Source organism: Macaca thibetana, chromosome 8, assembly GCF_024542745.1.
Source record: "Macaca thibetana thibetana isolate TM-01 chromosome 8, ASM2454274v1, whole genome shotgun sequence".
Lineage (NCBI taxonomy): Eukaryota > Metazoa > Chordata > Mammalia > Primates > Cercopithecidae > Macaca > Macaca thibetana.
This window is the reverse complement of record NC_065585.1, coordinates 69274270-69562627: the sequence shown is the minus strand read 5'-3', so window position 1 is coordinate 69562627 and position 288358 is coordinate 69274270. Positions and strand designations below refer to the sequence as shown.

Sequence of the window (288358 nt, the reverse complement as noted above, 5' to 3'; positions counted from 1 at the left end):
CTGGCTGGGTGTGTATGGTGACCTGGGAATGTGGGAGAGAGGCTGGAGAAAGTTCCTTAGAAGTCCGAGAGGTCAGGAGGTTCTTTGTCCTTAGTAGAACCTTGCCATCTGGTTTAGACTTCTTCTTCCATATATTTGAAGTCCCTCTCCTTAACTAATCCCTTTGATAAAGTATAGATGGCTCTTTGTTGGCTATAGACTGAAATTCCACTCGCGTACCCTCATGTTCATATCCCTTCATGGTCTGACTCCTGCCTTCCTTTCCCATCTTGTCTTTTCTTCCTCATGAGGAAGGTCCATCTGCCTAAAACTGAACATGACGTGTGCATGTGAAAGCACTTGCACATGCTATTCTCTCTTTCCAATATACTCCAAGTACCATTCAGAAGAGAATCGAACTACCCACTTGAGATGAGCCCTGTCTGTGTGGCCCAGCTCTTGGCTTTCATGTCTGGTAAATGATGAGCATTCCTCTTTTCCCTTTTCTGACTTCATATCATGCCTCTCTCTCTCTCTGCATCAGCCATGCTTGCCTCTATGTTCTTGTCTCAGGATTTGGCACTGGTTTGACCTCTCCCTGAAAGTCTCTTCCCCCAAATTCTGTATGACTCACTCCTCCCTTTCATTAAATTTTTGCTCAAATGCCATCTTCTCAGAGAGGCTTTTCTTAATCATTGGTGAGAATGTTGTAAACCACAAACCCATTTACTTCTTCCTCTCTATCCCTATCCCTGTTGTATTTTATTACATTGTCCTTATCATGTTCTCATGTATTATGTAGCTGATCTGTAATATCTGCTCCATGAAGACAGGTTTTTTTGTGTGTGTGTGTGTGTGTGTGAGCAACATGGCTGTTTATTTCACCTGGATGCAGGCGGGCTGAGTCCGAAAAGAGAGTCAGTGAAGGGAGATAAGGGTGGGGCCGTTTAATAGGATTTGGGTAGGTAAAGGAAAATTACAGCCAAAGCGGGGTTGTTCTCTGGAGGGCAGGAGTGGGGGTTACAAGGTGCTCAGTGGGGGAGCTTTTTGAGGCAGAATGAGCCAGGAAAAGGAATTTCACAAGATAATATCATCGCTTAAGGCAAGGACCGGCCATTTTCCCTTCTTTTGTGGTGGAATGTCATCAGTGAAGGCGAGGCAGGGCATTTGCACTTCTTTTGTGATTGTTCAGTTACTTCAGGCCATCTGGGCGTATACCTGCAAGTCACAGGGGATGTGATGGCTTGGCTAGGGCTCAGAGGCCTGACATTCCTGCGTTCTTATATTAATAAGAAAAATAAAACGAAATAGGGTGAAGTGTTGGGGCGGCGAACGTTTTGGGGGGGTGGTATGGAGAGAGAATGGGCGGTGTTTCTCAGGGCTGCTTTAAGCGGGATTAGGGGCAGGGTGGGAACCTAGAGTGGGAGAGATTAAGCTGAAGGAAGATTTTGTGGTAAGGGGTGATATTGTGGGGTCGTTAGAAGAAACATTTGTCATATAGAATGATTGGTAATGGCCTGGATACGGTTTTGGATGAATTGAGAAACTAAAAGGAAGATACAAGGTCCGAATAAAAGAAGCAGAAAAATGGGTATTAAAGGACTAAGAATTGGGAGGGCCCAGGATGTCCAATTAGAGAGTGCCCAAGGGGGTTCAGCGTAATGACTTGCTTGGTTGGCAAGTTTTTGGGCTCTATCCTTGAGTTTTTTATGTTGTCATATACCAGGCCAGACTGATTTAGGTAAAAACAACACTCTTCATTTAAGAATATACAGAGTCATTTTTCAGCAGTGAGTAAGTCAAGGCCTCGGCGGTTTTGGAGAACAACTGCAGCTAAAGAGTCAACTTGGGCCTGGAGGACTGATAAAGTTTGCGATATGTCTGCGATGCTAGCAGAGAAGTCATTAGACAGGCTACGGAAGGTCGTGACAGAGGTTGAAATGCCTGCTATTCTAATACCGAGAGCAATAGTGGAGGCAAAGTCCTAAACCGATCAGCAAGGGAATTAGTAGAATAACTTTTTTTGTCGTGTCGGTGTCATGAGGGGAACAGGGAGCTCTTCGGTCCCATTTGCAAATTGAATTTCGGGAGTAAGGAAAACTAGTGTGCATGTGCCTGTCCAATTAGCAGGTAGACACATGTAGGTAGCGGATCCACAGAGGAAGAAGAGACCTGTGTGAGGCAAAACTGGCCAAACCGAGGAATCATGTCTGACAGAAGGGAAGAAATGACCGCGGTGGCCTTCTCAGACCCTGTGGGAAAGGCCTCTACTTATCCAGTGAAAGTGTCTACCTAGACTAAGAGGTATTTTAGTTTTCTGACTCGGGGCATGTGAGTAAAGTCAAGTTGCCAGTCCTGGGCAGGGGCAAATCCCTGAGCTTGATGTGTAGGAAAGGGAGGGGGCCTGAACAATCCCTGAGGGGCAGTAGAATAGCTGATGGAACACTGAGAAGTGATCTCCTTGAGGATAGATTTCCATGATGGAAAGGAAATGAGAGGTTCTGAGAGACAGGCTAGCGGCTTGTAACCTACATGGAAGAGGTTATGAAATGATGACAGAATAGAGTGGGCCTGTGAGGTTGGAAGCAGATATTTTCAGGCAGGTTTTTACTTGTTCTGTGTTTACTTGTTCTCAGCCACTGAGGTACTGAGAAATGTTAGCTGCTAGAGAAAGGTAGCCAAGAATGAGAGCAAAAAGAGGATGGTGGATTCAAATTCTCTTTTAAAGGACATTATTCCTTGAATCAACAGAAAGATATGTAGGGAAAGGTAACGTATTTTTGAAGAAGAAAAGGATTTGGGAATATTTTTAGGTTAAGGAGTAATAAAAATAAGAATTGGAGAGTTTTTAGAACACATTCTTAAAGGAAAAGGGGGTCATTGATGATGAGCATAAGTAACTAAAAAAGAAATTATCACTGTCCTCTGAGATTGGAGGAAAAGCAGAAAAGTGAAAGTAAAGAATTTTGTTTCAGGGGAATGAGGAGAGTTATGGAATGCCCTGAATGAAGTAGAAAATTATGCTGTCTAGTTACAGCACCTTGTCAGAATGAGAAGGGTCAATATCCTGCAGCAGCTGTGCGGGAACCCTGGGGAGAGGGAACAGAGGTGCAGGGAGTACCTGTGTGCTCTGCAAGGCCTGGGTGCAGAACACCCAGGGGCTTCCTCCACTTTCTGCAGCAGCATTTCACAGGACAAGTGCACCATTAGAAAAGCGAGATTTGCATTTGTCACGGCTGCTTCTGAATTGAAGAAATGGCAAGGATGTGAGAGCGACTGATAGAAACAAGGCCAGCATTGATTTGAGCTTTTCTCTAGATCTTGGCAAGTTGCAAGTGGAGAGGAAGGAAAGAGAATAGGTGTCATTTGCTTAGGATTTTTGAGAAAGACGAGCTGTGTGGTGGGGGAAATCCAGCTTTCATTTAACATAATTGGTAGAAAGAACAGTTGCAGCAAAGTTAATGTCAGAGATTGCACTTCAACTTAAGCCAATTCAAAAGTCCAGTCAGTGGAAGAGGAAAATAGGCCAGCAAAGAGAATTGGACACAGGAATGGCAAAAGGGCATAAAAGCCGAACAAAGTGGAAGTGAAGTCGCACTTAATAAGGTCACAATAATGAAGAAAGCAAGTCTGTTGTGAATAGCCTTGAAAGGAATTTAGGAATAATGTCGACCTCAGAGTAACACATGCAAAGAATGGATTTGCTTAATGTAGTGATTCTTACGTTTGACTTTAGTATTCCTTATACTCATTCCTCAATTCACCTTGTGAGGCAAACAAGTGATTCTCTAAAACTCAAGGAAGAATGTCAAAACACCAACTATCAGTCTGTTAAAATCACATTTTTGGGATTAAGCAATTCATTAATTAAAGCTTATAAATCAATCATATGCTGACTGGTTGCATTCAAACAAATATTTTAAATTTTTCTTTCTTTCTTTCTTTCTTTCTTTCTTTCTTTCTTTCTTTCTTTCTTTCTTTCTTTCTTTTCTTTCTTTCTTTCTTTCTTTCTTTCTTTCTTTCTTTCTTTCTTTCTTTCTTTCTTTTCTTTCTGACAGAGTCTTGCTCTGTCACTCAGGCTGGAGTGAAATAGCGCCATCTTGCCTCACTGCAACCTCCACCTCCCAGGCAGCCTCCTGAGTAGCTGGGATTACAGGTGCCTGCTACCATGCCAGGCTAATTTCTTTGCATTTTTAGTAGAGCTGGAGTTTCACTATGTTGGCCAGGCTGGTCTCAAATTCCTGGCCTCAAGTGATCTGCCCTCCTTGGCCTCCCAAAGTGCTGGGATTATAGGTGTAAGCCACCATGCCCGGCCATTATTTAAAAACATTATTGAAATATTAGAACTCCTGAGATTGGTGGTAGGTGCATAATATGTAAGTTGATTAATACAATATTTCATGCTAAAAAATAAATAGGTCAGTTTGCATCATATAAAGCCCCAGTTTCTTTACTAGCAGTCCTTTCACTTTTTCTTTTTATATTAAATTTTGAGTATTGAGGCTCAATTAATTCTGAGATTTTTTAAATGCGTTACTAATATATTTGATTTTCTTATATCATTGTATCTTCTTCAGAATGAAGTTTGAAAAATAAAATCTAATTTCTTATTTTGTATATAGTCTTTAAAATGGATAAAATTAAGAACTATTTATAATACAAAGTATTAAATAAATCTATAAATTTAAATAATCATTATAAAAACTCTAGATTTTTTAAACCACTATGCTTCTATATAGTAATTATTTATTTATTGCAGCTCTGCACAGCCATAATGTGGTCAATGCTCACATTGTTAATATTGTGATTGTGCTGTTTATTGTGGCTAATAACATTATGTCATGCCTAGCTATTCCTCTTTATTTTCTCTATTTCTATTTCTCTGTTTCTCTTGATCTATTTAAGTTCATCTAGGAAGGCTTGAGAAATACAACCTTTAGGGCATCATTCCCAAAACCTTTTAACCAAAAATATTTGGGATGGTAAGTCATCTATGAACAACTCATAAATGATCCTAAAAATCATACACAAAACCTTTAAATCAACATGTATTTGGGATGATAACTGATCTATGAACAACTCATAAATGATCCTAAAAATCAGAAAGGCTCATAGTCTTTAAGATGTGTTTATGAACGGTTAATAATGTAAGCCATACTTCCTCATTATGGTAATTCAAAACTTAATAATGTGTTAAAAAAGAGAATCTACTTTTTTTATATTTTCAGTTTTGCAAACTTTTACTATAAATCATTTTGAAATTCAATGAAAAATGACAAAAAGATCTTTAAAAACTTTATGAACATTACTAGCATATAAAATGTACTAGTTCATGTTCTCCATTTCACATCAGAACCATTCGTATTGGCTAAACCTATTGGACATAAGGAAAAAATATATATGAACCATCTTTTAGCTCAGTAATTTTCCCCTACACGCTATTCTGGGTTCATCCATCTGCAAAATAATATATTCATACTATTAATTCATCAGCCATATTTTTCCATTAACATAATTTTGTACATTAGAAAACATGCTCTTCAAAAATGTACTCAACTGGTAATCCAGCCCCACAAGGCTATTAGAACTACTCTCTTTATCAATGAAGAAATCTAAATAGCATTGCCAACATGTACACAGTCAGCACTGACATGCGAGATTTGGCTTCATTTCGTTATGACTGTTGACCCAGTCTATCTATCTACTTATTTGCTGTATGACCTGTAACAAGTCACCTAATATTTCCTCTCCCATATTTTGAAGTTTGAAAAGACAGGCTGCCAGGATATAATACTTGTATATTCAGTAAATATTGACTGATTCATATGGTAGTTAATGTAGTAAGACTATAAAGAAGACAGTTTTTGGAGGTCATTGTCACAAGAGAAGTTTTTGCAAGTATTGAAAGCATTGATGGTTACCAATAAAAGAGTAAAATATGTATAAGAATACTGAATTCATAATGCTTTCTTAGTGAAACCTGTATTGTACTGAAAATGACCATAATTACTTATGTTTAAATCAAGAAGGACAACTGTGCCCTATTAAAGTTATTTGAGGCACCTCTGGGGTGCATGGGTGCTGTATGTGTCTGTCTATTTAAGCAAAAACTCTCTCCCATCAGAAAATGTTCTCCATGAGGGCAGATACCCTGTCTTTTTTTTTTCCCTTGTAGCGATTTATCGTTGTATTTGCAAGGCTTAGTACAGTGGCTACACTTACTATTAATAGCAGCTCAGTATATATTTAAATGAATGAATACAATAAATCTTAGATCTCACCAAACATTTTAATACCCAGATAGCGTATTTTTTGTTATATTCCAAAAGATTCTTTTGGAATCAAAATTGGTTGAATATCAGAAGAAGTTTGAAAAAAAAGTCTGTGGAAAATTTGCCTTTTTTTAATTTTTAAATATTCTATTTCGCTGGACATCCATCCACAGGGAAATATTTTCCTGGGCTCTGGCTACATGACCACAGGTTAATTGGATCAGTGTTGAAAAATTAATTGAACAATTAGGGCAATCTGTTTTGCTAAGGTCTGTTTAGTGCACCACAAGTGTCAGGACTGGTACTTCTAGTTCCTCACAGCTGAATTCAGGCATACAGATGAGTCATGATTAACTTTGGTAAGGCAGTTTTCAGATTTTTCTGATTTCTAGTTTTAGTATTCACACCATGATGTTTGATACTTATGAATTTTACATGATTTGTCAAAAATCTGAGAGCAACAGAAGTTATACTGGTACTTAGAAATAGATCCAAGACCCTTCAACTAGAGGTTAAAAGAAAGCCCAGTGGCTTCAGAAGTAGATGAAATTGGTTGCCCTGGCATATTTTCTGACTTTAGATTGTTTATATTCAATCATTTTAGATGATCATCCTAACACCTCGAAACAAACTTATTTTCTTTTAGGAAAAATAAATGTAACACCTGACAATCAAACATGAGAATCACAAAGAGGATTCAATCATCATATCCTAGTGTAATCTACATAAAACTAGACTAATTGGTTCATGCCAGGAAGATAGCCACAGGAAAGTGTTTTTATTGAAAGAACTAAGTTCAGCAATAGCAAAAGGTTAATTTAAAACAAATTGTCTAGTAGTCCTAGATAAAATCTTAGAGCAGAAAAAAGACATTAGGAAGAAACTAATAAAATCTGAATAAAGTGTGGAGTTTAGTTAATAATAATGTATCAATATTGATTAATTAGGTATAACAAACGTATAACAAACGTACCACAGCAATGTTAAGATGTAAACTGGATGTGGGATATTTGGGTACTCTTTGTACTATCTTTATAACTAATTTGTAAACCTAAAAATATCTAAAATAAAATTTTATTTTTGAAAGCAAATTGTTTGCATTAGAATTACTCTCAAATACACCAGAGATTCTATTTATGTGCCATGCCAAAATGATTTAAATTCAGCATTTTTCATTTCTCTTTTCCTTAGTTTCTCACACCATAACTGCCTCAAGGACTCTCTGTTATGCAACATGAAGATTCCTAAATTTTTATCCCATAACATAGACTGCTGACAATTTTTATTTTACTCTCCCATTGGTCCTTTCCTCATTTGTTAGCCATATGCTCTTACAATATCATCCTGCAGTCATTGAGGATTCTTGGTTTTATGTGAGACAATGGCTATACATGTATCAATATTTTAGAAAGTAGTATTTTATAGCACAACAAACTTTCAGGAAACCAACTAATTCTAAAATAATTTAAAAGAGGTTTATAAGTAGCAGAGAAACAATACTCCTTTTAAATAATCCAGCTTTGTGTCTTGATGTGAAAACAAAGACTGATATCATAAAGTTGTTAATTCTTTAAAAATTAATGTACATAGTCAAAGAAACTCTGAAGAAATACCTTCAAAAGAAAAATATATATTAATCTAGAATCAGCTTAAAAACTGATTCTAAAATGTATGTAGACTAGGATGGGTTCAGAAGTAACTTAGATATTTCAAAAAAGAGATTAAGAATAAATAGCTGTCATTTCAAGATAGGCTTACCATCATCTGCTATATCTACCTCTATTTTATGAGTTTCCTTGTCTCTCTTCTACAAATAAAGTATATGCTTCCTGATAGATTGTAGTCATTTTTTTTTCTATCATTGCATTCCTAGTTCTTAGAATGGTGCCTGGTACATAATGGTATGTTATTAATATTTGTGGACTCAACCAATTATAAATCTATAATCTTTATGTCAGTGTAATACTTGTCAAGGGACAGTCAAATTAAAAAAAAAAAAAGCAAAAAGACAAAAAAAAAAAAAAAAAAAAAGAAACAAACTCAAGCATACCTGGGACCTTAGGGTATGTCAAAGGGAATATTAAGAATCAGTCAAACTAAAAGGAATCAAGGTTTCTTACAGTTTTACAGAGCTCTGTCCAATTACACAGCTGGGACATAAAAAGAAAGAAATAAAAAACATAAGCCTGAAACATTTTGACATTTTTTAGTGCCAAAATACGAGAAAGTACCCAAAGAATGATGAAGACATGTATAAAGGTCACATGATCATGTTGAAGGAGCTATCACTGGCCAAATCTGGGACAATTTATACATCATTATCAATAACAATATTAGAAGTTTATAATATATGGAACACATTAAGAATCCACAAATCAACATTAATACAAACAAATGAGGGGTGAATGAATGAATAGGGAACATTCTTCCTTCTGGTAGAATACAAACTCATGAATGTGGAAGGAATGATAGAAGAAAATTATCAGCTGGGCATGGTGGCTCATGCTTGTAATCCCAGCACTTTGGGAGGACAAGGCAGGTGGATCATGGGATCAGGAGTTCAAGACCAGTCTGGCCAACATGATGAAACCCAGTCTCTACTAAAAATACAAAAAATTGGTTGGGTGTGGTGGTGTGTGCCTATAATCTCAGCTACTTAGGAGGCTGAGGCAGGAGAATTGCGTGAACCTGGGAGGCGGAGGTTGCAGTGAGCCGAGATCGTGCCACTGCACTCTAACCCAGGTGACAGTGTGAGACTCAATCTCAAAAAAAAAAAAAGAAAAGTAAAAGAAAATCATTTTCCAAGCATCATAAGGACTTAGTTGCAAAAAAGAATTAAATGTAAACATATGAATGATTCTAAATGAATATAAACTATATAAAATAATAATTCAGTCTAAATTGCTGGATTAAAATTAAACAAGACAGAATGAAAATGTTAGACAGGAACATAATACAATGTGGGAAATATTGATCAGAGTTAAAGTATACTAAGTTATTTGTGTTGATTAAAAGGAAAAAGGGTAAAGATTGGTTTGGTTTTATAACTGAAATACCCATAATGAAGTTTCTAGATTTGTCATTAAAGGTTATAGGAAAGGTGTTATCTGGATTTACTGTAATATAAACATTAGATTGAGGCCAGGCACGGTGGCTCACGCCTGTTAATCCCAGCACTTTGGGAGGCAGAGGTGGGTGGATCACCTGAGATTGGGAATTCGACACAAGCCTGGTCAACATGGTGAAACCCTGTCTCTACCAAAAATACAAAAATTAGTTGGGCGTGGTGGCGGGTGCCTGTAATCCCAGGTACTCAGGAGGCTGAGGCAGGAGAATTGCTTGAGCCTGGGAGACAGAGGTTGCAGTGAACCAAGATCGCGCCATTGCACCCCAGCCTGGGTGACAAGAGCAAAACGTTGTCTGAAAAACAAAACAAAACAAAACAAAAAAGACTTGATTGAGAGCTGAAGAACCACGTCCAATATTGCTCAATGAAATACTTAGAAAATCAATGCTGGTTGTTGACAGTGGTCTTTGCCTTGCCTCAAGAACCTCTCACAGGGTTGCTTGGGTGTCTTTACAACAGAGCAGCTGGCTTCTTCTGAAGGAATTATCAGAGAGAGAGAGAGAAAGTCATGCTCTGTTATTTCTACAATATTTCATTGGTTCCATCTGAGCATCATTAGACATGGGAGACTCTACAAAAAAGTATGAATACCAGAAGGCAAGCATCATTGGAGGCCATTTTAGAGGCTTTTACATATGCTTTTAAAAATATATTAACAATTTTTGTATATGGTGTCATAAATACACATCAGCTCTTTTTATTTTCATTCTTCAAGATTTCTATATTCTTAATTTTAAAAATCTTTAAAAATAATGTATAATATGCATACAATAAAGTACATAAATCTTGAAATTTTTCAAATGCATACATCTAAGGAACTACCATTTCTAGCATTTTGGAGGCCAATGCAGGAGGATCGCTTGAGCCCAAGAGTTCAAGAACAGCCTGGGTGACATAATGAGACTCTGTATCTACAAAATATAAGAAAATGAGCCAGGTGTGGTGGGGCATGCCTTTAGTCCCAACTACTTGAGAGGCTGAGGTGGGAGGATTGCTTGAGCCCTTGGAGGTCAAGACTGCAGTTAGTCGTCATTATGCCACTGCATTCCAGCTGAGCAACAGAGTGAGACCCTGTCTCAAATAAAATCAATTAAAACAAGAAATAAAACATTACTAACATACCTGATGTCTCCTTCACGCCCCTTCTGAGTAACTATCTCACCAGAGAACCATTATTTTGACGTTTAACAGTGTAATTTAGTTTTTCCTGTATTTTCAAAAAATTATACAAATGAAATTATTAGGCTGCACTCTTTTCCTTTTGCTCAGTTTTATTAGTTTCAACTATGTTGTTACATGTGACAGTGGTTTATTCTCTTTGGTTGCTGTATAGAGTTTGACTGTATGATTGCTTAATAGCTTATTCACTTTTTAGCTGTTAATGTTTATTTGGCTTATTTATGGTTTGCAGCTATAAATGTTTTTATACATATATTCTGTGTACAGATACAGTTCTACAAACATAGATAACTAGGATCAAATTGTTGTATCAGATGATGAGTATGTTTAATTTGAAAGATACCTCCAAATAGCTTTCTCAAGTGGTTTCATCAAGTTAGATTTCTTCCAGAAGCATATGAGAGCTCTAGTTGCTCCACATCCTCATCAACACTTGGTATAAAGTTTAGTAGGTTTGTAAATGTTACCCTTTCTGTTGTATGCAGAGTAGAATTTGTTATACTGTTAATATTCATGCACCTGATATTTAATCAGTGGTATGCAGGTAAATGTTTAATAACCTGCTCTCCACAAACTTAATGTGCATAATACATAAATACATATGCACATGCTAATTATAAATTTTATGTGTCTAAAGGATGTGTTGCATACAATTTACAAATAAAAATTTGAAAATTTAACATTTATTATTTTAAATTCTCTATAGCAAATTAATTCTGACAGAATACTGTTCATGATTTCTATGGAACTCTGGTTTCTGTAACAAATCTATTGTCGCATTTCAATCATGGTTCCAAAGATGGAGTTACAGCCTGGTTGTGGTGGCTCATGACTGTAATCCCAGCACTTTGGGATGCTGAGGCACGAGGATTGCTTGAGCCTGGGAGCTTGAGATCAGCCTGGGTAACATAGTGAGATTTCGTTTCTACATAAAATACAAAAATTAGCCAGGCATGGTGGTGCGTGCCTGTGTCCCAGCTACTCAGGAGGCTGAGGTGGGAAGATAGCTTGAGCCTGGGGAGTTCAATGCTGCAGTGAGCCGTGTTTGGCCCACTGCACACGAGCCTGGGCAACAGACTGAGAACGTGTCTCAAAACAAAAACAAAAACAAAAAAAATAAAGACGGAGTTACACCCAAGTCCACTAATGTATTGTCATTAAATCTGACATCTTAATATTAAAATATTTATCTCACAGAAATTATATTCACTAATGTAAAATCTCTTTCAGCTTAAATACTAGCTTTGTGTGTGTGTGTGTCACAGGAAGCTAATGTGTGTGTACACACACACACATACACATACATGCTAGAGACTTAGTAGAAGGCAAATGGCTTCTCATAGCTGTCTCTGCATTCAGCCTGTTAAGACATCACATGTCATGCTTGTAGTTTCTGGAAAAATTCACTGACCATGCATAAAAGAATGAAAGTGAGAGATAAATAGCATTGTAGTATTACTATGAAAATAGTTTTTATCTTGTGGGTCTATGAAAAGATCACATGGATTGCCAGGGGCCCTCAGATCGTACTCAAGGACTGCCAGAATGGTGCATTCCAGGCACATGTTTAAGTGACAGTTTAGAGTATCATACAAGTGGTATTTCGAATCAGTAAGGAAAACATGTTTTACATATTTTGTTGATACTTTTATTATCTTACTGTGGAGAAAGCCTTCCTAAACCACACAGGAAGACTTCATAAATGGATATGTTGATGGACTTTACTCCATAAGAAATGAAAACATTGTTATGGTGCAAGCCACCAAAAAAGAAAAGGAAGTCAAGCGACCATCTGAGAGAAAATATTTGCAACATGTATAGGAAACAGCAGGGTCAATATCTATTATATTTTTAAAACTCTAAAAAACATCAACAAGAAAAGTGTAAAATATGCCTAGGATTGGAGGCAAAAAAAAAAAAATAAACAAGCAATTCACACTAACAAGTAGAAATGGCCAATAATATCCACTCCAACATAAGTGAAATAAAAACAAATTAACAGGTGACAAATTTTTTCTGTAATGAGATTGGCAAAAATTTAAAAGATTTACAGTATTCAGTGTTGATGTGTATGAGCAACAAAGTCTCAGAAGCTTTCTGTGGGGTTGTATGTTAGTGTTGGTATTTGTAATAAATTGGTGATGTATATCAAAATGTACAATGTACATGCATTTGACCCAGAATTTCCATTTCTAGGAATCTACCTATAGAAATACTTACAAATTCACACAAAGTCATTAGAACAAAGATGATTTTGGCAAGATTATTTGCGGTGTCAAAAGTAGTAGAATCATAAAATCAACCAGGATGTAGGGAAAACCGAAATGGGATATGAGCAATAAAAAAAGAACCTAAGTGAATTACAAATGAATAACATAACCACTCTGAAGCAAGTGATGAAGCGCTAATCTAAGAAACCTTGGAAAACAGTGTTTTGATTACATACAGCAGGACTACCAACAAACAAAAACTATATACAAATATTGTTCTATAGTTTGGAAATTTATTTTCATGGAATATGTTTTAGCAATTCTGAAAATACTTCATGTATACTTTAGGATTAAACAATTATATAAGTATATTGTAGATAACAACAGCCAGGCTTCTCACTGTTGAAGAAAGAAGTTTCAAATAAGGTAAGGGAGAAGGCTAGAAGGAACACTATGATGCCAGATGGAATTGAAAATATTAGTAGGAACTCACGGTTTTTTATATACATGGATGTATGTGTGTGACCCATATACATACATACATGGCTAATACAGAAATTAATATACATATGTGTAGATATATGGTTAAACATGCATATAAATATATATACATGCATATATATATAAGCTCTGTAGATAGATAGAGAGCTTATATATATATATATATAAGCTCTGTCCACTGAGGGCCTATAAGCAATGATTTCCCAGTAGTAATAAGTACATCCAGTCTTCAGATCTTGACTTTTTTTTTTTTTGAGACAGAGTCTTGCTCTGTCGCCCAGGCTGGGGTGCAGTGGCCGGATCTCAGCTCACTGCAAGCTCCGCCTCCGGGGTTTAGACCATTCTCCTGCCTCAGCCTCCCGAGTAGCTGGGACTACAGGCGCCCGCCACCTCGCCCGGCTAGTTTTTTGTATTTTTTAGTAGAGACGGGGTTTCACCGTGTTAGCCAGGATGGTCTCGATCTCATTTTACTCTCCAATATAAGGAACTGGTTTAAACTTTACTCTCCAATATAAGGAACTGGGGCTTCTTGGTAAAATGGCTGATTCTATATTTGGGTCACGGAAAGTTTCAGAAAGTAAGAAATTGCTCAGAAAAATAATAATAATTGTTGCAGAACAGAATCATCAATGTATGCTAAAATTAGTGGGCAAAAGTTGAATAAGAACAAGGATTTTTCATATTTTCAAGATCATCTTCCACTGATGCTTAATAATTACAAAGGGGAAATAGCAACGTTTAAAGTGATAAAACCTAGAATACTCCAATTTATGCAAGCAATCAATTTAAAATTACCAGCAATGTGATGCATTGTTATCATGTTTTCAAATATGATGTACTGAGGAGCTCACTTCACTTCTGTAAGATTCTTGCCCAAATGCATAAGCTAAATTATGTTATGAAGAAACACATAAACATACACTGAGGAAAATTCTACAAAATAAGTGGCCAATAACCTTCAAAAGTGTTAAAGACATGAAAGACAAAGTAAATTTCAGAACTGTCCCAGAATGAAGGAGACCAAAGAGACATGCCAACTAAATACAATGTGTGATTCTGGGTTAGATATGAATCAGTAAAAAGGGCATTAGTGGGACACTTGGGAACATACATATAAAATTTTTTGATTGGTTGACAGTGTTACGTTGATGCTAATTTCCTAGTTATGATTATTGTACTATGGTTATGTAAGATGTAAAAATTTAAGGAAGCTTTACAAATATAGTTAGTCTGAAATAATGTCAAAATGAAAAATTAAAAACCATATAAAATAGTGAAATCAGAGTAAGTGTGCATCAAAAAATTATGGCATATATATCCTGTGGATATTACACTGCGTTTAAAAAGAATACAAAAGATCTATATGTACAGACGTGACAAAGTGTTGTTCAAATACCCATTAATTAAAAAATACAGTTGCAATGTAATGTCTATCATCTCACTTATATATCAGGCAAATTATTTATGAGTTCATAGGAAAAAAAAATGAATAATTCTAACCAAACTATTCACTACTTTGTCTTGATTAGAGGAAGATGTGAGAAAAATGAAGGTTTAACGAACACTTGTATTTTATTACATATATTTGTATATTCTTTTAATTTCATAACAAGAATATATTTCTTTAAAAAAAAACAGAGAACAATGAAGAGAGAAAAAAATCTTCAACTGATCCCCACTGGTTTATAGAATTAAGGTAAATTTTAAAATATTATGTGTTCCACCTAACTTATTCAAATTTGAACGTTATATTCCACCAATCAGATATTTATTTTGCTACTTATCTTTGTAAATAATCTATTCACTTGTTCTAAATCAATTTACTTTAATTCTTTTTAACATTATATTTTTAAAGTATAAAACTTTACCACAGGGGAGATGTCTAGGAAGACTATGTAATATCAATCATTGAGGATGGTGATAATATTTTTCAATTATTTCTTTAAGGCCTTTTGATGTCTCTAATTTCTCTCATGCTAAATGGCAGCTCTTGAAAAAGTCATGCTTTCTTTTCTTTTTTTTTTTTTTTGAGACAAGGTCTTATTGTTGCCCAGGCTGGAGTGCAATGGTACAATCGCGGCTCACTGCAGCCTCGACCTCCTGGGCTCAAGTAATCCTCTCGCCTTAGCCTCCTGAGTAACTGAGACCACAAGAGCATGCCTCTATGCCGGGTTAATTTTTTGTACAGACAGAGTTTCACCGTGTTGCCCAGGATGGTCTCAAAATCCTGAACTCAAGTAATCTGCCTGCCTCAGCCTCCCGAAGCATTGGAATGACAGGTGTGAGCCATGATGCCTGGCCACAAAAAAGCCACTATTTTTAAATGCTTTCATTCACATGGTCTGACTGTCTCAACCCAATAATTGTTCTTCCAGATAATTCAAAGGATCCATATGTCAAATTTCTCTTACAGAAGGGAAAAGGTTTCTTCAAAAAGAATTCAGTAAAACTCCAAGCATATTGATTGTTTGTTTGCAGAATATACTAGTCAAACATAAAATGTTTAAAACATAAGTTTAGATGCTAAGAAGAAATTTCAAGTTTATTCATTTTATTTGCTTTTATTTAGAAGATTAGGGTGGAGTTTTTAATTTATAAAATTCTGGGCTCATGCCTGAAATCCCAACACTTTGGGAGGCCAAGGAAGGAGGATTGCTTGAGGCCAGGTATTTGAGATCCCCATCTCAACAAAAAATAGTCCTAACTACTTGGGAGGCTGAGGTGGGAGGATTGCTTGACCCCAAGAGGTTGAGGCTACAGTGAGCTGTGATTGTGCAACTGTGCTCCAGCCTAGGTGACAGAGCAATGCCTTGTCTAAACCAAAAAATTTTTTAAAATAAAACAAAATTTCAAACGTTTTTAGGAAATACAAGGAAATATTGGTCTATCAAGGACTAATAAAGGCAGAAAAATACCTAATTAAAAATCACATGTGTTTGACCCTTGCTCTGTCTCTGAGATCTTAAAGAACTTCTTTTTTAAGAAAGTGATTACCTTTTGTACACTTAAAATAATTGCAGTTCAGAAGCCGTATTTCATCTGAGTTAATTCTGTGATGAATGTTTGTTTTCCCCATAAATGAAATGAGTTCTGCTTTACCACAACACCAATCACACACAAACTCTTCAGGTTAAAGAGTTAGAACACTGTTACTACCTGCCCATCTCTCTCCTTTACCCCAACACCCAAGAGGTTTTTCTAACCATATGATGTCAGGAATACCAGAAATTTCTTCAAGCATATCTAAACTTTGATCCTCTGAGTAAATTTCACAATGATGCCTCTAAAGAACTGCCAAAGAAAACAAGAGCGAGCCTGACACCCAGCAGAGGGCAAATACGGTTTCTATGACTAAGACCTCGCAGGTGTGAAATAAAAAATAGGGAGGGCAAAATTATTCCGTTTATTTAAAAGATAATTGATAGACGGGATATTGTTTATTTTTAAACGTCTTTCTGAAGCTAAATAAAACTTTTGTTTCTCTTTCCAGGTCTACATAACGTAGCTGATATGTATGAAAATGATCACCTCATTTTGCCCAACAGAAACTAAAATTCTCAATATCTGAGCATATGTCATATTGAGGATATTTCTACCATTGATTGGAAAGAGAAGGGACATAATATTGATAATGATAAATGAAATTTATCTTACCTGTATATTTTCTGTCTTACTTGGACAGGATGAATTTTTTAAACAGCTTTATTGAGGTGTGATTTACATACACTAATGCTTACCTGTTTTAAGGGTAAAGTTTGATAACTTTGGGAACTGTATAGTCTTATCACTTCACCATTAGCAAAATATGGACCATTTCCATCAACCCCAAAAGTTTCCTGATGCCCCTTTAGTCAACTCATTTCCCCCACCCTGGTCCCAAGCAACTGCTGAACGGCTATTTGTCACAATAGATCAGCTTAATCTTTTCTAAAATTTTGTGAGATGGAATCACATAGAATGTAGACTTCCATATCTAGAATTTTATACTTAATGATCTGGAGATCTACCCAGGTTGTTACACATATCAGTAATTCAGTTTAGTGGTGAATAATATTCCATTCTACAAATATAACTCAATTTGTTTATTCATTCACTAGTTAGTGGACATTTGAACTAACTATAGCTACAGACGGTTATAAATAAAGCTGCTATGAGCATTCATATATAGGTCTTTGTGTGAACATAAATTCATTTATCTTGGATAAGTACCTAGAAGTATACATGCTGATTTATATGATGTTTCCATTTAATTTTATGTAAAAACTGCCAGTTTTCTGAGGTGGCTGTACCATTTATTTACATTCTCATCAGCCATATATTAAAGTTCCAGCGGTGACGCAGCCTTGCCAATATTTGGTATTGCTAGGTTTCTTTGTTTGATTGTTTGTTTGTTTGTTTTGTGGTTTTATTTTGTAATTTCCTTTGTTTTTTTTGTCATTCTAGTTTAGTGATACTTTAGTGTGGTTAAATTCATATTTTTCACCAAACTAATGTTGTTAAGAACTAAGATTGTTTTCTATATGTATTAGTCATTCATATAGTATATATGTGAAGGATTTACAAATCTTCTGTCCATCATTTTAACTGGGCTGCTTTTAATTACTGAGTTATAAGTTGTTCTTCGTATATTTCAGATACGAGCCATTTTCACATATATATATATTCTGAAATATTTTCTCCTAGGCTGTGGCTTGTCTTTTTTTATTATAATGGTGTCTTGGTGTCTTTTGAAAAACAAAAGGTTTTAATTTTTATGAGATTCAATTTATTAATCTTCTTCTTTTGTGTTCTGTGTTGTTGATGTGCCATATAAGGAATATTTGCTTAACAAAAAAAAAAAAAAAAAAAAAAAAAAAAAAAAAAAAAAAAAAAAAAAAAAAAAAAAAAAAAAAAAAAAAAAAAAAAAAAAAAAAAAAAAAAAAAAAGAAAAAAAAAAAAAAAAAAAAAAAAAAAAAAAAAAAAAAAAAAAAAAACCAGAGCCACAAAGATTTTCTCTTATGATTTATTTCAAAGAGTTATGGTTTAGCTCTATTGAATAGGCCTACGATGCACTTTGCATTAATTTTTTTTGGATGAGGATTGGCAAAGGTTAACATTCACTTTTATTTTTGCATATGGATATCCAATTACTTCAGCAATACTTCATAAAAACTATTATTTCTTCAAATATATGTATATATTTGACATTGTTTTGGCTGTTTTAAATTTTTTACATTTCCATATAAATGTTACAACCAGCTTGTTAATTTCTTTTTTGTTTGCTTTGTTTTGCTTTTCATGAGAATCTCAGTCTGTCACTCAGGCTGGAGTGCCGTGGTGCAATCATGGCTAACTGCAGCCTCCAACTCCCAGACTCAAGTGGTCCTCCCATGCCAGCTCCCAAGTAGTTGGCACTACAGGCATAAGCCATTATGCTTAGCTAATTTTTCTCTTTTGTAGAGATGTGGTCTCCCTATGTTGCCCAGGCTGGTCTTGAACTGCTAGACTCAAGCAATCCTGCCACCTTACTCTCCCAAAGTGCTGGGATTACAGGCAGGAGCCACTGTACCTGGCCAAGTTCGTTAATTTCTATCAATGAAAAAAAGACCCAACTGAGAATGTGCTTAAAATTTTTTTTAGCTGTGGAAAAATTTGTGGGAAATTACCATCTTAAAATTGAGTCTTCTAATTCGTGAACATGATATAATATATATATCTCAATTTTTTTAGAGTTTTTAAAATTTCAGCAATTTTTGGAATTTATAGTGTACAGATTTTACAAGTATTTTCTTAAATGTAATACTTAGTGTTTTATGCAATTTTAAATAATGTCTTATTAAATTTCAATTTCCACTTCTTTGATGCTAGTATATAAGAACACAATTGATTTTGTACATTGGTCTTATTTTAGCATTATTTTAAAATTTACTAAATAAGTTCTAGTGACTTTTAAAAATACTCTTTTTGACATTTTAATGCACACAATTATGTCATATGTGAATAAAGAAACTTTTAGTTCTTCATTTCCCAATCTTTATCCTGTTTATTTCTTGCCATAATGTATTGGCTAAGACCTCTAGTAAAATGTGCGCTAGAAGTGACGAGTGCAGAAATCTTTGCCTTTTATCTTTTCTCTTTGGTAAAAAGTAGCTATTTGTTAGTAAGTGCAATGTAAATGGTAGCTTTTTCATAAATATCCTATATCAAGGTGGGAAGGTTTCTTTTCTTCTGTTTTGATGCTAAATTTGGTCCTATTCTTTTTGAGCATTTATTCAAATGATATGAATGTCTGTTTTCTCTTCATTTTGTTAATATGATGAATTACACTAAATGATTTTCAGATGCTAAACCAACCTTGGATTTCTGGGATAAATCCCTTTTGTCGTGATGCACTATATTTTTTATATTTTTTTGAGATTTGACAACATGTTGGTAAGAATTTCTGCACCTATATTTATAACAAATATTAGCCCATGGTTTTGTTTCTTTTTGATCTTTTGATTGTTAGGGTAATACTGACCTTATAAAATGAGTTGGTTAGTGCTTCATTTTCCCTTATTTTATGAGAGAAGTACTATAAGATTAATGTTATTTCTTCTTTACATGTTGATAGAATTCACCACTGAAGCCATGTAGTCTGGAGATATCTTTGTGAGAAAGTTCCCTAATATGAATATAATGACTTTCACTGATACAGGCCTATTTAGGCATACTATTTTTTAATTTAGTTTTGGCAACTTGTGTCTTTCGAGGAATTCGTCCACTTCATATAATTTGTTGAATTTATTGGTGTGCACTTGCTCATAATATTATATTACATATCAGTTATTTATTGCTGCATAACAAATGACCACAAACTTAACAGCTTAAAATAGCACACTGTGTTTTCTCACAGTTTCTGTGGGTCAGAAATCAGATTATGTGGGTCTGTTGCTTCAGAGTCTATCATAAGACCTCAATCAAGGTGTCAGTCTGGGTCTCCTCTGAAAGCCTGACAAAGGAAAGAGCTGCTTCACCCACAAGTTAGCAAAGCGCAGTTTATTTTGAACTATTGAACTGAGGGCCGTAATTCCTAGCAGGTTACCGGCCAGAGGCTGCCTTCAGTGACACACGGGCCTATTTAGCATGGCAATTTATTTCATTAAAACCAGCAACAAATGTAATTGTTTGCTAAGAAAATGAGAGTTACAATTTCCTGCTATATACCAATTAAATAATATGTCCTAATGTTAATGTAGTGTATAAGTTAGAAGCACATTGCTCAAGGAGAGAGTATGTATTACACAAGGCCCTGAATACTAGAAGGTAGGCATGTTTAAAGACCATCTTAGATGCTACTTATGACATCTTATACTTTAGGTATGTAAGAAACCTGTAAGGATGTTTCTTCTGTTACTGCTGAGATTAATCATTTTGTTTTTTTCTTTTGTTGATTTGTCTAGCTAGAATTTTATTGACCTTTTCAATAAATCGGTTACGCTTATTTCATTGATTTTTCTCTATTGCTTATGTTTTAGTCCTTCTCACTTATTCATGTTCTCTGAATCATTTCCTTTTTTCCCAATGCTCAGGATTTAATTTAAACTTATTTTCTAGCTAATTTCTAGCTTCAGAAACTAATATAATTTTCAACCTTTATTCTTTACTAATATGAGCTATGAATTTCCCTCTGAGAATTGCATTAGCTGTATAACACAATGGTGTTGGGTTGCATTTTAATCCTCATTTACTTCAAAATGCTTTATAATTTCCCTTGTGATTTATTGTTTTATCCATGAGTTATTTGGAAGTCTTTCAAAATTTCAAAATAGTTTTATATTTTCCACATTTCTTTCTATTATTGATTTCTAATTTATAAGTCCACTGTAGTCAGAAACCATATATTCTGTACTAGTTCAGTCCTTTTAAATATATTAAGACTTGATATAAGGCCTGGAATATATCTTATCTTCACTGAAAAGAATGTGCTTTCTGCTGTTGACTGGAATGCTCTATAAATATAATTTGGTTCAAATCTTCTAAATTAAAATTGATTTTCTCTGTACTTATTATATCAATTACTGGAGAGAAGTATTAGAATCTTTATCTGTGATTTTTATTTTAATTTGTCCATTTTGCCATTCAGTTTCTGGAGTTTTTCATATATTCTGTTGTTCTAAGTGTTTATTCAATATTGCCATTATATCTTTATAAAATGTGTATTGACCCTTTTATTATTTTGAAATATCTTTGTTTCCAGTAATATTTTTTAATTTAAAGACTATTTTGTTTTTTATTAATAATGTCATTGTAGCATTCTTCAGGTTGACTTTTTAACTTTAATGTTTTGACTCTCACAAATAAAAATAAGGTGGAGGACTCTTGTTTGTTTTTTTCTCTGTTAAATTATTAGTTTGGTGCAAAAGCAATTGCAGCTTTCCCCTTACTTTCAATGGCAAAAACTGCAATTACTTTTGCATCAACCTAATAAGTATGAATACAGTGTGAAATACAGCTGTATTTATTCATACTCACAAGAGTATGAATACAACTCATTCTCCCAGAGAACGAGCAAGCAAAATTCAATAAAATAATTATATACTTCGAGTTACTGTCTTAGTCCTGGAGTTGGAATCAACAATCTTCTAAGAAGAGATAGGGAGAGATTCTAGATATGTTAGGATAATTTGTTTTTAAATTTTTTCTTTAAAAATCTAAAATTGATATGGAAGTTTAAACCTTCCCTCAAATAATCATATTGTTTCCTTTGTATATTATGACATGAGAGATGAAAAAAGTAAAAAGAATATCAGATACTCTTAAACTACACAAGAGTTTGAGGGCTGACAGTCTTGATTGTATTGCTAAAAAACATGATTTGAAATGTCTGGGTAATAAAATATCATACACTAGTCTCTTAAGCCATGTGTTCCAAGCTGTGGCGCTCACAGTGCTTGAAAATATTTAAGAAGATACACGACTGGTGAAAATAACATGGGTATAATGAAATATGAAATTACAACTAATCCAAGTTTACTTTCAAATAACACTACTTGAAAATAATATGTGAGTATATTAATGTGTATCAATTACTTTTAGCTCTTTTTACTCAATCATGAAGAATTTCGTTTTAATCACAATATGCCTTTATCCCTTTCTCCCAAAGTTGCCAGTCTGCCTTTATAGCAAGAAGAAAGCCAGTATCATTACAGATACCTTAGGTTACACTGTATCATTATATTATTATAGCACATACTATGTTTACTCTTGGTATTATACATTCCAGGGGTTTTCACATTTGTGAAAATAATATATAATATTATATAATATATAATAATACAATATAATAGTATAATTTCATATTTAATTTTATAATACAATGATATAAATTATATAACATAATGTGTTCTATATAATATAATATATATATAGCACCATTATAGTATCATACATAATAACTTTACTGAACTAACATTTCTCTGTTCCTCATTTATTCATTCCTCTCTCTCTCTCTGATAACCCCTACTAACCACCGATCCTTTTCTGTTTCCTAGTTTTGTCTTTTCTAGAAATTAATATCTTTGGAATTATACAGGATGTAGCTTTTCAAAGATTGGCTTCTTTCACTTAGTAATATGCATTTAAGTAATATTCACTTAGTAATATGCACTTAGTAATATGCATTTAAGATTCCTCCATGTTTTTTCTGTCTTTTAATATGCATTTAAGATTCCTCCATGTCTTTTCTGGTCTGATGGCTCATTTATTTTTAGCACTGACTACTACTTCATTGTCCAGATGGACCACAGTTTATCCACAGAAGGACATCTTTGTTGTGTCCACATTTTAGCAATGATGGATAAAGTTCCTGTAAGCATCCGAGTGCAGATTTTTGTGTGGACATGTTTTCACCTCATTTGAGTAAATTCTAAGGAGTACAGTTGCTGGATCACATGGTAGCAGTGTGTTTAGATTCATTAAAAGCTCCCAAACCGTATTACAAAAGTGGCTATACCATTTTGTATTCCCACGAGCAATAAATGTGAGATCCTGTTACTCTCCTCATTAGCATTTGTTATTTGCTCCTACTTTTGTCTTCCACTCCTTTTCTGCCTTTTGTGGTTTTACTTGAACATTTTATATGATTCTATTTTCTCTCCTTTTTTGGCATATCAGTTGTACTTTTTTAAAAACGTATTTTAGTGGTTGCCTTAGAATTTGCAATATATATTTCCAACTAATTGAAGTTTGATTTCAAATAACACTACACTGCTTCACAGGCAGTGCAACTATCTTATAATAACAAAATATTCCCAATTGCTCTCTTCTGTCTCTTGTACTATTGCTGTCATTCCTTTCACTTATACATAAACACATATTAATATATATACACAAATAAACATATACAATCAAATGCATTGTTGCTATTATTTTGAATAAAACATTATCAGATCAATTAAGAATAAGAAAAAGGTTTTATCTTCACTTACTCCTTTTCTAATGCTATTCCTTTCTTTATTCAGGTCTGAGTTTCTGACTATACAATTTTCCTTCTCTCTGAAGAACTTCTTTTAATATTTCTTACAAGCCAGTCTATTGGCAACAAATCCTCACAATTTTTGTTTGTCTAAGAAACTGTATTTCTTGTTCCCTTTTCAAGGATAATTTTGCATGTTACAGATATCTAGGTTGGTAAAATTTTTTGTTTGTTTGTGTGTGTGCTTATTTATTTATCTTTGGTCAAAACTTTCACTCTATTCTCTTAGTTGCATGTATTTTGAGAAGTTGGATGTGATTCTTATCTTCACTCCTATATAGGTGAGGTGTTTTTCTCCTCTGGCTTTTATCTGGGTTTTCTCTTTACATTAGATTTTTTTTTTTGCAACTTGAATATGACATGCCTAGATGTGTTGGTTTTGTTTCGGTTTTGGTGGTTTTTTCTGTTTGTTTTGTTTTTGTTTTTGTTTTTTTGACAAAGTCTCACTCTTGTTGTCCAGGCTGTAGTGCAGTGGGTGATCTCAGCTCACTGCAACTTTCGCCTACCAGGTTCAAGTGATTCTTCTGCCTCAGCCTCCTGGGAATATAGGCACCCACCACCATGCCAGCCTAATTTTTGTATTTTTAGTAGAGACGGGGTTTCACCATGTTGGCCAGGCTGGTCTCAAACTCCTAACCTCAGGCGATCCACTCACCTTGGCCACCCAAAGTGCTGGGATTATAGGCGTGAGCAAACACACTGTTCTTGTTTTTTAGCATTTATCCTGCTTCGCATTCTGTGAGCTTCCCGTATCTAAGGTTTCATGCCTGACATTAATTTGAGAACTTTCTCAGTCAGTATTCCTTTAAATATTTCTTCTCTTCTTTTCTCTTTTCCTTTGTCTGTTGGTATCTCCATTATGCTTATGTTTTACCTTTTGTAGTTTTTCCATAGTTCTTGGATAATCTGTTTCCTTTTGTTATATCTTTTTTGTGTTTGCTTTTTTATTATGGAAGTTTCTACTGACATGTCCTCAAGCTCAGAGACTTTTTTTTCTTTGCCTTGTCAGTTTGCTAATGAGTCCATCAAAGGCGTTGTTCATCCTGTCATACTGTTTTTTTATCTTCAGCATTAAAACGTTTTTTCTTAGAATTTCCATCACTCTACTTTCATGCCATCTGCTTTCCCATTAAAGCCCCCAGCTTACTAAGCATAGTTGCTTTAAATTCCCAATTTAATAATTTCAACATCGCTACCATAGTTAAGTCTGGTTCTGGTGTTTGCTCTGTCACTTCACGCTGTGTTTTTGCCTTTTAGTACGCCTGTTTTTTTCTTCTTGATAACCAGACATGTATTGGGTAAATGGAACTGCTGTAAATAGGCCTTTGGTAATGTGGTGGTGAGGTGTGAGGGGAGGGGAAGCATCTGCTGTCCCGTAATTAAGTCTCAATCTGTTAGTGAGCTTGTTCCTCTGGAGCATAAAATTCACACACAGTCTCCCTACCTACACCATTTAGGTAGGAGAGGAGGGCTAGAGTGGGCTGAAATTGGATATTTCCTTTCCCCAGGTAGGTTAGCCTTTATAAAACCACAATAATTTAGACCCTGGTTAAATAGATTATCCTGAGGACCGGCCTTTGGAGAAGAGCAGCATGCTCTGGTGCATTTCAAAATGGTTCCTGTTCCCTTCTCTCTTCTGGAAGCACAAGGGGATTTTTCTCTGTTGTTTACTTTGAGAACCAGCTTGCACTCCTGAGGGTCAGCTCACAAAAGTGGGGGCATCCCCCTATGGCTAAGTCCCCCCTGGAGTTTTTAACTCTCAGACTCATCTGCTCTGAGCCTCCAGCAAGTCATTGATTACAGTTCAGGTTTTCCTATCCCAGCACGGGTTCCCTCAGAGGTTTTTGCTGGATGGTTAGTGCTCTGGTGTATGTATTTGCCTGTTTGTCTCTCCAATGTTGAGGGCAGCAGTTTGACCTGTAACCTCATTTCTTTGATGGATCTAAGAGGAGTTGGTTTTTCAATTCATTCAGCTCTTTACTTGATCTTAGGATAAAATGGTGACTTCCAAGCTCACTACCTGAAGGACCAGAAACTGGAAATACCTCTGCTTATGCCGGCGACTTCACTGGATCTGTCTGTCCTTCTACTCTGGGGACATGAAATAAGTTGCAGTTTTTCCAATGTTTTTGCTGTCATATGTGGTAGGCCGGAGTGAGAAAATGCCAAGAAAACTAGCTATGAAAAGAAAAAGAAAGAATAGGGTCTAGTAGGGGAATGATGGTGAAATTAGGGTCAGGGTTTGATGAATTAACAAAATGGGATGTGGTAAGAGAGACTTTGAAATTATTGGACACAAAGAGTGTCACTGATAGATCAAGGCCCAGACAAAAAATTAATTTAACACAGCTTTCTCTCAGGGATGGCAAAAGCTTAAATATCTCATTATTCTTAGGCAGAGATTACTGTTTATGATTAGAGAGAAAAGGAACCAGAGGTTCAGAGAGATTAAGTGATTTACTCAAAGTTATAATGGCCAATTAGTGTAAGAAGACTGTGATGTACCAGATATACCGGTAACTGTTAGAATTCCATTTTTAATGTTTCACCACCCCACAGGGACATTATAAGGCGCTTCCTTCAACAGAAGATCTGTACCTTACACCCACTATTACCTTTTCTTCCCTTTTCTTTTTTTTTTTTTAGAAGTGTAGTTAGTTTGGCAGGTTGTTTTTAACAAAATTAACTCTGTCAGAAATATATTTTTAAGAAAGCCATTAGGCCATCACATGCATAGTGCTTCAGTTTAGACCTTCATTCTACCAAACCATTTATTTTGAATAGCAAAGGACTTTTGAACTGAGCACTATTTTATCTTGATTATATTAGACATGAAATGAATATACATTTACACGAGGAAAGTAGGAAATGGCATTTTACTTCAAAATTATCATGGTATAAAATGAACTATATATAAATAATGGAGAAAACTACATTCTAATACTAAAGAAGTAGCTGAAACCATAGCACTTATTCAGTAAAATTGCTTTTGCACTACAATGATGACATTGTGCAGGCACATGATGCAATAAATTAAATAATGCATCAACTGAGTACTATTAAATCACATTTAAATATACTATCCTTGATTGCTAGAGTGAAGTTCAGAGTATACACCAGGGAAATCAAGTTGTTTTGAACTTAGTTATATTGTCCTTAAATAAATTATACTTTGCTAGTGCATTAGCTTTTAAACAAAATTTTTCTCTAGACAAAAAAAATTCTAATATAAACCTCCGATATAAGATAAGATTACTAAAATTTGCTCTTATCACAATGAGAAATGTAATCATTCTTTAGGTCAGAAATAGGATCTTGGTAGTACTCAATTAATAAAGGTGTCATTGTTCTGGAGTAAAAAGGGCATTAGATATTATTAAGAGAAGTGGATTACAGAACAATCTCAGCAGTAAATAATTGCATGATTTTGTGCTAGTCTTTTAACTTTGCCAGATATCAATTTCCCACTGGAAAATGAGAGAGTTACATATACTAACTCTAAGATTTCTGATTCTATTATAAAATATTGTGGGGAGAGAGCTTACTGTGTGCTAAACAATTTATAAAAGTTTTAATTTGTATTCACAATAATCTGTAAGGGAGGTATTATTTTCTCCTAGAAATGAAGGGCCAGGTAGTTATGAAAGGTTAAATAATGTGCCCGCAGTCAGATAGCTAGTTAGAGGTAGAATTAGGATTTGAATCTGCCTCTATGTCTCAAAACCCCATATTGCTCCCTTACTGTATGAGACCTGTAAGCGTTGACTAATACTACCTACTGCCCATCTTTGAGTTGACATCTAATAGACATTTTTAAAAGAAGAAGAAACAGATACAATAATTTATCTTATCTTTTCTAAAGAAACAACAACAAACTCCCATAACACACAACCGAAGGGAATCATCACCATTGGGCTGCCAAATGCATCTACAGACAAAGGCATCCTAAAATAAAACAATGATGCTGCTTTCGAAGATGCCAAAACTGCAGGTCAGAATATGACTACTTATGCCATTGGCACCCTTAGCTAAGTCCATGTGTAATGGGCCATGTCCAGTTATTTTCAGACTCTGTGTGATGTCTGCAGATATTTGTTTTGTCGTGGTAGCAATGATGAAGGAAAAGGGGAATTGAATTGGAGCAAAACAGTGACTTGTCCAAGGTCGCAGCTTTTATAGAAGAGTGAAGGGGTTCAGAAATAGATATCTTTGACCCCAAATTGTGGACTCTTTCCAATTAATAAAGGGAGGAACTGAGCGAAAACAGAGTTTTGTAGGCAGACAACCTAATTAATATTTCAGCACAATTAACACATAAACAGCTATATTAGGAGTTTTTCCTGAGTAACAACAGGAACAAAAATATAATAAAATAAAATTCAGAATTATATCCATCCTGTCACCGAGCTCCTTCTAAGTAGTATCAAATAAAATAATTTTACTTAGGAAACATCCTAAAGAGAATACAAGTTCTTCAAAAAATAACTAGTGTACGACCTTAAAAATTCATTTTGATAAGAAAGAAAGAAATATCTAAAAGCCCATTGTACTGTCAGTATATTGTTGGCAGATATTTTTAAATCCAAACCCTAGAACTGAATGTTCGAACTACTTGAGGAAAATGCCCAGGAGCTATTGGTCTGGGCCTGGACCACTGCTCAGACCTCTACACTGGCAGAGTAGTCAGTGGTGAAATTGTCAGCACAGTTGAAGGCATTTACGGGAAAGCCAGGATTGGAGGTGAAGGGAAATGAATGGGAGGAAATGAAATGGCTGTATTATTCAAATGTGCTACAGACAAATCTTTAGCTCTGGAAAAATGCACTCTGTATTCCAGGTAAATGTATTAGGCTAACTGATTCCAGGTGTTCTCAATGATAATTGATTTATTCAGCAAACTTTTTTTTAAGTAACTACTATGTGAAAAACAATGCTATAAAATAGATTGTATGAGCAGCCTTCATTTATTTCTGGAATTGTTTCCAATTACAAAATCATCAATCTTTATTTTATTTTCATACATTTACTGAATCAGCATTTTTTTCTAGTACAATTATTTGTTAAGAAACTGTAAGATTGGCTGGGTACGGTGACTCACGCCTGTATTCCCAGCACTTTGGGAGGCTGAGGCAGGTGGATCACCTGACATCAGGAGTTTGAGGCCAACCTGACGAACATGGCGAAACACCATCTCTACTAAAAATACAAAAATTAGCCGGGCGTGGTGGCGGGCACCTGTAGTCCCAGATACTCGGGAAGCTGAGACATGAGAATAGCTTGTACCTAGAAAGCGGAGGTTGCAGTGAGCCGACATCGCGCCATTGCTCTCCATCCTGGGCAACAGAGCGAGACTCTGTCTCGAAAAAACATAAAGAAAAACCAAAACAAAGCAAAAAAGAAACTGGAAGGTTAATATGCAGTCTTTCTGTGTATAACCTACACTTTATCTGGTAGGTTTCTATTTCCCCTTTTCTCAATAACTTGAAATAAATTTACTCAGGTATTAGTTATGGAAAATTCTTAAGTCTAAAATGCTTTTCAACTGTTTCTACAGAGAATTTTCCAGACTTTGCTTAGAGACTTGTAAGGCAAAGCTTATTACAAGGACTAGCAGATAATTTTATTTCAATCCATTGTTTCCTGAAGTAGAAAATCTCACAATCTAAAAAAAAATTAAACCACAGAACACAGGATTACTTTTTGTCCTCAGTTATTTGTGACTCTAGGAAAATATTTGAAGCAACCAAATCGAATGAATGTAAAATTTAAAAAAAACAACTAAAGATATTTCATTGTTATTACTTGCTTGTTGCTTAAGCATGTTGTACCAAAAGAAAATTACTCCAGCAGAGGGCATTTATGCTTTAAAACTTCAGTTTCATTTCAGTGTCTTGGAAGTAGAACATAGTGTAGTAACTTCATAATTGTGATGTAGTATAAATGAATATCAGTTCCTCAACTTCATATTTTAAATTATGGATATAAAAGTAGATTGAGTAAACTTAACTCACATCAATATTCAAATAGGCAGAACATTAATGTCATATCTTGTGTTTGGTCTCTAAGCAATTGGACTTTCTTTCTATGATCTTACCTACTTATTAGCAGCAACAAAAGTCAATTTATCTTAAATTTTACACTGACCTGATTGTTAAAATAATCCTAGGAAGAGCTCATCATCCTAGGTGAAATGATCAACCACTCAGCCTATAAACATGCACTGGAAGAAGGCCGAAATTGGTCCCTCTATGGACCCAAACTAGAAGCTGGGCCAGGATTTATTCTCTCCTCTTCCCATGTCCCTTACCTTATCTAGCACATACAACTTCAGGAAAAAGCAGGGGAAATACCCTCTTACTGGCCTCATTTGTGTTTCTTGCCATTCCTAATGTCAGCAATACAGGTGGAATTTTCTTTCTATTTTGTCATACCCTCTTAGCTACCTTGGAATTGGCCCAACTGTCATAGACAAAGGATGCATCTTCTCCATCCTATGGGATGACTCTTAGAGTTATGTTCTTCTGGATTCCCTGCTGGTATGCTAAATTGATGAAGGGAGAAAACGGAGCCATGGGAAATCCCTCACTAGGCTGCAGTCTTGCTGGAGAATTCTACTTTGTATATCAAAAGTTGAACATAATTTCATTCCTTCTGTGGTACACTCTATAACTCTCCTCCAGCTCTACCCACCTCTACCAGATAGATGGACAAATGCCTGTGGCTTGCTAGGGTAAAATATACCTCAAAAAAAAAAAAAAAAAAAAGACAGAGAGAGAGAGAGACAGAGACAGAGACAGAGACAGAGAAATAGCCGTCAGTGTTTTTCAAAATATTACATTACAAGTAAATACATGGAAATCTAATGCATTCCATTAGTGTTAGAGAGTTTGTATATGGAACCTTTGAACTATTTCACTCTTCACATGATATTTGCACCTTTAAGGCCAAATTATTTTTCTACTTTTATTCTTTTTTGTTTTCTCTTTACTCTACCATTCCTTTTTTTATTCAGTGTAATGTCACTATTTTTAGCAACATTTTCCACAGGTTTGTTGATCCTGCCTTGGAAATATTAGTTTATCTTTATCACTCAGCTATGTGTAGCAAATGTGAGCTTGAGTATTCTGTTCCTCATTGTTACAGTCTGCTTGACTTGTGCAAACTAGACTTAAAGTGAAGATAGAAAGGTGTGTGATAGAAAGGTGTGTGATAGAAATATGGATCCTGTTTGACTTACACAAACTTCCTTAGCATGATATATAAGAGCTCTTCACTCTGTGTGGGTGCCTCACCCATTCTGCCACCCACCCCTTGCTTTCATTAATAGAGGCTTCAGCTTTTGAAAATACTTTAGTAATTCCTGTTGCACCATTTCACCATTTCCTACTTCTAAAAATGTATTCACAGTTTTTAAGAACACTTAGATCTTTTGTCTGCCAAACCAAAATCAAATCTCAAGACCTAGCCCAAATTCAGTGTCTTCATATACTATGTAAGCCAGGCTTACATTCCCTTCAGCCTACCTGCAGCATTTTAAAACTGCAATAAGGACAAACACATATATAGTACTACATTGAACGAGGCATTGAACTTGGCTCCTGACATATATTAACTCCTCTAATCCATACAACAATCACAAGAGATAAGCGGTCACATTTTCCAGAACATACAAATGAGGATATTGAGGCACAGTTAATTTACATAAACTACCCACAGTTATATGACTAGTCCAACATTATTTTTGCAAGATTTTATAACCAGGATGTATCTTAAATTTGAAGAAAATGGTGAATCTCATGTAATCTCATGCAAAATTCAGTTAAGATGTGTAAATGTAGATTTTTCTAGGGAGAAGATCTCCATCTTTACATCAGATTATTAAAATATTCTGTGTTCCATAAAAAGATTACAAGCTATGCTAGAAAGTATTAAGTACTGTTCTCTGGTTATCTAAAAGTGTACTTTTTTCAAATTCTTTACACTGTGCATTAGGAACCCAGTGAATATTTTTGATTTGACATGGCATCTATCTTAACTGAGGAGAAGCACTGGGAGTGGTAAAAAGAGATGGCAAATAAATTAACCAAGTAGAAATAAATGAAATCATAGTTCATTCATTAATCATTCCTGCTAAATTGTAATAATAAATGCAGAAATGTATAAGCATATGACAGTATTTATCTCAATGTAATAATAACATTGTATTTCTCAAAGGACACACCACACAAAAATATGTATTGTTACATCAAGATCAATATTTTAAGCTAGTAAATCATAACAATAGATTTGTTGTAACCTCAATCATCCTTTACCTTGTCATAATTAAAGGTTTTTTTCTACAATTCCCATAGAATACATATGATAATGAATATGTATTTGTTTTGAATTATAAAACGCATTTAAGTCTCTCCTGTAGAATTACTTGACCTTTTCTTCTGAGACTTATTTGTCCCTCTGTTGGCGTGCCTGCAATATAATTTAGGCACGTGAGGTCACCAGAGCTCTAATGATGCCACGTGCACACACACGTGCACACGTTCACACATACATCTCTAATGTCTAATGTCCAACTTATTTTAAAAGGCACATTTTATAACATCTTCTCTGGAATTCACTTGTTTATATACACATCAAAATGTGAACTCAAAAACCATACTTTTAACAAAATCACTTTAATTCTTTTCAAGTTGCTTCCATCGTTCATAAATATTCAAACTTAGCATTCTATGTTGACATGATTTTCTTCAATAAAGTAGATGAGAATAACATCATTTATTTTAGAAACTGTTGAACCTGATAACTTGACTGATGAAGAATATCTAGAAATATGAAATGAATCATTTAAAACAACTGAGGCCCAGGTGTGACATCTTTGGAGGACAAGATTACAGTCCTGAGATGGCAATGAGAGTGGTTAATGTTTACAATTCTTCATGATATTGCAGGCTTGTCATGAAAATAAATTGCTTGTAGGCCTCTGCCATTTTCTATTCCTGTCTCATCATGATAATAAGGTATCAGGTTTTTAACAGTCAATATATTGTGCAATGCAATTTCATATAAAGATGTGTAGAGTTCCAAAACATTCACTACCTATGTTTACTTGTAGATTCTACTTACACTCATATTTCTGTAGGTACTGCTTGCTGTGTCTAGTAATAAATAAAAATTAAACTATGATTCTGAAATGTGGATGGCTCATTGGAAATCAGGTAGTAACTTTCAATCTCACTTTCATCTCTAAGAGGTGAAATTTTTTTTTCTAAATTCAGGAGTGTCCAGAAGTTTATCCTATAACCACAAGAAATTCGTATAGTAGGGTGGGAAAAGGCAGTGTATTATCATACCATATTTTCGAAGGAACATGAATGTTTCTACTTGGTTAGGTCACTTTCTGTCTCATTATCACTTCCTAAAGCATTCCCATGCACAAAGCCCTAGGGTTACTAGGACCTGGTCCTAATATGTAAAAGAATTTTCCAGTCAGCCTGAGTCAGGTTGTTTCTCATAAGTGCTGAAATTACCATTTTATTAAGAGAACTCAGTTTGAATAGAGCACACTAGTATTTCTTAAGCAAGAATAAGAAGCTGTGGTCAAAAATTTTAAGAACTATTATAAAAATAAAAAAAAAGATGAATTTACCTTTCAGTATATTCTGGGACTACAGAACTGTCAAAAACTGAGTAAAAATCCAAAAAATTATAAACATTTTAAAAGCTCTTTGGAATCACAAGAATAAATAAATGCCAGAGAAGTTTGTAAGAGCTAAGTATTCTGTACATTCTCTTTTATAAAACTTTTCATCTAATGATTTAGTTAATTCTGTCCTGTATTATATTATTAACTTTTTGAGAATAGAAATCCTATCTGTACTGCTTGGCTACAGCTCCAGCCTCTGACACTATGTTCAACACGTGATGAGTACTGAAGTGTTTGCTAAATGAATGAATATGTATTCTTAAAGTCCAGTATATAAAACTGAGTGAGACTACAAGAATGTTAATAGGCTGTAAAAGTAAATATGATGTCAGTATTATGGTTTCAAATGTTGAGGTAACCAGAGAAGAAAATAGGATAGTATTCTGACAATTTGAAAATATGAATACAATATAATATTAAAAAGTAGAAAAATTAGCCGGGAGTGGTGGCGGGCGCCTATAGACCCAGCTACTCCAGAGGCTGAGGCAGGAGAATGGCGTGAACCCAGGAGGCAGAGCTTGCAGTGAGCCGAGATCAGGCCACTGCACTCCAGCCTAGGCGACAGAGCAAGACTTAGTCTCAAAAAGAAAAAAAAAAAAAAAGTAGAAAAATCTCAATGTGCCATTTGAGATCCCTACATTATAGTTCCAATATCTTCCCATCCTTAACTGTTATAAAAACTCTTTAAACCATGCTGCTCTATTCTTACTCTAAATTTCTTTTATTACCACTGAATCTTGGTTCATTATGTCAAAAAAAAAATGTTTTTTTCTCTTACAGTAAACACTCAACATGACACAGAACACTTCCGGTCACCAATATGTCTGGGGAGATACCCGCAGTGTACACTCTCAGTTCGCATAATTCAATTCACTTCCGACACTCTCTACCAGATGCTAGTGTTACACTGTGATCCCCGGGCGCGGTCTCAAGCCTGTAATCCCAGCATTTGGGAGGCTCACGAGGTGGGAGATTCCTGGTTAGAACACTTACAAAAAACTAAAACTCGGGAGAAAACCCGGGAGGCGGAGCTGCAGTGAGCTGAGATCCGGCCATTCCAGCCTGGGTGACAGAGCGAGACTCCATCTCAAGATTGAATGATTAATGTTATGAAAACTGCTAGAGAAAAGATAGCATGTAATCTAGACCTTGAAGATTTGATGGCATTAGGTAGGTATACATTTAGAAGAGAGAAACAATTGCAGACAAAAATGATTGCAAGACATCAGTAAATCCATATAATATGTCCATCCCAACTAATATCTTTATTCATTGTAGGCATTGATAACAGGACTCTAATGTTCTATGATGTATGTTTGCCTTATTTTGTTGTTGATGTTATCAGTTATTACAACTGATACCACCGAAATACAAAAGATTATTCAAAGCTACTATGAACACCTTTAAATGCACAAACTAGATAACCTTGATGAGATGGATAAATTTCTGGAAATATACAACCCTCCTGGATTAAATCAAGAAGAAATAGAAACTCTGAATAGACCGATAACAAATAGCAAGATTGAAGCAGCAATAAAAATATTGCCAAAAAAAAAAAAAAAATTCCAAGACCAGATACATGCACAGCTGAGTTCTATAAGACATTTAAAGAATTGGCACCAATCCTACTAAAACTATTCCAAAAGATAAAGAGGTAATCCTTCCTAAATCATTCTATGAAGCCAATATCACCCTAATACCAAAACCAGGAAAGGACATAATAAAAAAAGAAAATTACAGACCAATATTATTGATGAACATAGATGCAAAAATCCTCAAAAAATACTAGCTAACTGAATCTAAAAGCATATCAAAAAAAAAAAAATTACATCATGATCAAGTGGGTTTCATACCAGGGAAGCAGGGATGGTTTAACATATGCAAGTCAATAAATGTGAAATACCACATAAACAGAATTAAAAACAAAAATCATATGATCACTCCATAGATGCAGAAAAAGCATTTGACAAAATCCAGCATCACCTTATCATAAAAAATCTCTCAGCAAAATTGACATAGAAGGGATATATCTCAAGATAATAAAAGCCATCTATGACAAACCCACAACCAACATTGTACTGAATGGAAAAATGTTGAAAGCATTCCCCCTTGAGAACAAGACAAGGATGATTACTTTCACCACTTCTATTTAGAATAGTACTGGAAGTCTTAGCCAGAGATATCAGACAAGAAAATAAATAAAGGGCATCCAAATTGGAAAACAGGAAGTCAAAATGTTGCTGTTCACCAACGATATGATCAATATACCTAGAAAACCCTAATGACTCACTCAAAGAGCTCTTAGATCTGAACAATGAATTCAGTAAAGTTTCAGGACACAAAATTAATGTGCACAAATCAGTAGCACTGCTATGCACCAACAGCAACCAAGCTGAGAATCAAGTCAACAACTCAATCCCTTTTACGAATGAAAAACCTTATACTTAACCAAGGAGGTGAAAGATCTCTAACAGGAAAACTACAAACACTGCTGAAAGAAATCATAGATGACACAAACAAATGGAAACACATCCCATGCTAATGGATTTGTAGAATCAATATTGTGAAAATGATCATACTGCCAAAAGCAATCTACAGCTTCAAAGCAATTCCCATTAAAATACCATCATCATTCTTCATGAACTAGAAAAAAAAAATCCAAAAATTCATATGGAACAAAAAAAGAGCTTGCATAGTCAAAGAAGTACTAAGTGAAGAGAAAAATTCTGAAGGCATTATATTACCCAAATTCAAACCATACTACAAGTCTGTAGTTACCAAAACAGCATGATACTGATATAAAAACAGGCACATAGGCCAATGTAACAGAATGGAGAACCCAGAAATAAAGCCAAATATTTACCACCAACTGATCTTTGGCAAAGCATACGAAAACATAAAATGGGGAAAGGACACCCTTTTCTACAAATAATTGCCACATGTAGAAGAAAAAAAAACTGTGTCTTCATCTCACCTTATACTAAAATCAACTCAAGATGAATCAAGGACTTTAAGACCTGAAACCATAAAAATTCTAGAAGATAGCATCAGAAAAACTCTTCTAGAGATTGGCTTAGGCAAAAAAATTCATGACCAAAAACCTAATAGCAAATGCAATAAAAGCAAAAATAAATAAATAGGACCTAATTAAACGAAAAACATCTTGACAGCAAAAGAAACAATCAGCAGAGCAAACAGACAAGCCACAGAGTGGTAGAAAATATTTGCAAACTATGGGTCTGACAAGAGTCTACAATGAACACAAAAAAAATCAGAGAAAAAATAAGTCCTATCAAAAAGTAGGCAAAGAAGATATGAATAGAAAATCCTCAAAAGAAGATATATAAGTGGCCAACAAACATATGAAAAAATGTTCAACGTCATCATCAGGGAAATGCAAATTTAAACCGCAATGAGATACTACCTTATTCCTGTAAGAATGGCCGTAACTTAAAAATAAAAATAGATGTTGGCATGGATGTGGTAAAAGAGAACACTTTTACACTGCTGGTGGAAATGTAAACTAGTACAGTCACTATGGAAAACAGTGTGGAGATTTCCTAAAGAACTAAAGGTAGAACTACCATTCAATCCAGCAATCTCACTACTGGGTATCTACCCAAAGTAAAAATCATATGAGAAGGACACTTGCACATGCATGTTTATAGCAGCACAATTTGCAATTGCAAAAATATGGAACCAGAGATCACAGCTCTGACTCAGAAGGACAGAGCAGTGTGTGGAGGCTTGCATCATGAATTTTTGCTCCAGAACGACTGAAGGAATAAATCAGGAAACCTGAGAGGACCTACAGATCCCCTGAAGGAAGTGGATTGCTCCTGCAGGAACTGAGAGATACCCCAAATACTGTGAGTGCCCAAACTGAGACAGTGGGAAAGGAAGATCGTCCACCCCCAAACACACACCCCCACTGATGAAACTGAAGGCCTAGATTATGGGAGAAGATTTTGAGCTTACCTGGAGCTGAGTCAATTTAGAGAGCCGAGTGAAATACAGGGGTAAAGGATGCAGAGGGAGAAGCCCTGGGAACTCGCTGAGTCTCCTAGCAAGCCGTTTTTGCCTGGTCTCACAGGGGTCCTTCTGGAGGGTGGCCAGAGGCACTGGGAAAAGGCCACAGGGAGAAGGAAATCTCCAGCTGAACTGTGTAACGATTTGAACTGATCAAGAAGCTTCCTGGCCAGAACTCAGGGCAGAGCATGAATCCAGTGTGCAGACTCCATGGGCAGGAGAAGAAGGAAAGCCATATTTGCTTTCACAGCTGGGAGATGGGTAGCCTGATTCAAGTTCTCAGCCCTGCTTGCCCACTGCCTGGAAACAGACTTAGTGTTGTTGGGGGTGGGGGCTGTGGGGGTAAGACTGGCTCTTCAGATTGCATGGGAACTGGGTGAGGCCTGTGACTGCCAGCTTTCCCCCACTTCCCTGACAACCTACATGACACAGTAAAGAGTCATAATCCTCCAAGGATCATAACTCCATTGACCTGGGAATTTCATCCCCATCCCCCACAGCAGCCACAGCAAGACTTAACTAAAAAGAGTCTGAGCTCAGACACACCTAGCCCTGCTTACACCCAGTGGTCCTTCCCTACCCACCCTGGTAACTGAAGACAAAGGGCATATACTTTTGGGAGCTCTAGGGCCCTGCCCACCTCCTGTTCCTCCCCATACTACTACAGCTAATGCTTTCTGGAAATCACCACCTCCTGACAGGAGGCCAACCAGCACAAAAATAGTGCATTTAACCAACAAAGCTAAGAACCCTCACAGAGTCCATTTCATCCCCTTGCCACCTCCACTGGAACAGGTGCTGGTATCCATGACTGAGATACCCATAGATGGTTCACATCACAAGTCTCTGTTCAGACATCTCCTAGTACCAGCCTGGAGCCTGGTAGACTTGCTGGGTGGCTAGATCCAGAAGAGAGATAACAATCACTATAACTCAGCTCTCAGGAAGCCACATCCATAGGAAAAGGGGGAGAGTACTGCATTAAGGGAAAACCTCATGGGACAAAAGAATCTGCACAACAGCCTTTAGCCCTAGACCTTCCCTCCAACAGAGCCTACCCAAATGAGAAAGAACCAGAAACCAACTCTGATAATATGACGAAGCAATGTTCTTTAGTACGTCCAAAAGATCAAAGTAACTCACCAGCAATGCACCCAAACCAAGAAGAAAACCCTGACTTACCTAAAAATTAATTAAGAAGGTTAGTTATTAAGCTAATCAGGGAGGCATTGGAGAAAGGCAAAGCCCAACTAAGGAAATACTATATATATATATATATAAATATATATATACATATATATATATGTATTGATATATATACAAAAAGTAAAAGAAAGGAGGAGCGTGGTGGCTCTTGCCTGTAATCTCATCATTGTGGGAGGCCAAGGCAGGCAGATCACCTGAGGTTGGGAGTTCGAGACCAGCCTGGCCAACATGGTGAAACTCCATCTCTACTAAAAATACAAAAATTAGCCAGCCATGGTGGCATACATCTAATTCCAACTACTCGGGAGGCTGAGGCATAAGAATCACTTGAACCCAGGAGTCAGAGGTTGCAGTGAGCCAATATCACACCACTGCACTCCAGCCTGGGTAACAGAGTGAGATTCTGTCTCAAAAAAAAAAAAAAAAAAAAAAAAAAAAAAAAAAGTGAAGGGAGATATATTCAAAGACATAGATAGCATTAAGAAAAAGTCAAAACTTTGGGAAACAATGGACACACTTACAGAAATGCAAAATGCTCTGGAAAGTCTTAGCAATAGAACAGAAGAAGTGGAAGAAAAAAATTCAGAGCTTGAAGGCAAGGTGTTCAAATTATCCCAATCCAACAAAGATAAAGAAAAAAGAATAAGAAAATATGAACAAAACCTCCAAGAAATCTGAAATTATGTCAAACAGCCAAACCTAAGAATAATCAGTGTTCCTGAGGAAGAAGAGAAATTTTAAAGTTTGGAAAACATACTTGGGGAAATTATCGAGGAAAACTTCCCTAGCCTTGCTAGTGACCTAGGCATCCATATACAAGAAGCAGAAAGAACACCTGAGAAATTCATGGCCAAAAGATCATTGCCTAGGCACATTGTCATCAGGTTATCTGAAGTTAGGACAAAGGAAAGACTCTTAACAGCTGTGAGACAAAAGCACCAAGTAATCTATAAAGGAAAATTTATCAGATTAATAGCAGATTTTTCAACAGAAACCCTATAAGCTAGAAGGGATTGGAGCCCTATATTCAACCTCCCCAAACAAAACAATTATCAGGCAAGGATTTTGTATTACTGAAACTAAGCTTTATATATGAAAGAAAGATACAGTCTCTTTCAGACAAAATAATGTTTAGAGAATTTAATACTACCAAGGCATCACTACAAGAACTGCTAAAAGGGACTTTAAATCTTGAATTTTTTTTTAATACCTTAAGTTCTCGGGTACATGTTCACAACATGCAGGTTTGTTATATATGTATACATGTGCCATGTTGGTGTGCTGCACCCATTAACTCGTCATTTGCATTAGATATATCTCCTAATGCTATCCCTCCCCCCTCCCCTCACCCCATGACAGGCTCCGGTGTGTGATGTTCCCCACCCTTTGTCCAAGTGTTCTCATTGTTCAATTCCCACCTATGAGTGAGAAAATGCGGTGTTTGGTTTTCTGTTCTTGAGATAGTTTGGTCAGAATGATGGTTTCCAGTTTCATCCATGTCCCTACAAGTGACATGAACTCATCCTTTTTTATGGCTGCATAGTATTCCATGGTGTATATGTGCCACATTTTCTTAATCCAGTCTATCATTGATGGACATTTGGGTTGGTTCCAAGTCTTTGCTATTGTGAATAGTGCCACAATAAACATATGTGTGCATGTGTGTTTATAGCAGCATGATTTATAATCCTTTGGGTATACACCCAGTAATGGGATGGCTGGGTCAAATGGTATTTCTAGTTCTAGATCCTTGAGGAACCACCACACTGTCTTCCACAATGGTTGAACTAGTTTACAGTCCCACCAACAGTGTAAAAGTGTTCCTATTTCTCCACATCCTCTCCAGCAACTGTTGTTTCCTGACTTTTTAATGATCACCATTTTAACTGGTGTGAGATGGTGTCTCACGGTGGTTTTGATTTGCAATTCTCTGATGGTCAGTGATGATGAGCATTTTTTCATGTGTCTGTTGGCTGCACAAATGTCTTCTTTTGAGAAGTGTCTGTTCATATCCCTCACCCACTTTATGATGGAGTTGTTTGTTTTTTTCTTGTAAGTTTGTTTGAGTTCTTTGTAGATTCTGGATATTAGCCCTTTGTTAGATGGGTAGATTGTAAAAATTTTCTCCCATTCTGTAGGTTGCCTGTTCACTCTGATGGTAGTTTCTTTTGCTGTGCAGAAGCTCTTTAGTTTAATTAGATTCCATTTGTCAGTTTTGGCTTTTGTTGCCATTGCTTTTGGTGTTTTAGACATGAAATCCTTGCCCATTCCTATGTCCTGAATGATATTGCCTAGGCTTTCTTCTAGGGTTTTTATGGTTTTAGGCCTAACATTTAAGTCTTCAATCCATCTTGAATTATTTTTTGTGTAATATGTAAGGAAGGGATCCAGTTTTAGCTTTCTATATAGAGCTAGCTAGTTTTCCCAGCACATTTATTAAATAGGGAGTCCTTTCACCATTTCTTGTTTTTGTCAGGTTTGTCAAAGATCAGATGGTTGTAGATGTGCGCTATTATTGCTGAGGGCTCCGTTCTGTTCCACTGGTCTCTATCTCTGTTTTCTTACCAGTACCGTGCTGTTTTGGTTACTGTAGCCTTGGAGTATAGTTTGAAGTCAGGTAGTGAGATGCCTCCAGCTTTGTTCTTTTGGCCTAGGATTGTCTTGGCAATGCAGGCTCTTTTTTGGTTCCATATGAACTTTAAAGTAGTTTTTTTCCAATTTTGTGAAGAAAGTCATGGTAGCTTGATGAGGATGGCACAGAATCTATAAATTACTGGGGGCAGTATGGCCATTTTCATGATATTGATTCTTCCTATCAATGAGCATGGAATGTTCTTCCATTTGTTTGTGTCCTCTTTTATTTCATTGAGTATTGGTTTGCAGTTCTCCTTGAAGAGGTCCTTCATATCCCTTGTAAGTTGGATTCCTAGGTATTTTATTCTCTTTGAAGCAATTGTGAATGGGAGTTCACTCATGATTTTGCTCTCTGTTTGTCTATTATTGGTGTATAGGAGTGCTTGTGATTTTTGCACATTGATTTTGTATCCTTGGACTTTGCTGAAGTTTCTTATCAGCTTAAGGAAATTTTGAGCTGAGATGACGTGGTTTTCTAAATATACAATCATGTCATCTGCAAACAGGGACAATTTGACTTCCTCATTTCCTAACTGAATACCCTTTATTTCTTTCTCCTTCCTGATTATCCTGGCCAGAACTTCCAACACTATGTTGAATAAGAGTGGTGAGAGACGGTATCCTTGTCTTGTGCCAGTTTTCAAAGAGAATGCTGCCAGTTTTTGCCCATATTGTATGATATTGGCTGTGGATTTGTCATAAATAGCTTTTATTATTTTGACATACGTACCAGCAATACCTAGTTTATTGAGAGTTTTTAGCATGAAGGTCTGTTGAATTTTGTCAAAGGCCTTTTCTGCATCTATTGAGATAATCATGTGATTTTTGTCTTTTGTTCTGTTTATATGATTGATTACGTTTATTAATTTGCATATGTTGAACCAGCCTTGCATCCCAGGGATGAAGCCCACTTGATCATGGTGGATAAGCTTTTTGATGTGCTGTTGGATTCGGTTTACCAGTATTTTATTGAGGATTTTTGCATTAATGTTCATCAGGGATATTGGTCTAAAATTCTCTTTTTTTGTTGTGTCTCCACCAGGCTTTGGTATCAGGATGATGCTGGCCTCGTGAAATGAGTTAGGGAGTATTCCATCTTTTTCTATAGATTGGAATAGTTTCAGAAGGAATGATACCAGCTGCTCTTTGTACCTCTGGTAGAATTGGGCTGTGAATCTGTTTGGTCCTGGACTTTTTTTGGTTGGTAGGCTATTAATTATTGCCTCAATTTCAGAGCCTGTTATTGGTCTATTCAGGGTTTCAACTTCTTCCTGATTTAGTCTTGGAAGGGTGTATGTGTACAGGAGTTTATCCATTTCTTCTAGATTTTCTAGTTTATTAGCATACAGGTGTTTATAGTATTCTCTGATGGTAGTTTGTATTTCTGTCGGATTGGTGGTTATATCCCCTTTCTCATTTTTTATTGCATCTATTTGATTATTCTCTCTTTTCTTCTTTATTAGTCTTGTTAGTGGTCTATCAATTTTGTTGATCTTTTAAAAAAATCAGCTCCTGGATTCATTGATTTTTTCAAGGACTTTTTATGTCTCTATCTCCTTCAGTTCTGCTCTGATCTAATTATTTCTTGCCTTCTGCTAGCTTTTGAATGTGTTTGCTCTTGCTTCTTTAGTTCTTTTAATTGTGATGTTAGGGTGTCAATTTTAGATCTTTCCTGCTTTCTCTTGTGGGCATTCAGTGCAATAAATTTCCCTCCACACATTGCTTTAAATGTGTCCCAGAGACTCTGGTATGCTGTGTCTTTGTTCTCATTGGTTTCAAAGAACATCTTTATTTCTGCCTTCATTTCGTTATGTACCCAGTAGTCATTTAGGAGCAGGTTGTTCAGTTTCCATGTAGTTGAGCGGTTTTGAGTGACTTTCTTAATCCTGAGTTCTAGTTTGATTGCACTGTGGTCTGAGAGACAGTTTGTTATAATTTCTGTTGTTTTACATTTGTGAGGAGTGCTTTACTTCCAACTATGTGGTCAATTTTGGAATAAGTGTTATGTGGTGCTTAGAAGAATGTATATTCTGTTGATTTGGGGAGGAGAGTTCTGTAGATGTCTATTAGGTCCACTTGGTGCAGAGATGAGTTCAATTCCTGAATATCCTTTTAAACTTTCTGTCTCATTGATCTGTCTAATGTTGACAGCGGGGTGTTAAAGTCTGCCATTATTACTGTGCGGGAGTCTAAGTCTCTAAGTCTCTTTGTAGGTCTCTAAGGACTTGCTTTATGAATCTGGGTGCTCCTGTATTAGGTGCATATATATTTAGGATAGTTAGCTCTTCTTGTTGAATCGATCCCTTTACCATTATGTAATGGCCTTCTTTGTCTCTTTTGATCTTGTTGGTTTAAAATCTGTCTTATCAGAGACTAGGATTGCAACACCTGCTTTTTTTGTTTTCCATTTGTGTGGTAGATCTTCTTCCATCCCTTTATTTTGAGCCTATGTGTGTCTCTGCACGTGAGATGGGTCTTATGAATACAGCACACTGATGGGTCTTGACTCTTTATCCAATTTGACAGTCTGTGTCTTTTAATGGAGCATTTAGCCCATTTATATTTAAGGTTAATATTGTTATGTGTGAATTTTATCCTGTCTTTATGATGTGAGCTGGTTATTTTGCTCATTAGTTGATGCAGTTTCTTCCTAGCATCAATGGTCTTTACAATTTGGCATGTTTTTGCAGTGACTGGTACCAGTTGTTCCTTTCCATGTTTAGTGCTTCCTTAGAAAGCTCTTGTAAGGTAGGCCTGGTGGTGACAAAATCTCTCAGCATTTGCTTGTCTGTAAAGGATTTTATTTCTCCTTCACTTATGAAGCTTAGTTTGGCTGGATATGAAATTCAGGGTTGAAAATTGTTTTCTTTGAGAATGTTGAATATTGGCCCCCACTCTCTACTGGCTTGTAGAGTTTGTGCCGAGAGATCCTCTGTTAGTCTGATGGGTTTCACTTTGTGGGTAACCCGACCTTTCTGACTGCCCTTAATATTTTTTCCTTCATTTCAACTTTGGTGAATCTGACAGTTATGTGTATTGGGGTTGCTCCTCTCGAGGAGCATCTTTGTGGCATTCTCTGTATTTCCTGAATTTGAATGTTGGCCTTCCTTACTAGATTGGGGAAGTTCTCCTTGATAATATCCTGAAGAGTGTTTTCCAGTTAGGTTCCATTCTCCCTATCACTTTCAGGTATAGCAATCAGACGTAAATTTTGTCTTTTCACGTAATTCCATATTTCTTGGAGGCTTTCTTCGTTTCTCTTTACTCTTTTTTCTCGAAACTTCTCTTCTCACTTCATTTCATTCATTTGATCTTCAATCACTGATACCCTTTCTTCCACTTGATCAAATCGGCTACAGAAGCTTGTGCATGCATCACGTAGTTCTTGTGCCATAGTTTTCAGCTGCATCAGGTCATGTAAGTTCTTCTCTATGCTGTTTATTCTAGTTAGCCATTCCTTTAATCTTTTTTCAAGGTTTTTAGCTTCTTTGTGATGGAGTCAAACATCCTCCTTTAGCTCGGAGATGTCTGTTATTACCAACTTTCTGAAGCCTATTTCTGTCAACTTGTCAACATCATTCTCCATCCAGTTTTTTTCCATTGCTGGTGAGGAACTGCATTCCTTTGGAGGAGAATAGGCCCTCTGATTTTTACAATTTTCAGCTTTTCTCTCTGGTTTCTCCCCATCTTTGTGGTTTTATCTACCTTTGGTCTTTGATGATGGTGACATACAGATGGGATTTTGGTGTGGATGTACTTTCTGTTTGTTAGTTTCCCTTCTGACATTCAGGATCCTCAGTTGCTGGTTGTTGGAGTTTGCTGGAGGTTCACTCCAGACCCTGTTTGCCTGGGTATCAACAGCAGAGGCTGCAGAACAGCAAATATTGCAGAACAGCAAATATTGCAGAACAGCAAATGTTGTTGCCTAATCCTTCCTCTGGAAGCTTTGTTTCAGAGGGTCAACTGGCTGTATGAGGTGTCAGTTGGCCCCTACTGGGAAGTGTTTCCAAGTTAGGCTACTTGGGGGTCAGGGACCCACTTGAGGAGGCAGTCTGTTCATTCTCAGATCTCAAACTCTGTGCTGGGAGAGTCACTACACTCTTCAAAGCTGTCAGACAGGGACATTTAAGTCTTCAGAAGATTTTGCTGCCTTTTGTTCAGCTATGCCCTGCCCCCAGAGATGGAGTCTACAGGGGCAGGCACACCTCCTTGAGCTGTGGTGGGCTCCACCCAGTTCGAGCTTCCTGGCCACTTTGTTTGCCTACTCAAGCCTCAGCCATGGTGGATGCCCCTTTCCCAGCCTCACTGCTGCCTTACAGTTCAATCTCAGACTGCTGTGCTAGCAGCGAGCAAGGCTCTGTGGGCGCAGGACCCTCCAAGCCAAGCACATGATATAATCTTCTGGTATGCCATTTGCTAGGACCATTGGAAAAGCATAATATTAGGGTGGGAGTGTCCTGATTTTCCAGGTACTGTCTGTCACAGCTTCCCTTGGCTAGGAAAGGGAATTCCCTGACCCCTTGTGCTTCCTGGGTGGGCAATGCCCTGCCCTGCTTTGACTCATGCTCCATGGGCTGCACCCACTGTCCAACAAGCCCTGGTGAGATGAACTCGGTACCTCAGTTGGAAATGCAGAAGTCACCCATCTTCTGCGTCTCACACGCTGGGATCTGTAGACTGGAGCTGTTCCTATTCAGCCATTTTGGAACCGCCTCCCAAACAAATCTTGACACACATCAAAACAGAATCTCTTTAAAGCATAAATCTCACAAGACCTATAAAACAAAAATACAATCTAGAAAACAAAAACAATAAACAAAAACCAAGGTATACAGTCAACAAATAACACAAATAAATGGAATGGTACCTCACATCACACTACTAACAGTGAATGTAAATGGCCTAAATACTCCACTTAAAAGGTACAGGATTGAAGAATGGGTAAGAATTCACCAATTTGAAGGCACCAATTTACCTGCTGCCTTCAAAAGAATCACTTAACACATAAAGACTCTCACCAACTCAAGGTAAAGGGGTGGAAGAAGACATTTCAGGCAAATGGAGAGCAAGAGCAAGCAGGAGTAGCTACTATATCAGAAAAAACAAACTTTAAAGCAACAGAAATTTAAAACGGAAAAGAGGGACATCATATAATGGTAAAAGGCCTTGTCCAACAGGAAAATATTACAATACTAAACATATATGCACCTAACACTAGAGCTCACAAATTTATAAAACAATTATAATAGACCTAAGAAATGAGATAGACAGCAACACAATAGTGGGGGACTTCAGTACCCCACTGACAGCACTAGTCAGGTCATCAAGGCAGAAAGTCAACAAAGAAATGATGGATTTAAACTGTACCCTGGAACAAATGGACTTAACAGTTATATACAGAAAATTCCATCCAACAACCACAGAATATACATTCTATTTAACAGCACATGGAACTTTCTCCAAGATAGATCATATGATAGGCCACAAAATGAGCCTCAAGTAATTTCAGAAAATTGAAATTATACCAAGCACTCTCTCAGACCACAGTGGAATAAACTGGAAATCAACTCCCAAGGGAACCTTCAAAACCATGCATATACATGGAAATTAAAAAAACTTCTTCTGAATGATCATTGGGTCAAAAATGAAATCAAAATGAAAACTTAAAAATTCTTCGAAAGGAACAAAAATAGTGACACAACCTGTCAAAACCTCTGGTGTGAGAAGACATTTTAAATGATCCATTTTCAAGGCATAATCAATCTAAGTACTGGCAGTCAGCGTGCAGATGTAACAAACTGCATGGCTCATGCACCTAGAAGCTCACAATAAGCAAACAGAATGTAGAGGAGGGGTCAGTCCATAAAAGGAAAGAAAGTTTTGTTATTGCAGAATCAAAACTTAAGTGGGGATGGGGACTGGAGTATAACCTTATAAGGGGAATAATGAAACTTAGGTAATGTTTGAGAAAATTGTAACCCTATAATACTCAGCCAATGAGGAACTCAGAGAGGAATTTGTGTAGCTAGGAGACAAATTACCTGCTGTAACTGCCCTGGGTGTGCCTGCCTACCAGACACTCGATCTTGGAAGACTGCCATGAAAAGTCTCACTTCCACTGTTCTTCACGTCTCAGAGTCTATTCTTTGGGTTTGGATGGGTGAATTTGTGTTTCTCACAAACCTGGGGGCCTTTCTAGGATCTCTGCACCTGCATGGAGTGGGACTTCCGCTGAGGGAGGCGACGTGTCCCACCCGATTTAGGTGGCCCACTCTGTCCAGGTGTCCCAGCTCCCGACAGAGGCCATAGACAAACCGGAGACTGTTATTCAGGAGGCAATAGAGGCAATATAGGAAGAAAAGCAGGCACTGCACCAACCAGGCAACCTTGTGCATGAACCAAGGTGGGAAAAGTAAACTATAAGTACTTCCTTGGTGGCTGGACATTTTCAGATGTCGAGTGTGTGTGATTGAGATGTATCCTAGATACAAAGCAAGTGCAGAGTCCCAATCTGCGGTTTCATTCTCCCTTGAGGGAAATGGCCAAAGACAGACGAAGAGATTCCTCCAGTAGCTGGAAACCTCCAGTAGGGAGGGTTGAGTGTATGGGAAAAAACTCACACACAGAGACTGACCAGAAATGAGAAACAGAAATTCTAGGCCTAGGGGACAAAGGAAAGAGGGAAGCAAAGACACTCCCTCTAACATTCCCCCTGATAGTTCTTTGGGGAGAACGCTGCAGGTTTAGAGAGACAACCCTTGAACTAGGAACAAGACAAAGGAAAAAATGATAAACTATTGCTGTTTTATCTGGCCCAAAGACCCCATTCGTAAGCCTTCACTCTTTTGGCCTACGTTTGGTTCAGATGAGGATTGGGTGTGCCAAGCTTTAATTCTCTATGTGAATGATAAAACCCCATCCTCACAAGAAGAGATAGGTTATGCTCTCTGCTGGATCAAGGAATTTTCCCCACCATGTTCCCTCTCAAAGAGGAAGAAGAAAAAGAGCCTAGTAAAAAGCCCTTTCCCAGTGAAAGGCCGTGGGGTCCCTCCGTACATGTCACCAAATAGGGGACAGGAAGACCAAGAATCAAGAGACAGCAGGAGGGCTAGAGGAAGAAAGACCTGGCCACCATGGGGGAGCCAAACTAGCTGTTCCTTTAAATCCTTATCCAAATTTAAGAAAATAATTCCAACGGTGTAAGAGGGATACTGAGAGCTTCGCTATGAATAGCCACAATAAAAAAAATCAAAAATAATAGATGTTGGCAGGCATGTGGTAAAAACGAAACACTTCTACACTGCTGGTGGGAATGTGAACTTATACAACCACTATGGAGAACAGTGTGGAGATTCTTTAAAGAACTAAAAGTAGAACTACCATTTGATCCAGCAATCCCACTACTGGATATCTACACAGAGAAAAGAAATCATTATATGAAAAAGATCCTGCACATGAATGTTTATAACAGCACAATTTGCAATTGCAAAAACATGGAACCCACCCAAATGCCCATCAATCAATGAGTGGATAAAAAATTGTGGTGTATCACAGGTGGGAACTGAACAATGAGATCACTTGGACTCGGGAAGGGGAATATCATACACCAGGGCCTATCATGGGGAGGGGGGAGGGGGGAGGGATTGGATTGGTAGTTATACCTGATGTAAATGACGAGTTGATGGGTGCTGACGAGTTGATGAGTGCAGCACGCCAACATGGCACAAGTATACATATGTAACAAACCTGCACGTTATCCACATGTACCCTAGAACTTAAAGTATAATAAAAAAAAAAATTGTGGTGTATATATACCACATATTATATAATGTGGTGTGTATATATAATATATATAATATATAAATATATATTTTATATATAAATATATAAAAATAATATATAATAGATAGTATATTATATATTATATTATATATAATAGATATATAATATATAATAGAAATATATATTTCCATATATAAAAATATATAAAATATATAAAATAATATATAATATATTGTATATATAATATATAGTATACTATATATTATATTATATATAATAGATATATAATAGATATATATAAAATACATAATAGAAATATTACATATTTCTATATATATTTGTCTATGGCCTCTGTCGGGAGCTGGGACACCTGGACAGAGTGGGCCACCTAAATTGGGTGGGACACGTCGCCTCCCTCAGGGGAAGTCCCATTCCATGCAGGTGCAGAGATCCCAGAAAGGCCCCCAGGTTTATGAGAAACACACATTCACCCATCCAAACCCAAAAAATATATATATATATAAAATATATATATTATATATTATATGTTATATGATTTCTGAGATGGTCCAAAATCTCAGAAATCGCCACTAAGGAACTTATCTGTGTAACCAAAAAACACGTGTCCCAAAAAATATATATTAATTATATATTTTTATATATAATTATATATTATTATAATATATATTATATATTATATGATATTATTATAATATCCTTTTCAAACATGACTTTTTTATATATCTATATATAATAGAACACTATTATATATGTATATAATAGAACACTACTCAGCAATAAATAGGAATAAATTAATGTCAGTTGCAGCTACCTGGATGAGATTGGAGACTACTATTCTAAGTGAAGTAACCCAAGAATGGAAAACCAAATATCAAATGTTCTCACTCATAACTGAGGGCTAAGCTATGAGGATGGAAAGGCATAAGAATGACACAATGGACTTTGGGGACTCAGGGGGAAAGGGTGAGAAAGGGGTGAGGGATAAAAGACTGCAAATAGGGTGCAGTGTATACTGCTTGGGTGATGGGTGCACCAAAATCTCACAAATCACCACTAAAGAACTTACTCATGTAAGCAAACACTACCTGTTCCCCAATAACCTATGGAATTAATATATATATACACACACACAGAACCATATATCTATGGAATTAATATATATATGGAACCATATATATATGAACCATATATATGAACTATATATACTAAAGTTTACATATAAAAAGTATATATATAGTTCCATAAATATATATAGTTCCATATATATGTGTATATATATAGTTTATATATATAAACTATAGTATATATATGGAACCAGTTTATATATATATAACTATATATATATGGAACCAGTTTATATATATGACTATATATATATATGGAACCAGTTTGTATATATAACTATATATATATTGGAAACAGTTTTTATATATAACTATATATATGGAACCAGTTTATATATATAACTATATATATATAGAACCATATCTAAATGCCCCACAACCAACAAGTGGATTAAAAAAAATGTGATATATATAGACCATAGAATACTACTCAGCCATAAAAAAGAACAAAATAATGGCATTTGCAGCAACCTGGATGGAGCTGGAGGCCACTATTCTAAGTGAGTAATTCAGGAATGGAAAACCAAATATTGTATGTTCTCACTTATAGGTGACAGCTAAGCTATGAGGGTGCAAAACATAAGAATGAGATAATGGACCCTGGGGACTTGAAGGAAAGGGTGGGAGGAGAATAAGGAATGAAAGACTATACATTGGGTACAGTATACACTGCTCAAGTGAGAGATGGTCCAAAATCTCAGAAATCACCACTAAGGAACTTATCTGTGTAACCAAAAACCACGTGTCCCCCAAAAATGATTGAAATAAAAAATAAATTTTAAAAATATATATGATATATGTGAATAAATTGCACAGTAATTCCATCACTTTGAAACTCAGATATGTTTAACTTAATCCTTCACATTGTGAAAAAACTTCCTTATCTGAAATTTTCGCTGTTGATATGACTGGTTTCTTTCTATATTCACAAAAATAGTTCTTAGTGGAATATTACCATGAATATACTTCATGCAAAATTAATTTTCAAGTAATCAGAATGCAATACACATGCTTCATATTTTATTCTTAATTCTTCTTAGTATTAGTCTAATTTTGAGGTTTGGGATTGAGATTTGCATATATGCACCATCTTTGACCTGACAATCTCATATTTTCCCTAAGCTTAGCTTAAGCTTCACCTCTTCTGGGACATCTTCTATAATCGCTTCATTCCTTGGCCCCAGAGGAAGGTCAGAACCTTTCCTCTTCATATCTTCACAACTTCTAATTCTTCTAGTTGCTTTTATTAGAGCTTTCATCACTTGCATTGTACTTGCTTGTTTACATGTGTATCTACATGACAAGTTGGATCTCTTTAGGAAAATTATGCTTTCTTTTACTCATCTTTTTATCTTCAGTATCTGGCACTAAATAAATAATGAATAGAATATGTAAATAAACAGAACACGGATGCACTAAGTACCAGCAGAATTTGCAGTGTGTAATGATTGAGAACAACCTAAGGTTTAACAGACCCAGATTGAAAATTGCTGCTGACACTTGATAACTTTGATGTCTCTAAACCCCAAATACATCTTTGGGAAATGGAAATATTACATTTGTGAGACAGCTTTTACAAAAGGTTGTGAAAATTAGGAAATGAACAAAAATCTAAATAAACACTATGTCAAACACATAGTATGCTATATAGAGAGGATTTCGTGGGTTTTGTTGGTGTTGTTGTTGTTGTTTTGCGATTGTTATTCTATCCTTAGACATAACTGAGGCTGAGATATGAAATCCCTCAATCAATACTTATGATATTTCTACTAGGTCTCATAAGTGAGAGTCATGTTTGAAAAGGATGCAGAAAGTCCCTAGAACAAGTTGACAATCAAAGGAGATAAGTCACAGAAGCAAACTGCAATCCGAGAAAGCAGGTTAGCTCAAAAGTGAGAAGGATGAAAGTAGGAAAATGAAAATTGGGCCTAGAGTAATACCAGAGACTCAGGTGACAGGCTGGATAGTGATTGTTCACTTGCTTGCTTGGGTATTTTTAATCATAGATGTTGGTTCGGAATTGGGAGAACATGTCTACATATTACACATTCATTTAAAAAGGTTGAAGCAGAACAGTATATATGGGTTTATTCTCTTAATCCAAATAAAATGTTTGAATATCTTCAATCCACCTTCCAAGTGCTCAGAACCCCTTATCAGTCTATTAGTCAACAAAATGGGCTGAGCACGGTGACTCACACCTGTTTTGAGAGGCCTAGGCAGGAGAACAGCTTGAGCCCAGGAGTTGAAGCCCAGCCCAAGCAACACAGTGAGACTTTGTCTCTAGAAAAAGTTTCTAAAAATTAGCCAGCCATAGTGGTGCATGCCTGTAGTCCCAGCTACTTGGGAGGCTGAGGTGGAAGGATCACTTGAGCCTCAGAATTTGAGGCTGTAGTGAGCCATGATCATGCCACTGCACTCCAGCCTGGGAAACATAGCAAGATCCTGTCTCAAAAAATAAAAAAGTAATTTACAAATTTTAAAAAGTATTGATTGCCTAATATATCCCCAGCCCATGCTGGTGCTCTAGAAGTCTAATAGACACCACTGGGGCCTTTCATGTGATCGATTGGATAAGACCACTTTACCCATAAAACAGACATCAACGGTCTACATTTGACAGTAGAATTTCAATTTTTACTATTATTTTCTAACAGTTTGAGTTAGGTACCTTTCTTAAATGCACTGAACAGTTTCCTGCCTTCATAAACAGAAGATATTTAATATAAGTAGAATGTTTCCTACTAATCAGATTATCGACATCATTGGCTGTTTCCTGATATAATTATGGTTCTCAGCTTTCTTGATGGTGGAAACAAAACTTACTCATTTTAATTTTTAAAGATATATAGATATTGAAAAAAAGGTTGAATTAAAGAATAAATAATACCTTCCATTTATATTAAAGATTCCTAAGGTGCTAGGGAGCTTTCTGAGGTCTGAAATCTTTCTTTCTTTCTTTCTTTCTTTTTTTTTTAATCTTTCTAGATGTCAGCTCTAGTTTTACAGTATGTATCACTTTATCTTTCATCCAAGCCCCTTTTCCAAGTTTTGATTCTTATTTTTTGCATACTAGAAGAATAGACAAGTAAGTTTATTAAAATTCTGTCTAAATTAGGAATGAATAGATTCATATATTTCTAGTAAGTAGTATGTATAAACGTTAGGTTACTGATGCTATTTTGAGTTTCAGAGTTTTTTTTTCTTTTGGTTTCTTATTATTTTGTTTCCAAATATTTGAGATTGTCAGATAAATTTCATGACTGAAAGTGGCATGAATACAATTAAAGGTACGAGGAAGTGCAACACTATTTGGTATAAGCTCTGCAATTCACCGAATTCCAAAAATAGAACGACCTTTGAAGTCTGCATAGTAAGGGAAAGTATTCAGAGTCAAGAGTTATTACTCTCGATTACGTTTCCTTTATTTTTCTAGGTACTAGGGAAAGCCTGCATATATACTTAATGAAAAGAAATGCATACAGCATAAAATTTTAGGCAGGCTGAACTGCATGTACAAAGGCACAGATTCAAGGAAGGGAAAATTTGGTGAACTTAAGCAATGGCAAGGAATGTGATTTGATTGAAATTGAGGTTACACGTCGGGCAACAGAAGTTAGAGGCAGATATAAGATGATGGAGGTAGGATGGAAAAAAATGGCCAAGGACATGGAATACCCTGCTAGATTATAGGTGTTATTCATCAGAGCAATTGCTTTTAACTATTGGTGTTCTTCATAATCACCTGGTGAGTTTGTTAGAAATAGTACCTGCTATTTTTGCTATGAATCCTCTAATTTAAGAACCACTACTTTAGAGAATAAGAAGCCAGTTGAGATTTAAGAGCAAGAGGCTGATGTAATTAAAGCTTTGCTTGTTTGTTCATCCCAGAAAAATAACTGGCTGGGCTTGGTGGCTCACACCTGTAACCCCAGCATTTTGGGAGGCTGAGACAGGAGGTTTGCTGGAGCCCAGGAGTTTGAGACCAGCCTGGGCAACACAGTGAGACTCCATCTCTACAGAAAAATTTAAAACTTAGCAGGACATGGTTTTGCACATCTGTAGTCCCAGCTATTTGGGAAGATGAGGTAAAAAGATAACTTGAGCCCAGAAAGTTGAGGCTGAAATGAGGCATGATAGTGACACTGCACTCCAGGCTGGGTGACAGAGCAAGACCTTCACTCAACTTCCACCCGACCCACCCCACCCCCCAAAAAGAGAAAATAACTGAAAGTATAATGGAAAAGAGAAAGACTGAGGAAAAATAATTTAGTAGGAGGTATGCAAAAGCCATCATATCTACAGAAGGACAGACTACTAACTTTGGCCTGATTAAGCAGGTTGCAGTACACATAAGATAGAAGAAGGAAAAGTAACTGAAAATTTTAAGAAATAAATGCCTAAGAAACGACCAGATAATGAAATCTTAATTACCAATTATGTATGAGTTTTACCTCTAAATTACAATGTTTTTATTATCTATTATATAACCTATATGAGTTTTGTTATTAATTGATATTTGAGATTAGTCCAGGTGATGAAACAATAAAATAATACAGGATTTTTTTATTATCAAAGTAATACACTTAATTTTAAAAGCATGAAGTATCAAAACCTAAACAAAATTTACTATGAACTTATTAAAAAGGCAGAAAAGTCAAAGTTTAAAAAAAATTGCGGTTCTTTTGAGGGGAAAATGCAACCTCTCTTCCAATATTCCACGATTCACTGCTAGAACTGAGAGAAACTCAGAGAAAACAAGTACTATATTTCTTCTCATGTGAAGAAGTAACCTATTACTATTTTACTCATTCATTAATTCCTTCAGCTGCAATTTATTGAGGAGTTACTATATGCTAGATACTTAACTAAGGGCATAGATTCAGTGTGCACAAAGCTAGATATATGTCCTATTCTCCAGAGTTTGCTCTCCCTAGCTAGAGACATAATTAAAGGGAGAGAAACTGTGATTAAAGGCTAAGAAGAGATGCTTAACAACTACTAGCCCCGCCAAACTGATATAATATCTTGGTGTTCTAAGTATCCAGTAAGAAGAAAGAAGACATATTTATAAATGAATGGTATGTTCATATTAAAGGGAAAATGAAGTATTTGCAAATAATTTAGAATTAGAAATTTTTCATTTGAGTATAATGTGGTTCATCCACTATTTAGTTATGTAACATTAATGAACATACTTAAGTCTCATGATTTACTTATGTTTAAAGTGAGAATAAATATAAAATTTCAAAAAGGACTGCCAGCCTATAGCAAATATATAAAACAAAATAAGTACATGAAATAAAGTGGAACGTGAATAAAGTGTGGAATAAAGTACATGAAATCATTTTGTAAATTGTAAAGGACTCTGGGGATGTTATATGACATATAAACAAAGTACCATATGAAGAACTTCTTAAACTCTATTTGAGCTTAGTCTATGAATACTCACTCTGTTTGAAATGTTTATTAGAACAAGAAGTGTAGGTCTATAAATTGCCTATTATTTTGGGCCATTTAATTATAAGACTAAAATTATCAATTCTTAAAATATTAAAGTCTGCAAAATTGCTGCACTTTTAGAGCTATTTTTCGGTGGTTGTTAAAATTGATCTGATCTGTTAACTTGTCACTGGACAATTTTAAAGAAGTATGTAGTTTAAATTTCCTATCCAAATAAACCTATCTTCAATGTAGTTACATCTCCATACATTAAGTTATGGAGATAAACTCAGGTTTCCCAAAAATGTTTCTTTACTAAAACAAAAAAACACTCAGGCTTTCCAACTTTCATAAAATGGGTCAAAATTAAATTTCAAGAGTGAGATGTTTCCTTAATGTTTCCTTAAATGAACTGTTGACAAGTCTTTGGAACACTGCAGTATTAAATTTGGCTTCCCTCACAATAAGGCTTCTTCTGTACAGATTGTTAAAATCTAGTCACCACACAACCATAGATCCAGAATTTTCATTTTTGTTCCAAAATGTCACTGGAAGGGATTTTGCCCTTGCAAACTGCATAAAATTTACAGTAGAATATTTGTAAAAGCAGAATGCTGAAATAGATCTGCTTTGATTCCTTGGTAAAGAGAAAAGAAGGGCAAGAAGCTTCAGCTTCTGTTTACCCTGGCTTTAACTCAAGATAAGCCTTAAAATTACTTTTTGGTGTACAAACAGTGTGGTTTCCCCATCAAAAGGTTATTTGTTATAAAAGGGCTTTATTCTGTAAGATATTGGGTACATTCACTTTGTAATTAGAGCTGCCAAACCCTGGGCCAGTGTGAGGTCAAAATCATGTCTTTTTATGATGCTCTTTTTTCCTGATTATAAAAGTAATAATAAAGCAATAGGACCAATTTTTCCCCGCAGAGGATTCTCTCAAGTTAACTGCAGCATGAAAAAATTAACCATAAACAGATGCCCTGATTTTGCCCTTTTAAAAACACAATGTCTCGAAAGCTTTCTCAAACACTACAATGCTGTACAGAGACTGTTTGGGGTAAAAATGGGATTGTGTTGTTATTATTGTTGTTATTTTTTATATTTATCTGGCACTGAATGAATGAATGAATGAATGAATGAGTAAACAAGCTTTCACATGAGCCAGACTGTTTTATTTTCTGGACAGGCAACAAAAAACAGGGGTAATCAAATACAAATTTTATCCTGTTGCAGTGTTTATTGCTGAGAGTTGTGAAGCAATATCGAGAACACAGTGACTCTGCACGAGAATTTTTACCACTTAAGTCTTAATAATGAAACATTTATAGTTGACTCGATATATAAAATCAATGTTTATTTTTCCACTACCAATTTTCGTTTTCCTAGTCTCCATACCTATTTAATTTTTAAATTTCTTACTTCATTGGCAAGGGTGAACAGGTCCTAAAATAAAGTAGTTATTGCTCAACTTTGAGTCTCAGATTTACCTTTTTAGATATATGCTTTCGTAAAAAAATGAATGTTTTGAACACTAGCCGTTGTTGAAAGAAGAAATCATCTTGCAGTTCACAAATCTTCCCACTGTAAAGCCGAAGCAAAGGTTAAGGGTCTCAGCATAGGGTTTTCCTACAAAAGTCATAGTAAAGAGTAAAGAACATCAGTGCAATTCAAAGGAAAAAGACCAACCTTCGGCATCAGGATGAGGTTGGAAAGATTTGGAGAAGAGGACAATCGTGAGGCAGAAACAACTTCCCTTCTACTCAACTAGTCAGGTCAACCCTGGAAGAGGAGATAGGATGTTCTGAGAAGAAATGATAGAACACAGGAGGAAGTTTGGAAAGCTGAGAGGAGACTATATCATAGGAAACAGTGTAACATCATGGTTTCACTGAAATAGAGCATGAGTAAATATTTCAAGTCATGAAGCAGTGTGGGCCAGTGCCTGTGACCTCTGTGGCACACACAGGGGTTTTTGATGGCTGAGAGGAGGATAGAGAAGTGATGAAAAGCTGGTTTTCAGAGTTGCAGTATTGCAGGGCACCCAATGACATGAAGCCCCCAGGACATCTCCGTGGAGATAGCATGGACTCAGAAAAAGGTGGGCCAAACAGAGGTCCTTTCCTCCCCACCATTAGATTGGAGACTCTTTGTCCTGCATCGTTATCATACCTCCTGGGGAAAGAAATGGGGAAGAGAAAACTCTTCCTGATGAGAAGTTTGACATGACTATCTGAAAGACACCAACAACTGGAATAAGTGTTGGCTTACCAAGATTGAAGTTTTATTTTCCTTTTCTCTTTTATCCTCTCCTTAGTCACTGAGAAAGGGTGCTTGAGATGAAGATGAAATCAATTCTAGAAAATAAATCATGCCACAGGTTAACGTATCTGAGTTGTAGTGGGTAAATTCTGAGTGCATAAAAGTGGTATTACCTGGACATTCCACAGCACTCCCCTAAACTCTGTTTCCATTCTTTGCTGTGGGACTGTAGCAAGGAGATATTAACTTTCCCAGGCTTAAATTGAATTTTTGGAAGAAAAAGGAAACTTGTTTATTCTGAGTAAAATCTCATAGTTGTGAGCTTACACAACTATACTCTCCCACAAAAGAAAGAATAAAGGCGAATAATAATCATTTTAGTATCATTGGTTATGATTTCAAATACAATTTTATAAAAATGCAAAGGTATACTCAAAGCCATGTATCTAAAACAAACTATAGTTCAGAAAAATTATAACATACTGAATGCTGTTTTTGGAAAATAACTTTTTCTAAATTATGCTAAATTAATAATGTACGTTATACAAATATTTCTTACATTGTATTTATTACATTGTATTTATTACACTGAATAATACTTGATAGAGTTGCAATTCTCTTACTTGAGTGATTTTTTTTTTTTTTTTTTTTTTTTTTTGAGACAGAGTCTCACTCTGTTGCCCAGGCTGGAGTGCAGTGGCATGATCTTGGCTCACTGCAAACTTTGCCTCCCTGGTTCAAACAATTCTCATGCCTCAGCCTCCTGAGTAGCTGAGACCACAGGCAAGCGCCACCATGCCCAGCTAATTTTTGTAATTTAGTAGAGACGGGGTTTCACCATGTAGGCCAGGCTGGTCTCAAACTCCTGACCTCAAGTAATCCATATGCCTCAGCCTCCCAAAGTGCTGGGATTACGGGTGTGAGTCACTGAGGCTGGACTTATTTTAGTGATTTTCGATGGTAGTATAAAGCTAATTAAAAAATATATATGTGTGTGTGTGTATATATATATATATATACACACACACACACATACATATATAGTCCAGAGAAAAATATGTTGACTATATTTAATCATGAAGAAATATTTTAGACTTTCTTCTGTGTTGCCTGCTTTCCCCTATGAATGTGCTGAAAGAACAAAAGCAGAATAAAAATGTTCATATTTGTGGACATACAGAGTGGAATAATAGACACTGGAGACTTGAAAATGTGGGAGGGTAGAAGGGGGTAAGGGACTTGAAATTACCTAATGGCTACAATATACACTATTCAGGTGATGGTTACACTAAAAGCCCGCACTTCACTACTACGCTATTGCTTAACGAATCCACGTAACAGATTTGCACTTGTATCACCTAAAACTATAAAAATAAAAAACATATAATAAAAAACAAAAAAGTAAAACTGTCCATGTTTGGATAAATATAATTTCATGAATAAGCCAAAGAAATTAACATCTTGGGTTTTATGTATAGAGTAGCTTTACAGGTAGTTTTGATGTCCTTTCCCAATGGTGAATTGAATTATCTGGATAATGCACTTGGACTTGACTTTGCCAGTGAAAATAAGCCCAAAAAGATGGAGAAACGCACATCTTTTAAATCTCAATTTCCTAATGCATAAAATTAGGAGTTTGGACTAAATTATAGCTAAATATTTAATGTGCCAAAGTTCTCTTAACTAGGGATTCTTTAAAATTCATCCATATTAGTCTTCATTACTTACACTAAATCATAAGAAACAATTCTACACACACATATGTCATAGCACTCATATCTATTATATTATTATACTTCGGTTATGTCAACATTCCATCAAAACTAGCCGGGAGAAAAAATCTAAACAAAACTTCAATATCAAGAAAGGGCCCATGTAGCCATCTGGTGGTTACTAAGGGAAATACATTTGAATCTTTCCATCAATAGTGAACATTGGTATACAGTGTTTTAAAAAATAAGCCATTCTTATACTAATTTAATATTTGCATGATTCTAAGACTCACCTAAGATATTTTAATTTCTTATAGATGTATATTTACTTTTATATTTTTCTTTAAGGCATAGTACTTTTCTCTCTATTATATATTAATTACTAAGAAATAGACATAGTTGTGGTATTCATTATAAATTATGCCATCATTACACTTTTGAGATGATAGCTCCTTTAAAATATAAGCTCCAAATAAACTAAACACATAAAGTTGAATAATTATGGATTATGGATAAGCTTTTTATAAATACCCATATATTACTTATGTTTGCATATAGGACCTTTCACTCAGTATGCATATATTATTACATATATTATGACAGGTGTCAGGATCCATAAACATATAAAAAAGTATAGATCAGGTTTTGAAAAATAATGTAAAAACATACACAAGTGGTAATATATAAACATATCCTAGCATTGTTAAACTTGACTAAAGTACAAAAATATCAAAGATCATATGTTGTTTGAAGAAAGTTAATTGCAAGAAAAAAACTACCCTATGTAGATTTACCTACATATTGCTATTACCTATGTAATGCCTTACCTGTGTAATGCTTTCATAAATTATTGCTCATTTAGAAAATTTTACAAATATTCTGAATATGTCTTTTAGAGAAATAGACATTTTTCAATGTAGCTGTTTCTAAGCAATAAAAAGCTAGTTTAAAATTTAATATGACCATGATAAAATGCAAAAATTATTATGGATATTATTAGTAAAGTTTTGCAGATAGAGGCAAAATAAATGTGTAAATTTACCAGAGGAATATTTTGTCATAGATCTATGTTAAAAAAAAAGAAAGTAAATAAATGAAAAACTATTTTAAAAATTCATGTGCTATATTTTTCCCAAAAGGCAGTGATATTCTTAATATACTAAAATATAACAGTTGCTAAAAAATGCAAGTTTATGAGATTAGCAGTGAATTTGCATAACAATAATGTTATTGTTACTACTTTGCTAGGCATTCGTGACATCATTGTATATTATATTTAACTCAATGTTTATTTAAATGTGAAGGCTCATGTACACATATTGTTCAGATAAAACCCTTGCTCAGAATTGATTTTCAAATGTGTAATACTTTTCTTCTGTGTAATTTTATTGCTAACTTTATGAATAGTGAGTTTTTCAGTCAATAAAGTATATAGAAACAATACACAATGTTTTAGTGAGGTTATGATGGAAATGTAAAAGTCAATGAATCTGATAACAAAGGAAACCAAGGAAAAATTAAAAAGCTCAACACCACTAAACTTTCAATTTTAACATTTAAATCTAGAAATGTCAATGTGACTAATAAATTCTCATTAAAACTGGTGATTTTTATAATCATTCTGTAGATATAACACAGAGAAGACGGTCAAGACTGGTTTCCTCAATTCCTGACTTCAAGTACAATTCTGTCCCGCTCAAGCCAAAAACAAAACAAAACAAAACAAACAAAAAAACACAACTGAAAACATCAAATTTTAAAGATACAAAAGAATAAGCAAATATGCTTAAATCATATGTATGAAACAAATATTTATTACCTACACCTACCTAAGCTTTTTGTCTAGAATATTGGTGTGAACATTCTATACCAAGAGTTTTGGCCCTTTAATACTATTCTCAGAACCATTTTTGTTGGTTTGTATTTTAATGAGCGGAGAAGAGTACTGATTCCAGAGACACGTATTTCTGGTCTAAAAGTCAGCTCTACTGGTTAATAAATATCCCTTCTTGAAATTAATAAGAAAACGTTAGTATTATAACACGACTTTTTTATTGTAAAATTAGAGAGTTGATTGCATATGTATTCATTATATATAAGTGAGTAATTATAAAGTTAACAATCAAATAGCTACCACATAGGTCAAGAGTTTTGCCTATAACCAAAACTTCACCATTTGACCCTTTCATACTGTCTTGCTTTCTTTTTTTATAAATTTACTACAGCAGCGTGAACACTTTACAATGTATTTTAAGTTTTTCCAGGTGTGATTTTCATGTAAATGAAATCATACCATATTCATTCTTTATATCTTAATTCCTTCAACATTACATTTGTGAGATTTACTCATGTCCTGTGCAGTGGCAGTGAGTTAATTTTCATAGCTGTATAGAATTTGAATATGAATATATATATACACTTTCATTCAAACTGTATACAGCTATGAAAACATATATATACAGCTACATATACAGCTATGAATACACACACAGCCATATGTATATATTTTTTTCTATTCTAGTATCAATGGGCACTTGCGTTATTTCCAGTTTAGAGCTGCTACAAACAAAATCACTATAAAGATTCTTGTGGGGGGCGGTTCCAAGATGGCCGAATAGGAACAGCTCCAGTGTACAGCTCCCAGTGTAAGCGACACAGAAGATGGGTGATTTTTGCATTTCCAACTGAGTTATCGGGTTCATCTCACCGAGGCTTGTTGGACAGTGGGTGCAGGACAGTGGGTGCAGCCCACCAAGTGTGAGCCGAAGCAGGGCGAGGCATCACCTCACCCAGGAAGCACAAGGGGTCAGGGAATTCGCTTTCCTAGCCAAGGGAAGTTGTGACAGATGTCACTTGGAAAATCGGGTCACTTCCACCCCAATACTGTGCTTTTCCAATGGTCTTAGCAAACAGCACACCAGAAGATTATATCCTGTGCCTGGCTCAGAGGGTCCTATGCCCAGGGAGCCTTGCTCATTGCTAGCACAGCAGTCTGAGATCAAACTGCAAGGCAGCAGTGAGGCTGGGGGAGGGGCGCCCACCATTGCTGAGGCTTGAGTAGGTAAACAAAGCTGCCAGGAAGCTTGAACTGGGTGGAGTCCACCACAGCTCAAGGAGGCCTGCCTACCTCTGTAGACTCCACCTCTAGGGGCAGGGCATAGCCAAAAAAAAGGCAGCAGAAACCTCTGCAGACTTAAATGTCCCTGTCTGACACCTTTGAAGAGAGGAGTGGTACTCCCAGCATGGAGTTTGAGATCTGAGATTGGACAGACTGCCTCTTCAAGTGGGTCCCTGACCCCTGAGCAGCCTAACTGGGAGGCATCCCCCAGTAGAGGCACACTGAAACCCCACACAATTGGGTAACCCTCTGAGATGAAGCTTCCAAAGGAACAATCAGGCAGCAACATTTGCTGTTCAGCAATACTCGCTGTTCTGCAGCCTCCACTGCTGATACCCAGGCAAACAGGATCTGGAGTGGACCTCCAGCAAACTCCAACAGACCTGCAGCTGTGGATCCTGATTGTTAGAAGGAAAACTAACAAACAGAAAGGACATCCACACCAAAACCTCATCTTTATGTCACCATGATCAAAGACCAAAGGTAGGTAAAACCACAAAGATGGGGAAAAAACAGAGAGCCTTTCCTCCTCCAAAGGAACACAACTCCTCGCCAGCAACGGAACAAAGCTGGACGGAGAATGACTTTGACGAGTTGAGAGAAGAAGGCTTCAGATGATCAAACTTCTCCCAGCTACAGGAGGAAGTTCGACCCATCAGAAAGAAGCTAAAAACTTGCAAAAAAAAGATTAGATGAATGGCTAACAAGAATAACCAGTGTAGAGAATTCCTTAAATGACCTCATGGAGCTAAAAACCATGGCATGAGAACTACGTGACACATGCATGAGCTTCAGTAGCCGATTTGATCAACTGGAAGAAAGGATATCAGACATTGAAGATCAAATGAATGAAATGAAGTGAGAAGAGAAGTTTCGAGAAAAAAGTAAAAGGAAATGAACAAAGCCTCCAAGAAATATGGGACTATGTGAAAAGACCAAATCTACATCTGATTGGTGTACCTGAAAATGACGGGGAGAATGGAACCAAGGTGGAAAACACTCTTCAGGATATTATCCAAGAGAACTTCCCCAACCTAGCAAGGAAGGTCAACATTCAAATTCAGGAAATACAGAGAATGCCACAAAGATGCTCCTTGAGAAGAGCAACCCCGATACACATAATTGTCAGATTCACCAAAGTTGAAATGAAGGAAAAAATGTTAAGGGCAGTCAGAGAGAAAGGTCGGGTTACCCACAAAGGGAAACCCATCAGACTAACAGAGGATCTCTCGGCACAAACTCTACAAGCCAGAAGAGAGTGGGGGCCAAAATTCAACATTCTTAAAGAAAACAATTTTCAACCCTGAATTTCATATCCAGCCAAACCAAGCTTCATAAGTGAAAGAGAAATAAAATCCTTTATAGACAAGCAAATGCTGAGAGATTTTGTCACCACCAGGCCTACCTTACAAGAGCTCCTGAAGGAAGCACTAAACATGGAAAGTAACAACCGGTACCAGCCACTGCAAAATCATGCCAAATTGTAAAGACCATTGATGCTAGGAAGAAACTGCATCACTAATGAGCAAAATAACCAGCTCACATCATAATGACAGGATCAAATTCACACATAACAATATTAACCTTAAATGTAAATGGGCTAAATTCTCCAATTAAAAGACACAGACTGTCAAATTGGATAAAGAGTCAAGACCCATCAGTGTGCTGTATTCACAAGACCCATCTCATGTGCAGAGACACATATGGGCTCAAAATAAAGGGATGGAGGAAGATCTATCAAGCAAATAAAAGCAGGGGTTGCAATCCTAGTCTCTGATAAAACAGACTCTAAACCAACAAAGATCAAAAGAGACAAAGAAGGCCATTACATAATGGTAAAGGTATCAATTCAACAAGAAGAGTTAACTATCCTAAATACATATGCACCCAACAGGATTCATAAAACAAGTCCTTAGAGACCTACAAAGAGACGTAGAGACTTAGACTCCCACACAATAATAATGGGAGACTTTAACACCCCACTGTCTTTTTTTTTTTTTTTTTTTTTTTTTTGAGACGGAGTCTCGCTCTGCCACCCAGGCTGGAGTGCAGTGGCCAGATCTCGGCTCACTGCAAGCTCCACATCCCAGGTTCACGCCATTCTCCTGCCTCAGCCTCCCGAGTATCTGGGACTACAGGTGCCCGCCACCTCGCCCGGCTAGTTTTTTGTATTTTTTAGTAGAGACGGGGTTTCACCGTGTCAGCCAGGATGGTCTCGATCTCCTGACCTCATGATCCGCCCGTCTCGGCCTCCCAAAGTGCTGGGATTACAGGCTTAAGCCACCGCGCCCGGCCAACACCCCACTGTCAACATTAGACAGATCAATGAGACAGAAAGTTTAAAAGGATATCCAGGAATTGAACTCATCTCTGCACCAAGTGGACCTAATAGACATCTACAGAACTCTCCACCCCACATCAACAGAATATACATTCTTTTCAGCACCACATCGCACTTATTCCAACATTGATCACATAGTTGGAAGTAAAGCACTCCTCAGCAAATGTAAAACAACAGAAATTATAAAAACTGTCTCTCAGACCACAGTGCAATCAAACTAGAACTCAGGACTAAGAAACTCACTCAAAACCACTCAACTGAATGGAAACTAAACAACCTGCTCCTGAATGACTACTGGGTACATAACAAAATGAAGGCAGAAATAAAGATGTTCTTTGAAACCAATGAGAAAAAAGACACAACATACCAGAATCTCTGGAACACATTTAAAGCTGTGCAAACAGGGAAATTTACAGCACTAAATGCCCAAAGGAGAAAGCAGGAAAGATCTAAAATTGACACCCTAACATCACAATTAAAAGAACTAGAGAAGTAAGAGCAAATACATTCAAAAGCTAGCAGGAGGCAAGAAATAACTCAGACCAGAGCAGAACTGAAGGAGATAGAGACACAAAACTCTTCAAAAAATCAATGAATCCAGGAGCTGGTTTTTTGAAAAGATCAAGAAAATTGATAGACCACTAGCAAGACTAATAACGAAGAAAAGAGAGAAGAATCAAATAGATGCAATAAATGCAATAAAAGACAGATCAATGAGACAGAAAGTTAAAAAGGATATCCAGGAATTGAACTCATCTCTGCACCAAGCGGATCTAATAGACATCTACAGAACTCTCCACCCCAAATCAACAGAATATACATTCTCATTGATGCAATAAAAAATGATAGAGGGGATATCACCACCAATCTCACAGAAATACAAACTACCATCAGAGAATACTATAAACACCTCTACGCAAATAAATTAGAAAATCTAGAAGAAATGGATAAATTCCTGGACACATGCGTCCTCCCAAGACTAAATCAGGAAGCAGTTGAATCCCTGAATAGACCAATAACAGGCTCTGAAATTGATGCAACACATAATAGCCTACCAACCCAACAAAGTCCAGAACCAGATGGATTCACAGCCAAATTCTACCAGAGGTACAAGGAGGAGCTGGTACCATTCCTTCTGAGACTATTCCAATCAATAGAAAAATATGGAATCCTCCCTAACTCATTTTATAAAGCCAGCATCATCCTGATACTAAAGCCTGGCAGAGACACACACACAAAAAAGAGAATTTTAGACCAATATCCCTGATAAACATTAATGCAAAAATCCTCAATAAACTACTGGCAAACTGAATCCAGCAGCACATCAAAAAGCTTATCCACCATGATCAAATGGGCTTCATCCCTGGGATGCAAGGCTGGTTCAACATATGCAAATTAATAAACGTAATCCATCATATAAACAGAACCAAAGATAAAAACCACATGATTATCTCAATAGATGTAGAAAAGACCTTTGACAAAATTCAACAGACCTTCATGCTAAAAATTCTCAATAAATTTGGTACTGATGGAATGTATCTGAAAATAACAAGAGCTATTTATGACAAACCCACAGCCTATATCATACTGAATGGGAAAAAACTGGAAGCTTTCCCTTTGAAAACTGGCACAAGACAGGGATGCCCTCTCTCACCACTCGTATTCAACATAGTGTTGGAAGTTCTGGCCAGGATAATCAGGAAGGAGAATGAAGCAAAGGGTATTCAATTAGGAAAAGAGGAAGTCAAATTGTCCCTGTTTGCAGATGACATGATTGTATATTTAGAAAACCACATCGTCTCAGCTCAAAATCTCCTTAAGCTGATAAGCAACTTCAGCAAAGTCTCAGGATACAAAATCAATGTGCAAAAATCATAAGCATTCTTATACACCAATAACAGACAAACAGAGATCTAAATCATGAATGAACTCCCATTCACAATTGCTTCAAAGAGAATAAAATACCTAGGATTCCAACTTACAAGGCAAGTGAAGGACCTCTTCAAGGAGAACTACAAACCAATACTCAATGAAATAAAAGAGGACACAAACAAATGGAAGAACATTCCATGCTCATGGATAGGAAGAGTCAATATTGTGAAAATGGCCATACTGCCCCCAGTAATTTATAGATTCAATGCCATCCTCATCAAGCTACCAATGACTTTCTTCACAGAATTGGAAAAAAATACTTCAAAGTTCATATGGAACCAAAAAAGAGCCTGCATTGCCAAGACAGTCCTAAGCCAAAAGAACAAAGCTGGAGGCATCTCACTACCTGACTTCAAACTATACTCCAAGGCTACAGTAACCAAAACAGCATGGTACTGGTACCAGAACAGAGATATAGGCCAATGGAACAGAATAGAACCCTCAGAAATAATAGCACACATCTACAACCATCTGATCTTTGACAAACCTGACAAAAGCAAGAAATGAGGAAAGGATTCCCTATTTAATAAATGGTGCTGGGAAAACTGGCTAGCCATATGCAGAAAGCTGAAACTGGATCCCTTCCTTAGACCTTATACAAAAATTACTTCAAGAGGGATTAGAGACTTAAATGTTAGACCTAAAACCATAAAAACCCTGGAAGAAAACCTAGGAAATATCATTCAGGACATAGGAATGGGCAAGGATTTCATGTCTAAAATGCCAAAAGCAATGGCAACAAAAGTCAAAATAGACAAATGGGATCTAATTAAACTAAAGAGCTTCTGCACAGCAAAAGAAACTACCATCAGAGTGAACAGGCAACCCACAGAATGGGAGAAAAATTTTACAATCTACTCATCTGACAAAGGGCTAATATCCAGAATCTACAAAGAACTCAAACAAACTTTCAAGAAAAAAAGCAAACAACCCCATCAAAAAGTGGGGAAAGGATATGGACAGACACTTCTCAAAAGAAGACATTTATGCAGCCAACAGACACATGAAAAAAATGCTCATCATCATCACTGGCCATCAGAGAAATGCAAATCAAAACCACAGTGAGATACTATCTCACACCAGTTAGAATGGCAATCATTAAAAAGTCAGGGAACAACAGGTGCTGGAGAGGATGTGGAGAAATAGGAACACTTTTACACTGTTGGTGGGACGGAAAACTAGTTCAACCATTATGGAAAACAGTGTGGTGATTCCTCAAGGATCTAGAACTAGAAATACCATTTGACCCAGCCATCCCATTACTGGGTATATACCCAAAGGATTATAAATCATGCTGCTATAAACACACATGCACACATATGTTTATTGTGGCACTATTCACAATAGCAAAGACTTGGAACCAACCCAAATGTCCATCAATGATAGACTGGATTAAGAAAATGTGGCACATATACACCTTGCAATACTATGCAGCCATAAAAAAGGATGAGTTCATGTCCTCTATAGGGACATGGATGAAGCTGGAAACCATCATTCTGAGCAAGCTATTGCAAGGACAGAAAATCCAACACTGCATTTTCTCACTCATAGGTGGGAACTGAACAATAAGAACACTTGGACACAGGGTGGGGAACATCACACAGTGGGGCCTGTCGTGGGGTTGGGTGAGGTGGGAGGGATAGCATTAGGAGATATACCTAATGTAAATGACGAGTTAATGGGTGCAGCACACTAACATGGCCCATGTATACATATGTAACAAACCTGCATGTTGTGCACATGTACCCTAGAACTTAAAGTATAATAAATAAAAAAAGGAAAAAAATGATTCTTGTACATGCAACCTGGAGAACATGTACAAGACTATCTCTAGGGCATGATTCTAGGAGTGTAATTGCTAGGTTTACTGTATTTGTATTGTATCTTTAATTCTACAGCTGAACTTTTTTCCCAAAGTAGTTGCTCCAATATGTAGCCCCATCTTCTTATTGGAGGAGAGTTTCCTTTACTAAGCACACTTCCCAAAATATGTTATTGTCAGACTTTTCAAGTTTTGTGTAGTAGCATTTATCTAATGGCATCACATTTTGGTTAAATTCCACAATTCCTTGACTACAAATAGGATTGATCATCTTTTTACTCCCTTGTTGGCCATTTATATTTCCTTTTTTATAGAGGTTAGGCATGGTGGCTCATTCCTGTAATACTAGCACTTTTGAAGGCTAAGGGGGAGGATCACTTGAGTCCAGTAGTTCAAGACCAGCCTGGGCAACATGGTGAGACCCTGTCTCTAAAAAAAATAAAAATTATGCGGTCATGGTGGTGTCTTATTGTAGTCCCAGTTGCTTTGGAGGCTGAGGCTGGAGCATCACTTGCTCACAAGAGGTTGAGGCTGCAGTGAACTATGATCCTGCTACTGCATTCCAGTCTCAGTGACAGTGCAAGACCCCGTCTCAAAAATAAATAAAGAAAAAATAAATGTCGTTACTTCAACTTGACTTTTGAATACCTGCTACATCAAATTTTAGATGACAGATTTCTCTCTTTTAAATTTTTAAATGACAGGTTTCTCTCTTTTCTCACTTTAGGCCGGGTGCAGTGGCTCACGCCTGTAATCCCAACACTTTGGGAGGCCAAGGTGGGCAGATTGCCTGAGCTCAGGAGTTCGCAACCAGCCTGGGCAACACAGTGAATTCCCATCTCTACTAAAATACAAAAAATTAGCCAGGCGTGGTGGCAGGGGCCTGTAATTCCAGCTACTCGGGAGGCTGAGGCAGGAGAATCGCTTGAATCTGGGAGGCAGAGATTGCAGTGAGCCGAGGTCATGCCACTGAACTCCAGCCTGGGCAACAGAGCAAGATTCCATCTCAAAAAAAAGAAAAAGAAAAAGAAAAACACTTTGAAGATGTCATGTCATTTTCTTCTAGCTTGCCTTGTTTTTGAGGAAAAAATTATTGTTGTTGCTTATGTAATATGACTTCTATGTCTTCTCCTCACCTTTCTTGGAGCATTTTAAATATTTTCTAAAGATTTAAAAAAATCTCTTTCTTTATTCTTATTTTATTTTGTTTTATTTTACTTTCGTGAGAAAGAGTCTCACTCTATTGCCCAGGCTGGAATCCAGTAGTGTAATCTCAGCTTACTGCAACCTCCACCCTCCAGGTTAAAACAATTAAAAAAAAAAATCGTTTTTTGTCTTTCTTTATTGTTTAGTAATGTGACCATGATATGAAGAGGTGTGATTTTCTTTGTATTCATTCTGGTTGAGAGCCATTGAGATTTGTGAACCTGTATATTAATGCTTTTTATAAAAATTGTAAAATCGGCCAGGCACAGTTGCTCAAACCTGTAATCCCAGTACTTTGGGAGGAGACCAGCCTGGCGAACATGGTAAAACCCCGTCTCTATTAAAAATACAAAAATGACCCGGGCACGGTGGCGGGCACCTGTAATCCCAGCTACTCACTAAGTCTGGTAGGTCTGCTCCACCAGGTGGCCAGATACTGCCCACATGCCCCTATCATTGCTGTGACACGGAATGCCCAGACAGCTCGTTAGGCCCGCCTGTACCATGGCATCTTCCCTGTGCTGTGCAAGAACCCAGTCCAGGAGGCCTGGGCTGAGGACGTGGACCTCTGGGTGAACTTGGCCATGAATGTTGGCAATGCCTAAGCCTTCTTCAAGAAGGGAGATGTGGTCATTGTGCTGACTGGGTGGCGCCCTGGCTCCGGCTTCACCAACACCATGCGTGCTGTTTCTGTGCCGTAATGGACCCCAGAGCCCCTCCTCCAGCCCCTGTCCCACCTCTTTCCCCCAACCCATCCATTAGACCAGCAACGCTTGTAGAGCTCACTCTGGGCTGTAATGTGGCACTGGTGGACTGGGACACCAGCGAAGAAGATCAATGCCTCGCTGAAACATGACTGTGTTTACAGCCTGCTCTAGTGGGACAGCCCAGAGCCTGGCTGCCCATCATGTGGCCCCACCCAATCAGGGGAAGGAGGAGGAATGCTGGACTGGAGGGGTGACAACTTCCTTTCTTGTGTTTACTCTGTTCAGTTCCTTTAGAAAATGGATGCCCAGAGGACTCCCAACCCTGGCCTGGAGTCAGGAAACAGCCCGCGAGAGTTAGGGGCCTTAGGGCACGGGGCAGTTGTTCCACTGAAGTGGACTCTGATCCTGGTCCTTACTTGCTTCCCCAACCCCCTGGGCTTCCCCAATCTGCACCTGTCCCCGCCCTCCACTCAGCTGCCCTGCAGAAAACACTCCACCCTCCACCTTCCATTTTCCCCTACTACTGCAGCACCTCCAGGCCTGTTGCTATAGAGCCTACCTGTATGTCAATAAGTAACAGCTGACGCACGCACGCGCGCGCGCGCGCGCGCGCGCGCACACACACACACACACACACACACACACACACACACACACACACACAATATAAACATGAGCCGGGAATGGTGATGGGCACCTGTAATCCCAGCTACTTGGGAGGCTGAGGCAGGAGAATCAGTTGACGCTGGGAGGTGAAGGTTGCAGTGAGCTGAGATTGTACCATTGTACCCCAGCCTGGGCGACAAAACCAGACTCTACCTAAAAAAAAAAAAGAAAAAGAAAAAAAAATTCCTCACCAACATTTCTTTCCATTCCATTTTTTTTTCTTCTTTCTGGAATTTCAATTACATGTATATTAGACCACTTCATAAAATCTTACAGGTAGTGATGCTTTTCTCATTTTTTTCACCCTTTTTTTTCTTTTTCTGCTTCAATGTGAGTAATTACTATGACTCTATTTTAATTTCATTTATCATTCTGTAGTATTCAATCTTTTATTCAACCCAATGAATAGATGTTTGATTTCAGACTATATATAAATACACATACGTATGTGGGTTTTGCTCTCAGAATTTCCACTTGTGTCTTGGAATGCCTCATCCTTTCACTCACTCTATCCACCTTTTTCTCTAAATTTATTCATATATCTCTAATAGTCAGTTTAAACAACCTAATTTAAACCTTGTGTGTTTTTCTTATTCATGAGTCACATATTCCTTTTTCTTTGCTGTTTTGTTACTTTTAATTGTATACTAGTCGTTGTGTACAGAAGAACAATGGAGATTAAAATATGATTTTGTTTTACTTAGTTTTATTTGTCAGAAAGTGCAACCCTTTTCCTTGGCCTGACAGTGAGTAGAGGACTAATTATTTAGATAATTTCTGAAGTTGAATTGAACTAAAGCTGGATTGTACCTTTAAATTCAGTTGAATTTGACCATGATCAGAGGCATTCTCAACCTCCCATGTTGCTACCATGTTTATTATGTCAGTATTTGAGATGAAAACAGATTGGATTTCAATTTCAGATATTTTTGAACCAAAAGTTGAGATTTACATGCGGCAATCCATGATTAAATGTAGTTCTATGTGATTTCTTCCCACTTTTCTCTCAAATCAAGTTTTTTTGTTTGTTTTTTGTTTGTTTGTTTTTTGCAGAGAGGATGCAAAATTAAGCTTGTATTGATTGGAGCCAAAAGAGAACTGTCAGGTAAAACAATTTGTTTTGGATTCAGGGCTCTAGTTACCAAACTGAACTGGATTTGTTTGCCACATGCATTGGAAAGCCAAACACCAAAGCATCAGGTTTTCATATAGAGAAAGGTTTATTGTGAGTCACCTGGCAAGGGGATAGGAGGCAATGCTTAAATCTGTCTCTCTGAGCTGGAGGCTGGGGCAGGTTTTATAGGCAGAGGGTAATAAGATGCAAACTGATTGGATCTTGCAGTGAAGTGATGTTGGGAGGTGTGATCTTATTGAATCGCATAATGGGGTGATGCCAGGGCTCAGTCTGATTAGATCATGGATCATGCCATGTGGTATCAGTTTCTTAGTTTGGTCCCGTTTCTTGGTCCAAGCACTTACTTTCCTCCTGTGGTTGCACACTTGGTTTATCTAAGCATGCTTAGGTGACAAAACTTGCAACCTGGGGTCCATGGCAACTGAAAAACAACTCACTATTTTATTACCCAAAGTTGAACGAGGTTGGGTTAGTTTTATAATTGCACTCTTATTTGATTTCATCTCTTCAACTTACACTATTATCTAAGGCTTAGCTGATTTATTCTATTCTTGGAAGAGTTTCTCCTATGTCAGGCTTTTTCTCTGTCCAGGCCTATCTAAACTAGATACCCAACCCTAGTGATGGAAGCTGACGTCATGGTTGTCTGCTCACCTGTGGAGAGCTTGTTCCTCTCTAGAATTCAATTTATTGAGCCTCTTTGTATCCACTGTTCTTTGCTAGTTGCAAACAAAATTGTGATTTTTTAGCAAAAGAAAGTACTTATCTATATATTTTAGATATATATATCTAAATACATATATCTAAATATAAATATCTCTCATATATATATATATATATATATATATTTTAGAGACAGGGCCTGGCTCTGTTACCCAGGTCAGAGTGCAATGGCACAATCATGGCTCACTGCAGCCTGGAGCTCCTAAACTAGAGCAATTTTTCTGCCTCATCCTCTCAAGTAGCTAGGACTACAGGCACGCACCACCACACCTGGCCAATTTGTATCTTTATTTTAGTTTTTGTAGAGAGAGGGTCTTTTTCTATGTTGCCCAAGCTGGTCTCAAACTCCAGGCCTCAAGTGATCCTCCCACCTTGGCTTCCCAAATAAGTAGGATTACAGGCCTAACCCACCATGCCTAACTAAAAATTGTGATTTTTATTTTGTCTGTATTTTTCTTGTTGCCATGGATATTTCTACATTTTTAGAAGAATGCCATTTATCTGAGACCATATTAGACATAACATAATGCTGATCCAAGAAAGTGAGGCACAATAAAAATCTGGAAAATTCCATTTCTCAAAAGGGTTAAAGAATAAATATGCTTAACACAATGGATATTTTCAAGTGTATATGCTTATCTTTCTATTAATGCACAAATATTTCACTGAATTACTGCAGCTTTAGGGTAAGTATTGATCACTATTAGGGCAAGTTCTCTCTCTCCTTTTTTTTCTTGAAGAGCGTAATGGTTTTTCTTGGCTTTTTGGCACTTTATCAAAACATACATTCCTTCAACTTGGGAGAACTGATGACATGTTAAAAAGAAGAGAGACAGGAACAAGCACACTGAGTCCCCTCACCATGTGATGCCCTGTGCTGCCTTGAGACTTTGAAGGCTCTCACCCAATACAGTCCCTTGTCCTTGAACTTCTCAGCCTCCATAATTGTAATAAATAAATTAATTTTCTTCATAAATTATCCAGTTTCAAGTATTCTGTTATAAGCAACAGAAAATGGACTAATGCTGCATGGGAACTTATCTGAGTTTATATTGTATCAGTTTCTGATTCAAGAGGAAAAAGTAGAAATTTCTACTCTTTCGAGGAGGGAATCTGCCCCAGTTTGGATCAAATTATTCACCTTTTGGACACCATGATCCAAGGTATGGAAACTAATCATTGGCTCAGCCCAAGATGTGTCCCTCCATTTGTATGGAGAATGGGATAGACTGAGGCAGAGTACACTGACTAGCCACCCATTATAAACTACTAAAAGCTACTAAAAGGGAAAGTAGGTCTCAAAGGTTATGTGGGGTGTGAGGCGAGTTGGAGGTGAGACTGTTCTGATGTTACCCAGAAAATGGGAGGAAGGCTGGGCAGATGAAAACAACAAGCTCCTGGAAAGCAGAAACTATAGTTTTTCAATGTTTTCCTCTGCCCCCATCCCTCATGTCTCCTCTGAACAGAGAGAGTGGTTTCTGAGGTAAACTGATCACAGGAAATATCTATGGGCTGAATTTATGAATCAAAGCTATAGAGTTCTAAAATATATTCATAAGAAATTTTGCTTTGCAACTATGTATGGAACAAAATAATGATTTTTTTAAACATTGGTGAGATAGGTACCAGTGTCAAAAAAAATAAAGGAAGATAGAAGGTTTAGAGAGTAGGGTAAAGATATTGAATGTGGAATAAAGATTTATATCAAACACAAGAACAGACAAATACATTTGTTTTAGTGGAAGAGAATTGTAATGACTTCTCTGCTTTCAGTCTCTCCAAATCTTACCCATAATTCCAGGCATGACTTATGCACCTTCTTTTCAATCTTGACATCTGTGGAATTCCAACCTTCATCAACCTCTCTGTTCAGTAATCCCACTCTGTTTATATCTTTTTTGTAATGCCACAAAGAGTAAATTTGACCATTTATTTGAAATTGCAGAATAATGAGATATTTATGTCCTTAATAATTTCTTATAAATATGTCTTGGATGTCTCAATTAGGTTCTAGATTTTTTAACAGAAAGTGACAAGTCTTTTGCTGCTCTTTAAACCTATTTAGTCCTGATAATAGCTCTGAACACACAGTACTTCAGTTAATGTTTGTGGATAGTAAAGTATCAAAATGGAATGTTAGGAACTTCCCGCAGGATATATCTTGTTACTGCTTTGAAGGTAGTTTAAGAAAAAAACATGAGGTCTGCTAACTATGCATCTTTATATTTACTGTTAGAGATGCCAAGTCATCACCATCCTTCTTCTTCTAGGAAAAAAAAAAAAAAAAAGGGTTAAAATCAGAGCCCTGTCTCCTCAGTAAACAGGTAAATTTATGCCACTAGAAGAGTATTAACAATCAAAAACGAGGAAAGGATGAGAAGCTCAACTGGCTTCTGTAAGCACATCTCATTTAGACTGGAACGACAATTTAGATTCTCTTGGAATTTGTTACAAATTCTTTGGAGAAAATGGTAGAATATAGATAATTAAAAATGAAAGAATTCTTTCAAAATGTGATCCAAGTCTATTTTGTTTGTCTCACCTGAAATAGAATAAAGAATTTATATTTTTTTTCTTAAAAAGTATCTGTTTTTAAGATCTGTTCCTTTCTCAATTAAGTTATTCAGGGTCCATGAAAGTTATGAGGACAGAAGAACTAGTCCAAATCACTGGGGTGAACAGTACATAGTACAGGCGGGAAACTAAATATACTACATTGAACAAGTCAATTTCTTATGAACTATCATGTATCTTTGTCTTCTACACCCCATGATGCTTTCAAATTCAGGTCACATAATTTTTCTATTTATAAAACACGTGTAAAAATCAAATAAGATGAAATATGAAAATAATATTTTAGATTTCAAATACAGAGAACCAAGAACTCAAAAAAAAAAAAAAAAATGACAGTGATGAGGGAGAAAACTTGGCCTTTACCTAAATTCCAGCACAGAAAACATGTCCCAGTTTACTAAAATAAAGATGTAGCTATGTAGTAGCTCTTTTTGTTGTAATATAGACTAGTCCGATGTAGTTTGATTTCTGACTTAGAAATATGGTTTCTCTTGAGGCTCAAACATGGCATCTGGTAGTGACTGATTTTCTTCTGCATCATTTTGGTCACATGTACTTTGGATGAGATATAGTGATGTCCATGTCTGAATATTGTCAGAATAATGAGATGAATCTAGCAAAGGCTATAGTCAAGATCAAAAACCAATGCAGCCACAACTGACTGGACCAAGAATCAAGAATCTTCCAGCACATGTACAGCTCAGAAGAAGCAAACCGGGACAGCTAGACACAAGGAACCCTTTGCTGGTCTGTGTTAGACATGAAGAATTTTGGTGAAGTAAAGGCAGAAGACTGAGGAAGGATCCTGAATTAACTAAAATTATCTGCAACTCACTAAAGTTAAATTTCTGTGACAGAGAACATTGGAGACTCAAAATGGACCTTAAATTCAGTATCAAAAAAGAAAAGTAGGCAGCGCACGATGGCTCACACCTGTAATCCCAGCACTTTGAGAGGCCAAGGCAGGAGGATTGCTTGAACCCAAGAGTTTGAGACCAGCATGGGCAATACAGCAAGGCCCCTCTGTACAAAAAATCAGGCAGATGTGGTGGTGTATGCCTGTTCCCAGCTACTTGGAAGGCTGAGGCAGAAGGATCTCTTGAGCCCGGAAGATTGAGATTGCAGTGATCCAGGTTTATATCACTGTACTCCAGCCCTGGTGACAGAACAAGACCACGTCTCAATAAATAAATAAATAAGCATTTCTGGTCCAATTGGCTTTGTGAAGTGAGAGGCATGTTTGATTAACTTGAAAAGCAAAGTTGTTTCAAGAGAACAGCTAATCATGTCAGTTACTACAAGTTTCAAACTTAAATTTTGGGAGTTTCTATTATTCTGGGAAATGACAGGAATGCAGAGAATTGTGGGAAAGCAGATGGCAGATCTTCCAGAGCAAAGGCCTAATTCTTCAAATTGTGAAGGCAGATATGCCCAGGCCTGTGTGGACTGCAAGCATGATGGAGCAGCAAGAAGCCTATTTGCATCAGGGTTGGGAATGCTTCATGGAAGAAAATAGATATTGATGAATTGGTATGCTTAGCTCTTTTTTTTTTTTTTTTTGACAAAACTATTAAGTTTTGAAGGAGGCAAAGGACCCTAAAAAGTCTATCCTGTTTAAAATAGAGTCACACAGGCTGCATCAAATAATACGTTGGGAGGCAGAGTTCCAGATAAAGTTTTAGCGTAACATTTTGTGTGACACACAGATGGACACAAGTGGCTTGGGACAGTTAACACCTGTGGCCTTAGAAGTGACGGGAGAATGATATATGCTCTCTCTGATGACTACTTGGTGTTCTGGCTGTTCCAGAAGACACTAGTAATGGGGTCCAGTAAAAAACAAGGAGATCTATAGGTTAAAACCACATGAAATTAGAAATAGAGAATGAACCATTATGTCATCAAACATGTCAAAATATGCTGTTTTGTTTTGTAATAAATACCTTTGGCAACAATCTACCCCACCCCCAACACCACCATCAAAAAAAGAGAAAATACACATTTAGGAAAAATTTAGTAGTACACTTCGTTTCTCAAGAGAGTTGATAATGAACATGTTAACTTGTTCAAAATATGTGATGACCTCTGCCATCCACCATGGGGGCTATAAGGATATCACTGACCGCCTAAAAACCAGAGGAAGTATGTCTGATGAAGAAATATCAACAAGTATTCCAAAAAGAAGCAGTTAACTTGAAAAAATTATGCTTGAAGACAAAGACTGAATAAGTGTGGCTGCAAAAGGTACATTTACTTATCACACTGTGATGTATGACTTTTCATATACAGTCATGAGTCACTTCACAACTGGGATACATTCTGAGAAATGCATCATTAGGCAATTCCATCATTGTATGAACATCATAAAGTGTACTTACACAAACTTAGATGGTAGAGTCTACTACACAGCTAGGCTATATGGTATGGTACTGGTCCGTGGCCTGTCAGGTACCAGGCCGCACAGCAGTAGGTGAGCGGCAGGCGAGTGACAGAAGCTTCATCTGTATTTATAGCCACTCCCCACAGCCGGTATTATCCCCTGAGCTCCGCCTCCTGGGAGATCAGCAGCAGCATTAGATTTTCATAAGAGCACAAACCGTATCATGAACTGCACATGCAAAGGGTCTAGATTGCATATGGTCTTTAGAAGAATCTAATGCCTGATGTTCTGAGGGAGAGCTGAGGCGGTGATGCTAGCACTGGGGAGCAGTTGCAAATACAGATTAACATTAGCAGAGAGGTTTGATTGCACAGAGACCATAATAAATTAATTGCTTGCAGACTCGTATCAAAACCTTATCAGTGAGTGGGCAAGTGACAATTAAGCTGCATCTGGTGGCAGGCTTTTTAGTGGAGAGTTGATGTACTTTAATTTTAAAGCTGCATCCGGTGGTTTTAAAAGTATATTTGAGACAACTTCAAATCTCTATACATTCTAGATTAAAGTCAAGGCAGAATATCCTGAGATTGCCACAGAAGCACTGAAAATAGGATATTTCCAATATCCTATCCTTGTGAAGCAGGGTTTTCTGCAGTGACAGCAACCAAAATGAGATTATGGAGTAGACTGGACATAAGCAACACACTTTGGGTGTCACTGCCTCCCATCAACCCCAGATAAGACCATCTAGTTGCAGGAAGACAAACTCAGGGCTCACATATTATAATCTTATGGGATTAGCATCATATTTGCAGTCTGTTGTTGACCAAAACATCATTAAATGGCACGTGACTATAATCGTTAATTTTACTCATTTAATTATTTCTTATGGAATTATGAAATGATTGAGTTTTGGGTTTTTTTGGTTTTTTTTTGTTTTTCTGTTTTTTTTTTTAGATTGGGCACACTGGAATAATACAATCTTATGTCCCTATTTTAAGGTTCCTTATCTCTTTTTATTTATTTATTTATTTATTTATTTATTTATTTATTTACTTACTTATTTTGAGACAGCATCTCGCTTGGTTGCCCAGGCTGGAGCGCAGTGGTGCAATCTCAGCTCACTGCAACCTCCACCCGCTGAGCTCAAGAGATTTTCCCACTTCAGCCTCCTGAGCTGCTGGGACCACAAGTGCACACCACCATACCCGGCTGTGTTTTGTTTGTTTGTTTTGCTTTGTTTTGTGTTTTTGTATTTCTAGTAGAGACGGGGTCTTGCCGTATTGCCCAAGCTGATCTCGAAATCCTGAGCTTAAGCTATCCACCTGCCTCAGACTGCGAAAGGGCTGAGATTACTGGCGTAAGCCACCGCGCCCCGCCTGTGAAATGGTTATTGATAGAATGTTAGATCCTTTAGCAAAAGATCTTTATAGAGTTAGATAATGTCAGTTTTATATCAAAGCTATCAGATGCTAAAAGTAATAATCACCTAAGCTAATTTTAATAACAATTTGATAATTTATTCATCAATTTATGGAAGCAATATAGAGACTTAGAAGTTTATTTTTGTCTGATGTGGAACAATTGAGGTAATGAATGCTGCCATGAATTCTATTAAGAAGGTCAAAGTTAAGGACAATTTTTTGTACTGACAATTCAGAATACTATATTTTCATGAAACTCAGTAGCATTAAACCATGAACATTTTAGAATTAGGAAACCAGTGAACCAGAAACATACTTTAAATTAAATTACTCATAGTGTAAACATAGTTCACAAATGCACCTATATTATATCTTATAGATGTAATTGTTCTTATATCTTTTTATGTGCTCAGGTAATGTCATCACCTGCACTCAAACACCAGGTGACTCTAATTTCCAAGCCCATGCATGCATTTAACCACTAAGATACCCCCACCCTCCAGCTTAAGAGTTTTCCTCTCCATTGTCCCATAGTTTGAGAAACGTTATACCACTGAATATACAATCTGTTTTCTATTTTATTTTCAGGAAGAATGCAAACTTAAAGAACAAAACTTGATCAAGGTTGAATATAAGAATGAATTTTCTGTAAAAGTAATTTAATGTTTAATAGTTTTCTATTATTATCGTAACAAATGACCAGAAATGTATTGTCTTAAAACATATATGTATCATCTTACAGTTCAATTGGTCAGGAGTCCAACACAGGTGTCCCTAAGCTAAAATCAACGTGCAGCCTGGCTGCAATATTTTTTGGAGACTCTAAGAGAATTCCTTGCTTTGTCTATTAGTTTGGTGCAAAAGTAATTGCGATTCTGCCATTACTTTTATCTCAAAACCTGCAATTACTTTTTCACCAACATAATAGCTTCTAGAGGCTGCCTACATTCCTTTGCTTTGATCTTCTTTCTCCATCTTCAAATCAGCAAAGCAGCATCTTTTTGACCCTGCCTCTGTCATCACATCTGTTTCTCCGACAACATCTGGGAAAGATTGTTTGCCTTTATATACTCATGAGATTAGGTTGAGCTCTCTCAGGTAATGCAGTATAATCTCCCCATGTCAATATTCTTAACATTTTTTTTCTTATTTTTTTATTTTATTTTATCTAGAGGCAAGATCTCGCTGCGTTGCCCAGGCTGGTCTTGAACTCCTCAGCTCAAGCCATCTGCCCACCTCGGCCTTCCAAAGTGCTGGGATTATAGGCATGAGTCACCATCCCATGTCCAAGGTTCTTAACTTAATCACTTCTACCAAATTATTTGGGATGTACATGAACATATTCGTAGGTTCCAAGTTAGGGTGTGGAAATCGTTTGTGGGCTGTTGTTTTGCCTACCACAAGCATCCAAATAAACTGTCCTGTTCTACCAACCAACCCGTATATTGAAATGTAACAGTCTCACAATGATACATTACAATGATAAAAGTTATAAAAGAAAGTTGCAAGGGCCAAGAGAATATGTAACAGAAAAGTCTTCTTCAAGAAGTTTGAGCTGACAACTGAAGAATGGGTAGAAGATAAATAAGCCAAGATTGTTGAGCACGTGTACTGTAGGCTGCGGTGCTTTCAAGGAATGGAAAGGTCAGAGTAAAGGCTATATAATGAGTAAGGAGAAGAGTGGCATAATCTAATATCAACCAAAGAACCAGGGACCAGATCATGCAGGCTTTTTAGATTCTATTAACTTTTTAAAAATCTTAAGTGCAGTGAGAAGTCATTTAAGGGTTTGAAGCAGGAGGAGAAGTGTTGTAATCAAATTTAGCATTTTGGAGGATGATTCTAGCTTCACTGGGGAAAACGGATTAAAAGGGACAAAAGTGGTTACAAGTTACTAAAAGAGTTGATATAAGATGCTGTGGTCTCATCTACTCTCAGAGATCCTAAAGTCACCTCAATAAATCCCAGGTCTTCTCACAGAAATGTCTTTTTCTTTAGCGTCTCCCATGTGAGTAGATAACCATCTAGTTTGGTCAGCCAAAACGTGAGAGTCGTCTCTCATCTTCCCCTTGTCACCTTCCAACATTCAAGTTCTATCAGTTCTGCCCCTAAATAGTGTTTGAATTTGTACCCATCTTTAAATCTTCACTGCCACCACTCTAGTACAGACTACTCTCATTTCTTGCCCAGGATATTGATATAGGCTTTTAACTGATTCCCCACATAGATTTTTGCTCCCTCTGTTATCCACACTGCAACCAGAGTGATCTTTCTAAAGCATAAAATTTATTAAAATCCGTTTACTATACTTTACGTTCCATACCTCCTCCCTTCACTCACACACACACATGCAGACACACACACATATTTATGACCCATAGGTGGCTTCCTACTGCCCAGAACATACAGAATTGCAGCTTCACCCCTGCTCTGTGTCCTCCAGGAGCAGATGACGGTCTACCTCCCCAGCTGTCATACCCCATAAAGATCCCTCCCTCTCAAGCTCCATTTCAGAGGCCTTATGTTTCTTTGGGTATGCTGGGCTCCCTCTCATAATACCGCTTTTGTGAAAGCCAATTTCTTAGACTGTCTGTCTACAACGTTTCTCCTGTGTCTAGCTAACTCTGATTCTTTTTCATGTCACAGATGAGAGATTATTTCCTGAAGGAAGCATTTTCTAATACCTCAGTTCTTCTTTTGTGTTCTTATATCTTCTTAGGTGCTCAGGTAATGTTGTCACCTGTACTCAAATCCAGGTGACTCTGATTTCCATGCCCATGCATTTAATAATTAAGATGCCCCCACCCTCCAGCTTATGAGTTTTTGTCGCCAATGTCCCATAGTTTGAGCAAGGCTACACCATTGAGTATACAATCTATTTTCTATTTTATTTTCAGGAAGAATGTGAGCTTAAAGAACAAAACTTGACAGAGGTTGAATATAATAATGACTTTTCTGTAAAAGTAATTTAATGTTTAATGGTTTTTGGTTACACCCCAAGTAGACACTTGATAAGTGAGAATCCGTGATAAGAATTTTCAAAGTTGTGCTTAAAGAACATATATACCAAGTGTATTAGTTAGCATGAGCACTGCCTGGGAACAGAGAAATGAATGAGCCTGTGACACTGGGAGAGCCCTCACAGCTGTTAACCTCCCTGGGAAAAATCGCAAACATAATAGGTGACTTTGCAAGTCATCTTAACAAGTAAAAGAATAAGTAAGGAATCTCCTATTCTTAGAGAAAAGGGGTGAGATGTACTAATGATGCTGCTTAAAGAGGTTTACATTTTCACTGTTTGTGCCATGTGATAGATAAAAAGGGCTCCAGTCTCCAAGGTTGTCACTCCATCACCCTTCACAACACTAAATTCACTTAATTTTTTTTTCCCTTTAGCAGCTAAGGATGTTATCACTTATGCTGAGGTCACTGAGAGGGTAATACTACTGTTGGAGACACTAATGAAAAGGTACAGTGGTGACATGAGTTAATTGCATAGTTACCACACAATTACCAATTAATGTTCTACTGATGTTAACAGAGAAAGTGAGAGAGCTAGCATTATGTGTACTGAGCACTGCACGGTATAATAATATAATATAATATAATATAATATAATATAATATAATATAAATAGTGTTAGCAGTATACAACATTTTCCTGAACAGGTTTGCTCACATAAATAAAGAGGATCAAGAAAATGTGTGTTTTCCCATGTTTACTGTTCTAACACTGCTTGAAAATGAACCTAATAACAATGATCTTTCTTTCAACTCTTTCCCTCTTAATCATTCAGGTTTCAAAAACCCAGCTGCTAGAATTTTTTTTTTTAATTTAATGTTCAGCTACAAAAATAGTTATTTTACTCCTGAACACAAGCTTCAATGTGACTTTATTTTTCTATAAGTGAAACAGATTAGGTTGTGGACTCAGTTTCTGTAATAGAAAAAAAATCTTTATGAAAATTGTATTAGATGAAAATAAATCTCGCCGGGTGTGGTGGCTCACGCCTGTAATTCCAGCACTTTGGGAAGCTGAGGCATGTGGATCACTTGAGGTTAGGAGTTTGAGACCAGCCTGGCCAACATGGTGAAACCCCATCTCTACTAAAAGTACAAAAATTAGCTGGGTGTGGTGGCAGGTGGCTGTAGTCCCAGTTACTTGGGAGTGTGAGCCAAGAGAATCCCTTGAACCCGGGAGGCGGAGGCTGCAGTGAGCCGAGATCATGCCACTGTACTTCAGCTTGGGTGACAGAGCAATACTCTGTCTGAAATAAATAAATAAATAAATATTTTTAATTTTTAATTTTTAATTTTTGAGATGGAGTTTTGCTCTTTCACCCGGGCTGGAGTGAAGCAGCGCAATCTCAGCTTATTGCAACCTCCACCTCCTAGGTTCAAGCAATTTTCCTGCCTTAGCCTCCCAAGTAGTTGGGATTACAGGCATCCACCACCATGCCTGGCTAATTTTTTTGTATTTCTAACAAAGATAGGGTTTAACCACGTTGGTCAGGCTGGTCACAAACTCCTGACCTCAGGTGATCCACCCTCCTCAGCCTCCCGAAGTGCTGAGATTACAGGCATGAGCCACCTTGACCAGTCTATAAATAAATAAATAAATAAATAAATCTCTTTATCTAGTGTTTGATTAGTTCCTTACTTGCCCATAATTTTCAGGATCTTTGAATGTATTTTATTTCAACATTTTTACAAATTCCTGGAAAAACAAAAAGACCTTTTTTTTAGTTTTTAAATCGATTTTCTTGAGGTATAATTGAAATATGAGAGAATGAATTGTTTTAAGTGTATAGTTCAATGAAAATATGCTCATTTTAAAATATGATTTATTTCTTGAGTCTCTGAAGGATTATTTCAGTAAAAGTAGGAACTGATTGCTTCTAGAAAATTATCCATAACATCTCTGAACTCACCTCTTGAGAAATTTTGCCCTGAATACCACACACAGCCCATAACTTACCTATTACCCACACAGATGTAGAGCAAATCTAAGAGCAAACTTTCTGTCAAAACAATTTAATGTTAAACAGTTTTCAGTTATAACCTCCACACATTTGCTGATAATGAGCCATAATAGGCAACAGCAAGAAACTAAAATAAAATTCACAAATTCTTTGCTATTATCCAGTCAAATATATACATGAAGTACAAGGCACTTGCAGACACTGGAGACACAGTAGTAAACAGCACAGACACAGCCCCTACGACTCGTTTCTTTATCCTTCCTAACATTTTGGTAATCTATTTAATACTGCATATTAAAACAATTCCTGGTTATATTAACTAGAGTAAATTCTGTTCTCTGAATACTGAACAATGTATTATAGCTACTAATGCTTTCTTTTCTAATGCATGGTCCCAAATTACTGTCTTTCCATGAATCTGCTATTGCTGCTGACTCAATATAATGTCCACACTGTAGAGTACATATGGGACTATAGCCCATTTCCATTGATGGTAAAAGCAATTTTCCAATTGTTTAGGAGTTGAATAGAGTCCTGATTGTGCAGAAAAATGACCTCATCATATGTGTCCTTAAGTGCTTAATGCTCATAGTTATATATGAGCATTATATGAGGTTACAAAAGAATGTTAAGGTTAATACTTGCAAACATCGAGATTTCTCAGTGTGGTCATTAGACCAGCAGCAGCAGCATCACCGTGAACTTCTTGGAAATGCAGATTCTTGGGTCTCACCTCAGACCTATTCAATTAGAAACAAAAAGTGGGCTCCCAATCTGTATTTTAACGAATGCTCCAGGTAATTCTGACGCACAGTTAGTTTGAGGATCTCTGGGTTGAATTACGCTCAGATAACTAACATTTTAAGGCTTAAAACACAGAAGGTAGGCCGGGCACAATAGCTCATGCCTGTAATCTCAGCATTTTGGAAAGACTAGACCGGCAGGACGCTTGAGCCCAGGAATTCAAGACCAGCCTAGGAAACAGGGCAAAACCATTCTCTACCAAAAATTAACCCAGCATAGTGGTGCACGTCTATAGTCCCTGCTGCTGGGAAGGCTGAGTTGGAAGGACTGCTTGAGCCCAGTAATCAGAGATTGCAGTGAGCCAAGATGGCGCCACTGCACTACAGCCTGGGCAACAGAGAGACTCACTCTCAAAAGGAAAACAAACAAACAAAAACAAAAAACAAAACACCACCACCAAGGGTTTGTTTCTCACTTATGCAGGATATTTTTTGGTGTGTTATCTGGCTGCTCTCTTTTGCGATGTCCCTACTTTAGAATCCATGCTAAAGAAACATTGCTGCCATCATTTTAAGGGAAAAAAGACATCTGGCAAATAGATGTTCTTGCCTAGAAAGGCTCATGTCCTTCCACTTAGAACTTTTTATCCATATCTGGTCACTCAGGCCCACCTGGTAAGGTAGGATCAGGAAATGCTATCTAACATTTCCCTGGAAGGAAGAGATCAGAAATAGCAAATGGCTTTTTTGACCACCATAATGCCCAAATCTTGCACTCAAATATTTGGCTCATTCTCTCATCTGCAGACAAAATACACTCACCCACTAATGAAGGCACATGAAACAGGGCTGGACGTGGTGGCTCACACCTGTAATTTCAACTCTTTGGGAGGTCAAGGTGGGTAGATCACCTGAGGTCAGGAGTTCAAGACCAGCCTGATCAACATGTTGAAACCCTGTCTCTACTAAAAATACAAAATTAGCTGGGCATGATGGCACACACCTGTAATCCTAGCTACTCAGGAGGCTGAGGCAGGAGAATCGCTTGAACCTGGGAGGTGAAAGTTGCAGTGAGCCGAGATCACACCACTGCACTCCAGCCTGGACAATAAGAGCGAAACTCCATCTCAAAAAAATAAATAAATAAATGAAAATAAAACGAAAGTCCCAACCAACGTGGCACTGAGCCCAAACTCCACATTTTTTGGGTGAAGCATTATATTATTTAAAGTTGGGATAATGTGTGATAGTCATTACAGCACCTTTGGAAGTAGCTCCTCCTAATTCAAATAACCATGGAAAAAAGGCAAGTTACTCTTCTCCTAATAATAAATGATGGAAAAGGGCAGTTTATCCACTAAAAACATTCCCATGTAGAAAAGTGATGAATGGCCATCATGCAGCAGTCTCTGTTCTATAGCAATTCTAAAATCCAGGTGATCAGATTCTGCAAGGGTCTTCTACCTGCAGAACAGCATGTTCATTCAGTTCCTCCAAGATGCAGATGCCCAAGATGGGAGTAAATATGCAATTATTTTGTTATGAGAAAAACTTGTGAGAAAAAAAATAGGGAAGGAGCCAGGGGAAGCTGGGAGAGACATCAGGGCATGACGTCAACCTGACCCTAAGTGAAGGAGGGAGGACAGAAAGGTAGAAGAATCTTCCATGACCACACAGTCAAAAGAAGGTCCAACAAGACCGCCAGGGGTTTCTGGAGCCAAAATCAGCCATTAGAGTAATACCTTATCTCAAATGAGCCTGCCTTAGTAGAAATGGGACTGCGTTTGTGTCCCTGGTGCACTCAGTCACCACCAATGTGAAACCTGTGGCAAATGTGCCACTGGGCAGGCTTGATGAGGGATGTCAAAGTGTGGCAGATCAGTTAGTGAAGCTCCCTGTCTTTGGAGGTCTGCAAGACATGTACTTATGGCCACCACAATTCACCCATTGTGTCTTTTAGGTATACTCACACAGGTTCCGGGAGCAGCTCCTCCACACTTCCTGGGGATCCCTCTTCCTGTCTGGAACCCAGAAGAGGCAGGTTAGTGAGATGAACAGCAGTCTCCGTCGCTGTGGTTGATCCTAGAGATAGCACTCATCCTCTCCTCCACCATTCATTCAAATTCCCCTCACTTTCAGCTACCACTTTGGAATTTACCCGTCTACAAGCAGCCCTACCTCTTCCTGCTCATTAGAAATTGCTCAGTATGGTGATTCTTTTGTCTGCTGGCCCCTGGGCACATGGAATCCAAAGTGCTCTGATAGCAGCTGTAACTTGTAGTTCAATGGCAACCTTGCTTTACATTCCCTTTAAGATCACATTCCTCTGGGGACTAGGACTTTTAAAACTGCAGGGCCCAGAGTTTGTGGAAACAAGAAGTACAGTGTTTCCCACTGTGTCATTGAGGGCAATGGTTATAGAGGCCACTTTTGCTTTCACCTCTTGATTCCTGGATCCAGGTATCTTTTCTCTTGTGGACACAAGCCATGTGGGGGTGTTTGATTTAATAAATACAGCCATCCTGAAAGATGGTACCCCACCCTTTCAAGTGTTTTCTCCAATGTGGTACTTCAATTATATCTTTGTTTTTGTTTTTTGTTTGTTTTGAGATGGAGTCTTGCTCTGTTGCATAGGCTAGAGTGCAGTAGCATGACCTTGGCTCACTACAACCTCTGCTTCTCGGGTTCAAGTGATTCCTGTGCCTCAGCCTGCCAAGTAGCTGGGATTACAGGCACATGCCACCATGCCCAGTTAGTTTTTTTTTTTTTAGTAGAGATGGAGCTTCACCATGTTGGCCAGACTGGTCTCGAACTCCTGACCTCGAGTGATCTGCTTGCTCAGCCTCCCAAAGTGCTGGGATTACAAGCATGAGCCACTGCGCCCAGCCCCAATTATACCCTTGGAAGGCTGATCCAGATTTCAGTGAAGCTGGTTGACTCTGAGTCATGCATAGACCCCATAGTCACGTAGATCCCGTAGTAATGGTCCTGCTCTCATATCCCTAGTTACATACAACGTTGTGTGGGTTATGCCGGGAGATAACCCTAGCTGTCAACTTGGCATGCAGGTCAGAAAGTGAGCAGCTTCTAAGCGGGGAGGGAGTCATCTGTTCCCTTGAATGAGACAGGTTTCTGCAGCATCTTCTGGCACAGAGGAAATGCTAGCCCTGACTAGGGAAGAATGAATCACTTCTGTACCCCCAGAAGACCCAGGGAAGTTACAGAGACAATGTTCTTTTTTTTTTTTTTTTTTTTTTTTTTTTTTTTTTTTTTTTGAGACGGAGTCTCGCTCTGTCGCCCAGTGGCCAGATCTCAGCTCACTGCAAGCTCCGCCTCCCGGGTTTACGCCATTCTCCTGCCTCAGCCTCCCGAGTAGCTGGGACTACAGGCGCCCGCCACCTCGCCCGGCTAAGTTTTTGTATTTTTTAGTAGAGACGGGGTTTCACCGTGTCAGCCAGGATGGTCTCGATCTCCTGACCTCGTGATCCGCCCGTCTCGGCCTCCCAAAGTGCTGGGATTACAGGCTTGAGCCACCGCGCCCGGCCTGAGACAATATTCTTATGGTCAGTTCATCTGGTTGACTGTATACCGTGATTCAGGATTTGAAATTTTCCTTAGCAGGGCCCTAACATTCATATAGCAGACATACCGTGGCTGAGCATTCAAATATCTCAGGAGTTCTGTTATTCTGACAACTAGGTCTTCAGTGTAACCTTAACTGTGTCCGCCCTTCCACTCCAAGTATAAGGGCATTTTTTGTAAACCTGAGACAGAAACTCTCTGGCTTTCACAGTTAGGTATTTACCGCTGGTTAACAGCCCTTACTCTCTCATTATTCTTCGGCAGGGGTAATATAATCTAACAGTAATCAATGAACTCAGCATTGCTACCCTCATGTTTCTCCAAATACATATTCTTTTCAAATGACACCAAATTATATCATTATCATACCTTCCACAACATCCCCCGCCCCCACCCTCACTGGAACAAATTCTGAGGTCACCTCTGTTGAAATCTTTGGCAATTATTCTGCCACCTTGTGCCAGGGACAACCTGTACTCCACTGATCAACCAGGATGATGTCTTCGCTACCTGCCACGTGCTGAGTGAGCTATGTTTACCTTTTACTTGTTAGAGTTAAGAAATATTTTAATCTTCCAACTGTACAATTTTCCTAAATTTCTTTCTTCTCTTTCACTTATGTGTATAAATCAGCAAAATCATTTTTTCTTGTAATATATCGCCAAACATAGCCAACTGCAACAAACATTGTTACCAACATCTATTTTCAGAGCATGTTTCCTGGAGCTCGAGTTAACTAGGTATATAACCTGACTTCCAAGTTAATACAATCAACAGTTTACCAGATGCTTCGCTGACACATTTTATGGATTTCAGATTTTGAAACCAGTTTTCTCACCACCTATGTATGCCCAGCCCTTTAACTATTGCCACATACTTAATAAGGTTTTTGTTTCTCTGTAATTAGCATGCCACTTCTGGTATGAATTTCTGTTTCAGTTAAATTTGGTTAGCTTATATTATATTATCAAGCATATTCACAAATTTCAGCTTAAAAAAACAAGGGATTGTTTTACTTACATAAATATCCCTAGCAGAGCAGCTGGAGACCTACTCCATTCTGTGCCCACTTTTGTAGCCCAGGCTGATGGAGCATCCACTATCTGGATCAAGTCCTTGCCACCATGATGGGGCCCAACTCTGCCAGGGCTCCACCCAGTCACCCCCGAGGCAACCGAGTATAAATGGGACTTATTCCAGTTGATACAAGAGCAATTCTGCCTCCTGAGATAACTACTGAAATTCCAATTCTTCCCCTCACTATTAGACCTGAGTAATGTAACTTATCCAAAGGCTCCTGAAGGGAATAGGAGACACCACAGAAATGTCTAGAGAGGTATCTCTCCATGAACTAAACTCTGGGCATTGAGAACCTGGACAAAAGGAAACAATAGTTAGAAGAGAACTCACAGATAAATCCCTCCTCTTTCCTTCTCACCACTCTCTCCTGCATCTATCAGGATCCACTCAGGAGACTGAAATCCCAGCTGCAATTTTAACACACACACAAAAACTCAATGTAAAGACTTTTAATTAGATAAAAAGTAATTGTATTAGTCTGATTTGCTATAACAAAATGCTGGGTGCCCTAAGTAGCAGAAATTTACATTCTCCAGTTCTGGAGCCTAAAAGTCCAAGATCAAGGTTCCAGCTGGGTTTCCAGTGGTGAGTCTCCTCCTGCTTGCAAATGGCTGCTTTCTCACTATCCCCTCCCTCACGTGGTCTTTCGTCAATGTGTACACACAGAAGAAGAGATGCAGAGCTCTCTGGTGTCTCTTTCTTACAGTGCCACTAATCTTATCAGATTAAAACCCCACCCTTATGACCTCATTTACCCTTAATTACTTCCTCTTTAGAGGCTACATCTCCAAATACAGTCATGCTAGGGGTTGAAGATTCAACATTTGAATTTGGAGGTACATAGACATTCAGTCCATAATATACCATAACTTCGATCAGATTTTCAAAGTGACCTAAACCTAAGAAAATTTAACAATCATTGATTTGGAAATTAGAAAGTTACAGGGATGCCTAGAATGCACAGGTTTTCTTTAAGTATTATTAATTAAAATATTAACAGGTTAAAAGATAGTAAAATATAAAAGATGAGACAGCCACTGGTTTTGCCTACATCATGTCCATTCTATACTTCCTTACTGTAGTAGACTCAGGAAAAAATAACCATAAATTTCTCCCTTTCCTGTAAGTATTGTGAGTTTGCCATCCTCCCATCAGGAAGTAATATTTCTCTCTCTACTTGAACCTTGGATTAGCCATGTCATTGGCTGTAATCAATGGGACATTAACAAACGTAATATTAAATGATGCTTAAAAGGTACTAGTGTATTGGAGCTTGCCTTCTCTTCCTTTTTTTAGTAATGCTGAGACTACCATGAGAAGTCATATCTTCCTGGGTCATGAATGGTCATATAGAGAAAGAGGAAGGGCCAGCAATCCCAGTTGAAGTCTTAGACAAGAGTTTAAGGCCATTGCATACTATTCAGTCGAGCTGTCACAGAACTGCCCCACCAACCCAAAGAATTGTGAGATATAATATTATCATTGTTTTAAGCAACTATATTCTGAGGTAGCTTGTTGTATTGCAAAATTCAATTTATTAATACGTATTAACAAAATCTCAAATGTATTTGGTTTGGCAGTCTGGTTACTGAAGATAACCTTCCTGTAATCTATGACTATAAATAGTATCTTCTTGATCCAGTTCTGGCCAACGAAGCATATACATACGTTGTTAATTGGTGTCTGGTAGTGGAGCCAGCTAAAGGGAGGCAATTCTAGTTAGAATGGTCCTTTGGCCCTTTGCTTTTCCTCCTCCTTCTTGCCTGGAATACAGATAAAATAAAGGAAACATATTGCAACCATGAGATAAAAGTCCCACTCTAAGAATGGTAGGACAGGAAAATAGAAAGCGATTGAGCCTCGATGGTAGTTTAGTTGCCCTACCAGGTCAGGACTATACAATCTCCAGACTTTTTGTTATATGAGAAAAATAAAATCTTTAATCCACTGGAATAAATGAATGCAAATACTAACTCAAGGTATTAAAGAAGGTGGAATCACTGACGGTTCCTATTTTGCTAGCTTTGTCAACTGGATAATGGTTCCATTAATCCAAAGAAAAGAGATATTTGGGGATAAGATGATTTAGAATACACTGAGTTTAAAGTGCCTGTAAAAGGTATAGAAGACACCAGTTGGAAGGTGAGAGGTGAGACAAAGCTGTTATAATACTGATAGGTAGAGGGAAGATCTGGGTTTAAGTATAATTTAAGGAATCAACAGCCAATGTTGTGGTAGGTAAAACTGTTAGAGTGCATGGGATTTCCCAGGAAGAGTCAGAAGAAAAAAGTGTAAAGGAAGAATCTTAGGAAACAGCAGTTGTTATAGGATGGTCGGAGCAAAGTGTTAAGAAATACAGATAAAAGAATGCTAAGAGGGTTAGACATAGACTCTGGTGAGCTTAATATAAGGATTGAACATGTCCTTATTGGATTTACCAATCAGGAAGCCACTAAGGCCCTTTCTGAGAGCAGAGTCCCTGGAGTGGAACCAGCTAAAGCCGGATTATGGTGGGTGGAAGAGTGAATGAAAGGTGTTGATAAGGAGACCATAAGTCGACTTGGCTAGTGAATCTTGGCTGCAAAGGACAAAAAAATAGGGCAATACCAGAAGGAGACAGAGTAGAGAGGAAATTTTGCTTTTGCTTTTTAAAAATGTTTTAGTTCGTTGGTAAGACTTGAACCTATTTATAGCCTGCAGGGAAGAAACTATTGGAGGGGGAGAGTGTGAAGATATAAGAAAAAGAAATACTGTAATTGGTAGAACAAGGCCAGGCATAGGCAGGAAGGGATGGAATGAAGAACACAGGTGGACGGATTAACCATAAATAGGAGTTGAATCTCTTCTTCCTGTGAGAGCATCAATATTTCTTCCTGAGAAGGGGAAGGTGCACTTAGATCTACATGGATACACAAGAGAGATACAAAGGGCCTGACTGCTGTAGTTTCAGCTTTTATCTGCTGTGTGATCTTGATTGGAGGCATGTAAGAGATCAGGAAGGCAGAACAAGTGGTTTCTCGTGTTAAACCATGGCAGGAATCCCGCGCCAGCTGCTGTCAGCTTTTGAAAATATTCACTACTCATAAATTAATACCTACATGCTACAGTGTTACTTAATTAGTCATCGTTAATATTTCAAATATTCTGAATTACAACAAAGCGAAAACATATTGCATCAGAGATTGATCATTCACCTATAGTTTCTAAAATGAGCAATATGCTTCTGGAAGAGAAGTCTTGTTCTCATGACACAATTATTGAGGAATCTGAATACATTTAACCAGCTTAGGTTTATACAGTCACTGTCCTGAAAAGAGGGTAATATTTTCTGTAATTAGGTAATAGAAAAATATGTTCAGAACACACTTACATTTTGTTTTGTAAATAAAATAAAATTGGAAATTAGAATGAGGCAAAGTGGAAAAATAATTGAGATGATGAGGCCAGCTAAGTTCAGGGACAAATTTTTGGCAGTATGTTGCAGGGCTTTTCAAGAACTGTTTGCAGTAGCATGGGTAACTTTATTACTTGAAATTAAAATACAGAGGGGCATAGACTCTAGAATCAATTTATAATAAAGATTTGAATGACAGTGGTCAAAAATTATACTAAATAGATGAGATGAGTGAATATATTTTTTGTTTTTTACATATATTTTTCTTAGTACTTGATTTTTATAATTAGTGTTAATTAACTGATTTTTTTTTCTTTTCATTTGGATGTCTGATATATTACAGACCATGTGCCTTCAAGCAAATGCTTCTTTGGGATGTACCTTGTATCTCTTTTATTCTTTTATATTTATTTATTTATTTTTTTGAGATGGAGTCTTGTTGTGTCCCTCAGACTCCTTTAGCCCATAACTTGAATTGCAGTGATGTCTTTTTGCCTCTTTTGTTTATGGGAGGCAGCATGATATGAAAGGTGCACGCCACCCTCGCCACCCTCGGCTCTGGAACCTTATCAGCTCTGACCTACCAGTTTCATGACTTCCTGATTCCTCAGCTTCCAGGATCGCTAGTAAAATGGTGTTTACAATATAGATCTTCTAGGGTTTTTGTAAGTACTCAATGTGTTAACTACTTAAAATCCCATAAAATATTCCTGGCATATTAAAAGCACCCTTAAAATAAAAAATGTCAGCTATCATTAAAGTATAGTGATGATTTTTTAATGGTCGTTTCATCAGTAAGACTTCTACATATGTTAAATATTTTATAATGTGAACTTCAACAAAAAGTAGTTTTCAGTTGCCCTACCAAGTAGATTTTTACTCGTTTTTGATGAGGTTGTCCCTAGGTAGCCATGGGTGATTGCTTCTAGGACTTCCTGAAGATGCCAAGATCTGAGAATATTCATCTCTAATATAAAATGGTATAGGCTGGGTGCAGTGGCTCAAGCCTGTAATCCCAGCACTTTGGGAGGCAGAGGCCAGTGGATCACAAGGTCAAGAGATCGAGACCATCCTGGCCAACATGGTGAAACCCTGTCTCTACTAAAAATAAAAAAATTAGCTGGGGGTGGTGGCCCATGCCTGTAATCCCAGCTACTGGGGAGGCTGAGGCAGGAGAATCACTTGAACCCGGGAAGTGGAGGTCCCAGTGAGCTGAGATCATGCCACTGTACTCCAGCCTGGTGACAGAGTGAAACTCCATCTCAAAAAAAAAAAAAAAAAAAGAAAAAGAAAAAGAAAAGGTGTAGTATTTGCATATCACCTAAGTATTAATACATCCTCCAGTATACTTTAAATCATCTCTACATTACTTATAGTACTTAATTTAATGCAAATATTATATAAATAGTTATATTGTTTAGGGAATAAGACAACAAAAAAGTTTTGTAAATCTTCAGTACAGATGCAACCATTCATTTTTTTTCCCCAAATATTTTCTGCCAAGTGCGATGGCTCATGCCACCAGCACTTTGTGAGGCCGAGATGGGTGGATTGCTTGAGCTCAGGAATTCAAAACTAGCCTGGGCAATCATGGTGAAACCCAGCATCTACTAAAAACACAAAATTTAGCTGGGCATTGTGGTGCATGCCTGTAGTCCCAGCTGCTTGAGAGGCTGAGGTGGTAGGATTGCTTGAGCCTAGGAGACAGAGGTTTCAATGAGCCAAGGTGCACCACTGCACTCCAGCCTGGGCGACAGAGGGAGACCCTGTCTTAAACAAATATATATATATATATGTGTGTGTATATATACATATATATTCAATCCTCGGTGTGTTGAATCCAGGGATGCAGAACCAACTGTATTTGGAGTATAAAACTTACAGCAAGGTATCAAAAGCAAGCATGTGAGTGTGTAAGTATAATCAACTCCATCTTTCTTTGCTGCTGCTGCTGTTCCTTCTCCTTTTCATCCTCCTTTTCTCTTTCTTTTTGCGAAAATGAGAGATGGCTTTGTGCACGCGTTTTCAGAGTCCAAACAGGAAGTAGGTACCTCCTAGCTGTTTTTTGAATTCTTGAAATTTGCATATCAACTGGATCCAAAGCTGATAGAGAATTTAATCCATAAAAAGACAAATAGCATAAAATTTATATGAAGATATTTAGAAGAAAAACTAGTATATAATAAATTGATGATCTGAGTGAAATCAGTAACCTTAATGATTAATACATACAAAAGGAAATGAAATAAATTGAATGATTATGTTATAACACTCCCTAGTGCAATAGTGTGTTTCTTTCACTTTAGCTTTAATTTTACATTTTTCTTTCATTTCTTATACTTGTTTTGGTTTGTAAATAAGAAAACAACTAGACTCAGAGGCTTTGGAGGATACCTAGAATCTGTATTTTCTCTTATGCCCACTAGATGGCAGGTATAGGATTCTGAATGCTTTTCAGGAGCTATGTGTCACCTATTTTTTTTTTTTTTTTTTTTTTTTAAAGCTCACTGTAATTGCATTCATGTAAAGTTCGAAAATAGTCAAAGCTAATTGGGTTAGAAGTCAGCATAGTGGCTACCTTCGGAAGAAGGTAGTGACTGGAAAGGTTTATAGAGTACTGGAAATATCCTATTTATTTTACTTTTAAATTCATTTATTTTTTAATTGACATATAACATTGTATGTATTTATTATATACAACATAATGTGTTGAAGTATATAAACATTGTGGAATTGTTAAGCCTAGCTAATTAACAAATGCATTACCTCACATAGTTATCATATTTGTGAGGGGAATACTTAACATCCACTCTCTTGGCATTTTTTAAAAGTACAATACCTTGTCCTTAAATATGGCCTCCATGTTGTGCAATAGATCTCTTGAACTTATTTTGTCACCTATTCTTATTTGCAGCACTAGACGAGAAAACCAGTTTTGTTCAAAGCACAACATTTTAGAAATCAATCATTTTATCTTCAGCCCCCTCCCCCAGTCTCCTACATAGATCCTAAAAAACAAACAAACAAAAAAAAGACTGGTAAAACTGGTCAAGGAAGATAGGGTTTCTAATAAGGCTTTTAAGTATTTTCATACAATACACTCATTTTCCGTCTTTTTCCTTTCTCCTTTGGACACATACGATCCAAAATGTGGTGTAGTCTCTGTGTAATCTCAGTGCTTTTATTTTCTCACAGTGGAAACATCCCTGTTGCCCAATTGCAAGGGGCAGAGAGAGAGTACATTGTAAATTGTTCGTCGATTTACTTTGTTTTCTTTGTGAAAAAAAAAGAGTAGGAAATTGGGGAATTTTAAATAGTTCTTTCCTTGTTTCTCACCATTTTGTTTAAAGTTTTTCTTTTTCTTTTCTTTTCTTTTTTTTTTTCCTTGCTTGAAATACAGCTGAAATAACTGAGTTTTCTACTTGAAACGTGTGTGCCTTTCCACTGAGGGGCCAAGGCCCTGGAAATGTAAAGGGCCAATCTTTGTTACAGAGGGGTTCATTGCAGTGAAGGGCGGGTTCTGCAAAGACAAACAGGTCTCATAGATAGTTGCCAAGGACACCGAATACATCTTTGCATTACACCTTGAACTAGCGTGCTCGTATCACCTGTTTTTATTGCATGCACTATAAATGACTGTAAAAGTTTGCAAATCTTGTAGAGACCTTGGCAATCAATACTTCAGCAGGAAATCTACAAAGAGGCGGGTGGGAAGAGAAGTGATCCAACTTACTAGTTTGCCTATTTGGTACAAGAACCATACCTTGACATTGAGAATTAATAAGTGTGTTCGATTTTCACGGTGTCTCAGTCAGACGTGTAACATACGCAGAGTAGTTTCAATTTAGACGCTCAATTTGAAATCTTGGCTTTGCATTTTTATTAACAGGTAACGGAGTCTGGGAACATTCCTTGGCCTTCCTTAATCTAAACTTACTCTGGGTGCTTCTGATCTGTGACTTGAGTGCAAAATAAAGACTAATTTTTATCTGGGTCAATGTGGGGCCAAGTAGGGTGGCCAGTCCTGAAGACCACGCCTGCAGCTTTAGTGTTTTTAAATGTCTAACCACCAAACGGGTCATGCAAGTGTATGGACTGTTTTCTTTTCTTTTTGGAGTCTGCACAGTGATGGTAGGACTGGGAGTACTAATCAATCCCTGTGCCACGTTCAATCGGTCTGTTCTACTGATTTTTATTGTTGTTCTTGTTTCACCGTGTTAAATTTAAGTGTTTAAGAAGTGGACGCCCCGTGGAAAGCCCGACAAATCAAACAGCAGAGGAGGGTACCAAAGTCCCGGGGTCCCAGTTACAGTCTGCTATTGCTCTAGGCCCAGCAGGGGTGGACGTCGTTGAAGGCTACGGTGCAGGTCGGAGAAGATGAAATGGCCTCGCATCCTCTTTCCCGGAGGCTCGAGTCGGCAGATTTAGAGCTCCGACAATCTGTGCCCTCGCTTTGGACTGCGCCAGGGAGCAAAAAACCTGTGCTTTTTTGAAAGAGGCCGGGGCAACAAGGTAGAGAGCCGCAGCCAGAAGCAGCCCCGGGCCATAAACCCGAGGCCTGGATGGCTTAAGGCTGAAACCGCCCCCGCCCCCACCCTCACCCTGCTGGCCGAGCCCTCCCCCCTCCTAGCCACAGTGACCGGAATCCCAGCCTCCCCTTCTGATGCATAAAACATTCAGTGGCCTCCAGGGAGTTTTTGAAATTCTGGCGGAGGCTGCTTTATCCGTTGTTTCGCCCCCTGGGTCAAACACTGGTCCATTGGGTGAGTTGGAGGAGCGATTAGCTCAGCTATGGACTAAATTTAACCTGAGTCCCGGTGGCCGCGTCCCGCCCGCGGTCCTTTCCATACGAGTGGCTTTGAAGGTGTCACTGAGCTGTGCCCAAATCTAGAAAAGAATGGGAGGGGAACTGCATGAGCTTTTAAATTTTCTTCCTTTTCCCCTCTCTTCCTGCGTGTAAACTCGGGTAAAGGTGGGCGGTAATCCCCACTAATTGAGCCCGCGTGGGGAGGTAGCGACTCCGGCGTGGGTGCCACAGCGGTCGCGAAATATCGGGTTCTGAACCCGGTCAGCAGGGGTGGCAGCGGCCCTAGCAGCACCTAGGCAGGAAGAGGACACTTCCCGTTCGCGTTTGGTGATGGTTTCATGTGCCAGGACATGGGCGCGGAGTTGCCCTCGGAAATAGGGTCTCTGGATGCTGAAATCATAAAGACGTTTTCCCTGAGGTTGTGCGCGCCGGCCCGCACCCTCCCTACTTCCTGAGCCCTCTGCCTGAGGCCACTGCTTTTAATTAATAGTATCAGAACGGTTCGTGGGAGAACCTGAAGTTCTTATCAAGACAATCTTGGTGGCGTAGGGAAGCGCGAGAGTGGGGGTGAGGGGGTAGGGGGTGGGAGGAATGGTGTAAAAAAGATTAAATACCAAAGAGAAAAGGAAAAGTACAGGCTAAACGAGACATTTAATAGAAAAGTGAAGTAAAGGATTTTTGACGCCACATTTTGTGTATTTAGTTTTAGGTTAAAAGAGCAGATGCAACATAAATATATATGTGTATAATTTCCCCCAAACCACTGACTAGCGAAATGGAACATTGTATCTGCTGAGAACCTTTCCCTGAAAAATTATCCTGAGCCTTTCTTCTCATTGTTGTCCAACCCCCCCCACCCCCAAGGATCAGGGGACGACTCTCCATAGAGCACATTTTTCATCTTCAGCAGCTTAAAGCCATGCCATGGAGAATCGTAATAAATTAGTTTCAGGAACAATATAAGTGATGCTCTAAAGCTTGGTCGTGTAGCATTGGTTTATCTAGTAAAAATCGCCAAGCTCCAGAGTGGAGTCAAATCCTTGTCCCTTCTTCTAGTTCTTAACGTCGTTTATTTATTCATTCATCCATTCATTCATCTGAAACCCCTTCTTCTTGCTCCTGACACAGAATGGTTGGCAGTGTTACCTAAACTCTTCTCAGGGGTTTTTAAAAATTGAACAAATGCAATGTTTTTCTTAGATAATAATAAGACTTCACAGAGTTTAATTTCTTGAATGCATGACTGTTTTTCTCATTATTGAAAATCCTCGTGTTGACAAATTTTGTCACAAAAGTTCTACATATTGTGTCAAAATAATTTTGTACACAGAACATATGACTATTTCCTGGTAGATCAGCTATTCTACCACATACCAGTAATGAATTAATTATTCAAAACCCAACCCACTTACATCGCGGATTAACAGTGGAATAAACTGAGACTATTGAATTAAAATATTATTTCTCTGCTGAGAACAAGAGATGTCAGGTGTCATTAAAGCTTCTGTGAATGAGGATGAAGAACTTGTCTCCAGACTTTGTGTTTTATGGAAACTATACATTTACATTTTGGCATAGAATAAAACAACCTTCATTCTCCAAGTATCTGGAAATATTTTTAAAGAGAATGTCCACAGGTGATCTGTAAACAACACACCTATGAAAGATTTGCATAATAAATATAACCCGTTAATTGTAACTCTTCTGCCTCTCCCGTGTCTGGATGGTTTCCCATGAGCGATATGAACAGAGGCCACTTTTTTGACACGGTTTGCAAACCGCGTGGGCAACAAGCAACCAAAGAATGTGTTTTGTTCAAAAAGGTCGATTTATAGAAAAATAGTATATGATCTCTCCCCTTTGTCCTCATTTCTAAAACAGCCAACAACTTGTTTTTCAAAGAACCTTTCAGCAAGATATTCGGAAGGAGGAAACTGAGAAACTTTAGTAAATCCGATCTAAAAAGAAAAAGAAGAAACACCTAGCTCTTTGATCTCCCTGGCATTGTTATTACAGCCTTAAAATATCAGCCAACCCTCTGGTAGGAAAAGAAAAATCTTACGGATTAAGTAACTATTTATCTCATGATGATAATTACTTGTTTGACCTGAAGTCACTCATTCCTGAAACCACGAAGTTAAATTGTTGAGATGTTTTTAAAAGCTGGCTCCCTGGCTGTATTGCTTGTGAACAAATGCCTGACCAAGAAGATCAGCGCATCTGGGATGGGTCTGAGCCCCACTTATGCAAGTCCAAATCTAAAGGGTATGGGAGGGAGAAAGGGAAGTTTTCCATCAAATACATATGTAAAGAGGTACTTAAAGACTAAAACCACAGGTAGCTGGCACGGATGGGAACGGAAAACCATTCCCCCTCCTCTTCCCAGAACTCTTGCCGAGCTAGGTGGTCAGGAGCGTCATGGTAGAATATAACCCCAGAGGCCCAACGTGCAGTTTGAAGAAACGGTGGGGGCTTCCCCTAGTGGTGTGGCTTCAGAGCTGCCCCTAGGAACCCATTTAATTCCCTTTAAAGATACTTCCAGCCGTTTCTGGACCTCATGAGCTCAGGATGAAATCGGCATTCTAGGGTCAGCAGGCTTCCCCCTGCTACCGCGCGTCCAAAAGCACTTCCACAAGCCAGGGTTGACATCGCCCAAGACGAGGCGTGACCCGGGGCGGGGGAGGGGACTTAGCACGAGTCGAGTGAAGGATGCCCTGGCCTCGGGCTCCAGGCGCGGACCCTCGGGGGCTCCCCAGGGTGTAGGAGGCGGAGAGCGATCCGCTCCAGTCCAGAGCGGTGCAGCGCGGGGCGCCTCGCCCGGATGGTGGAGATTCCGGCAGTGGCGGCGGCAGTCACCGCCTGGGCCCCGCGAAGGCCCGAGAGAGCCACTGCGGTCTCGGGAGACCGGGCTTTGAGACTTGCTGGCCCGACCGCCAGTCGCCCTGGGGCCTTGGGAACAGGGAAATGCGCGCGCCGAGGCGGTGGCGGCCTCGCTGCTTTCAGTTTTCATTGAGTCTACTGGTTACTGTTTAACGTCCCCACCCACGTTTCAGTTTGTTTAGTAAATCGATCTGACTGTGAGAGTCAGGCCGCTGCCCTGTCGCCATTGAGCAAAGCTAATATTCTCCCAGCATATGGTCTAAAATATTTGCTAGAGATCGGGAAAAACAAACAAACAAACAAACAACAACAAAATCCTTAAGCTTCCTCTCCCAAGTCCCCTCAGCCCCACCCCCACTTCCCACCTCCTGGCTTTCAGCAAACTTCCCAGCCTGGGAAAAGTGCGGCGCGGGACAGCGCGGCGGGGTGGGTGGGGGACCTGATGCCAGGAGATGCGGCGGCGGCCGCGCGGCTGACTGCGACTCGGGAGCTCCGGGAGCGGCCCGCGCAGGTAAGTTTCTCCGCCGCCGCCCGGGGCCCGGGCTGGCCGCAGCGCACTGCCCCGGCTGCTGCCGGGCGGGAGGAGCCTCGATTCCCCTCGGGCGGCCGAAGGAGGGGCTGAGCCCTAGGACCCCTAGGCCGGTCCGTGTGGAAAGCAGATGCCCCAAGGCCTCGCCCAGGCTGCGCTGGAGGGAAGAAGGCGCTGGAGGGAAGAAGGCGCTGGAGGTGGGGCAGCAGGGAGTAGGGGGAGCGGGGAAGTGAAAGATGCCAGTCCTTCACCTTAGAAAAGAAAGAAAGAGAGAAGGGAGGAGAGAAATAGAGATAGAGAGAGCTGTATTTGTATTTGTTTGGGTGCAAAGAAAGCTTTGGTGGCTGTAGCGGGTCATGTGATTCCCAGGTCTCTAGGGGGTCTTCCGTGTAAGTACTTCTGTGGCCTGAGGCAAGTCCAGGACAAATGGATGTTCATGGACCCTGGAGGTCTGTGGGGAGGTGCTTGGTCCTGCAGCATCACCCCTTGCATGGCCTTCGCTCAAGTCTCAGCTTCCATCCGTCTCTCATGGACAAATTTTGGGAGTCGGCATCTGCCGGTGATGCCGTTGGGGGATACTTTAAATATAATATTGAGACCTTCCTAGCTAACTTTGGGATGACATGTCCTTTGGAAGCTTAGTTAACAACGTGCCAGTTAAGCAATAACCGTTCTGTGTCTAACTGAAATAAGCCAGCACGTGATAAGATCTTAGAATGGAATATATGTGCTTCATACCTGATGATCTGTGCTTATAAATCTTGCTCTGAACTGAGTCAAAGCACTGCTCCAACAAGCAAAACAATCAGCATGAGTTTTCACTTGCGGGCAAGGGCAAGAGAATACAGAATCCAGAAGCTCAAAAGTGAATGGGACGTCCTGGAAACTAAATACTCATTGAGAGCACCATTTCCTGGTTTTGTTTTTGTTAGTTTCTTCTGCTTTCTCGTTCATTTTACAGGTTTCTCTTCTCCCTTTAGAGGCGGTTATTTGTCCTTAAACTGTTCTTCCTGTCTAGCTGTCACCGTTTTTCCATAGGAGTCCTCCTGTCCCCACCTCCTCACCACCACTCCCTCTCTTTTCATGTCCTGTGGACACTCTCATTCAGGCCACCTGATCTGCTGTGTGGTTGAAGTAGGTGAACAAGTAGTGTTGGGCTCTTTCCTGGTATCATTTGAAGGTGTGGCAAGGAGAGGGAGGTGGTGGTGAGTGTTGGTAAACTGCTCATTTTTCACTTTTCAAAATGGAGTGGAAAATTGAGAGCTGTTTGTCTTCCCATTTCTCCTGAGCTCCAGTTATGGGCGTGCAAATAAGGACATTTTTCCAACATGCTTTATGAAGGTTCAACCCTTTTACTAAAGTGTGTTTATTAAGATCTCACAAATATTGCATTCTTTAATCACGATTATAGGCATATGGGATAGCGCAAATTTATTTTAGGGATTGCTAAGATTTTAAAAAAACATACTCCTTATGCAAATAATAAGTATTTGTTTTTGAGTGCCTTGTTTTTTGTTTTTGTTTTTTCCAAGATGAAGTCTTGCTCTGTCACCCATGCTAGAGTGTAGTGGCACAATCTCAGCTCACTGCAACCTCTGCCTCCCCGGTTCAGCCTCCAGAGTAGCTGGGATTACAGGCACCCACCACCACGCCTGGCTAATTTTTGTATTTTTAGTAAAGATGGGGTTTCACCATGTTGGCCAGGCTGGTCTTGAAATCCTGACCTCGTGATCTACTCGCCTTGGCCTCCCAAAGTGCTGGGATTGTAGGCGTGAGCCACCACAACCGACCTGTTTTTATTTATTTTAAATTCTTGTTTTTTCTATGAATTCTGAAGGTAATATTTTCTCATAAAACAACATCAAAATTGTAGTAAAACATAAAAACAGCCCCCCTCCTCCATGTATATGTAACTTCTGTTGATGTTTGGGTTTGTATTTCTCTAATCTCCATGTGTATAACACAGAAATTTTTCTTTTATTGTTTTAAAATTTGAATAATGGTTCATATCATACTAGTATTCTGAAATTTATTTTTCTTTAATATTTTTCAAATGCTTATCTGTCAATATATACAGATTTTTTTTAAATGTGTCTACCTAAGGTAACCAGCCAATGTCCCTCAGAATATTCACTTGGATTTTTCAATTCTAAGTATTACAAACAATGATGTGAATATCTACGTGCATTATCTTTGCATGGATACTGTTGAATATTTATTCTGAGAAGAGAATTGCTGGCACCAGGGAGATGTTTGATAGATATTGCCAAGGGCCTTTCTAAACACCCACAGTATATTTATTGTACCATGCTTGCCAACACTTGATAATAATGACTTATTTAGAATGTTGTCAATCTATTGTTGAAAAATTGATTCCTCATTGTTGGGAATTGTATAAACCAGTCCCAGAACATCTGACTTGGGGATTTTGGGAATTTCGCTTTAAAAATATAATAAAATGGGAATGGAATTAAATACACTTGAATATACCACCTTATTCTGAGCTTGTAAAAGAATCTACTGCATTTGTTGCTAACTATCCATTTACTGAATGGCTGGAGATACTGACACATGATAAGTGAGCATTTCTAGATTGCAAACATGGTCCACAGGTTGCAGTTGTAATTTTGTGGTTTGTACCTACATGTTTGCCCCCTTCCTAAGAGAAGATTCACACCCCTAGGACAAAAGTATGATTTTAAATGAGGTCTTATCACTCTGGATCCTTTAAAAAGTTATCCATGCAAATGAAACAACTGGGAATGTTGTTGAAACAAACGCAGCCTTGCGATTACTTCTCTCCACCCTCCTCAAAGGTATTTATACCTATTGGTGTCAGTCCTGACACTCATATACAGACATAAGGAACTCTGCAAATATGGCTTACTCTTATTCTTATGTTTTAAAGAACACACACACACATATACACACATACACATATATAGATAAGGTAATTCTTATGGAATACTTAATATGCACTAGGTACTATTGTAGGCAATGTATATGCTTTTCGCTTTTTAGATTCTTATAACAATCTTATGCCATTCATATGAACAGTCTTCCTACTTTACAGATGGGAAAAGTGAACCAGAGATAAATGAAATAACTTGACTAAGGTTACACATTTACACGGGATAGAGTTGCGGATTCAAATGTAGGCACATCGACTCTAGGTCGTGAACAGAACCATGGCTGCTCCATGTTCTCATTGAGTTGCTCACTGCACAGAGGTGCCTAACTGAGCAGAGGAAGGGTTGAAACCTTGACACTACCCACAAGCCAAGCCATGTCTCTTTGCTTTTGGCTAAATATTCCCTGGGGAAGACACTTTTCTAGGCCACAAAATATCTGTAAGAGGTATCAGCACCCTTCCTGCTGTTGGATAATTTGTAGGAGCTATACAGAGCTATTTGTTTCCATATGTATCTTTGTAACTCAATACTATTTTACCCACTCATTATGGGTAGACCTTAAATAACAGATCTGCCTTATTGCCTGTTCTTCCCTACCTTATATTTTAAAATGTGTTGATAGAGTATGCTCTTTACATGATAGAATTAGCTGATAACATCTGATGTTCCCCTGAAAAGCTTTCATTTTTATCAAGATGGTTTCCTGGAAATCGAATAGGGAGTTCATTTTTTTCTCTTTGTGTAACACTCAACATTTTGAAGAACATGAAGGTCTTTGAGGATGACCAGCTTCATGGGAAGTTCTGTGGTGTATAAGTCACAAGGGCAGGCCTTGTGGTCAGATGGCAAGGTTTACATCCCAGCCCAGTTTTTCACTAAATGCGAAGGGAGGGGGAGCTTCGGCAACTTATCCTCTTTGAGGTCCAATTTCCTCATTTTTGAAATGTTTGCAATTATAATACCTGTGTCATAGAATTGGTAGGGTAATTATATATGCTAATCCATGGGAAACATTTAGAACAGTGCCTGGCACATTGAGTACCAGGTATGTGTTCTGTGTTGCTGTTCTTATGATAGAGTGAGATAATGCATCTAAAGCACTGCTTGACTTGTTGTAAGTTCTTAATAGGTGTCACTTGTTTTTATTGATCTTCTCTCTAGAGATTATTATATTTATATACACAAAGTACTTATAACTTCAGAAAATTGTGGACCCCTGGAAACCTGTCCAAACCCTCTAATAGGCCTTGGAGATGTATTGATGAATAAGAAAGAGAGTCTCTAATTTCTTGGAGCATACAGCTAAGCAGTGTAGAGAAAAATCACACCACGTATAGTTCAATGGCTGGAACATTGGCTTTGGAGTCATTCCCACCTGTGTGCAGATCTCAGTTCTGCCCCTTGTCAGTTGTGTATCCCAGAGCAAGTCATTTAATGTTTCTTCAGATTAAATAGCTATGAAATGAGAAAATAGTTCTTACTCTCAAAGTACATGTGGATAAATTCTTGCATTATTTAAATCAAGCATTTTATCTGTTGAATGTTTGACACTCCGTACACTCTATTTCAGTAGAGAAGAATCATATTTATAAAGGATAACAAAAAGTTGACAAGAAATCTAGACAGTTTTTCCCCATCTAATTTAAAAGTATCATTATTTAATAGTAGGATATCATTTAAAAGTATGATATCAACTGGACCTGACAATTTAATGTTTTAAATATTTTGAATCTTTGCTCCCTTGGGCTTAGGCACTGTCTTGTGCGTTGCTTACGCTCTTGGCTGACTGAAGATTATGGACTGTGTTTCAAATTTTTTTTTTTTTTTGCATTTTCTTATTTCAGACATCATAGTTATAGGTTTCAAATAAAGTTAATACACATTACTTTAGCAGAAATTAAGTTATAGGCTCTGTACACAGTACCTGGAATACAAATATAAGTAAAGCAATGTCTCTACCCACAAACAGTAATAATCTACCTTGAAGACAAACATAAGGTGACACTATTATATTGGGATAATAAATAATTATAATTAGTATAATACCATGGAAAACAGAAGCAAAAAAGGATACTTTTAGCTTGAGTAGCCTGGAGATATATCAGGGAAGTGTTAATGACTTCTGATGAGAACTTGCTGAGTAGAGAAGAATTAGAAAAGTATTTGGGGCAGAGGAGATTGCACTTGGAGTAGGAATAGTGGCAAGACATGAAGTGGGGAAGGAACACTGGGCCAGATTCTAACAATATTGAATGTAGTAACAAGGATTGGACGATGTCTGCTAGGCACTGGGAAGCCATCAAAATCTTTAAGCAGGTTGAGTTAAGATTTTCTTTTTTTTTTTAAAAGATTGACTGGCAGCATTTTGGAAAATAGATTAAAGACAGAAAGAAAGGGAGAGGAGAGGAGGACAGGAGAGAGCAGGGGAGGGGAGGGGGAGGGGACAGGAGGGGAGGGGAGGGGAGAGGATTAGTAAGAACTTGTAAGCAATTGTCCAGTGGCAATGAAGATGAGAAAAGATTAGAATCTGTAGGTTTCAAAGGTATTTAAACTGAATTGAACGATTACAGAATATGTAAGATGAAGGGGTGAGAGAGATTGAAACTGACTTACATTTCTATATTTCTCAGCAATGACTTAGAAACAACCCTTTCCTAAGATTCTCCTGTCTGACTAGGGATATCTATTAAAAAAAAATTATTGGCTGAGTGTGGTGGCTCATGCCTGTAATCCTAGCACTTTGGGAGACTGAGGCAGGTGGATCACTTGAGGTCAGGAGTTTGAAACCAGTTTGGCCAACATGGTGAAACCCCACAAAAAAATTGGAGTGGGCATGGTGGCGGGCGCCTGTAATTTCAGCTACTTGGGAGGCTGAGGCAGGAGAATTGCTTGAACCTATGAGGTGGAGATTGCAGTAAGCTGAGATTGTGCCATTACACTCCAGCCTGGGTGGCGAAGAGAGACTTTGTCTCAAAAAATTTAAAAAAAAAAAAATTAAAAATTTATTATTCAACATGCTAAGTATAATTGTTGAGTCCTGGGGAACTATTATTCAAACCTAGTAAAAAGCCCACTCACTTTTCCTGGAGTAGGTTAATTAAGTGATTAAATGTAAAATCTTTATTTTTAAGTCAGATTTATTGCAATATAATTTGCCATCAGTAAAATCCCTTTTAATGCATGTGTTTCAGTGAGTTTTGAAAAAGGTATGTAGTTTTGTAACCATTACCACAATGAAGATAAAGAATATTTCTGCGCCCATCTCCCTCAAACTCCCTGTGCCCTTTTGTCATTTTTCCCTTCCACTACACCCCAGGCAACCACAGATCTGATTTCTGTCATTAATGTTGCCTTTTCCAGGATAATATATAAATGGAGTCATACAGTATGTACCCTTTTATGTCTTTTTTTTTTTAACTTAGCATAATTATTTTGAGATTCATTCATCTTATTGTGTGCATCAGGAGTTTATTCCTTTGGGGGAGAAAAAAACCCTTGGATTTATGCGATATTATTGACATACCATAAACTGCATATATTTAAAGTGTACAATTTGAGAAGTTTTGATATATGCGTATACCCATGAAATCACCACAGTAAAGATAGTGAATATAGCCAACACCTCCAAAGGCTTTTTAAAGATCTTTTATACACTCTTTCTCCTGGTCCTTGCCATCCCCTCCTCCCCTGTAAATTCGTTTGCATTTTCTAGAATTTTATATCCACGGGGTCATGCAGTGTTATTTTGTGTCTGGCATATTTCACTCAGTGTAATTATTTTGAGATGTATTTATACGCTTGCATGTATGAATAGTTCTTTTTAAAAATATTTTTTGCTAAATAGCATAATGTTGTATAGATATTCTGCAATTTGTTTATTTGTTCACTTGATGAACATTTGGGTTGTTTCCAAGTTTTGATTATTACAAATAACACTGCTACGAACTTTCTTGTATCCAGTCTTGGTGTATACACTTACATTTGTCTTATATGATTACCTAGGAATAGAATGGTTGGGTCAAAGGCAAAGAGTTATCAAACCGGTTTCCAGAGTGGTTGTCCGATTTTACATTTCCACCAGTAGGGCTTGAGAATTCCAGTTTCTTTACATCCTAACCAACACTTGGTATGATCAGTCTTCTAATTTTAGACATTCTAAAAGGTATGAGATATTTCATTGTGATTTTGATTTGTATTTCCCTAATGACTAATGATTCTGAACATCTTTTCACGAACTTATGTAACATAAATGATTATCTTTGGTGAAGTTTTATTCAAATCCTGTGCAGTCCCCTTCTTTTAAAACTGAATTGTTTGTTTTTTTTCATTATCAAGTTAGAAGAGTTCTATATATATTAGAGATACCAGTCCTTTTTAAGATATGGGTTTTGAAAATATTTTCTCCCCACATGAATTTATTCTTGTACAATGGATAGGATTTGATCAACAGAAAAAGGGTAAAGGATATTATAATCATAAATGGGAATAACCTGTACAAATAAAAAAATAAAAAATTGGGTTTACGAGGCCTCAATATGCAGTAAAATAGAAAAAGGTGATAGAAAATGAGTTTTCAAAAATAAAGATTAGCCTAAATATAAAGACCTATTTGTGTCATGCTATGGAATTTAGACTCTTTTGTGAGCACTAATTCTACTACAACAACAATACAACAACAATAGTTATACTAAGAATTGAGTGTTACAGTTTATATATTTTTTATATACACAGTCTATAGTGTTTCCCCTGCATTAGTTTACTTTAGTCTTGTGACAACTATGTGAAGGCACAGAGACTTGGAGCCATGTGAAGTCAATATCAAATATAGGTTTTTGGAGTTTAAGCCAATGCCTTTTCAACCAGTGCGTGCATGTGTGTGTGGGGGGGCGTGGGGGGAGGTCATGCATGTGTAAATTTAATGGAGTGTGAGGAAAGAATGACAACTGGATTGGTCTACAAGGGCTCAGAAGGGCACTTTCCCAATAGGGCAGGAGACAGTGTCCTGCTGAGCTCTGGCAGGTGGTACAATAGGTTCTGATAAAGGTTAGGGTGTATAGCTGTACTTTAAAATGACAATTCACAGATATTACAGAACGGTTCACAAAAATTTCAAAATCTCAGAAGATATTTTAGATTCTGCGAATTATTTTTTAGTTGTCTTTTATTTGTAACCTGACTCTAGATAAAGTAAAATTATATGGGTCAATTTGTTAAGAAAAAATCATGTGATCAAGTTCTAGTCTTTATTTTTAATTTCATGATTTTTATTTTTAGTTTCTCATGGGAATTCAAAGAACTTACTTTTTCAAACACAGTCCTTTTGTTCAGTATATTCTGATTTCATTGTCTTGCTCAGGGCTCTGCCCTGACTTTTTTCTCCATACCGCTGACATGCAATTTGAACCTCAGATCAACTTCAGAAACTTGAATGAAAATTACCTGCTGAACAGGCTTATGATTTGGAAGTTTTCATTTTTTTCTTCAGTTTTTGAACTTACATTGAAGTTTTGAAATGTCCTGATTTGCTGTGTTTTCAAAATTTTCACCCATTTTTAACTCCTATAGATTCTTTTTATGGTAAAGTAACAGTGGCTTATAACCCAGAGAAATTGAAGTCTACTTGCAGGTGTGTGGCTTCGCCATATTAAAATGGTGTACCCGTATAAGGAAGGTAAAAATGATTTTAAAAGTAATTATGTTTAATATGCTAATACACATTACTGTATGTTATTTGTATATCTTTTGTGTGATCATTTCAAAATCAGTTTAAGAACTACTCATGTATTGTACAGCATGTCTATGTAGACTTCACATGGGATCTGCCATTTTCTCACAGATAAACCTAGAAGGCCTGAATTTCTTTCAAAATAAATTTGCAAAATCATTCTGTTTACATTCATATTACTTAATTTGTTTGGGATGATGAAAAACACATGCAGGTTTTGGAGTTAAATACAGTTGATTCAAGCCTGCAGCTTTGAGCATGTGAGCATGTTAGCAAACTTCCTGGAGCTCTGCCTACCCACTTCACTGTACATTGTGAGACATAAATAAGATGGCATTTAAAGTGCTCAGCATAGAGTCTGGCAAAAGGTGGATGTACTTAATAAATGTTGTGATTGCTTGCTATCTTGACTCTTCTCTATATTAATATTTCTATATATTTATTCTGATTTCTGTAGGTTTGGTACACACACATACGAGCATGTGCATGCGCGTGCAAGTGTGCGTGCGCGCGCACACACACACACACACTGCTGTGACTAGTCAGTGACTAGTCAACATTCTCTTATTTTTATTTTTTATAGATGAGGGTCACCCAGGCTGAAGTGCAGTGGTGTGATCATAGCTCACTGTAGCCTCAAACTCCTGGCCACAAGCCATCCTCCTGCCTCAGCCTTCCGAACAGCTGGGATTACAGGGAGTTAACATTTATTCAGTTTATATATGCTAGACACTAAGTGCTTCACATATATTAAATTGTTTAATTCTTTCAATAACTCTATAAGGTATAAGCTGTTGTTATTACCACTATGCTGCTGAGGAAACTGAGTCAAGGAGATGTTATGAATACCCTGTGAGACTAAACAACCAGTATAAGCATTAAACAGGAATCAAGGCCATTTGTCTCCAGAGCCCAATTTCTTCTGATAATAACTTTAATACTAATAAGGTCTTATGCTATTAATCTCATCTCAGTTTTTATAGTATCTTCTAAAGCTAAAAATGAAATAAGGTAATTTTATTTTTCTCCTTCTCTGTGTTCTGTCAATTATTTTTATGAAGCATATGAATGATTTCACTGAATTCAATTTGAGCATCAATTAGGTGAAAGTAATTTAACTGATATTTCATGTGTAAATAAACGATATGGCAGATTGACTTCTGAGACATGTTAGAATAGATTTTGTGAAACCCTGAACATGATATTTTAATTGAAACTAATTTATGAAATCAGGAATAAACATTGTAATAGTCACATGTTTGATCAAATAGAACCTGGTGCCTATGGTATTAATTTTTATCTAGTTTTTCCCAGATAAATTCTGAATACATAGTTAATTATAAATGTGTATGCCTTACTGTCTTCTCTTCAAAAATCACAAATAAGTATTGTTTAGAAAGTTTCTTGATGGGTAACTACTTAGTAAAACTTCTTGGGAAGTGAGGCTTACAATTTAAAAGACATGAGATGTTTCAGAAGCTAATTTTTCTTTCTTTCTTAATTTAGTTGGTCACTTACTTTCTAGACAAAGAATCCTGCTACCTGAAACTATCCTCATTATGGGTGTATTAAATAGGAAACTTGGGTATATTTGTACCTAGCACATGTAACACATATTGAATTACTCTCTATTACCACATGGCTTATGAATTTTAATGGTCATATTTTTCTTCTATTTATGCATAGATTCCCAGAATGTTAAAACTTTTATAACTTGCAAAGTAATTGTTGTGTAAGTAGAGAATATTTTGAATTTATATCCTCAAGCTGCCTTACATTACTCGAGTTGTAATGGAGAATAAATAGTGTGCCTGGATAACATGTAGTTTTATGATTTAAGCCCAAAACAATTTTGGATAACATTGTGGTTTTCTAGTACATAAAACACGTATTTTTTCTTATAAATGAGTTCAAAATCTGACATTTTGTTTGTAAAATTGAGCTAACATTTCTTTGAAAGAAGTAGCTATGATAAAAATGTATCCTTTGTTAAAAAGGGTTACAATTCAATTAGGCAAGAGTTTTTGAATGGGTTTTATTTGCAAAACATGTTGTGGCTCAAGTGACTTAAAAAAAATAAAATCCTTGGAATTTAGGAACTGGCAAATTAGTTGGGAAAATAACTACAAGTTTCACTGAAATTGGACTATGGTAGGTGTTGTAATATACAAATCACTTATTCCAGGATACTAATATACATACATACATAGAAACACAAACACACACACACATATATAACATATATATATATTAAATACACATTCACACATAATATATGTATATCTTTGTATATATATTATTATTATTAGTTTTTGAGACAGAGTCTTGCTCTGTTGCCATGCTGGAGTGCAATGGCACGATCTTGGCTCATTGCAACCTCCACTTCCTGGGTTCAAAAGATTCTCTTATCTCAGCTTCCCGAGTAGCTGGGACTATAGGCGTGCACCACCATGCCCAGCTAATTGTTGTATTTTTAGTAGAGACTGGGTTTCACCATGTTGGCGAGACCAAGAGATGGTCTCGATCTCGACCTTGTGATCCGCCCCACTTGGCCTCCTAAAGTGCTGGGATTACAGGTGTGAGCCACCGCGCCTGACCTATATATATTCAATACACATTCACACACATATGTGTATATCTGTGTGTATATATTATTTATATGCATTAATAACATACATCAGAATATTAACACGTGTAAATACACATGTGCATTTAGATTGTAAATATATGAAATGCTTCATCCTAAGTTTAATTGAATTAAATAAAAGAACTTAACCACTCTTAATCATTTGCTGTATTTTCCGTTATCTATCATTAGTGCCATTCTTACACTTAAGTATTATTCCTTGAACAATTTGTAAATTTAAAGCAAAGAAAAAGCAAAATTAGAAGAGCCATCAAAACTGGTGAAGATTATTTTGATAAAAGAAGAAAATGGGACAAAAATGTGGGAAATTAATGTAACCTAGAATAATATAAATTCACTTCTATAAAAATATATATAACAAAGAGATTGCATATCACCTTTTAAAAAATAGTTTTTTACAGTTATAGGAAAAATACACAGACCTTATTTAAACAATACATTTTTTCCTAAATGAAGAAAAAGAAGGAATATAATATATATTTTAGGTAGGAGTGTTAGTTTGCTAGAGCCACCATAACATAATTCCACATACTGGGTGGCTTAAATAACAGAAATTTATCTTTTCTCAGTTCTGGAGGCTAGAAATTTAAGATCAAGGTTTCAGCAGGCTTGGTGTGTTCTGAAGCCCTTCTCCTTGGCTTGCAGGTGGCTGCTTCCTCCTGATGTCCTCATATGGCTGCCCCTAGATTGGTGTCTGTCTGTGTCCTGATCCCCTTTTATAAGGACACCAGTCATATTGTATCAGGGCCCACCAACATGACTTCTTCATCTTACCTTAGTTATTTCTTTCTGAGGTACCACTGGGGGTTAAGATTTTAACATATGATTTGGGGAGGGACACATAGTTCAGCCAATAATAACAGAGCAGCCATAAAATGGTTTTGTCTCATTAGAAGCTTGGATGTTTTAAATCTTCTTTACAGTCTATGCATATATTTGTTTTCGACTATCAATTAAGTCAACAGGATTCAAACATCTAGAATCAAAACCATTTGTTTACTTGTAGAAAGCTTTCCTCTCTCTTAACACTCATCCTCATCCACACTTTCCTTGTTGTTGGCCTTAGCATATTCCCCCTTTGACAAGTCCTTCTGGCTAGGACAAACGGCAAAACTGATGTGACTTGAGGATGATATCTGCAGTCACTGAATATATAGAAAGAAGAATCTTTCATGAATAACCTAGCGATAAATCTCTCTCTCTCTGTCTCTCTCTCTTTTTGTTTTTGTTTTTTTGTTTGTTTGTTTGTTTGGCTGGTTTTGTTTTGTTTGAGATGGAGTTTTGCTCTTGTTGCCCAGGCTGGAGTGCAATGGCGCGATCTCAGCTCCCCGCAACCCCTACCTACCCGGTTGAAGCGATTCTCTTGCCTCAGCCTCCCGAGTAGGTGGCATTACAGGCATGAGCCACCGTGCCTGGCTAATTTTGTATTTTTAGTAGAGACAGGGTTTCTCCATGTTGGTCAGGCTGGTCTCGAATTCCTGATCTCAGGTGATCCGCCCGCCTCGGCCTCCCGAAGTGCTGTGATTTCAGGCATGAGCCACTGTGCCCGCCTGTGATAAGTTTCTTGTGTTTTAAAAATTTATTTTTGTCTGCTACTTATGTACAAACCACTATTTTCCCATCATGGCCTTTGAGTAAACGATAGTGTTTTGATTAAATAACAGCAGAGGGAAGTTCTGTGGGCATGCATGTTTGTGTCCCTGAGACTATCAGAAGTTAAACAACAGTGCCAAAGTAAGCTGAACTCCAAAGCAAGGCAGATACTGTGTTTGCATTTGGGAGAAACAGTTTAAGTATTTCTTTGAGGCTTTTGTACTCTGCTCGGTTCAGGTCCTCATACAGGCATTCATGTATCACCTTAATTTATAAATGGTGAGTTTTAGTAAGAAACGTTGAATTTACACAAAGAATAATCCAGAGGCTACTGCACTAGGTACTTCTCTTGAATCAACAGAAAGAAAAACACAGCAAAGCGCCCTTCATGCGGAGCAAAAGTTTCAAGATGTTAGACCCATTCCGAGGTACTCTATCTATGGTGGCATCCCCTCTGTCTGTTTGAAAGAGATAAATACACATAAGCCTTTAAGATACAAAGGGCAGTTTCTGTATTTGAAGTTATGCATTCAACAGGTGATTTCAGGGTTTCTCAGGTCAAACCCTAACAACTCTTATTGCAGTACAAGCTCCATGATTCACGCCCACAAACACTTCAGTGTCACTTACAGTGTAATTTCAGCTCATGGATGTTTGGAAGAGTATGCTCACTCCCGTGAGTCTGTTTTAAAACAGTGAGTGATTAGTTGTGTTACGGCTTTAGCGATCTTGCAATAAATATATTAGGAACAGTAGTTTGTTCATTTAGAGAAATTTATCAGGTCCTAGCTGTGTAACTTCTTTGTGCCTTAGTTTGCACATCTCTCATCTGGGATACCACCACTTACTTCCGTAGGATTCCTGAGAATCTTCAATTGAACAAGATATATAAGACAACACTCAGCACCATTTCTGGTACTTGGCAGTTGCTTAATCAACTGAAATATTTTTTCTCTACTATTTTTAATTTCCTCTTATGATATCAGAACTAGGTTAAAAAAAAAGAACTCCCAATTTTTTTTGCTTAAATCAAAAGCCAGGAGTCCTCTTAATTTCTGTCTTCTCCTTACACATCTTATCTAATTCATCAGTAAATTAGAGATCTGCCAATGTTACCTTCAAATGGGCCTCACGTTTTCCACTTATCTTTACCTCTATAACTACTATGTTGTCTGAGCCAATTGTGTACCCGGACCACTGCTGTAAGTCTACGAACTGCTTTCTCAGTAACCACGTTGCTCCCTTCAAGGGAGCATTAAAACGTAAATAAGAATACGTTGTCTTCTTGCTTAAAATCATCTGATTGGTTCTCATTGTGCTAGGAATAAAGTCCAGACTCTCTGTTGTGGCCTATGAGGCATCTGATGTTCTGGCCTCAGCCAGAGGCCAAGAGAGGTAAGAGAGATCTTACCTCTTGCAACTCTCTTTGACCCCCCCAAGTTTTAGTCACATCTGAGTTTTCTTTATTCTCCTTAAATTAGTCAAGCTTTTTTTTTTTTTTTTCTTTTTTTATCTCAGGGCCTTCATCACTTTGTTCAATATTCCTTCCAAACCCTTCCCCGACCTCCCATCCGCAAACATCACATGAATATATTTTATCCTTTAGTTCTCAGTTTCTGTGAGTTTCCTCTGATTTGTACAGGTGTCTTTTTTCATATTTATTGATGATTGGAGATAACTGAATAGACCCAGCTGACTGGGAGGTCTATCAGCAGCAGAAGGTTGAGAGGATATTGTCACAGAAGACCAGGGAGCAAGAGGAGAAAGGAAATTAGGATACTGAGTATTTAATGAAGCAAAACAAACAAACAAAATAACTCTGACTCATTCTTTACATATAACCTGAATATGTATATGACATGACATAATTATTTTTGTTTGGATTAAGACATGATGATTACTAAGAAATGCTAGTTGAGGATTCTAAAGCAGTGCTGGACAATAAAAGTATAATTCAGCCTCATGTGTACTTTTAGTTCTCTTACAGCCACATTGCAGGTAAGTAGAAACAAAGGAAAGTCACTTTAATAATCTATTTTATTTAACTGAATATATTAAAAATATAATCACTTCAATGTATAACCAATATAAATGGACAAATTATTAATGAGAAAAAACAAAGCAAACAAAATTATTAATAAGATCTTTTCTGTTCTTTTCTCATAGTAGGGCTTGGAAATCTGTGCATTTTACACTTGCAGCATATCTCACTTCACCTAGTCACAGTTCAGAGCTCTGTGATCACATGTGGCCAGTGGCTACCGAATTGGTCAGTCCAGGTCTAACGGTTATTTAAAGGAAGTTTAATCTGCACCAACCTAATTGGTCAGTCCAGGTCTAAAGGTTATTTAAAGGAAGTTTAATCTGCACCATTCTTTTATCGTCTAGGATGACTTTTTATTCAATTTTGTGACAATTTAACTTTGAATTGGTTTTTTAGATTAGATATACCAGCTTTTTATTTTCAATGACTTTTAAATAGATTTATGGGAAAAATATGTTCTTGCATTTATGAAAAATCTATCATCTCTATCTTAATTATGTTTGAAGATAAATAAGGTTGACAGGGGTTAGTTTACACTGGAGAGTTGACAGTGCTGCTAGACTTTCCCCAACTTTTAAGATTTACGTAAGGCAGTTTATACGGAAATTGCACATGCAAGTGGTTCACAAACTTGAGTGGGCATCAGAATCAGCGGAAAGCTAGTAACTCTGAAGATTTTTCGGCTTCACCCCAGGACTCAGTAGGGCTAGGATGGTGCCGAGCACCTGCATTTGTAGCAAGTTTGCAGGTGCTGCTGCTGCTGCTGGTAGAGGCCCGTACTGGCATACACCATCTCATCTCTCCACATGCATGGTGCATGTGGAGATTGCCTTGAGTGACAGGGCATGCTTTTCTTCTTTATATGGTTGATGATGCAGACCTTGGAAATGACTCTTTTTTTCCTTTGTTTCTATGTGTGTGTGCGCCAGTTGGAGGGTAGAGGGAGGAAGTTACTTACCTGTTCATTATGCTGTTATGTTCTACTCTGAGAAAACAGTAGCAAAATAACTTTAGGGGAAGCATAACAACAGAATAAATTCCAGAGAAGGAAACTGAGATCAGTGACCAATACAAGCTCCTAGTGACTGTTCCATATATTTTACCACGCTGTGAGGGGTGGGGAAATAGGAAAGTATTTTACCTGTACAGTGTCGATTTTCTAGGTCCAGATGACAGACTATTACTGAAGTAATAATAGCTTTGTTGAATACTGAGCCAAAAGCTAATATTTTCCCCAGAGTAATTTATCTGTTTTCTAGCCATTATGATATCCACTAAGTTCTAAGTGTTAAATTAGCTTTGAGGCTCACATGGAAATAAGTACCATTGTTTATATGATCAGGCCAGTGCTTGTTCAGCTACTGTTTCATGCTGGATTTCTGCAAAGCTGCAATTGTGTGAATCAGGCCTCAGTGGATACTATGTAAAATGAATGTCGAATTTCTGAGTGGTGAGGAAAATCATTATCAAAGTAAATATATTAACTTTGATAAGGCTATACATTTTAAGATTTTTTTAAAAAAGGCTAAATTTAGGAAATAATCCAGTGAAATTAATCTTTCCTCCTTATGTTCTCTGAAAACTTTTATTTCCTTGCTACATTATCTAATATTTATTGAGCATTTAATATTTGCAGGCATTGCTCGAAATGCTTTTTCAGCATTAGTTCATTTAGTCCTCATAGCAAGCTGATGACTATATTATTATCATTCCGATTTTACAGATTGGTGTTACACAACCAGTTAGGAGCAGAGATGATATTCTCCTGGACTTAACTGCCACATTATATCTTCCTCTGTGAGATTCAGCTGCCTTAATGCCTTCTTTCAGCACTCGGTCTTTCTTCCTTGACCTTCTCCTAGTCCATAAACTTATACCCAACTATACATCCATTTGAAATAGTTTTGGCCAGGAATTTTTTTCCCTTTTCCATAATTTTATACTTTTTTCTCCCTCCATGTCTTCCCTGTCATTCACCTTACCTGAAAGTATAATCTCTCTTCTTTTGGCTTAACTCTGCCTTAATAACATTTTACATTAGTTAGCTCTCATAACTTTCAATTTATTTATGACTATTCTTTTTTTATTTTTTGATATGGAGTCTCACTCTGTTGCCCAGGCTGGAGTGTGGTGACGCAATCTCGCTCACCGCAAGCTCTGCCTTCTGGGTTCCTGCCATTCTCCTGCCTCAGCCTCCTGACTAGCTGGGACTACGGGCACCCGCCACCATGCCCGACTAATTTTTTTGTATTTTTAGTGGAGACGGGGTTTCACTGTGTTTGCCAGGGTGGTCTCCATCTCCTGACCTCGTGATCCGCCTGCCTCGGCCTCCCAAAGTGCTGGGATTACAGGCGTGAGCCACCACGCCTGGCCATTTATGACTATTCTTAATTATAAAAGCAGAAACAGAACATTTAAAGAGTTTTTTAAATGAAAATCAAATCACTATCCAGCACACACATACTTCCTTCTTTGAAACTTTCTGCCCAGTTTCTTTTTTGTTTTTTTTTGAGACAGAGTCTTGCTCTGTTGCCCAGGCTGGAGTGCAGTGGGGCAATCTTGGTGCACTGCAACCTCCACCTCCCGGGATCAAGCAATTCTTCTGCCTCAAACTCCCGAGTAGCTGGGACTACAGGTGCGCGTCACCACACCCAGCTAATTTTTGTATTTTTAGTAGACCCGGGGTTTCACCATGTTGGCCAGGATGGTCTTGATCTCTTGATCTCATGATCCACCTGCCTTGGACTTCCAAAATGCTGAGATTACAGGTGTGAGCCACTGCGCCTGGCCCTGTCCAGTTTCTTATATGTGTGTGTTTGTTGGCAGGTGTATGTTTTTTATTCACTATGAGTAATATGTATATGGATTTTTACATTGATTATTGAATTATTTTTTTCCTTATTAGAGTAATATTTAGCATTATCTTCTTAATATCAAATTAAATGTTCATTAAACAGAAATAATACAACCTACCTAACCCTTTTTAAAATTTTTGTACAAGTTGAGAATGTTTATTAATACAGCATTTTAAATTTTTTACCTTTATTTTATTTTTTAAATTTCCACTTTTATTTTTGATTCAGAGACCACATGTGCAGGTTTATTACAAGGGTATATTGGACGATGCTAAAGTTTGGGCTTCTACTGATGCCATCACTCAGATAGTGGCAATAATACCCAACAGGAAGTTTTTCATCTCTTGCTCCCTTCTCTCCCTCGCACCTTTTGGAGTTCCCGGAGTCTACTGTTTCTAACTGTATGTCCATGTCTACCCAAGATTTAGCTCCCACTTATAAGTGAGAACGTGCAATAATTGGTTTTCTGTTTTTGTGTTAATTTGCTTAGGATAATGGCCTCCAGTTGCATCCATGGTGCTGCAAAGAACATGATTTTTCAATTTTTTAAATGACTGCATAGTATTCCATGGTGTGTGTGTGTGTGTGTGTGTATATATATATATATATATATATATATATATATACACCATCTTTTCTTTATCTAATCCACCATTGATGGGTGCCAAGGTTGATGCCATGTCTTTGCTATTGTGAATACAGCTACGATGAACATACAAATGCATTTGTCTTTTTGGTAAAATCATTTATTTTCCTTTGAGTACATACCTAGTAATGGAATTGCCAGGTCTAGTAGTTCTATTTTTAGTGCTTTGAGAAATATGCAAACTGTGAATAGAGCTGTGATGAACATACAAATGCATTTGTCTTTTTAGTAAAATCATTTATTTTCCTTTGAGTACATACCTAGTAACAGAATTGCCAGGTCAAATGAGAGTTCTATTTTTAGTGCTTTGAGAAATCTGCAAACTGCCTTCCACAGTGACTGAACTAATTTACATTCCCACCAATAGTGTAGAAGCATTTCCTTTTCTCTGCAGCTTCACCAACATCAATGCAGCTTATTTACTTATTTATGTATTTACGTATTTATTTATTTATTTATTTTTGAGACAGAGTTTTGCTCAGCCACTCAGGCTGGAGTGCAGTGGTGCGATCTCGGCTCACTGCAATCTCTGTCTCCCGAGTTCAAGTGATTCTCCCGTCTCAGCCTCCCGAGTAGCTGGGATTACAGGCACCTGTCATCATACCTGGCTAATTTTTGTATTTTAGTGGAGATGGTGTTTCACCATGTGGGCGAGGCTGATCTTGAACTCCCAACCTTAGGTGATCCTCTTGCCTTGGCTTCCTAAAGTGCTAGGATTACAGGCATGAGCCACTGCGCCCAGCCCAATACAGCTTTTAAAAAAATCAACTTATCTAGTATTAACTTCCAGAAGTTAATTTAGTGAGTCAACAAATTAGCCTTTTTCTGGCTTTTTACATATATCTTTGTATTGGTTTTGCTTTTAAATGATTTTTTTTTTAAGTTAATGGTAGCCAATCTTAATCGCACACTCAAATTTTTACATATATATACACACATACACACTTCTCTAACAATTGCTACCCCACATAGAAAATTTCCAACTCCCCAAAAGTATCACTGGGCTCCTAACCAGGCATAGATTAATTTCACCTATTTTACTGTCTTGCTGTGTATTTTTGTTGTTGTTCTGTGGTATGCCATTGGATGAATATGCCACAAATAATTTACCAAATCTACTGTCGATGGTCAGTTAGGTTTCCCGTTTTAGGCTATTACAATAAAACTGTCTTGCACATAGTTTACAAGTCTTTCACTGGACTTGAGCACTCCTTTCTGATGGGTCTATTTCTAAGGGTGGATTTACTGGACCATAGGGGATACATGTATTTAGCTAATATTAGTTTTTTAAGGTATAAAATCTATTTAAAATATGAATGGATATATTTCTATTTTGTCAATTGGTAAGAATAGTATACTATCATTTGAAAGGAGAGAGATTCAATAATTTAGAAAAGTGGTAGCAGTCTAGAAGCAACTACTTCCACTTGCCTTTGGTCATTTCCTTTCTTTCTATATGAGCTTACTGTACATGCAACTATATAACTATTTTTTCACAGCAATATATTCCTAAGTTTTTAGACTTTTATTATCATACTGTTTTGGCTATAAGTACCTTTCACTTCCATTCTTCATGGATTTCGCTCATGCCATTGTGTCTGTCCAGAATCACATCTTCCCTGATCTCTATTTGTTTCCCCATTGCACTTCCTCTAAACTTATCATACTTTTAATGATACATTTTAAAGAACTGAAGCTATTCTTATAAATTATCTCTTCCAGTCATCTTATAGAATAATTTTCTCTAAATTAAGCAGACACTTCTTTTATATCTTCTTTTATACCTCTGAACCAGGAAGTGAACTCAGAAAAACATTTCCTTCAACACAGGCTTTCATTTGTTTGTTAGGGTGTGCCGGCAATAAATATTTTCTCTCTGGGACACCTAAATTATGGCCACTGTTTTAACCTTAATAATATTGTTGAGGTGCAGACCAGACAATGTTTCCATTATTGCAATTTTTATTTATTGGAGGATAAAAGGTTGTTTAGTGAAAAGAGTAGATGGAAAGAGATAATGATTGGCTAAGTACTATGGAACTCCCTGACACAGATCTAATTATGTTAATGTTTAGTTCAGTACTTGGGAGTATTACAGTCACTTGTTAAAACTCCATCATGTAACACCTTTTTCAGGCCTGGGGTCATAATGGGGTTAGGCATAAATACAATGATTAATTTTTAATGCAAGTTAATAATCAGATTTAAACATTTTAAATCTGTGTATTCTTTTTCATATTGTTTTTTAAGTGGTTTATTTTTGAAAAAAGTTTTAGTTAATGTTCAATGATATTGTTATTACATGAGAAGTGAGGTGATAATAAGTAATCTTTTTAGACCAGTCTTATCAAAAATTTACAGCATACCATGTACTGGCTATTTGCAGGTATTCTTTTACTCATGATCTCTCTGTATTTCTTAGAATGCATGTTACCTTGTGAATATCAGTGAGTAGGCTATGATGTTGAACATCTGACAGGCATCCAGATTCTAATTAAGTGTTGAAATAAAAATATTAAAAAATTAAGAATAGGCCAGGCACAGTGGATCACACCTGTAGTCTCAGCATTTTGGAAGGCTGAGGTGGGAGGATCACTTGAGGTCAGAAGATCAAGACCAGCCTGGCCAACATGGTGAAACCCTGTCTCTGCTAAAAATACAAAAATTAGCCTGATGTAATGGCACCTACCTGTAGTCCCAGCTACTTGGGAGGCTGAGGCAGGAGAATCGCTTGAACCCAGGAGGCAGAGGTTGTAGTGAGCTGAGATTGCACCATTGCATACCAACCTGGGTGACAGAGTGAGACCCCGTCTCAAAAAATAAATAAATAAATAAAATAAAATAAAGACTATCTTGGCATCTAGTATACTACATGACAGGTAGTGAATGCCTTGATAAGTATTTGTTGAATGAATGAATATATTAATATAATAGGTTAAATTGTAATAAGCCTATATTTCTTTGATTTGGATAATAGCAGGGTATATTGAGAAAAATGTGGAAAATAAACAGAATTTATATACTACCCCTATAAATGTATATATATGTTATGTGTATTATATGAAATAAGTTACATTTTATTAATGCAAATGAACCCTGAAGGTTTGTGTAGCACCTTAAGCCAGCAGTTCTTTTCCTCGGTTTGCACCCTTCACAAAGTCTTGCACGTGAATAAGAGGAAGTATGTACAGTAATATCAATCAAAGCAATGTTGTTTTTAGTAGTTGAAATCAACAGACAATCCCCATGTCCATCAATATGCATAAAACATTGCTTTATATACGTACAATGGAACATTACATTGTGGTGAGAACACATAAACTAGAGGTATACCCATCAACATGAGTATTAATATTATTACATACATTTCGTTATTGATCAAAACCTAAGGTTAATGCTGAATCGTTTTAATCTATACCTAGCAGGTGGGTATATGATTGGAGAGAGGCACAACTAGGGCTTTCCCAGAGTGTCAGTGTTCTCTTTCTTCACATAGGTAGGTTATTTGGTGTTTCATTTATTGTTAGCCTTTTATCTGCACAAATGCATTATATGTATGCTTTCATCTCTGATATATTTTAAAATTAAAAAGAAAATAAACTATTTCCTAGGGGTAGTAATATGTTAGGTAATATCCTTGTATTTATAGAGCTTCCAGCTACAGTAAAAGTAGACATTAATTCAATAACTGCAATTACTCCAGGCTTATTTAATAAGAAGTATGTGATGCCATAAGACTATGCAATAGCTGATACAATCTAATCAAGAAAGTGCAGAAAGAGCTTCACTGAGAAAGTGGGAACTGAGCTGATATCTAAATGATGAGTGAAAATTAGCTTAGAAAACAAAGGAAAAAAAAGAGGAATATTTGCAAAGACCTTGTGGCGCAGGAGAGAGCACTGTTAAACATGAAGAAAATAAAGAAGGCCGGTATAGTTGGAGAAAACGGTATCATGAAGAATATTGAGAGGTAAGGGTCAAAATAAGAATCTTGTAGATAAATGTTAATGCTTTTGCCTTTGCCTATGTTGATGAGAAACTACCGAGATATTTTAAGCAGGGAGATGATGTCAACAGATTTACACTTTGAATATATTATTCTGGTGGCAGGTGAAAAATGGATTGGGTGGAGGCAAAGGTAGATACGGGAAGACCAGTCAAGACAGTATTTTAGTAGTTCAGGCGCCAGATCATGATAGCTTAACGGAAGTTACTGGTAGAGGATATCAGAAGAGTAGATTGATTTCAGAGAAATTTTGAGGGCAAAATATAAGGGACTTGGTAATAATTTGGAAATGGCAAGTGTGCAAGGAATTCCTCAAGAATAATTTCTAAGTTTCTAGCTTGCTTAAATGAATGGTTGGTGGTACCCCTCACAAAGAGAGAATATAGGAAGAAGACCAAAGGTTAAATGGACTCTCTAATATGGTCAGATTTGTACGCCTAACATCTGTGCATCTTAGATCTCTGAGAGGAGGTACTGACTCAATTTAGACTTTGTCTTTCAAAAGTTATGTTTCAACAATGTATTTTGTCTGGAATTTAATCTTCAATATAGTGTAACTCCATTTTTTTCTTTTTTTTTTTTTTGTTCTTTAGACAACATACACACATATTAATATAAAGTAAGTGTTTTCTTTTTTTCTTTCTTCCATTTCAATTTCTTACCATTGTCCCTACTTCTACCATAGGAATCTCTGGATTTCTTTCCACCACAGGAATCTCTGACTCTAAATCCCACATAATGGAGGATTATTGGTTCTTTGCTACTCACCATGGTTAATTAATACTCACTTCTCATAATGAAGCTGGTAGTATCTAATGTAAGCCTTGTTCCAGGATCAGTGAAGATCATGACGTTTCATAAAAGTGTAGTGAAGTGAAGCATAGCTCTGTGTTTTGTTCCCTTTAAAGTGGAAAGTCCCATCAGGTCCAAAAGTCTGAGCTGAAGAAAGGTGGCTAGAATCATAGCCTTTCATTGCAGTCTTCCAATCAGAAACCTCATAGTTATCCTTTCCTTGAATTTCTGACAGTATGGTAGACCGAATGTCTAGAGAAATCCTTTCATTAACAAAAAACCTAAAGATTCCAGACAGTATAGCCAAGGCTGATGGATAACGAGGTCAGGAGATCGAGACCATCCTGGCTAACACAGTGAAACCTCGTCTCTACTGAAAATATAAAAAATTAGCCAGGCATAATGGCATGCGCCTGTAGTCCCAGCTACTAGGGAGGCTGAGGCAGGAGAATCGTTTGAACCTGAGAGGCAGAGGTTGCAATGAGCCGAGATCATACCACTACACTCCAGCCTGGTCAACAGAGTGAGACCTCGTCTCAAAAAAATAAATAAATAAAAATTAAAAAAATAAATTAATTGCATAGCTGAGTTGGTGGAAAGTAAGGGGAATTCTCAGAGTCCATGAACAGCATGAAATAACAAATCAAGAGAAGTAAGCAAGATGAATGTCACTGAAACAGACATTTTCTCTGAAGATGTTTGGCAGTTCTTCATTGCCTATAGCCTAGGATTTAAAAGACCATTTTTTTTTGTAAACAAATTTAGTTTGAGCTGGCAAAAGTTGGCAGATTTGACTGCAAATACCTCGGCATGAATAGGATCCCTGAAAGGCAATACTTACTGTGAATTAAATAAGTAAATGAAAGAGACGGGGGTAGGGAGGGGAGAGAGAGAGAGAAAGAGACAGAGAGAGAGAGAGAATGCTGTTGAGGGAGATATTTCGTTCTGGGTGTAGTGAAGGAAAAGGAAAGTTTCACCAGAAGAAAATTCGTAACCTCTCCATTATGTAAGCCATATTCATAGTACGTATGTAACGTCAAAACCTCTAAAGGTAAAATTTTACTTTTAAGTGACACTTGGTTGATAGTGTCCCCAAGTACTTTGCAGAAGCAAGCAAAAATCCTGTTAAAAGAAAACACTTTAAATAAAGGTCCAAAATAACTCTCATAGATAAAATTTCAAAGGACATGAGATTGCATTAAAAAGATAATCACTAAATACAGACAGAATAGAACATCTCAGTGAAAGAAATCAGTAAAAACAAACTGCAGAAGTAGATTACAAAGATTGTTGTTAGAAATTTCATTTGTAGAATGTAAATTAATTATATATGATGTTCAATAATATAATTATTAAAAATACGGTAAAAGACAGAAGACTATAAAAACAAACAGATGCATTTAAAAAATAACCAAAGAGCATTTTGAGATATGAAGAAAAATTAACAAATGAAAGTTGAAATGTATTGTATGTGTTAAAGTATATAGAAGGTAAAGCAAGGAGACCGAGCTGGAAAATACTTGAGACTTTAGGAAATAGGGAGGACAGAAAGAGAAATTGCAACATGCATCTAATTGGAGAGCCGGAATGAGGGAAGAGAAAAAACATGGGTGAGATGTTTAAAGTGATAATAGTTGAATTACTTTTAGAATTGATGAAAGACATAGATCTTCATATTCACATAGCAAAACAAATCTTAAGTTAATTATAATTATGGTATAATCACAGAACGGTTTGATATATTACAGTGAAATCACTGAACGTTGATCAAGATTTTTAAACAGCAGAAAAAGATAATATAGAAAATAGAAGACAGTAGTATATGATAGACATGAATCTAAACATATCAGTGATCACAATAAATATGTTGAGTTAAATTTTCAATTAAAGGCGATTATCAGACAGAAAATAAAACACTACAAAGAAAATCCCACTTCTGTTGTTTATAGGAACACACCTAAACTAAAGAATATAGATGCTGAGTGCAGTGGCTCACACCTGTAATCCCAGCACTTACAACAGTGGCTGAAGTAAGAGTATAGCTGGAACTAAAGAGTTGCAGACCAGCCTGGGCCACATAGGGAGACCCCATCTCTACAAAAATAAAAAGAAAAATAATTAGCCAGGCATCATGATGTGCCTGTAGTCCCAGCTACTCAGAAGGCTAAGGAAGGAGGATAGTTTGAGCCCAGGAGTTTGAGGCTATAGGTTAAACCATGATTGCACCACTGCACTCCAACCTGGCTTACAGCCCTGTATTAAAAAAAAAAACAAAACAAAAAAAAAACAAAAACAGATTACAGAAAATTTTAAAAGTGAAAACATGGGAAAAGATATACCAAAAGAAAAAAAAAAAGAATTTATTTATTTATTATTTATTATTTTTTTTTTGAGAAGGAATCTCACTCTGTTGCCCAGGCTGGAGTGCAGTGGCACCATCTTGACACAATGCAATCTCTGCCTCCTGGTTTCAAGCGATTCTTGTGCCTCAGCCTCCCAAGAAGCTGGGATTATGTCTGGCTAATTTTTGTATTTTTAGTAGATATGGGGTTTCACCACGTTGGCCAGGCTGGTCTCAAACTGCTGGTCTCAAGTGATCCACCCGCTTCAGCCTCCCATAGCACTGTGATTACAGGCATAAGCCACCATGCCCAGCCAGAATTTACTTTTTAAATAACATAACAAGGAAATTCTAAGACAAAAATACTGTTCTATATGGTAGCTAGCTTCTGAGATGCCATCCAGCAATCCTTGTCCTCTGGTACTGATGACTTTTTATAAGACTCATCTAAGAATGAATAGGTATGATCTTTTTAACCAATAAGATAGTCCAGAAATGACAATGTGTGATTTCTGAGGTTAAGTTATAAAGCACAGTGTAGCTTTCACCTTATTCTTTTGGAACACTTTATGGGGGACCATCAGCTGGAATTCTGTGTAAACATTTAGGCAGTGTGGAAAGGTACATATTTAATAAATTGAAGCCTCAACAGACACTAACAATTTGCCAGCTATTTGAGTGAGCCATTTGCAAAGAAGATCCCTGCCCCAGTGAAGTCTTTGGATGTCTGTACTCCTGCTAATACTTTGAGTGTGCCCTGTGAGAGATCTCAAAACAGAACCACACAGCTAAACTGCTCCCAAATTTCTGACCCATAGAAGCTATAAGAAGGCCAGGTCAGATGGCCCATGACTCTAATCTGAGCACTTTTGGATGCTGAGGCAGGAGGATGGCTTGAGGCTAAGAATTAGAGACAGGCCTGGTCAACATAGCAAGACCCCATCTCTATAAAAGAGAAGAAGAAAAAAGTTAGCCGGGCATGGTGGTGTGCACCCATAGTTTTAGCTACTTAGGAGACTGAGGCAGAGGATCACTTGAGCCCAAGAGTTTGAGAGTTCAGTGAGCTTTGATGGGACCATGACCCTATAGCCTGGGTGACAGAGAGAGAGACCCTGTCTCAGAACAAAGAAAAAAACAGAGAAAGAAAGGAACTTTAAGATAAATTTTAATTGTTGCTTTAGGCCATTAAATCTCTAAGCAACTCAACCCAACAAGAAAATATGATTGTATTTACTGATTGATTTTCAAATGTTTTCCTATTATTATTATCAGTAGTAGTAGTAGTAGAAGTATTAGTAGAGACAAGGTCTCACTACTGTGTTGCACAGGCAGGTCTCAAACTCCTGGGCTTCAGTGATCCTCCCACCTCAGCCTCCCAAAGTGTTGGGATTACAGGCATGAGCCAGCAAGCTTAGCTGAAGATACAATTTTAAACCTTTATGCATGCAAGTATAATGTCAAAATAAACTAGGTACTAATTTGCATACATTTTAATATATCATTACAGCTGGAAACTTTAAGACAGCTATATCAGCAATTCTAATATTGACCAGCCAAAAAACAATAAGTATATAGAAGATTTTATAAATTGCAAAAGACTAATGTCATATAACTATAGTGTCTGACTTTAGCGTAGTTAAAATAGGATTCAGTATAAAGATAAGAACCCTCTAGTTTGGAAATAAAAATAATAGATACCTTAAAATAACTTTATTTATTTATTTATTTATTTATTTTTTGAGACAGAGTCTCATTCTGCTGTCAGACTGGAGTGCAGTGGCGAGATCTCTGCTCACTGCAACCTCTGCTTCCCAGGTTTAAGTGATTCTCCTTCCTCAGCCTCCTGAGTAGCTGGGATTATAGGCACCTGCCACCCCACCTGGCTAATTTTTGTGTTTTTAGTAGAGATGGGGTTTCACCATGTTGGCCAGGATGGTCTCGATCTCCTGACTGCATGATCCGCCCGCCTTTGCCTCCCAAAGTGCTGGGATTACAGGCGTGAGCCACTGCGCCCAGACTAAATAACTTATTTTCCAAGAAGAAATCGTAATGGAAATTAGAAATTGTTTAAAAATGAATGATCATGAAAATGCCACATATCAAACCATCTGGAATAGCACTGAAGTAGAAACAAAAGGGGAAGTTAAGGCCTTAACAAGCTTATAATATAGGAAAAAACGGTGCACATAGATGAGATAAACACCCAACTAAAGAAGTCAGAAACAGAACAACAAAATAAACACAAAGTAGAAGGAAAGAAGTCGTATGATAAAAATGTAATAAACAAGGAAACAATAATACAATAGAGAATGACAAATAGGGAGTGAAAAACAACACTTAAAATTTGAAAACTCCTAACAAAATGATTCCAGAACAGAAATGACAAGGCCAACACACACACACACACACACACACACACACACACACACACACACACACAAATCAGGCAAGAAAAGTGGGATATAACTATGATGCAGCAGGTATTGCAATGATAATACAGGGACACGATAAATAGCTTTACACCTGTACACTTAAAAAATTTAAAATAGTAATGTGTCCACAAAAATATAGTTTCTCAAAAATAACATTTGAAGAAACAGAAAAACTTAGTAGTCTGATAATCATTAAGGACTTGAACCCATTGTCAAAAATCTCTCCATAAAGAACGTACGAATCTCAATAAATGATTTTACAGGTGCATTTACCTAACAGTTAAGGAATCTGTAATTTCAGTCTTACTTTAACTCTTTAAAAGAACAGAACATTTGGGAACACTCTGCAACTTATTTCATGAGGCTAGTGTAATTCTGATATCAAACCAACACAAAATACAAGAAGGAAAAAATAGTAGGTCCGTCTGACTCAAGCACAGATGCAAAGGCCCTATACAAAATATTAGGAAAGCAAAACCTAATTTGTTTATAAAAGATAAATCATGATCACAGGTTTATTATAGAAATGCAAACTTGATTCGTTATTAGAAATCTACTAATGTATTCACCAAATTTATAGGTTAGAAGTAAAATCTATTACAGTCATCTTACAAATACAGAAAAATAACCTATAAAATTAATGTCAATTCATATATTTGTTAAAAAAGCTTAACAACCTAAAAATACAAGAAACTGCCTTTACTATAATAAAGTGCAGTTACCAAACATTTTTGCTAAATATTTCATTCCATGGTGAAACATTAAAATCCAGAGTAAATCAATGATGCCTGTTTTTACCACATCAATTCAACACTGTACTGCAGACTGGACCCAGGGCAATGGCAAGAGAAAAAGCAACAAGTTATTGGGCTCTGAAAAGAAAAAAATAATTTTTGTTGTTGTTTTGAGATAGTCTCGCTCTGTCACCTAGCCTGGAGTGCAGTGGCAAGATCTTGGCTCACTGCAGCCTCCGCCTCCCGGGTTCAGGCGATTCTCCTGACTTAGCCTCCCAAGAAGCTGGGATTACAGGCATGCACCACCATGCTCAGCTAATTTTTGTATTTTTAGTAGAGATGGGGTTTCTCCATATTAGCCAGGCTAGTCTCGAACTCCTGACCTCAGGTGATCCACCCACCTTGGCCTCCCAAAGTGCTGGAATTACAGGTATGAGCCACCACACCCAGCCAATAAACAAATTTTAATGTTCTATAGAAGATAGGACTTCCTATTTTAAAAAATCTATAGAAGAATTTTTAGTAATTTTTTACTATAAAATCCAAATACAGCATTCATGTGCATTTATGTATATCAATAGTCTGTTGTTACTGTCTTAACTTTGAAATAAGGTACCTCAGAATAATGGGAAAATGCAAGTTGTTTACATGGGAGAGAATAAAATTGTATTGAAAAACATTAGAAGACACTTAAATAAATCAAAAATTATAAATAGGAAGGCACTGTTTTCAAAACAACAGTTTTACTCAAATTGGTTTATGATTTAATGCAATTCCTATTGTCTCACCAGGACTTTTCATGAAAACTGACTAGCTCATTTGAACATTTATGTGGTAGATGAAATGGACAAGAATTACTGATTTGCTCTTGAAAAAGTAGGACAAGGAAAGACCTCTTGCCCTATCAGATATCAAGATCTATTTTAAAACTATTATAATTATTACAATGTATTGTTAGTTTAGAAATATATTGCTGAAACAGAATGCTCAGCCCATAAACAACCCACACTTCTGTGGAAACTCATTCTCTGAGCCTGCATTGCAGATCAGTGGGGAAAGGGTAGTTGTCTGAACAAAAGATACTGGGAAAACTGGTAGTTAGTATAGAAAAGATGAAACTGGATCCCACCTCACACTTAAAATTCAATTCCAATTGGCTTACTAGGCGAAATTTGAAAGGAACATAAGAGAATATCCTTTTGATTACTTTTCATGAAAGAATTACTTTTAAAAAGAAGCAAAGCTGTAAAGAGACACTGAAACGCCAGGTGCAGTGGCTCATGCCTGTAATCCCAGCACTTTGGGAGGCCGAGGCGGGCGGATCACGAGGTCAGGAATGGTCAGGAGATCAAGACCATCCTGGCTAACACGGAGAAACCCCGTCTGTACTAAAAATACAAAAAAATTAGCCGGGCGCGGTGGCGGGCGCCTGTAGTCCCAGCTGCTCGGGAGGCTGAGGCAGGAGAATGCCGTGAATCCGGGAGGCGGAGCTTGTAGTGAGCCGAGATCACGCCGCTGCCCTCTAGCCTGGGCAACAAGCGAGACTCCTTCTCAGAAAAAAAAAAAAAAAAAAAAAAAAAAAAAAAAAGAGAGAGAGAGAGACTGAAACATATTTAAAGTTTAAAATGAGAACTTTGTCCAGGCACAGTGGCTCACACCTGTAATCTCAGCACTTTGGGAGGCTGACATGGGAAGATCACTTGAGGCCAGGAGTTTGCAACCAGCCTGGGCAACACAGTGAAACCCCTGTCTCTGCACAAAATAAAAAAGTTAGCTGGGCATGGTGGTGCATGCCTGTAGTCCCAGCTACTCAGGAGGCTGAGGCTGGAGGATCGCTTAAGCCCAGGAGTTCAAAGCAGCTGTGAGCTATGATTGTGCTACTGCATTTCAGCCTGGGCTGAGCATCAGAAAAACATTGTTTCTTTAAAAACAAAAACAAAAACAAAAAACTCTGTTGGTGGTCAGACACTATAAAAGACTGCAATGGCATTCCAAAAGCTGGGAGAAAGTATTTGCATTGCCTATGACCAACAAAGTTTCGAAAATAAAAAGTCAGAGTCAGTCAACTAAAAAAAAAACCGATAGAAAAGTGGGAATAAGCCATAGACATTTCATAGAAATATTTGTAAACATATTCGCACTTATCTATAATTAGAGAAAAGCAAGTTTAAACTGAAATTCTTCTGTCATACTCATCATATTTCCAGGTATTAAGTGTATAACACTATCAGCATTAGTGAGCAACAGGAACTGGCATACACTGTAGGCAAAGTGAATCTTTCTACAATCCCTCTAGAAATCTATTTGGAATCAATGGTAAAGTTAAGCTATAACACTGAGAAAGCAGTTCCACTGCTAAGTATATGTCAGGGCAAGGGGACTTAAACTATCCAGGACAAAGGAAGAACGTTTTTTAAAATTTCCAGTCTTTTATAAAATGTGACAAAAATAAATTATTAAAAAAACGGCTTGAACCCAGGAGGTGGAGGTTGCAGTGAGCCAAGATCACGCCACTGCACTCCAGCCTGGCGACAGAGCAAGACTCTGTCTCAAAAAACAACAACAACAACAAGAAATGTTAATACACTTCTGGAAAACAAAAAATTTAAAAATTAAAAAATTTAAAAATTTAAAAACATAGTCATAAAAAATATAAACTCTTTTATCATTAGATTCGGTAGACATATAATTATATTTTAATAAAATAATATAAAGTAACACTGATGAAAATACAGTTAGGCAAATCAAACAAGTTGTTCATTGAAAGTGTGATTATTATAAATTAATATAATCACTATTATACTTGTCACCTTTTGTCATTGCACAATTATTTCTAAATAAAATGCTATGCGTGAAATAAGCCTTTCATACATTTTATGACTATAGGAGTACTTTGAATATTCATAGTATGTAATTAATAGAGTTTTTAATGTGACAAATGAGCTCGTTTCTTGCTTGTTTGATGTATCTAAACTGGATTGGATTGATGACAACACTACAAGGAATACCGTATTATTGAAGTTGTTCCCATATTTTGTTACACTAAATCAATTTCACAAAAGCATGTTGACAGGTATGTACATGTAATGATGCATATACATAAACAGATGCATATTTAAGAAATCGTGAGTTCACTCTCATACCTCCAATTCTAATCTGTCACCAGATGGTCTTTCTTGACTTTTCTCATTCCCTATTTGTCTCTTCTTGTACAGCCAGAGCCCTGACTCCCAATAACTACAAAACATTTATTTATTTGCTTAGTCCTATATTGACATCTAAAACTGTTTCAGAATTACTTCCACTGTACCACTGTAAAACTTAAAACAAGTACTGGATATGTTAGAACTTTTTCCCTTTCCTTAACATCCAACCCTGCTCCAGACTGAGTGAATACAGACAAATAATGAGTTCACAGGAAACTTGGATTAATTCCTTTCTTTCCTCTCAATCTCCCTCCCTCTTTCTTTCTCTCCATCCCTCCCTCCCTTCCTTTCTTCCTTTTCAGTTATGATATTCATTTGGAATGCAATTTACCTTCATGCATTTTACCTTGCTTTCTTTCTGTTTTATGGTTTTCTTTATGCTTCCATTCTTATTTAATGAAATTTTAAAATATGTATGTTATGCTTTCAAAAGTAAAAACAATATATATAAAAGTATTATGACAGGACTCACACTCTCATTATCTCTTCTACTCTATACTCCAATCACATGTAACCAATTTCAGTGGGATTATTTTTCATAAAGATTAGCAAATATATGTGTATTAGTTTTTGTTTTTTTCTTTCACGAGTAGGGTAAATATATAAGCTTTTCTTTTTCCCTCACTTTGATTTTTTTTTTCCTCCACTTAATTATCTCTCTTGAAAGTTACTCCAAATCCATTTATAGAGATCCTCGTCATTATTTCTTTGTAGTTGCATAGTACTGCATCGTATATGTGTATTCATTGTATGTTTAACCAGCATCCTAGGCTTAGATATTTAGGCAGTTTCAATATTTGTAACTACAAACAATCCTATAACAAATAACATTGTGCATATATTTATCATGGTTGGAGATGTATCTTTTTTTTTTTTTTTTTTTGAGACGGAGTCTCGCTCTGTCGCCCAGGCTGGAGTGCAGTGGCCGGGTCTCAGCTCACTGCAAGCTCCGCCTCCCGGGTTCACGCCATTCTCCTGCCTCAGCCTCCCGAGTAGCTGGGACTACAGGCGCCCACAACCGCGCCTGGCTAATTTTTTGTATTTTTAGTAGAGACGGGGTTTCACCGTGGTCTCGATCTCCTGACCTTGTGATCCGCCCGCCTCGGCCTCCCAAAGTGCTGGGATTACAGGCGTGAGCCACCGCGCCCGGCAGGAGATGTATCTTAAGGGTTAATTCATAGTAATGAGATTAAAGCATCCAAAGAGTAAATGAAAATATAATTATTTTTAACTTTTATACAACATTAACCCATGGAGCCTGGGATTGCAGGCGGATGCCATAATTATTTAGTATTTTCAAAGTTCATTTTCAAATCTCCATCCATAACCTGTTTTAATTTATAGTTAACTTAAATGATGAATTTTTTACGTGTCTGAAATTTGATGAAAAGTAAATTCCAAAGTACTCTATCAGATTCATAGGATTCAATGCTAATTTTTTTGCTGATGTGCAATATCAAGATCTTCACTGATAATATTGTTAAATTATAGGATACGTCACAATACTCTAAAAACTTTGCTCTTTTAGGCTTCTGACTTTCATTTTTGTTTTTTATCTAACATTGAAAAACATACTACATTTTTTTCTTAGAAAGATATATGAAGAGCAGTGAATATACTAAAGATAAAGACAATGAAGTAAGTCTGGCAGTCTCAATCATATCTTTACTTGGGATCAAAATGGTTTAATAATTGCAAAGATATTTAGAGTTCCCATGTATGAAATCATATCAAAAACTTTAAACATTCTCTATTGAACATTTTCCTTTATTAAGCATTATACCTCCACATGAAATAAAGAGATTTTTAAATAAAATAAGCTTCCATGTTATGATCATAATATAATAATTTCTAACTTAAAACCGTTCTTTAGAGAATTCAGTTTTTATTACATCACTAAGACTTTTTTTTATAGTAAGTCTTTCTTGGTGAAGCAATCAGAATATTGATTTCTATTCTCATGAAAGCTCCTTAAACTTTGTTTTCTTTCCAGTTTCCAAACACAGTATTGAAGGTGAAAACTTCTTAATCTGCATAACTATTCCAGAATATTGCCTTGTCATTGCAACTGTGCCATCAGAACATTATCTTAATGAAACTTAAACTCCCAACTATTAGTCAATGTAATCCTTTTCAGTTTTGCAAATCTATAGCTGGTTGCTTCTAGTCATCAATGATGTTCAGAAAATACTTGTCTATACTACCGGCCTATACAGTTTACACAGAGATCAAAATAGCCGCCACGTTCGTGATATTTTTGCATTCATCCAGTTCCTAGCTGTATTTGTTCTGTGAGTGAGTCCACTATTTTTCTTCATTTTCTGTAGTGTTTTAAAGTATGCTGTCATTGAAAAGTGGGACTTAAGCTACTTTCTTTGCAGTGGTTGCAGCTGTCATTTCTAACACACTTTTGACGCAGTCTTTCACTAATGTCTCAGCAACTTTTTATGATTTTTAGCTTTAACAACACCAACTGCTTTTCAAAACCATCTATGAAGTGCTTATGTTTCAATAGGAATATGTGTAGTTTCACAGATTGCCAACAATTATGACTAAGAAACTAAATCACATATATGGAAGACAATGTTTTATTTCTTTGAAATTTATTTTTTGTTATTTTGTTTAGTGTTACCACTACATTCTGATAAGGTATACCTTGTCCTGACCAAAATTAAGGAAAAAAAAGTGAAGCTTATACTGCTGGCAATAAACTAAACATTAAAAATAAATACACAAATTTTACAGCCCTAATTTAGTTAATAATGTTACATTATAAATTTTAAAAGTAGGCTTAACTTTAAATTAAAAGACTATACATGTATTTATAAAAGCATATGTCCTAATTTTATCCCATTTTTATACACTTTAATTCATTTCTTCTTCTTCTTCTTCCTCCTCTTCTTCTTCTTCTTCTTCTTCTTCTTCTTCTTCTTCTTCTTCTTCTTCTTCTCCTCCTCCTCCTCCTCCTCCTCCTCCTCCTCCTCCTCCTCCTCCTCCTCCTCCTCCTCCTCCTCCTCCTCCTCCTCTCCTTCTTCTTCTTCTTCTTCTTCTTTCTTCTTCTTCTTCTTCTTCTTCTTCTTCTTCTTCTTCTTCTTCTTCTTCTTCTTCTTCTTCTTCTTCTTCTTCTTTCTTCTTCTTCTTCTTCTTCTTCTTCTTCTTCTTTTTGAGACAAGATCTTGCTATATTGCCCAGGCTGGAGTACATTAATGTGATCATGGCTCACTGCAGCCTCAACCTCTTGGTCTCCAGTGATCCTTCCACCTTAACCTGAGTAGCTGGGATTACAGGCAGGCACCACAATGCCCACCTAAATTTTAAATTTTTTTGTAGAGACAAGGTTTTGCTATAGTGCTGGTTTATACACTTTCAGGTTGCAGTTCCCAATCTAATTTAAAAAATATTACATGGTTCTATTGTGCATGACTTGTATGTGTGTTTTTTAAAGTTTTTATTTTATTGTCCTAAGAATACTTAACATGAGAGCTACTTTGTAACAAATTTTTATTTATTTTTTATTTTTAAAGCCAGGATTAGAACTTTTTTTTTTTTTTTTTTTTTCTGAGACAGAGTCTCGCAATGTCACCCAGGCTAAAGTGCAATGGCACAGCCTCTGCACACTGCAACCTCTGTCTCCCAGGTTCAAGTGATTCTCGTACCTTAGCGTCCTGAGCAGCTGGGATTGCAGGTGTGCGCCACCACACCCAGCTACTATTTGTATTTTTAGTAGAGATGGGGTTTTGCCATGTTGGCCAGGCTGATGTCAGACTCCTGGCCTCAAGTGATCCGCCCTCTTCAGCCTCCCAAAGTGCTGGGATTACAGATGTGAGCCACCATGCCTGGCCTTTATAACAAATTTTGAAGTGTACAAGAGAATATTATTAACTGTAGGCATAAGGTATAGCAGATCTTGATAACTGTTTTTTGTCATACTGTGAGTTCAACATTATCAAACTAGCCAAGTCCTATTAAATGATATGAGTTCACTGATTCTGTGCTTGGATATTATAGCAAAGCCAGATTACTGTTAAAATTTCTAAATGCTTGCTCTTCATTTCTATACTTATCCCATCACAAACTTGTAGCAAACTATCAGCGAACTGGCTTCGGTCCACAAACCACACATTGATTTTTGCACCTGGAAACATACACCAGAATATTTATAGCAACACTGTTTGCAAAAGCAAAAATTGGAAACGTCCCAAATGTCCATTTAGAGTAGAATGGATAAATGCATTGTGGTATACTCATGTGATGATTTACTATATAGTAGAGAAAATAAATAAAGCATTCTTGTGTCTATTAACATAGATGAGTCTTATAAACACAATGTTCAGGAAAAAAAATCAAGTCAGAGAAGAATGTATTACAGTAGTATTTTATTTATATAAAGATTCAAAAGAGAAACAACTAAACAGTTAATTGTTACTAATCATAGATATGTGGTAAAACTCAAAGAAATGCAAGAAGGTATTATCACAGAATAGAAATTACCCCAGGGAGTGGAGATTCAACCAAGTTCAGGTACCAGGGCACTCCAAAATTACTGTATATGCTCTACTTTAAAACCTGGGTATTGGGCATATGGATATTCATTTCATTGTTATTAAACTCAACACATATTAAATATTCTTTTGCATATATATTTTATAATAAAATTACCAAAATTATAAGTAGGCAAGACTTTTAAAAAATATTTTTGAAATACATTTAAAAACATGTGAATAGCCTAGCACAAATATAGAAATTTGATCATGACAATATAAAAACCTGGTTTTTAAGGTGTCCAGGGATAAAAATAAAATAAAATGCCTATATTCTGTGAGTTTGCCAGAACAACTGTAGAACAAGTAAAGCAGAACAGTCAAGGTCAGATGACTATCAGTATAAATAAATAAGGGCGACTTGTTGTACTGGATATTAATTAAACTCTAAAACTATGATAATTAAAGCACTATCATACTGGTTTGAGAAATGAAGAGCAGAGCAATGAAACAACATAAAAGCTCTGAAACACAACCTGATATTTGTACGTTTCTAATATAAGATTATATGATGTAAGTATAATGCATGCTTATAATATGTTATTGTAATATATATAAGGGGGAAACTGATAAGTACTGCTGGATACTGTTACGAATATTTGTTGGGAATGAAAAATTGTAAGTGAAATATTCCAAAAATTTTTAAAAAACACAAAAAGGACAACTATTTAATCTTGGGATAAGGAAAACTTTCTAAAAATAAAAGCAAAGTAAGAAACTATAAAAGGAAGTAATGACAGATTTGATGAAAGTTAAACATTTAAAAAATACATAGGACTATATCAGAATTATTACAAATCAAGCAGCCTATTGACATTATTTTCTGTATTACAAATACAGATTTAACTCCCTAAAATGCAAAAGACTTCATAAATTAAGACGAAAATTTCTCAAACCTCATTAAAAATGACAAAGAAAATCAAATAGCATAATTTCACAAAAACTGAGATTTGGGGGAGTATAGCGGTTAGAATGAAGATCACGTTGCTATCTTTAAAGGGCCCAAAAAGTTGTTTAAATAAAATAGAAGTTTCTTTCTCATATAACACCACCAAAGTCTCTGGTCTAGGTTGGATGGCATTTGTGTTATTTGGGGATTCAGACTGCTTCTATCTTTCCACTTTGCTATCTCCTAGGGCAGCCATTGACAATTTTTTTTTGTAAAGAGCCAGATTATAAATACTGTAGAATTTGGGGGTCATATGGTTTCTGTTGCAGTTACTCTACTCTGCAATTGTAGAATTAAAGCAGCTATAAACAACACATAAACAAATGGTTATAGCTATCTTCCTATAAAACTTTTGTAAATTTGGTTTAATTAACTAAAAGTACATAAATTTTTGGTGTACAAAATGATGTTTTAATATATTCATACACTGTAGAATGGCTAGGTCAAGCTACTTCATATATGTATTATTTCAGTAATTTTTTTGTTGTAAGCTTTATGATACTGGTTTGAGAAATGAAGAATAGTTAAAATCTACTTAAAATCTATTCTCAGCAATTTTTAAGAGTACAACATACTGTTACTAACTATAGTCCCCCAATGTACCTGTATTCTTCCTGTATAACTAAAATGTTGTATCCTTTGGCAAATATTTCCCCAATCCTTTTATTCCCCACTACCTTAGTCTCTGGCAATCACCATTTTGCTGTCTGTTTCTGAGTTTGACATTGTTAGAGTCCACACAGAAGTGTGATCTGTGACAGGTGTCTTTCTGTGCCTGGGTGATTTCACTTAACACAATGTCCTCCAAGTTCACCTATGTTGTTGCAAAATAAAATTTTAATTTTTAAGGCCAAATAGCATTCAATTGTGTATATATTCAACATTTTCCTTATCTACTCATTGATTGATGGACACTTAGGTTAATTACATGTCTTGGCTATTGTGAATAGTGCTGCAATGAATATGGGTGTGTTTTGGAGGGATCTCATATATTTGATCCAATTCCAATAAGAAAAATAAAACAAAAATCAAACATTAATAGCCATAAGTATTCCTAAGGCCTGCAACATACTGATTCATATTCTTTGAATATATACACAGTAGTCAGATTGATGGATCATATGGTAGCTCTATTTTTAATTTTTTTGAGGAACCTCCATACTGTTTTCCATAATGGCTGTGCTAATTTACATTCTCACCAACTGTGTACAAGGGTTCCCTTTTCTTCTCATTGTCTTTAACACTAATGGTCTTTCATCTTGATATTGATAATAGCCAACTGACAAGTGTAAGGGGATATCTCATTGTGGTTTTAATCTGCATTTCCCTGACGATTAGTGCCACAATTTGAGTGTGCCCCCCAAAATTCATGTGTTGAACACTTAATCCATAATGCAACAAGTGTTGAGAAATGGGAACTTTTAGAGACGTTTAAGTCCTGAGGGATCTGTCCTCATAACTGAATTAATGTTACTATCATGGGAGTGGGTCATTATCTCTAGAGTGGGTTTGTTAGAAACGTGAGTTCACAGCTCTCTCACTATGTGTCTTGTGTGCTTTCTTGTCTTTCCACCCTCCACCATGCGATGATGCAGCAAAAGCCCTTCACCAGATGCCAGCATCTTGATATTAGACTTTTGAACCTCCAAAATTGTGAGAAATAACTTTCTTTATAAATTATCTAGTCTGTGGTATTCTGTTATGGCCACACAAAACAGACTAAGACAATTAGTAATGTTGAACATTTTTTCATATGCCCCATTGGCCATGTGTATGTCTTTTTTTTTTTTTTTTAGAAATGTCTATTCTGGTCCTTTGCCCATTTGGGCGTTCACTTGTTTTTGTTTTGTTTTCTTTGCCATTGAGTTGTTTGAGTTCCTTACATATTTTGGATATTAACCCCTTACAAATGTAAAGCTTGCAAATATATTCTCCCATTCTGCAGGTTGTCTCTTTACTCTGTTGATTGTGTCCTTGGCTGTGCAGCACTTTTTAGTCTGATATAATTCCTCTTGTATATTTTTGCTTTTGTTACCTGTGCTTTTATAGCCACATCCAAAAAAAAAAAAAAAAATTGCCCAGAAAAATGTCATGGAGCTTTTCCCCTATGTTTTCTTCTGGTAGTTTTATAGTTTCAGGTCTTACATTTAAGTCTTTAATCCATGTTGAGTTGACTTTTGTAAATGGTATGAGATGAGGGTTAAATTTCATTCTTCTGCATGTGAACATTCAGTTTTCCCCAGCACCATTTATTGAGGAGACTGCTCTTTTCCCATTTTGTGTTCTTGGCATCTTTAATGAAAATCAATTGATCCTAAGTGTATGTATTTATTTCTGGGCTCTTTATGCTGTCCCATTGGTCTATGTGCTTATTTGTATGCCCATACCATAATGTTTCGATTACTAGAGCTTTGTAGTAGATTTTAAAATCAGGTAGTGTGATGCCTCCAGCTTTGTTGTTTGTCCCACAAAACTATTTACAAGACAGACAATTTGGTAGTTTTACAGCTTTTGCTCTAAGGCCTTATCTTGTTCTGTTAGGTTGAGGCCTAATCAGAGGCACACCATACTCTAGCTTGCAGGAAGGAGTGAGCATGGAAGATTTCATGCACAATGTCTGAAGGCCTAGGCACCTAAGTAGCAAACATCACTTCTGATCCCATTCCCTTGGTGCAAACTTAGTTCTATGGCTTCACTGAGCTGCAAATATGGCTGGGAATATGATCTTCACTTCCGAAGTGCCCAGATACAAATCTTTTGCTGTGGAAGGAGGGAGATCATATGTCAGGGAACTACTGGATATCTTTGCCAAACTAGTATTCAACAAATTCAAAGTAACTTTACAATTTTATAATAAATAATATAAATAAATATTACTAAAGAACAAAAGTTATAATATTCAGTGTTGTTATTATACCATTTCTAGTGGTTACAGTAGTAATATTTATAACAAATGATTGTTACAATATTAGTATGTGTCCAACACCAAAGTACATGATTTATAGACTTTTTTATTCCTAACACAACCTCAAGGTTTGTGCACATTTATTGTCACCACTTTCCAAATGAGTATCTTTTTAATGAATTTAAAGACTAATGTGGCCGGGCGCGGTGGCTGACACCTGTAATCCCAGAACTTTGGAAGCCCGAAGTGGGTGGATCACAAGGTCAGGAGATCGAGACCATCCTGGCTAACACAGCAAAATCCTGTCTCTACTGAAAATACAAAAAATTAGCCAGGCGCGGTGGCAGGCGCCTGTAGTCTCAGCTACTTGGGAGGCTGAGGCAGGAGAATGGCGTGAACCCACAAGGTGGAGCTTGCAGTGAGCCGAGATCGTACCACTGCACTCCAGCCTGGGCGACAGAGCAAGACTCCGTCTCAAAACAAAACAAAAAAAAGACCAATATATGCAATTAGTAACTGTTTGATCCATAGTTCCACACCAGACAGTCCTATTTTAAAGCTTATGCTCTTCACTACTAGATAATAAAAATATGAACACTTTTATGAAGAGTGAATATGTTTGCTTTTCCACTTGAATAAGAGATTATTGAAGGCACTCTCTATTATTAATTTTGGTTCTTGAGCACATGGCCTGGTCTATATTAGATACATTTAGAATAAATTAATGAAGAAATGAACGATTATATAAATTTAAAAACGTTAAGTGATTGCTAAAGTTCACCTAGAGAATAGCAACCATGTCAGGCCTTCCTAACTTCAGCTTTCTATTTTCTATGCCAGGCTGTTCTAATATCTGCAACCAGACTCCTTGTTTCAGGACAATAGGCATATGTCTGTGTTGTTCCTTGCCAGAAGCAGAATGGCACCAAGACTAATTACACTGATTTGAGCCTCCTGGTGAGAGGTGAAGCCAGCTGGACTTCCTGGGTCCAGAGGGGACTTGGAGAAATTTTTTGTCTAGCAAGAGGTTTGTAAAATGCACCAATCAGTGTTCTGTAAAAACACGTCAATCAGCGCTCTGTAGCTAGCTAGAGGTTTATAAATGGACCAATCTGTGCTCTGTAAAATGGACTAATCAGCGCTCTCTAAAATGGACCTATCAGCAGGACAGGGACAGAGACAAATAAGGGAATAAAAGCTGGCCATCACCCAGCAAGCAGTGGCAACCCACTCGGGTCCCCTTCCATGCTGTGGAAGCTTGTTCTTTCGCTCTTCACAATAAATTTTGCTGCTGCTCACTCTTTGGGTCCATGCCATCTTTAAGAGCTATGACACTCACTGTGAAGGTCCACGACTCCATTCTTAAAGTCCGTGAGACCACGAACCCACCAGAAGGAACCAGCTCCAGACACATTAGGACTAAGACCTTGATCTGCCTTCTTTGTGGGCAAGCTATGTCATATCTCTGATCCTAATGTTTTTTGCTTCGTTTTATAAAATAAGTAAAAATAATGTATATCACACAAGGTTGATGTCATGGACTGAATATTCCTGTCCTTCTCAAATTTATATGTTAAAATCCTTCCCAAATTTATATGTTAAAGTCCCAGTGTGATGGTATTTGGAGATGGGGACTTCAGGACATAATTAATATTAGAATAGGTGATACAGTGGGGCTCTCATGATGAGATTAATTGCTTTATAAGAAGAAGAAGAAGAGATTTCTCTCTCTCTCTCTTTCTCTCTCTCTCCCCCTCTCCCCTATTCCACATACAGAGAAAAAGCCCTGTGAGGACATAGCAAGAAGGCAACTATTAGCAAGCCAGGAAGAGGGCCCTCACCAGAACTCAATTCTGCTAGCACCCTGATTTTGTACTTATAGTCCCAAGAACCAAGCGAAATAAAATTCTGTTGTTTAAGCCATCCAGTCTCTAGTATTTTGTTATAGCAACCTGAGCTAATTAAGATAGGTGGTACTAAGGGTTAAATGAGATAAGTATAAAATGTTTAGTACATTTCCCAGTACATCATAAAACCTCAGTACATGAAGTTCTTATTATCCTGGGCATTGAATGGTGTGTCTAGCACTTGGTACCCACTAATAGTAAGCACACAGTAGTCCACTTGTTATCTTTCTATGTCATCTCCAACTGTTTACCACCTCCTTGCTCTCCAACCACATTGGCCTACCTGAAGTTTCCAGAAGATACAGAGCTTGTTGCTGTGTCAGGCTTGTACCTGCTGTGCTCGCCACAGAAGGCCTCTTCTCCCTATTTGCTCAGGTCTCTTAAGTGTCATTCTCTTAGAGTGGCCTTCTTAATTAACCTACCCCAAATAACCCTAATCACTCTGTCACCTCATCCTTCTTCATTTCTTTTCATTAAGTAGTCACTGACATTTTGAGTAATAGATTTAGTTATTTTTGTGGTATCCCTCTTGCTTACCAGAATAAGGTCCATGAGGGCAGGGAATATCCCAAGTGCTGAGAAGAGTACCTAGCCTATAGTATCATTAAACCTATTTTTGAGTGATTGAATGAAAGGAGTTTTATAAGAAAATGCTTCTAGCAAGGAACAAACTATGTAGAAACACATGTATATATGTTAGCGTTTTGGAGGGAATGCTTGCCATTCATATATAAAAATTAAGATAAAGGTTTTTAGTCTCTCCTTTCTTATTGTGCTGACATCATCCGTTTTGTGTAAATAATACATTCATTAAATGTATTATTCCATCTCATCAAAAATCAAACAACTCAACTTCCAAATTAAGTATATCAACTCTCAAAGCGATGAAACATTGATATAAGTTTTTGGAGACTGACTTCCTAACAAATTAGTACCAGATTATCATAGTCTTTTTGTAAAAACAAAATGCAGTTCCTAAAACATATAATTTTTGAAACTTTTTATAAATTTAAGCATTATATTCTATATACCTCTTCCAACTGTCTTTATCTGGAGAGATTGTATTTGTTTTTATTTAATCATATTGCTTTTAGGCAGATAGGAAGTGATTAATAATTAAAAATTAATTTCCATAAAGTGTTGGTATCTTTAGTTACACACATGCCACAATGATAATCAATGTGGTGAGTAATGTTTAGGTACTGTGCTCCAGAGAACAATTCAATCAATTGCCCAAACTGGTGTTTCCTGTTATGCATGAACTTGGGGAACTATAATTTTCTGAATAATTCAACTTAAAGTAAAGCAAAATGAAATGTGTGAGTAATTAAAGAAAATGTTCTTCTGCTAATATTTATTCTGATAAATCATTTCAGTTCGATGTTTGATTTTGCAGACACATCCATAATATCATTGAATTAGTAAAATATAATAACTCTAAAAAAGCTCATAGAAGTGATTATTGCCTCTATATTTTCTAGTAAGATGTTAATTTTTTTAGATAACTGTAATGTACTGTGAATATAATTTCTTCTACAAGTTACTTTTGCTGCTTCTAAAATATTAGTGGTAGCAGTGTTTGCATACTTTCTGTATAAAGACTGATTTGATGTCATCTCTCAATCACAAAAAAAAAAGTCAAACCAAAACAGAAAGGTCTTCATTTAATCAACTAATACAATTATTACCAATTCTATAGAATTAGATATTTAAATCAGAGCTAGCTGCAACAAGTTATACGAGCTTTGCTGTTTTATGAACATAATTTGACTAAGCAGTTATGAGATCTGTAAAGAACACTTCTTATCTGGGTGTAGCTGGGGACGTCTTTGTTCAGAAGTACACAGAATTGTATAAACCTGTCCAGAGCCTCAAATATATCCAGTAAGGCTCATTTTCTACATATGTGAGATCTTATTCTCTGTATAAGATCTTAAATGGGTAGTGCAAAATTTGACATAATATTATATCATTAATGAAGAAATAAACAGAAAAGAAGAGAATGAATCTCAAATTCATTGAGTACCTACCAAGAATGAAAATAAAAACATTTGAAAGTGGTATGTGGCCTGAGATGTAACACAATTTGAGAAGAAATTTAGGGAATATTATAAGCATTTGCTGATTTGTACACTTGAAATATTGTTTCAAAAAATCACCTTTTTATTTCCCTGAATGCATGCTCCTCTGAAGAGAATAACTTTCCCTGTGTTATTGGATTACTTAGTTTTCATTTCAAGTTTAAATGTGATGTTTTATCTTGTTTGGGCCATTTTTAAGCCTGATTTATTTTATTTTTAAATAGAACAGAAAGCATTGACTCAGAAATATTTCCTTAGAAAGGGGGACAATGATAGTCTTTCCAGGTTGGTAACCAAAATCTATTCCTAGTCTTCAGAAAATGGTAACATTAACATTCTATATAAAAGCCACATAGAATAAAGAATATTTTATTTATTTAATTTATTTTAATGAATTAATTTTTATTATTTTATTATTTTGTTTTGAGTCAGAGTCTCACTCTATTGCCCAGGCTGGAGTGCAGTGGCATGATCAAAGCTCACTGCAGCCTCAACTGCCTAGATTCAAGCAATTCCCCCACTTCAGCCTCCTGAGTAGCTGGGATCTCAGACGTGTGCCACCATGACTAAAAAAATTAAAAAAAAAATTATTTGTAGAGACGAAGTCTCACTATATTGCCCAGGCTGGTCTTGAACTCCTCAGCTAAATCAATCCTCCTGCCTTGGCTTCCCAGAGTGCTGAGATTAAGGTGTGAGAACCTGCCCTAAGAATATTTTAACTAGTTAATTTGTTTAAATATTTATCCAGTCTCTAATATATTTAGAACAGATCCATTGGCTAATTAATTGATTCAGTCATTTACCAAGCATCTGAAGTATTCAGAACAGATCCTGAGGCTCTTTATTATAGCTGTAGATAGTTCTTTAGTCCAGTTGTAAAGAGGACAGAGGACCCACATACATCAGTTTTAAAGACGAGGAACCACACCTCTTACATACCACATAATTTAAGAGAAAGTGATCAGATGGAGATTTGTATTAATGTCCTGGCACCATGTTCCTTATTTGACATAATCAGGTGGTTCCTTGACTTGTCAGGTGGCTTTATATGATCCTCTGTCTTGAACCTAAGATAGAAGGGAGATTGGTCACTGGCTATACACTTTATGCCTATTCCTCTACACGCCTCTGAGATAAATATTTTTAACACTGTTATTTAACTAAACTGAACATGTCCAGGATGAGACAGCAAGTAACAGGGTATCAGAATTAAAACTTGAGTCTATGTGACTCTAATGACATTCCCCTAGATCTTACTAAGGATTATTTAAGTAGAGAGGTAGTTTCTTAGAGAGATTGGAAATTCCTTGGGGCCTGATGTGTTGCATTGAATCTAATAGGTGGATCTTCTGTTGTTTGCTATAGAGAATACTTCTGAAAGGCATGGGGAATATCTGGGGCAGGGATCGGGGCAATGGGTGTGGTGGCTGCTCAGGTCTAGTTCTATATAAAGATATTTTTCTCATAAGAGCATTGCCATAGAGTAAGGCATTTACTGGAGACAGGGATGCAGGAGTATATGTGAATTACATATAACATTGTGTGTGCATGTGTGTGTGTATGTTTATATTGCTAGGAGTGAGATGATGGTCTTTTGCAGTAGAGAACAAAAAAGAAAGATACCAATTTTGAGGAAAATGTAATGAATTATTCTGTTTTATATATATATATATATATATATATGTATATTTTTTTTTTTAGAGGCAGAGTCTCACTATATTGCCCAGGCTGGTCTCAAACTCCTAGGTCCAAGAGACCCTTTCACTTCAGCCTTCCACAGTGCTTAATTTACAGAGTGAGCCACCAAGTCAAGCCTCAGTTATATCTTAAGACTAGCCTGCTCACTGGTAGACGGTTAGGTTTAGATATGCACATTTAGGAGGCAACGATAAAAGTAGCTGCTCCTATTGTACATACAATCACTGAATGAATGTATATAAAGAAATAGATACAAGAGGGTTAAATACCCAGTCAGGAGGAAAATGTAAAACCCACTAAGGAGATGAGAAAGGAAAAAAATCAGTAGAAAGAAGACTATTGTTAGTTTATATTTAACGGTCTAACCTTTTTTTTTACGTCTAAGGAAGAATAGTTGTCAAAATGAGGGAAACTCTAAAGCTAAAGACACATTCAGATTGATTTTCAAAGCTTCATTCTCTCAAATGATACTGGGGTCAAATTTTCATAGTATCTACTCAGACAACAACAGTAACAAATAAAAAGCTGTTTTGTCTCTGAGCATTAAAAAAACGTAAAAATGTTCCTACTATCCTCTAAGTTTCTTGAAGACAGAAATTGTATCTCCTTAATGTCTTTGTTTCCTAAATGTCTGGTACATGTGATGAATTGATTTTACACCTTCATAGAAAGAAGCAATAACCTCCACTTACAGGTTGGCATTTAGGGGCATAGTTCAGGTTGCATCAGCATCATAACTGGGTCAAAGTTAAGAACACAGTTTTCATCTCATGTGTGTTTTTAAATCAAAAGTGAAAACTAAAGGGAATAACGACAATCTTCTATTTTATTTTTCTAATGACTTTTATATTTTAACTGCTATTTAATGGATATGATATTATTGAAAACATTCTGATTATCCTTAATAATGTACTTTTTTTTTTTTTTTTGAGACGGATTCTTGCTCTGTGCCCCAGGCTGGAGTGCAGTGGCGCGATCTCGGCTCACTGAAAGCTCCGCCCCCCGGGTTCACGCCATTCTCCTGCCTCAGCTTCCCGAGTAGCTGGGACTACTGGCGCCCGCCACCGCGCCCGGCTAATTTTTTTGTGTTTTTAGTAGAGACGGGGTTTCACCGTGTTAGCCAGGATGATCTCGATCTCCTGACCTCGTGTTCCGCCCTCCTCGGCCTCCCAAAGTGCTGGGATTACAGGCTTGAGCCACTGTGCCCGGCCAATAATGTACATTTTTAAAGGTCAGTAGTGATCTTTATCTAAGGCAATAAAGATTATGGAACAAACTATTGTAATTATATTCAAAATAGAATATGAAATATTAGGCATTTAACAATTTTTCCCACTATTTTTTATTTGCTTACAGTGACTACATTCATTCAATAAAAATCAAGGTGTTAACAGGGGTGCATTCCTCTGAAGAAGCCCGAAAAATCATTTTCCTTCCCTTTTTTAGCTTCCAGGGTCTTCCTCCATTCTTTGGCTCCATTCCTAATAGTCTATCTAGCTATTTCACCCTTCAGGCAGAGTGGGATTATAAAAAGGAAGGTAATTCCTATTCCCTAGTAGGAAGGAACTCTCTACTAGCTAGGTAAATAACACTTATATAAAATTTAATAGAATGTTAGTTAAATAATAACACCAAATGTATCTCAGCAGTATATGACTGCATTCTTAGTGGGCGTAATATTCATAAAATGTCCTGAGTTCTTAGGAAGGAAAATCACTGTGGCCTATCAAAATTATGAAGCCTAATGTACATGCAGAATTTTAAACTTGTGCCTAAATTCTTCTCATTATGTAGCAAAATCTGATTTCTCTGTGCTATACAAATAAGCTCTATAAAATGTGATCAGGAAATCAATAGGAGAATGTAAAAAATAGTTGATTTGTTGAGTGATAGGATTCTGGATCATAAAAGATTTATTCTAGTCTTGATATTGTAAGTCTTGAGTTCATACTTGGCTTGTGTAGTAGTGTTTATAAATGACCTGTATACTTTGACTTCATTTAGAAAAGATAAGTGAACTCTGCTATATCCTCATGTGAAACCCAGGAACTAATTTGTATACGTGTTCATTCTAGAAGTGTTCATTCATTTATGCATTTAGTCGTATACACATTTATCCTTACTTATCCATTGATGTTATTCAGACACAGATGGTCTGGTGGCAGCACGGACAGGCACTTGTCTTCAGAATGCTAGCCACCTAGAAAAGCCCTCCAGGACTGTACTCAGAGTCCAAAAGAGTTGTTTTTCAAGTTACATAGTTGTGTCTTAAAGTAATTCACATACTAATGAAAAATCATGCACCATGGAATAGAGGGAATTACATAGTAAATCCTTTTTCCTTAGTTATATTTTATACATTTTAGAGTGATCATAGTTTTCCATGAGAATTTGCCTAGTTGTGAGACCTTGTAGATACTAATTAACTCATGCTGTGTGATGATCCTGTATAAGCTGTATAAAGAAAGCTTAAATCAATACGTACGTTCTGAAGAAAAAAATATATATATATCTGTACAGTACACAAAGAGAAAAAAACAAACCCAAAAAGAGTTCCTTAAAATCACTAGTAACTAAGTGGTTTGAAAGAATTAATAGAGTTTCTTACAGACCTAATTAATAAAGACATTACCTATCCCTATATTGAAAAGATGGACATGGTTTCTAGTTCTGTTTCAAGTTGATTTATGTGGGGAGAGTGTGATGACATTTATGTGCTAAATACTTAGTACTTTTAATTCAATTTACCATTTAATCTATAAATGCAAACCATGTTAAAGGATGGTTGACAAAAATAAACTTGAAAGCCAGCATTAACCTCCCAAACCAGCTGAAGGTGCTCAAAAGACAATAAGAGTAAAATTTCATTATACAGACTTCAAGTGGGTTTTTAAAAAATCTATAGACTTTCCAACTAAAATGATGAATGCTGTTCTGATTCTAATTGACAAGTGTTATATATAAAAGAGTTCTTGCCTTCATTCTTATCAAAACTGTGGGGATTTCCAACGATAGGACAATATTATGTGGGTGGAAACTTCTCAGAAGAATAGAGAACTTATCAGTATTTACTTAGGTTCTATTACATTCAGAGCCATAAAAGAAACTACACTCATAAATTTATAGACAGTCAAGGATATTGCCTCTTCCCCAAAGAGGCTAGATATTAAAGGAGTAGAGTGAATGAGCTCAAATCATGAAGTGGTTTCAATATTGGAAGAGTTTTCCCCCTTCATATTTCAACTTGTAACTAATATGAAGAATCGCTGGCTAGCTAACTTTGAGGGTTTGGCAGAAGAAAACAGTCTTAACCACTTTTTCTTACAAATGTTATTTTTCTTCGATAATTAGTACTTAATGATAATATCCACCCTTTAATGAGTTACTGTAGGTTAATGATTACCACACTTGTTCAAATATATTTAGGATTTCAACTTTGCAGATAAAGAGAGGTTTATACAGGTTAAGAATCTTGCCCAAAATCACACAAAAGGAGCAAGACGTAAGCCTGTTTTTTTCTTAGCTTCCTATTTCTGCTGTCACAAATTACCACAAACTGAGTGTTGTGAACAACACAAATCTATTATTCGAGGTCAGAGGTCCAAAATGGGTTTTACTGGGCTAAAATCAAGGTGTCAACGGGGGTGCATTCCTCTGAAGAAGCCAGGAAAATCTTTTTCCTTCCCTTTTTCAGCTTCCAGGGTCTTCCTCCAATCTTTGGCTCCATTCCGCCATCTTCCTTCTTCAAAGCTCACAATTTCATTACCCAACCTCAGCTTCTGCTATTACATCTCCTTTTCTGACTCTTTTTCCTCTTTTTTATCCTTTAAGGATCCTTGCGATTATATCAGGCCCACTTAGATAATCCAGGACAATCTCCTCTATTTCAAGTCAAAGGAATGATTCACATTCAGAGCAGGATGACATGAAATGTAATCACGCTACTCAGATCAGTAACCATTTAGAACTTTTACATTGTTTATTTTTGGAATTTTCAGTTTAATATTTTTAGACTACAGTGGACTGGTGGTTAACTGCAACTGTAGAAAATGAAACCTCGGATAAGGGAAGACTGTTGTGTTTAATATTAATACATCAATACAATATAGTAGAGAAAAAATATAATCACAGAGATTAATGATTAAGATTAATGATAACTACAATATTTACAGTAGTGTAATGTAATAGAGATAGCTTTGAATCTGGAAAAATTCTGGCTCCATCATTTACTAACTGTATAACCTCAGATAAATATCTTAGTGTCGTCTCTTTAGAGTTGATGTGGTGAGTTACAAGGAATGTTGTTCCTCAGAACGAATGGAAACATTTAAATACTTAGCTGGTAGGTGTTCTACAAATACTTGTTCCTTCTTCATTTTCAGAAAATAACAAAGATAGAGAAGGCAGACAAAATAATATAGTACATGTTGTATTTAGATGTTATAAGTAATGTCTAATAATAATTAAATTTACAAAAAGTATTTTCTAAATATATTAAACATTTTGTGGGCCTTATTTTTATTTTACAAATAATATTCTGTGGCTCAATGTGCTCTTTTTGTTCCTCCTCTGATATTCAATGTCTGCTTTTTTTTTTTTCTATAATGCCTCTTTAGGAATCTGAATTAATTCATTAGCTTGATGGCTCTTTTTAATTCCATTTTAGGAACTTAATTTTTTAGCATGTAATTTTCTGTATTGTTGTTTGCTGTTATAGGTGCACAACTAGTACTTTTATGAAAAATAAATCCTGCATCAGCCTTTTAAAAATCATTTACAAAATAAATCCCAACCTCACATTTTTGGAAAGTTATGATATAAAGTATCACCTCTGCCTCCTCATTCCCTCACTTTGATCCCATTCTCAGAGGGAACTCCTAGCTGCTGGGTTTTAATTCTTTTTCTTTAGAATGTTACCTTGTAATTCTTGATCACATTCTTGGCAACTTTTTAAACAATTGTTGACTCCTGATATGAAAATCTAGGATCTGGCCAATCTAACTACACCGTCTTTCCTTGCCCCTCCTTTCAATATTTGACATTTATACTTTAAATTTTGTTCTTCTATTGTTTACTTTTACAATTTAAAATAATATGGGTAAGGATTCATTTATTTTTTTTCAACAGAGTCTAAACTCCTACTTTCCAGAGAAGATATTAGTGCTCCTTCTTGTTTCCTCAACTTTTCATTTCTTCAGCAGCTTAACTTTGGTCAGGTGTCAAGTTTGTTTATATTTACAGTTTTCCTATAACCACCTCCAACTATTCTTTTTATGAATACATTAACTTTTGTTGTTGTTGTTGTTGAGATGGAATTTTGCTCTTGTTGCCCAGGCTGGCGTGCAATGGCATGATCTCGGCTCACCACAAACTCCACCTCCCGGGTTCCAGTGATTCTCCTGCCTCAAGTAGCTGGGATTACAGGCATGCACCACCATGCCCGGCTAATTTTGTATTTTTAGTAGAGATGAGGTTTCTCCATGTTGGTCAGGCTGATCTTGAACTCCCAACCTCAGGTGATCAGCCTGCCTCAGTCTCTGAAAGTGCTGGGATTACAGGCGTGAGTCACCGTGCCTGTACATGTTGACTTTAAAGTTGGAAATGTATGAACAACGTTGCAAAACCACAGATATTATTCGATGCTGAGTCACATAGTGTACTATGTTCTTTGAAGTAGTTTCACTCTCAGGAAACCTAGGACATTCATGGGAACAAGCTCACCATGTGAAAATGGATTCTCTCTCTCTCTTTTTTTTTAACTCAATTGCTTGAAATCATTTCAAATTTACATTTTCTTTAGATTTATATTTACTTACTATAATGCCATTCCAAATTTACTTGCATTTGCTTTTTTTGATTTTGAAAGTTTCATGCAGATTTGTTTTTATCCTGAAATGTCAAATTGTCTTTCATTTTGTTTCCTGCACTACATTTGCCTTTATCTTATCTTCAGTTTTTTACCCCCTCAAAGTTTTATATTGTCTCAGATTTTTCCCCTTTGGAAATGTCCTTCATGGAGCTCTCTATATTGTTCCTTCTTCATTCAGAATGTGTGACCTCTTTAATCTTGCTATGCAGCTGTCATTCTCCAAATCCCCTCAATTTATTTTTTTGGATGAGAGTCTTATTTTATTTGACTCAGTGTAATTTTGCCTATGTATTATTGTTTTAACTTTCATGGAGTCTATCAGATTGTATATTAGTAATGTGAGAGATTACAGATTGATTTATCTTATACCTATGACTGCTTTCTAATTCCTCTCATTTAGATCATGGGACATGTGGCTGCCCTTATTTCTGAAATAGTGTACAGGAAAACACCAGGAAACGAACATTCCAGAATCATGACTGCTAGGTTCAAAAGGCATCATCCAAGTATGGAAAGAGAATTCACTAATGAAGTCCAAATAGGAAGAATAAGAGAATATGTTGGGAGAGGAAAATGAATGAGGCAAGATGTAAAGGTGGTAAACCTTATTTTCTAATCTTTGGCTGGATTGGGTTAGAATAGAGGCACAACAGTGTCTGCCTACATTTCCTAAGGCATCCTTGAATAGAGGGAGTAGTCATCTTGTTTATCCTAACTGGAACTCCTGTTTTTGCTTGACTTCTAAGATGTCAGTAAGGGGTGATATTGTGTTATGAGAACTTACAGATAGACTCATATAGGATTCTACAGATCCTATAGCTAACCCATGTAGCCTCATATAGACTCTATGCAAAAATTTTCCCCTTGGAAATGTCCTTCATGGAGCTCTCTATATTGTTCCTTCTTCATTCAGAATGTGTGTTAAAGTTTAAGATAATATACATAGCTAGAATAATATATCATGCTCATGAATTAGATGATTTCATAAATTATGGTTGTCAACTCTTTGCAATTTCTTCAATAAAGTTACAGTGTTTCCAGTGAAAAGCCAAGCATGATTTTTAGTGAATATTAATAAGCTCATGCTAAACATCTGTATGCCAATCAAAGGCATAAGAAAGCCAGAAAATCTTGAAGGCAATATTTTATCTGCTTTTATGCATGTATGGCACATTTTATAGGTTTAAAAAATTAAACAAATAAGTAGAACCAATTATACAACCAGAAAGAAGTTTCAGAGACTAAATATACAATAATCAAAACAGAAAATGCATTAGAAGCCTAAAAAGTAAGCGAAGGAAATATGTATTATGCTAAAAAGAAAATGTAGAAAGACAACACAAGTATGAAATAAAAAAGAGGAGAAAAAGAAAACTAATTTAGGAAGTACAAGTAGTAGAAATAAGAACAAGAAAGTGAAAGCAAAGAAATGGGAAAGAAGAACTGATCAGAGAGGAAAAAAGAAAAACTAGAAAATATTCTCAAAGTTTACCAGGACATGTTTCAAAAATTGAACTTTCTTTACTTATTCTGCATCTAAGCCTTCCTGGAATCCTCCTTCTATTGGAAATGAAGGAAGCAGCCTGTGATAATAGATTCTTCACTTTGTTCCTTCCAAGTCACAGGGTATGTGTGTGTGTTTGTGTGCATCTGATGAAATAATATATACATTGTAAATATGTATGAAAATTAGGAAAGGCCAGTATTTATTTATTAGCTTCTTTTATCTTTAATATCAATTTTTAATATCTGTACTTTAGTCAGTTTAAGGAAATATCAAGTAGAGGCTCATTATACTCTAAAATGCAAATGTTTCTGAGACTGTAAACACCACATTGTCTAACTTCATAATTCTAGAATTCTGTTCCTTTATACTCACACCAAAATTTTCTTTTTTCAAGGATTATTTTGTTAATACATTCTCCCTTCTTTCCTCACAGCTGTCAACAAGCAATGACTGCCTCTTTATCTTCCAACTTTTTTCTTTTCTCAAATTACCAATGTCTTCCTTACAGTCAAGTTTATTTTTATAGATTTTATTTTATTTATCCAATTTGTTTTATTAGACTGTACTGCTGAATTTTACCTTCTATGGCATTCTTTCAGTGGAAATCCATTTTCTTGATTTTGCTTGACTTGTTGACTTTTCTTTTCCTCTCCCTCCCCCTCTTCTTTCTTTCTCTTTCTTTCTTTCTTTCTCTTTCTTTCTTTCTTCTTTCTTTCCTTCCTTCCTTTCTTTCTTTCTTTCTTTCTTTCTTTCTTTCTTTCTTTCTTTCTTTCTTTCTTTCTTTCTTTCTTTCTTTCTTTCTTTCTTTCTTTCTTTCCTTCCTTCCTTCCTTCCTTCCTTCCTTCCTTCCTTCCTTCCTTCCTTCCTTCCTTCTTTCTGTCTCTCTTTCTCTCTTTCTCTCTCTCTCTCTCTCCCCCTCTCTCTCTCTCTCTCTCTCTTTTTTTTTCTTTTTTCAGACAGGACCTCACTCTGTCACCCAGGCTGAATATGATTTCAGCTCACTGCAGCCTTGACTTCCAGGCTCAAGAGATCCTCCTGCCTCAGCCTTCCAAGTAGCTGGGACTACAGGTGCCTGCCACCATGCCTGGCTAATTTTTGTGTTTTCTGTAGAGATGGGGGTTTTGCCATGTGGCCCATGCTGGTCTTGAATTCCTGGGCTCAAGCAATCTGCATATCTCAGATTCCTAAACTGCTGGGACTACAGGTGGAGCCACTGCACCTGGCCCGACCATTCATTCTTTATCTTCTATGTTGTTGTTGTTGTTTAATTTGAGGAGTACACTTTTTTCTTTTATTTTTTCATTAAATAGTTCCTTAGAATATTTTTAGCCTTACATAATCTTCCTGTACATTCTCATTTGTTTTCTTGATGTAAGATGATTTCTAGGTTTTTGGTTTTCCCTATGACCAGTTCACATATGTCCCTGAGACAGTTTTTCTACTAAAGCATTTATTTATATATTTATTCAAGAAATGAGTGCTCACTATGTGCTAAACATTTTAGCAATACGTTCTTTCTTCTACTGTCCTTAACCTGCACTCCATTTTATTGGAATGGCCACATTCCTATTATCATTCAGTACTCACTGGTTCATATTAGAAATTTTTTATTAGCAAACAGGGCCGGGTGCAGTGGCTCATGCCTGTAATCCCAACACTTTGGGAGGCTGAGGCAGGCAGATCACGAGGCCAGGAGATCAAGGCCATTCTGGCCAACATGGTGAAACCCCGTCTCTACTAAAATACAAAAAAATAGCCGAGCATGGTGGCACGCACCTGTAGTCCCAACTACTGGGGAGGCTGAGACAGGGGAATCACGTGAACCTGGGAGGCAGAGGTTGCAGTGAGTGGTGATCATGCCACTGCACTCCAACCTTGTGACAGAGCAAGACTCCATCTCAATTTTATATTAGCAAACAGCACACTGAAGTCTCAAATTTTTATCTATCCATACATTTTACTTCCTTCTTCTAGACATCAAGAAAATCATTATTTTTTAAAATGCCATTCCCAGATGACTTTAATCAGATCTACCTCTGTGCACTGTTAAAATAGAATCCAGAGTCCTAATCTGGACCATGGAAACTGAGTTGCTAGAATGGACTTGCAGAATCTGCATTAGTAGCAAATGTTCTAGGTGATTCACATTCACATTACATTTTAAGAACCACTGCTGTATATTGATTTCTTTTCTTGTTATAAATGATATCATCATATATATTTATACAAAAATGTACATATGCATATATGCATATGTATGTAATGTTCCATACAAACAATTATATCGTTGCAATAGATGCCTGAGCAGGAAATGATAGTTAAAAGGAAAAAACATTTTAATATATCTTCCATTATTCCAATCGCTTGCATTCTTTCTCCAATTTAATTCTATAATATAGTTTTCCTAGTTGTATATCTATCCTCTTTTCATTCTTTTTCATTGGTTTCCTTCCTACCATTCATTGATATGCTGGTACTCCCCAGGGAGGGGTCCTTCTTTGGTCCTTGTCTTTTCTTCTACACTTAAAGTTCTGCAGAGGTGACTTAGTTATTTCTCAAGAACCATGATTAACCTGCATCTCCCACTTTGTGTTCATTTAATGAATTAAAAGGTCAACATAAAATGTATGTAGGGCTGGGCACGGTGGCTCATGCCTGTAATCCCAGCACTTTAGGAGGCCGAGGCAGGTGGATCATGAGGTCAGGAGTTCGAGACCAGCCTGACCAACATGGTGAAACTCTGTGTCTACTGAAAAGACAAAAATTAGCTGAGTGTGGTGGCATGCGTCTGTAACCCCAGCTACTAGGGAGACTGAGGCAGGAGACTCGCTTGAATCTGGGAGGCAGAGGTTGTAGTGAGCCAAGATCATGCCACTGCACTCCAGCCTGGATGACAGAGCGACACTCCATCTCAAAAAAAAAGAATTGGCCGGGCGCGGTGGCTCACGCCTGTAATCCCAGCACTTTGGGAGGCCGAGGCGGGCGGATCACAAGGTCAGGAGATCAAGACCACGGTGAAACCCCGTCTCTACTAAAAATACAAAAAAAAAAAAAAATTAGCCGGGCGCGGTTGTGGGCGCCTGTAGTCCCAGCTACTCGGGAGGCTGAGGCAGGAGAATGGCGTGAACCCGGGAGGAGGAGCTTGCAGTGAGCCGAGATCGCGCCACTGCACTCCAGCCTGGGCGACAGAGCGAGACTCTGTCTCAAAAAAAAAAAAGAATTATATGTAGAGTTTTCTAATGCTAAAATGTTTCAACAGTCAATGCTTTTCCCTTTCCCTGTGTAATTTACTCATTAACAATTCCTTCCTAATACCATAGCCTTGTTATCGCCTCCCTATTATCTAGAAAGCAAGTTAAGATAAGTAGATTATTATTTTATGGGAAACCAAAGACTTGAGAAACAAAACAAAGCCAACTTTTTGTTCTTTATTCTGAGGTTAAAAAAAGAAAAAAAGCTGTATTAGTTAGCTATTGCTACAAAATGCTGCATGACAAAAGAGTCATAAAACTTTCAGTGGCTTATTGATATTTTATTTTTATACTTAAAAGGCTGTAATTTGACTGACCTACGCTAAGCCTTTCTGAATCAGTTACATGCCTGGCTTCTGATTTGGCTTCAGGTCTGAGGTACTGGCGGGAGGAGCAGTAGAGATATTGGAAAATCTTTTTTTTTTTTTTTGTGGCAGATCCCAGGTGCACAAGAGAACAAGCCCAACCATGCAAGCAATTACATTATGTTTTCACTCACATTTCCTTAGTCAAAGCAGTTTTAGGGCAAGCCCAACCTTAGTGGGATGGGGAAATATACCCCACCCACAGTGGGAGGCTTTGTAAAATTACATCGCACAGGGTGTGGAGGTATAATCCTAGTACTAGGCACTGAGTAATTGGGACAATAATCCAATCTACATCAGAGGGATAGTATATGAATCTGAGGATTCTTGGTATACATAATCTTTTGTTTGTTTTGCCATTATCAGAAATTTTCTTGGATGATTTTTTAAAAAGGTTTCACTTACTTGATTAAAAAGGTACTACTCATTTACTTACTTGTGTTTTATAATTAGTTCCTTTCTGTAGAAGTGGCAGAAGCCAGAGAAGAAAGGGCCTCAGTCTCTTGCCTGACTTTGAGACCCCTGTTTCAAACTGTCCGATGAGTAATCTACAGACAATTTTTCTCAATAAGCACCCATAATTTTATTAATTATTTGTTTACCTAAGCCAGTGGCTCCTTAATTTCTCATCATCAAATCTCCCCAAGTTATCTTCAAGTTTTTCTTCTTTCTCATCCTTATACCCAATTTGTGAACAAATTCTGTCAGTTTCAATGGAATGTTCCTTTCAAGTCCCCTCATTCGATTTTTATTTCATTAAGTGTTTTCATTTTTAACCAGGAGTTTTACTTCAAAAACCTCTGGAGCCAGAGACATCTTATTAAAAAACAAACCTGAAAATATCCCATGTTTAGAGGGCCCACTCAACTTCTGGAGTCCTGGCTATCTTCTCTTTCTCATTCACCACTCAAACTACATGGAATACTGACTTCAAAACTCTCCCTTTTTAGATGATTCTCTTATTACTTGAATATCAACTACACTGCGTTCTCCACTCAGCAAAGCCTGATTCATCTTCCAGAGCCAAGTTGGGTGTTATCTTTGCACTTAAGCCTTTTGGGATTCTCATACAAAGTCAGTGGCCTTCTCCTGGCGTTCTCACTGTATTCTGCACAACTATCCATTCAAGAATTGTTTCATGGATTATTTACATTTGATTATAAAAGCATTAAAAGATCCTTATAAAAATCAGAGGACATATAAAGTGTAAAGAAGAAAACATAATCACTGTTCTTGGCTTCAGAGAATACAGTTAACATTTTGGTACTATATTTTTACGGCAAGATTACTTCATTTAACAACATAGCATAGCATTTTTTTCAATTGTAGTCTATTGTAAAAATTAATTTTGCTGTTTCTCTCCCCCTGCAGATTGTTCATTCCTTTAAGGATCATCATTTCTCATTTTACACCTTATTTCCAGTGCTTGGTACAATCCTTGGCAAACAGGAAGCATTTAATTAACAGTTGTGTGACTGTTAAATGAAATGGGAATATTTTATTAAATCCAAAATAATTCAGTGAACAAAGGAGCATAACTATAAGCCAATGACAAATTACAAAATAGGTGGTATTTTACTAAAGTCTGGGTATCTTGTTATATCACATATTATTTTTGAAAACCTGACATTGTGTCAAGGCAATAGTCATGCTATAATTCTGTGTTAATCTTGTTTTCTATTTTTTTGACCTCGGGAAATTATTTGCTGTAATTATTTCCAGTCACATAAGACTTTAGATGTTAGTCAAATAGTGTTGTAGTTTTAGCACTGGTAAGAGATACAAGGGGTTAAGTCACTCTAGTCTTTTTTTCTTCTTCTTCTTCTTCTTTTAAAGAAGTGTAACTTCTTTGTCTGATCTCCTTATGGTCCTTGTCACAACTGTATGGCTTTTAATCACTCATACATTCAGTGAGTTACTGCACTGCTGGAACCTTAATAATGTTCTAGTTTGTTTGGATGATCTTCCTGATAAAGTCCTGACAATCTCTCAGTATAATGGGAAGACAATCAAAATAAAAAATGCTTTAAGAGTTCAGGTAGTGGAGCATACTATTATTTTTCACACAGTGCAAGGATATTAAAATACCGACTTTCATGCATTTGATTGAGTTTGTGATGGAATCCAAGAAAAATTGAAAATTTGAATTATTCTACTGCCAGCAGGGACTGTATATCATGAACAGAAAAGCAGGCATATGTAACTGACTCTTGTAGCATAATCTGAAAAGTGTCAGCTTGCCCTCCTTTTATATGAGTTTCTGCAGTATATCTAAGCAATTAATTCATTATATAACTCTCTTATATTTGCAATCACCACCTGGAATTTTACAAAAATTTAAAATGTCATCTTCAGTGCACATCGTTTGAATAGTTAAAATGATGTCTTACATTGATAGCGTGTTTCAGTTTTTTCAAGGTGCTTTCTGTTAAAGTGTCTCATTTGACTCAACAGCCCTCTGAAAGTAAGCAGTGGAACTCTGATAATTCTCCAGCCTGCCCCATATCTTCTGTCTCCTTCCTTCTTATTAGGAAGCAGTTTGGTGTGATGGAAAGAGCAGAGAATATGAATTCAGGTATTTAGCTCTAACCTTGTCTTGAATTACTTTGACAATGGAGAGATAATTTTCAGTTCTCTGAACCTTGGTTTTCTAATTGGAAAAATAATAATAATAATGTTAAAGTGTACTCCCAATGTTGCGAGGATTAATTAAGGTGATATCCAAGAGCAAATGTAACATTCATGTTAGCTTCTTTTAAGGGCAGCTTGGGATGATGGAAAGAGAACAGATCTTTGCTTCGTGGCTTCTTATTTATGGTACTTGAGCAAGTTATCTACCCTTTCTGAACTTCATTTTTCTAAGTGTGAAATGGCTGTAACAATACCTGTCTTGTGAAGCTGCTGAAAGATAAGGTAACATATATGCTGATTCTAGTATAGTTCCTAACTCAGAGTCGTATACCCTATTGAAAGTGTTTCCCCTTCTTTCATCTTTCTTCCCTGCCTCCTACCACTCCTCTTCCCCACCTCCTGTCTTTCCACTTTACTTTTCAGCCTCCCATCTCAACTTTGTTTGACAGAAAAAGATCAAGAACGTGATTGGAGAATCTCGAGATGTAATACTTTAGAAAGTATTTAGCTTAGAAATTCTTTTTTTCCAAACAAAATTGTAATTTTCAGTTGAGGCAGGAGATGGGGATTCAAATTCTCTGCCCTCCTTTTGAGAAAAGACCCTTTCCTGGCTCACTTTGACATCTCCATTGAATCCTATAAACTTTGCACAGTAGAATTTGGAAAATCACCGGTATAGCCGAACCCTCTCATCTTGCAGATGGAACAACTGAATTTGAGGGAAGTTGAGATACTTGCCTAAGCTTGTGAGGCTGGTAAGTGGTGAGCTAAGACTAGAACTCAGTCGTTCTTTGCCTTACCCTGTTCCTTTAGTAAGTAAAGATACAGAGTGCAAATGTGTATAATTACATTCCTCTCTTGAAAGATGTTAGTCTGTTTGTGCAGATGGAACTTATATTAAAAGATGAAGAAAGTAAAGTACTATGACATAACCATGAAATGGGTGAAATAGGTAAATCCATCAAGAAGAGAGGAACATGGATGATCATTGTTTTGTGGGGCGGGACACTGCAAACTATGAAAGCAGGAATTTCTTTGCTGTGCTCATTGTTATTTTATTCCCAGTGCGTAGAGAAGTGTCTTGTTTCCTACAGGGAATTAACAGTTTTAAAACATTAAATAAATGAATGGCTAAATGAGATATATAAACGAACCAGTCCTAGATAAAGGGCAAGGGTTTAGAAAAATTAGATCAGAGTGTTTAAACAATGGGCTGATCTTCATTGTTGGGCAATGACATATGTTGAGTGGGTCACAATTTATATATGAAAATGTCATTATGTCATGGAAATTGTTTAGATTTTTATGTGATACATACATAAAATACATTTGGATCAATACGCTTGTGTGCATACTTGATCACAAGTTAAAATGTATGTCTCACTGTAGGTCATGATTAAAAATGTTTGAAAAATATGGTTTTAGACAAAGGAAATACTAAAATTTGAGGCAGGCATGTGAATGTTTTGTGTGAAAATAGTGAGTTTAACAGTTTTGCCAAATCTGAGGTGAAGAGAATAGTGAAATCAAGTCTATCCAGGGGAAGAAGAATCCATTTGGCTCTTTAGCTATTAAAGAATTACAGGGACTCCACTTCACCTCTGACTGTCTCCATCATCCACGATAAGAAGATTTAACAAAACTGCATGTTAGAAAGACTAGATAGCTTAATCTTACAGGAGTGATTCACTCGGATTGTAACTGGGGGAGTAGACAGAGAACGATGCAAAAGAGGCAGCACAGGGTAGGAAAGTTATGGCTTTAACAGGTGGCACCTGCTAAAGAAAACCAGTTTCTTGGGCATGGTTGGGGTAGATGAAGTTAAAAAAAAAATGTGAATGTGGGGACAAAAGGAAGACTAAATTGTGAATAATTTCACATAACGTCTGTCTGAGAAAAAACAGACAGAAACAAAAACAAAACAAAACAAAACAAAAAAATTAAGAGAACAAAAAGTAGGAGTTAGGAAAGGGTTAGGATGGAGGTGAGAATCTTTGTGGTCAACTAGGTGTAGTCAATAGAGATCTCTATACATTGATGAGAAATTAAAGAAGGCTCAAGACCTTTAAAAAGATTACTTTGAAAGAAAGAGATTCCTTCTCCCCTGAAATCTAGCCATTCAGACCAGGGGGGATGGGAGTGATGCTGGATATAGATAACAAAACTGAAACAAACAGTTAATAAATGCTTCTTTCTTTAATTTGAACACTGACTACAACAGAAATTTAAATCAACAATGTGACATTAGCCTACTACTTTTGTGTTAGTAACAAGAGACACTTTTAAATGTGTCAAAACATTTATTTTGCTAGGTGAGAAGCATACTCTTTATTTGCCCTAAATTTGTTTAATATACTACCATTACTTGAGAAATTGTATAACTTTGACCACTCTCCATATTATGGCTAAATTAGGAAGTTAGAAGGAAGATTGAGTATTGTATGAAGGTTTTGGATTTCATGTCCTTAAAACTACTTAAAATGAGTTCAATATTGATGAAAATAGTTGAGAAAGTTAGAAATCTAATTACAAATGTTTGAAATATGTCCACATAAGTTGAGCTTTTCCTTTTGGTTGGAGTTTATCTGAATTCAGAGGAAATTCAGAGGTCAAGAATGATGAATAATAACAATAATAAAAGTAATAATTTTTTTTTTTTTTGAGATGGAGTCTCTCTCTGTCACCCAGGCTGGAGTACAGTGGCATGATCTTGGCTCACTGCAACCTCTGCCTCCTGGGTTCATGCCATTCTCCTGCCTTAGCCTCCCGAGTAGCTGGGACTACAGGTGCCCGCCACCACGCCCAGCTAATTTTTGTATTTTTAGTAGATACAAGGTTTCACCATATTGGCCAGGATGGTCTTGATCTCTCGACCTCATGATCTGCCCGCCTGGACCTCCCAAAGTGCTGGGATTACAGGCATGAGCCACTGCACCCGGCCTGTTTTTATTTATTTATTTATTTATTTTTGAGACGGAGTCTTGCTCTGTCTCCCAGGCTGGAGTGCGGTGGCGTGATCTCGGCTCAGTGCCAACCTCCGTCTCCCGGCTTCAAGCGATTCTCCTGCCTCAGCCTCCCGAGTAGCTGGGGCTACAGGCACATGCCACCATGCCCAGCTAATTTTTGTATTTTTAGTAGAGACGAGGTTTCACCATGTTGGCCAGGATGGTCTCAATCTTTTGACCTCGTGATCTGCCCACCTAGGCCTCCCAAAGTGTTGGAATTAAGGCATGAGCCACTGTGCCTGGCCAAATAATTATTTTTTTAAATACCTTAGCTTAAATTATTTATTTTTAAAAGGAAGCCAAATAGTACCCCTTTGCTGTTTATTAAAGGAAATATATGACAGCATTATAGATGTCCTGTGAGCACATGTATATGTAAGTCTATATAAATTAAGAGAAAGAACATGAGCCTATGCATGTTTATGTGTGTTTGTGTGTGTATTTATGTGTGTGTGTGTGTTTGTGTGCGTGTAATGAAACTCTGTCTCTAGGCAAGGCCAGGTACAAAGGTCCATCATTTAAGTCTCAGAACTAAATAAACATGTGAGGTTATAATTATTTTATTGAGCTTTCTTATTTTATGATCCACTAATGGCTCATGGATCAGTTATATTGATAAGCACTGAAAACATACAGCTTCAGAGTTTTTTTTTTTTCCATTTATTGTTTTTATTTAAAGTGCCAAGAAGAAAATGCCCAGTTCCCAGCCTTAATTTTCATTTATAATAAACCATAGAAGTACAATTTATATAATAGAGTAGAAACTAAGGTGTATGTAGGGTGTATATAACTGGCAATTTGTATGCGACAATGACGTGCTTTCAATTTCTGATGAAAATTGTTGAACTTCATTTTTGAATTTAAAATTAAATTTATTTTTTAAGTATATTTTTAATTATGAATTTGGGGGGTACACATGCAGGTTTGTTACATGGATATATTGTGTAATGGTGAGATTTGGGCTTCTAGTGTACCAGTCATTCAAATAGTGCATATTGCACCCAAAAGATCATTTTTCAACACTCACCTCCCTTCTGTTCTCCAATTTTTTGGAGTCTCCTGTGTCTATTGTTTCCATCTTTACATCCATGTACATTGTTTAGCTTCCACTTGTAAGTGAGAATATGTGGTATTTGATTTTCTGTTTCTAAGTTATTTCACTTGGGATAATGACCTCCAGTTCCATACATACAGCTGCAAAATACATGATTTTATTCTTTCTTTATTGCTGTGTAGTATTCCATGGTGTGTGTGTGTGTGTGTGTGTATATATATATATCACATTTTCTTTACTCAGTCATTCATTGATGAATACTTGGGTAGATTCCATGATTTTGCTATTGTGAACAGTGCTGCAATAAAGATAGGAGTGCACCACTAACAGGGTATAAGCATTCCCTTTTCTCCACACCCTTGTCAAAACTGTTGAACTTCTGCATTTGAGTGTATGTCTTGAAATCAACTATTCAGTATCAGGTTAATGTTTCTTTTTGCACTTTTTATTATGGCAAAATTAACCCCATTATGTCATTTAGCATTTGTGAGAAGATAACACAATGCAAACATAGTTTTTTTTTTTTTTTTTTTGGGGACGGAGTCTTGCTCTGTCGCCCAGGCTGGAGTGCAGTGGCCGGATCTCAGCTCACTGCAAGCTCCGCCTCCCGGGTTCACGCCATTCTCCTGCCTCAGCCTCCGGAGTAGCTGGGACTACAGGCACCCGCCACCTCGCCCGGCTAGTTTTTTTGTATTTTTTTAGTAGAGACGGAGTTTCACCGTGTTAGCCAGGATGGTCTCGATCTCCTGACCTCGTGATCCGCCCGTCTCGGCCTCCCAAAGTGCTGGGATTACAGGCTTGAGCCACCGCGCCCGGCCAATACAAACATAGTTTAAAAAATTTGTTGTTATTTTGTTTTTGCATATACTGTAGATTATTTATGACATATTTTATCAAGAATTGAGATTCTAGAAATTCCTGTCTGTGTAATTTCCTGTGGGAATTACCTATAGCTTTCTGCCCAAAGAAAGAGGCGCGAGGACGGGCTATGCATGCCAGTTTAATCTTCCCAAATTTGCCAGCCAGATAAATTTCTTTACCTGCTCTGGGGCAGGTGAATGAATGTGTGGCCTGAGGTCAGGAGTCAGCTCCAGCTGTACAGAAGGAAACATCAGCAGTGAGGAGTAAGTGCCTCCTCCCCTCCCAGTATTAACATTTCTAATATTCATGGGTAGATTCAATTTGAAAACTAAGTATAAACATTTTGTTTAATGTAGTGCTTAATTATCTGTCTTATCTATTTTCAAGTAAAACTAAAAACTGAGTATTTAGCTTTATAATTATTTAGCTTCTCTCAAATGCTCAGTTTTTATCAACATTTGTCAATTTTAACTGATAGCACCCTTAGCAGAGTTTGTAGGAATGAAATAGAAACATTTCCCAGTTTTGCTTTAAGAGTCTGAAATATTTTGGTTTTTGAAGGTTATATTGCAGTTAAAAAGAAAACCATTTGACTTGATATATGCATATGTTTCCTGAGGTCAGAGCCTACCATTAAACTTTCTAAAGATTCTTAGGTTAATTTTTTAAACTGTGGACTTTTAGTGCAAAAATATTTATCAGAATCACACTATGGGGGATGAGAAATGTTAGACTTTATCAATATCGTTGTCTATTGGACCCTCTACATTTACGATCAAATTCTTCAAGTCTCATCATGTGTACAGAAATTGAAGAACAGTTAATTTCTAGGTAACTAAATTTGGAAACACATGTAAAGAGAGCAGAAGGGCAATGGAAATTTATGCAAGACATAAATACCTGTTTTCTGAATTTGTTGATATTTAAAATAGGATCCGTACACAAACTAAATGAAACTAAAAATTCAGTTCTTGGTATTCTGCTAGACCTTGCATTTCTTTGTATTACTATTTGCACCATTAAAAATATATATAAATACATATTTTAAAAAGTTCTGGGCCAGGCGCAGTGGCTCACACCTGTAAGCCCAGCACTTGGGGAGGCCGAGGTGGGCAGATCACCTGAGGTTGGGAGTTTAAGACCAGTCTGACCAATATGGAGAAACCCCCTCTCTACTAAAAATACAAAAGTAGCCGGGTATGGTGGCACATGGCTGTAATCCCAGCTACTTGGAAGGCTGAGGCAGGAGAATCGCTTGAACCCAGGAGACAGAGGTTGCAGTGAGCCAAGATCGCGGGCTACTGCACTCCAGTCTGGGCAACGAGAGCGAAATTCCGTTCAAAAAAAAAAAAAAGAAAGAAAGAAAGAAAAGAAAAGAAAAAAAAGAAAAAAATTATCATGATGCATTAGCTTACATAAATATACATTGAAATTTAGGCCGGGCATGGTGGCTCACGCCTGTAATCCTAGCACGTTGGGATGCCAAGGCAGGCGGATCTCCTGAGCTCAGGAGATCGAGACAAGCCTCGGCAACATGGTAGAATCCCGTATCTACAAAAAATGGAAAAAATTAGCCGGGCGTGGTGGCGGGTGCCTGTGATCCCAGGTACTTGGTAGGCTGAGGTGGGAGGATAGCTTGAGCCCAGGAGGCCGAGGCTGCAGTGAGTTGAGATCTCACCACTGCACTCCAGCCTGAGTGACAATTGAAATTTAAATAGTATTAGGGACAAAAGGATGAATGAACACTGTTTAAAGAAATTCTGCATATTAGAATTCTGGAATACTTCCGCAGGCATTCTAAAGTCCTAAAACCTGTTGTTTTATGGATTCTAAAAGTCAGGTTTTGGTACAGTGGACTTCCAATTTTTTTTTTTCTTTTACTGAGGACATTGAAACTCATAGCACAGGATCTTGTGAGTCCACCCTGAAAATTAAAGAAAGTGGCTCGTTAGACTCTTCAGTCCTAAAGTATAATGTGAAATGAGAATGCATATTTATATCAGACAAATTTAGGCTTTGAATCTTGGCTTTGTCAAGCAGTATGTATTCTTGCTTAAGCTAATGTACCTTCCTTTTTGAGTCTTAGTTTTTTCATGTATAAAGCTGCAGATAGCCACGCATCTTTTTTGTTTGTTTGTTTGTTTGTTGGTTGGTTGGTTGGTTTTTTTTGAGATGGAGTTTAGCTCTTGCTTCCCAGACTGGAGTGCAATGGCGCGATCTTTCCTCACCGCGACTTCCGCCTCCTGGGTTCAAGCGATTCTCCTGCCTCAGCCTCCCGAGTAGCTGGGATTGCAGGCATGCGCCACCTCGCCTGGCTAATTTTGTATTTGTAGTAGAGACGGGGTTTCTCCATGTTGGTTAGGCTGATCGCGAACTCCGACCTCAGATTATCTGTCCGCCTCGGCCTCCCAAAGTGATGGAAATACAGGCGTGAGCCACCTCGCCTGGCCGGCAACGCATACTTTTAAAGGGATATGAAAGGGCTTGAAAAATATCCAGGAAAGAATTGGCCGTTGTTATTTGTTAAGCACAGTATTATTTCCAAAGGAACTCTTCCAAATTATCCCTGACCAAGCTACCACCCTTATTAAGAGATAGATTGGCCTCTTAGATTATATATCCCTTAGCTTTGCTCATGAATGGAGACAAAGGATTCATTTATCTAAAGGAATGAAAACAATTGCCCTTGAAGTTAGTGGATTCGTGCACCTAAAATAATGGCCTGCATATGGTACCAATCAAACCTTTTATTTCTTGCATATTTTGCAGACAATATGATTTTCAAATACAGGTTGTATGGAATCAAGTGAACCATCTTTAGGAGAAGACTGATTTTTAGTACTCTTTATGTAAGATTATTTGGCAGAGCCCAGATTTGAACTAAGGAGATTGTCTTTAGAGCCATACACTTGTTCAGGACATAGTGAATATTCAGAGATAAAACCAGTGTAGAAATTAGTATCAGGGCTATATCATTAACAAGATTCTATCACTTGATTTGCCTTTTTTTTTTTTTTTTTTGGTGTGTGTATCTCTTCTATAAAGAAATAGCTATGCTGTGAATGCCTACATATTTGTTGAACAAACTTTTTTTTTTTTTTTTTAATTAGAAACTGGATAACAAGAGAGAATAAGAAAAAATGTTCTGCATTTGTTAAATTTCCATGGAGGTAAAGGAAGATTTTACAAGCTAAAAAATATGGGGGGGGGGGGAGGGAAGGACATTTCTTTATCTTCTGTAGTATTGATAAATAACGTATTTCCAGAAGATTATCCATCACATCAATGTTTTCAGGTTTACTTGTATCAATTTGAGGAAAGTAGTCTATCATGACACTTTTAACTGATTAGGATATACCGTATTACCAAAAATAGCAAAAGCATATTACCAAGGTTTATGATGTGTATAACAGAAAGAAAATCCTTAATTTTTTTTTTTTGGTGTGTAGAAAAAAGTGTTTTTTTGGAAAAATTCTCCCATATAATCTGAGAACAATATAATTCTTATTAAATGTATGCTTAATTGCCTATTAGATAATTTGCTAATTTATGTGATATACCTGGTAACTTTTGGTTTATTAATCTAAATTTTAAAAAGTTCATCAATAATTAATAATAACACAAAAGTTTAATAAGATTAACTGGAAAGTACATAATATCTACAGTAAAATTAAATCAAAATTTGGGAAAAATAATTTCCCCTTCTTTGAGAAGCACTCATTTAAATCGTATACATGCATAGCCATGGCAGAACACCCACCACATACTGAGTGTTGAAACTGTCAAAGCTGGCAGCCAAGGCTAAATCCTGCAGCATGGCTGTACTCTGATAACAGACTACAGGTCTTCTCTCTGATATTTAGTTTTAATTTTAAAAGTAATTTTTATCAGTGAAACCAAGAGTGAATGATAAAGATAATAGACAAAGTAAAACAAAATTCAGGCAGAGGTTAAAGAAGTCCAACTTTATTAATTTTTTGTATTGAAGTATGATATTGAAATAATATTTTACCATATTTTCCATGAACCTTGCCAGAAAATATATTTGGGATAATTAATAGTGTTATACATATTACTACAAAGGAAGTAAGGACTCTTCATTTTCAATCCTAATGACCTTGAACAAGTAACTTCATTTCTCTGGATCTCATTTTCTTTTCTTTTTCTTTCTTTTCTTTTTTTTTTTTTTTTTTTGACATGGAGTCTCCCCAGGCAGGGGTGCAATGGCGCAATCTTGGCTCACTACAGGCAGGGGTGCAATGGCACGATCTTGGCTCACTGCAACCTCTGCCTCCTGGTTTCAGATGTTTCTCCTGCCTCAGCCGCCTGAGTAGCTGGGATTACAGGCACCAGCCACCACATTCGGTTAATTTTTGTATTTTTTATCTTAGTGGAGATGGAGTTTCGCCATGTTGGCCAGGCTGGTCTCGAACTCCTGGCCTCAGGTGATCCAACTGCCTCAGTGTCCCAAAATGCTAGGATTACAGGTGTGAGCCACGGACCCGGCTGGATCTAATTATTCTCACCAGAGGATGGAATTAGATCACTATTTTTCTAACAGTGCTCTGTAGAGTCCTACAGATCAGAAATGCTTTTTATTCTCCCACACAATTCTGATTTTGTATTTTATCCAGTAGTTGCACGCTTGGAATGTATTTAGATACTTTCATAAAGTAAAGGTTTGAAAAGCCCCTGGTCTAGATTATGTCTGAAATTCCTTTAGTTTTAACATTTTATGAGCCATTTATTTTTTTTTCCTAATTCCTATACTTGAGTCAGACACAGGAATTACCATACGAATTTTGTGCTTTTCCACTTCTGGAACTGCCTTGTACTCCAGACTTTTCATGGAATATCCATCTGCTCTTCTTACTAGTCGAAATTCCATTTGTTTTTCAAGGTCCAACTCTGGCTGTCCCTGAGATGGATTGAATTATCAGCCAGGAAAAAAACTTTCTTTCCCTGGGATTTTGAAAACAGTAGGTTAGTATTATTTTTGAGACACTTACCTGTTCTTTGTTCTGTTATGGATGCTATGTACTTGATGAGTTTCTGTCATTCTTACAGGAACTGGGCAAATCTGATAAGCAAGAGTAGGGCAATGAATGTAAGATAATGGTGGGAGCTCAGGGCACTTTCTAGGATGTACACATTTCATCAAGTGGGGGTGTCACAGCCTTAATGAGATTTCTCTCATTAAGGAAATCTCATTAAGGTCCACAGGGAAATTTAAGATCAACACGACCAAATTCTATTTCAATAAAAATTGTGCATCTAAATTTTTAGAGAAATTTTTGACATCTGAAAACTCATTTATAAAAATAAAAACGTAAAATGCCCAAACAAAAAAAAATTATGTAATGGCCACTAGTACGCACCTCTGGTCTGCATACCCTGTGCCTGTCTTCATCCTCTAACGTAAACATAATCTGCTGCACCTTTGTTCAGGAAAATTTTGTGAATTTTGTTGGAAATGTTCAGATAGCCTTTTTATGTAAGCTTGAATAAAATCATGACACTGAATTTTTTAAAAATCTAGTGCAAACGACTGTCAAGAGCAATATGACAATGTCCTCAAGAAAATCAAGTGGTTAAGTGGATCATCCTCAAATTTAAAATCTTTTGGTCTCACCCTCAGAATGTCCCCTACTTGAGGCTTCGCAGTGTAAAAGCCTTCCTGAGTAAAAATGAGATTAAGGAACATTTCACAGTGCCTTAAGCAGCAGATAGATTAATTAGTTGCCTAGAAAAAATTAAAAGTCTCATCTGGAAATTTGGAAGGATTTTAATGAGACCTCTTTGTATTGATCTTGAAAGATATAGTTTGTATTAAAAACCTCCCCTCCCCTCTCCCCTCCCTTCCTCCCTCCCCTCCCCACTCCTCCCCTCCATCTTCTCCCTTCCGCTCCTTTTTCAGAAGGAGTCTCTGTCACCCAGGCTGGAAGTGCAGTGGCACAATCTGCTCACTGCAACCTCCACTTCCCAGGTTCAAGCGATTCTCCTGCCTTAGCCTCCCGAGTAGCTGGGACTACAGGCTCGCGCCACGATGCTCAGCTAATTTTTGTATTTTTTTATAGAGATGGGGGTTTTACCATTTTGCCCAGGCTGGTCTTGAATTCCTGACCTCAGGTGACCTGCCTGCCTTGGCCTCCCAAAGTGCTGGGATTACAGGTGTGAGCCACCGCCCCCTGCCCACCCCCCCCCCACCCCCGCTGGTTTTTGTTTTGTTTTGTTTTGGATACTTTCCTGATCACCTTTTGATGTTTGTCACTAGAACACTGACAAGTTTATATTCTTTTAAATACTGCTTGCTGGTCATCATGCTTGCTTTTTCCTTATTAAGAATATGTGTGAATTTTAATCTGTAAAAACAAAATTTGATGCAGTCATATCTTGATTCTATATCTAACAGCAGTAGTGTTTATAACATATTTACACCATTGTTTTATTATTGTTGGCTGAAGTAATTCCTAGTTAACTTTTCACTTTCTGGTTAAAATTGGAATCTAGTTGCTTGTTCTGTTTATCACTAAATAACAGAGTATTCAGTAGTGACTGAATATTAGGAGGGACAATTGAACACTTTTAAACTCAATGTCATGTGAAGTGAACATGCTCAGGGATCATGAAATAAATTTTGAAATGATTTGTTTATAATAAAACAGCTCTTTAATGAGGAAATGGACAATAGCATGTTACATTTTGCTAAAATAAATATAAAATGGATTATATTTCTACAAATAATGAATGTTGCTATATTAAAATACTTATTCATTTATTTCAAATAAGTCACTTTAAAAAAAAAAAATTTATCTTAATAAATTAGTCAAGGGATGGTTACCTTCTCTTTTCAATGCAAATGTAATTCTTTAAGTGGTTTTCATGCCCAGGGCATGACTGCATTTCTCTGCATCTTTTCTCTTTAATGCGGCTGTTAACATTAAGCAAGCAGAGGTGTTCTCTTGTTAAAAAGGAACAATCCACCCAGAGAAGTTCCCTCTGGTGCTCGGCCCCTCCCTGCACTCACGTCTGCAGTGAGGCCATTTCTTTTCTCAGCTTTTGTTACACTGCCCCCTGCATCTCGCCAAGTGGACTCGCAGTCTAAATTGTTCAGATTTCTCAACTTTTTTTCTCCGTAAAATGTAAACATACCATTGGTGCAACTCTTCCTTGAAGTTTAATTTCGTGTATTTAATGCTGGGCTTAGGTAAGTGAAACATCCACTCTCTAAAACTGAGAGAAATCATTCATTTAAATAGAATGTATACAAATACTGTAAAAACTGTGTATCAAATAGCTCTTAAAATTTATTATAATAACACTTATTAAGGATTAGACAAGGTGATATCTTAGCAAGTGTTATTAGTTATAGTTTCTTAGGTATATTATCTCTGTGTTGATATGTCTCGATCAATAATAATCAGCACTGATATAACTGACCTTTTAGTACAGTTTGCTATACACATGGACACTTTCACATAAAATACTTTATGAATTATCACAACTTTATTAGTAGTAGTATTACTGATTCAAAAGTAAAGTTAAAGAATATTCAAGTTAGAGAAGCCAAGTAGATGGCTGCTTTTCAGAACGTAAATTTTTATTGTTTTAATGAAAGAAAATTTGGCAAAATTGGCAATGTATTTTCCTTTTGTCCCAGTGTGTCATGAAGAAGAATTTTAAGTAAATTAGAATGTTTAGCTCAGCATTTCTTTAAATAGAAATTATTAGAAACTAATCACGTGACTAAATAGGAGCATGGCTAAATATAGTATGGTCCAACTTCATGATGAGCAATAAACAGTCATTACAAATCATGTTTTCAGTAAAATGGAAAAGTGCTCTCAGGTTAATAATAATTGAAAAGAGTGGGCCAGGCGCGGTGTCTCACACCTGTAATCCCAACACTTTGGGAGGCTGAGGCTGGCGGATCACAAGGTCAGGATATCGAGGTCATCCTGGCTAACATGGTGAAACCCCGTCTCTACTAAAAATACAAAAAAAAAAAATTAGCTGGGCATGGTGGCAGGCGCCTGTAGTCGCAGCTACTTGGGAGGCTGAGGCAGGAGAATGGCATGAACCTGGGAGGCGGAGCTTGCAGTGAGCCGGGATTGTGCCACTCACTGCATTCCAGCCTGGGTGACAGAGCGAGACTCCGTCTAAAAAAAAAAAAAAAGATAATATTTAGAAATGTATAGCGCTTCTGATTGCAATTTTGGAAACATATCTTTGAGTTCTGAGCCAAAGTACTCCAGTGCACAAGGCTTCTGCCCATCTCAAGGGCCTCCCTGGTAAATTCTCTTGATCCTCCTCTTTGCCTGGCTACTTCTTCAGTTTCCAGGAAAGTCCTTGCTGATCTACAGGGCACTTCAGACCACATTATGTTCCCCAGTTACATGTTCTCATAAAACTCTAATTTTCCTTCATAGTATATATTATGATTACAATTAATCACCTTGTGGTATCTTTCAAACGTCTGTCTTCCCCAATAGACTATCAGCTTCACTGAAGCAGTAACTGTGTTCTTATTTACTCAATGCCTGTCCCAGTGACTGGGACATAGAATGAGCTCTGTAAACATTTGTTGAGGAAATGAACAAATGAGTGAATTGCAAGGCACTCTCTGAGCACTTTTGACATAATTTCATTGAGACTCCACCAAAAACTTATGAAGTAGAAACCATATTTATTACATTTTATGGATAAGGAAACTAAATTGTAAAGAAAGAAAATTGGCCAGAGTTATATAGTAAGCGGACAGCTCCAATGTAAACCTGACATCTCTGAATGTTGTGCACAAGTTCTTAGCCGCCAATTGTAAGTGCTTGTACTGAATGTAACTAAGATAACTATATTTAAATGGTCAACTTTGTAGGTCAAATATGCAGAAATATTACAAATCTTTATATTAATTTGTTAATAAATTTATAACCATGTTAAATTCTGAAGAAAATATATAAAAAAGGAAATGGTGGTAGAATTGCACTGGTTCGTATTTTTTGCGCACAATTCTACATTTCCCAAATTCCCTATACCAAGTACTTATCATTTTCTATAAAAAGGAAGAAAACCATTAAAATCTATTCACCTTAGCATGTTGGAGCTAGGTTTCAAGTGTAAATATTTTGACATCAAACTCCAAAGAGTTTTCACTCAGCAAAAGAGAAAAGTTGATCACTCTCTTGTGAATTGGCCCGCAATTTACAGTTAATTTTTCTGAATAATTTAACCCAAAATCAATGTCAAAAATATATTTTAAACTTTTTCAATGTAAAATTTTATGTAAAAGACTTCACAATAGATAGCTACATTAAACCTATACCATAGGAACTGTTAATTAAAACTTTGAGCTGATTGAATATATTTCTTTCTATGCATAACTTTTATGCTTTTTGACATTTCCCTAATCACCAATACTGACTAGTAATCAAATTTGTATCATTCAGTTTTAAAGATACCTATTTTATTTATTTTAAACTTCAATATTTAAGATAAACTTGCCTTTCAAAAGTTAATTTTGTTTTTGAAACTCACCAAAGCAACACATAATTTAAAATCTATCTCTATAGATTTCCTCTTATACTTTTTATTTTGGTTTACCTTCCAGTGATTACTGCCTTGACTGCCCCTGCTCTTGAAGTAAGTACATATGAACAAGGACCCTGAAAAACTCTGGGCTCAAATTGCTCTAGTTTTTTAGATATTTTTGATGGGACAGGGGCATGTATTTTAAGATATAGCATTTGATAGTCTTTGGAGTTAAGTCATGCTGCCGACACAGATTCTAATGGCTGTTGCAGACACTAGCTTCCCCACTAGGTCTGCTCTAGCTGCCAACCATAGCCTTCATCCAAAGCATCAGATGTCAGCCCTGAATGATTATATAGGGCCCGTTTTTATTCAGGCCTTAATGTCAAACTTATGGATGAATGAATGACGGAATGAATTACAATCCCTGCCTTAACTGGATTCTTAATTTCTAGCTCGTCTTTCTTGATCATCACATTTGACTTCTTGACCTTAACCTTACAAATGAAACTGGCTGTCCTTCCTAAGGACATTGTCCCTGTGATCGGCCTTGGCCAAATAATTTTCTTTTAAGTTTTCTGCATGTCTTAAAGTATAAGTCTTCATTGTTCCTCTTATAGAGACCTCAACATGCTTTCTGCTTGAACCTTAACAGTACCTTTTGTTATATTTTAATAACCAGATTTGAGTAACATGATTTGGTCATCTTTGTTTTCCCTTCATTGATCATACACATGTTGAATCTGTATAATGTACAAAGTAGTAAGCTAAGCCTTTAGGAAGAAAATAGGATACCTATAAACAATAGTCCTTGCCTAACAGTATTTCACACTTTAGTTAAATTAGTAATAATTACTGTAGTAAATCAATTTCATACAGAAATCAATTTCAGTTCATCTGTACCTTTGTAGATGGAAGCTGACCAAATTCAAGCAAAAAACAAACAAACAAAAATTTTCTACACTTAAAGGTTAAAGTTGATTTTGGAATTTCACTTTCCAAAAGTGAATTTTAAAACTGAGTAGCTGGGCATGGTGGTTCATGCCTGTAATCCCAGCACTTTGAGAGGTTGAGCCGGGAGGATCTCTTGAGCCTAGGAGTTTGAGACCACCTGGGCAACATAATGAGACCCCATGTCTACAAAAAAATAAAAAATTAGCTGTGTGTGGTGGCATGTGCCTATGGTCTCAGCAATGTGGGAAGCTGAGGCAGGAGGATCACTTGAGCCCGGGAGATTGAGGTGGCAGTGAGCCATGATCACCCCACTTGCACTCCAACATGTGTGACAGAATGAGACCCTGTCTAAAAAATAAAAACATAAAAAATAAATAAGAAAAAACTGGATAAAGTTAAAATTCCACTTATTCCAACAATTCAAAAATTGGTAAATATTAAAAACCCAGTTGTTTACTCATTTCTGAATAATATAAATGCTTTAAAACTTGACAAACTTTATATTTCACTCTAACAATATTTATCTTGGGACAGGCTCTTTTTGCCAATTTGCAGACAGGTTTTTCTTTTACACGTAACTGTATGTGTGGATCAGCGAATCTTTTTTTTTTTTTTTTAAGTTTAACATGCCGTTGGCTCTAGAAGCTGCCATGTTTAAGACTTTCAGGATAGATACATATTTGATCTTTTATATTTATTGTTTGGTTTGTACACATAATATCACTGATCTGCTCAACAAATCTTTAATGGCTTCCAATCATTCATATAAACAAATCTGAAATTTTCTGTCTAGCTCTCTCTAAACCCTCCATAAAATAGTCCCCCTCTTACTATCCAATCACACCTTTCACATATCCTTTCAAACACTAATTATTTGCCTTTCTTCAACCCAAAAGTCTTCTTTTCTTTTGCCCACCAATCAAAATCTACCTATTTTTTAAAGCCCACCTTAGAACCGGTTTCATGATCACTCCAGTTCTCAGTTACAAATTTTCCTCTGAATTTCAGGACTAACTAGAATTAGAATAATTTCTTTTCTCACTTGCTGATGCTAATTAAGATTATCAATATTTCCCTCCACAAAGATTGACTCCTTGTATTAGTTCATTCTCATGCTGCTATAAGGACTTACCTGAAACTGGGTAATTTATAAAAGAAAGAGATTTGACTCACAGTTCCTCAGGGATGGGAGGCCTCAGGAAACTCACAATCATGGTGGAAGGGGAAGCAAACACAGCCTTCTTCACTTGGCAGCAGCAAGGAGAAGGGCCAAGGAAAAGAGGAAAAGCCCCTTATAAAGCCATCAGATCTCTTGAGAACTCACTATTACAAGAACAGCATGAGGGTAACCATCCCTATGATTCACTTACCTCCCACCAGATCCCTCCCACATGTGGGGATTATGAAAACTACAATTCAAAATGAGATTTGGGTGAGGATACAGGCAAACCATATCACTCCTTGAGGGTAAGAACACTGTTTTATATTTTTCTTTATGTCTTTAGACTCTAGAAACAAGGGTCACTTATTAGGTAGTTTAGAAATCGCTGTTGTTAAATGTAATTTGACAAAATTGGTTATTGAACTTTCTTTTCTTTTGCCTTTTTTTTTTTTTTCTTTTTTGAGATGGAGTCTCACTTTGTTGTCCAGGCTGGAGTACAGTGGCATGATCTTGGCTCACCGCAACCTTTGCCTCCCAGGATCAAGCAATTCTCCTGCCTCAGCCTTCTGAGTAGCTGGGACTACAGGTGTGTGCCACCATGCCTGGCTAATTTTTTGGTATTTTTAGTAGAGACAGCGATTCACCATGTTGACCAGGCTGGTCTTGAACTTCTGACCTCAAGCAATCTGCCCACCTCAACCTCCCAAAATGCTGAGATTACAGGCATGAGCCACTGTGCTCGGCCTCATTGGACATTTTGGACAATAAGCTTAGAACCATACAATCTTTCTTAGGACTTAACACCATTAGGGACTTTAGGGATTAACATAGGAAATTCTTCATTTTACAAATGAGAAAATTGCGATTTACATGGGGACAGTCTGGATCAGCCATTGTTAATAGCCTTTATCTCAGTATCTTTGATAGCCTTTCTCATTCTATTTCCTCAAATTTAAAAAATGGAATATAGGGAGTGTGATATTTTCTGCCTGTTAAAAAGTATGAAAAGGCACTGTTTCCTCCTTGGTTTAGTCAGAAAAGCAGAAAACACTTCAGGAGTTTGAAGTAGAAGGGATTTAATTCCAGGAACAAAATGCTCACAAAACTAATGGAAGACCTGGAGAAACAGAATCCAGGAAAGACCACTGTTAGCTTTTAGGCTCACCACTCACTTTGGTGAGTCAAGAAGCTCCCAGCACTGATCAAAGAAAAGGCCTCCAATATGGAGGTGGCTGAATTCCAGAAAAATAACCCAGAAGCCACAATAGCATCTCATATTTGGTGGAGCCATGTGTTTATTCACCTGCAGTTACTGGAGGAATGGTAAAGCTCCTGCCTTTCTTCCACCTTCCAAATTTTACCTGAGTACTTCTAAATGGCAGAACATGTTTTGGAAAGAAAACTTATTTTTTAATGTATTAGCATCTTAGTTATTTATCTCAATGGTTTGGTGCCTTTCAATTTAAGGGCACATGCTCCTAAACATGTCAATAGCTCACAAATTATCAATCTGCTCTAATACTAAACAGTAATTGATGTTTATAATAATAGAATTATTAGTGCTGGAAGACACTAGAGATAAACTGAACCTCATCTTCTCATTTAAAAGACTCAAGTCACATACCAATGGTGTTGAAGAGCCAACCTTTTTGACCTACCTCCATGGCCCAGATGGAGTGTTTTCCTGTTATACCTGTCTCTGAATTTGCCTACTGCTTTGTACTTACATTCAGTTGAACTCTATAACTTTCTGATTTAATAAGGATTTAAACTACCTAATTATTTACTGCTAAGACCATAGTTAAGTTTTATAAGACACTTCAAAAAATTGTACGTAGGGACATACACACAGGTGTAAACTAAAAGGGAGTTTAGATTGCTCATTGCTCTTCCAAGGTGAAATCACCATTTTATCTGATGACTTACAAATGAAAAATTTGACCAAGAAATCTATTTAGTCAGATTTCTCAATGTCGTGAATGATCCTCCTGGTAACCAGACATTATGTCTGTCATGACATGACCACTTATTTCATGTTGACTTGTTGTTCTGTATGGAACTTCCTGTGGCACTAGAGTTTTCTTAAGTATAAACCATTCCAAAATCACACTGTTATTATGGGTTGCTTTGTACTCAGACTCTCTAGTATTCCTTTTGGGCTATTGGTCTTTCAACGGGCAGTTAGGGGATTAAAGTAAATCATTTAATCCATGCAGCATGTCACTCAATAGTATACTTTTGGAAATTGTTTCCACAGGAGCACCGGCGAAAGCAGCCAGTCTGAGATATTGACACTATAGAAAAAACTGACAGCTTACTCCTTGTATTGATTCTACTCTTCTCTACAAATATAGACTCCGTTCCCTACCACAGCCTTGTAAGTGGTGCCTGCTGAGGCTGCTAAATTGCTTTGTAAATTATTTATTACTTGGACACCTTGTAAAGATCTCTTTCCTTCTTGTCTGACTTGCTTGTGCTTTCATACATACTAAAGGTCTCAAAGTGTACACTGACCACAGCCTTCTTAGGAAATCCTTTCCTTCCCATCGTTTATTACAAATAATGGTTTTCCTTGCCCATATTATGATTATGCCTTTTGTCATTGGTTTTTATTTCTGATCTATTGCTTACAAAATATCATAAAAGTTTATATGCACATGTTTGGAGGCTGGCACTGGGCAATTAATTAGCACATTCTCAAGTTAGAAAGTTTGAAGTACTTAAAGAACATTTATTTAATGATGGAAAAGAATTTCTGTTAATAAAAACTGTTTATCAGAGCAAATGAACATCTTTAATTTATTCACACTTATGTAGTAGAGTCAACGTTCTGAAAAAAGATGGCAAGTATTTTCTCTCTTCCCTTGATTATTTCTTCTTAGGTTTTATTTTATGATTTTCTGAAGAATTTTAAAAATGTTCATAATGTAGATAATAAAAACAATATTTTTTATCCAGTAAAAAAACAATTTGAGCAGATTGTGATTGTTCACTGTCAGCTAACTGAAACCATATACTCACATATAAAATACTCAATAGAAAATGTCTGTGCTTAATAATTTGCATTTTCCTCTCTCCCTCTCTTAGCTTCCTATATTAGTCGGCTCAGCACTAGTATAAATTTGATGATTTAGGTCCAGAGTTATTTCAGTGCCTCTTAAAGTTTGGAAATCCAAGAAGCTACTCCTCTCATCCATCCCTCAAAATTCATTAGCTTGTGTTTGGAAAGTACAAGGTTTTCAATCTCGTCTCTGCCATTTATGAGTTCTGTGACTTTAAGCAAGTAAATTAGCCCTCATAAACATCAACTTCTACTACAAAGTAGTAATAATAATAGTAATTATATCTATCCTAAGGATTATTGGAAAAATAAATGTGATATATTTGGAGTGTTAGAAGAGGCATCTATTAGGTATCAGTGATGTTTACAACATGTTGCTGATACAAAATTTTTTTACTTAAGGATTTAAATTTATGATAATTATATTTTATACAATACCAATAAATACATGTTGAGAATAAAAAATGTAGTTAGTAATTATACACTAAAATCATAGTATCTTGTAGGCAACTTTTTTAAGTCATAGAAATTTGAGAAGCACAAAAACGCACTTCTAAAATCACTGTAATTCTTTTTCTTTTCTTACCTTTTTTCTTTTTCTTTTCTTTTCTTTTTTTTTTTTTTTTAAAGACAGGGTCTGGCTGTGTTGCCCAGGCTGGAGTGCAGTGGTGCGATCTCTGCTCACTGCAACCTCTGCCCTCCGGGGTTCAAGCAATTCTCATGCCTCAGCCTCCCAAGTAGCTAGTATTACAGGCATATGCCACCACAGCCAGCTAATTTTTGTGTTTTTAGTAAAGAAGGAGTTTCTTCTCCATGTTGGCCAGGCTTGTCTCAAATACCTGACCTCAGGTGATCCACCCATCTCGGCCTCCCAAAGTGCTGAGATTACAGGCGTGAGCCACCGCATCCGGCCAGATGACTGTAATTCTCATTGAAATGGGAACTGCAAGTGGCTTAGAGGACTAAGGATTAGACCATGAAGATTTATAAACAGAAGAGTCCAGCTATTTCTAGACAGGCCACTGTGGTTAAGAGATGGGCACACAAAGAACAATGCTTGACCCAAACAAGCGGTTTTAGACAGTGAGGTCCTTAGCCGGAAGCTTGAAGTCTATTTCAATAATATCCTCTCCAGGCCAGGTTTACTCCAGAGCTGTGCTGGTTTTCTTGTACACTGCTTTGTGCTAGCACATATTGCTATGACTTTATTTCACTCTTCCCTTGCATACTGAAGGTAATCGCCTTTAAGATGAGTTTTCTACACCTGTTTTCATACTCAATTCCTGGCTTGAAATGCTTCTTAACATTATTCCAATGTTTCAAAGCCCAGTTCAAATACCACGTCCCCACACTGATCTAGTCATTCTTACTACCACCTGCTTGTTTCCTCCTCTTCTAAATTCTATCAGTATTGATAGTATGAATTACCCTAAGTAGTGTCTGAGATCAGATAGAGTGTTATCTGGTTTAATAATTGTTTAATGTAAAACTATCTATTTAGCTAGAAACCTGTAGGAGCGGGAGGAATCTTAATGTAAGATTAAAGGAGAAACCAAAGCCTGGTTAAAGCAGAGTATTTTCAGATAAAATTCACGGTCTAGCGCCAGATGGGAGCATTATCCTGACCCCCGTATGTTTGCACATTTCACATATGTGTCCCATTCTCACCAATAATGATGGCCTTCACCACAACTTCTTTGTAGATTACATAACACTTGCACATAATTTATCTCATTTATTCCTGAAAGCAATTTTATGAGATTGGTCTCTTTATCCTCATTTTGCAGAGAAGAACCAAAGCCTAGAAGGGATTACAATGATTGGTCCTGAGTCACACTGAAGTCCATTACTTTTATTTTCTATCCATCCCAGCTGACCTTACACAGTGGCTCATCCCACCCTCACAGAAACCACTCGAGGAAGGCCAGAAAGATATTTCCGACTTTGATTTATAAGCAAGGAGGCTGATTTCTCTTGAGAAAAAGTGAAAGAAGAACTTCTCATCCAAGCAGTCTCTGTCTTTTCCCGTTTTGGAGCAGGGAGAGTGCAATTCTCTAAACAATAATATTGGTTTGACACAAAAAACAAGTGGAAGTCTGCACACCACTTTGTGCAAGAAATGCATGAGGGAACAGAGTTGGAATATGACTGAAATATATATATATGCATATATGCATACACACATATAAATACATAAGCAGTCATATACATATGAATCATAAAATACTTAAATATGTGTGAAAATAGGTATTGACAACATGTATATCTATCTTATTTTATATACATTTAGTAAAATTTGGGAAGAAGGGAAAATCTCATCACTGGACCAAATTTGTGGCAAACAATTTCAGAAAAGAAAGGAAGGTATATATCTGGAGGGAAAGGAACTATTAGACTGAACTATACTGAGTAGACTGAGTTTCATGTCCTGGGAAGAAATGAAGGCTGGTTGGACACGGGCTTCCCCATCCTGAAGAGTGCTTAGAAAAAGGCGTGCTTTCTTTCTCACAAAATGAATAATTGAGGCAAAAGCTATAAAGGCATATATAGCAAAATAGCTTTGCCAAATGTTTATACCATGGATATTCCCAACAAAAAGTGTAAGAGATGGTCCATTTGACTACATTCTTATAAATTCTTGGTATTGTAATTGAAAATAATAAAATGCTAGTTGGAAAAGTTAAAAAATTATTGTTTATAATGTTAAGTTCAGAATGAAAATTTTCTATATATTTGTTTACTAATTGCATTTCTTTTTCAAAAAAGTATACTTTAAATATATTTAAATTTTCTGTTTTATCTATTTTAACATCAGTGTTTTAAAATCAGTTATGTAAGCTTCATAGTGTTTTTTACCTGTTTAAACAATGTTTGGTAAGCCTATATCATTCCCACTGATTATTATATACAAGAATTAGAAAACTTTTTTGCTGAATCTGTTAATTTTATTAAGCTTGATTATGTTTTTATTGTTATTCTTTTTCAAAAAAAAAGTTTAAAAATTTGTCCCAAACAATTGGGGTACATTTTCTTTAATTTTCTCTGTTGTTACATTTTCCACTGCAAGCAAATTTGCAGACATATACATTAATGCCAAGTAATAGAATCTAGTTTCCATATATTAATACTTTTCCAGTGTCATATCTCTGAGCAGCATTGTATTGCTATTTTAAATAGTAATAGTATATATTAGGAAAACTGAATGATTTTAAACTTAGAGTTCATTCACAAAATTTACTAAGTTCATACTTTGCTGAAACAATTGTAGAGAAATCAGAGTTGTCTAAAACATCAAACCTTTCTGCAAAGAGAAGACAGTTAATGAGATTATAAATATGTATTCAATACATTAACAAGCAGCGTGAAATAAATGACAATAAAATTAGACAAAGCGTTGTTTTTACAGAGAGTAAGGAAAAAAGCCTCCACTCTCCCATACAACACACACAAACACACACACACACACACACACACACACACACACACACAGGTTGACAATACACAAGGAGACTAAGAAAAAAATCATGTGATAGACATGTGAAAATTTAAGTCATTTTTATTGCCTGAAATAATGAGATGAACATTAATAAGGTCTTTTATTACAGTTGCATAAATTGGGCTTTAATTTGTGACCATTGAGAATACTGCTCCAGACTAAGGATTAAATTTGTTTTTATTGAACGTAATAAATAAAGATTACACATTAAAATATTATGAATCACTTGCATTTAGAAACAGTCTTATCAAGGACCAGTATTGTGGTTTATTAGTTCTAGAAATTATTGCCTAGATTACTGCCTTGAACATAATAAGTGGTGATTATTTTTTTTGAATGAATGAATGGTAGCGAAATGTAATATTTGAAAGGACTGAATTTTAGGTAATACCAGTAATAGCATATGTAGAAATAAACATGCACTAAAATGCAGACTTATAGAAGAATATATTTATTTAACAATAAACATCTCTACTTTATAAAGGTAACCAAAGCAGTGTTTATTTAAATTGATTTTGAATTACGATCTGCTATCTATACGCAAGGTGATGTTTTTGGTGTTAAGGAAACTATAGCTTCATAGTTTGGTCTCCATCAATTAGTAAGTGATGCCAGTAGTACACTGGTATATCTCAACAAAAAACAAAACATTGAAGACAGAATAAGATGAATATGATAGAGAAAAAATGGCAGAGATTTTGGAACAAAATGACTTTTGCTTATTCTATTTATGCGTTTGCAACTGATTCACAGATTATGTTTCTAAAACTTATAGTATCCTCCTACTCTTCTCATTGTGTCATCTTTGAAATCACCAACAATGGTATTTCATATCATGCAAACTCATACAGAAAACTTTAATACAATTGTAATATCTCTGATTTTCCATTTTTAATATCTCCATGTGATGGCATTCACTATTATCACATTTATTATAGTTGTTAATGATGGGAAGTTATTATATTAAAGACGACTTTGGATTACTAACTTGTAATGTTTCTGTAGGCCTCAGAATTCACTGAACTGAGGAGCTAACAGGATCCTGACATTTAATTGTTTCTGCCTGAGCTTTCTGTCAACTTTGGAACTTGTGTAAGGCAAGTGTGATAACATACATAAAGACAGAACACTTTTAATTTTTTTTTTTTTAAGACAAAGTCTTCTCTGTTACCCAGGCTGGAGTGCAGTGGTGCCATCTTGGCTCACTGCAGCCTCCACCTCCCGAGTTCATGCAATTCTTGTGCCTCAGCCTCCCAAGTAGCTGAGCCCACAGGCCCAAGCCACCAGGCCTGGCTAATTTTTGTAGTTTTAGTAGAGACGAAGTTTCACCATGTTGGCCAGGCTGGTCTTGAACTCCTGGCCTCAAGTGATCTGCCCGCCTTGGCAGTTTTAATTTTTTATGACAAAATATTTGATACAAACACACACACTACATATGCAGTATAAAGAATAATACTGAAATAGGCACAATATAGCCCTTACCTTAATAAAGAAATGGAACAATATCAATATTTCTACATTTTTTGTCCCTATTATTGATCAATTATTTATTCTCTCCCTCTTCAACAAAGTCTTTAAATTTTGTGAGCTATTGTATTATAGTTATGAGCAGGTACTACTAATAACTAATAACTGAATGACAAAATATTCGTCGGAAAAATGTAATATCAAAGCTAATATTTAAAAATCTGTTACTTCTTTAAAAGTAGTGCATATTTAAATCCAATTTTAATATAAGTAATATGCAAAAAATTTGAGATATCCAGATAATTATTCTGCAAGAAGAGTAAATCAAATTTACCATAAAATGTACTTCTTAAAGATACTTTTTAAAAGTACTATTTTAGTTACGGTTATCCTTTATTCTTTTTTTCTTGTCATGAGCTCTTCCTGATACCTACTGGCAGGGTTCTAGTAGCTTCCTGAATATATCTTAATATAATAATTTTTTTCAACTCAGTGGATGTTACATTAGCTTCACAACACTGGAGGTCTTTTTGTTTATGTTTCCTGAGTCCATCAACCCTTAACTACTCACTCAAAAGCCTGACGTTACCAGTTTTTCTCAGGGTATTTTCTTTTTTTTTGTTTTGTTTTTTGTTTTTTTGAGACAGAGTCTCGCTCTGTCCCCCAGGCTGGAATGCAGTGGCGCGATCAGGGCTCACTGCAAGCTCCGCCTCCCACGTTCACGCCATTCTCTTGCCTCAGCCTCCGGAGTAGCTGGGACTACAGGCGCCCGCGGTCACGCACTGCTACTGTTGTTTTTTTTTTTTTTTTTTTTTTTTTTTTTAATCTTCAGTAGAGACGAGATTTCACCGTGTTAGCCAGGATGGTCTTGATCTCCTGACCTCGTGATCCGCCTGCCTTGGCCTCCCAAAGTGCTGGGATTACAGGCGTGAACCACTGCGCCCGGACTCTCAGGGCGTTTTCAAACTGCTAGTTATTTTAAATAGCCACCAGAATTCTCCATTTCATAACTTTCAGAGGGGATTTACTCCAAAATGTTGGATTTCTTAAAGAATCTTGCATCTCTTCTTACCACTTAATTTATAAAAAAAGAATCTCTCTACAAAGCTCAAGAACATAACTGGTTATCATGAAGGAGCTCCTATAATATTTGGTTTTTATTCCATGAAAATTAATAAGACTACAACCAGAAAAGTGGAAAAAAAGACATAGAAAACATAGAAGCATATGTAGAAATTATAATGAAGCAGCATCGAATACATTGTAACTATATATATATGTGTATATATATATAAATGGCATTAAAATATGCAAAGAAAGGTTTTGCTGTGGTTCTGATGACTGTCTAAAGATTTATGACTATGAGAAATGCAGTTTTTGGAAAAATGAAAAGCAGCAGTGTCTACTAGATTTAGAAACATTATCTTAACAACAAAATGCAAATTTTGTTGCGGAAAAGATATTTCCTTAGTTCCAATGCCCTATGATTCAGAAAAACCTAGTTGAGTAGGGTCTACAGCCCTTTGCTTGTTCCTTCCTAGCTTTGATGGGGTATGTAAATGCTGTGTAGAGGAGAAGGGCTTGAGGACTAAGGACCAAACAGGGTTGTATATTCTCTCTGTTTTAAAACATAATCTGTTTTCTCTATTGGCAGAAAAGGTGTGTGTTTGTGTTTGTGTTTTGGGGTTATTAAAATACATTTAATTCTGTCAGGCAGAGGACACCACATCTGATTCCTTGTAAAAGGAAGTCATAACTGCTGGACACATAGAGACCAGGAGAGGGCTAGATACTATACAGAAATTAAATGAAGTATAAAATACAATGTATAATACATCTAATAAATAATTTATTGAAGAAAAGGTAAAATAGTTTTGACCAGGTGCGGTGGCTCACGCCTGTAATCCCAACACTTTGTGAGGCCAAGGCAGGCGGTTCACGAGGTCAGGAGTTCGAGGTCAGTGTGGCCAACATGATGAAACCCGGTGTCTACTAAAAATACAAAAATTAGCTGGGTGTTGTGGTGGGCGCCTGTAATCCCAGCTACTCGGGAGGCTGAGGCAGGAGAATTGCTTGAACCCGAGAGGCAGAGGTTGCAGTGAGCCAAGCTCATGCCACTGCACTCCAGCCTGGGTGACAAAGCAAGACTCCATTTCAGAAAAAAAAGAAAGATAAAACGGTTTCATGTAGCTACCAAAGACGAGCAAATAATTATAAATTCAAGGCAGAAAGGCTTCATTTCATTTCAACTCGTATTATCATCAAATGCCTTTCTTCCTAGTTGTTCACTGATCTTTCCTAGATATCATGGATTTCTTTACAGTGCTGAAAAAAGAATCTCCCCAGATATTTCTATGTTCTCAGCTTTTGTTACTGTAGGTTAAGAGTTTATTTTTAAGATTCCTAGAATTTTTTTTAATTAAAAGAACATTCTTATGCTATGATAAGTCAGTTTAGAAACTAAACTTAAATTGCATTTAATATTATCCTGATGTCTTTGATTTTGTTATAAAATATTTCAAAAAATGTACAAACACTATTTAAAATTAACTGGAATATTATTAATATAGTATACATATTAATAGAGACCCTGCTGAAAACTTTAAAAGAAATTTGAAGTATTCATCCCACAGGAAAATGCTAGGACATTTGGGAACCACAAAGAATTTTTAAGTTCCATCATAGGATCCCTATCAACACACAAGACAAAAAAAAGACATGCTTAATGCAAGAGATACATATATTCTTGTCTTAACAACGTTATATATAAATCAAATTTCTCTAAATGAATAATATTTTTCTAATTATGACTCTTCATTTTGAGGTATATTATTCAAAACCCATATCCAATTTTTGGGTCTTCTACTAACTTGTTTGAAGTTAACAAGCAACAAAAAAGCAATGAAAGTTCACTAGGAACAGTGAAGTTTCATAACAAATTTGATAATCTAGAAGAAATGGACAAATTTCTAGGAAGACACAAAGTATCAAATCTGACTGAAGTAAAAATAGCAACTCTGAATAGGCTTATAATATGTAAAATAATTAAATTAGTGATCAAAAAAATTCCCACAAAAAAGCCTAGGATTGTATGACTTCACTGTTGAATTCGAACAAATATTTAAAGACAAATTATCACAAATTCTTTGAAAACACTTCCAGAAATTGAAGAGAAGGAAACACACTTATTATATGAGGCCAGTGTTACCCTGATAACAAAACCAGATGAAGACATCAAAAGAAAAAAAAATGGACAGACCAGTAATCTTATGAATATAAGTGCAAAAAATCCTCATCAAAATACGTACTAACAAGGCAAATACAACAACATAAAAAAAAAAAAAGGATTATCTTCCATAATCAAGTGGGCTTTATCTCACAAATGAAAGGTGGTTCAACATTAAAAAATCAATGCATACTAAAAGAATAAAGAACAAAAACCACGTGATCATCTCAGTAGAAAGAGAAAAAGCATTTTACAAAATACAACACACTTTTAAGAAAAAACACTTAAAACGTCAGAAATACAACTAAACTTTAGTAACCAAATAAAGTACATTTTTTGGCAAATTCATGTCAAACATCAAACAAATGCTGAAATATTTGGAGTCGGGGACAAGATAAGAATGTCTCTTTTTGCTACTTCTATTTAGCATTTTACTGGAGGTTCAAGCCAGGGCAACTAGGCAAGAAAAAGAAAGAAAAGGTGTCCAGATTGGAAAGGAAGAAGTAAAACTATGTCAATTTGCAGATGACATGATGTTTTATATAGAAAGCCCCAAGAAATCCCTCAGTAGCTATTCAAAATACTAAATGGGTTCAACAGAGTTGTAGGATAGATACAAGGTTAACATACAAAAATTAGTTTAATTTCTATACATTAGCAATCAACAATCAGAAGGTGAAATAAGAAAATAATTTCATTACCAATAGCTTTAAAATAATAAAGTACTATGAAACACATTTAACAAAAGAAATACAAGACTTGTACGCTAAAAACTGCAAACATTGTTGAGAGAAATAGAAGAATTACTTAATAATTGGAAAGACATCCCATGTTCATGAATTGAAAGATTTAATATACATGTAAGATGGCAATACTCTGCACAAATTGATCTGCATATTTAACATAGTCCTAACAAAATTCCAGTTGCCTTTTTTTTGCAGACCTTGACAAGCTGATAACAAAGTTCAGATGAAAATTCAAGAGACCCCAAATATGCAAAAAACAAAATTTAATAACAACAAAAAGAACACAGCTGAATGACTCACACTTTCTAATTTCAAAACTTATGACAAAGGTACAGTAATGAAAGCTGTACAGTCCTAATATAAGAATAGATATATAGATTAATGAAATAGAATTGAGAGTACAGTGGGGGAAAAGCCTCATAAGTTTATGATCAATTGATTTTGACAAGGGCACAAAGACAATTCAATTGAGAAGCAATAGTCTCTCCAAAAAATGGAGCCAGGACAACTGGAAATTTACATGCAAAAGAAAAATGTTGAATGCTTACCTGATATAACATACAAAAATTAACTAAAAGTGATCAATGACACAAATGTAACTGCTAGAACTATCAAACCCTTAAAAGAAAACATATTCATGAGCGTGTATTAAGCAATGGATTATTAGATATCACACTAAAGCACAAACTACAAAAGAAAAAATAAATTAGACTTCACCAAAATTAACCACTGTGCTTCAAAAGACATTATCAAGAAAGTAAAGAGACAATTTATCGAATGTGAGATAATGTTTATAAATCTTAGGTCTGATAAGGGTCTAGTATCCAGAATATATAAAGAACTCTTACACTGCAGCAATAATACAATGAAAGCTCAATCAAAAATGGGCAAAAGATTTTAATAGGGGTTACTTTAAAGACGATATATAAATGAACAGTAAGCACATGAAAAGATGTCCAACATCGTTAGTCATTAGGAAAATGCAATTTAAAACGATGAGATAATGCTTTACATCCCCCACAATGGCTATAATGAAAAAGGCAGAAAGTAACAAGTGTTGGTGAGGATATGGAGAAACTGAAATCTCATATATTACTGGTTGGAATGTAAAATGGACAACTGCTCTGGGAAATGTTAACAGTTTTTCATGAAGACAAACATAGAGTTACCATATGATCTAGCAATTTCTCTTTAGAACATGTACCCAAGAGCATTTAAAATATATGTTCATATGAAACATTACATAACAATGTCTATAGCATTGTTCATAAAAACTGAATAGTGGAAATAATTTGTATTTCCTAACATATGGATAGGAAAATGGATTATATTCATGTAATAGAATATCATTCAGCCATAATAAATGAAGTGTTGATACCTATTACAACATGGATTAGCCTTGAAAACATTAGACTAAGTGAAACAAGACACACATGTACACAAAATATTGTACAATTCCCTTCAGATGAAATGTCCAGAATGAGAAAATTTAATAAAGAAAGAATATCGATTAGTATTTTTCAGGGGGAAGGGGAGGGAGGATGGGCATGACAGTTAATGTATATTGGCTTTTTGAGGACTGATGAAAATGTTCTGAAATTAGATACTGGTGATACTTGTCCAACATTTTGAATATACTTAAAGCCACTAAATTATAAATAAATATAATAAACATATATATACATATAAAATGTGTTTATAGTTTATTATATATAATTATATTAGATTTTATCCTGGGAAATTTTAATAAAAAAGACTAACAAGGGAAGAATAATGAAGAGTACCAGATTTTAAAACATATTATAAAACTACAGGAATTTTAAAAGTTTACAGTCGGACAAGGTGGCTCATACTTGTAAATCCCAGCACTTTGAGAGGCCAATGTGGGGGGATCACTTGAGGCCAGGGATTTGAGACAAGCCTGGGCAAGATAGGGAGATCCTATCTCCACAAAAAATAATAAAAAAATGATCCAGACATGGTACGCACACCTGTAGTCCCACTTACTTGAGAGACTGAGACCAGAGGCTCAGCCCAGGAGTCTGAGGCTGCAGTGAGCTATGATTAAGCTACTGCATTCCAGCCTGGCTGACACAGTGAGATCCTGTCTCAAAAAACAAAATGTTTGGTAATATTTGGTACATAATATACAGATCAGTAAGTTGAAACAGAATCCAAATATACTCCTAAACACACACATATAGTTTTGTTATTTTTTTCACATGAAAAATTATTGAAGAGATTTTCTTCAGTAATGTTGTGTAGACATTTGGTTCACATTCCATCAGAGAAAAAAATTACATCGCTTACCAACTTCACATATTATGCCAAAATATATCCCAGATAAAACAAAATGTTTTAAAAAATGTTAAATTGACAAATTAAAATGGTATATACTTACGGTATACAACATTGGTGTTTTAAAATATGTATCATGGAATGACTGAACCAAGCTAATTAACGTATGCATTATCTCACATAATTATTTTTTTTCATGATGAGAATACTGAATTTTTTTTTTTTTTTGAGATGGAATCTCGCTTTGTTGCCCAGGCTGGAGTGCAGTGGCACAATCTCGGCTCACTGCAACCTCTGCCTCCTGGATTCAAGCCTCTTGCCTTACCCTCCTGAGTAGCTGGGACTACAGGCATGCACCACCATGCCTGACTAATTTTTGTATTTTTAGTAGAGTCGAGGTTTCTTTCACCCTGTTAGCCAGGATGGTCTCCATCTGCTGACCTTGTGATCCACCCGCCTCGGCCTCCCAAAGTGCTGGGATTACAAGCCTGAGCCACCGCGCCTGGCCCTCAAGTCTATGTTCTTAGTGATTTGCAAGTATTAGTAACTATAGTCGGCATTTATACAATAGATTTCTCAAACTTAAAAACAGGTTTTAAACATAAAATAATGTATATATAAAAGTTGTGTGAAAGAGAGAGAATTGAGAGAACATGTTTTCCCTGATCCTTATGAGGATACCCTGTATAAACACAGTAAAACATAGAGATAACAAATAATAAAATTTGACTTGATGAATTTTATAAACCTGCATTACAAAAATAGTAGTTTATAGCATATTTTAGATAAATGTTAATTTTAATATGTAAAAAGCTTTTATCAAGTGACAAGAAAATAACAAACAGCTTAATGGGCAAAGGACAAAAACATGTAGCTCAAAAGAAAAAGTAAGCTTTAAAAATATACTAAAATGCCTCATCCTGTACAAATAATTAAAGAAACACAAGGGTAAACAACAATGTAATACTGCTCTTACCATTCAGTTTTTAAACATGTCTTTTAATATTTGGTATTGAAGAGGTTGTGGAAAAACAGGCATTCTAGTATGATATATTGTTGGAGTGTGTGTAATTATTATAATTGCTTTGAAGTAATTTGACCTAAAAAAAAAAGAGGTCTATACCTTTGACTCAGAAATTCTTTCTTTAGAAAGACACAAATTGTTAGCTATTATGTTTGTAAGCTATTCATGATATTATCTGTAATAGCAAAAGTCTGAAACTGTCTATTAGTTGGGGAGTAGTCCATTATATGATGATACGGATACATTTTCAAACAAAATATGCAAAACAAAATGCATATTGTAATATATTTGTACTTTGAAAGTCCACAAACACTTATACCTATGCAGTTTTTACTTGCATACACTTTTTCTGGACAGATACATAGTATCTACGAAATAGTGAGATATTATTAGGAAGGGCAGCAGGGGGATCTGAAAGGAAAAAGAGATCACTTTTCATATAGAAAACTCCATAGGTAAATAATTCTCAAATATTAGAAACAATTTTCTGTGGTAAAGGAAAGCACTGGTTAAGAGAGCAGACTTTGACATTAGAGAGCCCTGCGTTTGTGTTTGGTTTTGCTGCTTACTAAGCTTTGGGCAAGTACTAAACTCTCTAAGCCTCAATTTCCTCTCTGTAAAATAAAGAGAAAAATGGTGATCACCTACAGAGCTATGAGTATTAAATAAATAAAAACATGTAAAGTAACACAGAGATGTCATAGATTGATCACTTAATGCCATATTATTTTTATTGCTAATAGTAAGAATGATAGTTCAAGAAAGTTGGGTGTACAGTGTGTCTGGCTTCCAATGATAGATGTTGTCAAGATATTTTTGCAATAGCTTCTGGTCTAGATCAGAGCTTTTTATCCATGGTGCTGTGATGAGCTAATGTGTCACAGTCATTGTTGTTTGTGTTCTGAATAATTTGTTACTTACAATACTTTACTGAAGTCTGAGGCTTGTTGTTTGTTAGAGCTCAGTGTTGCATGTTAGAATGTGTTGCACCTATAAATACTCTTACTCTCTTGAATTATAAAATGATTTTTTGAGTCAGACAAAGAGGAGTGGAGTCCTTATACTACTTATAGGAGTGGAGAGCTTACAGAGTTCTGAAAATTGCTGATAACTCTGGGTGTGCCAGTGAGAATGTGTCATGTATGAGAAAATCACATGGTCACAAGCTGTAATCTTTTGCTGTGGATGGGAACCAGTTTAAAATTAGTAAACAGAAAGTTCCAAGTCATCTAAAGGCCTAGGAGTAATTGTGGATTATTTTTAGAATACATGAATCTAAGTTGTTTCCATAATCCTAAAAGCTAATAAAATTATGGGTGTGCTGGGAGGCCAAGGCAGGTGGATCTTCTGAGGTCAGGAAGTTCCAGACCAGCCCGGCCAATATGGTGAAACCCCGTCTCTACTAAAAATATAAAAATTAGCCAGGCATGGTGGCACACACCTGTGGTCCCAGCTACTCAGGAAACTGAGGCAGGAGAATCCCTTGAACCGGGAGGCACAGGTTTCAGTGAGTTGAGCTGAGATTGTGCCACTGCACTCCAGCCTGGGTGACAGGGTAAGACTTTGTCCAAAAAAAGCAAAAACAAAACAAAAACAAAAAAATCTGGATATGATCAGGGAAGAAAACAAAACATATTTTTTTACCTTTTATATTAACAAACGTTTCCCCCTTTAAAATATCAAAGATAGTTCTGGTTACTAAATCTCAAGAAAGATTTTAGAACTGGGATTACTAGGTCAAAAGTTACAGGTATTTTAATAACTCTTGATATATACATATGTATTATACACTTACAAACATATATACACATATACATATACGTTTCATAGGAGGGTAATTTACATTGTTATTAGTGTTGCACGAGTGATATTAATTATCTGCAATACATAATGTCATTTACAAAATGTTCATTTTCTAGGCATAATATATTTTGAGGTTAATGCACTGTAATTATCATCAAATTTGGACATTTCCCAATGTTAGTTTTCTATTTATATTTCCCTTTGTCTAAGTTGCAAGTTTATATTGTACTGATGATGATTTGTTGATTATGGTCTTTCTATTAGGTCTTTTTATTAGGATATTTTCATTACAAATTAAAATGATCTCTTATAACTTATTTATAAGTAACCCTGGGATTTTATACAGTGAATTGTGAATTGTGGAAACTGGTGTGAATCTCTAATCTCTTTCACTTTATAATATTGTACTTTTGAATTATACCTACTACATTTGGTGGGACAAGAGAGGAAAGATGAGTGAATATTTCTTAATTCCACTCATTAATGTAGGTGATTATAGAAACTTCTACCAGAATCTGGGATATGCTCAATTCTTAACACTCATGGTTATCACTGAGAAATTTTCTTTTCAGAGGGTTTTATGGATAATTTACTAGGGTTTGGAGGGAAGGTCTCTGTTTCTCCGTACCAACCTTTTCTGAAAATGTTAGTTTTCAGTACGAGTACTGGTTTTAGCCACTAAATATTGGTAGTTACTGATTTCTAAACTCTCAACTCTTCTGCTAACTTGTTGGTGGACCTTTGACAAGTCACTTAACTTCTTTGTCTCCTCAACCGTGAAATGGAACATTAGTCTGAGATGTCCTTAAGCTCCTTGCTAGCTGTGCTTCTTTCCTGATTCATTTATACTCTGCATTTCTTGCCTGTAGATACACCTTTGGAATATGCAAATGAATGTGGACTTGTCTGTGTTCTAACCTGAGTTGGCTTCTCTCTCTACATCATTCTTTAACCCTTATTCCAGCACAAGACAAACAGTACAAAGGTCTCAAAAGTTTGGGACCTCAGATCCAGAATGTTTTGAAACGATATTCATTCACTAAAATATGAACAAAGTTAAAGCAAAATATTTAACAACATCGTTTTACCTCCCAATCTTTTTGTTTCAGTTTCACTGCCTTGTCATTTACAAACATTTATAAACGTGCCTTATGATAGAGTTATTCTGTAAACTCTGTAATGCAAGCGTTCCAAAAAAAGAACATAATACAAGAGCTGCAAATATATGTATTTGGGAATTCTCGACACTTTTTTCATCTAGTTAAAAAATCATCTGAGGAAGAATGTAATGAATTCATTTAACCATGAGTTATATTTTAAACATTTTGTAGAGACACGAGCTCTGAATAATTAACTCTGTTACTACTCAATAATTTAAGTGGAATGACCCTTGACAGTCTGTTTGTAATAACTAACAGTGCATTTTAATTAATTTTTTAAGTTAGAAATGGCATCTCTAGAGTTTAAGATTCTTGGGGGCAAAATTGAACTTTTAAAATTGATTAGTATAGTGGGTTATTTTTCTTAATGAAAATAAAACTGATTTGCATTTTAAAAATCTGGGTACACTTTTAAAAATGATTATGTCAGTAATTTAACATTAGGCATATCTTAGAAAGAATTATACCTTTTCTTTCTATCTCTTCATACCAATCTTCTGGTATATAGAAACTAGGTAGTATAAAAGTTAAATAATTGTATGCCTGAAAAGTCGAAGATTTAGTGATTTTAAGATTTTAAGAATCTGAGTTTGAAATTTCTGTCAAAAAATATAAAGCTAATTTTATAAAAATGAAAGTTCAGTTTATAGGATAGCAAGAATAAAACCTATCATAAAATGTACAAGCAGCTTTAATACTAAGTTTAATAAGCAGGAAACTTATCTTCTACATTCACTGGCTGTTTATCTTCTACTTGAACTTTTCCCTCATTTTATCCTTTTGAATAATACTGCACTAAAGTGAATCTCTGATTAATATTTAAATGTACATGGGGAGAAGTGGGTCACCTAATCAGAGAAAATAATTAACAAACCACCTCATTCTCATATCCCTGAATTCTTACAAGGAGGCATATATTTTGATTACTACAGTGTAGTTCCCTTTGACCTCCTTTCTAATTCAAAGCTTATTAGATTTCACGATTGAACTGGCTCACTAACATTTAATTATAGTTCTTAAATATTTTCTGAATGTGCTCTTATGTCCTGGATTTTTCTAAATTCCACTTTTCTTCTCTCTAAGAGTAGCAAAAGTTAACTGGTAAGGATTATTTTCCTCTTCCAGACAATTCTGTGATAGAGTGCAAAAACAAATTCTTGTGGGCTAGGCAAAGTTCTTTTTTGGCAACTGCAACAACAACAGCAGCAGCAAAAGCTTTTTATGCAGTGGCTGAAAGATGAGATAGGTCTTTATGTGTTAATGTAGAATGATATTCATGTTTTGATGGTTGAGCATTACAATTTTATTTGGACCTAAAAATGTTACAGGTTTATGAAAAGAATATATATAATAGATGATAGATAGATAGATAGATAGATAGATAGATAGACAGAAATTCTACATGTGCATTTGTATGTTTATATGTGAGTGTGTTTGTGAAATATACATTTTATTTTGTATATACATATAGATTATATGTAGGAATTATAAATGGACAGATATTATCTATTTTTATATGTAATCTATCTCCTTAATTTCTATTTTATTACAATCTCTATCTCTATGTAGAGATTTGCCAATGAAGAGGAAACTACTGACTTTTAAAATTCTTTCTTTCTTTTTTTGTGATGGAGTCTTGCTCTCTCGCCCAGGCTGCAGTGTAGTGGCGTGATCTTGGCTCACTGCAACCTCCACCTCCTGGATTCAAGCAAATTCTCCTGCCTCTGCCTCCCGAGTAGCTGGGATTACAGGTGCCCACCACCATGCCCAGTTAATTTTTGTGTTTTTAATAGAGATGGGATTTCTCCATCTTGGCCAAGCTGGTCTCAAACTCTTGACCTCATGATCCACCTGCATTGGCCTCCCAAAGGGCTGGGATTACAGTCGTGAGCCACTATGCCCAGCGGACTTTTAAAATTCTAATTGACATAAATTTTAAAGTTTACTTTAAATTTTTCATTTGCAATCAAAGCTTATGTAACTTTTATAATTAAAAACATGAAAAGGTAGTGATGAGCATTGCTATTCTCTTTTCAATAATGCATTTTATAAAACTATTTGATATATATAATAAAGTTATAAAACTTGTTCAAAAAGAATTAATTCATCAAAATTTAACTAGTTACATGTTTTTAAAGTACATGGTGTTTCAGAATAATTCTAAGCAGAGATGTGCAAAGTTTAAGACAATTTTAAACTTATTCAATGACTTAAAACATAAAAAAAATGGAATTGTCAGATTTCTGTGTAAGAAAACTAAAATATGTGGAGAATTTAGGAGTTTTTAAATTAATTTATAGTTTGAACAAAGCTTGCGAAAAGGATTCCAAAGTTAATTTTCATATAATAAACAGAATAAAATAATAATTTTGAAAAAAAGATAAAAATAAAAGGGAGAATAACCATATCAATGGCTAAACAACATTATAAAAATACAGTGATGGTGTTGGAACAGGAATAGACAAACAATATTTTAACGAGTAGACTAAATGACCCTTTTCTGTATACAGAAAGCCCCATCCTTCTAGGACAGGCAGGGAGATTGGCCCAGGAGCTCCTTTCCTCTACTCTCTGTCTCCAAAAAGAACTTTTCCATGCTCTATTTGAGAAAAGGGGCTGGGCACAAGCCTTGAACAATTTTTTTAATCTTGTAATATCCAAATAAAATATGTTTCTGTGACGATTGACCTGGAGGTACAAAAACATTTACTTCAAAAAAGAAACAAAAGGAAGCTAGATCTCCATCTTACACCATGGCCCCAAATAAATTCTAAATATATTAAACAGTGACATAAAATATTGGGCCTTAATAACTGCATGAAAAATTTATTAAATCTCTTAAAAAAGAACTTTCTAGTTTTAAAATTATTCATTTATTCAAAAGCTACTGAAACCTCATTTTTTCATCTAGTAGATATACAGCGTTAAGACAAAAGAACCACTTTTCAAAGAGCTTAGAATCTAGCTGAAAGCACAACTCAAGTATTGACAATAACTATTGATCTTTATATTAGGGGAAGAACAGATTGTAGTAAGGGGAAAGACAGGAGCTATAACCACGTAGGAAACACGGAGGCAAGAGAAAACATGAACTGAGAAGTTCATTAATATTGAAGGTTAGAGGGGAAGAGATGAGTGACAAAAGATGGAGCTGAAGAAGGCCAGAACTGAGTTTGAAGTGTCTTGTAATCCATGAAGAGGAATTTACGCTCTATCCTAAGAGCAGTGGAAAGCTATTGAAGAGTTTTGAGTGAATGATGTCATGAATGAATTTTAGAAAATTCAGTTTTACTGACTTATAAGAAAGATGAACTGGAAGTGACTATAAGCCTGAGAGTCTGGTTAAGGAGACACACAAACAGAAAATTACAGAAATGTGTGCTAAGAGGGTGAGTTTAAGGTATCATGGAGGATGACATACCCATAGGACTCCACTTATTTAGAAGTCAGCTGAGGTCTGTAAGCAGAGAAATCAGAAGAGGATTGGCTGGAGCAAGTTGAGATATTTGTAATTAGGCTTGGGGTCAAATTCCTAGTTCTAGTGTGCTCTAGATGACTAGAACACATCCAAGGGAAGTGTAAGGGGAAGTTTTCATTGTGAAGAGCCAAGGACTGAGCCAACATGACAAAGAAGTAGAAGGTGGAAACCCTTGGGAGTCAAAGATTCGTATTTGGTGTCCTGGATCTAAGATTTGTCCTAGGAGACCACATGCCAAGAGGTGTATATAAAGACTGGAGAGACTAACAGGAATTCTGCAATTAGGGTTGGATGTGAGAAGCCTGAACATTCTAATGCCTATTAATATAGTGCATTGTGGAACACATATATTTTAATAGTCATAGTCATGATTCATTTGGAAATCGTGCAAAGTAAGACTTTTAGATAAGACTCATCAATGGAACTTTATCTTCTGTCTCTCGTATGCTGCATAATATGCTGCATAATGATGTTCTGGACAACAAAACATAGTCACGTGATGTATAATGATGTTTTGGTCAATGGTGGACCACATATAAAGATGGTGGTCCATAGGATTATAATGGAGCCAAAAAGTTCCTATGGCTAATGATGTCATAGCTGTTATAATGTCATGGGGCAATGCATTATTCACATGTTTGTGGTGATGCTGGTGTAAACAAACCTACTATACTGCCGATCATATGGAAGTATTGCACATGCAATTAGGTACAATACATAACACTTGGTATTAGTAATAAATGACTATGTTGCTGGTTTATATATTTACTATACTTTTTAATCCTTATTTTAGATTGTACTTCTACTTATTAAAGACAAATTACTATAAAAGAGCCTCAGGCAGTTTCTTCAGGAGGTATTCCAGAGAAAGGCATTATTATCATAGGTGATGACAGCTCCATAAATGTTTTTGCCCCTGAAAACCTTCCAATGGGACAAGATATGGAGGTGGAAGGCAGTGATATTGATTATCCTAACCCTGTGTAGGCCTTGACTAAGGTGTGTGTATTTGTCTTTATATTTTAACAAAAGTTTAAAAAGTAAAACAAATTAAAAATTAGAAATAGAAAATGTTTATAGAATATGGATATCAATAAAAAATATTTTTGTACAGTTGACAATGTGTATGTGTTTCAAGCTGTTTTAAGAGTCAAAAAGTTAAAAAAAACTTAAAGATGTAGAAAGTAAAAATGTTATAGTAAGTTAAGGTTAATATATTTTAAAAAACATTTTTAAATAAATTCAGTGTAGCCTAAGTGTACAGTATTCATAAAGTCTGCAGTAGTGTAAAATATGGTGTTCTAAGCCTTCACATTCACTCACCACACACTCACTGACTTACCCAGAGCAACTTGTATTGTTGCCAAGTTCCCTTCATGGTAGGTGCCCATGACAGGAGTACCAATTTTTTATTTTTTTATACTGCATTTTTACTGTACTTTTTCTATATTTAAATACACAAATGGTTACCATTGTATTATAATTGCCTATTGTATTTAGTACAGTAATACATTATACAGACTTGTAGCCTAACAGCAATAGACTATAACATATAGCCCAGGTGAGTAGTAGGTTATACCATCTAGGTTTGTGTAATTATACTCTATGATGTTTGCGCAACAATGAAATTGCCTAACAATGCATTTCTCAGAATATTTCCCCATAGTTAACATATTTCCTGTGTGTGTGTGTATATATATATATATATATATATATATATATTTTATGTGGTTGGATTCTATGTAATTAAAAATAATTCTGAAATTAAAATTTAGCATGGTGTTTCTTCATATTTATCAATCATTTTAAATTGCTGCCTAATGGTTTATCCAGCTAGCACTTTATCTTTTTATTTTCGTATCTTTTGATGCACAAAAGTTTTCTTTTTAATTTATGTAAGGAGATGTGTCACTATATTCTTTATGGTTTGTGCTTTTTGCATCTTTTAGTATTATTCATTTTTCTGTTCTGAGACAATAAATATATTTCACATTATAGTTATTATTATATTATAAAAACCTTGCTTTTTACATGTAAGTCATTAATCTCCATATGTTTGTATTTGGGATTTCATTTTATGAAATCTCACTCTCTTTTATGAAACCACACTTTCTTTATAACATGTACATTTGCCTTAATATGTAATTGGGAGGTCTTTCCCTGTTCTTCAGAATTATCCTGGCCTCCTTGGGCCTTTTTCTTTTCTACTATATATCAATTATAGAATCACTTCTTAAAATACAATTAAAACAGTACTTACTGTGGGTCAAAGTTGAACTAAAGCTGTAGATTAACTTGAGCAGTGTTGACATCCATGAATATGGTATATGTTTGCATGTATTTAGCTTGACTTTAATAAGATTTTAATTTGTTCTACAAGATTACAATGTACCCTAGTGTTTTTGTTCCTTTGGTGCATGGAAGTATTTTATTTCTTTCAAATCTCATTGTTTTTTATTAGTTTATTGGCCAGTACAGAGGAATACAATAGATATTTGCTTTTGAGTCTACATCTAGGAAATTCATGGAATGATTTTGTTAATATTATATTGTAAATTCTTTTGAGTTTTCTATTTGAGCAATTAAATTGATTGAAAATAATGATACTTTTCTTCTTTTCAAATCTTTATGTTTTTAAATTTATTTGTTCTTGAAATTTCTCTCTTGTTAGAGCCTCTAGTAAAATATTTAAGAAAAGCAATGCTAGCAGCCATTTTGTGTCTTTCATGACACTAAAGGAAATGATTCTAATTGCCTTTAATGAAATGTTTAGTTTAAGTTATATTAAAGTTCATTTTTGTTTGCAGTTTGCTACGTTTTTATAGTGGATAGGTATTGAATTTTACCAAACGACTCTCTTACTTCATTTTAGATAAACATCTTTATTATTATTATTATTATTTGAAATGGAGTCTCACTTTGTCGCCCAGTCTGGAGTGCAGTGGCGCGATCTCGGCTCACTGCAAGCTCCGCCTCCTGGGCTCACGCCATTCTCCTGCCTCAGCCTCCGGAGTAGCCGGGACTATAGAAGCCCGCCACCACGCCCGGCTAATTTTTTTGTATTTTTAGTAGAGACGGGGGTTCATTGTGTTAGCCAGGATGGTCTCGATCTCCTGACCTCGTGATCCGCCCGCCTCCACCTCCCAAAGTGCTGGCATTACAGGCGTGAGCCACCGTGCCTGGCCAACTCATTCTTTCTTAAAGGCAAAAAGTCCTGTAATTCCTCCTTCAATTTAATGGAGTTAATAAAACATCTTTATTATTTTAATCTTTTAATGTAGTGAATCACATGAATAGATTTGGAAAATATTGTCATTCTAATGTTCTTACAATATATTCAATTTGGTCCTGTTGTATTTTATTTTTATACATTGCTGACTTCGTATGACTTCTGGTTTATGTTTTAAAAGAGTGTATAGATGATTGAGGTTATGTATTTTTTGAATGTCTAATACAATTTGCTTATAAAATTTCTTAGCTTGGAGTTTTATTATTAGGTAGATTTTAATGAACTGATAGAGTTTTTTCTTTTTTCTTTTTTGAGAAAGAGTCTCGCTCTTGTCCCACAGGCTGGAATGCAATGGTGTGATCTCGGCTCACTGCTACCTCTGCCTCCTGGTTTCAAGCGATTCTCCTGCCTCAGCCTCCTGAGTAGCCAGGACTACAAGCTCCTACCACCACCCCCAGCTAATTTTTGTGTTTTTAGTGGGGACAGGGTTTCGCCATGTTGGCCAGGCTAGTCTTGAATTCCTGACCTCAGGTGATACGCCCGTCTCGGCCTCCAAAAGTGCTGGGATTACAGGCGTGAGCCACTGCACCTGGCCACGTTTTTAAAATAGTGATGACTTTATTCAGATTTTCTATTTTTTATGATTAAATTTGTTAAACTTGTTTAGAAAAATGCCCATCTTGTGATCAAATTTGAGTTCAATTTGTTTAGGAAAATTGCCATAAAATTGTTCAGAATATTCACAGGCTATTTTTGAGCATCTACTATAATTCTTATGTTTTGTTTTTAATGTCTAACATTCTTTGTGTCTTTTTCCTTTTTTCTTAGTAAGACTTGCCAGATACTTATTACCAATTAATTGTCTTCACAATAATAAACTTGACCTTGTCAAGACTCTTTACTTAATCTTTGCTTTTTTATTTCAATAATTGACACATTTTTACTATTTTATATCTATTGTGTTTTTTTTCCCTGCTGCTTGTTTTCTGACTTTTTAAATTGTACTTGAGACTCTAAATTTTTCTCCAACTCTAGTTGTTTCATGCAAAAGTAGATGTTTTTTCTTACTTTGCTTTCTAATTTCTAATTCAATTCATATTATTTAGATTAGATTTTTCTTAATGTTTGAAAGCAAGTGGACTTTTTATTATTTTATTTTTTATTTCTCATTTTATTATATTTTATTTAGAGAATGGGATCTATATAATACTTTCTTTCATTTTTAGGTTAAGACTTTCTCCATAGTCATTTTTTTAAATGTTCATGAATCATTGACAAAAAAACGTATTTTCTAATTGTCAGATGAAGGCCTCTGTATATGTGCATTCTATTAGTTTGTTATTTTTTTCTCCTTTATCTATCAGTTGCAAAAAGATATGTATCGAAGGTTTGAATTAACATTGATTTTCCACTTTTCTAATTTTTTCCATTCTTGCTTTGTATATTTCTAGTCTATATTAATGGATAAATAAGCTAAATATAAGCTTAGTAGTTTTACTTTCCATTGTAGTATGTTACCATTACATAGTGATTCTTTTTCTTTCATAATGCTTTTTTTGATCTTGAAATTTTTTTTGTCTAATATTGACATACATCTCTCTTCTGCTTGTGTGCTTGGTTTATTTTTTCTATCTTTTTACTTTTTTTTCCCTTCCTTCCTTCCTTCCTTCCTTCCTTCCTTCCTTCCTTCCTTCCTTCCTTCCTTCCTTCCTTCCTTCCTTCCTTCCTTCCTTCCCTCCTTCCTTCCTTCCTCTCTTTCTCTCTTTCTTTTTGTTGTTGTCCAGGTTGGAGTGTGATGGTGTATTCTTGGCTCACTGCAACCTCCGCCTCCTGAGTTCAAGAAATTCTCCTGCCTCAGCCTCCCAAGTAGCTGAGACTACAGGCGTGCGCCACCACGCCCCACTAATTTTTGTAGTTTCAGTAGAGATGGGGTTTCACCATTTTGATCAGGTTGGTCTCGAACTCCTGACCTTGTGATCTGCCTGCTTTGGCCTCTCAAAGTGATGGGATTACAGGTATGAGCCACTCCACCTGGCCCATCTTTTTACTTTCAAATTTTGTACAATAGATTTTCATGTTTTAAATAAATAAAGCAGGGTTTTGTTGCTGCTGTTTGCGTTGTTTTAGAAAAGTTATAAGTTTGTTTTCAAGTGACATTTATAATGGTTGCTTATATATGTAATTTTACTTGTGATTTCTTTTTTTTTTTTTTTTTTTTGAGACGGAGTCTCGCTGTGTCTCCCAGGCTGGAGTGCAGTGGCGTGATCTCGGCTCACTGCAAGCTCCGCCTCCCGGGTTCACGCCATTCTCCCGCCTCAGCCTCCCAAGTAGCTGAGACTACAGGCGCCCGCCACCACGCCCGGCTAGTTTTTTGTATTTTTAGTAGAGATGGGGTTTCACCATGTTAGCCAGGATAGTCTCGATCTCCTGACCTCGTGATCCACCCGCCTCGGCCTCCCAAAGTGCTGGGATTACACGCTTGAGCCACCGCGCCCGGCCTTGTGATTTCTTTAGTTATTCTTTTTCAAAATTATTTTCTGCCTTTGCATTGATTAATAACCTTCTCTTTCATCCTCCCTCCATTTTTAGCTTTTCTTTTCTGTTATAAATATTATTTTACTTATTAAACTATAATGTAACTTGCTTATTTGATTCGAGTTCAAAATTAATAAATATATTTGTCATTTAAATAATATAAACCCTTAAGAAGTTTTAAGGATTACCTCCTGTTTAACTTAAATATTATTGTCAACCAGTAGTACTCTAGTTATTTTAGTTCATGCTCATCAATGTCTATGTGTTGCTTTGTTTACTAGTCTTTCCAGTGTTCCATTGCTAGTTAAGCACCCAGAATTCAGAGCTGTAACACCTGATTGATATTCTCAACTGTGCAATTTATAAGCTATTTGTCTTTGTGCATATTTTTTGTATTTTTTAAATTACTTTATTTTAGGTTTAATTTTCTCTCCTTCCTGTAGTTTCTTCAGTTTTTCAGTAATCTGCGATTTTAGGTTATTGATTTTAGATCTTTCTTCTTTTCTAATATAAGCACTTTGAATTAGGCATGATTCTCCAGAGAAACAACCAATAGGACACACACACCCACACAGACACATACATATATATTCATTATAGAAATTGGCTCACATGATTGTTAAGGCTGAGAAGTCCCACAATATGCTATTCACATCAACAAACTGAAGACCCAGGAAAACTAGTGTGGTTTAGTTCAGTCCAAAGGCCTGAGAACTGTGAAGGGGAGGGGAGAAGCAGGAAGACAGTGGTGTAAGCTCTATTCAGAGTCAAAGGGCCAAAACCTTGGAGTACCGATGTCCAAAAGCAGAAGAAAATGGATGTCCTGACTCAAACAGAGAGAATAAATTCACCTCTACTCTGAGTTTTTCTTCTATTTGGGGCCCGCAAAGGATTGGATAATGCCCACCCATATTCATGAGGGCCACCATGTTTTTGTTTTTGTTTTTGAGATGGAGTTTCATTCTTCTTGCCTAGGCTGGAGTGCAATGGTGCGATCTCGGCTCACTGCAACCTCCCCCTCCTGGGTTTAAGGGATTCTCCTGCCTCAGCCTCCCGAGTAGCTGGGATTACAGACATGCACCCCCATGCCCCGGCTAATTTTGTATTTTTATTAGAGACAGGGTTTCTCCATCTTAGTCAGGCTGGTCTGAAACTCTCGACCACAGGTGATCTGCCTGCCTCAGCCTTCCAAAGTGCTGGGATTGCAGTCTCAAGCTACCACGCCCTGCCTGAGGGCCACCATCTTTTACTAAGTCTACTAATTCAAATGTTAATCTATTCTGGAAACACCCTCAGAGACAAACCCAGAAATAACGTTTACCTGCTGTCTGTAAACAGCATCACTCAGCCCAGTCAAGTTGAAACATAAATTAATCGTTACACATTTAATATTATACATTTTCCTCTAAGCACTGCTTTAGTTTCAACCCAGAATTTTAAAATGTTGCATTTTCATTTAGTTCAAAATATTTTTTTTCAATAAGCCTTCCTCTTTTGCCTATGGGTTATTTGTTGTTGTTGTTGTTGTTGATTTAATATCCCAACATTGGAGTACTTTTTCCAGGTATCTTTTTATTATTAATTTCTAGTTTAATTTTGTCATGGTCCACAATTATACTTTATGTGATTTTTATTCCTTTATATTTTTCAATGTTTATTTTATGACCCAGAATAGGGTTCATCTTCTTGAATGTGCCCTGTGTACTTGAATAGAATGTTTATATTGCTAGTATTGAGTGAAATCTTCTATAAATGTCAACTAGATAAAATTGATTGATTGTGTTGGTCACCTACATCCTTACTGAATTTCTGTTTCTTGTTCTATCAATCACTGAGAGAGGAGTGAAGAATTCAACCGTTATTGTGAATTTGCATATTTCAGATTTATGAATTTTTGCTTCATATATATTGTAGCTCTTTTGTTAAGTCCATATATATTTAAGATTTTTATGTCTTCTTGAAGAATTGACCCCTTTATCATTATATAAGGTCACTATTATTACTCCTGACAATATTCCTTTTTGTTAACTCTTTTTTGCCTGAAATTGATATAGCTACGCCAACTTCATTTTACTTAATGATTTTCTGATTGTATCATGCTGCTAATAAAGACATATCCAAGACTGGGTAACTTATAAAGAAAAGGAGTTTAATGGAATCACAGTTCCACATGGCCAGGGAGGTCTCACAATCATGGGAGAAGGTAAAGGAGAAGCAAAGTCATGTCTTACATGGTGTCAGGCAAGAGAGCGTGTGTAAGGGAACTTCTCTTTATAAAACCATCAGATATCGTGAGACTTATTCACTATCATGAGAATAGCATGGGAAAGACCCATCCCATGTATCAATTACCTACCATCAGGTCCCTCCCATTACCTATGGGAATTATGGGAGCTATATTTTAAGATGAAATTTTGGTGGAGACACAGCCAAACCATATCATTCTGTCCTGTCTCTTCCCAAATCTCATATCCTTACATTTCAAAACCAATCATGCCTTTCCAACAGTCGCCTAAAGTCTTATCTCATTTCAGCATTAACTCAAAAGTCCACAGTCCAAAATCTCATCAAAGACAAGGCAAGTCCCTTCCCTTATGAGCCTGTAAAATCAAAAGCAAGTTAGTTACTTCCAAGATACGATGGGGGTACAGGCATTGGGTAAATACACCTGTTCCAAATGGGAAAAATTGGCCAAAATAAAGGGGCTATGGGCCCTATTCAAGTCCAGATTTCAATGGGGCAGTCAAATCTTAAAGCTCCACAGTGATCTCCTTTGATTACATGTCTTACATCCAGGTCATGCTGATACAAGAGGTGGGTTTCCCATGGCCTTGGGCAGCTCCACCCCTGTGGCTTTGCAAGGTACAGCCCCCCTCCTGGCTGCTTTCATGGGCTAGAGCTAAGTTCTGTGGTTTTTCAAGGTGCACAGTGCAAGTCTACAATTCTGGGGTCTGGAAGATGGTGGCCCTCTTCTTACAGCTCTACTAGGCAGTGCCCTAGTAGGGACCCTGTGTGTGGATTCTGACCTCACATTCTCCTTCCACACTATCTTAGCCGAAGTTCTCCATGAGGGTTCCTCCCATGCACCATACTTCTGCCTGGATATTCAGGCATTTCCATACATCCTCTAAAATCTAGGCATGTTCCTAGACTTCAATTATTGACTTCTGTGCACCTGCAGGCCCAATACCACCTGTAAGCTGCCAAAGTTTGGGGCTTGCACACTCTGAATCAATGGCCTGAGCTCTATGTTGGCCACTTTTAGCCACAGCTGGGACACAGGGCACCAAGTCCCAAGACTGCCCAAAGCCGCAAGACCCTGGGCCTGGCCCAAGAAATCATTTTTTTTTTCACTGCTAGACCTCCTGGCTTGTGATTGGAGGGGCTGCCATGAAGATCTCTGATACGCCCTGGAGACATTTTCCCCATTGTCTTAGTGATTAACATTTGACTCCTTATTACTCATGCAAATTTCTGCAGCTGGCTTGAATTTCTCCTCAGAAAATGGGTTTTTCTTTTCCATTGCTTATTCATGCTGAAAATTTTCTGAACTTTTATGATCTGCTTCCTCTTTAAATATAAGTTCCAATTCCAAACCATATCTTTGTGAATACCTAAAACTGAAAGCTTTTAGCAATACCCAAGTTACCTCTTGAATGCTTTGCTGCTTAGAAATTTCTTACACCAGGTGCCATAGATCATTTCTCTCAAGTTCAAAGTTCCACAAATTCCAGGGCAGGGGTAAAATACCACCAGTCTCTTTGCTAAAGCATAACAAGAGTCACCTTTGCTCCAGTTTCCAACAAGTTCCTCATCTCCATCTGAGACCACCTCAGCCTGGACTTCATTGTCCATGTCACTATCAGCATTTTGGTCAAAACTATTCAACAAGTCTCTAGGAAGTTCCAAACTTTCCCACATCTTCCTGTCTTCTTCTGAGCCCTCCAAACTGTTCCAGCCTCTGCCTGTTTCCCAGTTCCCAAGTCACTTCTACATTTTCTGGTGTCTTTAAAGCAGCACCCCACTCTTCCAGTACCAATTTACTGTATTAATCTCTTTTCATGCTGCTAATAAAGACATACCCGAGACTGGATAATTTATAAAAGAAAAGAGGTTTCATGGATACACAGTTCCACATGGCTGAGGAGGCCTCACATTCATGGAGAATGGCAAATGAGGAGCAAAGTTATGTCTTACGTGGCAACAGCCAAGAGAGCTTGTGTAGGGGCACTCCCCTTTATAAAACCGTCAGATCTCATGAGACTTATTCACTATCATGAGAACAGCATGGGAAAGACCGACCCCTATGATTCAGTTGCCTTCCACTGGGTCCCTCTCATGACACATCGGAATTATGGGAGCTACAATTTAATATGAGATTTGGGTAGGGACACAACCAAATCATATGAATGATATAACGTTTATTTCTTGTTTAAACTTTTAAATCTGTTTATGTCTTCGCATTTAGAGTGTGGTTTTGTAGGCAGCATATAATTGTGCACGTGAGCGTGTGTGTGTGTGTATTTATTCAATCTTATAGTCTCTGTATTTTAGCTAGTGTATTTAGATTGTTGATATTTAAATTGATTATTAATATGTTGAATTGAAGTTGACCATTTTGCTAGCTGTTTTTTATTTGTTCCATTTGTTTTCTGTTTCTTTTGTTCTCTCTGTCAGCCTTCTCTGTGTTAAATTGAATGTCTTTCACTTTACTTCCTCTATTGACTTATTTTTACATTTACCTTAGATATTATAAGGGCTTTTTAGTTTTTTGTTGAATAAATGAATTAATGAGATAATTTCTCTATAAACCATTGTAAAAGGTGGAAAACACTTTTACCTCAACCATATAATTGTTTGTATAACTAACAGATAAAGTAAATAGCATAATAAAGAATTTAACAGTGTCTTGAATATAGAAAGAGCTCAATAGTAGTTATGATATAAGAAACTTTTTCTTTCACTATTATGATTTTATTTAATATTATCTGCTCTTTTAATGGAAGTCACTCTAATATAACCAGCAATGTTTATACTTCTTTGTAAATTTTTAAATTATAATTTTACTTTCTTTGTCTTTCCTTCTTTTTATGTTTTTTTTTTAAATTATTTTTTTTGTTTTTTGAGACAGAGTCTTACTCTGTTGCTCAGGCTGGAATGCAGTGAAACGATTTTGGCTCACTGCAGCCTATACCTCCTGGGCTCAAGCAATATTCCTACCTCTGCCTCCTGAGTAGCGGGGACTACACGTGGATGCCACCATGCCCGGGTAATTTTTATATTTTTTGTAGAGACAGAGTTTTGCCATGATGCCCAGACTGGTCTCAAACTCCTGAGCTCAAATGATCCATGCTCTTCAGCCTCCCGAAGTGCTGGGATTATAAGTGTGTACCACCACACCCAGCCTATGATTTTACGTTCACTTAGTGAATTAAATTCATGTTTCTTTTTTTTTCTTCTACTATCTCCTTTTGCTTATTCTGGCTGCCAAATAGCTCTTTTTGATTATTTTTCTGACAAAATTAATTTTTCTATAAAGGTAGCTCACTTTCACAAGTAACCTAAAAATTTATCTTTTTAATAAAGATTGTAAATATTTTGATATTTTGACAGTATCTTAGGTAAATTATTGTGTGAATATATTTGAAATGAAAGTACTAACATATGTAATATTAAATATAAAAAATGCCAAGTTTTCTGCATTTGCAGTTACTGTTGCCCAATTCTTTCTTTCTTTCTTTTCTTTTTTTTTTTTTTTTTTTTTTTTGAGATGGAGTCTTGCTCTGTCACCCAGGCTGGAGTGCACTAGTTCAATCTCGGCTCACTGCAAGCTCCGTCTCGTGGGTTCACACCATTCTCCTGCTTCAGCCACCTGAGTAGCTGGAACTAAAGGCGCCCACCACCACTCCCGGCTACTTTTTTGTGTTTTTAGTAGAGATGGGATTTCACCGTGTTAGCCAGGATGGTCTTGATCTCCTGACCTTGCGATCCACCAACCTCGGCCTCCCAAAGTTGTGAGATTACAGGCATGAGCAACCACGCCTGGCCTACTGTTGCCCAATTCTTAAAGTATTATCTCAAGTGGATGTAATATAAAGTATTTTATACATGGATATTTTTAATGGAAAATAACAAAAGAACTACTGTTAAAACCTACTCAATTCTAAAACAACATGTATTTGGATATTAATCAGATCAGGTTTAAAACTATTAAAAAGTAACAAATATTCCTTAAGTTTTCCCAGATAGAATGAGAAGAAGACAAATAAATTCAAGTCATAGAGCCCAAGCTAAAACTCACTGGTTAAAAGAAGACCAGCGAAATATATTTTTAGGGGAAGACTGATGAAAGATATTTTAAAGTGTGACACAAGTAAATTATTTGCTTGATAGCGGCTGCACAGTTCTATGTAGACAGCATGTATACAAATCTATTGATAATATTTTCATATAAATTTTACTTACTTTTCATATAATAAGTGGGTGAATGATTTATTTTTCCAACAGTCATTTAATAATGGTGGTCATTGTTTTAATTTAGTGAGGATTCTTACTACTTGTTTTAGGATTTGGATGTGTGTGGATGTTCTAATAGTCGTGAACTCTGGTTCCAGCAGTTTCAGTCAGTTGAAGCTGTGCTCTGAGATAAATGTATACTGTTACTACAGAAAACTAATTTGGTACCATCTTTTACTTGATATATCTTGTTTCGTTTTGAACCTCTTCTTAGACTAGCTGGCCTTTAAGTATAATAGTTTAAGAGTTCTGCAGATACATTAAAAATATAATCCTCATCTTCTGGATAAAAAGGCTTTTAACACGTCCATCGCATGTCTACTTTAAGGTTATAGTCACTCCACATCTTACACTTTCGTATGTCTCCATTCCCCATACACACAGTCCCTGACTTACAATGGTCCAATTTAGGATTTTTGGCTTTATTATGATGATGCAAAAGCAATACACATTCAATACATTCAGACTTAAAATGGGGTTACTTTGAAAATACACTTTTACACTTAAGATGTTTTCAACTTGTGATGGGTTTATTGGGACATGATTCCTTTGCAAGTCAATGAACATTTGTACTTAGTTATGAAAATTAGCTTTGGAGACTATAAAGCTTTTTCAATGAAAGACAAAAGCTGTATTCATTAGACTTCTGTGTAGAAGACTCTGCCCAGGAATCACAATTGTTATGCTAGTATATTAGTTCCTTAATGAAACAAACTTTTTAAATATGCCTATTACTGTCTGACTGTGGAGATAGTGGGATTATGATGATCTATAAGAGGCAGTGTTTCTATAGCTTGGAATATACCAGAATATACTTACATGAGTATTAATGTTATAAAAGTAATAACATAATAGATTAAATAGCTCTTTATAAGACTCTTCAAAAGGCTCAACCATACACTCATGTCCATCCTTACAGTTTTCAAAGACTGAAACACATTATCACAATCCCATTTGAAATATGTTAAATATTTTGTCCAAGGACCCATGAGTGGTAAACGCAGATATAGATCTACTATATTATAGGTCAAGTTTTCTCAGCCTGAGCATTATCAACATTTGACTTAGATCATTTTTTGTTGTGGACAACTCCTCCATCATTTTAAGATGTTTGCAGCACTCTTGGCCTCCAGCCACTACATGCAGTAGCATCTTTCTTCCCCAGTTATCACAGCCAAAAATGTCTCCAGATACTGTCAAATGTTCCTGGAGAGCAGGCAAAATCACCTGCTATTGGAAACCACTGATGTAGCCTGATGATTTCTCTAATATGTTACCTACATTTTGGTAGAGTGATATTTCATATAAGTTAATATGAAGCTGGAGTTATAGCATGTCTATATAATGGAAATGCTTTCACTAGAGTTTATTTACTTTAGATAGCTGGACAAAGTGAATTGATGAATACCTCAAAAGAGATGGCATCAAAGAAACAAAGCCTTTGCAATCAGAAAGACCATTTTTGAGGCCGGGTGCGGTGGCTCATGCCTGTAATCCCAGCACTTTGGGAGGTCAAGCAGGGCAGATAACGAGGTCAGGAGATCGAGACCAGCCTGGCCAAAATGGTGAAACTCCGTCTCTATTAAAAATACAGAAAATTAGCCGGGCATGGTGGCAGGCACCTGTAATCCCAGCTACTTGGGAGGCTGAGGCAGGAGAATTGCTTGAGCCCGGGAGGTGGAGGTTGCAGTGAGCCGAGATCGCACCACCGCAGTCCAGCCTGGAAACAGAGTGAGACTCCATCTGAAAAAAAAAGAAAAAGAAAAAAAAAAGAAACACCATTTTTGAATCCCAGCTCTATGTAAATAATGCAAAGAAATAGCAATATTCTCAAATCCACAGAATAATTAATTTCTTCTCTCTCAATCTTCTCCCAGATACTAATTCAAACTTCTTGAATCAATTCAATTTCACAGGCTCTCTAATTGGTCTCATGACTGCAATGACTCCTTTTTGTAGAAAATATTTTATTTCAATAATTTATTTTATTTTCTGCTTTTCCCAGTCATACACACAAAACACTCCTAGATATATAATAAACTAATGTTTCCAATATTTTGAACCCTGGTGATGAACAATAAATATAGAAGAAAGGTATCTATGTGAGTCTTTTTAGTGTATGGGGAAACTGGAATATGTAATAGTGCTATCAAAGCATCCAGGTATGACTAGTGAAAAATCAAACATTTTTCTAAAGTAGAAAGATGCAATGAATTTTTACAAAACTTCTCCCTACTATATAATATAGTATTCTATTTTATAATACTAAATAGAGTATTACATTATAAAAAGATAACCAAGTCATTGCAGTAACACACTGATTATAACTGATGAGAAACAAATAATTTTGTATACGTCTATATTTTTATAGAATATTGATAATTGTCACATCTTTATCAAATAATATTCTTAGTGTAACAATATAAGAAGTATAATGAACATATTTACTAGAAGACACCTTATATGGGGTATCTTTTAATTTTAATTAAAAATTAATCTGCTGTGAGATTATATCTCAAGGACGTATGAGTATACTTATATAGATACAGAAAAGTGCACAGATTATCCACCTATAGCTTGATAAAGTTTAACAACTATACATGCCTATGTATCCACAGATTAGGATTTAAGTCAGAGACATGGGGATTTTTAAAAGACCTATAATGGACACACATTTCACATGGTGTGACTTCTTATTAATATAGTTATTAAATAATAGTATTTTATTAGGTACCATAAGATATATGAATAACTATGCAAAGTTATAATGTAAGGAATTTCTCTGAATTTGGGAGGCATATAAATGGAAACTATAGTCAACAATTCAAAACATTCTGCAGCTGTGTGCCCAACCTCATCTTCCTTAGAAAGGAACAAAGACTCAAGAAATCACATAATCACTCTGTCTGATTAAAATGGTAATCTTGAGAAATGTTTCATCATTCAGTTTTGTATCATGCATAGTTTTGAAAACCTACTTCATGTATTTATGTCCATGTTAGATATTTTTATTATAGTAGCCATTAATTTGTGTATCAGAATTATGATATTATAAAATAAGTATTTTAAGACCAATAGCCTGTATACAGTACACAGAATGAAATGGATGAGTAAAAAGATGGAGGAAGTAAATGTACTGAAAGGCAATATTGCAATACCCTACACAGGAAGTGTTTCCACCTTGAATTAGGAAGACAAGGGGAATGAATAGGTAGAGATAAATAAGAAAAGTGTTATTTAGGATGAATCAGCATAACTTGGTTTTTGAATTGATAAAAAGATTAAAGTAGACAGAATTTGCTATGTTTGTTAAGATTATACATGTACGTATATAGCATATGGGTTATTTGAAGAATAATTATACCGAAATAAAATTAGGGAAATTATAAAGGCAAACTTTTACATTTGCAGTGGGAAAATGGGTTCCAGTGTATGTATATTAAAACTTGTATTAACCTGTTTCATAAATATGACAGTTTGGGAACAATGTCAGTTTTTAGCGGCTGGTTCTCATTCTTCCTAAACCGCCAGTTCTCAAAGTGTCAGAGAAGATAAGAAGACAGATGAGGTCACAGCAGTAGACCCACACTGGGAACTAATGAGACAAAGAGTTATCACTGTTTTGGCAGTTTTAACCAATCACACTTTCCAACATCTTTTCTGGTTTTTTTTTTTTTTTTTTTTCCTGAGACAGGGTCTTGCTCTGTTGCCCAGGCTGGAGTACAGTGGTGTGATCTTGGCTCACTGCAACCTCCACCTCTTGGATTCAAGCAATTCTCCGGCCTCAGCCTCCTGAGTGGCTGGGATTACCAGCATCTGCTACCACGCCCGGCTAGTTTTTTGTATTTTAAGTAGAGACAGGGTTTCACCATGTTGGCCAGGTTGGTCTTGAACACCTGACCTCGTGATCCGACTGCTTCAGCCTCTCAAAGTGCTGAGATTACAGCTGTGAGCCACCGTGCCCGGCCTCTAACATCTTTTCTAATAATATTTCGGCTTAATGAGCAGTTATTAACCTGTGAAAAGCACCTCTGGGACCTGAAAAGACATGGATTGTGCTACTTGACATCTCACCTCTAAGCCAGCTAGCTCCACAGGTTCACCTGTGATATTTTATTAACCTTTTATTAATGAGATTGAATATTTTGGTCCACACTTACATTGTGGTGGCAGAGTTTTACCGTGTGTGACACAAAAAGCACTCTAAGAAAAAAAGGGTTATTCAACCAAGTAAGATATAAAATTATATTTTGCAATGGAGCAATCTCTGTAAGGAAAATTTGAACTCATATTTCTAAATAGTAACGGTAATCTTAAATTACCATTAAGATTCCAAAGGAAAATTATAGCAGCAAACTAAAGAATGAACTTTAGAGAATATTTGTATTTATGACGTGGATGAGGAAACAAGCAAATAAAAAAGGGAGTTGTCACAAATGTAGAGGATGAATCAGAAGAATATAATTTTAAATAAAAATATTTACTGCATTTGGTAAGTTGGAGGGAGATTTCAAACGAAGCTAGAAACTGAAATGTCAGGACTCATGTAAATAGAACGGATCTTCATTATTTGCCAATTCCATATCTATGAATTTTCTACTCGCTCAAATTTATTTATTTATTTATTTATTTATTTATTTATTTATTTGGAGACAGAGCCTCACTCTGTCACCCAGGCTGGAGTGCAGTGGCATGATCATGGCTCACTGAAGCCTCAATCTCTCAGGCTCAAGCGATCCTCTCACCTCAACCTCCTGAGTAGCTGTGACCACAGGTGCACATCACCACACTGGGCTAAGTTCTGGGTTTACAGGCCTGAGCCACTGCACCTGGCCTCAAATTTATTTTTAACCTCCAAATCAATACTTAGACACTTTGGCATCCTTTCTTGGACATATGCAGAGTGGTGAAAATGTTTGAGTAACTCATTGCGCGTATTCTCAGTTGAAGTCCGAGGCAATGAGCAATACTCTTCCTTCTTGTTTCAGCTCTCATGTCACAAGCGTTTTTTTTTCCTTCTCCTTCTCCTTCTCCTTCTCTTTCTTCTCCTTCTCCTTCTCCTTCTCCTTCTTCTTCTTCGTCTTCTTTTTGTTGTTGTTGTTGAGACAGAGTTTTGCTCTGTTGCCCAGGCTGGAGTGCAGTGGTACCATCATAGCTCACAGTGGCCTTGACCTCCCAGGATCAAGCAGTCCTTCCACCTCAGCCTCCCAAGTAGCTGGAACTATAGGCATGCCACCACACCAGGCTAAATTTTTTTTTTTAAACTTTTAGTAGAGACAGGGTCTCACTCTTCAGTTGTCCAGGTTACTAAACATTCTTTTCAAAACATATTTAGTGCTCTGTTTTCCTCATTTTTGTGCTTTTTGTTGGTGTTTAAAATGGTCCTCAAACATATTGTTGAACTACTCTCTAGTGTTCATCAGAACAAAAGGTCTATGATGTGCCTTATAGAGAAAATATGTGTTAGATAAGCTTTCAGATTTGAGTTATAGTATTGTTGGATGTGAGTTTAATGTTAATCAATAATATATATTAAATCAGTATTTTTTTTTAAATTATACTTTAAGTTCTAGGGTACATGTGCACAACATGCAGACTTGTTACATATGTATACGTGTGCCATGCTGTGTGCTGCACCCATTAACTCGTCATTTACATTAGGTATATCTCCTAATGCTATCCCTCCCTCCTCTCTCCACCACATGACAGGCCCCAGTGTGTGATGGTCCCCACTCTGTGTCTAAGTGTTCTCATTGTTCAGTTCCCACCTATGAGTGAGAACATGCAGTGTTTGGTTTTCTGTCCTTGTGAAAGTTTGCTCAGAATGATGGTTTCCAGCTTCATCCATGTCCCTACAAAGGACATGAACTCATCCTATTTTATGACTACATAGTATTCCATGGGGTTATATGTGCCACATTTTCTTAATCCAGTCTATCATTGATGGACATTTGGGTTGGTTCCAAGTCTTTGCTATTGTGAATAGTGCCTCAATAAACATACATGTACATGTGTCTTTACACCAGCATGATTTATAATCCTTTGGGTTTATACCCGGTAATGGGATGACTGGGTCAAATGGTATTTCTAGTTCTAGATCCTTGAGGAATCGCCACACTGTCTTCCACAATGGTTGAACTAGTTTACAGTCCCACCAACAGTGTAAAAGTGTTCCTATTTCTCCACATCCTCTCCAGCACCTGTTATTTCCTAATTTTTTAATGATTGCCATTCTAACTGGTGTGAGATGGTATCTCACTGTGGTTTTAATTTGCATTTCTCTGATTTTTGTCTTGTGTCTGTTGGCTGCATAAATGTCTTCTTTTGAGAAGTGTCTCTTCAGATCCTTTGTCCACTTTTTGACGGAGTTGTTTGATTTTTTTTCTTGTAAATTTATTTAAGTTCTTTATAGATTCTGGATATCAGCCCTTTGTCAGATGGGTAGATTGTAAAAGTTTACTCCCATTCTGTAGGTTGCCTGTTCACTCTGATGGTAGTTTCTTTTGCTGTGCAGAAGCTCTTTAGCTTAATTAGATCCCATTTGTCAATTTTGGCTTTTGTTGCCATTGCTTTTGGTGTTTTAGTCATGAAGTCCTTGCCCATGCCTATGTCCTGAATGGTATTACCTAGGTTTTCTTCCAGGGTTTTTATGGTTTTAGGTGTAACACTTAAGTCTTTAATCTATCTTGAATTAATTTTGTATGAGGTGTAAGGAAGGGATCCAATTTCAGCTTTCTACATATGGCTAGCCAGTTTTCCCAGCACCATTTATTAAATATGGAATCCTTTCCCCATTTCTTGTTTTTGTCAGGTTTATCAAAGATCAGATGGTTGCAGATGTATGGTATTATTTCTGAGGGCTCTGTTCTGTTGCATTGGTCTGTATCTCTGTTTTGGTACCAGTACCATGCTGTTCAGTTACTGTAGCCTTGTAGTATAATTTGAAGTCGGTAGCATGATGCCTCAAGTTTTTTTATTTTGAAAAGAAATTGCCCTGATTTTTAGAATTTTCAGCTTTTCTACTCTGGTTTCTCCCCATCTTTGTGGTTTTATCTACCTTTGGTCTTTGATGATGGTGACGTACAGATGGGGTTTTGGTGTGTATGTCCTTACTGCTTGTTAGTTTTCCAACTCTGTGAAGAAAGTCATTGGTAGCTTGATGGGGAGGGCCTTGAATCTATAAGTTACCTTGGGCAGTATGGCCATTTTCAAGATATTGATTCTTCGTATCCATGAACATGTAATGCTTCTCTGCTTGTTTGTGTCCTCTTTTATTTCATTCAGCAATAGTTTGTAGTTCTCCTTGAAGATGTCCTTCACATCCCTTGTAAGTTGAATTCCTAGGTATTTTATTCTCTTTGAAGCAATTGTGAATTGGAATTCACTCATGATTTGGCTCTCTGTCTCTTATTGATGTATAGGAATGCTTGTGATTTTTGCACATTGATTTTGTGTCCTGAGACTTTGCTAAAGTTGCTTATCAGCTTAAGGAGATTTTGGGCTGAGACGATGGGGTTTTCTAAATATACAATCATGTCCTCTGCAAACAGGTACAATTCGACTTCCTCTTTTCCTAATTGAATATCCTTTATTTCTTTCTTCTACCTGATTGCCCTAGCCAGAAATTCCAACACTGTGTTGACTAGGAGTGGTGAGAGAGGGCATCCCTGTTTTGTTCCAGTTTTCAAAGGGAATATTTCCAGTTTTTGCCCATTCAGTATGATATTGGCTAATAACTAAGATCAGAGCAGAACTAACAGAAATAGAGACATGAAAAAATCCTTCAAAAAATCAATGAATCCAGGAGCAGGTTTTTTGAAAAGATGAACAAAATTGATAAACCGCAAGCAAGACTAATAAAGAAGAGAGGAAAATCAAATAGACGCAATAAAAACTGATAAAAGAGGATATCACCACCGATCCCACAGAAATACAAGCTACCATTAAAGAATACTGTAAACTTCTCTACACAAATAAACTAGAAAATCTGGAAGAAATGGATAAATCCCTGGACACATACACCCTCCCAAGACTAAACCAGGAAGAAGTTGAATCCCTGAATAGACCTATAACAGGCTCTGAAATTGAGGTAATAATAAATAGCCTAGCAACCAAAAAATGTCCAGGACAACATGGATTCACAGCTGAGTTCTACCAGAGGTATAAAGAGGAGCTGGTACCATTCCTTCTGAAACCATTCCAATCAATAGAAAAAGATGGAATCCTCCCTAACTCATTTTATGAGGCCAGCATCATCCTGATACCAAAGTGTGGCCGAGACACAACTAAAAAAAAGAGAATTTTAGACCAATATCCCTGATGAATATCAATGCAAAAACCCTTAATAAAATACTGGCAAACCAAATCTGGCAGCACATCAAAAAGCTTATCCACCAAGGTCAAATTGGCTTCATCCCTGGGATGCAAGGCTGGTTCAACATACGCAAATCAATAAACGTAATCCATTATATAAACAAAATCCAAGACAAAAACCACAAGATTATCTCCATAGATGCCGAAAAGGACTTCGACAAAACTCAACAGCCCTTCATGCTAAAAACTCTCAATAGACTAGGTATTGATGAGATGTATCTCAAAATAATAAGAGCTGTTTATGAGAATCAGTGTCTTTAAGTAGAAACACACACAAAAGGAAGGTTACATATTGATTGGTCCATGAAAATGTTGTGACCAGAGGCTCACAGGAGCATAGCCCTATTTCTCCTAGGAACAGTGTTTCAGTATTTGCTAATTCAATGTTCACTATGACTTTGTAAAAAATGATTACCATAGATAATGAGAATCAGTATACAAACAGATGTATACATAGATACACACACATCCTTTTTGTGTTTAAGAAGTTAAAATAGAAAATTATAGTATACTAGTATTAGTTACAGTCTCCAAGAATACAACTACAAAAACATATTTAAGCCATTAGTAAATTTCATTATATTGCAATCAGAATTCAAGTAATTTTAATATTTGCTTCTGAAATTGGTGCACCATTTAGCTGTTTTGATACCATAAACAAGTAAATTTTATAAATGTAGATATATGAGATCTTTCAGTTACTGTGATCGACTCATTTATAAAATGTATCTTTGAGTATATATTAGGATTTCTCCTTTTCTGTGTAAATTAAGTAAAATTCAATACTTTCTCTGCTAACTTTATTTAAACAATGCTTCTTGAGCTCTCTGTTATTTGATAGGAATTTAGTAGTACAGAGAAATCAATAGACTTTTCTACTTCTTTTCTGTCTGTTTGAAATCTTGAATAAAGGCTTTAAACCTGATAGCAATACCTTTATCTCTAACCCTGTGCATTTGAGAGTGCATAATTGTGCATTTTGCAATTTCCTTGTCTCATTTGTTCTCCCTTGTTTATCTGCTTACTCCTAAGGCTGGGCAAAGTGATAATATATGAGGGGCCCATGTAGTAGGTAGAAAATGACGGCGAGTCCATGGATATTTTACCCATGTCTTGGTACTAGTGGCATGCAATAATATGGGCCTACCAAAGCTCCTAGATTTTTTCAGCCCTAAGTTTTTTGTTAGATACACTGCCAATATATAGAAAAGACTATAACATGGGAAAATACGAGTGGTTAGTTACATTCAGGCCTTGCTGTTTGCAGCCTTAAACTTCATGTAAAACCTCAATGAAACATATTTTCTCACTTTTAAGATAAAGGATTTGAACGATTGATCTAACTCTTTCACAGCATTACTGTGATTACCAGAGGAATAAAAAGCAATTTTAGTAATCTATCTTTTCTTCTAAAATACTTCACTTTCTCTATGTTTGAAAAATGAGGTCCCTCATAGAACAAGGTCAGTATTATGGGAGAATGACTCATTTAATTCTAAAATGTAACGTGTTACAATAATTTGTCTTAAGATGGTTCAATGCAGGTGTCATAGAATGAGTTCCGATGGGTCTGCAGAGGTGAATTCATAGGAATGTTTGTTACCTCTCTGTTTGGATTTATGAAACTGGTTCTCTAGCTTCATTGTATAGTAATGCCCCAAAAGTGAAAAGCCTAAACTACTTCTACTTTTTTCATGCTTTTCGTGTGTATTAGTCTGTTCTCATGCTGCTGTAAAGATACTACCTGAGACTGGGTAATTGTGAACAAAAGAGGTTTAATAGACACAGTTCTGCATGACTGGAGAGGCTTCAGGAAACTTACAATCATGGCAGAAGGCGAAGCAGGACATATCTTGCAAGGCAGCAGGAGAGAAAGAGGGGAAACTGCCACTTTAAAAGCCTCAGATCTCGTGAGAATTCCCTCACTATCATGAGAACAGCATGGGAGAAACCACCCTCATGACTCAGTCCCCTCCCCACTAGGTCCCTCCCTTGACACATGGGTATTACAATTCGACATGAGATTGGGGTGGAGACACAAAGTCAAACCATATCATCTTAGCTGTAGGCAAAAAATGGGATATATCTTTATTCTTTGACTTTCTAGAAATGCCACTCTCTCAAAAATATAAGCCTAGGAGACAGAGGGTGAAGGCAGGGTACTATTTTCTACCGTAGTGGGGATAAGTGACACTTTTTTATCCTATTAGTTTAATATAGGCAATGGAAAATGATCATGTAAATGAAATTAATTACATAACTACCAAATGAACCACAAAGAAACAGAAAAGCATTCTGTGAAAGAGAACTATGGGGAAGATTCACCTTAAATTAGATGTGAATTTCCTTTCACTAATTTCTAGTTGAATTATTTAGGCATACTCAGGACTCCTGTTGTATTTTTTAAGATTCTGAGTTTGGATCACCTTTCTCATCACAACGTTTATCTTATTTTTAATTTTTTTAAAATATTTAATTTTTAAACACTTAATTTTGTTGTCCTCTCCTCCAAACTTATATCTGATCACCATCCACTTTCTCAAGAAGAGGAGCTACCAAAATCACGTGGCAGTAAGGCCAGGAGGGTAATAACAAAGCAGAACAGAGTGTGCGTGCAGAGACTACTGTTCCCTGCTCTAGATGTGAACCTGGGGACCTGTGCCACAGGGTCCTGGAGCAAGAATCAGAGTTCCAACCAAGATATCTGGACCTGTCCCACTCACCTCAAGGATAGATTGTGCCAGCCTAAATACATTATATCTGGAGAGCTGCTGGCGTTCTAGGCCTCTGGGAAAATAGCAGAGCTGTGATATTAAGCTGAGTTCCCCTATCCTTGATCCTCAGGGCACCAGACTTTGTAGCTGAAGGCATCACAAGCAGAGAGGTTCTACTTGTCACCTTGCAACAGAACTGGCAATTTTTTAACTGTTCTAGCACCTACCCACAAGGTTACTGTGCCTTACACTGCTGTGTGAGTCCTTCATTTATTATACTCAGGCAGGCAGATCTGGATATGAAGGTGAAAAGATCCACCAGTAGTAATTAATAATAATAATAATAATAATAGTCATAATAATAATACCTAGGAAACCCAGCAGCTAGAGAAAGGAAATGTAAGTAGAACACGCAGGTACCAAACTGACATTTAGGCAGAATTTCTGCAGCAGGTTGATGACAATTAGAATAAAAATAATAAAGATTTAAGGTAACTTTAGGTTTAAATCATTTTCTAAGACTAAAATGTATGATTTTGAGTTCAAAAATGTAGAAGGATTCAGTGAGAATATGGTCCCTATGGAGATCTAAATTAGTGGTCCAGAAGGTGCACTAGAATACATATCTGAACAAGAGCAAAGCTGAAGAGATGGTAATCATAACGGAAAGCATACACGACAGAAGACTGGCAGGCATTGTTCAATGTTCAATGTGCTTTTTTTTTTTTTTTTTTTTTTTGAGACAGGATCTCACTGTGTTGCCCAGGCTGGAGTGCAGTTGTGCGATCTAGGCTCACTGCAACCTCTACTTCCTGGGTTCAAGTGATTCTCCCACCTCAGCCTCCCCGGTAGCTGGGACTATGGGCATGCACCACCACATCCAGCTAATTTTGGTATTTTTCGGTAGATACAGGGTTTCCACCATGTTGGCCAGGCTTGTCTCGAATTCCTGACCTCAGGTGATCCATCCGCCTTGGCCTCCCAAAGTGCTGGGATTACAGGTATGAGCCACCATGCCTGGCCTCAATGTACTTTTTGTTTCTAACTTAGTTAATCCTTACAAGAACCCTTTGAGATAGAAATTCTAGAGAAATATAATACTTGAATAATGAAAAATTTTGTAATAAAAGAATAAAGAAAGAACAAACTATAAAAATGTAATAGAAGAATTCTCTCTTGATGAAGAAATGTTAAGTACAGATAGAAAGAGCTCATCAAGTTCCATGAAGGATCATGAAAAAATAAAATTAAAAGATGCACTCCTAGACATATGGTAAAACTCTATTCCAAATATCAACAGTCAAATTTATCATTTCAATACAACAGATTAGAATTGATAAAAATTACATTTACAAAAGATAGAGGTTAAAGGACTTTGATATCTTATCTTTCCACTAAGATATTATTTACCTGCTAAAGAAAGGTATTTTCTGCTCATTTGTTATGCTTTGTCATCTTTATTTAAATATGCATGAAATGTATTATTCTATGTGGTGTGGTGTGAGTCCAACTTACCTTTATCTAGGATAATAAAATATCAAAATAATTATTTGGATGAAATATCCCTTTTTCACACTGAACTTAAACACTTTTATATTATATAATCAGCCCTTCATATCTATGGTTTCCATAATCACAGATTTCATCAATCACAGACTGAAGATATTTTCAAAAATGAATAAATAAAAAATAATAAAACAATATAAATAAACAATTATGATGACTATGTAGCACCTGCATTGTATTAGGTATTATAAGTAATCTAAAGGTAATTTAAAGTATACAAAAGGATGTGCATAGATTATATGCAAATACTTTTTATAAAAAGTATAAAATATATTTGTATAAATATTTATTTGTATAAAATATATGCGATTTTATACAAAATGAGCATCTGAGGATTTTGGTATCCACAGGGTTACTGAAACTGCCCCATATGGATACTAAAAGACAACTGTATTAATTTGCCATATACACCAAATAAATTGGAATTTTTCTTTTATCTCCTGTTCTATTTATTCTTAAACACAACTATTCTGTTTTTATTATAATGGCTTTATACTATATTTGCGTATCAGATAAGATCATCTTCGCTATTCTTTCATTTATAACTTTTGGCTATTTAAAAATTTTTATTATTTAATATGAGTTTGAAGTTATAACATCTAAAACCCCTCTACCTCATCAAAAATAAATAAATAAATTCCTCCTGTGGCTGGCTTTGTACTTGGAACTGCGTATGTTATTTTGAGAGAAGAGTTATTTTTATATACTAGATGTTACATATAAGAAATTGAATCTTAATTATTGTTTTCATTTCTGGTTGGTTATTTTCTAGAATGTTATTTTCATATCATTTTCCAAGATTTATAGCATTATTTTTTTCTTTCCCTATTGTAAATGCTAGAACATAAAAAATAATAGTGATTAGTACTGGTAAGATTACATACTTTTGTAGTATTTCTAGACTAAGGGAAATGATCTTAATATGTCATCATTTAGAACCATGTTCAATGTTGAGTTTTGGTATATTTTAAAAATTATATTTATGTGGGCACCTTCTATTCCAGTGCTTGTTTTTTATACCACATTGAATCATGCTCCCCAAACATTACCTCTTATATTTAAGCCTGGAGTGGAAGTGAATGGGGCAAAAGAAGAATGTTCTTTGTGCTCTGAAAAGTCAGCATTGGTATCATGAGGTAGATATGCAATCATATACAGGAGACTGCATTAGAAATGGAATAAGTTTTTCTTCCTATTTAAACTAGTCCCAGGCTAGTAATCCTATATGTGTATTTTGCAACTTCCCACTGAAACACCCATGACTAAACTACCATGCAAATTAAGACAGGCATTCAAGGGTCAGACAGTATCAGTATTACATCTCTATCTAGCTGTAAACCAATGAATTTGTTCTGTTGCAGAAGTCTAAATGTATAGGATATTAACTCTATTTCTCAATCCAGCTTCATGGATCCTATAGAAAAATAATGGTTCAGCTATTTGTCTCTTTATACAGATATAAATCATTATCATTATCATCATGATCATTATTTTATCATGGTTACTTGATTATAAGCTCCATGAGGGCAAGGATTTTCTCTATTTTTTCATGTAGAAATATCCAGTCATTAGAAAACCACTTGACACATAAAATGTACTCATATCCTCAGTGTAAATGCTATACACTTCAAAGTTTATTATTTGCATATATATTTTATTTGCACTTTCAATTAGTATTTGTGGAGCATTTCCTGTGTGACATACAGTATTCTAGGCACTGCAGACATAATAGTAAATAGAAAATAGAAGGTCTTTGCCTTCATAGAACTTGCGTCTTAAAACAGTGGTTCTTAAATTTTGCTGCACACTGGAATCACCTAAAGAGTTTTTAAAGCACTGATACCAGCTTCTACCTCCAGACTTTCTGATTTAATTCATGTCTGATGCAACTTGAAACTTGGGGGCCTCCAAAAGTTCTCCAGATAATTGTAATTATTGTGCACCAGAATTTTTGAATCATTGGCCTAATATACAAGTTGGCATTAAGCAATTCCAGGTTTCTTACTTGAGAGTGATAATAGATTGTGTAGATTATGTTACAAAAGCCACCACTTTACCTACTATGTTTAGCTCATATTATATTCATATGTTTACTATTAATATTATTTTAATTATGTCCTATATCCTTGAACCAAAAAAAAAAAGTTCCTTATGGTATTTTTGAGAAACCAACCAACACTATTTTTCTAAAAACACATTTATCAAAAAGGAGGTGAAATATTTAACATTTCAGTTGAGCCAGTTATACACCTACCTCTATTAAATGGAGATGCAAATATTGTTTACTTTTATCCCAATCAAATATCACATTAAAATATTGTTCTCCATATGTATCTAAGAAAGCCTTAAAGAGGAATTTTGAGCAGTTCTTGACTACTTGACTGAACATATAATCTATTATTATGTTTTATATAGAGAAACTAACTCTTATTTATATACTTATTTATTTATTTATCTGGCTTCCAGATGCTAAAGTGTATGTTCATTATAGTACATTATAGTTCATTAAAATGTTCAGGTCTAAATTGCACTCAGCATAGTGAAACTGCTGCTATTTTTCTTAAACATTATACCTCTTCAGAACATATTTGCAATAGGTACTGGCCCAAACTGATAACTTCCTTCCCGTCATTTTGCATAATGCAGCAACTTTGCTTTCAAAATGCCACTACAATCTTAAATATTCTGACTAGCTTTGCTGAGTTTGCAGTAGCAACAATGATAATACCCACTGTAAAAAGGAAATGCAGAAATAGTGACTGGCAAATCCTAACATGTTCCTTATATCCACACTTTAGTTTCCTTACCAGTATAATCTATATTCCAGTTAATAATTTAGTGCTAATCAGCTCCTTATCTTCTGAAAAGGAGAGTCTGCTTTGAATCACAAGGCAGTTGACCTTGAAGGTAGGTTTAATATATGCAGATTTCTTATATCACCTCTAAGCTTTTGTTACTCAGAGTATTTTCTTGGTTACATTTAGTGTGAGCTGTGCAAACCTCATTTTTTCTATCCTAGCAGTAACTGATTTAATAACGATAGTTTTTACTCTTCCTTAGTTTTGGATTTTACATTTATTTGTATAACTAGTTTTAAATAACATAGTGTATTACTGTGCAAATAAAATAAATATAAATAGTTCAGGAAAACCATAAATACTAGAAAGAATATAGTAGGATCTTTCTAAACAAATTCAGCTATTTCACAAGGTGCTTATGTATCTCTGTCAACTTTCTTTAGATTTTACTATCAAATGGCATTTTTTAGTAATGATGTGATAAAGATTTAAAATTGGTTCTTTGGACTGCATTTTGTGAATTGAAAATGAATATGAATTGAGAAATGAGCTGTAGAATTTTATTATATATAAAACTATAAGCAAAGCTATATTATTATTATAAAACCATGTAAGCAAAGCTATAGAAGTTCAGTTTAAATTTAAAAAATTTTCAACAAATCGAGGACAGGAACATGTTTCAAAAATAATATCAAAATTAGAATTTTCGCATGTTATAAGAGCTTTGGTTTAAATGTGTTAATAAGTTAATACGATTGCATAGATCTAAACTGAACAGCAAAGGAAAAAGATAAAAAATAATTTTTATTTATCTAAAAAGTACACATAATCTAGGCTTTAGGAAAAAAATTTATAAAGCTCTTTGGAAATAGAATCCCATCATGAGACAATTTCAAACTTATTTGTATGTAAATAGTAGTGACTTGCCTTAAATATTAAAATACCCATCTTTGTTTGTTGTAATTGTGAATTTACTTATTTTCTCCCATCAAAATTAGGAAGAAGAAAATACAAGATTTCTATTTCGAATGAGGAAGAATGGTTAGATTAGGACAGTGGGAGCAAGGAAATATGATGATTTTCTTTTTAATTGAGATCCTTTTTTGAGAAACAAAAGGTGGCTTTGCTTTGAATTAAAAAGTCATTTTTGTTGGGTAGAATTCTTCACTTAATGGTTTCCTGCTTACACTGAAAAATACACTGGTTGATTTAGATTTGTTATTTTTCTTCATTTTGCTTTTAGTGATCACATTTGTGTAATCTTCATGCTTGAAAAGTAGAATATGAAAACAACAAGAACTATAGATGTGCTTTGGAGATTGATATGTAGTGCTTTTGCTAGTGAAAAAAATCTCAAAGAAATAAGTTTAAAAAACACATTTCATTAACTCTATTTTACAATAAAATGTTTGTATACTGGTATTAGCATTCCAAATTATTTTCATGAAACTTATTTTATGAAAATAACCTTCATCTTATTAGCGTGCTTTCTATTTTAAATCACGTGGTGAAAGAATGATTAAATCAAATATAAGTTATGGAGCAATTTAAATGGCTTAATCGTCTTCCAGATAAGATAGAAATGTTTCTGCTATTATCCTGAAGAATCAATAGTGAATTGAGTTGTCTTCTTTAAACACTATGCTGTTTTCACTGCTTGTTATGTTGCTTTAAAGAAATTTAAATATTTCACATGCCAGTTTAGAGAACTATTGCTTGAAAGAAACACTTTTCAAGATCATTAGTTGTGCTATTTAAAATTAACCTTTTATCTACAAATAATGTTGTCATTCTCTTTGGAGTGTTTGACCTGACTAGAGCTATGATGGCACATTTTAGCCTGCAAAACACGAGATTTCACTAAGTAAAAGTAATGTTTTGCTCAGTTTAGAGAAGAGATACTGGAAAACAATGTTAAGAGAAATTTTCAGTAGTTCATAGTTTATCATAGATTTATATTTTTTGATATAGATTAAATTTATATATCTTTAGAAAATGTGTGCTATTTATTATAAATTACTGTTTTATGTATTACTATGTGGAAATGATGTGTTTCCCAATTTAACCTTTAGAAGTAAACTTAACATAAATTTCTGTTGAATGTAGGGTTTAATAACATAGGCATTATTTATTTAAGGATAATTTTCTTCTACTATCACCTAGGCATAAAATTAATGCCGTTTTATTTTTAACTACTTAAGCTCTTAATCTAACATACCCTTAATGAACTTACCCGTGTAAAGTACTTGATGAAGCCATCATGAAAGGCTGCTTGGATAATATTCATCAGTTCCTTTGCTGAAAATAACTGAATTTTAATGTGAACAGTTATATATTCACCATAACTGTTTCAAGTATCTAAGGTTTATGCAACTTAATTTAATAATTTCATTTTGTTCAATTGTTCCACAGGCATGTTTATTGAGTAATGAAAACACCACAATTACGAATGAATGAGAAACACAAAGAATTAGTATTAAGAGTATGCTGTATGTTTTGATTATGATGCATAACTGAAAACCTAAAATTAACTGTAACTTAAATTGTTTCTCTGTGACTTTTTTTCTTTCTCATCCTCCTTTTTCATTCTCCCCTTCTCCTCTTTAAATAAATAAAAATATTCTGAATGTAGCTGAGCTAGTTTTAGAAGTAGAGAGGAAGATTGGTTATAAAGAGGAATGTAAGTTAATTTATAAATACAAGTGATCTCAAGTTAAAATCAATATAAGACAGCCTCTAATCTCCATGTAGCCAAAACCTGGGATTAACTCAATTCTCAATGTCCTTTGTAAATCATACTAATTAGTTTTCAGGGTAGGCACATCTTACCAACTTTATACACTTATCAAGAGTCATTTGGATTTGTTACCTAGTGTATGATTGCCATTTGTTCTTGTTATTTCATTCCACAATTTCGTTAAAATTTGTGCAATCTAATGCAACATGAGCATTAAAAGGCTTTCATTTTATCTTTTTGAAACAAAGTCTCGCTCTATCACCCTGGCTGGAGTGCAGTGGCATGATCTTGGCTCACTGCAACCTCCACCTCCCAGGTTCAAACGATTCTCCTACCCCAGCCTCTCGAGTAGCTGGGATTATAGGCGCACGCCACCATGCCCATCTAGTTTTTTTGTATTTTTAGTAGAGATAGGGTTTTGCCATGTTGCCGAGGCTGGTCTCAAACTCCTGGGCTCAAGCAATCTACCCGCCTTGGCCTCCCAAAGTGCTGGGATTATAGGCGTGAACCACTGTGCCTGGCCAAAAGACTTTTTTATTTTTATTTTTTCTCCACTATAAAAACCAAGGGAAATACTATGGAAGTAGATAAAAGCAAATTGACTAAATTATAGACAATATTTTGAAAAACTAAAATTCTAGAAGGGTTCTAGAATTTTTGCTTTGGATTGCTTTGGATTGAGTGGCTTTAACTTTTTTCTCCATTAAAAAATAAAAAAACTAGAAATCAAAGGCAATGTGTGAGACTTATGAACAAATAATTTAGTGAAGAACCCTAATCAGTGCATTCTTACTTAATGAAAAGGTCTTGGTTTTACAAACGGTAGCATCCATATCCGCCTATGTAAAATAAGATCAAATAAGGATATACCTTTTTATGACTTTCTGTTTTAGTTATTTTATTTGCTTAATCAGTTGGGTAAATTATGAGTCCTAGAATTTAAGAAAAGAGGGCTTCCACTGCACTTTGTACTCTCCGTCAGAGAAAAGCTAAAGAAACCCCTTGTTTTGTTAGGCTGAGGCTGGCTGAATTCCATGGGTGTTTCTACATCTGAATATCATTACAAAGACTACCCATTTGAGGAGATAAGCTTGCTATTCAAATCTACCATATCTTCTGGAAATTTTTGAGTTCTTACTCTGCGAAATGAAGAAAATAACATAAACTAACAAGAATGGGGCACAGGTTTCTTCTTGAATGCCAGCTCTGATTAGTTGCTAATTGCTACTTGAAGATCTGTGCTGAGATCCATGTCTAGCCCCTTTCACCTTAGAGTCGAATGCCTGGGTCTGGTGCTGTCAGCTGCGGCAATAGACTAGGGTAGAAGATGAAACTATCACAGCATTGTTCTCCTGAGCTACAGCCACATTTCTTTCAGTGTTTTCCAGATGTATAAATGAGCTTTTCCTGTCTTTTTCTTTTTTATTTTTTCTTCTGCTGGGACACTCCCATCAGTGACATCCCTCTGTATTGGTTAATTATTTCATAGATTAGAAAGTTTGTAGGCTCTGCACAATTCATCCCTTTGGCTCCTATAGAAAACAAATGTTTGTTAACTCATTTAAAATAAGGACAACTTCACTCACAAAATTCATAGAATAAAAACCACTTCTGTCTACTTCTCTAAAAACTGAATAACCTATGTCTAGTCTTCATTAAAGAAAGTCAGTCAAAAAAGAAAGTTTATTTCAAAATATTATCCTCACAATGAAGAGTATACAGAATATGAGGGCAAGAGGACTATTCCAATCATCACTGTTTGATTTAGTGAATCTGGCTGCTAAATTGACTCTAAGCTATTTTCTTTACAGTTTGTCACATGGTTTAGAGTCTTTAAGAGGCCAGCCTTCCCAGGTGAAAAGTACAATAGTTTCTAAGACAGAGTATTCATAAGGTTTATGGTGTTAAGAAATTGGTTAAGAAATATTACTTCGCTGCAATCTTTAACAAATGTGGTAAAAGACATTCTGAATTTATAATGTAAATGGGGCTGGAATTGTTTCTTAGAAAACAGAATCAATAAACATATTCTCAGAAGTAAAATATATTGATTGAGTGCTATTGTCTAAATATTCCCTACACCCTAGAAGTTCCTTGTCAAATATACACACAGAAGATATACTATGCTATATAAATGAGGGTTGATGATAGGAATATATAGATCTACACGTTAGGGATAATTTTTTTTTCAGTTTAATGACATCAAAATTCAAAACAAATGAAACATTATACATGTAACCATGTTTTAAATGCCTCCCATGTACTAGCAGCTGTACTGGTTCTGCCCTTGGGAAGTTTACTGACATAGTTGGGACACAGGCCCATCAATAGATAATTAAAGAGAATATAATTAAAGGCTATTTTAGGGTTATGCCTAGGGAGCTCTCAGGGTATGTCATAACTCCCCACATTTCAAATTACAAAATTTGCTTTACTCCAAAATAAAGGTAGCCTTATTGCACATTTAAGAAAACTTGAAATTGTAAAGTGTTTATGTGAAATGTTAACTTACAGACTTGATTTACCAAATTTACAACAGTAAAGTCAGTCCCATTTTTCAGAATATGAGAGGTATGTGATTTCAGCACCTTAAATGGGATACCTCACATTATTATTACAGTTTAAAACCTATGAGATTTTCTTTTCTATTTTTAATCCTTCTCTTAATGATCTCATTTATTGTCTGCTGGAAGTCAATTTAGGAAATCATGTTAGTCCACTAAGCACTTCAGATAAGGCTATACCATGAAGCATTCCAAGATTATCACAAGGAATTGCTTTCGTATGCCATAAAAGAAGAAATAAGCAGAATATGGCCTGCCGAAGAAGGTTACAGTTTTACAGCCCCTCCCACTGCAGCTCTTAAGTCACTCAGTTACAGTTACCTTCGGATTATCACTCACAGACTGAAAGCAAAACACATCAAAACACTCATCACACACTCTGGGCTTGCGGTGCCACTTGTATATGCGTTTCTAAATCAATGATGAGGGTATCGGAACCAATACTGGACATGGACATGGCAAATTACAGTGAAGTTCTGGACCCAACTTATACAACTTTGGAGTTTGAAACTATGCAGATTCTGTATAATTCAAATGGTAAGTTATCATCTATTTATAGATGTAAAGAAAAGTAAGTATAATTGGAGAAGGTAGACTGAGATTCCAAAAGTAGTGGCTCAATTTTTTTTTTTTTTTTTTTGCTGGAGAGTTTAGGGCTTGCTTTTAAGGCCACAAATCTGAGCTTTTGCACTTCATTACAAAATTTAAGTTAATAATGCTGTGGCTATTTTGTGTTAGAGGTAAGAAAACCCAGTTTTATGTAATAAAGTAATGTCAGAATTCTGTCATGGGTCAGTTAGAGAGGTAAAAAGATTAGTTTCAGCTGTTATTTTATTTGCTGTAAGTCATAGTAATAAGTAATATTGGCAGATTGGCTGTGAAAGTATATTTTCTATGCAATATATAAAATGACTTATGGAACAAAGTTTCCATAGAACATTAGGGAGTTTCACTGATTGTCTGCTTTTTTCATTATAATTCCAGTTCTCAATTGGTACTGATGAGAAACTGCATTTTAAATTACTATCAGGTTTTTGCATTGAATGCAAATATGAAAGGGAATAAGGCTTGTATTATAACCTCACTTGACAGGCTAATGTTTAGCCCCACAAAGCTGTTGGTATTTAATTACTGTAATATTTTAACTTTAAATAAGACATGAGTTGTTTAGGGTTTGTGTCTTTATGTAATACAGTTTACTATTGACTTTGAATTTAGACTTAATACCTAGCAAAAAATCTTGTTTAAAATATGTTATCACTGTTAGAACTCCTAAGATCAAGTAATTATGTATACTTTGGAAAATGTGTGTGTGTGTGTTTAATGCAAGATTGAGAATATATCTTGTACTGAGGATATCTTACTATTCTACTGTATTGTATAATTTGTATGACTGGTGTTCTGGTTCTATTTTTAATAAGCAGTTCCTTATTAATGGGTATTTTAAAAAACAGTCAAAAGGTGAATTCTGAAAATTTAGCTCAAATACAGTTAAAATAAACCTGTAGTACAACTTTCAGGAAGTCACTGTTTTGTGTCCTTATGTTTAGACTTGATTAGAGATATTTCATAGAGTATTTCGTCAGAATCATGACTTTAAAAAAACACTCATGATTAAGAAATGGTAGGGACATATTTACCATAATCATAACACTTATTTACTATGTTTAACGAATATACTGAAATAACAAATTCGTATGGCAATATCCAAAGTGTGGTGTAACTTGTTTGTAATAAGATTGTCAGCAACATGTAAGTATGACACTAAACTTGAAGCAAGAGTGGAATTTTTCATATTTCTATATAGTCTGTCAGAATACAATCAATTCCAAACAGTTCTAATTTTCATTTTGTTAGTATCTGTTTTGTTAATGTTACCAAAAGAAAAATGTTTAGCATTTTAATCCTATAATGTCACATGACTAACCCTAAGCATATTCTCATTAAATTTTTTTTCTACTTCATGAAATTATATATGACACTATTTGTCTACTCAGAAATATTAGTAAGTAGAACATATGTAAGTTACAAAATATAATCAGGACATGACAACCTTTAGTTTTATCCTTTTGTTAGATATACAATAATCAGTTGTCAATATAAAATTTTGCAATAAACTTTTACTATATTACATATTTAATATCTTTTGAATGCATATTGATTTTTAAAGATGTAATCCACAATATTAACTCATTTAAGAAATATTTATTTTATTACAAATATCTACATTTTAAAAATAATTCTTCCTTCAGAATTGTGTATTAGATGACCCACTATATCCTGGGCATAATCCTAAATACTGGAAAACAGAAGACTAAATAAGACAGATAAATTCTCTACCACCATGGGGTTTATATTCTGTGTGTAAAGATGGGTAATAAATGAGCAGACCAATGCAGAATATACTTTTCACCAATAAAGTTATATAAAAAACTAAGGCCATTTAAAAAACTAAGGCCAGGTGTGGTGGCTCATACCTGTAGTCCCAGCACTTTGGGAGGCTGAGGCAGGAGGATCACTTGAGCCCAAGAGTTTAAGACCAACCTGGGCAACATAGTGAGACCTTGTCTCTGCAATAAAAAAATTAAAAACTAGTTGGATGTGGTGGTGTACTCCTGTAGCCCCAACTACTCGGGAGGCTGAGGTGGGAGGATTGCTTGAACTCAGGAGGTCCAGGCTGCAGTGAGCTAGGATTTCACCACTGCACTCCAGTCTGGCTGACAAAGCAAGACCCTGACTCAAAAAATAATAATAATACTTAAAATAAGCAGGGGTCTAGGTTCTACTTGAAGGACTGATGGGAGGTGACATTTTTAAATGTGTGTTCAGAGAAGGTTTCACACAAAATGTGAGACTCTAACAGAAACCTTGTAGCTAGCTCAAAGAAAGGTTTAGGGAAGAACTTTCCTTCCAGACAGAAGGAAGAGCAGGTGAACAAGTTCTGAGATGAGAGTAGCATTCAATGATGGGGAAAAAAAAAAAAAAAAAGAAGAAGATGTTGCTGGAGAATAGTGAACTGGATGAAAAGTGGTACCAGATACTGGGATCAGAGATTTGGGGGAGTTGTAGGGGGGTTTGACATGCAGGGTTTACAGGCTGCGGGAAGATGCCTGGACTTTATTCTGTATCTAGTTACAACAGGGTTGGATGCAGAGGGCGACATTATACGAATTACTTATAGCAATATCACTTAGGTGGCTTTGGGGTAACAAACAGTAGGGCAGCAAGAACGGAAGGAAAGAATTTAGATAGCGGGCTGTTGCCATAATCTAGAGGAAAGATGATGGTTGATTGAATAAGGATGTCTGTGGTGAAAAGTTATGGATTAAATATGTATTTCAGGCCGGGCGCGGTGGCTCACACCTGTAATCCCAGAACTTTGGGAGGTTGAGGTGGGCAGACCACCTGAGGGCAGGGGTTCAAGAACAGCCTGGCCAATATGATGAAACACCGTCTCTACTAAAATTAGCCTAGCATGGTGGCACACGCCTGTAATCTCAGCTACTTGGGAGGCTGAGGCGTGGGAATCATTTGAACCTGGGAGACAGAGGTTGCAGTGAGCCGAGATCGCCCCACTACACTCCAGTCTGAGCAACAGGGGAAACTCAGTCTCAAAAAATTAAATAAATAAATAAATAAATAAATAATATTGTAAACATGGACTTACCAATGGATTGGTTATAAAAGATAAAGGAGAGAATACATTAAAGACTCACTGATTATTGGCCCTGGGAAACTGGATGGAACCATTGACTGATATAGGGGAGACTGAAGGAAAGAAGAACAAGTTCTAGCGGAAAAATGAAAGAGTTTTGTTTTTGATACGTTAATTTACAATTCTGATTAGATTTCATAATGAAGGTCTTCAACAGGTGCTTGGGCATTTCAGGCTGATGCCCATGGGAGACATCGGGGCTAGAGAGATAAAATATTGGAATTATTCATCCTACAGCTAATATTTATTGTCATGGAACAGATAAACCTCCCTTGGGAAAGAGCGGAGTTGGAGAACTAAGCCCTATGGTGTCCCAAAGTTAAATGTTCAGAAATAAGAAAGGAGAGGTTGGAGCGGAAGCCGCCAGCCGCGGGGGTTAAAAGGAAAGCACCGGTGTGGGGTCTCCAGGAAGCCAACGAACGGACTGTTTGAGCCTCTAAATTATTAGCAGGACAATTTAATCAGGAAATAGTACTAACTGTAACTGTAATCTTCCTTTTTTAATTCACAGATAATTCTGCCCCAGAGACAAGTATGAATACCACAGACAACGGTGTCAACTGTCTGTGTGCCATCTGTGGGGACAGAGCAACAGGAAAACACTATGGGGCATCGAGTTGTGATGGGTGCAAGGGTTTCTTCAGACGCAGCATTCGTAAGAGTCACGTTTATTCTTGCAGGTACTTTAAATGCCCTTTTAGTCAAGTTATCTTTACAGGTGTTTCAGTTTGGCACGGAAAAAGTAAGAGAAGAAAATTCAGAGTTTTCGTGTACCTGTAAGTCTATAAATACAATCTCTAAACTGCAGTACAAGTCAGAACGTGTGGGTATGTATACAGGATGTATTCACATAGGTGGTTCTTTTTTATGAAACATTTTAGACTTATAGAAGGTATATAAAAAATCCACCTACCTACCACCCAGCTTAGACCAATATAGTTGAAGCCTTTAATGGACACCTCCTCTAGCACTTTTACTCCTTTGTCTCCTAGAGGTAACTACTATTGCAATTTCATGTTATCTTTTCCTTGTGTTTCTTTATTGTTTTATCACATGTTCATATACCTCTAAACATTTTAAAATCTGCATTTAAAAAGTTTTTCAATATGAACATTTTTCTTCATGTTGATTTTTTAAGTGCCATTACATCCTAGGTCTAAAAACAAAATTATAAAAGTGCAGATGATTTTGGTAGTTTGTTGATATCAATGAGTGAAATTTAATTTTCAGTCCTGAAATATAAAATGTATTTCTCATGCTATATTTTTTGTCATTAAATTTAAATGTTTTGTCAGAAGCTTATTTAACTATATTATATTTGTCACGCATTTCCAGTAGGCTGTTTTCTTGTTTTTTTTTTTTTTCCTTTATTTTTAGATGAATACCTAGTCAACATCATAACATGATTTAAGTATACATATTGCATCTTGATTCATATGTATGACTGTCCTTGAATGCAGATTACATTTAGATTGAATATAGGCTATTAACAAAAATGGTTAAATTTAACAACAACAAAAAAAACTATGTTTGTTCTGTCAATAAAAGGTACGTGTAGAATTATGTCCTTTTAAGAACAGACAGACATTTGGGAAGAGGTTAACCCTCCCAAAGTCTTGCCATGTGATTTCCTAGGGTGCAATACAAGTTAATATATAACTCCCCAAATATCTATCTAGTTCTCTGATAATTCTTTAATTTTTCCAAGATAGTTTGAAGCAGGTTAAGAAAATACAAATTGCCCACTTTAAAAACTTTATAGGTCATATACACCATGGAATACTATGCAGCCATAAAAAAGGATGAGTTCGTGTCCTTTGTAGGGACATGGATACAACTGGAAACCATCATTCTCAGCAAACTATCGCAAGAACAGAAAACCAAACACTGCGTGTTCTCACTCATAGGTGGGAATTGAACAATGAGATCACTTGGACACAGGAAAGGGGAACATCACACACTGGGGCCTGTTGTGGGGTGGGGGGAGGAGGAAGGGATAGCATTAGGAGATATACCTAATGTAAATGAAGAATAAATATGTGCAGCACACCAACCTGGCACATGTATACATATGCAACAAACCTGCACGTTGTGCACATGTACCCTAGAACATAAAGTATAATAAAAAATAATAAATAATAAATAATTAAAAAATAAAAAATAAAACTTTCTAGGTAAACAAAAAAAGTGTATTTAGATGAGTTTTGCTTTTATTTACATTAAAACTCTAAAGGTAAAAGGTAGATCAATTTCCTTCATCAAAAATATTTTTGTACAAATGCTTCTAAACTAAAACAAATACAGAATAACCTGTAAACCATACCTTCTGGAGTCATGTGCTCTGTTAAAATTGAAATACCTGTGTGTGTGTGTGTGTGTGTGTGTGTGTGTGTAATGGTGATCCAAACAGCTAAATCCAACAACTTTTGAGAATCAGAGAATCACAAAGGCTCTAAGTACTTCTGTGCTTTCTGTATGGGGAGAGTGTAAAAGGGATGCTCTCAGAGCAGCTTTTAGAGGTTTAAAAAATATTCTAACAACAGATACAGTTTAACTCCTGCACCTTCCTATTAGGAATTTTACTGCCAACCTAGCTGTCTTTACATATGTTAGTATTCAGCAAATGTGATGATTTTTCGTTTGGAAAATGGTTAGTATATTGATGCAAGTTTAGGGGCATGGAGACTTTCTGAAACTCAGGTTGTGCTGGTCTCAAATGTATCTATTTCCTTAGATGCCAAAATTCCATTTCTACTCTAACTGCTTCATCACACCGAGGTTGGGCTTTGCTTCAAAAGCACTTTTAATTGCTGTTTTGACACTTTTCATGTTATGTTTTTCACCTTATGTACAATTTGTATGCATACGCTGTTAGATTGTAATTTCCTTGAGTGGAGGAGACAAGTAGCATTAATCTGTTTAATCCTTACACCAGGATCTTGTATGTTGTAGGTGCTTAATAATATGTTTATTCAATTTTTATTATTAATTTAATGTTAATTGAATGCATTCTCCTTGTATTTTTGTCAATCTGGTCCTCTCTCCTGAGTCTCATCAGCCATTTGTTCCCAAATGAGCAATACCTTGTTCCTCACTCTGAAAGTACATTTCTCTTCTAGCTCAATTGGATTATAGGCTTCACTTCTCATTTGATTTTAAGTGGACACTGATAGTTTTTAGAAGAAATGCATTTCACAAAATGTATATCTTTATTCTTATCATTTATCATCAACTACAAATAAACAGGTACATATCCAGATGTATGGATAATTTTGTGCCAGAATTTTGAAGAAATGTTTGTGTTTACTGTATGCTTAATATTTGCCCCTAACTATTTGAGGTGTTTTCACACAACAGCCTTTTGGGCAAGTCCTTCTCTTTATTTTACAATTGTAAACTAAAGTTACTTAACACCCCCAAGTTCTGCTGAGAATCAACGGTGGAACCAAGCTTAGATTTAATTTCAGAGACTGTACTCTTTTTATTTGTTTGTTTGTTTGGTTAAGTACACAAGTCAGTTTTTTAGTTTATCCAGAGTGATGCAACGATCGCTACAGTCAAATTTGACCATTTTTTTTATCATTTTATAATGAAACCTTTAGTAGTTACTCCCCCATGTCCTCCCAACTCCCTCCCCAACAATATGAGGTAACTATGAATCTATTTTTTGTTTCTACAAATTTGCCTTTTCAGGACATTTTGTATAAACAAAATCATACGATGTGTGATCTCTTTTGTCTTACTTCTTTTGTTTAGAATAGAATAGGCTGCCAAGGTTTATCCATGTTGTAGCATTTATCTGTACTTCATTCCTATTTACTGACAAATAATAATATTCCACTGTGCAGGCATGCCACATTTTGTTTTTCTATTATCATAGGCTCTTGTATATTCTTCACTTCTGGGCGATGATGAATAATGCTGCTGTGGACATTTATGAGCAAGTTTTTATGTGTACATATGTTTCATTTCTCTGCATACAGACCTAACATGGCATTGCTGGGTTACACTATAACTCTATGTTTAGCTTTTTAAGACAATGCTAAACTTTCTTCCAAAGCAGCTGCGTCATTTAACATTTTAAACAGCGGTGTATGAGGGTTCCAATTTTTCCACATCCTCACCAACACTTGTTTTTTCTTTATTTCATTTGCAGCCATTATAATGTGTGTGAAGTCTTACCCCATGATGCCGACTATACTCTCAATGTTGTCCTCAATTACCTCTTGATGTATAATTTGCCATGTAGGGTAAACTTCAGTGGGGTGTGGGGTACACTTAAAATTAATAGAAGGATATTTAAAAAGAGAAAAGCATGAAAATGCAGGGCCATGAAGTTCTGATAATAGCCTCCTTCATACTGAAATCATTTAGCAATAAGCAACAAAAACTTGAATGCCAAAGATATTCAAAACTAGGTTTGGCTTTCATGACTCATGATAGAAGTGGTTACGCACAGCAGCCAAAATGAAGATAGTCATTCAGTTTTATTTTACTATAAAGACTGAGAGGTGAGGCTCGTGTTTTCACGCACATGCTGATTGTGAGACTGGAAAGGTCATAGTTGATTGTTCCTATACCTTCTTTTTATCGAATCAAATGTGACAACACATATTTAAAATCCATTTGTCTGTTTATTTGCTTTTTTTTTTTGTAAATTATAGTTTTCTGTAAACTAATATATCTTTGATGTTATAGGTTCAGTCGGCAATGTGTTGTTGACAAGGACAAAAGGAATCAATGTAGATATTGTCGATTAAGAAAGTGTTTTAGAGCGGGAATGAAAAAAGAAGGTAATAATAATGGTGGTGATAATTAACATTATTGATGAAAAGTGATAAACATACACACATATTCTCATTGATCACTATAACTTTTTTACATGAGTTCTAATTTTCCTCACTCTAATAAGGAGGAATCTATGGTTCCTCAAGATAAAGAATTTAGTCTAAGGACATACAGCTATTAAGTGGTGTAGCCAGTATTTATCTGGTGACTATCTGATTATGGATATCATTCTCTCCACCGCTATATTGTCCAAGGCAACAAAATTATTGACTAAATAGTACACCAATATTCTGTTAGTGGATTGAAATTACAGATTTCTTTTTTATTTTTGAGATGGAGTCTCACTCTGTCAACCAGGCTGGAGCGCAGCGTCACGATCCTGGCTCACTGTAACCTACCAGATTCAAGTGATACTTCTGCCTCAGACTCCCTAATAGCTGGGACTACAGGTGCGCATCACCACGCCTGGCTAATTTTTGTATTTTTAGTAGAACCAGAGTTTCACCATGTTGACCAGGCTGGTCTTGAACTCCTGACCTCAAGTAATCCACTCCGTTCAGCCTCCGAAAGTGCTGTGATTACAGACTTGAGTCACCACGCCTGACGCAAATGTATTTTTTTTTGTTCTCAATAACAAATGAGTGTCTTTTTTCTTTTAATGAACATTAACTGAACATCTACTTTTCATGCATTCATTTATTTATTAAATATTATTGAACACTGCAATTTTCCAAACACTGTTCTAGGTGCTGAAGCTTCAATAGTGAACATAGTAGACAAAATAATCTTCCCTTTCAGGAAGCTTATATTATATTGAGGGACCGAAACAATAGACTAGATGTGCTATTTTAGTGTGTACTAATTTCGTCTTGCATATATTAAGTATTCTGATTATATTCTCCTATATTCTAAATACGGTTAATTTAGAAACAAATGTATTGAACACATTGTAAACATTTGACAGCGTGTAACAGCTACAAAATTCTATACTTGTCAGTTTTACTGTTTGTTCATGCCTATCATATGCAAAGAGATGTTTTTCACAACTATTTCACAAACTAAAAAAATCAAATGAAATCACTATACTAAAGAAGTGTAAAATACATCAAACCCATCTTTAACATAGTTAGCTTTTTCTTTGTCATTCAATATTTTAAGAATACAGGAATACCATTAGTTTTGCTCAGGTTGGTAATCTTGAAGACAACAAAAAACAAAGTTCACAAAATTAAAGGAGAAGCACTTTCTCATTTAAAAAGTGATTTATTTCTAATTTCATGGGAAGCTCTATTTGGCAGTTTACGGGATTAATTACATACTTGGTCAATTGCCTCCCTCCATTTCTACTTGAACCCCATGTTTATCCCCACAAAAGTGTAAGCAAATAACAATCCTACATTTCCTTTATGAGTTTTACAATTTGTGAAATACAATTATGATTTAAAATAGGTAAATTTTATCTTCTGTTCATAAAATAATGTGTTAATTTTCTTAAATAGGTTGTAAAGTAATTTTGAGTTTTCAAGTTGATGTATTTGTCTTTTTTACACTAACAGCATAGTAGCGAGATTAATTAGGTGGAAACAAATAAAAACATAGTTTTATGTCAAAAATGATAGCAGTGAGAAGATTATAAATGTTTACGATATCTTTTAGCATTTTTCTAAAGAATAATCACGTAAGTGGAATTCATAAAAGCATAGCTAACTTCTTAATATTTTATAACTGCATATGCATTTCCAAATGAGTCAGTTTAGGTTAAAAATCAATAACAATTTCTGTAAAACAAAAAGAGCAAGCTACCAGTAAGTATGATTTTAAAATAAAATATTACTGATTCACTCCAACTTACAGACAACTCACTCCTTTTTTTTTTTTTTTTTTGGAGACAGAGTCTCGTTCCGTCTCCCAGGCTGGAGTGCAGTGACGCGATCTCGGCTCACTGCAAGCTCGGCCTCCCGGGTTCACGCCATTCTCCTGCCTCAGCCTCCTGAGTAGCTGGGACTACAGGCGCCTGCCACCTCGCCCGGCTAATTTTTTGTATTTTTAGTAGAGACCGGGTTTCACCATGTTAGCCAGGATGGTCTCGATTTCCTGACCTTGTGATCCGCCCACCTCGGCCTCCCAAAGTGCTGGGATTACAGGCTTGAGCCACACTTGGCATGATTGTATTCTCTGTATGGTAAACATGTGAGTTAATATTTTCCCTGCCAGTCTTCCTTATATTTAAAAATGCAGTTTTCAGTAAGGGATTTGGGGAACTACATCATTATTATTATTATTATTATTATTATTATTATTATTATTATTTTTCTGAAGTAAAGAAGCAGATCTAGCTCTCTCTTAGAAACCTGTATAATATATAGGATTTCTTCATCTTTCCAAAATGCTGGTATTCAAACCTCAATTTTCTCAGGAGAGACTGCTCCATGGTACAATTTTTGCTTTATTAATGTTGGTAAACTGTCCCATGGACAGTGTTTTATAAGAGATCATAATATTGTAATCCTAAAGTCATTGTAACTAAAATAAGTTTACTTTCCATTTTTGCTAGTGTTTTATAGAGAAAAGAAAATGGAAGTTTCAAAATCTATGACTCATATTTTCTGATAGTGAATACACTCTTATCTTTGACCTGGTCAATCTTATAGGCAATGCTCTTCTTCTAGTTATCTTACAGTTTTATTAACTTTGAGAGAATAGAAAACCACGCTATTAAAAATACAGCATGGCAGAACTGGCTGAGCCAACACTTTCTAACATGCATGCTGTCATGACGTCTCAAACAGCAATGTTTTATGAGCTCTAGTGACAAGTCTGACGATTCCTGTTTTTGAGAGTAGTACAGAATGAAAATATCTTTCTCCCACCGTCTTTTGGAAAGACCCTTTCTCAATTTTTTACTTAAAAAAACCTCCTCAAACTCTACATCCTAACATACACTAAAGAGAAGTGCTCAATAAATACTGTTTTTTCCCTCTAGCTGTACAAAATGAACGCGATAGAATAAGCACCAGAAGAAGCACATTTGATGGCAGCAACATCCCCTCCATTAACACACTGGCACAAGCTGAAGTTCGGTCTCGCCAGGTACCTGTGGCACGTCAGCATCAAACCCTAATTAATAAAATCGGATGTCCATGTAGACATCATGCTAAAATGATATAAGTTTATTCAAATGTGCTTATTACTAAAATAAGTTACATCTACATACATTTAAGAGTTTTACTTTGAAAGTTTGAGTGGGACTGCTGACTTAATTTTGACTATTCTTGAACAGGATTAGTTTTAAATGGAAAAATAAAATAAATTTCAGTCTAAGATTGTTTTAAAAAAAGCTTGCTTATAAGGTTGATTCAAAATAATGAATAGCGCAACGCTCTGTAGGCAGTGTTTTATCTTATTGATTGAATCTGTACAACCCGCTACCACGACTTTTGGGGAGTTTGGTTGAGATTTGTTATCGGAGCTTCTTTCATTGGAAATGACTTCTGGATTATTGGGACCTGCTTTGGAAACAGACATTTAAATGAAGAGTCAGAATTCAAAAAACACAGAAGAAAGAAAACTTTATTATTTTAAATTTATCCAATAACAGTTCTACAGTTAAAAAAATAAGTCATTAGTTATATACATAAAAATAAATTATTTAGTGTCGTATAAAGAAATCCTTAAATCAAATTTATTTTAGCATTGACCTTATTAGAAATGTTAATTTTTTTTCTATTATAAAGCAGATTATAAAATTGCCAAGTAGTTAATCAGGTCCTATAATGAGTCAGTGCAACTACTTTCATTTTTGATAACACAAGGGTAATATGATGAGGTTAACATCACCGTTATCATTATTACTTGAATATTGCTTGATGGGCAATAAAGCTTTTAGAGAATGACTTAAAGGGGAGCTATGAGAAAATATTCAAATACAGATAAAGATACACTCACACGCATGTTCAAACATAAGTTTATAAAAACTTTTAGACTTTTTTCTTTCAGCAGAAAAGCCTTATTTAGCTTATATTTTTATATAGTCTAAAATTACACATAATCTTACAAATGTATTATTATATGTTAAGCTCTTCGGCATTTCTGAGTCACACATTGGTTTCTTAATTTAATTTTGATGGGCTTCCTTTTAATGCAGCGAGACAAACAGTTCTTGCTTCTTGTCTCCCCAACTGAGTAATCTTTATGAAAACATTTTCTTCATAAACTTCCACAGATTAAAGAAAATATCACCTTTAATTCAAAATAAAATCAAAGAGCATATTACATATGGATAGTATCTATCTATTTATATAGCCATTTTGATTGTAAAATTCCTCAAAAGTCAGGGTAAAACTTAGTGTACAGATTTGATCACTAACATAAGATATTGCTCCCAGAGGATGGTGCTATATAAATGAAATGGTTTTAAATTAACTTGTAAACTGATAGGTATTTTATTTTTCAATTTAAATCAGTATTTTGTTTTTCAATTTAAAACGTTTAGTATTTGTCAAGATACTGTAACAACAATAGTTCATACTTCTATGGTCTTTACTTGTCACAGTCAAAAGACAAAACGGGAATGTTGGCCATCTATAATTTTAAATGATAATATCATGTTTTTCTTAACGCTAGATCTCAGTCTCAAGCCCTGGGTCAAGCATTGACATAAATGTTAAGAAAATTGCAAGTATTGGTGATGTCTGCGAATCTATGAAACAGCAGCTCCTAGTCTTGGTGGAATGGGCTAAATATATTCCTGCCTTCTGTGAATTACCATTGGATGATCAGGTATACATTTAAAAATTTATAAGTGCTTTAAAAATGCTTCTTGAACTTTGCTAAGTTTATGTTCTTTCCATTTTATTTGTAATGCATATGCTATATTACTATATTTGACAAAAGATAAATTATGAGAAAGGATTGGGTTTTCTTACCCCTTCACCGGTTTTCTTACCCCTTCACCTTGTTCTATCAAGAGGCACAACTGTTTGACTTCTATTTTAGGGGTGTAGCAAATGTATTGATTGGACGAGAACTGAACAAAACACTCCTCTGCCCTTTTGGAATTTTAAAAGGCTTATGTGAGGGAGAAAGGCAGATAGCATGTAACTGTCATTGTGAGACAAAGTATTAGAAGAGTGAATGTCTGGGAAGCAAATGGTGGATGTTGTGTATTGGCGTTTACTGAAGGTGTTATATAAACCTCCTCAGAAATACCAGGTCACTCCTAGACAGAAACCACACAGGTTATGATGTTGTCTTGGTGGGTACTTCATGCAATTAACATAAAGTTTTACCTTTCATGTTGTCAGTTTTATTCTAGAATTTATTGTATAAAAGTTATATGTCTGGCAAAAAGAAAAAATGTCTGTAGAAGCATGATCAGAAATTTATAGAGAAATAAAATTACAGAAGGAAATATAGAATGATCTTTTACTAATACTTATATTTTCATATTTTGTCATATATCCATTATAATATTTTAATAAGTGCTTAGAAACTTGAATTTCCTGATTGCATTATAAAGATAAGTATTTTGGTTTCAGATTCATTTTGAACTGTTCTTACTAAGTAGCATATAATATTTGTAGATGAAAATAATTTGAAAAATTCCCTTTCTGTCACATTAAATTAACAATGATAAGTGTCGTACTAGTGTATATTTATTTTTAAGAGAGCATTTCACCTGGTGACAGGAAAAAAAAATACAGTGAAATCTGAAGTAATTCTTAAAAGGCTCTGTAACTGCCTTCCTGGTATGAGTCACGAATATTGACATATCATAAAGATAGCATGGCTCAGAAGGTTATGCCAGAGTGAATAATGCTAAATTGCTAAAACCTACGAGTCTCACCCCAAGCAATATAAGTAGGGTTACGTTATGTATCAGTTTTATATTTTTATTATCATTCTTCTTTAGAAATTGCTGACTTATATATACAATGATTTAAAAATTGGGAAATTAAAATCCAGTAACCAGTGAGAAACAGTTTTAATTTGCCAACTGATTCTTTAATATTAACAGTGTAACACTTATTAATTAGCCACAAATTTGTAAATGTCTGTTATGAATAAGGCACTGGGAAATTAGCTTTCAGTTGCACTATAAATTACATAATTTCATTTAATTATCTCAGGAGCTCGGTGACAGGTGTTATCATCTTCATTTTACAGTTTCTAAAACTGAATCCTAGATCAGTAAAATTCATTCAATAAATTCATCAAATGAATATTTATTAGATTACTGTTCAGTTTTAGGAACTGTGGGTATTTAGCAGTAAAAATACAGATTTCTTCACTATTCTCATAAATGTACACTCTGAGAGAGGTGGATAACTTAAAAATGCAAAAATTATGAGAAAGTTCATTCCAAGTGGAGATAAGCTCTATAAAATGCTATAAAATGGAATAAAATGAGTTGTTGGAGAATGGGGATAAAATGAGAAGAGAGACTTTAAACTGAGGACCAGAGAAGTTATTACCTGAGATCCTGAAAGTCAAGGGGCCAAGCACAGGAGAATCTGAGAAGAAAGCATTCCAGATACAGGAACAGCATGTCCAAGGTTCTGAGTCAGGCAGGAGCAATGTGAACAAGGGGTGCTGCAAGATGAAGTCAGAGACATGAGGGCTGGGAGGCAAAGCACTGACCCACTGTCACTCTTCCTATCACCTGCGAGGCCATGTTTGAGGAGTTTGGGTTTTAGTCTAGGGACAAAAAGAAATCATTAAAAGAGTTTTCAGCCTGGACTGGGGTGGTAGCAATGGAGATGAAAAGAAGTGGATCACTTTGACTTGTATTTTGAGAAGCAGCACTAGAATTTACTGTAGAGTTAGAGAGGGCTCAAAATAGTCTCTTGTTTTGATGTGAACAAGCACTTTGGATTATGGCAACATTTACTAGATGAAGATACTGGAGAAGTGTTATGTTGGTAGGTATTAAATTTGTAATGCTTCCTATACTTCCTGGTGGTGATACCCAGCAGGTAATCTAGTGTACAAATGAAGCTTAGTTGAGAGCTTACTGCAAAGAGTTAGGGGTTCAATCTAGAAAGTGGCAGAACCCAGACCTCCCATCTTTTCCTTACAACAAGTCTTTGCTTTGCTTTTGTTTATTTAGTTTATTACATGCAGGAGATTAAGTTTTATATATGTTTTATCATTTAGTACTCATGAGTACATGCTGAGCTTTTTTTTTTATCTCTACTCCCATTTTATAGATGAAAACAAATGCGTAAGTTCCAAACACACAGGTTAACTTACACAAGGTTAAAGAGGTAGTAAGTGGCCATGCTGGGATTTGAACTCTGGTGTGTTTGATTCTGTTTCCCTTCCAAACAGTAACTTTCAGCTTTTTTTTTCTGCTGCTATTGTATTGACTTGCTAGATAGTTTTAAAATTTTTGAAAAGTTGATTCTATTGACATGCTACTTAGAAAACTGGAAGTTTACTGATGGCATATATCTATGAATGCTATAGTTTGTTAAAACAACAACAACAAAAGTCCCAGGCTTAAAGAACACTGTAAGTTAACAAGACTCATGTCATCTTTTAATCATTATATATTATAATTAATTGTTAAACTTAGAATTTTTCATTAAGGTGGCACTGTTGAGAGCTCACGCAGGGGAGCACTTACTCCTTGGAGCTACAAAGAGATCCATGATGTATAAAGATATTTTGCTTTTGGGTAAGTTTTTTTTTAATATAAGAATAAATTATGCATATTTTATTCTTGCAATAATATACGGGGTCTGTTCTGTATGTACCAAGTATTTGCAGACACTGTCAAATGGTGCTGCCACTTCACAGGTTGGATTTAATTGTGTCCTCACTTGGCCTTATTTTTCCTTGCCTTGACTGTATGTAAGTTCAGAGTCCATGAGATGATTAGGGAGTATTAAGATTTACAAATAAAAAAGAGATGTTGTTCAATAAACATTATATTGAGGTATGTTCAGATTATATCAGAATGAATAATTAATGACTTATATGGCTGCCTTATGGAGTCTCAATGTGTTTTCATATTTCCTCAGAGTCTGCTTTTTATTTTATACGCTTTAAAAAAAAAATGTTTACAACCTATGATCTTATTGCCCATGATAGCCCATGATATGCTACAAAATGATCAAGTAAAAAAGTACTGGTGGTAATGACTATTTTGATAGACAGGAATGCTAGAAGAGGTGAAAGAAGGATAATAGGTGTGGGGTGGTGGAGTAGAGAAGACATAAAGAAAAAACGTTTGTCTTCATTAATTGCTCCAATCCTGCTACTTTACTTAATGTATACAATTAGGTTTTGAGGGTTGAGATCCTTCTGACACTTACTAGCTCTACCTCTCTCTGGCATGTGTGAAAATATGACTAGATTATTTTATTTTTGTGCTAGATGTTTTAGCCCCAAATATAAATAAATTGAAGACAATATAACAATATCTAATATTATTGCGGGTTTACTATGTAAATACACTGGTCTAAGTACATTACATGTATATATATATTCTCTCATTTAATCCTTGAAATAGCCCTAAGGGATTAGTACTATTATTTACAGCCCATTTTGCAGGTGAAGAAATGGAGGCAGAGAAAGTTTACCAAAGGTCACAAAACTAGTAAAGAATATAGCCAGGATTCTAAACCACATAATGTGATTGTGGAGACTATGCCCTGAAATGTTATTAAATACCTCCCTTGCATTTCTAGTAAACACCTAGAATACTGTTCTCGTTATAGACCTAAATGCAATAGACCTAGAAAACAAAATGTCTACTGTATAAATTCTAGCTCTAAATTAGTTTACCCAGAATAATTAGGTAAGCTAACATTTCATAAAGAAAGAGTGAAGCTCAAAAAAAGATATTAACTATGTGAACTGAAATATATGTTAATTAGTTTTACCATGGTAATTATTTCACAATGTAGATACACATTAAAGCATTACATTGGGCCAGGCATGGTGGCTCATGCATGTAATCCCAGACAGAGGCAGGAGGATCACTTGATGTCAGGAGTTCGAGACCTGCCTGGCCAACATGGTGAAACCTTGTCTCTACTAAAAATACAAAAAATTAACCGGACATGGTGGCGGGCGCCTGTGATCCCAGCTACTCTGGAGGCTGAGGCATGAGAATCACTTGACCCTGAGAGGTAGAGGTTGCAGCAAGCTGAGATGGTGCCACTGCCCTCCAGCCTGGGCAATAGAGAGAGACTCTGTCTAAAAACAAACAAACAAAAAATCACATTGTACACCTTAAATATATGCAATTGTTTGACGGTCATACCTCCATAAAGCTGGAGAAAAAAGAAAGAGCAAGGGTACCGTTGAATATGCTGTTACCCTGAGGATTGTCTTTGCCTGCAGTGAAAGAATTTAGAATATTTGTCTTTTTAAAAAACCAGAAAATAACAATTTAGCTGTTATTTTTGAAGGCTATAAAAATGTCCATTATATTATAGCCAGAGAATTTCTGAGTTAGCAAGATCTTTAGGGAATAGGTGGTCTAGCTTGCCACCCAAGTTTTGAACTCCCTTAAAGTCAGCCTTATAAAGTGGTTATCCCACCTCTATTTAAAGAAGTCCAGGAAGAGAAAATATACTATCAGAGGCAACTCATGAGAATTCACATGCTAATTTAAAAAAAAAAATCAGCTTCCCTTACTTAGACGTGTTAAAACTGTCTCAATAGTGTATGCCTAGAATGCCTAGAGTATCAAAGTGCTGTTTTTAATCCACTGTAAACAAGAAAGATTCTTTAGGGTTTGTATTGTAGTCATTAGTGAATAAAACTCTAATAGATGAGTGACACAGAGAAAAACTAATCATTATATTTAGAATTTCTCTTGTCAATTATTAGCATGTTATTTAGTCTGCGCTTTTGTGTTATCACAAGTGACTGATACCATTAAAATGCATGTGATCATATTATCAATGTTATTCGTCCTTTAAGCATGCTTGAGTTTTTCCAGCATAACTAACAACACCACTGAGAGAGAAAGTACATCACTATTCTTTCAAGGGTAGACTATTTTAAACACAGGTTTGTTAAATTTTAAACAATGCTGACAATTTTAGGAGACAGGTGGTTATTTTGTTGCTGTTGTTTTCTCTTCCATAGGAAACAACTATGTTATTCACCGCAACAGCTGTGAAGTTGAGATTAGCCGTGTGGCCAATCGTGTTCTAGATGAGCTGGTTAGACCATTTCAAGAAATCCAGATTGATGACAATGAGTATGCTTGTTTAAAGGCAATTGTATTTTTTGATCCAGGTTGGTTTTCAAAATTCCACTAGAGAATTGATATAATAAAAATTAAACTACTTTTCAAGATTAGAATATTTATTGTCTTCACACTCTAATTACATTAAATCTGCTGCCTTTCTTATTCCTTGGTTAGATGCAAAAGGGCTAAGTGATCCAGTAAAAATTAAGAACATGAGGTTCCAAGTGCAGATCGGTTTGGAGGACTACATTAATGATCGGCAGTATGACTCCCGGGGAAGGTTTGGAGAGTTGCTTCTGCTCCTGCCCACGCTGCAGAGCATCACTTGGCAAATGATTGAGCAAATACAGTTCGTTAAACTTTTTGGGATGGTCAAAATTGACAACCTGCTTCAGGAAATGCTACTAGGTGGTGAGTACATTGAAGAATTTCTACTTTATTGATTAGAATCACACTAAATATAAGTTTGACCCATTGATTTTTTTTGGTCCATATTTAATTCATCTATTGAAGTCACTGTGATGCTTCTGAACTTTTCTCCTTCTGCTAGGACATAATGAACTCAAGTTTTTACATTTAGAAAATTTGCAAGACCCATCAGAGAGACAAAAATACTTGGACGGATTCAAGCCCCCATTCTTTTTTTGTTTTCTTGAGACAGAGTCTCGCTTAGTCTCCAGGCTGGAGTGCAGTGGTGTGATCTCGGCTCACTGCAACCTATGACTCCCTGGTTCAAGTGATTCTCCTGCTTCAGCCTCCAGAGTAGCTGGGACTACAGGCACACGCCACCACACCTGGCTAATTTTTGTATTTTTGGTAGAGACGGGGTTTCACTGTGTTCACCAGGATGGTCACCATGTCCTGACCTTGTGATCTGCCAGCCTCGGCCCCCTCAAAGTGCTGGAATTACAGGCGTGAGTCACTGTGCCTGGCCTCAACCCCCGTTCTTATTAGCCTCCACCACCTCTACTCCACAGTCCCTCTGACTTAAATTTTCAGATCCTTCCAAACATGGCAAACAGAAACAAATTTCCTGGTTTTATGACCTCTTCAAATATATCATGGTTTTTCATGCTCTAATTTGTTTAAAACCTCAAGGATACTGGAATTGCAATATAACCTAATACATATATATATATATATATATAAAATATATATATTAAAAAAATCTTAAAAATGAACATTGTGTTCCTGAAACAATTAATTGACACAAAATAGAAAGGGAAAATGATATTTCATTGTTGCAATAAATGTCAGGAATAAGTTAAGAAATTTATTTTGCATTCCAATCTAGATTAAATTTCCTTGTAAAATCATCATATTTGTTTTTAGTTTTCTGGTGCATAATTTGTTCCTAATGATATCTTTCTGAAATGAAAGTTGTTCATGCTATTACGGTGATCCCAAATACTATAAACTTGAGGTAAGTGATTCTTGGAATTGCCTTAACAACAGGCAGCGAACCTAATGATTCCAGGAAATGGCACACAAAGTCCATTTTTAATATACAGCATAATATGATGCAACATTAATCTAGCCAATGTACAGTGAAAGCTGACATTGTTCTTAATATGCCAGTGGTTCTGTCAATTTGTTTTTGAATTCCCAAAAAGCACTTGGCAAAAATAGCAATATTTAAGCTGTCAATCAAAACATTTGTTTCAAGGTAAACTTGCTGTTCCTGATTAAATATCACTAACACAGCATCTTTTTATCTTTTGTAGGGGCTTCCAATGACGGTAGTCATCTCCATCATCCAATGCATCCACATTTGTCTCAAGATCCATTAACCGGGCAAACTATACTTTTAGGTCCTATGTCAACACTGGTTCATGCAGACCAGATCTGTAAGTATATAGGCTACTTTTCAACCATGATATTTCTTAATTACCTGAGAAAAAGTAGAATTGTGGGAAAGAATCTATTAGTAACCAGAAATGGCAAAAACTTGGTGTAATTTCCCATCTGGGACTCAGCAGTAGAAGATTGTTATTCAGCTTGTCACTTATTCTCCCTAGACGTCAGTTTGCTTCCTAAAATGAAAATGTAAGAAAAATCTTTCTACTTCATAGGTCTGGGGAGCACAAAAGAGTATACAAGTAGTCCTTGCTCTGCATGGTAGTGTGAGACGTAAAAACGACAATGTAAGCTGAAACCATGCAAGGGAATCTTAATAATCAATGGGAAAATTATTTCCTGCTTGGGACCTTCAAAAATGTTTGTGAAAACATTAAGAACTCTCTGAATGTTTATGGAAACTAAAGAAATGTAATCTTTATACTTTTTTTGTAGAATTAAATATAAAACATTTCAGTTGGTACACTGTAATTAAAACATTAGGAATATTGACAATCGAAGTGTTTTATTTCTTTATAAAATAATTGTGAAACGCAGTTTGACCAGTTCTTGTCACCTTCTAAAACTTACATTAGGAAGCGAGGATCTTTTCTACGCCCTGATGAGTTTTATTCGTTGGGAAATTTGGATCAGCTTTCAACATTTTAATTCCTTGTATTCTCAATGTCCTGGCATGTTTCTGAGAATTCATTTAATGTGAAATTTCTTTTGCCGCGTTCACTTCTTTTGGGACACCTTCTCCCCTTTTGACACATCCAGCTTTCTCATTTATGTGGACAAGTTTTCCTTTGCTAAGTTCTTGAGTGCATAGAGACTCAAACAACAGCAGCGGCAGTATTCCCGTGGACAGCTACTTCTTCTGTGATTGCCTTTGTGTTCTATTTGTATGTCACTTCCAGCATTATCACCTTCTATTCCTTTTCTGCACTTTCACTGTTGTTGGTCAATTCTAATTCAATTATTCAGTTTTGTAAAATGTGAGTGAATTTACCGCTAGGAAACAAGAAGGCGACACAGCCACTGTATGCAGTTTGTTTTCCACGCCTGAACTGAATAGAAGATGCTCAGTGACCAATCATGGACAGACTAAAAATTGTGACATGATCAGTCATTGATCATAAAGCGCATCCGTTATTTAGATAGTTGTTTGCAGACTGAAGAGTTGGCAGTGGAGTCTGTATTTATGAAATCACTCACTAATTGTGAGTTACCATGGTGACTGAAACTTGAACCATGTTGTTGCCAGACTGGTGCTGTTTAAGCCACGGTAACTAGAATTCATTCACATCAGAATTGTGCAGTGAGGGCGGCTTATGAAAACTCCTTGGAACTCAGATGACTATATAAATACTATAGAGATTGTTAGTAGATAAGTTAATCTATTATTACAACCTTCATGATAATTTTATTTTTCTAGGCTATTCTGGTGATACAGATCTCTAATTATTTGATAAAATATCTAGATTAACTGATTAATTGCTTCGGAATTTAATGTAATTAATCCCAGATTTACCTTCGATCCATTGCCTCTGAACACCAAACCTACTAACTCACTGAGATGACTTGAGTTATTGTGATGTAATTATTATGCATACTCTTATTGCTTACTGAATTTACAATAGTCTTTAATAGCTAGCTACAACATTTTTTTCCCCAAATGTTGTATGCAATGCAACAATTTACCAAGTACCACCTGACTTCTAGCCACTGATAGGGAACGTAGAGGCCACAGAACTTCATGTTACCATGCCGTCTTTTAGATACAAGCATAGGTAGATCTTTGTGTAAATAGTATCTGAAACCAAAATTCTTTGAGTATATGAGAGAGAGAAAGAAATGAAATTGTTAGGAAAAATATAAATTATAGAAAACTATCGCATAATCTTGGATTTCCAATGTACTTGAAAGACATTATTTGGGACCATCCTTGCAAAATAGATCTTACTGTTTTCATTTAATAGATAATCAAGAGCAGAAAGAGAGGGGCAAGCTTAATACCATACTAGAGAGTTTATGGAGTTGTGTCTCTTAAAGATCAGTTATTCATAAACTCACAAAATGAAACACATTAACAACACATTAAGCAGTGTAGGAATCAACTGGCAAGAGAGTTGGACAGTTCTGCTGGTGGTTGAATACTTTTTAAGGGCTAGTATTCTAGTATTTTAAAAACATATTTGCTGACCCTAGTCTTTTAAAAATCACATTGTTACACTCATTTTTATTCTTGTTCTTTCCACATAGTATTTGTGGGATTTATTTGTAAAAGAAAACTTGGCTTTACTATCCTCATTTGAAATAATTTATATTTTATGCAAGCAAGATATTAAACACAACCAAAAGTTAAGTTCATGCATATTTTCTTGGTCTTTTAGAGAAGGCTACTGCAGTCTTAGATCTAGTCTAAATAGCCAGAAATAATTTTAAAAGCAGATTTTGATATTGGTTTGTCATTTAAATGGCACTTAAAAATTTTGCTTCTGAGTAATTGCTAATCCATACTTAACAATAATATAAAGCTAATGTATTAATGAACACCAGGCAGAAGGAGGCTGTTCTTGTTTTGTAGATAATTTTTAAAAACTGTTGAGACATAAGCTATAAAGTTTACAAAACCTCAGTCTGATCATCAAACATTTTCTGTTAGTTCTATTTACTATGTGGAATAATCCGGTAACAATAAGCGTGAGTACTAAAATATTTCAAGTTTCTACAAATTACAGAATAACTCCTAGATTATTTTATAATATGGTTACATTTTACAATGGAAAGAACTACTATTCTAGACAATGAAGTTTTGAAACTAACTTTTTACATTCAATTCAATCTTTTTGTATTCAATTACTTTCTATTCAATTACTCAGGCTTGCTCTTTGCATCAAAGGGGATGGGACAGGCAAGCTCGATTGTAATAGAATAATTTTGAAGCAAAAAAAGCCAGTAGTTTTCAGATGCTTTTGACTACAACTTAGATTTCAGAACATTTATAAAGTACGTTAACCTTAATTTTTTATGTCATTTAATATGTCTGAATTATATTTTTATTTTATGTGAATTTTGATGGTAAAAATTATAAACATTGCTTTCTAATATTTGAGAAAACTATCCTTCTGTTAATTCTTTTCATTGCCTTTTTTCCTGGTAGGTTCATTAGAGAATCAAATGCTTATAAATGCTTTTAAGAAAGGCAGGAAACACCTTAAAGTGACTATGAAAAAAATTTTTTAACATGACCTCTTTCTATTTAATGTTATTTGGGAGGTAAGGTAAGAGTACTCTCTAACAGTATGTCATGGGCCAATAATACATTCTACAAATCACTATTCTATATAGGATCTTTTTAAAACATTGCTAGATCATGTTAATGTGTATTGGTGTTGTGTAGGGTTTAATGGGGTGGGGAAGGCTGACTGCTACCATCACACTCAATTCTCTGATTCTTTTTCAGCAACTCCTGAAACCCCACTCCCTTCCCCACCACAAGGCTCTGGGCAAGAACAGTACAAAATAGCTGCAAACCAAGCATCAGTCATTTCACACCAGCATCTCTCCAAACAAAAGCAATTGTGAAAACGTGTTTACTTCAGAACGGCACTACATAAATGTGAAAAGTTGTTGATCTTGAAATATCTCAGGATAGCACTTTTGGCAAACTCTTAGCCAAGGCTTCTTCATGGTGCTGTTATAACATGGTGTCCTATTTTCTTGTTTATACGTTCATTCTGTTTGTTGTTGCTACTACGTAAAACTTTCACACGCAACCAATGTGTATCTGAGTTTGAAGATGTTTATATAGGGTATTTTTTCCAACTGCCCCTGCATTGTGCCCGAACCAACTGAATCTTATGTACGAGTTTCATTTGTTTTATTAATGTTAATTTAAATTTGTAAATAATTGCTTTATTGTGATGTGATACAGAACAAAGTGTTCATTTTTGACTGAAAATAGTGGATCAGAAATCCCGGTTTAATATAAAATGAGCTAAATTTTTAAAAATAAATTATAAACTTGCAGATTAGAAAAATAAAGCAGTTGCGGTAGAATAGGCTGTATCTTTTTCAAGAAGAATCTCTTATGGACATTCTGTGGTAAAGAAGCAACTCTTTGCTTTAGAGTTAAATATTCCTATCTTAAGTTTAGAAAAATACAAAGAACCATTCCAAGGACGACTGGATACTTTTTGAATCTGACTTTATTTGAAGATGTATGGTAAGCAAAAGCATGTTGGTTTTATCAGTTAGGATAGAGGGTGAATTGTAACAAAGAAACCCCTAAAACAGTGACTAAACCAAGAGAGGCATCTATTTCTTTCTCCTGAAACAATTTAGAAATAGTTATCCATTGACTAGAAATTAGCACATGCCCACAGCTGGCTCCCAGGGTGGCCAGGAGAGTTATCTATAGGTGGAAAGTCTGTGTCAGCCAAAGCCATGCCACTCTGAGAGAGCTGATTCTGAGGACACGTTAGCCATCTACCACCCATGTTCCTTATTTAGTCCTCACAATAACACTGTAGGAGAGGTATCCTTTTCTCTCTTTTATAAATAAGGGAAAGTTTAGCTTGAGGGTTTAAGGAACATAACAAAAGTTCACCAACATTAACGAGTGAGAGAATCACATTCAAACCCAGGTCTAGTTGACTTAATGAATCTTTGGTGTGGAATGAAAAATGTGAACTTCTTACTCATAGTGTGGTTTTTAAATATATGCAGTTGAATGATGATTGGATACTATTCATCATATTGCCTATAATATATATTTACTGATAAGTGGTGAGTGTAAAATTGTTGCGCCTAGAATAAGAAACCACTTTTGTAGTTTTAACAAGACTTTTCCTTAAAAACATTAGAGAAAATAAAAGATTCACCACATAGATTTTGATGAAAACAAAAACAAAGCAAAATGACTGGCTTAGCAGATTCTTTAAAATGTAGCAGCCCAGGGATGTACCAAATGTCAAATTCTAGACTGAGGAGTACAGTTCATTGGAGCCTTAAACTCTCTGATATCACCTAAAGCTGGAATTTATTTTAAAACAAATTAAGCATGGGCCACCTCATGAGGCAGTGGCTCGTCTCTGGTTGAGGAGAGGGAAAATTGGAAAAACTGGTTCAGTAATTATCAATAATATTTTTTGAAAAAGAGGATCCCAAGCTGTAAAAGATTGAATTAGATAATCTTTCTCAGGATTTTTTAAATGTCTAAGATTATGATGTCATATATCCCACTTACCCTGTAAGTAAAAAGGTTATAGTAATATTAAGTAACTTATTAGCTCTTAAAGTAAAATTGAACTCTTCAAGTAGAAACATGATTATTAAAAGCTATCTATGATTTAATAGATTTAATAAAATTCCTTCAAGACCTGGTACCCTTGTGAAACTGTAAAATATATCATATGGGGGAGTTTTTTAACTCTTAGTTTTTGAAAATTTACTGTAGTTTCTATTTCGTGCATAAGAATGTTTTTGATTTTTATCATACAAATAACTTTTGTAGATTTTTGTTTACTTTGGGGGGGATATTCCCTTAGAAGATATTAAAACAAAATACTGCCTTGGTCTGTGCAGGCTGCTGTAACAAAATACTGTGAACTTGGCAGCTTATAAATAACGGAAATTCATTTCTCACTGTTCTCAATGGAGGGAAGTCCAAGATTAAGGAATTAACAAATTAGGTCTCTGGATCATACATGGCATTTTCTAGCTGTGTCTTTACACATAAAAGGAACAAGGTAGCTCTCTCGGGTATCTTTAATAAAGGTACTAATTCTCATGACTGAATCCCCCTCCAAAGGCCCCACCTCCTAATACCATCCCTCTGGGGACTAGGTATCAGCATGTGAATTTTGGAAAACACAAAAATTCAGAACATAGCAAATACTTTTAAAGCGTGAATGGTAACATTCATTTTTAGTGAACCCTGTAATTTATTCATGTATATTTACTAAAACAGCTATGTCTTTGAAATTATTAGCAATGATTCTGCTTCAATAACTATGGTCAGGGGGATTTATAATATTATATTTTTATATACTGAACTGCCAAAGATGCTGGAAAAAAGGAACTGATGTTTTCAGCATATTTTCAAAATATTGATAAGGGAAGTTATCACTTTTATATAGTATTCAACTTTTTTCAGGTAATAGAAATGAATAATTTATTGTGAAATAATTCATTTTATAAATGTAAAATTATTTTTATAAATTTTATTGTTGGAAATCAAAAATTAGTAGATTTTTTACAATGTTAAATTATACTGAGATTAAAGTATTCCTAAACTGTGACGCTACATTTGTTTCACTAAACTTTCTAAATAAAAACTGAGGAAAAAAAAAATCACTGAAACCAGGTTCTTCATTAGTGTTCAAAAATGATTTCATATTTTTACAGACACTGATAATATATTTTATATAGTCATTTGTATTAGTCTGTTTTCACACTACTATAAAGAACTATCTGAGACTGGGTAATTTGTAAAGAAAGGAGGCTTAATGGACTCATAGTTTTGCATGGCTAGGGAGGCTTCAGGAAACTTATAATCATGGTGAAAGGAGAAGCAAGCACCTTCTTCACAGGCAGCAGGAGAGAGAGAAAGCGAGAGGGGAACTGCCAAACACTTTTAAACCATTAGCTCTTGTGAGAACTCACTATCACAAGAACAGCATGGGGAAAACTGCCCCCTTGATCCAATCACCTCCCACCAGGTCCCTCCCTAGACACATGGGGATTACAATTTGACTTGAGATTTGGGTGGGGACATAGAGCCAAACCATATCATTCTGCACCTGCCCTCTCCCAAATCTCATGTCCTTCTTACATTTCAAAACCAATCACGCCTTCACAACAATTACCCCAAATCTTTAACTCATTCCAGCATTAACTCAAAGGTCCAAGTCCAAAGTTTTATAGGAGACAAGGCAAGGTCCTTTCACTTATGAGAGTGTAAAAGCAAAAACAACTTAGTTACTTCCAAGATACAATGGGGATATAGTCATTGGGTAAACGTTCTCATTCCAGATAAGAGAAATTGGCCATAACAAAGGGGCCACAGGCCCCATACAAGTTGAAAACCAGGCAGGATACTCATTAAATCTTGTAGCTCCAAAATAATCTCCTTTAACTCCATGTCTCATGACCAGGGCACACTGATGCAAGATGTGGGCCCCCAAGGCCTTGGGCAGCTCTACTCCTGTGACTCTGCAGGGTAGAGTCCCCACACAGCTGCTTTCATGGACTGGCTCTGAGTGTTTGTGACTTTTCCAGGTACACAGTACAAACTGTCAGTGGAACTACTGTACTGGGGTCTGAAGGATAGTGGACCTCTTCTCGCAGTCCCACTAGGCAGGGCCCCAGTGGGAACTCTGTGTGGGGGCTCCTACCCCACATTTCTTCTCTGCATTGCCTTAGTAGAAGTTCTCCATGTGGGCTCTGCTCCTGCAGCAGATTTCTGCCTGGACATTCAGGCATTTCCAGATATCCTCTGAAATCTAGGCAGAAGCTCCCAAGCTCAGCTGTTGTCTTCTGTGCACCCACAGGCCCAACACTACATGGAAACCACTAAGGCTTGAGGCTTGCACCCCCTGAAGCAATGGCTTGAGCTGTGAGCTGTACCTTTTAGCCATGGCTAGAGCTGGAGTGGATGGAACACAGGGCACCATGTCCCAAGCCTGAACAGAGTAGTAGGACCCTGGGCCTGACCCAAGAAACCATTTTTTTTTTCCTCCTAGGCCTCCAGGCCTGTGATGGGAGGTGCTCCTGTGAAGATCTTTGAAATGCCCTGAAGATATTTTCCCCATAGTCTTGGCTAGTAACATTCAACTTCTCTTTATTGATGCTAATTTCTGCAGTCAATCACTTGAATTTCTCCCAGGGAAATTTTTTTTTTTTTTCTACCACATGGCCAGCCTACATATTTTGCAAGCTTTTATGCTCTGCTTCACTTTTAAACAAAAGTTTCAGTTTCAGATAATCTCTTTGTGAATGCATATCACTGTATGCATTCAGAAAAAAACACGTCACATCTTGAACACTTTCCTGCCTAGAAATTTCTTCTGTCAGATACCCTCAATCATCTGTCTCAAGTTCAAAGTTCCACGGATCTCTTAGGCAGGGGCAAAATGCTGCCAGTCTCTTTGCTAAAGCATATCAAGAACTTTGCCCCAGTTCCCAACAAGCTCCTCATTTCCATCTGACACGACCTCATCCTGGACTTCACTGTTCATATCACTATCAGCATTTTGGTCAAAACCATTCAACAAGTCTTTTGGAAGTGCCAAACTTTCCCACATCTTCCTGTCTTCTGAGCCCTCCAAACTGTTCCAACCTCTGCCTGTTACTCAGTTCTAAAATTCATTCCACATTTTCAGATTATCTTTATAGCAGTGCCCCACTCCCAGTATCAAATTTTCTGTATTAGCTCATTTTCACACTGCTATAGAGAACTACCTGAAACTGGGTAATTTATCAAGAAAAGAGTTGTAACTGACCCATGGTTTTGCATGACTGGAGGGCCTCAGGAAACTTACAATTATGGCAGAAGGTGAAGGAGAAGCAAGCACTTTCTTCACAAGGCAGCAAGAGAGAGAGCACGAGGGAGGGGAACTTCCAAACACTTTTAAGCCATCAGATCTTGTGAGAACTGTGAAAGGAAAATATCTTGGGCCCCCAAAATCACTAAGGAAAACTCAAGCTGTAAACTGCTTATGGCAAACGTGCCTCCCATTTTATTCAAATTTATCCCTCTGCTCACTAAAATGGATGCATATTGGATTGCCTTCTTTGGAAAGGCTAATCGAAAGCTCAAAAGAATGCAACTGCTTGTGTCTCACCTATCTGTGACCTGAAAGCTCCCTTTTCCCTTCTAGTCTTCCTGCCCTTGCTTCAAGATGTCCCGCCTTTCCAAACTGAACCAATGTACTTCTTACATGTTGATTGATGCCTCATGTCTCCCTAAAATGTGTAAAACCAAGCTGTGCCCCGACCACCTTGGGCACATGTCATCACACGGACATGTCCTCAACCTTGACAAAATAAACTTCCTAAATTAACTGAGACCTGTCTCAGATTTTCCGGGTTCACAGAACTCACTCACTAACACAAGAGTACCAAGGAAGAAGCCGTCCCCATGATCCAATCACCTCCCACCAGGTCCCTCCCTCAACATGTGGGGATTACAATTAAGAGATGAGATTTGGGTAGGGACACAGAGCCAAATCATATCATCATTTAATTAAATTTATATGTTAACACTTGTCTTTAGAGTCCAAAGCAAAATTAATTAGCACATCTCCAAATAATCAAACAACTGGACACTGATTGAAAAGAGAATCCTCACATTTGCACTTTAGTTATGTAGTTTTTCTTGCTTTCTAGTGTTGTCATAGTAATAAAAATATATGCCTTAAATTGGCTTAAACATTATATGAATGTACTTTTGATATATAAATATTTAACCTAGATGCTTCAATTGCTGGTATCCTCTATTGATGTTTAAAGCTTCTTTGTAAAATGTCTTAAATTATAAGGACTTGTTAATCTTATATTTATGGAATTCTACTAAGTTTAGTTTTGTTTTTACTCATATTAAGGTAATATGTGTACATCATTTAAAAAGACAAATTGGCAGGGCCCGGTGGCTCAGGCCTGTGATCCCAGCACTTTGGGAGGCCGAGGCGGGCAGATCACGAGGTCAGGAGATCGAGACCATCCTGGCTAACGCAGTGAAACACGGTCTCTACTAAAAATACAAAAAATTAACCCAGCATAGTAGCAGGCGCCTGTAGTCCCAGCTTCTCAGAAGGCTGAGGCAGGAGAATGGTGTGAACCTGGGAGGCGGAGCTTGCAGTGAGCTGAGATTGTGCCACTGCACTCCAGCCTGGGCGACAGAGTGAGACTCCGTCTAAAAACAAACAAACAAACAAACAAAAGACAAATTACACTTAAGGCTTACAATGAAAACCTGGAACTCTCCTTCCTACCATTCATCTCTTATCCAACTTCACTTCTGCAGCAACAATATTCAAATACTGTATCAGGCATTTTTTTCTCAATAGTCTGAAAGCATATTTAAATCACATTTATTTATTTATTTGTTTATTTATTTATTTTAATTTTAGACATTACTTGCTGTGTTTCTACTATGAAAGAAGACGTTTTTAGCACATTTGCTTTCATACAGATAACCCCCATATTTTCCCAATTTCTTTTTTTTTATTATTATTATACTTTAAGTTCTAGGGTACATGTGCATAATGTGCAGGTTTGTTACCTAAGTATACTTGTGCCATGTTGCTGTGCTGCACCCATCAACTCGTCAGCACCCATCAACTTGTCATTTACATCAGGTATAACTCCCAATGCAATCCCTCCCCCCTCCCCCCTATTTTCCCAATTTCTTAATGAATCAATATTTTCATTACATTAGTAGGTACTATTTAAATAATTTCAAACCATTTTTTAAAATATTTAACAGATAATTTTTATATCTCAGTGGAGAGTAGAAGAGATATAACCTAATTTCACAGAGAAAATTAGAAGGAAGTCTTTGCTCTGGGTCTTAGGAGAAATATGACATAGAATTTAGGAAAGAATGTCTTAATAATACGGTTTATTTTAACACTATATGTGAGTGCAATTTGACATCCTTTTCAATGTGGCTATTTGAGCCGATAGTTTTTTTGTTTTGTGAGACAGTCTTGCTGTGTTGCCCAGACTGGAGTGCGGTGGTGCAATCAGGGCACTTTGTAGCCTCGATCTTCCAGGCTCAAGGGATCCTCTCCCCTCAGCCTCCTTAGTTGCTGGCACTGCAGGTGCAAGCCATCCTGTCTGGCTATTTTTGAATTTTTTGTAGAGACAGGATCTCCCTATGTTGGCCATGCTTCAGCTGATACTTGAGCTTATACTTGAGGTCATGCACTCATTTTCCTTGAGGTAGATGAGCTGATGGGGCAGGGGAGGGGCAGGGGAGAGGCAGGGCCACAGCAATTTCCCTGCTTTATTGGACTGTGAAACAGGATTACCCAACAGCCAGCTCTCAACGGGAGCCTTGTCACTGGTAATTATTGGACAATGGATAGCTCCTGGCACAAAGTAGTAGTGCAATTATTTAAATTTTCACCTATAATGAACTGTAATGGTATATTGATGAAAGAAAATGTACTAGTGGATGTAATATATCAGGTGTTAAGAAAAATGAGGGAAATGATAAATGCAAGAACAAGGATACTCGAGAGCTGTGTCTGGGGGCAACTGTGTTTGGAAAAAGATAATAAAATGCTCTTCTCAATCAGAATAAGAATATCACATTTTGAGTGTATATTGGGGGAGCAAATATTATGCTCTAGTAAAGAACTATAAAATGCAAGAATAATGGTATCCATTAAATCTCCGCTTAATTCATAAAAATGTCTTAAAAGGGCAGATAGATGTTGAAGATGGATATTAGAATTCCACCAAGTAGTAGCCCTAATCGTAGTGATTAGCATGGCTGCAATTGTGAGGTATGTGCCTATTAATCTATATGAATGCATGCTCTTTTGCATTCTTACCAGAAAGAAGGATCAGAAACAGTTTATATTTACAATATCAATCCAACTATATGCTGACTCCCTATCGTCTGCCATCATCTAGTCTAAAGATACTAGATAAAATGTTTTACAGAATGTTGTATTGGTTCCTATTCAGCCAGCGGTGTTGGCTTAATAGAGAGATGTAATGGTGAATCTGAGGAGCCAGACCTGGACCTCTTGCCTCAACTCCGAAAAACTCTGAAAGCCATCTCAATTTCAACTCTCACTGTGGCAATGGCTGACCCTCTTGTTGAGTCACCATCACAACTTAGCTTCTTCTACCAAAGTTTGCCTCCACTTCCCTTCTGGGTGTGTGTTTTTAGAGCATTTCCTAATAAATATCCTACACACAAATCTTAGAGTCCTACTCCTGGGGAAGCCAACCTAAAATGATATATAAACTGTATTTATATATTAGCAAAGAGAGTTATAAAATGAAATTAATCACAATATAGATTACAATATCATCAAAAATCAAATTTGTAAAACCCACACTTGTAAAATTCACATTTGTAGACTACAATACCAGCAGAATTCAAATTTATAAAATAATCTAACGAAAAATACACTGAAACAAGAAAAACTATGAAACATTAATGATTCGAATTTATTTCCAGGTAAAAAAAAATCAAAAATAAATGGATTGGGAGAAAAGGGAGACGTTAAAAAGTGTGGAGGAAATTGAACTAGAGATATTTAGAAATAACAAATAAAATGGAAAGGCTGGCAAGATCTGAGTTTGGGTTAGAAAAATATACTGTAGTTAAGAATTTCATAATGGACAAGTTCCAGATGACAAATTTCTAGCTTCACCCTTTCATAGGCTATTTCTTCTGACTGGTGTTTTCTTTTTTCCTTTGATCTCTTAGCTTACTCTTACCTGTTCTTAAAGATTTAGATTAAAAATTTAGTTAGTATACTACCCTCACACTTGAGTGAACATTTTTACAATCTTCTTTGGTAATATTAAGGAATTCCCTCATGTGTCTCACTATTTGTTGTATATACTTCTATTTATAGCATTTATTTTAATATTTTAATTTTTGTTTATTACCCTTTACAATGAACCCCAGAAGAGCAAAGACCATGTTGGCTACGTTTTTCGATTTCCAAGATTCAACAGAATTCCCATCAATTATTAGGTGATGAATAGTGATTTGTAAATTAGACAAGAGATTAGTCACACTATTCATTATTTTTGGTTAGTAAAGTTTGAGAAGGAAATGTGCTGAAGAAATAATGTATATACTTATTCAATGGGTTATTTTAAACTATTAGTTATCTAAAATTATAATATAGATAACTATGATTTTAATAAGATAATCTGTCATATTAATTTTTGAAAATAAAAATAGTAAAAAATGATTCAACTTTTTAGTAAGTGAAACATTATCACTTAATCCCTGTCTATATTTTTAACTTATACATTTTTCTCATGGATATTTTTAATACAGATTTCAGTTTATATTCTTTATTTTAAAATATATACTGTATAAAAATATTTCTCAAAACACATGTATTATATTTTTATATGGCAAAAATGGCATCAAAACACAAAGGTTTTTACCCTTATAATAGGTTAGGCTTTTTATGCTCATTTGATCTGAATTGTCATTCACACAATTATTCTCCTAGTCAGACTAGATATTAGATCACAGGCAGTTTAGTAGGTACACTTACAATATAGTCTGTTTATTTTATTTTTTTAAGCTATAAAATAATATGAATTTAGTACAATAATAATTTAGAGAAAAATGTAAAGCCCATTCATCCTAAGATAACGGCTGTAAAAGACAGGATTTAAATAAGGTTAAATAATTGATTACTTTATAAATCATCACTGCCCTTGCACTATGTAATAACTGAGTCTAAATATAAATGTAAGATCTAATGAGTAGTTAGCTGGCAGATAAGATCAGATGCGCAAATCAAAACTTATAGTGACATTTGTTTTGCAAAGCACTGACCTTAGTCTAGAGTTAGAGTTTTGTCTAAAGAAGGAAATTCTGAAATGATTTCTAACGGCATCATGAGACACACAACTTGATGGTATTTCAGTAGCAGAATTAAAGGAATGTACTACTGAACAGCCATAGAATTACCTCCACATTTCTATACCAATATACATAAAAGAACCTTTCGTTAAAAATATCCTAGTAATTCTAGAATAAAAATGAAATCAAGAATTTCAATATAAGCACATTTAAAACTTGACAAATATTTATTTTGCACAGACTAGGGTCAAGAAACAGACTAAGTAGGATGTGGCCAGAAACAAAGATGAATGACGTGTATGCATCTTTGTTCTCAAGGAGTTTGAAATCTAGTGAGAAAGACTGATAACTTATTAATATTTATAACAGAGAATGGGACAAGTATTAGGATCCAATGCATCATGGAGACTGAGAGTTTAGGCTCAGCCTAGATACAAATGTGGACTCTACTGTGTAATCTCTTTAAAATTACTTGCAAATTCTTCTTGAGTATTAGTTTCCAAACAAAGCAAAACAAAACAAACAAAAGAATACTTAGAATGCTAACATGAGTTACACTATTATTTAAGTGAATCAGGTTGGTTTATAAAATGTGCTTATCATGAAATCTGGGAATTAGCAAGCACTAAAAATAAATGTTAGCCACCATCATCAACGATACAAACAATGGAGCCTGAGAACACAGGTCAAATGCCAATTATTTCTGAGTCTGAGTACTGGGAGTACTTAATAGAGGACATACTTTTGAGGTGAGCTTGTAAGCAGGATTTGAATACAGAACAATATGGGAAGAGGTTGTGAAGTATATTCTTGGCTGAGGGATCAAAGACGCGAAGAACATAAAAGTTGAGAAAAATTATAAATAAGGTCATTGTAGTCAAATCATGGAATGAATGTAACTGAAATGAAAGCATTAGCTAAGAGGCAAGTTGCAAAACCCAGAGAATGGAGGTGAAATAGTTAGGGATGCACATCACAAATGGAAAAAAAAGAATTCAGGTTAAGAAAAAACCCAGGAAGCTGCCGAAATTACTTTTAAATTTGGAAAATCTATTGAAAGAATATGCAAGTACAATGTAACAATAATCTCCTAACATTTATTTTAATATTTCATTGGCAGGACTATCTTCAACAAAACAAGATTAAATTATGACATAGAAATCATGATTTGATGGAGATACTAGATATCTGTCTTCAGTGTATTTTAACTGTTACATATCCCTTTCATTCATTTCCTAGAACATTGTTTTTGGAAAAATTTATCCTTAAAATATGATTTAGAAAAATAATGTGGTTCTTTTTCAGGTTATTTATGATAAATCATCAATAATTCTGTCATGTGAATTTTAAGAGCTAATTTTAAGAGCTTCGATAAGTAAACCAATTTTTAATCTAAATTTGCAAACTATAGTCTTTATTTGAAAAGTGATGCACATGATAGCATTTTGATAACTCCAAGATATACAAAAAGTTATTAAATATGTTACATATTACTTTTTGTATGGGACTCTGATATAACGATGCTGTTTTGTAAATTCTGGTAATGCTTTGTAATAGTTACCAAAGGACCTATTCACTGACAGCTTATAAGCATGACTAAAAATATTACAATTATTTAACTGTGAAATGAAAAATATCTGTATATGGTACCGGATAAGGCTTTTTGAACTTGTAAATAATAATTTAAAAGGGAAATGAAATATCTACTTTCACACATTTATTGATTATATAAGAAATGCCTGGCTGGAAAAGGAATGGTAGAGATGCAAGAAATGTGGTTAATCCTTGTCCAGGAACTGGTGGTGTGTCTGAAACCTGTAGCTAGAATGACTTCAAGGACATAACCTAGGGGTTGAAGTTTTATGTGGCAATACTCACGATTTAGACAGCCTGAGTGACATAATCTGTGCTCTTACTGGTCTAAGTGCTGTAAATAATTACACAGGTGCAATTGCAAGAGTGCTATAAATTAGAACAACTCTAATTCCTGCAGGTTGAGAATTTTCTGTAGTTACAGAAGGCTCAAAGTACTCATCTCACATGGATTTGAGATCTGGCCAACTAATCACAACAATTTACTCTGGGGCCAAGATTGTCTCCTGACTCAAAGGTAGATTCAGATAAGATCAGATACAGAAAATGACCTTCCCTAGTTTTTCTTTTCTTTTTTTTCTTTTTAATTTAAGTTTTGGGATAAATGTGCAGGACGTGCAAGTTGTTGCATAGATATAAATCTGCCATGGTGGTTTGCTGCCCCTATTAACTCCTCCTCTAAGTTCCCTCCCCTCAAGCCCCACCCTCCAACATGCCCTGGTGTGTGTTGTTCCCCACCCTGTGTCCATGTGTTCTCATTGTTCAACTACTACTCATGAGTGAGAACATGTGGTATTTGGTATTTGGTTTTCTGTTCCTGTGTTAGTTTGTTGAGGATGACTGGCTTCCAGCTTCATTCATGTCCCTGCAAAGGACATGATCTCATTTCTTTTCATGGCTGCGTAGTATTCCATGGTGTATATGTACCATATTTTCTTTATCCAGTCTACCATTGATGGGTATTTAGGTTAATTCCATGTCTTCACTGTGATGAACAGTGCTGCAATGAACATACGCTCACATGTATCTTTATAACAGAATGATTTATATTCCTTTGGATATATACCCAGTGATGGGATTGCTGGGTCAAATGGTATTTCTGGTTCTAAATCTTTGAGAATTCACCACACTGTCTTCCACAATGGTGAAACTAATTGACATTCCCACCAACAGTGTAAAAGCATTCCTATATCTCCGCAACCTCACCAGCATCTGTTGTTTTTTGACCTTTTTTAGTAATCACCATTCTGACGGGCATGAAATGGTTTCTCATTGTGGTTTTGATTGCCTTTCTCTAATGATCAGTGATGTTGAGAAAACTCTCCAAATTATATATTATGGTGTATTGTTATGGGACTATCAGGAGTTCATTTACTTATTTATAGTTGTGGATATTAATGAAAGAAAAATAAAATGTGATTATAATCTGGGAAATGCAGCTCAAAATGATCATATTTGAAATGGCAGAAGGTGAAATGCAGGTCTTACATGGCAGCTGGCAAGAGAGGAAATGAGGGCCAAGTCAAAGGGTTTTCCCCTTATAAAACCATCAAATCTTGTGAGACTTATTCCCTATGATGAGAACAGTATGGGGGAAACTGTCCCCATGATTGAATGATTTCTCACCACGTCCCTTGCACAACATGTGGGAATTATGGGAACTGCAATTCAAGATGAGATTTGGACACGGACACAGTCAAACCATATCACAGGCTAACTAGAAGACTGAGACCTAATCTTAAAGCTATAGAAAGCTTCTACCCCCACATTGTATCACTACCTGAAGTTTCTTCTACCCAATAAAGTATGTCCCCCTTTCAATGAAAAATTACAAGACATAGTAGAAAACACACACACACACACACACACACACACACACACACAGACAATATGAGAAGACAGAACAAGCAAGCATCAGAACCAGAACCAGATGTTTCAGAGATGTTGGAAGTAAGAGTGTGAATTTAAAACAACTACGATTAATATGGTAAAGGCTCTAGTGAAAAAATTAGACACTATACAGGAACAGATGAATAATGTGGGAAGACAGCTGGAAATTCTAAGAAGGAACCAAAAATAAATTCTGAAGGTAAAAAACAATAAAGAATGCCCTTTATGAGTTCCTTAGTAGACAGAACATAGCTGAAAAAAATCTTTTGAGTTTGAAAGTATGTCAATAACAGCCTCTCAAACTGAAAAACGGAGAAAAAAAAAGACAGAAAAACAAAACAAGCATCAGAACAGAATATTGAAGACCTGTGGGAAAGCTACAAAATGCTACGTGCATGTAATAGAAACACCAGAAAGAGAAGCAAGATAGAAAAGAACAGAAGACATATTTGAAGCAATAATAACAGAATTCTCTCAAATTAATATCAGACATCAAACCACAGACCTAGGAAGCTCAGAAAACACCAACCAGGTTAAACACTGAAAGAACTGCAAGTAGGTTTATCATATTTAAACTGCATAAAATCAAATGTAAAGAAAATAATCTTGATAGAAGCCAGAGGAGAAAGAAAACACTTTACTTATACAGAAACAAGGATAAGAATTACAATAGACTTCTCAGAAACCATAAAAGCAAGAAGAGAGAAGAGTGACATGTTTTAAATGTTGACAGAAAACACACACACACACACACACACACAAAGCTATAATTCTGAATCATGCAAAATTACCCTTCAAAAGTGGGTACCCTCAGACAAACAAATTTTGAGAGAATTTGTTGCCAGTAGACTTGCCTTGAAAGAGATGTTAAAAGTTTTTTTTTTTTTTTTCTTTGAGAGAGAAAATGATAAAGTTCAGAAAGTGGGCTTTTTATAAAGAAAAAAAAGAATGTTAGAGAAAGAATAAGTGAAGATAACATTTAAAAAGTTTTCTTCTAAATTGTGAAACTGGATCATAGCCAAATTTAATTTAACCTTTAACATTTTGTTCAGAAAATAAAAAAGGAAATACCAATTTTAGTAGAGGAGATTCCTCCTGCTTTTCACAAAGTATTGCTCTTAGAGATAGCATGAGAGAATAGTCAGTGATTTGCTCTTCTCTGTTTCAATACCATGTTTGTTTGTTTGTTTGTTTGTTTTTGAGACAACCTCGTTCTGTCGCCCAGGCTTGGGTGGGTGGGGTGCAGAGTGGCGCAATCTTGGTTCACTGCAACCTCCGCCTCCCAGGTTCAAGTGATTGTCATGCCTCAGCCACATGAGTAGCTGCGATTACACGCATGCACCACCATGCTAGGCTAACTTTTGTATTTTTAGTATAGACGAGGTTTCACCACATTGCCCAGGCTGGTCTCTAACTCCTGGCCTCAAGTGATCCAACCACCTCGGCTTCCCAGAGTGTTGGAATTACAGGCACGTGCCACCTTGCCCAGCTGAATACCATGATATCTTTGAGATTGTGAGTATCTGACAGTTCTTGATGTGATTCCAATGCTTAAAGGGTAATCTTTTACAATTCACTTCTCACATTAATTCTGATTTTAGAACTCAGTCTTCAAGCAAGATGCAACTGGACTATATAATTTATAAAATATTCAATATTAATTTTTTTTCATAATATCCATTCAATTTTATATAACTTCCAAAAATATGCTCCTGTTTTTTTTTTTTTTTTTAATGATATTTAAGTCAAACTCCTTGTGGACAGAAATGGTTTCTTGTTCACTCTTGCATAATTACTACTTAGCATAGTGCTTGACACATAGTAGGTGTTCAATAAATATTTGCTGAACAAGTTATATGGCTGCCAGCAGTTGCATTAACTTTGCTTTTTCTTAGTAGATACCTTAAAGTTTACAATATACAGTTGCAATTAGTCCACATCCACTTTCAAATAGCACTATAGTATTTCACCACTAGTACCTTTTAGTAACAAAATATTCTTAATATCTTCCTCCTGCCTCTTGTTTCATTGCTTATTCATTCCACTTATCAATAAACTATGTTGCTGGAATACATCATTGTTATTATTTTGAACAAATTATTCTCTATTAGGTCAACTATGAATAAGAAAAAAGTGAAGTAAAAATGTGAATGAAAATGCATAGAAAAAATGCATAAAAACAGTAACAGATATGGTAGCTACTAATCTGACTATACCAATGATTTAATTTCAACATTTGTCTCCTCGAAATCTCATGTTAAAATTTGATCCCCACAGTTGGAGGTGGGGCCTAATGGGAGGTGTTTGGGTACAGGGCAGATCCTTCATAAATGGCTTGTGTCATTCCCATTCTCATGAGATTCAGTGAGTTCTCATTCTTAGTTCCTGCAATATCTGGTTGTTAAAAAGAGTCTGGCACCTCTCTCCCATTTCTCTTTCCTCCTTTCTTACCATGTGAGACCTATTCCCCTTCCCCTTCCACCATGAGTGGAAGCTTCCCAAAGCCCTCACCAGAAGCAGGTGTTAGCATACACCATGCTTCTTGTACAACCTGCACAACCATGATACCAATAAACATCTTTTCTCTATAAATCATTTAGACTCAGGTATTTCTTTATAGCAATGCAAACAGACTAAGACAATCAATGAATAACTCTTTTAAACATGAATGGTCTAAATATACCAATTAAAAGGCAGAGATTGCCAAGCTAGACTGAAAAAAAAGTAACAAGAATGTCTTGTTTATAAGAAACTCACTTTAAATACAAAGAATCATATAAACCGAAAGTAAAGGGACGAGAAAGATATATTATGCTAACATTAATGAAAATAAAGAGGAGAAACTACATTAATTTCCGACAAAGCAGTCTTCAGAGTAAGGAATATTATCAGCAATAAGGTGGGGAATTTCATAATGATAAAGTGGTCAAATCTCTAAGAAGACATAACAACCCTTAATGTGTTTGCACCTAATAACAAAGCATCAAAACAGATGAAGCGAAAACTCATCAAACTGCAAAGGGAAACAGATGAACTTACTATTACATGTGGATACTTTAATACCTTTCTTTCAAAAGTAAAGAGATCTAGCAGGCAGAAAATCAATAAGGACATAGTTGAACTCAACGGTACCATTAATCAACAGGATATCAGATACATCCATTGACAACTTCATCCAATCACAGCAGAACACATTCTTCTCAAGCTCACATGGAACATTCACTATGACAGACCACATTTCAGACCATAAAATTGCACCTGAACAAATTTGAATAAATAAAAATTTTATAATGTCTGCTCTAAGCCCACAATGAAGTTAAGCTAGAAATCAATAACAGAATAATAGTTAAAAAAATATCAAAATACTTGGAGATTTAAAAATATACCTCTAAAAAACACATGGGTCAAAGAAAAAATATTAGATAAATTTTAAAACATCTTAAACTATAGGAGAGTGAAAATACAACTTACCAAATGTGGGGACAGTGAAAGCAATGCTTAGATGAAAATTTATAGTGTTGAATGCATGTATTAGAAAATAAAAAATATCTAAAATCAATAACATAAATGTCCACCTTAGAAAACTAGTAAAAGAAGAAAAAATTAAATCCAAAGTAAGCATAAGGACAAAAATAATAAAAATCAGACCAGAAATAAATGAAACAGAAAAGAAGAAATTAAAAGAGAAAATTAACAAAACAAAATGGTGGTTTTTTGAAAAGATCAATAAAATTGATGACCCTTTAGCTATGCTAACAGAAAAAGAGAGAAAGCACAAATTACTAATATCATGTCTACAGATTCCATGCAAATTAAAAGAATAATAAATAAATACTATGGAGAACTCTATGTCTACACATTTTATCACCTAGATAAAATGAACCAATTAATTGAAAGACATAATCTGCCAAAACTCACAGAAGAAATAGACAATCTGAATAGGCTTATACTTTTTAAATAAATTGAGTTAATAATTAAGCTTCTTAAAACAGGAATAACAGGCCCAGAGGTGTTTAATGATGAATTCTACGAAGCATTTAGGGAAGAAATTATCCCAATTCTCTACTATTTCTTCCAGAAAATGAAAGGTGAGAAAATACTTTCTCATTTTATGAGTCCAGCATTTCCCTAATACCAACATCAGGTAAAGATATTACAAGAAAAGAAGGCTACAAACCAGTGTCTCTCATGAGCATAGATGCAAAAATCCTCAGCAAATTATGAGTAAATCACATCCAATAATGTATAAAAGAAATTAAACATCACAGTCAGTGAGATTTGTTCAGGTATGTAGCATTGGTTCAACCTTTGGAAATCTATTAATATAATCCATCACAACAACAGGCTAAAGAGGAAAATTACATGATCATATAAATAGATGCAGAAAAATCATTTGACAAAATTCAGCACCTATTCATGATAAAAACTCTAAGCACACTAGGATAAAAGAGAATTTATTTAACTTAATAAAGAGTATTTACAAAAAACCTTGCAACTGACCTCATATTTAATGGTGAGAAATGAAAAGCTTCTCCACTAAGATCAGGGACACTTTACTGGAAGTCCTAGCTAATGCAATAACACAGAAAGGAAAATAAAAAGTATGCAGTTTTGTGAGGGTGAAATAAAACTCTTTTTCTTGACAGATGACATGATTGCCTATGTAGAAAATCTACAGTCAAAGATCTCCTGGAACTAATAAGTGACTATAGCAAAGTTAACAAATGCAAGGTTAATATGTAAAAGTTAAGCACTTTTTTATGACAGCAATAAACAAGCGGAATTTGAAATAAAAAACACAGTACTATTTACATTAGCACCCAAAAACATAATATATCTACATATAAATCTAACAAAATGTATGTAAGATCTATATTTTAAAAACTACAAAGCTTTGATGAGTGAAATTTTAAAACAGAAGTAAATAAATAAATAAATAAATAAATAAATAAATGGAGAGATATTACATGTTCGTGGATAGGACTCAATATTGTTAAGTTGTTAGTTCTTCCTAAATTGATACATAAAGTCAATGCAATCCCATCTAAATCTCAAGGAGTTATTTTATATATATAGAAAAGCTATTTCTAAAATTAGTATGGAGAGTCAAAAGACCCAGAATAGCCAACACATATTGAAGAAGAAAAACAATGTTGGAAGATGGATAATATCCAACATCAAGACTTACTATAAAGCTATGGTAATCAAGGTAATTATATTGGTAAAATAATAGACAGATAAAGCAAACATAATAGACAGCCCAGAAATAGACTCACATAAATATAGTCAACTGATCTTTGACAAACGACAAAACATAGTCTTTTCAACAAATAGTTCTGGAAGAGAACTAGGATAGCTGAAAACAAATAGTTCAACAAAATATATAAGTTTAGACACAGACCCTACATTCTTCACCAAAATTAACTTCAAATGGGTCATAAACCTAATTGTCAAATGCCAAACTACAAAACTCCTAGAAGATAACATAGGAGAAAATCTAGATGGCCTTGGATATGGCAATGACTTTTAAAATAAAATCCCAAAGTCATGTTCCATAAAATACATAACCAATAAGCTGAACCTCACCAAAATTAAAAATTTATCTGTGAAAGATATTTTCAAAAACATAAAAAGACAAGACACAGAACGGGAGAAAATATTTGCCAAAGACGTATCTGTTTAAGAGCTGTTATCTAAAATATAAAAAGAACTCTTAAAACTTGACAATTAGAAAATGAGCAACCTGAAAAATGAGCAAAAGACCTAGGCAGACACCTCACCAAAGAATATATACAGATGGCAAGTAAGCATATGAAAAGATGCTCCACATAATGTGTCATTAGGGAAGGCAAAATAAAACAATGAGATGCCACTACAGGCTGATTAGGATGGCCAAAATCCAAAACAGTGACATCAAAAGGTGGTGGAGAGGTTGACAAAGAGGACCTCTCACTGATTTCTGGTGGTAATGTCAAGTGGTAGAGCCACTTTGGAAGACAATTTGGCAGTTTCTTGCAAAACGAAACTTACTTTTACCACATAATACAACAGTTTTGCTTCTTACTATTTACCCAAATGAATTGAAAAATTATGTCTATACAAAAACAAATACACTGGTGTTAATAGCGGACTTATTCACAATTGCCAAAACTTGGAAGGGACCATAATGTCCCTCAGTGGTTGAAAAGATAAATGAACTGTGGTATATCCAGATAATGAGATATCACTGAGTACTAAAAAGAATGAGCTATCAAGCCATGAAAAGAGCGATAGTCATGAAAAAAAAACATAGAGGAAACTTAAATGCATATTACTGGGCGAAAGAAGTCAATATGAAAAGGCTATATACTGTATGATTAAAACTATATGACATTCTGGAAAAGGTAAAACTGTGGAGACAACAACATCAGTGGTTGGCAGTAGTGGGAAAAAGGGATGAATAGGGAGAACACAGATGATTTTTAGGGTAGTGAAACTATTTTGTGTAACACTTTAATTGTGGATACATATTATACATTTGTGAAAACCTATAAAATGTACAACACCAAGAGTGTAGCCTAATGAAAAGTGATATCGCTTTGGGTGATAATGAACTATCACAGAAAGTTCATTGCTTTTAACAAATTTATCATTGTGGTGTTATGGATACTGGGGTTAGTGTGTGTGTGGAAGTAGGAACATAAGGAAGCTCTTTGTACTTGCTGTTCAATTTTGCTGTGAATCTTAAATTGATCTAAAGATAATGCCTATTCAATCCTGCTGTAAAATGAAATAAAAACTTTTCTAAAGTGTTTAATTATGGTGGTTCCCATGACAGACCTATAATTGCAAAAAAGGTCTGGCTAATTTTTCTGCCAGTATACTTTCATAACTCAACTCCAGACCACAGAAAGGCAATAACTTCATTTCCACTGTAGTTCTAATTACAGTTTGATTTGAGTTCTTTATGTTTTGTATGATATTATTGATGATCTAGTTGAAAATAAAACTAATGTAGACATGTAAAGTTATGTTACATTTTGTGGTCTACATTGCTTATGTGTTAAAATTATAGTTTTAAACATTAACTTATTAATGTTATTTTTATTTGTAAATATTGTCAGTGCTTTTTTTATAACATAAATACGGATTTTAAGTATGTGACGATATAGCAACTTGACATTAATTTCTTCACCTTTCTGTCCCCTATTTTTATGCAAATACTAAATTTATTTTTCAGTTGCAAATAATTTTTAAAATATACATGTATGGCTTTATTATGCCATATAAACACAAACAGAAAATCTTTCTTTAAAGTGTGAAAATTTCTGAAAATTTAAAAATAAAGTTAATGAAAATGTATATTAAAAATTAGATGAACAGTCCATGAATCTTTACTCTTGCTTTAATTATACAAAAAAAAAAAAAAAAAAAAATGTACACTGGGTAATTTGGGAATGTACCAGTAAACTTAAGTTTGATTTTTCAAGAATTTCATTAATAGTTATTGTATTAGTCAGGGTTATCTTAGAGGGAGAGAACTAACAGGAGATCTATATCTATATAAAGGGAGTTTATTATGTATTAATTTACGTGTTCACAAGTAAATTAATTTTACTGTTGTAAATTATTTTACTGTTGGCAGCCATGGAAGTTGCACCAAGAACCTTGAAGACAAGCAATTCAACTATTACAACTCTGAAAGCATTTAAAGTGTACAATAAAACTGACTCTCAAGCATAAATTAGAAAAACCAAACAAACAAAACTACAGTCTTTGAATTTGGCAATCTTTCAATGTGGAAATGCTTTGACACTTCCAAATTTAGTGTGAGTGTCACTGAATGGCAGTGCATATAAAATGAAACTAGGAAACCATATACCCTAACGCTTAAAATAACCCCAAACCTTAAACCATATCTGACTGGTAAAACTAGGGATGTTACAACAAAGACAGGAAAATACTTAATAGTGTGTTTTAAAATATAAATCCTGAGTTTCTTGGCTAGCAGAAGTTCTTTAATTAGGAATTTGCTTAATGTTATTCTTTTGTATTATCATGCCTCTTTCTCAGATCTTCTTTAAATTTCTTTCATTTACTATTTTCACATTCAGATTTATCTTGTAATTTTATCAGTGAATGAAACATAGTCATGCACTGGGATCCTACTGCTAAAATACATTCTCAATCTTCTGTAAGTCCAGGGACATGTTTCTAAGCTCTTCGAGGAAAACTTTTATAAGATTTCAAAGTATTATGTATACATAAAATTATTCTCTTTTTGTTGTGCTTGAGGCATATAGCAATAGTCTGATCCAACTATTTGTTAAGGTTTGGTTTTAGAATACTTAGTGTTGAAAGAATTCCCATCGAAACTTAATTTACAAAAGGAGATTTCCAATCTGGGGAGCAAATATGTAAGTATAGTAGAAACCATGAACAGGAAGGAAAATGGTCTGAGACAAATGGGGAGGGTCCCGAGTAGGGACTGAATAGCTAATTGAAGAACCAATTAACTAAAGTACAAAACTAAGATAATCACTACAGCAGTTGAACCTCATAATTGACTTGGTTGAAAATATTTACACAAATAAATCAAAAGTACCTTTCATTTATTAGCCAGGCATCTTCCATAGTTTATTAAATATGTAGACACAATCATCTTCACAAGTGAATTCAGTATTTAAGAATAAAAATAGGAGCACTATCTTGTTTATAAATAACCTTCCAATAATATGACTTGATGCTCACTTGTGACTCATTTATCTGATTTGGACTTCGGGCTTGGGAGTGTGCAATAATTAAATCTTTGGATTACACAGTGTTCAATTAAGATTGTATCTACAACACTAAATATCTGTAATTTCCATAACCTGTACATATATTATATATATAATTATGTATTTATATTATGTTAATATAATTTTATAAATATAATTTTATATAATTATATACAAAATATGTATGAATACATAATATTTATATAACCATATCCATATGATTGTTTATATAATTAATCTACAGGCTGTGCTGTAATCACTGAGGTAATGTACATACATGAAAAACAAGTAAAAGAGAGAATTAAAGCCAGGTCCTGAATAGTGTGGAGGAAAGGGAGTTTATGGAGTAGAAGTGATCTTTAAATAGAAAACTCGATTTCTCAAATTCAACTTTCTAACATTTTCATCCATAACCCCTATTAAGCAGTTAAATTCTACTGATAAAATCTTGCCATGTAGTTAATCTTTGAACTTTGTACCAGTGTTTTCAATAAATCTGTCCCTTTGAGTATATAGAGTAGAAAAATATGCAAAAATAATCTGCATATTAATCACACTTTCAAAATCACTGTGTGATACAACCTTGCCTTTTTTTGTGTATCAAATATAAATCATGGCTGTGTTACAACTTTGTGAGATTCCTCATCATTGTAGTGACATACCTATATTATTATTGTCTTCCTAATCATTACTTCAACAATGTTTTATTTTGCATCCTTAAAGCAAGAGTAGAAGTTAATAAGCCTTACCAGCTTGAAACCAAGCAGATAAAGAAATATAGTTTTATATTGTGATATAAATTTGAAAACTTAAAACAGTCTCAAAGTTCATGAAAAATAAAACTTTTCATATACAATTCATTTGAAAAAATCATTATAATAAATTATTGTAAAAATGTTACCACATATTTATAATGTTAGTAAAGATTTTATTGTTTTCCACAGATCTATTTTTTATTATTTGAAATTAATTTAATTTTTTTTTTTTTTTTTTTTTTTTTTTGGGAAGGAGTCTCGCTCTGTCACTCAGACTGGAGTGCAGTGGCATGGTCTTGGCTCACTGCAGCCTCCACCTCCTGGGTTCAAGCAATTCTCCTGCCTCAGCCTCCCAAGTAGCTGGGATTACAGGTGTACACCACCACGCCCAGATAACTTTTGTATTTTTAGTAGAGATGGGGTTTCACCATGTTGGCCAGGCTGGTCTTGAACTCCTGACCTAGTGATCTGCCTGCCTCAGCCTTATCAGACATATGGTTTGTAAATTTTTTCTCTCAACCTGTGAGTTGCACCTTCACTCTGTTAATTGTGTGTTTTTTCCTTTTTTTTTTTTTTTTTTTTTTTTTTTGCTGTGCAAATGCTTTTTAGTTTGACATGATCCTTTTGTCTATTTTTGCTTTCGTTGCCTGTGCTTTAGGGTTCTAATCAAGAAATTGTTGTTCAGACTAATGCTGTTGAGCTTTTCCTTATGTTTTCCTATCATAGCTTTACAGGTTTAAGTCTTACGTCTAAGGTTTTAAATCCATTTTTGAGTTGATTTTTGTATATGGCATAAGAAAAGAGTACAATTTTATTGTTCTGCACGTGGATATCCAGTTTTCTCAACACCATTTATTGAAGAGATTGTCCTTTCCCCATTGTGTGTTATTGACATATTTGTTGACCATCAGTTCACCATAAATATAATTATTTTTAGGTTTTTTGTTATGTTCCATTGGTTGATGTCTATGTTTTTACATTAATATCATACTGTTTTGATTACAATAGCTTTGTAATATATCTGGAAATCAGATTATATTATGCCTCTAGCATTGATCTTTTTGTTCAAAATTGTTTGTGCTACTTGGAATCTTCTCTGACTCTATAAGAATTTGAAGATTTCCTTTCTATCTCTGTGAAAAAATGACATTGGAATTTTGAAAGAAATTACATTGACTCTTTAGATCAGTTTTATGTAGTATGGATATTTAAAACAAACAATATTAAATTTTCTTTTTTCTTTTTCTTTTTTTTTTTTTTTTTGAGACGGAGTTTTGGTCTGTCGCCCAGGCTGGAGTGCAGTGGCCAGATCTCAGCTCACTGCAAGCTCCACGTCCCGGGTTTACGCCATTCTCCTGCCTTAGCCTCCCGAGTAGCTGGGACTACAGGTGACCACCACCTCGCCTGGCTAGTTTTTTGTATTTTTTAGTAGAGATGGGGTTTCACCACGTTAGCCAGAATGGTTTCCATCTCCTGACCTTGTGATCTGCCCGTCTCAGCCTCTCAAAGTGCTGGGATTACAGGCTTGAGAAAAAAATCAGGCAAGAGAAAGAAATAAAGGGTATACAAATAGAAAAAGGGTAGTCAAATTGTCTCTGTTTGCAGATGACATGATTGCATAAGTAGAAAACCCCAGTGTCTCAGCCCAAAACTCCTTACTCTGATAATTAAATTCAGCAGAGTCTCAGGATACAAAATCAATGTGCAAAAATTACAAGCGTTCCTTTACACCAATAATAGACAGAGAGCCAAATCATGAGTGAACTTCCATTCACAATTGTTACAAAGAGAATACTATAACTAGGAATACAACTTATAAGAGATGTGAAAGACCTCTTCAAGAGAAGTACAAACCACTGCTAAAAGAAATAAGAGAGGACACAAACAAATGGAAAAACATTCCATGCTCATGAATAGGAAAAATCAATATCATGAAAATAGCCATACTGCTCAAAGTAATCTATAGATTCAATGCTATTCCCATCAAGCTACCATTTACTTTCTTCAGAATATTAGAAAAAACCATCTTGAATTTCATATGGAACCTAAGAAGAGCCCTTATAGCCAAGACAATCCTAAGCAAAAAGAACAAAGCTGGAGGCATCACGCTACCAGACTTCAAACTATACAAGCTACAGTAACCAAAACAACATGGTACTAGTACCAAAACTGATATACAGACCAATGGAACAGAACAGAGGCCTCAGAAATAATACCACACATCTACAACCATCTGATCTTCAACAAACCTGACAAAAATAAGCAGTGGGGAAAGGATTCCCTACTTAATAAATAGTATTGGGAAAACCGTTTAGCCATATGCAGAAAACTGAAACTGGACCCCTTCCTTATACCTTATACAAAATTAACTCAAGATGGATTAAAGACTTAAACGTAAGACCTAAAACCATAAAAACTCTAGAAGAAAACCTAGGCAATACCATTCAGGACATAGGCATGAGCAAAGACTTCATGACTAAAACACCAAAAGCAATTGCAACAAAACCCAAATTGACAAATGGGATCTAGTTAAACTAAAGAGATTCTGTACAGCAAAAGAAACTATCATCAGAGTGAACAGGTAACTTACAGAATGGGAGAAAAATTTTGCAATCTATCTACCCGACAAAGTGCTAATATTCAGAATCTACAAGGAACTTAAACAAAGTTGCAAGAAAAAAACAAACAACCCCATCAAAAAGTGGGTGAAGGATATGAACAGACACTTCTCAAAAGAAGACATTTATGAGGCCAACAAATACACGAAAAAAATATCATCATCACTGGTAATTAGAGAAATGCAAATCAAAACCACAATGAGATACTATCTCATGCCAGTTAGAATGGTGATCATTAAAAAATAAGGAAACAACAGATACTGCAGAGGGTGTGGAGAAATAGGAATGCTTTTACACTGTTGGTGGGACTGTAAACTAGTTCAACCATTGTGGAAGACAGTGTGGCGATTCCTCAAGGATCTAGAACCAGAAATACCATTTGACCCAGCCATCCCATTACTGGGTTTATACCCAAAGGATTATAAATCATTCTACTCTAAAGACACATGCACATGTATGTTTATTGCAGCACTATTTACAATAGCAAAGACTTGGAACCAACCCAAATGCCCATCAATGACAGACTACATAAATAAAATGTGGCACATATACCCCATGGAATACTATGCAGCCATAAAAAAGAATGAGTTCATGTCTTTTGCAGGGACATGGATGAAGCAGGAAACCATCATTCTCAGCAAACTAACACAAAAACAGAAGACCAAACACTGCATGTTCTCACTCATAAGTGAGAGTTGAACAATGAGAACACATGGACACAGAGAGGGGAACATCACACACTGGGGCCTGTTGGGGAGTGGGGTACAAGGGGAGGGTTGGCATTAGGAGAAATAGCTAATGTAGATGATGGGTTGATGGGAGCAGCAAACCACCATGGCACATGTATACCTATGTAACAAACCTGCACGTATGGTACATGTTTCCCGGAACTTAAAGTAAAATTTAAAAAAAGAAAATGGTGCTAAACTTTAATCATCATCAGGAAAATAGAATTTAATACAACCCTACAATGCTAACACACATTTACCCAAATATCTAACAATTGAAAAAAACTGAAAATACCTTGTGTTACTGAGGATGTGGATCAAATGGAAGTATAATACATTGTTAGTGGACTTATAGAAAAATTACTCCACATAATTATTTTGCAGTAGAAATTCGTTAAACAAACCAGTAATGCAACAATTTAATTTCTGGATATATACCTAGAATATGAATATAAGTTTTTGAAGAAGCATATGGGAATGTTTGTAGCCACATAAAAAAAGCCCAACTGAAAACTGCTACATTTTTGTGGTGTATATCTAAAATTGAATAGAGAAGAATATTCTACAACAATAGGATGAATGAGTCATAGGCCACAACACAGTTAACATAGAAACCTAATGCTGAGCAAAAGAAGTCAGGCCTAAGAGAGTGTGAACTATCTACAAAGTTCAAAAACAGGCAAAACTCATCAACGGGATTAAAAGACAGCACGGTGTTCACAATGATTAAAAAGAGACATATGGGGGCTTCGGGGTGTTGTTAATATTTTATTTCTTACTCGGGGTGCTATATACATGAGTTTGTTTCTTTTATGAAAATTAATCTTTGAATTTATGATTTGTGTACTTTTTTATAAGAGGTTTGTTTATTTATCTATTTATTTGTTTATTTTGAGACAGAGTCTCACTATGTCACCTAGGCCGGAGTGCAGTGGCATGGTCTCAACTCACTGCCACCTCCTCCTACCAGATTGAAGCGATTCTCCTTCCTCAGCCTCCTGAGTACCTGGGATAACAGGCGCAGGCCACCATGCCCAGCTAAATTTTGTGTTTTTAGTAGGGATAGGGTTTCGCCACATTAGTCAGGCTGGTCTCAAACTCCTGACCTCAGGTGACCCGCCGGCCTTGGCCTCCCAAAGTGCTGGGATTACAGGTGTGAGCCACCATGCTCGGCCATGTAATTCAATTTAAAATTTTCCAATCCAAAAACAAAGGTAAGGATTTCTGCTTCTTTTCACGAGAGAGTAGATGGGAATCGATTTACTTTCCCATTTTAAACATGTAGAAAACTAAACAAAATATATGAAAATACTGTTTTTAGACATTGGAGAGCAGGAAATGCAAAAGTGGGAAAGTGTTCCTTTCAAGAGCTGTGAGTCTTACAAACACCCCAGCTTTTTGCCTGGAGGATCAGTCCAACCTGGTAACTCACGATGTAGGCAGGGAAATCCAACACAGACCAGAGTGGTCTCAGTGAGTTGAACAGACCAGGAGACAGAAATCAGAGTTTAGGGTGGCTGAGGTGGATGAAATCTGCTAATGTGTCTATTTTCTTATTCATCTGAGAAAAAATGTTGATTTATTTTTTAGATTACTTCATCTGCTGTACATGTTGGAGCTGAGCACTCAGATTATTCTAGCTCATCCAATGTTTGTAAATTATGTATAAAAAGCAGTAATTTTGTCAAGAAACATATAAAATAATTTAATATTAAAAACAGAATACATTTGGGACAAAAAAGAAATGTATTTTAAGATATCGAAAACTGGCATTGAGTTTATTAAGTTTTTTCTCTTTAGTTCTACACAGCCCATAGACTAAACAGACAATCTCTCCCCATCCTGTCTCCCACCTCCACTTCCCCCACATACAGTGGGCATTAGAAAGCAGTAGCTTTTCATTTAGTCTGAAGGGATCAGCGTCCTATAACATATGAATTAGCAGAGCCTCTGAGAAACCCTATATTGACCTCAGTCATTTTGTTCAGTAATTCTTCAAAAGCAGGCCAGAGGCTCACTAGTGAACATGCTTGCAATACTGATGTTTGTGCAATGGAAAATTTTAGGAAGGGAATTCTATTTCCCCGAGCAAGTTTCCAAGCACTAAACTCTCTTTCAAATAATAAAAGAGGTTAGAGACTAACTTAGGGAACAGATTCAATTTTTCAATGTGGCATTAATAGGGGCAAAGCAAAGAGACAGATTGCATTGACAGGGAAACAAAAATGGATAATGGATTTAATAGCTTGAGTTCTAATGGAAAAAATAACATTCTCCCTCAGATTGTCATATATTTTTAAAAAATGTGGCTACCATTAATAGTACATACATGAACAAAAAAAGCTTATATGGTGGTATATAAATCATTAAAAAGTTTTCAGCAAAATTAAGTAGACAAGTATTTCTGTTTCCTTCTGTATATTATCTCCTTCATTATTCATATCCTCAATAATTTCTCGCATACTTGCTATCATTGATAGCTACATTTGCTGTATTTAAGATTAACCTGTAGTTTTCAACTTTTTGCTAGTTATAACAAGAAAAAATAAACACACCAATAAGAAGTAGCATGAAGCTATTTAGGATGCTAGAATAACTATCTGTATGTTTTCTTTTTATAAGTATATATAATGAAAATTACTAGATTCAGTATGTGATTACTTGGCCAATTGAGGGATATTTCAGTTTATAATTTTGTTAGCAGTCCCTACCTGTTATGTAAGCTAGTCATAAAAGTTCAACAACCAAAAGCTTTGAAAATTTTGTGAGACTGATGGAATTTATAATAATGCACATATAATCACATCAACATTTTGCATATAATTTGGATGGATAGAAGAAACTTTGAAATATCACATTAAATCTCTTATTTAAACTATAAGGTAGTAGTTAAGGAACTACATGAGATAAGAATATAATAAAATGTAGAATTAACATTTTATTTTGGTCAAAATGACAAGAGAAAAATACCTTGAGTATCATAATTGATCCTAATGCACAAAAATTCATGAGGACCCAAAGGGATAGGATCTAATAAAAAGTTGATATTTGGGAAAAAATTCAGTTTTGTCGATGTATAAACAGTAATTGTGATTATTTTACAAATGAGGGATGTGTGTGTATGAGAGAGAGAAAGACAGAGAGAGAGATAAAGAAATGTGCGGGAGGGAGAAAATAGCAGATCTTGACAAACAGAAAGGGAAGCAAAAAAGTAATGTTAAAAATGCCTAATAAGAAGAGACAATATAAAAAATTATAAATTAGCAAATTACTTCCCATCTCACTTCATACATCAGATACTTGATGAGATATGTATCAACTCTTCAGTGTTCTATTAACTGGTTTTAATGACTTTGTCAGAGTGTTATTGTTCTTTCAGAAGCAATGAAGTAAATTAATGAGCATATCAATAAAAACAGTTAATTATGGCAACAATTCAAGCATAAGAAATAGGACAGAAGAAACATCTCAGGTGTTATCCATCTCAAATCTCAATGAGTGAATGTTACTGTATCTGATTCTAATTTTCCATTGTTAGAATTTGTTTGTGTCAGTTCAGTATCAGATCTTATTAAACATTCGTTAAAGACCTGAACCACAGCAAGCAGTATCCAAATACATTTTATGAATGGTTGGAACTTAACTTTTAGAATACTCTGAGAAACAAAAATTTTTAAAATTACTTAGTCATAGAAGCCTATTATGTTCTAAGGTACCATTTACTTAAGAATTAAATGTGTGCCACATGAAACCTTAAAGATGCAGCTGCTATGTTTATTAGCTTACAAAAATAGGTACTTTTCTCTCTATAAATACCTTACAAATGTTTCAAACCTTGGCAAAACAAACGAACAAAATTTTTTTAGTAGCTGCGTTTCTATAGAGGAGTAAATGTACTAAGATTATGAAATGACTTATTGACACCTTAACTAAAAGTTTTGGGTGGAAACAAAAGACTAGTTAGAAAAAATGTGAAACTAATTTGGATGTTAGAATTTTTTTGTGTTATTTTATTGGTAGGGTGTGTATGACTAAAATTATTAGATTCAATGTGTGATCAATTGGCTAACCAAGGGACTTTTCAGAACATAATCACGTTAAATGTCTCTTCCTGGTATGTGAGATATGAGTTCATAAGATATCAACCAGTTTAAAGGCTTTTTTTAGTGACCAACTTTATCCTCATCTTTACTATTAAAAATTACCTATCAGGATATTTTTTTCTCTTCTCTGCAGTCTGTGCAAGTCATATTTTAGTACATAACTCTATCCAATATACATGTAATTACTTGTATATTTTCATTGCGCTCTCTTATTGCTTTAGTTGGGGACATTCCTTCAGTATAGTTTTCTATTAAAAATGCTAATTTTTATTAGTCCCACATTCATGTGTGGATGTATACAAACCTCTTAGCTAATTTTTTAAAAAAGAATTCTTGACGAATCAGAACTAATGAAAGAAGCTTAGTGTGACATGAAATAACGCAGGTCACGTTGCTGAACGGAAACTTCTAGGAAGGACAAATGAACTCAATGTTGAGGTGGAAAAAGACTGTCAACATTATACTGGTGGCCTCCTGTGAGTTTCACAGAAGCAACAGAAGGATTTGAGACAGTAATTTTGATTAAAAAAAGTTAAAAGCTGGGGGCGCGGCCAGGCCAGGCCCGGGGGCTCCGCATGCTGCAGCTGCCCCCGGGCGCCCCCGCCGCCGCCCTCGCCGCAGAGCCGCGCGGAGCTGAGCCGGCGAGCTAACCCGAGCCAGCCGGCGGGCGTCCCGGAGGCGGCGGCGCAGGGAGGGGCCCAACGCGCGCACGTGGCCCCGGCGGCCGCCATGGCTGACAGCGGCACGGCGGGGGGCGCGGCGTTGGCGGCCCCGGCCCCCGGGCTGGGCAGTGGCGGCCCAGGACCACGCGTCTACTTTCAGAGCCCCCCCCCGGAACCGCAGGAGAGGGCCCGAGTGGCGCGGACGATGAGGGCCCAGTGAGGCGCCAAGGGAAGGTCACCGTCAAGTATGACCGCAAGGAACTACGGAAGCGCCTCAACCTAGAGGAGTGGATCCTGGAGCAGCTTACGCGCCTCTACGACAGCCTGGAAGAGGAGATCCCAGAACTGGAGATTGATGTGGATGAGCTCCTGGACATGGAGAGTGATGATGCCCGGGCTGCCAGGGTCAAGGAGCTGCTGGTTGACTT

At 36.1% G+C, this 288358-nt stretch overlaps 1 protein-coding gene and 1 pseudogene across 5 annotated transcripts in view; both read left to right on the top strand.

Annotated features, from left to right (window-relative positions):
• The first annotated feature begins 101411 nt into the window (after nt 1-101411).
• Nucleotides 101412-259586, top strand: HNF4G (hepatocyte nuclear factor 4 gamma). 4 transcript variants are annotated; one of them, XM_050800226.1, is made up of 11 exons: nt 101599-101678; nt 180155-180274; nt 236915-237083; nt 241102-241196; nt 244175-244281; nt 245815-245970; nt 248782-248869; nt 251296-251448; nt 251576-251812; nt 253126-253248; nt 256707-259586. In XM_050800226.1, exons 3-11 carry the CDS (start codon nt 236938-236940, stop codon nt 256826-256828), a joined length of 1227 nt encoding a protein of 408 aa, XP_050656183.1. In that variant the 5' UTR covers nt 101599-101678; nt 180155-180274; nt 236915-236937; the 3' UTR covers nt 256829-259586. The 4 variants fall into 4 exon arrangements, with proteins under 4 accessions (XP_050656186.1, XP_050656183.1, XP_050656182.1 ...); XM_050800229.1 differs by lacking the exon at nt 180155-180274 and having other exon boundaries at nt 101412-101678; XM_050800225.1 differs by lacking the exons at nt 101599-101678; nt 180155-180274 and adding an exon at nt 230784-233225.
• Nucleotides 259587-287843: 28257 nt separating this feature from the next.
• The window catches only part of LOC126961856 (protein phosphatase 1 regulatory subunit 14B-like), a 1587-nt pseudogene continuing 1072 nt past the window's right edge, over nt 287844-288358 (top strand). Inside the window, exon 1 of the transcript XR_007728446.1 lies at nt 287844-288358. This exon is cut by the window's right edge and continues 1072 nt beyond it. The product of XR_007728446.1 is annotated as a protein phosphatase 1 regulatory subunit 14B-like (transcript).

Coding starts and splice junctions, on each gene's coding strand:
- HNF4G (XM_050800225.1), top strand. CDS start 233,108: ATGATGAGGGTATCGGAACCAATACTGGACATGGACATGGCAAATTAC. Junction 245,971..248,781: donor AATTACCATTGGATGATCAG/GTATACATTTAA, acceptor TTTTTCATTAAG/GTGGCACTGTTGAGAGCTCA. Junction 251,813..253,125: donor TCAGGAAATGCTACTAGGTG/GTGAGTACATTG, acceptor TATCTTTTGTAG/GGGCTTCCAATGACGGTAGT.